This window comes from Pseudorca crassidens, chromosome X (genome assembly GCF_039906515.1).
Source record: "Pseudorca crassidens isolate mPseCra1 chromosome X, mPseCra1.hap1, whole genome shotgun sequence".
Lineage (NCBI taxonomy): Eukaryota > Metazoa > Chordata > Mammalia > Artiodactyla > Delphinidae > Pseudorca > Pseudorca crassidens.
Genome location: NC_090317.1, coordinates 113,586,154 through 113,874,511, shown reverse-complemented (window position 1 = coordinate 113,874,511; position 288,358 = coordinate 113,586,154). Strand labels below are relative to the sequence as shown.

General features: G+C 40.9%; 5 protein-coding genes, 3 long non-coding RNA genes and 1 pseudogene across 14 annotated transcripts; 3 read left to right on the top strand and 6 right to left on the bottom strand.

Annotated features, from left to right (window-relative positions):
* Positions 1–58,058: 58,058 nt before the first annotated feature.
* On the bottom strand, positions 58,059–67,804 carry LOC137216984 (uncharacterized). Of its 2 annotated transcripts, none has more exons than XR_010939966.1 (4): positions 67,667–67,804; positions 65,966–66,029; positions 59,291–59,531; positions 58,059–58,316 (listed from the first exon to the last, which is right to left on the bottom strand). It is a non-coding gene; the product is annotated as an uncharacterized lncRNA (long non-coding RNA). The 2 variants fall into 2 exon arrangements; XR_010939967.1 differs by lacking the exon at positions 58,059–58,316 and adding an exon at positions 58,345–58,647.
* A 149-nt stretch (positions 67,805–67,953) lies between these two features.
* On the top strand, positions 67,954–85,997 carry PRDX4 (peroxiredoxin 4). The gene is made up of 7 exons (XM_067722984.1): positions 67,954–68,310; positions 72,572–72,689; positions 75,490–75,606; positions 78,113–78,235; positions 81,571–81,701; positions 82,720–82,754; positions 85,883–85,997. Exons 1-7 carry the CDS (start codon positions 68,067–68,069, stop codon positions 85,931–85,933), a joined length of 819 nt encoding a protein of 272 aa, XP_067579085.1. The 5' UTR covers positions 67,954–68,066; the 3' UTR covers positions 85,934–85,997.
* An 11,802-nt stretch (positions 85,998–97,799) lies between these two features.
* Positions 97,800–125,964, bottom strand: ACOT9 (acyl-CoA thioesterase 9). 5 transcript variants are annotated; one of them, XM_067722979.1, is made up of 16 exons: positions 125,539–125,964; positions 120,693–120,790; positions 119,501–119,527; positions 118,853–118,898; positions 116,576–116,746; positions 116,295–116,332; positions 111,174–111,257; positions 110,693–110,796; positions 105,890–105,963; positions 100,645–100,712; positions 99,845–99,956; positions 99,592–99,682; positions 99,329–99,414; positions 98,830–98,917; positions 98,530–98,680; positions 97,800–98,106 (listed from the first exon to the last, which is right to left on the bottom strand). In XM_067722979.1, exons 1-16 carry the CDS (start codon positions 125,556–125,558, stop codon positions 98,018–98,020), a joined length of 1,347 nt encoding a protein of 448 aa, XP_067579080.1. In that variant the 5' UTR covers positions 125,559–125,964; the 3' UTR covers positions 97,800–98,017. The 5 variants fall into 5 exon arrangements, with proteins under 5 accessions (XP_067579080.1, XP_067579082.1, XP_067579081.1 ...); XM_067722981.1 differs by lacking the exon at positions 125,539–125,964 and adding an exon at positions 124,992–125,109; XM_067722980.1 differs by lacking the exon at positions 119,501–119,527 and having other exon boundaries at positions 125,539–125,963.
* Positions 125,965–131,750: 5,786 nt separating this feature from the next.
* On the bottom strand, positions 131,751–164,265 carry LOC137216863 (uncharacterized). 2 transcript variants are annotated; one of them, XR_010939877.1, is made up of 6 exons: positions 163,844–164,265; positions 155,210–155,649; positions 143,491–143,693; positions 134,187–134,243; positions 133,063–133,161; positions 131,751–132,239 (listed from the first exon to the last, which is right to left on the bottom strand). It is a non-coding gene; the product is annotated as an uncharacterized lncRNA (long non-coding RNA). The 2 variants fall into 2 exon arrangements; XR_010939876.1 differs by lacking the exon at positions 131,751–132,239 and having other exon boundaries at positions 132,720–133,161.
* A 178-nt stretch (positions 164,266–164,443) lies between these two features.
* SAT1 (spermidine/spermine N1-acetyltransferase 1) lies at positions 164,444–167,457 on the top strand. The gene is made up of 6 exons (XM_067722261.1): positions 164,444–164,701; positions 164,928–164,979; positions 165,070–165,153; positions 166,572–166,673; positions 166,768–166,808; positions 166,937–167,457. Exons 1-6 carry the CDS (start codon positions 164,636–164,638, stop codon positions 167,105–167,107), a joined length of 516 nt encoding a protein of 171 aa, XP_067578362.1. The 5' UTR covers positions 164,444–164,635; the 3' UTR covers positions 167,108–167,457.
* A 25,606-nt stretch (positions 167,458–193,063) lies between these two features.
* LOC137216892 (uncharacterized) lies at positions 193,064–199,775 on the bottom strand. The gene is made up of 3 exons (XR_010939881.1): positions 199,680–199,775; positions 198,803–198,961; positions 193,064–196,913 (listed from the first exon to the last, which is right to left on the bottom strand). It is a non-coding gene; the product is annotated as an uncharacterized lncRNA (long non-coding RNA).
* Positions 199,776–199,933: 158 nt separating this feature from the next.
* APOO (apolipoprotein O) lies at positions 199,934–258,137 on the bottom strand. Its single transcript, XM_067722401.1, has 9 exons — positions 257,895–258,137; positions 235,510–235,617; positions 234,062–234,181; positions 230,297–230,351; positions 227,149–227,244; positions 218,850–218,941; positions 215,358–215,438; positions 203,593–203,658; positions 199,934–200,188 (listed from the first exon to the last, which is right to left on the bottom strand). Exons 1-8 carry the CDS (start codon positions 257,901–257,903, stop codon positions 203,623–203,625), a joined length of 597 nt encoding a protein of 198 aa, XP_067578502.1. The 5' UTR covers positions 257,904–258,137; the 3' UTR covers positions 199,934–200,188; positions 203,593–203,622.
* LOC137217280 (peptidyl-prolyl cis-trans isomerase A-like) lies at positions 240,729–242,562 on the bottom strand (annotated as a pseudogene).
* Positions 258,138–258,271: 134 nt separating the features above from the next.
* On the top strand, positions 258,272–284,896 carry CXHXorf58 (chromosome X CXorf58 homolog). The gene is made up of 9 exons (XM_067722521.1): positions 258,272–258,417; positions 261,658–261,793; positions 262,790–262,889; positions 265,547–265,641; positions 266,055–266,166; positions 276,421–276,552; positions 281,301–281,530; positions 283,682–283,844; positions 284,398–284,896. Exons 2-9 carry the CDS (start codon positions 261,678–261,680, stop codon positions 284,572–284,574), a joined length of 1,125 nt encoding a protein of 374 aa, XP_067578622.1. The 5' UTR covers positions 258,272–258,417; positions 261,658–261,677; the 3' UTR covers positions 284,575–284,896.
* The last annotated feature ends 3,462 nt before the right edge of the window (positions 284,897–288,358 follow it).

Sequence of the window (288,358 nt, the reverse complement as noted above, 5' to 3'; positions counted from 1 at the left end):
AATAGAATGAACTGAAAGAGTTAAGTGTTTGCTTCTAGGAAGTGAGAAATGGCGGTGGCTAGGTGGAACAAGCTATTTTTCAGAGCAAGCCTTGTAGAATTATTTGAATTATTAACAATGGATATGTATACATTTGACAAAAATAAAAACCAAATTAAACTTTGAAAAAGTAAATGAGAAGTGAAGAAGTGAGACAGTATCTGTAGACTGCTTTAGAGCACTTCGCTGTAAAGTAAAACAAAGGAGTAATTTAGTACCTGAAGAAAGATGCAGAGCCAATATTGGGTTTTCTTTTTTGAGGGGCAGAGTGGTTCTTAAGATGGCTAGACCACAGCATATATGCTGGGCGAATGATCCAAATAAGACAAACAGAAATATATATTGCAGGAAAGAAAAAGCATAAGTGAAGGAGCAAGGGCTTAAGAAGATAAGCGTGATAGGATCCAGAGTATCACTGGCAGAATTGCTTTTTTGTGTTTTGTTGTTGTTATTGTTTTGTTTTGTTTTATGGGGTTTTTTTAAGGTTCAGGTAATTTCCAGTTTATTAGTATTATCCTGGCAGAGTGGGAAAGTTTGCAACAGTTTGGCATAGCAAAACTGGTTGGTATTGAATCAGCCATTTAAAATATAATCATATTTATATTCCCACCAACAGTGCAGGAGGGTTCCCTTTTCTCCACACCCTCTCCAGCATTTATAGTTTGTAGATTTTTTGATGATGGCCATTCTGACCGGTGTGAGGTGGTACCTCATTGTAGTTTTGAATTGCATTTCTCTAACGATTAGTGATGCTGAGCATTCTTTCATGTGTTTGTTGGTGACCTGTATACCTTTGGAGAAATGTCTATTTAGGTCTTCTGCCCATTTTTGGATTGGGTTGTTTGTTTTTTTGATATTGAGCTGCTTGATAATGGAGGCAAGGATATACAATGGAGAAAAGACAGTCTCTTCAATAAGTGGTGCTGGGAAACTGGACAGCTACATGTAAAAGAATGAAATTAGAACACTCCCTAACACCATACACAAAAATAAACTCAAAATGGATTACACGTGTATCTTTTGACCTTAATTTTATCAACTGCTCATTTTTATGCTCATGTATCAGTTGCTATGTGTAAAGCAGTGACAAGCTTTAATTCTCTTTATTTCATAGCTTAGTGGCCTCCATTCTTCCCTTAAAAATAGATAAAAATATTTTGAGTGTGTGAACTTTACAAGTACATCTAAATTTTGCCAAGTTCCAAATAATGGCAGTGTAACTGTAAGTACACTCTCTTTTTAGCTCGTCATCATTTTATAATGAAGAGTTTTCTCTAAATCAGTGATTTTTTTGACCTGCAAATTAAGACTCATTGGTGAACTGTAAAATTGATTGAGCATATCAAAAGCAGCATTTTAAAAGAAATAAACCCGAACAGAAAACTAGAAAATATTAGAGTACACTTAAGAGTAAGAATTGTTTCTTAAAATCTATTTCCATGTATATAGCTATTTACATATATAATGTATATTTATTTCCATATATACCATGTCTACATACACATACATGAACATATATGTTTGATTGTACTAAATTATAATGTAAAATTATTTTTTTAATTGTAGGTTGTCATCAAAAAGTTTCAAAGCCACCAGTGTAAATAATGTCTCAGGTCCCTTAACGTTTTGAAGCCACATAGCAAAATATACATATAATATTTCTTTTTTTTTTACATCTTTATTGGCGTATAATTGCTTTACAATGGTGCGTTCGTTTCTGCTTTATAACAAAGTGAATCAGTTATACATATACATATGTTCCCATATCTCTTCCCTCTTTACATATAATATTTCCACTTCCTACCCTAAAATATCCCAAGGACCCTTCATACCTTGAGAGAGCAAGTGTATTAATGTCAGCTCTGCTGTAAAACAGTCAGTCTCAAATATCTCAAGATTACAACAACAAGCATTTATTCCTTGCTCATATCATGTTGCACTTGCAGGTGTGCTGCTGCAATTCCATATGTGATTTCATTCCGGGGTCCAGACTCCAGGAGACGCCCCTACTTGGGACATACCCATTTTAATGGCAAAGAGAACAAGCAAGAGAGATGATGGACGTGCGTGATGCTCAGATGTGGCACACATCACGTCTACTCACATTCCATTGGCTAAATTACATCACATGTCCAAGCCTAAAGTCAATGTAGTAGTATTATAAACTCTGCCTTCAAGATGGCACAGCAGGGCTTCCCTGGTGGCGCAGTGGTTGAGAGTCCGCCTGCCGATGCAGGGGACACGGGTTCGTGCCCTGGTCCGGGAAGATCCCACATGCCGCGGAGCAGCTAGGCCTGTGAGCCATGGCCGCTGAGCCTGCACGTCCGGAGCCTGTGCCCCACAACGGGAGAGGTCACAACAGTGAGAGGTCCGCGTATCGCAAAAAAAAAAAAAAAAAAGATGGCACAGCAACACAAATGCCAACAAGCAAAAACATAAAAACTTCTCATCAGTAAGGGAGCTAGTATTTGGGAACAATAATACAATCTATCAGAGCAATTCACTTCTCTCCTTTCCCTTTCTAATCCCTTTGTATGATAAAGGAAAAGAGAATATTTCTTGTCCCCAAAGTAGGAAAGAGGCCAAGGTCATGGCTTATGTGAGCTGTGGCATGGTTAGTTTCCTCTGGGTTGTGGTCAAATACTTCCCACTTAATTTGGGCTATTATCCTGTAAATGGACTAGCATTTTGAAGTATAACTAGAACAGGGCAATTCCATCCATGTACGGGGAAAAATCACCTAGAGAACATAGCAGGAAGACAACAATGATTACCTAGAAATAAAGAAAATTTCAAAAATGAAAATAGTTACCCAAAAAGGGGTAATACTGATCTTCTTCTGAAGGGCACCAATGAATTTTTATAAACCACTTGCAAATAGCACTAATAAAACTATGAGAAACTGGATTTTTTATGGTGTATATTAAAGTACTCATTGTCTGTTCTCTTTTTTTTAAAATAAATTTATTTTACTTATTTATTTTTGGCTGCATTGGGTCTTTGTTGCGCATGGGCTTTCTCTAGTTGTGGCGAGGGAGGGGCTACTCTTCGTTGCGGTGCACGGGCTTCTCATTGCCATGGCTTCTCTTGTTGCAGAGCACAGGTTCTAGGCATGTGAGCTTCAGTAGTTGTGGCTTGTGGGCTCAGTAGTTGTGGCTCACGGGCTCTAGAGTGCAGGCTCAGTAGCTGTGGCGCACGGGCTTAGTTGCTCCGCGACATGTGGGATCTTCCCGGACCAGGGCTTGAACCCGTGTCCCCTGCATTGGCAGGCGTATTCTTAACCACTGTGCCACCAGGGAAGCCCTCATTTGCTGTTCTCTTGTGGAAGTTTACCTAAGTAAATGTTATTATCATTTTCTCAAGATCAAACTATTGGAGATTATGCATTCTACTGTTTCTTCCTTAATTCAAAAATAGTTTAGAATCCCAGTCATAAATAGAACAGCTAATAATAAATCTCATGAATGCTTATGACTCTCTGGGAATGCTTAAAAAAGTGACAAATTAGGTATTCAGAAGTGAACATTATTTAAAAATTTCCAACTAGTATGAATCATCCCAAACCAAATTATAGTAGAAATGCCCTATCCATATTAAATCCTACACTATGCACTTAAATGGCCAATAATTTATTCTTTGAGAGAACACAAACAAGACTCCAATCAATTTACATGAGACAATCCAAGCAAACATGAAACTGCTGCCAAGTTCCAACTGTTCGATCCTAGGAATTTTTTTTTTTTTCTTTGCGGTACGCGGGCCTCTCGCTGTTGTGGCCTCTCCCGTTGCGGAGCACAGGCTCCGGACGCGCAGGCTCAGCGGCCATGGCTCACGGGCCCAGCCGCTCCGCAGCATGTGGGATCTTCCCGGACCGGGGCACGAACCCGTGTCCCCTGCATCGGCAGGCAGACTCTCAACCACTGCGCCACTGGGGAAGCCCGATCCTAGTAATCGTATTTAAAAAAATTTGAGTGGAAAATGAGACGGTTGTTTTTATAACTTAACTATAAATAAAATGAAGTGTGTGTGTGTATGTGAACTCTAGGCCACATGGTATCCTCCTCTTAAACACCTTCATGCAATACACAAGAACACACCTCTATGTGCCCTGCAGAAAAGCTATTCTTACAGTCTTGGGTGACCTCTATGTTATTCATCAAAGAGAAGCATAATCATTCAGTACATACTTGATCCCCAAGTAAACCCTCACCTCACTACTCACAACCTAAAAGGAAAGCCTGAGAAGGGACAAAGTGGCACTTTACCTTGCTGTGGCCCAAGGAAGACTTTCATTGATTATATGACAGGTCGCTCTCATTTCATTGAGATATCAAGGGAGGTTGAGTGTGAAGGAAATCCCCCCAAACATCTCAAAGGAGGCTACACCAACAGTCACCGAAACTCTGGGTAGAACCCAAAACATAATGTCACTATTTCCACATAAGATGACTGAATTGGCTCTAGATGGTGACTCCTGGTGCAAAGGGGTTGCTTTAAGAAGCATCCAACTACTACGCTCATGAGAAAGAAGAAAAGGGGCTTCCCAAAGTACAGCTGAGGCTTGGAATGTTAAAATTGAAGGAACAATAAGAGTTATTTAATTTGACCCTTCTGTTTGACATATAATGAAGCAGATCCAAAGCATTTTAACGACTCTTTCAAGGTCACCCTAGCTAATTTTTTATGACAATTGGACTTAAACCTATGTCTCACTATTCACAGTTCATTGCTCTTTCCACTACAACTCTGAAACCCCAGTTTCAGCACTGATTTCTCAACAAGGAAGCACTGGACAATTATAGCTAGGATATTAGTGAATAATATTTAATGATGGGAAAAAGGAACTTTCTTGCGTGACAGAAACATTCCAAATCTGATTGGGATGCCACACATGTGTATATATTTGTATGCTCACTGAACGTAAGATGTGTACATTTCTCCAAAAATTATTTTATTATTAAAATAAAAATACATAAAAATAATTTATGAGATGCCAAAAATGATTTAAGAAAATATGCACAATATATAGTTAAGCTTGTGCCACCTTATCCCAGGTCATGAAGAAATCAGAACCTGAGGCAAGGATTAAGACATTAAACTTTATTTGGGAGGTGCAAACTTGGGCAGTAAGAGTGAGGAAAAAAGGGATGAGGTAAGGAGCAAGATAAGGAAAAATGCAAAACATGCAATTACTTAGCATGATGACTGCCTTCACAAGGAACCACGAGGAGACACAGTAATACACTCAGCAGACGCATTCGCTCAGCACATAGGACTTCTCTAGAAGCTTTGCTAGAAGGACTCGTAGGTACTTCAGAGCACTCCAGAGGAGAAAGGAAGGAGGCAAATTCTATCTGACAAGCTCCTTATCACTCATTTCCCGCTCCCATTTCGCACATTCCCCAGTAATACCAAATGACCCGTGGGCAGCTGATCAAGAAACCAGATCCTACAACCCACTGTAATATTTCTTCTCAGTCTGAATGTGGAGGATAACTCAGTGCAGATGGAGCATTAATCAAAAGGGCAGAAAAAAGGAAATGGTTAAAGAAACCTGAGATGGCACACAAGGTTTGTAACCCAGTACAGATTAATGAGGAGGCTACAGAATAATATGCAAATTATTATCTTATGTTTATTAAATTAATAAATAAAGCTAGGAGAATATATTCCGAAATATTAAAAGTAATCATCTCTGGGGTGGTGAAGTTAACGCTGATTGCTTTTCTACATTATTCTTCTCTGTATTTGCTAAATTTTCTACCCTCCAAAATCGAATACTCATGTCTCCATTTCCCTTTTCTCCACCTTACTACCTTCAACCCTTCATGCCATGATGATGTTTTTAAGCCTACAGAGGAGAGTTACTTGGGATTTAGTCACTAAATTCAACATGCAAAGCAAATATTGCATATAGTAAAAATCACTTTTGAAAATCCCTTAAATTACTCATAATAATTAGTTTACTGCCTGTAACAAATGGTATGCTGTGTACTACACACAAACTGATTCTGAGGCCCCCTAAAATTTGAGAACTTCTGAGCTTTACTGAAGGAAAAATAAAAAAATCAAAAGTGTATGTGCGGGCTTCCCTGGTGGCGCAGTGGTTGAGAGTCCACCTGCCAATGCAGGGGACACAGGTTCGTGCCCCGGTCCAGGAAGATCCCCTCCTGGACTGGGAAAAATGGAATATTACTATATCTATTTATAGATATAGATGTAAGATAGACATAGATGATATAGATAGATATCTATAGATGTGTATCTAGATAGATAGATCTTACAGGTTCTGTTTCTCTGAAGAACCATAATACAACATCCTAGGCACATCACAGAAAACTTGTTAAAGCCATAGACAAAAAGGAAAGTCCTACTACAGATAGATATAACAAACAGGTTCATTTCACAGAAGCAGCTATAAGACTGACAACCAACTTCTCAACAAAACAATGGAAGCCATAAATCAATGTAATTAAAATTTTAAAGTGCTGACCCTAACCTGAAATTTTATCCCACTTTCAAAAATTAAGGTAAAATAAAAACATTTTTAGACATACACTAGAAGAATCAATTTATCACTAACAGATCTTCACTATCATGATATTCAATCACAAGTAAAATATTCTTAGGTGGAAGAAGCTATAAAAAAGAATGAAAATTAAACACATGAATAAATATGTAGGTACACATAAAAGAATACAACTATATAAAACAACTATTAAAGTTTATTATTTTAATAATTTAATATTGTTTAATTCTATATAGAATTAATTTAATTTAATGTATTATTTAAATTTAATTAAAATTTAAGAAGGGGCTTCCCTGGTGGCGCAGTGGTTGAGAGTCCGCCTGCCGATGCAGGGGACGCGGGTTCGTGCCCCGGTCCAGGAAGATCCCACGTGCCGCACAGCGGCTGGGCCCGTGAGCCATGGCCGCTGAGCCTGTGCGTCCGGAGCCTGTGCTCCGCAACGGGAAAGGCCACAACGGTGAGAGGCCCACATACCGCAAAAAAAAAAAAAAAAAAAATTTAAGAAGCTGATCATATACCAAATGTATGTTCTCTGATCACAATAGAATTAAGCTAGAAATAAATAACAAAGATAACTAGAAAATCTTTCATATATTTGGAAATTAAGTAGCAATTAATTAAATGACCCATGATTCAAAGAAGCAATAATGACAAAAATCAGAAAGTATTTTCAACTGAACGATAATTTCAGAAAACAAACAAACAAGCAATGTATCAAAACCTATGGATGCAACTAAAGCTATGCTTAAGGGGTAACATAAACTTAAAGGCATCTATTAGAAAGCCTGAAAAACAATGATCTAAGCATTACCTCAAGAAGTTAGAAAAAGAAGAGCAAATTACAACAAAAAGTAGAGTTAGGGAAAAAATAAGGGCATAAACTAGTATATAGAAATCAAACAACCAACACACTCTTGAAAAATAATGTGGGAGAACTCAGTCTATTGGACATCAACTTACGCTGTAACTACCGAAATTAAGACATCATGGTATTGGCACAAAGACAGAAAAATAGAACAATGGAACAGAGTTGAGAGTCCAGAAACAAACTCTCACACATATAAAGACCCTTGATTTATGACAAAGGTGGTACTGCAGATCAGAGGAGAAGGGTGGCATTTTCAATAAATGCTTCTTAGTCAAATTAATATCTACATGGAAAATATAACAAACTTGACTCCATTCTCACACAATATACAAAAATAAATTCAGAAATCTAAAAAAAACAATAAGTCTTCTAGAAGGTAGGAAATTAACTTCATGATCCAGGCATGAGGTAATAACATTTTTTTTGAATTTTTGAATTTTCTTCTATTTTTTTATACAGCAGGTTCTTATTAGTCATCCATTTTATACACATCAGTGTATACATGTCAATCCCAATCTCCCAATTCATACCACCACCACCACCACCCCCCGCCGCTTTCCCCCCCTTGGTGTCCATACGTTTGAGGCAATAACATTTTTAAACTAAACATAAAAAAATAATAACCATTAATAAGTTGTATTGCATTAAAATTCAGAACACCTTTTCATCAAAAGACATCAGCAAAAGAGTGAAAAGGCAAGCCTCAGACTGGGAAAAGATACTTGTAATACATATAAAAAACAAAGGGCTTATGTCGAGACTATAGAAAGGATTCCTATGAATCAATAAGTGAAAGACAGATGTGTTAGTCCAGGTCCTCTCAAGAACAGATGCCAAAATGGGATTAAATGTGCAAAGACTTTAAGGGAAGTGCCTGTGAAAGAAATTTAATTTAAATTTAAAGCCACTGTTTTAACACTTTCAGCCCCATGAAGGACACAGAAAATTTTTAAACCATTTATGTATATTTTGGCAGAGAAGTAACATACATCTAAAGATAAAATAAATTATATTAAGATGAAACTCCGTAACAGAAGTAGAATGGAATTAGGAGCTCATGGAGAAAACTGAATGATGGAAAACTCACAGTTTTAACTTGAAAAAGACACAGAAAAACAGAAACTAGAAGGGACTGAGTTTACCTAGAACTGACTAAATTACATTTTCTGCTATAAACTGAGTTCAAGATAGAGACTAATTTCAGTCCCCACTCCACCTTCAAGTTTTGGCCATTGAAAATTTATATTCTACATGTGTAATTGAGCATATTTATACTTAAACAATAATAAAAATGGAAAAAATCAGTGTATTGTACTATATATTCAAGCATATGTTTTGCCTTTTAGAATTAAAGGCCCACAGTTTGTATTTTAAAAATTGAAGCTATTATAAATATGATAATATAGTATAAATGAATATAATATATATTTTAAATATTTTTAGGTTCCTAATTTATATCCAGGCAGGAGCTTGTGCACCCCACAGGATCTACTTCATTCTCTGTAGTAACTGATGCTACACAAAGGAAACTAAGAAGAGAAACGCAGTATGAGCCCATTTAGGGCTGAGCATGAATATGAAATGGAAGTATAAGAGGATAAGTAAACAGGTTGTAGGCACAGAATGAAGGGACTCTTCCTTAAGTGAAAATGTAATCATCTCAAGTACTTACAGTGCACTGCACAGATGTTTATTTATATAAGAACATGTAAATACATACATCTGTCTAATTAAAAGCAGATTACAAATCCAGTGCTTTGAAATTGAAATGTATTAAGTACTATTCTAGCTAAGAGTCTCTTAACCACACAAAATGCACAATATGACATGATTTGGGGAGTTTTGATCTTGCTTTGTTTTGTTTTGCAGAAACATAAAAGTTATTTGGAAACATCTTAGCATATGTGGAATCATGCTATATCCTTTAACATTAATCCAGAAAATTTGAGGGAATATTAGAGAAATATATAATTTGATATTACAGAAAAAAGCAAGGGTTTTGGATTCAAAAAGAACTGAGTTCAAATCATAGCTCTCCAACTTTACGTGTGACCTTGGACAAGCCACTTTACTTCCGCGACGATCTGTTTTTCCTTCTGTAAAACTGGAGACGCTAATGTCTAACATCATAGGATGTTGGAATGGGACTCTCCTTGCTTGAGGTATCTAAATGTAAATGTCAGAACACAGACGTGAAACCAGACTCCTTCACCCACCCACTCCTACAGAGTTACTAAGGAAATAGTCCACGACTCTTATTGGTTAGATTTTGCTGCATAACAAACCGTTTCACCACTTAGTGTTTAAAACTACTAACATGTATTATTATACTTCTGTGAATTGCCTTGGCATTTCTTCTGGTCTGGGCCAGCCTGGCTGGGTTAGGTGATCTAGACTGGCCTCATTCACATGTCTGACTGTTGACTTGACGTCAGACGGGATAATAAGAAGAGCTTGGCTACATAACTCTCATCATTCCAGCAGGCTAGCCTAAGCTTATTCACACAGTGATAATCACAAAGTTCCCAAGAGCAGCAAGAGAGGTCAAACCCCATTGTGCAAGTACTTTTTAAGTGTCCACTTGTATCACATTTACTACGTCCCATTGGCCAAAGCATGTCACATGCCCAAGCTACCGCAACTCTAATCCCTCAGAAAGATAAGAGATATAAAAAGGGATATGAAAACAAAGTACCTAACTGCTAGTCAGAGCTCAAAAAATATATGTTGAATGGATGAATAAATGAAAGAAAGAAAAACTGAGAGGATGGTGGCACCATTAACCAAAATAGGAGGTTTAGGAAGAGAAGCAGATTTGGGATTAATGGGAAAGAGTGAATTCCATTTCAAACACACAGCACCTTGAGGTATTCATGAGACATTTGTGTAAAGACATCCGATAGACAAATGGATATCCATTTCTGCAAAGTTGTGAAAGGATTTCCTGAAGCTCTTTAGAAATTAAAAATAAACTTTTTATTTGGGTCTATCCATTATTATTATCCTTTATTTACAATTGTACTTTATGTGGTAGTGGGCTTGAAATATTAAATTTCCTCAAATCTAAGATGTATTTTCCACATTCTAACAGTTCAGTTGAGATGTGTGTTACATCCATGTACAGATTTAATATGATAGCATTCCTTTCTTTATGAAAAGCTGATGTTAAATCAATTCAGCGCCTTAAAACTTATGGCATCTTAAAATCAAGGCACTATGATTAACCATAAACCCTTGACCTGCTGTGTCCACGAGTAGATTTTAACCCATTAGATAAGGCTATTTTCAGTCCAGACCCAATCACAAACTTTCTCTTCATCTTTCTGCAAAACCTATTCCACTTTCACTCTTACCCATCCAGGAAAAAGCCACCACCATCCAGCCCATTGATAAACTTAGAAACCTGACAGACATTATTGATTCTTTCTTCTTCCTCATCTACAATATTCAGCCCATTGCCATATCCCGCTAAACCTACCCCCAAAATATGATTCAAACACATCTCTACCACTACCACTCTAGATCAAGCAACCATCATCATGCTCCTGGACTATCCTGATAGTCTCTGAGTTGGTCTCTGTGCTCCCACTCTGGCCTTCCTGCTCTCCACTTTCCGAAAGGCAGCCAAAGGAATTTTTAATGTAAGCTACATCATTGTTATTCTCCTAAAGTTCTTCAAATTTCCACTGCACTTAGAATAAAATTCAAAATGACATCCATAGCTTTCCATGAATTTCAAGCTTGTGCCAACCTCTTTAACCTCATCTTCCACCACTCTCCACGTTGTTCCATTAAAACTCACCTATTTTCACTTTTCCCAATTTTTATTAAGCTCTTTCCCTCCTCAGAACATTAATCCATGCTCTTCTCTCTGCCTAGCCTACTCTTCTCCCCTCTCTTCCCCCAGTTCATCCCTTCTTATCTTTTAGGTCTCAGCTTAAGTGTCATGTCTTCAGGGAACCCTTTCCTGACCTTCCCACCCAAACTAAATTATATTTATCTCCATTATTTACTCTGACTCCATCCTTTCTTTTTATTTAAGGCAATTCGCAACATTTCTAAGATATATGTGTATATATTCATGTATATATGTACATATACATGTGTGGTTTGTGTATATATGTATACATATGTATATTATATAATGTTTATTTTTTCCTCCCCCACTGTACCATAAATTTCATGAGGACAAAAACTGTGCCTGTCCTGTCCACTACCCAATAATTAATATTCTGCCCAGGGCATAGTAGACACAATAAATATTCCTGAAGGAATAAACAAAGAAATAACCAAAACATCCTCATACAAAGGAGCAAAACTGCTGGTCAAACATAAAAACAGTAAGCAGCATTCGACTAAAGAAACGAGAAAATAGGGTGGTCAGGTGAATGTAACAGACAAAAGCTGCAGGTTCTACAGACAGAACGAGAAACAATTTCCAGTTAAAAAGGTACAGCAGCAGGCACAATATATTGGCAAGAAGCAAAACTTTTAAATTTCCTTAGCAATACAAAGATTACAACATTTAAAATTTCAATTGGGGGACTGGGATTGACATATCCACACTAATATGTATTAAATAGATAACTAATGAGAACCCGCTGTATAGCACAGGGAACTCCACTTCACTGTACAGTAGAAACTAACACAACATTGTAAAACAACTATACCCCAATTAAAAATTAATTAACTAATTAATTAAATGAAATACAATGCCAAAAAAAATATCTAAATGTGGGTCAAATACTGAGCATTTCCCACAAATACCAAGAGCCCTGATACAAGCAGGTGACTTTCCAAGCGTGATGGCTATGTGGCAATGACAGCAAAAGATCCAGAGGAAGATCACAGGAACCCAAGTATGGGAGGGGCTGCTGGCTGTCCCCCAACATCTGCTCTCCTTTTCTTTTATGTAATACAGTTTTTTGGTAGTGGCCATGACTGATATAGGAAAGCTCCAGAAGCACAGGGGAAAAAGCTGTGTGTCGTGGCATGAGAAACGGTTGCAGGGAGGTGCCTTGTCTGTGGTGCTGCCAGTGCATAATGGAGAATCTTGTGCCTTGAGTGGTTGCTCAACATTATACATGTAAGTGAAAGAGGAAGGTCTCTTTTCTGGAAAGAGGGAGATGGGGACAGTAAGGAATGAAATCAAGAGACCTAGCACCCAGGCTCTGGATAGCTTCTTACTATCTGTGGAACCTCAGCATGACAGCAGGCTCATTGTGCCTCATGTTCTCCATGTGAAAATGGTGGCCATGAGGACGCCATGGAAATACACAGAAACTTGCTCAAGACTCCCAGAGAGCTAATGAGCTGTGTCAGGCCTTGAAGATTGGGGATGATCTTGTCAGATAGAGATTCTGCTCAACTGTGGAGTCATGGTTATCTTTCATGCCCCCAAAAAGGGATCCCTCAGTCAAGAGTCGTTCTGGTTATACTGTAATTGGTTGTGTGATGTCAGGCAAGTCATTCACCCTCTCTGGGCCTCACTCTTCCCAAATGCAAAATGAATGAATTAAATTAGATTACCTCTGAGGTCACCCTGCCTTAATCTATGGGCTCTTCCCACCGAGTATCTTTTTTTTTTAATAGGCCTTGTTTTTTAGAGCAGTTCCAGGTTTACAACAAAACTGTAGGGAAGGTACAAAGATTTCCCATATATTCTCTGCCCCCACATGCACATTATCCCCATTATCAACATGCCCCACCTGAGTGTACGTTTGTTACAACTGAAGAAGCTACACATCATTATCACCCAAAGTCCATAGTTTAAATTACAGTTTACTCTTGGTGTTCTACATTTTATAGGTCCCTACAAATGTATAATGACATATATCCACCATTATAGTATCATACAAAGTATTTTTACTGCCCTAAAAATCCTCTGTGCTCTGTCTATTCTGCCAACCCTCCTCGTTAACCCCTGGCAACCACTGATCCTTTTACTGTCATAGTTTTACCTTTTCCAGAATGTCATATAGTTGGAAATAATACAGTATGTAGCCTTTTCAGATTGGTTTATTTCAGTAAATAATATGCATTTAAGTTTCCCCCACATCTTTCATGGCTTGATAGCTCATTTCATTTTAGCACTGAATAATATTTCATTGTTTCAAAGTACCACAGTTTATTTATCCACTCACCTACTGAAGGACATCTTGGTTGCTTCCCACATTTCGGCAATTATGGATTAAGCTGCTACTAACATCTGTGAGCAGGTTTTTGTGTGGACATACAATTTTCAACTCATTTGAATAAATACCAAGGAATGCAACTGCTGAATTGTATAAGAGTGTGTTTAGTTTTATAAGAAACCACCAAACTGTCATACAAAGTGTACCATTTTGCATTCCAACCAGCAATTAATGGGAGTTCCTGTTGCTCCACAGCCTCACCAGTTTTTGACACTGCCAGTGTTCCAGACTTGGGTTATTCTAATCGGTGTGTAGTAGTATCTCATTGTATTAATTTGCATTTCCCTGATGGCATATGATGTGGATCATCTTTTCATATGCTTACTTGCCATCTATATGTCTTCTTTGGTGATGTGTCTGTAAGGACTTTGGCCCATTTCTAAATCTGGCTGTTTCTTTTCTTATTGTTGAGTTTTAAGAGTTCTTTGCATATTCTGGATAACAGTCCTTTACCATATTTTTTATAATATAAGTAAAATACATATTTTTTCCAGTCTGTGGCTTCCCTTTTTTTCTCTTGATAGTGTCTCCTACAGAGCAGAAATTTTTAATTTTAATGAAGACCAGCTTATCAATTCTTTCTTTCATGGATTGTGTCTTTGGTGTTTTATCTAAAAAGTCATTGCCAAACCCTAGGTTATCCAGAATTTCTCCTATGCTATGTTCTAGGAGGTTTATAGTTTTGCATTTTACATTTGTATCTGTGATCCATTTTTGATGTAATCAAATGTTTATGCTAGGCTTCCCTGGTGGCGCAGTGATTAAGAATCCAACTGCCAATGCAGGGGACACGGGTCCAAGCCCTGGTCTGGAAAGATCTCACATGCCGTGGAGCAACTAAGCCCGTGCGCCACAACTACTAAGCTTGCGCTCTACAGCTCACAAGCCACACCTACTGAAGCCCATGAACCTAGAGCCTGTGTTCCGCAACAAGAGAAGCCACCGCGGTGAGAAGCCCGCACACCGCAATGAAGAGTAGTGCCCACTCGCCACAACTAAAGCCCACGTGCAGCAACAAAGACCCAATGCAACCAAAAATAAATAAATAAATGTTTAAAAAATGTTTATGCTGATTATGGTTGCCCAACTAAAGGCTGAATTTCTGAGCCTCTTTTGCTGCTATATATGGCCATGTGATAAAGTTCTGGCCATTAAGGTGTGAAGAGAAGTTACATGTGCAAACTTTAGTTCTCACCCTTAAAAGGAGAAGCATATTTTAGTTCCCTCCCTCCTATGGCTTCTTCTATTCTACTGTCTGGAACATGAATATTATGGCAAGCCATCTGGAACTGCATAAACAAACACAGAAGAGAGACAGAAGAGCAAGAAGATTGAAGGGAACTGGATCCCTGTACAGCCATGTAGACCAGTGTTGCCAGGGACTATTACCTAAAAGAAAAATATTTTTCTATCTTGTTTAAACCATTCTTAATTTCCATTTCTGTTATAGGCAGCAGAAGGTACATCCTAACTAGTAGAGTGGGTCATGAAAGAGAGAAATCCAGTCTTAGCAGACCAGGGACCATTCTTTTGTTTTGTTTTGGGTTTTTTTTCTTTGTTGTTTGTTTGTTTTTATTTTTTTATACAGCAGGTTTTTATCAGTCATCCATTTTATACACATCAGTGTATACATGTCAATCCCAATCACCCAATTCATCACATCACCACCACCACTCCCCCGCCGCTTTCCCCCCTTGGTGTCCATACGTTTGTTCTCTATATCTGTGTCTCAATTTCTGTCCTGCAAACCAGTTCATCTGTACCATTTTTCTAGTTCCACATATATGCATTAATATACGATATTTGTTTTTCTCCTTCTGACTTACTTCACTCTGTATGACAGTCTCTAGATACATCCACGTCTCAACAAATGACCTAATTTCGTTCCTTTTTATGGCTGAGCAATATTCCACTATATATATGTACCACATCTTCTTTATCCATTCATCTGTTGATGGGCATTTAGGTTGCTTCCATGACCTGGCTATAGTAAATAGTGCTGCACTGAACATTGGGGTGCATGTGTCTTTTTTTTTTTTTTTTTTTTGCGGTACGCGGGCCTCTCACTGTTGTGGCCTCTCCCGTTGCGGAGCACAGACTCCGGACGCGCAGGCTCAGCGGCCATGGCTCATGGGCCCAGCCGCTCCACGGCATGTGGGATCTTCCCGGACCGGGGCACGAACCCGTGTCCCCTGCATCAGCAGGCGGGCTCTCAACCACTGCACCACCAGGGAAGCCTGCATGTGTCTTTTTGAATTATGGTTTTCTCTGGGTATATGCCCAGTAGTGGGATTACTGGATCATATGGTAATTCTGTTTTTAGTTTTTTAAGGAACCTCCATACTGTTCTCCATAGTGGCTGTATCAATTTATATTCCCAAAAACACTGCAAGAAGGTTCCCTTTTCTCCACACCCTCTCCAGCATTTACTGTTTGTAGATTTTCTGATGATGCCCATTCTAACTGGTGTGAGGCGATACCTCATTGTAGTTTTGATTTGCATTTCTCTAATAATTAGTTATGTTGAGCAGTTTTTCATGTGCTTCTTGGCCACCTGTATGTCTTCTTTGGAGAAATGTCTATTTAGGTCTTCTGCCCATTTTTGGATTGGGTTGTTGTTTTGTTAACATTGAGCTGCATGAGCTGTTTATATATTTTGGAGATTAATCCTTTGCCCATTGATTCGTCTGCAAATATTTTCTCCCATTCTGAGGGTTGTCTTTTGGTCTTGTTTATGGTTTCCTTTGCTGTGCAAACGCTTTGAAGTTTCATTAGGTCCCATTTGTTTATTTTTGGTTTTATTTCCATTTCTCTAGGAGGTGGGTCAAAAAAGGATCTTGCTGTGATGTATGTCATAGAGTGTTCTGCCTGTGTTTTCCTCTAAGAGTTTGATAGTGTCTGGCCTTACATTTAAGTCTTTAATCCATTTTGAGTTTATTTTTGTGTATGGTGTTAGGGAGTGTTCTAATTTCATTCTTTTACATGTAGCTGTCCAGTTTTCCCGGCACCACTTATTGAAGAGACTGTCTTTTCTCCGTTGTATATCCTTGACTCCTTTGTCATAGATTAGTTGACCATAGGTGTGTGGGTTTATCTCTGGGCTTTCTATCTTGTTCCATTGATCTATGTTTCTGTTTTTGTGCCAGTACCATGTTGTCTTGATTACTGTAGCTTTATAGTATAGTCTGAAGTCAGGGAGTCTGATTCCTCCAGCTCTCATTTTTTCCCTCAAGACTGCTTTGACTATTCGGGGTCTTTTGTGTCTCCATACAAATTTTGAGACTTTTTGTTCTAGTTCTGTAAAAAATGCCATTGGTAATTTGATAGGAATTGCATTGAATATGTAGATTGCTTTGGGTAGTATAGTCATTTTCACAATATTGATTCTTCCAATCCAAGAACATGGTATATCTCTCCATCTGTTGATATCATGTTTAATTTCTTTCATCAGTGTCTTACAGTTTTCTGCATACAGGTCTTTTTTCTCCCTAGGTAGGTGTATTCCTAGGTATTTTATTCTTTTGGTTGCAATGGTAAATCGGAGGGTTTCCTTAATTTCTCTTTCAGATTTTTCATCATTAGTGTATAGGAATGCAAGAGATTTCTGGGCATTCATATTGTATCCTGCAACTTTACCAAATTCATTGATTAGCTCTAGTAGTTTTCTGGTAGCATCTTTAGGTTTTTCTAGGTATAGTATCATGTCATCTGCAAACAGTGACAGTTTCACTTCTTCTTTTCCAATTTGCATTCCTTTTATTTCTTTTTCTTCTCTGACTGACATGGCTAGGACTTCCAAAACTATGTTGAATAATAGTGGTGAGAGTGGACATCCTTGTCTTGTTCCTGATCTTAGAGGAAATGCCTTCAGTTTTTCACCATTGAGAATGATGTTGGCTGTGGGTTTGTCATATATGGGCTTTATTATGTTGAGGTAGGTTCCCTCTATGCCCACTTTCTGGAGAGTTTTTATCATAAATGGGTGTTGAATTTTGTCAAAAGCTTTTTCTGCATCTATTGAGACGATCATATGGTTTTTATGCTTCAATTTGCTAATATGGTGTATCACATTGATTGATTTGCGTATATTGAAGCATCCTTGCATCAATGGGATAAATCCCACTTGATCATGGTGTATGATACTTTTAATGCGTTGTTTAATGTGTTGTTGTATGATCCTTTTAATCTGTCCATTGGTGTAAGTGAGGTGTTAAAGTCCCCCACTATTATTGTGTTACTGTCGATTTCCTCTTTTATAGCTGTTAGCAGTTGCCTTATGTATTGAGGTGCTCCTATGTTGGGTGCATATATATTTATAATTGTTATATCTTCTTGGTTTGATTCCCTTGATCATTATGTAGTGTCCTTCCTTGTCTCTTGTAACATTCTTTATTTTAAAGTCTATTTTATCTGATATGAGTATTGCTACTCCAGCTTTCTTTTGATTTCCATTTGCATGGAATATCTTTTTCCATCCCCTCACTTTCAGTCTGTATGTGTCCCTACATCTGACGTGGGTCTCTTATAGACAGCATATATATGGGTCTTGTTTTTGTATCCATTCAGCAAGCCTGTGTCTTTTGGTTGGAGTATTTAACCCATTCACGTTTAAGGTAATTATCGATATGTATCTTCCTATGACCATTTTCTTAATTGTTTTGGGTTTGTTTTTGTAGGTCTTTTCTTCACTTGTGTTTCCCACTTAGAGAAGTTCCTTTAGCATTTGTTGTAGAGCAGGTTTGATGGTGCTGAATTCTCTTAGCTTTTGCTTGTCTGTAAAACTTTTGATTTCTCCATCGAATCTGAATGAGATCCTTGCCGGGTAGAGTAATCTTGGTTGTAGGTTCTTCCCTTTCATTACTTTAAGTATATCATGCCACTCCCTTCTGGCTTGTAGTGTTTCTGCTGAGAAATCAGCTGTTAACCTCATGGGAGTTCCCTTGTATGTTATTTGTCATTTTTCCCTTGCTGCTTTCAATAATTTTTCTTTGTCTTTAACTTTGCCAATTTGATTACTATGTGTCTCGGCGTGTTTCTCCTTGGGTTTATCCTGTATGGGACTCTCTGCGCTTCCTGAACTTGGGTGGCTATTTCCTTTCCCATGTTAGGGAAGTTTTCCACCATAATCTCTTCAAATATTTTCTCAGGTCCTTTCTCTCTCTCTTCTCCTTCTGGGACCCCTGTAATGCGAATGTTGTTGCGTTTCATGTTGTCCCAGAGGTCTCTTAGGCTGTCTTCATTTCTTTTCATTCTTTTTTCTTTTTTCTGTTCTGCAGCAGTGAATTCCACCATTCTGTCTTCCAGGTCACTTATCCGTTCTTCTGCCTCAGTTATTTTGCTATTGATTCCTTCTAGTGTAGTTTTCATTTCAGGTATTGTATTGTTCATCTCTGTTTGTTTGTTCTTTAATTCTTCTAGGTCTTTGTTAAACATTTCTTGCATCTTCTCGACCTTTGCCTCCATTCTTTATCCGAGGTCCTGGATCATCTTCACTATCATTATTCTGAATTCTTTTTCTGGAAGGTTGCCTATCTCCACTTCATTTAGTTGTTTTTCTGGGGTTTTATCTTGTTCCTTCATCTGGTACATAGCCCTCTGCCTTTTCATCTTGTCTGTCTTTCTGTGAATGTGGTTTTTGTTCCACAGGCTGCAGGATTGTAGTTCTTCTTGATTCTTCTGTCTGCCCTCTGGTGGATGAGGCTATCTAAGAGGCTTGAGCAAGTTTCCTTAGGGACCATTCTTTTAGTCACTCCTAAGAAAGAGTTTTCATCTGTCCCTTGAGTTAGTAACTGGAAAGTAATATCAGAACCCACTTCTTTAATTTATAGTGGTTGCATATAATTATGTAATATTCATTATATATTAAATTGCTTATAGTTCCCATTAAATCTAATGTATTCAGCATTCTCTTGTACTCTTCCTAAAGATAAAAGTTACAGAGACCCTCTAGATATGTTATAAATGAGTTTCCAGATTGGACCCTACTTGGCAATGGCAGTAAATATTTTGGGGCTGAGAATGGGCAAAACCAATTAACAAGTTTTCTCATATCTATACCCAAGTGATAACCCCTCTCCCCACTCTGATTCATACACTTCTTACAAAATATTGCTCTAACCAGTTCATGGTATGTGCTATACCATGACAGAGCTATATTAAAGGTATTTTAAATGGGTATGCTGAATATTCTCTGCTTCCCTCTCCATTTAATTGTTCCCTTCCCCGTGCCCTGTACTAATCTTCATGGAATGCACCAGCTGGGTCTCTTATGTTCTGGCTTCTGGCTGGGCTTGGCCCATCAGAGGCATGAGCAGGGGATGTAAGGGTAAGACAAAACAGAAGTCCCCCAGCTTCTTCCCTGCCTGGCCACAGTTGGCAGTGGCTGTTTTTCTCAACTCAAGGCCAAGAGGGGAGCAGAGAATGTCCCTTTTGTACATTTGGACAATTGGAGTGGAGGCTAGGTGCACTTGTGAGCTGTTGACAAATCGAAAGCCACCACCATCCTCAGGCCATGTCCATTAGGAATTGAGCCCAGTGTGAAATACTGTTTGGACAGAAGTACAGTGGCATGGTAGCCTCTGCTGCTTCCCAGTATAAAACTCCTTTGCTGTGATATAGCCAGTAAACCTTGCTCTAAACTGCTTTCAGAGAGACAGAGTACTAAGAACTAGAAACAAAATGTGCTTCTCGAACAAGAAGGAGGGGCATCACCTGGGAGAGTTTGTTAGAAATACAGAACCTTGGGCCTCACCCCAGACCTAGTGAATCAGAATCTACATTTTTTTATCAAAATTAACAGATGATTCATATGCACACTTAAGTTTGAGAAGCATCACCTTAAGAAAACATCTGCTCATATGGATCTCTTAATTTAATTACTTATTTTTTCCCATTTTCCCTAGAAAAATCCCAAATCTTCAACCACTTCGCATAAATGTTTTTTAACATTTGAATTACACATGTTGTACCCTCATCGGAGTGTGCAGTGAATCCTGAAGAATAAAAATTCTAATTAACACTCGGAGTGATTTACAGAAGACAAATACTCAAGCTATACATAAAATTAATCTGTTTTTGGACCTCCCTGGTGGCAGAGTGGTAAAGAATTCACCTGCCAGTGCAGGAGACATGGGTTTGAGCTCTGGTCCAGGAAGATCCCACATGCCACGGAGCAACCAAGCCCGTGGGCCACAACTACTGAGCCTGCGCTCTAAAGCCAGTGCGCCACAACTACTGAAGCCCACACGCCTAGAGCCCATGCTCTGCAACAAGAGAAGCCACTGCAATGAGAACCCCGCACACCACAACGAATAGTAGCCCCCACTCGTCGCAACTAGAGAAAAGCCTGTGCGCAGGAACGAAGACCCAACGCAGCCATAAATAAATAAATAAATAAATAAATTTTAAAGGTAAAAAATAAGTAAAATTAATTTATTTTTGAATAAATTCTTCCTAAGTCTGACTCAGGTTTTAAATTCCTGCCCTCTTTTATGAGGTAAAGTTCATAAAATTTAGGACAGTTACAATGAACAGAACGTTTCTCCACAGTTTCTCAAAACCAATGGAATATATTTATAAATTTTATAAACATATTTATCTACGCCCATTAATAGCTATACTCTCACTATACTCAATATCCAATTGATAAAATCAATTACCTCATTTAATCATAAAATTCAAGAAGCATTTGCTTAAGACCAACGAAAACAGGGACTTCCCTGGTGGCACAGTGGTTAAGAATCCGCCTGCCAATGCAGGGTACACAGGTTTGAGCCCTGGTCCGGGAAGATCCCACAGGCCACGGAGCAACTAAACCCGTGCCCCACAACTACTGAGCCTGCGCTCTAAAGCCCATGAGCCACAACTACTGAGCCCGCGTGCCACAACTACTGAAGCCTGTGCGCCTAGAGCCTGTGCTCAGCAACAAGAGAAGACATGGCAATGAGAAGCCCGTGCACTGCAACGAAGAGTAGCCCCCGCTCACTGCAACTACAGAAATCCAATGCACAGCAACAAAGACCCAACGCAGCCAAAAATTAATTAATTAATTAATTTTTTAAAAAGACCAATGAAATCAAATTCTGCAACTCTTGAAAATTAAAATGATTACAAGAATATATATAACTGAAACTTGTGTTGATACAAATTGCTAACTATAACAACATAAGAGAAGCAATTTCTGAAATGCAAATATACTTACATTGTTAATTGAAACAGGTAAAATGAAATCTCTTAGCTAATGCTATCATTAACTGACTTAAAATATTTGTGTTTTGCTCTGTAATTTTCTATGTTAATTTGATATGCAGCACTTGATTAAATTTACCTTACACTTAAGCATAGACATTTAATTCAGCTCCTACTTTATATTATGCTTATGAAGAAATGCAACATGCAATAAAATGTATAAATATTTTGGAATTAATTTCAATTATTTTATTTTTGCCTCTATGCATTAATATATTTTTATAAACATTCACTGTTCAGGTTCAAAGATTTCTCAACTTGTAACATCAATTAACTGCAATAAATTATATTTTTTAAGTGGCCTTGATGTAATCCCCAAACTAAAGAATTTTGTACTGTATGGTGATGTGCATCAATAAAAATTTGCGGGAATCGGGAAGATGGCGGAAGAGTAAGACGCGGAGATCACCTTCCTCCCCACAGATACACCAGAAATACATCTACACTTGGAACAACTCCTACAAAACACCTACTGAACGCTGGCAGAAGACCTCAGACCTCCCAAAAGGCAAGAAACTCCCCACGTACCTGGGTAGGGCAAAAGAAAAAAGAATAAACAGAGACAAAAGAATAGTGATGGGACCTGCACCAGTGGGAGGGAGCTGTGAAGGAGGAAAGCTTTCCACACACTAGAAGCCCCTTCGCGGGCGGAGACTGCGGGTGGCGGAGGGGGGAAGCTTCGGAGCTGTGGAGGAGAGCGCAGCAACAGGGGTGCGGAGGGCAAAGCGGAGAGATTCCCACACAGAGGATGGGTGCCGACCAGCACTCACCAGCCCGAGAGGCTTGTCTGCTCACCCGCCGGGGCAGGCGGGGCTGGGAGAGGCTCAGGCTTCGGTCGGAGCTCCGGGAGAGGACTGGGTTTGGCGGCCTGAACACAGCCTGCAGGGGGTTAGTGAACCACGGCTAGCCGGGAGGGAGTCCAGGGAAAAGTCTGGACCTGCCAAAGAGGTAAGAGACTTTTTCTTGCCTCTTTGTTTCCTGGTGCACGAGGAGAGGGGATTAAGAGCGCTGCTTGAAGGAGCTCCAGAGACGGGCGCGAGCCGCGGCTAAAAGCGTGGACCCCAGAGACGGGCATGAGACGCTAAGGCTGCTGCTGCCGCCACCAAGAAGCCTGTGTGCGAGCACAGGTCACTCTCCACACCTCCCTTCCGGGGAGCCTGTGCAGCCTGCCACTGCCAGGGTCCTGGGATCCAGGGAAAACTTCCCTGGGAGAACGCACGGCGCGTATCAGGATGAAGCTCCACAATGAACTTGATGTACCCTGCATCTGTGGAATACACGAATAGACAACGAATCATCCCAAATTGAGGAGGTGGACTTTGAGAGCACGATTTATGATTTTTTCCCCTTTTCCTCTTTTTGTGAGTGTGTATGTGTACGCTTCTGTGTGAGATTTTGTCTGTATAGCTTTGCTTTCACCATTTGTCCTAGGGCTCTATCCGTCCCTTTTTTCTTTAAAAAAAATTTTTTTTTAAATTTTTTTTCTTAATAATTATTTTTTATTTTAATAACTTTATTTATCTTACTTTATTCTTTCCTCTTTCCTTCCTCTCTTCCTTCCTTCCTTCCTTCCTCCCTCCCTCCCTCCCTCCCTCTCTCTCTCTTTCTTTCTTTCTACTTTTTCTCCCTTTTATTCTGAGCCGAGTGGACAAAAGGCTCTTGGTGCTGCGCCAGGAGTCAGTGCTGTGCCTCTGAGGTGGGAGAGCCAACTTCAGGACACTGGTCCACAAGAGACCTCCCAGCTCCACATAATATCAAACGGCGAAAATCTCCCAGAGATCTTCATCTCAACACCAGCACCCAGCTTCACTCAACGACCAGCAAGCTACAGTGCTGGACACCCTATGCCAAACAACTAGCAAGACAGGAACACAACTGCACCCATTAGCAGAGAGGCTGCCTAAAATCATAACAAGTCCACAGACACCCCAAAACACACTACCAGACGTGGACCTGCCCAACAGAAAGACAAGATCCAGCCTCATCCACCAGAACACAGGCACTAGTCCCCTCCACCAGGAAGCCTACACAACCCACAGAACCAAATTTAGCCACTGGGACAGACACCAAAAACAATGGGAACTACGAACCTGCAGCCTGCAAAAAGGAGACCCCAAACACAATAAGATAAGCAAAATGAGAAGACAGAAAACACACAGCAGATGAAGGAGCAAGATAAAAACCCACCAGACCTAACAAATGAAGAGGAAATAGGCAGTCTACCTGAAAAAGAACTCAGAATAATGATAGTAAAGATGATCCAAAATCTTGGAAGTAGAATAGAGAAAAGGCAAGAAACATTTAACAAGGACCTAGAAGAACTAAAGATGAAACAAGCAATGATGAACAACACAATAAATGAATTTAAAAATACTCTAGATGGTATCAATAGCAGAATAACTGAGGCAGAAGAACGGATAAGTGACCTGGAAGACAGAATAGTGGAAATAACTACTGCAGAGGAGAAGAAAGAGAAAAGAATGAAAAGAACTGAGGACAGTCTCATAGACCTCTGGGACAACATTAAACACACCAACATTCGAATTATAGAGGTTCCAGAAGAAGAAGAGCAAAAGAAAGGGACTGAAAAAATATTTGAAGAGATTATAGTTGAAAATTTCCCTAATACGGGAAAGGAAATAGTTAATCAAGTCCAGGAAACACAGAGAGTCCCATACAGGATAAATCCAAGGAGAAAAACACCAAGACACATATTAATCAAACTGTCCAAAATTAAATACAAAGAAAACATATTAAAAGCAGCAAGGGAAAAACAACAAATAACATACAAGGGAATCCCCATAAGGTTAACAGCTGATCTTTCAGCAGAAACTCTGCAAGCCAGAAGGGAGTGGCAGGACATATTTAAAGTGATGAAGGAGAAAAACCTACAACCAAGATTACTCTACCCAGCAAGGATCTCATTCAGATTTGATGGAGAAATTAAAACCTTTACAGACAAGAGAAAGCTGAGAGAGTTCAGCACCACCAAACCAGCTTTACAAAAAATGCTTAAGTACCTTCTCTAGGCAAGAAACACAAGAGAAGGAAAAGACCTATAATAACAAACCCAAAACAATTACAAAAATGGGAATAGGAACATACATATCGATAATTACCTTTTTGTAAATGGATTAAATGCTCCCACCAAAAGACACAGACTGGCTGAATGGATACAAAAGCAATACCCATATATATGCTGAATACAAGAGACCCAATTCAGACCTAGAGACACATACAGACTGAAAGTGAGGGGATGGAAAAAGATATTACATACAAATGGAAATGAAAAGAAAGCTGGAGTAGCAATTCTCATATCAGACAAAAGAGACTGTAAAATAAAGACTATTACAAGAGACAAAGGAGGACACTACATAATGATCCAGGGATTAATCCAAGAAGAAGATATAACAATTATAAATATTTATGCACCCAACACAGGAGCACCTCAGTACATAAGGCAAATACTAACAGCCATAAAAGGGGAGATCGACAGTAACACATTCATAGTAGGGGACTTTAACACCCCACTTTCACCAATGGACAGATCATCCAAAATGAAAATAAATAAGGAAACACAAGCTTTAAATGACCCATTAAACAAGATGGACTTAACTGATATTTATAGGACATTCCATCCAAAAACAACAGAATACACATTTTTCTGAAGTGCTCATGGAACATTCTCCAGGATAGATCATATCTTGGGTCACAAATCAAGCCTTGGTAAATTTAAGAAATTGAAATTGTATCAAGTATCTTTTCCGACCACAATGCTATGAGACTAGATTTCGATTACAGGAAAAGACCTGTAAAAAATACAAACACATGGAGGCTAAATAAAACACTATTTAATAACGAAGTGATCACTGAAGAAATCAAAGAGGAAATCAAAAAATACCTAGAAACAAAAGATAATGGAGACACGACGACCGAAAACCTATGGGATGCAGCAAAAGCAGTTCTAAGAGGGAAGTTTATAGCAATACAATACTACCTTAAGAAACAGGAAACATCTCGAAAAAACAACCTGACCTTGCACCTAAAGCAATTAGAGAAAGAAGAACAAAAAAAACAAAGTTAGCAGAAGGAAAGAAATCATAAAAATCAGATTAGAAATAAATGAAAAAGAAATGAAGGAAACGATAGCAAAGATCAATAACACTAAAAGCTGCTTATTTGAGAAGATAAACAAAATTGATAAACCATTAGCCAGACTCATCAAGAAAACAAGGGAGAAGACTCAAATCAATACAATTAGAAATGAAAAAGGAGAAGTAACAACGGACACTGCAGAAATACAAAAGATCATGAGAGATTACTACAAGCAACTCTATGCCAATAAAATGGACAACCTGGAAGAAATGGACAAATTCTTAGAAATGCACAACCTTCCAAGACTGAACCAGGAAGAAATAGAAAATATGAACAGACCAATCACAAGCACTGAAATTAAAACTTGATTAAAAATCTTCAAACAAACAAAAGCCCAGGACCAGATGGCTTCACAGGCGAATTCTATCAAACATTTAGAGAAGAGCTAACACCCAGCCTTCTCAAACTCTTCCAAAATATAGCAGAGGGAGGAACACTCCCAAACTCATTCTACAAGGCCACCATCACCCTGATACCAAAACCAGACAAAGATGTCACAAAGAAAGAAAACTACAGGCCAATATCACCGATGAACACAGATGCAAAAATCCTCAACAAAATACTAGCAAAGAGAATCCAACAGCACATTTAAAGGATCATACACCATGATCAAGTGGGGTTTATCCCAGGAATGCAAGGATTCTTCAATATACACAAATCAATCAATGTGATACACCATATTAACAAATTGAAGGAGAAAAACCATATGATCATCCCAGTCGAGGCAGAGAAAGCTTTAGACAAAACTCAACACCAATTTATGATAAAAGCCCTGTAGAAAGTAGGCATAGAGGGAACTTTCCTCAACATAATAAAGGCCACATATGACAAACCCACAGCCAACATCGTCCTCAATGGTGAAAAACTGAAACCATTTCCACTAAGATCAGGAACAAGACAAGGTTGCCCACTCTCACCACTCTTATTCAACATAGTTTTGGAAGTTTTAGCCACAGCAATCAGAGAAGAAAAAGAAATAAAAGGAATCCAAAACCTAAAAGAGGAAGTAAAGCTGTCACTGTTTGCAGATGACATGGTACTATACATAGAGAATCCTAAAGATGCTACCAGAAAACTACTAGAGCTAATCAATGAATTTGGTAAAGTAGCAGGATACAAAATTAATGCACAGAAATCTCTAGCATTCCTATACATTAATGATGAAAAATCTGAAACTGAAATTAAGAAAACACTCCCCCCCCAAAAAAGAATACACTCCCATCTACCATTGCAACAAAATGAATAAAATATCTAGGAATAAACCTACCTAAGGAGACAAAAGACCTGTAGGCAGAACATTATAAGACACTGATGAAAGAAAATAAAGATGATACAAATAGATGGAGAGATATACCATGTTCTTGGATTGGAAGAATCAACATTGTGAAAATGACTCTACTACCTAAAGCAATCTACAGATTCAATGCAATCCCTATCAAACTACCACTGGCATTTTTCACAGAACTAGAACAAAAAATTTCACAATTTGTATGGAGACGCAAAAGACCTCGAATAGCCAAAGCAATCTTGAGAAAGAAAAACGGAGCTGGAGGAATCAGGCTCCCTGACTTCAGACTATACTACAAAGACACAGTAATCGAGACAGTATGGTACTGGCACAAAAACAGAAATATAGATCAATGGAACAGGATAGAAAGCCCAGAGATAAACCCACACACATATGGTGACCTTATCTTTGATAAAGGAGGCAAGAATATACAGTGGAGAAAAGACAGCCTCTTCAGTAAGTGGTGCTGCGAAAACTGGACAGGTACATGTAAAAGTATGAAATTAGAATACTCCCTAACACCATACACAAAAATAAACTCAAAATGGACTAGAGACCTAAATGTAAGGCCAGACACTATCAAACTCTTAGAGGAAAACTTAGGCAGAACACTCTATGACATAAATCACAGCAAGATCCTTTTTGACCCACCTCCTAGAGAAATGGAAATAAAAACAAAAATAAACAAATGGGACCTAATGAAACTTAAAAAGTTTTTGCACAACAAAGGAAACCATAAACAAGACCAAAGGACATCCCTCAGAATGGGAGAAAACATTTGCACATGAAGCAACTGACAAAGGATTAATCTCCAAAATTTACAAGCAGCTCATGCAGCTCAATATCAAAAAAACAAACAACCCAATCCAAAAATGGGCAGAAGGTGGCTTCCCTGGTGGCCCAGTGATTGAGAGTCCGCCTGCCGATGCAGGGGACACGGGCTAGTGCCCCGGTCCGGGAAGATCCCACATGCCATGGAGCGGCTGGGCCTGTGAGCCATGGACGCTGAGCCTGCACGTCCGGAGCCTGTGCTCTGCAACGGAGAGGCCACAACAGGAGAGGCCCACGTACCGCAAAAAAAAAAAAAAAAAAAAAAAATGGGCATATGACCTAAATAGACATTTCTCCAAAGAAGATATACAGATTGCCAACAAACACATGAAAGAATGCTCAACATCATTAATCATTAGAAAATGAAAATCAAAACTACAATGAGTTAATCATCCCACACCAGTCAGAATAGCCATCATCAAAAAATCTAGAAACAATAAATGCTGGAGAGGGTGTGGAGAAAAGGGAACCCTCTTGCACTGTTGGTGGGAATGTAAGTTGATACAGCCACTATGGAGAACAGTATGGAGGTTCCTTATAAAACTAAAAATAGAACTACCATATGACCCAGCAATCCCACTACTGGGCATATACCCTGAGAAAACCATAATTCAAAAAGAGTCATGTGCCAAAATGTTCATTGCAGCTCTATTTACAATAGCCAGGACATGGAAGCAACCTAAGTGTCCATCAACTGATGAATGGATAAAGAAGATGTGGCACATATATACAGTGAAATATTACTCAGCCATAAAAAGAAACAAAATTGAGTTATTTGTAGTGAGATGGATGGACCTAGAGTCTGTCATACAGAGTGAAGTAAGTCAGAAAGAGAAAAACAAATACCATATGCTAACATGTATATATGGAATCTAAGAAAAAAAAAAAACAAAGGTCATGAAGAACCTAGGGGCAAGACGGGAATAAAGACACAGACCTACTAGAGAATGGACTTGAGGATATGGTCAGGGGGTAGGGTAAGCTGTGATAAAGTGAGAGAGTGGCATGGACACATATACGCTACCAAACGTAAAATAGATAGCTAGTGGGAAGCAGCCGCATAGCACAGGGAGATCATCTCGGTGCTTTTTGACCACCTAGAGGTGTGGGATAGGGAGGGTGGGAGGGAGGGAGATGCAAGAGGGAAGAGATATGGGAACATATGTATATGCATAACTGATTCACTTTGTTATAAAGCAGAAACTAACACACCATTGTAAAGCAACTATACTCCAATAAAGATGTTAAAAAATGCAGTAATTACCCTTGAAAAATATATTACATTAAGATTAAGCAAGAACAAGAGGCCATAAAAATTACAAAATAAGAAATCACTATTTTAAAAAATATATATATCACTACATACCTATCATAATGGCTAAAATATAAAATAATGACAACCATATGCTGAGAAGCATGTGGAGAAACTGGACCACTCACACGTTGCTGGTGGAAGTATAAAATGGTACAGCCACTCTGGAAAAATTTGATGGATTATTTTAAAACTAAACATGTAAGGACCATATGACTCAGTAATTGCAATCCTGGGTATTTATCCCAGAGGAATGGAATTTATGCTCATGCAAAAACCTGTACATTAATGTTCAGAGCAGCTTTCTTTGTTAGAGCCAAAAACTGAAAAGAGCCCAAATGTCTCTCAATGTGCCCACATATTATGGAATACCACTCATTTACTTCCTTCAATTGTATCCCTCCTGTGAAGTGTCTATTTTCAATTAGGTTTCCCTTAGTTAAATCATGAACCACCATAACAGACTACCGGTAGGAGATTCTGCTTGGCAAAACTAATGAAGAGTCTGTAGGAAATAGGTCAAAAGCAGATAAAATCTTGTTTTTAAATGTTTATTTATACTTTTATTCCATTGTCAAATTTACCTCCTCTAAGTGTTCTCTGTAATTTCAAATTTTATTCAACACAAACAACTTTATGGCCCACCATGGAAATCCAGAGAAGTCATTTCTAAGCATACACATTGTATAACATTAGGAGAAACAGTCATAAAGGAGTCACATTTTTCTGCAAAATTTTATCCAGTGTGAGTCCAAAGTCACCAAGAACCATGCCTGGAACTGGTGTTTTCTGCAATTTGAACAGAGACTACTTTATTAGGAAACAGAAGTTTTATCAGAACTTTCTTTTATAGATTTGAACTCAACCGTGCTCTACCCTCTCCAAAGGAAGCAGTATTTCAGATAGAATTTTCCTTTTTGAGAATTGTCTTTCTAATTTTAGAAAACTGAGCATTGTATAAATAACACAATCACTGTAAAGGTATAAAATGTAACTGTCTGCTACCATCTAGTGGAGCTACTAAGTTTTGCACAGAAACATTTTTCACTTTAACAGTCATTCTACTTCATTACTTTTCTCTGATTCTTGGTTACATCAATTTGTGGTTGTAAAAGTAAAACTTCTTGCTATTTGATCCAAAATTCTTAACATACAAGGAACAAGTGTAAGGGACAATATATCAATAGAAAGAGAGGAAAAGTCTTCTGAAAACACATCATTGGATGATGGGCACTTAGGTTGTTTCCATCTCCGGGCTATTGTAAATAGAGCTGCGATGAACATTTTGGTACATGATTCTTTTTGAATTTCGGTTTTCTCAGGGTATATGCCCAGTAGTGGGATTGCTGGGTCATATGGTAGTTCTATTTGTAGTTTTTTAAGGAACCTCCATACTGTTCTCCATAGTGGCTGAACCAATTCACATTCCCACCAGCAGTGCAAGAGGGTTCCCTTTTCTCCACACCCTCTCCAGCATTTATTGTTTCTAGATTTTTTGATAATGGCCATTCTGACTGGTGTGAGATGATATCTCATTGTAGTTTTGATTTGCATTTCTCTAATGATTAATGATGTTGAGCATTCTTTCATGTGTTTGTTGGCAGTCTGTATATCTTCTTTGGAGAAATGTCTACTTAGGTCTTCTGCCCATTTTTGGATTGGGTTGTTTGTTTTTTTGTTGTTGAGCTGCATGAGCTGCTTGTAAATTTTGGAGATTAATCGGATGAATGGATAAAGAAGATGTGGCACATATATACAATGGAATATTACTCAGCCATAAAAAGAAACGAAATTGAGCTATTTGTAATGAGGTGGATAGACCTAGAGTCTGTCATACACAGTGAAGTAAGTCAGAAAGAAAAAGACAAATACAGTATGCTAACACATATATATGGAATTTAAGAAAAAAAAATGTCATGAAGAACCTAGGGGTAAGGCAGGAATAAAGACGCAGACCTCGTAGAGAACGGACTTGAGGTTATGGGGAGGGGGAAGGGTGAGCTGTGACGGGGCGAGAGAGAGTCATGGACATATACACACTAACAAACGTAGTAAGGTAGATAGCTAGTGGGAAGCAGCCGCATGGCACAGGGATATTGGCTCGGTGCTTTGTGACAGCCTGGAGGGGTGGGATAGGGAGGGTGGGAGGGAGGGAGACGCAAGAGGGAAGAGATATGGGAACATATGTATATGCATAACTGATTCACCTTGTTATAAAGCAGAAACTAACACACCATTGTAAAGTAATTATACCCCAATAAAGATGTTAAAAAAAAAAACACATCATTGCACTTTTTCCCATTTAAAATAAAATTAAAACTATTTTGATAATCATTCACAAACTGATCAGAGGGAAGGGTCAAGAATCATACTCCACCTAAGTTTATGCTCAGACTTGGTTCTCATGCAAATCGGTATTGTATCCTCAGTCCCAGCTTGCTCCTATTCTACATAACATGTAATTTTATTGCCAGACTTTTCCTTTACGGTGCTTATGTCATGTAGAGCACATCAAATACGTCTGGTCATGATAATTACATTCTTCTTGAACATGGCAAAGAAGTCCTGGTGGAATACAAGAACTGAAAAACCAAATTATGAATGTGCCATATCATCACTGATGGGAGGACAAATGTGTGGCAAACACTATGTTCCACAGCACTGATCACGCTGCTTCCGCTATTCTGGAGCACAGAAGGGCTTTAGCAGTGTCCCTTCCTGTGCCCGCAGTAGTCACAGTCATACAGCTGAGCCTAAGGCACATATGATTCTCTGCCTGAGAACTTTCTCAGCTAAGGTTTCTTTCCTTTCCAAGTTTGCATTCTAAAAGAAGAACATTATATTAGAGGAGTGTATGTATTGTGAAATGAGCATTTAGTCATATTTCTGGCATCAGGATTTATTTTCCCAGTCCTCATGGCCCCCTTGAATCTGGCTACAGAATGCTGCATGGCATTTACTATATCACAGGAGTCAGGCAAAGGTTTGTACTGACCAGACAGACTCCCGGACAAGGATATTTTCACAAGGATTATTTACACTCCAACACTACAAGTATCTTCATTTGGATCCTCCTCCATGTCAAAGCTCCCATCCCCAGGAAACATACTGAAAAAAATTGCAAGAGATGTCCTCGGTGCCACCTTGACCAGAGCCCTATCCACTGTGGTGCTATGCAATGGACACCACCTCTGAATAGCTTTGAACTGAACTAACAATTTCCCAAGTAGCATAAAGTTTAAATATCCATTAAAATAACTGGGATGTTTAAAGTTATTAGTCAAGGACAACAGAAAGAAGAAAAGGAACCACAAGTAAGACACTATTGGAATGAGATGACCCTTCAGATTTATCTGTCCTGAGGACATGACAACAGCTGATAGAGAAGGAGCAGCTCTAATAATTCTCTAATCTACTCCAAATTTGGTTAGAATACTATTGTGTAAATAACCATTGCATGACCCATTGCCCCCCACCTCAAGACTGTCCAATAAGTGCCCTGGCCCTAAAGCATTCCCCTAAATAGAAGCTGGGGTGCTAAGCTGCCATGTGGCCCCAGATTCTTCCCAGGAAGAAACTTTTCCCCTGAATGATTCTCCCCTGTTCTGGGAAAACCATAAACTTCCTTGTATTGCTTAGGCATGTGCAACACGTGGCACCTTGCCTGCCCCACCAGTACATTTGCTCCCCAACCCTCACACCTCCACCCGCCATCAGGAAGAGAACGGGGTCTCCACCTGCAGCACAAGAAGGGTGCATGCAGTCCATCATCCTGTGTCAGTTATCCTGAGGGACTTGATGGCCACAAGAGACTGGCACACACTACAGATGCTGATCTTGCTGTGTCTCTTCTCCTTTCTGTGAGAAAAACATTGTTCCAACCAGTGCTTTGTGTGTTGAGTCTTCCTTCATGACTCAGAACCCACAGAAGATGCAGTAGGCCAATGTCTGTGGGCTCCTTCTTCTGGTGGTTATCAACATTCACACTTACTTTCATTTATATAATTAGAAGTTTTACCTGAGCAAATGTCTAGGGCCCCTGCAACAAACCTTAGCCCCTTCCCTTTCCCTCCCCTCCTACAGGCTGGACGTGGTGGTGAGCAATCCCTGACCATGTGAAGGAAGATGGCAGTGTCACAAGACAGCAGCCCAACAACCAACTCTAGAGTTCCCATCTAGAATTTCACATAAGAGAAAAATGAACAAGTGGAGATGTTAGAGCAGGGAGCTGGAAGCAAATGTGAGATATCGAGAGATGAAATATGGATGGAGATACCATCTCCACACTGGCAAGACTTGGCAAAGGAGGGACCAGAGACAAGGAGTATAAAGACAGATCCTTGGGGGCTTCCCTGGTGACAAAGTGGTTAAGAATCCACCTGCCAACGCAGGGAACACAGGTTTGATCCCTGGTCCGGGAATATCCCACATGCTGCACAGCAACTAAGCCTGTGCGCCACAACTAATGAGACTGCGCTCTAGAGCTCGCGAGCCACAACTACTGAAGCCTGCGCATCTAGAACCCATGCTCCACAACAAGAGGAGCCACTGCAATGAGAAGCCCGCTCACCACAATGAAGCGCAACCCCCGCTCGCCGCAACTAGTGAAAGCGCACGCACAGCAATGAAGACCCAACACAGCCATACATTAATTAATTAATTAATTGATTGATTATTTTTTAAAAAAAGACAGATCCTTGGAAGACACCAAATCTTAGAGGGTGGGAAGAGAAAGACAAGTCAGAAAATCAACAGTCAGAGAAATAAGATGAAAAACAGGGGAGCATAAAAATCATAGGGTAGGCTCAACAACAACCACCAATTAAAAATTGGACAAAGGAGGGCTTCCCTGGTGGCGCAGTGGTTGAGGGCCTGCGATGCAGGGGACGCAGGTTTGTGCCCTGGTCCGGGAAGATCCCACATGCCGCGGAGCGGCTGGGCCCGTGAGCCACGACCGCTGAGCCTGCGTGTCCAGAGCCTGTGCTCCACAGCGGGAGAGGCCACAGCAGTGAGAGGCCCGTGTACCACAAAAAAAATGGACAAAGGACTTGAATAAGCAATTCTCCAAAGAAGGTATACAAATGACTAATAAGCACATGAAAGATGCTTAACATCACTAATCATTAGGGAAACGCAAATGAAAAATACAATGAGATGCCACCACATACCCATTAAGATGGCTACTCAAAAAAAAAAAAATGACAGAAAATAACAAGTGTTGGCCAGGATGTGGAGACATTGGACCCCTAGTGAACTGTTGGTGGGAATGTAAAATGGGACAGTCACTTCAGAAAACAGTATGGCATTTCCTCAAAGAATTAAAAATAGAACTGGCATAAGATCCAGCAATTCCACTCCTGGGTATATATACCCAAAAGAATTGAAAGCAGAGTCTCAAAGAGATATCTGTAAATCCATGTTCGTAGCAATATTACTCACAGTAGCTACAATGTGAAAGCAACCCAAGTGGGTTGCAATGAGTAAGCAAAATGTGGTATATACATAAAATGGAATATTAGCCTTTAAAAGAAGGAAATTCTGACTTATGCTACAACATGAATGAACCTTGAGGACATTACGCTAAGTGACATAATCCAGTCACAAAAATACAAATATTGTCTGATTCCATTTATATGAGGTACTTAGAGTAGTCAAAATCATAGAAACAGAAAGTAGAATGGTGGTTTCCAGGGGCTTGGGGGAGGGGACTATGGGGAGATCTTGTTTAATGGGGAAAGAGTTTCAGTTTTATAAGATAAAAAGTGTTCTGAAGATGGATAGTGGCGTTGGCAGCACAACAATGTGAATGTACTTAACACCACCAAATACTACAGTTAAAAATGATTAGGACGGTAAATTTTACATTACGTATTTTACCACATTAAAAAAAAATTGGACCCTGAATAGCCAAAACAATCTTGAGAAAGAAGAGGAGAGCTGGAGGAAAATCACTCTTCCTGACTTGAGACTATACTACAAAGCTAAAGTAATCAAAACAGTATGGTACTGGCACAAAAACAGACACATAAATAAATTGAACAGAATAGAGAGCCCAGAAATAAACCCACACACTTATGGTCAATTAATCTACAACAAAGGAGGAAAGAATATACAATGGGGAAAAGACAGTCTCTTCAGTAAGTGGTGCTGGGAAAACTGGGCAGCTACATGTAAAAGAATGAAATCAAAACATTCTCTAACACCATATACAAAAACAATCTCTAAATGGATTAAGGACCTAAACGTAAGACTTGAAACTGTAAAACTCCTGAAGAAAACACTCTTTGATATATTGTAAATCATAGCAATATATTTCTTTGATCTGTCTCCCAAAATAAAAGAAATAAAAGTAAAAATAAACAAATGGGACCTAATTAAACTTAAAAGCTTTGGCACAGCAAAGGAAACCATCAACAAAACGAAAAGACAACTTACTGAATGGGAGAAAACATTTGCAAATGATATGACCAATAAGCGGTTAATGTCCAACATATATAAATAGCTCATACAACTCAACATCAAAAAATCAAACATTAAAAAGTGGGCAGAAGCCCTGAATAGACTTTTTTTTAAAGGAGACATAAAGATGGCAAATAGGCACATAAAGTTGCTCAAAATCACTAATCATAAGAGAAATGCAAATTAAAACCACAACGAGATACCACCTCACACTTGTCAGAATGTTTATCATCAAAAAGAAAACAGGGCTTCCCTGGTGGCGCAGTGATTGAGAGTCCGCCTGCCGATGCAAGGGACACGGGTTCGTGTCCCGGTCCGGGAGGATCCCACATGCCACGGAGCGGCTGGGCCCGTGAGCCATGGCTGCGGAGCCTGCACGTCCGGAGGCTGTGCTCCGCAACAGGAGAGGCCACAACAGTGAGAGGCCCGCGTACCGCAAAAAAACAGAACAAAACAAAACAAAAAAAAACAAATGTTGACAAGGATATGGAGAAAAGGAAACCCTTGTACACTGTTGGTGGGAATGTAAATTGGTGCAGCCACTGTGAAAGAGAGTATGGAGGTTTCTCAAAAAACTGAAAATAGAACTACCACATAACCCAACAATTCCATTCCTGAGTGTATATCTGGAAAAAAAACAAAAACCCTAATTCAAAAAAATACGTGCACCGCAATGCTCATAGCAGCATTATTTACAATTGCCAAGATATGGAAGCAACCTAAGTGACCATCAACAGATAAAAGAATAATGAAGATATGGTATATATATACAATGGAATACTACTCAGCCATAAAAACGAATGAAATTTTGCCATTTGCAGCAACATGGATGGACTTGGAGGGCATTATGCTAAGTGAAATAAGTCAGACAGAGAAAGACCAGTACTGTATGGTATCACTTATATTTGGAATCTAAAAAATACAACAAACTAGTGAATATAACAAAAAGGAGGCAGACTCACAGATATAGGGAACAAACTAGTGGTTACCAGTAGGGAGAGGGAAGGGGGGAGGAGCAACATAGAGGCAGGGGAATAAGAGGTACAAACTATTAGGTATAAAATAAGCTATAAGGATATATTGTACAACATGGGGAATATAGCCAATATTTTATAATTATAAATGGAGTCTAACTTGTAAAAATTATGAATCACTATGTTGTATTACAACTGAAACTTATATAATATTGTACATCACCTATACCAGTTCTGGCACTTCTGACTTTGGGAAGCAGAGATAACCCCCACACACACACACTCCACTAGGCAGCTGACACTCTGCACACATTTCCAGGCTCCTTGGCCTGATATGCTGGAGTCAGTAAGTCTTGGTTTTGGACCAGGTCCCAAGGTGTAGATGGATAACTATGCCTTGATGCACAGTCTATCCAGGTGACCATGGTCCTAACCTGGGCAGTGCAGGTACTGATGCTATGCGCTTGTTGATTTCACTGAGTTTTCATCCACAAATGACCCTTATCCCTGGGTATGCACAAGGGACACATAAAGGAGGTGTCTTTCACAATGTGTTGATAAAGTTTGTCTCCAGAGAGGCTGAGACTTGATCATCTAGTCATTGCCCTGCTAGGAGTCAGTCCATACTGTCAACCCAAGGGCCCCTGGCTAGGAGTCAATCAAATGTAACAAAGGGCATTTTGGGGGTTATTTTTCCAGAATAAAACGCACAGCCCGTATCTCCACCTATTGAGCAGAATGCCCTTTTCCATTCACAGATGTAGTTTTTACCAGGGTTGTAAGCTACTGCAGACAACTGCAAGACATCTGCCTTTAACTTAACTAAACCAGAGCCAGGCATCCTCATAAACTTGGTTGTAATAGAGCTGCCAGAGATGCTGGCAGAGCCCCTGCACATCAGACAGCCAAATCTAGATGGTAACACTACACAATTTCCTTTTCCTCTGAAACACCATTAATGCCTGGTTTATTTCTTCACTGGATACACCACTTCCACTTAAAAGTGGATGTTTCTTGGAGAATACCCACTCTGTTCATGTTTTCATTTGGGATATATCCCATGAAGGGAAGTCGTAACTACAACATCTGCTCTTGCTTTGTTATTCTCTTGATGTCCACTAACACGACTAATAAGCCTGAAAGTCTTTCAAATGGGGTAGATCAGGTGGTAGTTTCAGGCAAGAATCAAAACAAACCTCAAAAGGTGCCAATGCCTAGTGGATACATCATTTTGACACTGGTTCCAGTTTGCAAAAATGTCAGGCAGCGACAATTTCACTCCAAACGTGCTTCATGGGTGATTTACCCAAGTGGAAATGTGGTCTGAACATCTTGTTGGAATGTTTCTAGGTCATGTTCTTGGTCAATGTGGATGCCTTTCAAGTAGTCTTATGTAATGGGATGAGCTGGATTCACGTGTTATATATAAGTGCATCCAAGCTGAACAAGCTTACCATATGCTTTGCAAAACGTGGTTTTCTAGAAGTTCTTAAGCCAATCACTTCTAGAAGTGTAGGTTCACAGAAAAACTAAGTGGAAAGTACAGAGAATTCCCATCTACCCCCGTGCCCCCATGCACAACCTCCGCCACTATCAACATTTTCCACCAGAGTGGTACCTGTGTTACAATCAACGAACCTACATTGACGTATCATTATCACTCAAAGACTGTATTTTACATCAGGACTCACTCTTGGTACTGTACATACTATGAGTGTCAACAAATGTATAATGACATTTGTATGCCATAATAGTATCAAACAAAATAGTGTCACTACCCCCAAAATCCCGTGTACTCTGCCTATTCATATCTTCCTCTCCACTAAATCCTGGCAACCGCTGATTCTTTTACTGTCTCCATAGTTTTGCCTTTTCCAGAATGTCATAGAGTTGGAATAATACAGTATGTGGCCTTTTCAGATTGGCTTCTTTCACCTAGTTATTACTAGGTGAAAGTAATATTCATGGCATGATAGCTCATTTCTGTTAAGCACCGAATAATAATCCATTGTCTGAATATACCACAGTTTTCCCATTCACCTACTGAAGGACATCTTGATTTCTTCCCAATTTGACAATTATGAAAAAAACTGCTATAAATACCATGTGCATGTCTTTGTGTGAACATAAGTTTTCAACAGCTTTGGGTAAATACCAAGGAGCGCAACTGCTAGACTGTATGATGAGTATATTTAGTTTTGTAAGAAACTACCAACCTGTCCAAAGTGGCTGTACCATTTTACATTCCCACCATCAGTGAATGAGAGTTCCTATTGCTCCATATCCTCGTCAGCATTTGGTGTTGTTAGTGTTCCAGATTTTGGCCATTCTAATATATGTGCAGTATTATCTCACCGTTGTTTTAATTTGCAGCTCCCTAATGGTATGTGATACTGAACATCTTTTCAAATGCTCACTTGCTATCTGTAAATCTTCCCTGGTGAAGTATCTTTTCAGATCTTTTACCAAGTTTTTAATAGGGTTGTTCATTTTCTTATGATTGAGTTTTAAGAACTTTTGTATATTTTGGATAGTAGTCTTTTATCCAATGTGTCTTTCACAAATATTTTCTCCCATTCTGTGACTTATATCCTCATTCTCTTGACAATGTCTTTCACAGAGCAGGAGTTTCTAATTTTATTGAAGTCCAGCTTACCAATTATTTCTTTCAGGGATCATGCCTTCGGTGTTATACCTAAAAAGTCACCATCATACCCAAGGTCATTTAGGTTTTCTTCTGTTTTATTCTAGGAGTTTTACATTTAGGTCTGTGATCCATTTTGAGTTAATTTTTCTGAGGTATATAAGGTCTGTATCTAGATTTATTTTTTGCATGTGAATGTCCAGTTTTTCCAGCACCATTTATTGAAAAGACCATCTTTGCTCCATTATATTGCCTTTGCCCCTTTGTCAAAGAACAGTTCACTATATTTATGTGAGTCTAATTCTGAGTTCTCTTGTTACATTCCATTGATCTATCTGCCTATTCTTTGGCCAATACCACATTACTTTTATTATTGTATCTTTATAGTAAGTGTTGAAGTCAGGTTGTATCAGCCTTTTTTTTTTTTTTTTTTGCAATACGTGGGCCTCTCACTGCTGTGGCCTCTCCCGTTGCGGAGCACAGGCTATGGACGCGCAGGCCCAGCGGCCATGGCTCACGGGCCCAGCCACTCCGTGGCATGTAGGATCTTCCCGGACCAGGGCACGAACCCGTGTCCCCTGCATCAGCAAGTGGACTCTCAACCACTGCGCCACCAGGGAAGCCCTGTATCAGACTTTTGACATTGCTATAATCTTGCTATAAACTCTTATTAGTTCCAGGAGCTTTTTTGTCAATTATTTTAGATTTTCTTCATAGAAGAAAATCCAGTCAAGTGGGAAGAGAAGCTGGGGATAGAGTTGTCCTGCAGAAGCATCAACTGTGTTTCCCAAGACTAACACAAGCTTGACTGGAGATACAGGAAGTAATGCCGGACTCATGCAAATGAAGTCAAGGATCTAAGGTTGAAAATGCCAGGCCAAAATATACAACAAGAGAGTTGACGGAAAGTGAACTGCACTTCCACCACATACAGAAAAAAGGTCTGTATTTTTCATGGTTGACATGAGAACCCCATGAAAGTGAGTGTACTGATTCCTTTTAAAAGAAAGCAGTGAGTAGGAGCACACAGAGAGGCAGATGACTCCAACAGGCAATCTGAGGTCGCTTTAAGAAACTCTAATGTGCCCATAAGTGCATTAGCTGAGGATTTCCTCCACATCACAGAGCCCTAAAGCCTCATTACAATGTGACATACCATGTGAGGATATGTTGTTCTCCATGTTCACTTCTCTTTCTGGGGACCCCATCAAGAGTACTTACCAGGGGGCTTCCCTGGTGGCGCAGTGGTTGGGAGTCCACCTGCCGATGCAGGGGACATGGGTTCATGCCCCGGTCCGGGAAGATCCCACATGCCACGGAGCGGCTGGGCCCATGAGCCGTGGCCGCTGGGCCTGCGCGTCCAGAGCCTGTGCTCCGCCACGGGAGAGGCCACAGCAGTGAGAGGCCCGCGTACCGCAAAAAAAAAAAAAAAAAAAGAAGAAATAGTGACCAAATTCGAATCTGACTATGCTCTAAAGTTTTATAACAACACAGAAGTCATAGTGAGGACTGCAGGAGAGCCATGCATGTTTGCACTATTTGATAACACAAGGTAGGAGATTAAGACACACTGTGTCTTAATTTTCTTCCCCAAAACATATACTTCTATTATTTTTAAGGGACCTTTGAAATCACAAAAGAAAAGACACTCTCTGAAAAAACTCCCTGGTTTAAAGACCCCTGCATGGAGGTTGGGATACAGGTAAGCAATGAAATGATGTACTTTTAAAATTATACTCATGAACCTCCAGAAAACTCACCTCCTGGAAGGGCCCATCCATAAACATGTCAGTCCTCATTCCAACATGAGAATTATCTCCACATGCAGTCCAAAGAAAATCTTAACCATGCAGATGGGAACTTATGAGGCACAGTGGTTAGCGCCCCAGTTTCCGTACAGCTGAAAGCTTTGGCAATCTTGGATGCCTTCAAGCCTTGACCACTGCATAAAGCTCCTGATTCATATCAGAGGCAGGATACTGAGTGCTACCCTAAACACCTCTGTTCTTCAAACCCAGCACAACTAGCAGGGCTCCCTCAACTGCCAGACAAAAAGGAAGTTGAGGTTTTGTATTTTTAAATTTGTCTTTTAAAATATGAAAAAAGTAGTCCCTTGAGAAAACCCACTTGTATAAAGTCCCCTGTTTGAAGGATGGGGTTAAGTTTGGACGAGAAATGATCCTCCACAAAAACAAGGAGGCTACTAACCCAGAGACCTAAAGGCAGTTATATATATGATGAGGTCTGCACGTACTCTGACAAGTCGCAGAACACCAGGATAAAGGGACACTGGTTACATCCACATTGCTGGTTACACCCACAGACGGGTTCCTAGATTACTCCCAAATCATCACCATTTTATCACTTTCTCCTTTCCTTATTCTCTACTGTTCCCCACGTCTCTTGTGTTCTCATTCATTTTGCTGAGTGATATATACCCAAAAAAGCTGTGATTCTCTGACTGAAGACAGGACCCCAATCATTAAAAGAAACTTTCACAGGGTTATCTGGGAAAGAAGAAGACTAGTAGAATCCATTTCCACATACTCTTCTCCCATACATATGGTTTCCTACGTCAGATGGGCCCAAGAATGACTATGGAGCACATCCAGTGTCTCTTCCCTTCCTTTCACTGGCAACTTGTCCTATTTTGACCTTCAGGTTCTCACCTATATTCTTTTAAAAGGGCAGTGTAACCTTATCAGTCTCCAGATAAAGGGGATTAAAAGTCACATGGAGTAAATCTGTCAAAGGAAACTGAGTCGCTAATAGCTCATGCCATATGGGTAAAACAAGGAGATGGGGCTCCCTGAGGTACCACCACCAGCACTCACAAAAGTTCGGATCACGCTTTCTACTTTGGTGTTTGGAGACCTAATATCACAATCCAAGGCAGAAGGAGTACAAAGGCAGGGAATTCATATTTCCTAAATTGGTCACCAGGATTGAATTAATACCTGAAGCTGGAATCAAATCAATAGCCAACAAATAACCAAGTCTTTTCAGGGCCCTTTGCAGATACAAAAGAGGCTCCCAGAGAATACCAGGAGAATCTAAATACCCCCACATGACAGCTGGCGGATAAGTTTGGACGGGAGATAATCCCTATGAAATTCTCTTCGAGAGCGATGAGGAGGCATTTATTCCAGAATGAACTGAAATACTCACATATGTGGCAGAGTCTTCATGTACCCTGACCATAAAAGAATGAGGGGATGAAGCGATACTGGCTTTCTCCCACTTTTGAGGTAAGTAAACTGGATGAGGAAGTGCACTCAAGTGCCTACAATTAAGGGTGTAGTGGGTGAAGGTACTGTGGTTCTGACATGTCTCTGAAAGCCTGCCTTCATAGGATGATCTAAGTGACACATTCTCAAACATAAAAGTTTTGCTAGCGACTCCAAAGGCCAAAACAATAAACGCAAAGTACCTGATATTCCACAGCAAGGTTCTGAGGTATCTTACCAAAAATTAAACCAAAAATGGTTCAGCTGGCATTAGCCCACTGCACAGGCTTCTAGGATATAAAAAGTTGAGTTGGAAGGAGGAAAGGCATTTTGGAGGGAGTTGTCAGTTTAGCAGACATTTTCTTACCAATCCTGACTCTGGGCCTCCCTCCCCTTTGCCTAACCTTGCAATTAAACATTCTACTTAAATAGGAAGTACCAGCTGGGGAAATGCCACATTTAGAGCCCAAATTTATTTTCTAAATTGTGTGCTCCACTGGGTCCAAAATACTGGTTTTCTATCTATCTTACTCAGTCTAATCTCAGAGAATCTATGCAATCTGGAACGATATGGGGCCTGAAAAATCCAGTGAAATTCCCATGAGGCTGCCGACTACTGGGTTTGTTTTCCTCTGAAGGTGACACCATTGTCTGCTTGGATGTGATAGGGGAATAAAAATATAAAATACAGTCCTAATAAGAGTCCTTGCATGTTGCTCCATTTGTAACGCAGGCGGGGATGTCAGTGCCATTCTTTGCAAAAGCATCTATTACATCTGTGGCCAGAGGGACCCTGGAAAGGAGATTAGGGTGTCACATCTAGTTCTCCTGGCTATAAGATATGGAGATCTCTTTTGTACTTGTGTGTGGCTGTCACTTGGGGCACATTTAGCAGGCTACCTTGGTCTCATGTGCTGGAATTACTACGTCTTATTTTGGGGCCAGATTCTGAATTGAAGATGGACTACCATGCCCTGTGTGGTGGTCTATCCAGGTGACCATGATCCTAACTTTGGCAGTTCAGGTCTGATGAGCTTGATGATCTTACTGATTTTCATCTTGGAAGGGTCCTTATCCATGTACCTCCACGGAGAACACAAAAATAGGTGTGCATCTTGGGTAATGTGCAGATGATTTTTGTTTCCGGGGAGCTGAGATATGATGATCCAGTCGGCACACTGTCAGACACCAGACCAAACTGTAAACTCACAGATGACTGCCCATGAGTGATTCAAAACGTAAAAAGGTGCATTTGGGGGGATATTTTTCCAGGGCAAGCACCATAGCCCGCATCTCCACTTTTCTTTGGGGTTAGACAGCTTCCGCAGCCCACTACAACCCATCTGCCTTAAACTTAGCTGATGAGTCCATTAATTAGACGCAGCATCTTCAGGAGCCTAGGTGTATCAAAGACACCGGAGGCTGAGGTGCTGCCACAATATCTGCATCTGAGACAGCTACCTCTGGAGAGTGACCGGCTATCTTTTCCTGCACCTCTGAGACACCGTTAGAGCTCAGTTTGCTTCTTCCCTAAATATACCACTTTCACATAAAATGGACATTTCCTGTACAATGCCCATTTCGTTGATATTCTCATTTGGGACCAATGCCATGAAATGGGAGCCAGTGTGTAACAATCCTTGCTCTTGTTTTGTTACTCTCTAGATGTCCACTAGCACCCACTAACAAGCCAACAATAGTCTCTCAAATGGGGTACATCATGTGACAGATTCAGGCAAGGACCATGAACAAACCCTTAAGAGTGCCATTGCCTAGTAGACCATATTTTTGCCACAATTTCCATTCTGCATAAATGTCAGCCACTGACAATTTCCCTAAAAATATGCTGCATAGATGACTGGCCCGAGGGGAAGGGTGGTCTGTACAGCCTGATGGGTAGTTTCTAATGCAGGATGTTGGTCAACTCCAGTGCTTGTCAGGTAATCATATGTATCGGGCTGAGCTGGATCCTCATGTAAACCATGACGTGCACCCAATACTGAATGAGGTTATCATATGCTCTTGCCCCCTTGTACAATCCCCCTTGTCTTCCTGGATATCTCAAAATTCATTCTCTTTACTCCTTTCTTTCCCCTTTTCTGTTTCTGTCTAGTTTTCTCCAGGTATCCCCTGTTCTCACTCATTATGCTGAGTGATATCTCTAAATAATGCAGTGGGTCTTGGACTGAAGGAAGGACCCCAATCACTGAAGGAGACTAAGTAGAGCTGGGCAAGGAGAATCCTAGTCCCATTTCCACATATTCATCTTCCATATGTCTGGTTTCTGAAATTAGATCTGCCTATGAATGGCCATGGAGAACTTCCAGACTCTCTTCCCTCCCTTTTTGCAAGAGACTTGACCTATACTGATAAACAGGGTCTCACCAGTATTTTTCCAAAAGGGCATTGTCAACTTAGCAGCCTCTAGGTGAGGTGGCTAAAAATACCATAGAGTAAATTTTTCCAAGAAGGACTTCCCTGGTGGCACAGGGAATGTGCCACCCCACGCACCCAATGCAGGGGGCCCAGGTTCGATCCCTGGTCAGGGAACTAGATCCCACATGCATGCCGCAGCTAAGAGTTTGCCTGCCACAACTAAGACCCAGCACAACCAAATAAATAAATTAACTAAAAAAATTTTTTTCCAAGAAGTTGGGGCCCAGATGGCCAACATCATAGGGAGCGCAACCTGGGTCAACATGGAGATAGGATCCCTGAGGTGCTACCACTTCACATGCTTCCAAGCATGAATTGTATTAAGATTTTGTATTTCTCATTTATTTCCACTTCAATACATAGAGAAGGTATTAAACTATCTCCCATATAAAGGTGAAGCAATTGAGGCACAGAGAGATTTAATGTCTCTCCCAAGGCCACCAGGACAATAAACAGAACCTAAATCACCTGGCCCCAAAAGCAAGAGGAAGAGAAGGTTTCACATCAGATGCAGGTGCCATCCCATGTCCTGAGCAGATAAAACTCCCCTTTCACAGTTATTCTGAGAATATAGCAATACACAGGCACTACCACTTTACCTAAAGTAAGTAAAGTACAAAAGGAAATGCACTCATTGTGCCTACAATTAATGGTGTAGCAAGTTAAGGAGGTGCAAGTCAGACATGTCCCCAAGTCTGTATTGAACAGGATGTAGAAAGCAACATGTCCTCTACTGTAAGAGATATGGCACAGACTCCAAAGGACAAAACATTAAATGCCCAATATAACCATATTCTAAAGTGAAGTGCTGGGCATCTTGCCAAAAAACTGATCAAAACTGGTTCTGCTGGCATTATCCCATGACCAAACGCAAAGATATAAAATAGTTTAGTTGGAAGAAATATAAAATTTTCAATGAGAGTTGTCGATGTGGTAGGCATATTTTGCACCATCATGACTCTGGGCCTCCTTACTCTGCTTCTAAAAGACATAATTGTATGTCTATCCCAGTCTCCCAATTCCTCCCACCTCCCCCTTCCCCCCTTGGTATCCATACATTTGTTCTCCACGTCTGTGTCTCTATTTCTGCTTTGCAAATAAGATCATCTATACCATTTTTCTAGATTCCACATATATGCATTAATATATGATATTTGTTTTTCTCTTTCTGACTTACTTCACTCTGTATGACACTCTCTAGGTCCATTCACATCTCTACAAATGACCCAGTTTCGTTCCTTTTTATGGCTGAGTAATATTCCATTGTATACATGTACCACATCTTCTTTATCCATTCACCTGTTGATGGACATTTAGGTTACGTCCATGGCCTGGCTATTGTAAATAGTGTTGCAATAAATATTGGGGTGCATGTGTCTTTTTGAATTATGGTTTTCTCGGTATATGCTCAGTAGTGGGATTGCTGGGTCATATGGTAGCTCTATTTTTAGTTTCTTAAGTAACCTCCATATTGTTCTCCATAGTGGCTGTATGAATTTACACTCCCACCAAAGTGCAAGAGGGTTCCCTTTTTCAGCCTTCCGTGCTTTCTGACCTATCTGCTGGTGGAAAACTGCGGGTCTCATCGCATTGCCACATTAACGTATAACATACTCTGACCCATGAAGGCAGACTCTAATCACAGAGGTTCCATGGGAGTTGAAAAAAGCATTAGCATGTCCATCACTGCACACAAGACCCTTCAGTATGCACAGTGGAGTCCGAGAATGTTATGATATCGGAACTATAAAGGCCAGGAGGACTGCTGCCACACAGAGCTTCATCTACAGTGAGGCATCAAGTACCCTTCATTCTTAATCTGGCTGCCTAGGGATACTGTAGGTGGTACAGCTTCTTTAAGCACATCCACCTCCATTAGTCCCTTGGTCAAGGTAGAGATCTTCTTTTATACATCCTTCCAATCAGAACTCTGCCCTGCTTTACTGATACCTCATGGCTGGGTTGGGGCAGCCTGCTGGGCTCCCAGTTGTCCACTTGTCCCAGCACCACTGTTCTATCGTGGCACTTCCCCATTGGGAACACCCCTACAATCAAGAAAATAATTACATAGACTTAACACAACTCTTCCCACACTCAAGCAGTACTGGTTACAACAACGTGTGTGAGTCTTGATCAGCTGTGTGTTTAGATCTGGCTGGGGAGTGACGTGCCTGCCCACCTCCCACAGAAGTTAAGTTTTGTGTTCTCCATGTGGACGCACAGACCCTGAGAAAGGGAATGTGGTAAGCCTTTCACTCCGAAGAAGGAGGAACAGGGATTATTTCCCCCTTACTTCAAGCAAAGGACAAAGAGCTTCAGAAAGTCTGTCTTATGTCCTGTGGAGTCTGCAAAACAACCATAAGACAATATCTGGCTCATGCAATGAAGTCAAGAACCGGGGGCTAGAGCTGCACCTGCCGGAAGATACAGTAAGAACGCTGGCCTGGGAGTGCACTGCGCTTCCACCACATGCACAAGAAAGGACTGTGCTTTTCCTGTCCACGTGTGAGCTCTGCAATGGTGAATGACCTGAGCCTGCATTAAAATGAAAGCACTGAAGAGGATCCCTTGGGGAAAAGAGGGAAGCAAAACAGAGTGGTGAGTCACAACCTTCACTGGTCTAGAATGAGTCTAGTGCCCAGTCAGAGAACAGGTACATTCCTGAAAGCCTGCATTGAACGGGAGGTTGAACACATGCCCGCTCAGGTAGACATCTGACAGAGGCCCACTTATGTGTTACACTGTGTTCTCCCCAAAACTCACATGTTGAAGCCCTAACCCCCCAGTGCCTCAACATAAGACCTGATTTGGAGATAGGGTCATTAGTGAGATAACCAAGTTAAAATGAGGCCATTAGGCTGGCCCTCATCCAATGTGTCCTTCTAAGAAGAAGAAATGTGGACACAGGCACATACCCAGGGAGAACACCATGTGAACATGAAGAGAGCCATCTACAAGCCAAGGACTCAGTCCTGGAAAACCCCTTTCCCTCACATCTCTCAGAAGGAATGAACTTTGTCAACACCTTGGTCTTGACTTCCAGCCTTCAAATGATACAATAAATTTCCATTGTTTAAGCCACCCAGTTTGTAGCACTTTATTATGGCAGTCCTACAAACTATTACAGACTCCAAAGACCAAGACAATAAATGTCAAATACTTTCATATTCTAAAGTGAGGTGCTGGCCAGCTTACAAAATAATGCACTCAAATGGGTTCTGTCAGCACTAGCCCATTACCCAACACAGAGATATAAAAGAGTTGAGGTGGAAGAAGGAGAAAAGAAATGTTACAGAGAGTTGTCGACATGGTGAGCATTTTCTCCACACTTATGAGGGAGGGACAAATATTGTTTTCCCCTAGCTGCAAACTGGTGATAAAAGCTACAGAAAAGCTAACTGATGCCCATGGGGGTTGAGAAACACAGGAACTAGTGTCTGACTCACCCAAGTAAAACCAAGAGGGTGGGTCTGGATGTCCCCTGGAGAAAGGACAGGAAGCATGCACCTGGGAGTGAGCAGCAATTCCACCATTTACAGATCTTTGATTTGCTCTTCTCCGTAAGCCCTTCTCTATCTGGGGATTGCATTGGTGGGGGACGGGGACAGTGAGAATGAGCAATTTGTCAACTGGGGAATAGATGGAAGATAAAAAGGCAGAAGTGGTTTGAAAATATGAGAGAAAAAGAGGCCCCCTGAGAAAACTTACTAACGCAAAAAACCCTGCTTGAAGGGTGATAGAGAAATTCACAGAGGAGATGCTTCTCCAAGAATAACAAGAAGGTTACTAAAGAAGACATAGCTGAAGTAGTCACGTAAGTGGCAGGGTCTGCATGCACCCTGACAATCCAGAGAAGGATGAAAGGAAACTGGGTTACATGCATATTGTACGCCACATGGTACTCAATTTCTCCCATCACCCCCCTTTTCTCACTTCCTTCCCCTTTTCCTGCTTTCTCTCCTTCTCCCCAAGTCTCCCATGTTCTCATTCATTATGCTGAGTAATAGCTACAAAGAATGCAGTGATTCTCTAACTGAAGACAAGCCCCCAATAATTCAAGGAGACTTTCCTAGGGGTAGCTGGGCAAGGAGAATTCCACTAGAATCCATGTCCACACACTTATTCTATATGAATGGTTTCCTAAGTTAGATCTGTCCACCAATGAACATACAGTACATCCAGAATCTTCTCCCTCCCTTTTCAAAATCAACCTGTCCCATTTTGACCTACAGGATGTCATCTATATTTTTCCAATATGGCACTGTGATGTCATCAGGATCCAGAAAAGGGAGTCGAAAATCCCAAAAAGTAAAATGTCAAAAGCATCTGGGATACTAACCACTCAGTCCATATGGGAGCTCGGGTTAAAATCAACATGGAGATGAGGCCCTTTGATGTACTGCTACCACCCCACATGCAAAGTCGGGATCAAACTTCCTACCTCGGGGTCCTGGAGGCCAAACATACCACAAACCAAATGACTGAAGGAGTACATATACAGGGAGCTACTTTTCGCTAAAATGAAGGACTACACACACTGGTTGTTGGGATTGAATCAATACCTGAAGCTGTAGTAAAGTCAACAGCCAACAAATGCCAAGTCTTAATACAAAAGAGGCTTTCCAAGAATGCTACCTAGTATAAATCTCCCTCTTGAAAGGTGGAGGAGAATTCTGCAGGAAGATAACTCAAAATGAAATTCTCTCTAAAAACAAAAAGGAGGCATTGCCTGCAGAGAGAGCCAAAGGCAGTCACATATGTGGCAGGGCCCTCCTGCACCCCACCTATAAAACGATGGGATGAAAGAATACTGACTTCCCTCCACTTCTGAGGATAGGTAAAGCGGATAAGTTAATGCCCCTGCATTATAAGAGCTTTGCCAGATGCTCCAAAAAGCCAAAACCATAAATGTCAAGTAACCCACATTCTTAAAGTGTGAACTCAGCTACCTTGCCAGAACCTTGAACAAAGCTGTTTATGGAGGTATCAGCCCATTGCCCATCTCTGGGATATAAAAAGTTGAGGTGGAAGGAGAAGGAAAGGAATTTTGAAGGGAGTCACCAGCATGATAAGCATTTTCTCCCCCGTTCTGTGGGCCTCCTCCACCACCTTCTCAACCTCATAATTAAACCTTCTATTTAAATGGGCTGTACCAGCTGGGGAAATGCCACATTTAAAGAACAAACTTGCTTTCTTAAGTGTGTGCTGCACTGGGAACCAAGCACTGGTTGTCCACTTATCTTACACTGTCTCTTCTCTAAGAATCCATGCAATCTTTCAATGGCACCTGCTGACAATGAATGACATGGGGCATGAATAGCCCAGTGAAAGCCCATGAAGCTGGCCACCACTGGGTACGTTTCCCTCTGAAGGCGGCACCACTGTCTGATTGAAGTTGGCAAATACAAATATAGAAGTCCAAATAAGAGTCCTTGAGTACTGCCCATACTTGCTACGTGGACAGGCACATCAGTGCTGTTCCTTGAAAAGCTGTCTACTCCGTCGACGGCCAGGGGTACCCTCGAGAGGAGGTTAGGGCACCAAGACTGGTACTGCTGGCTATGGGACCCAGACATCCCCTCTCTACTTAACTATGCAGCTGGCACTCGCACTTATTTCCAGGATTCCTTGCCCTTAGGTGCTAGAATCACTAGATCTTGTCTAGTGGTCCAGGTGAAGATGGATTACCATGCGCTGTGCGATGGCCTATCCAAGTGACCATGGTCTTAACACGGGCGTCACAGGTGATGAGCTCCTTGATTCTACTGACTTTCATTCTTGAAGGGTCGTTATCCATGGGTATGCACAAGGGCCAGAAATAGGAGGTGAGCATCTTGGGCAATATGATAATAATTTTTGTCCCCACAGGGGCTGAGATTTGATCATCCAGTGATTATGCTGCCTAACACCAGCCAACACTGTCAATCCATGGGTTCTTGCCCCATAGTTAGTCAAAATATATCCAGGTGAACTTGGGGCGGTGTTGCCCAGGGCTAGCACTGCACCCCATCACTCCATCCATTGTGTAGAATCGCCTTTCCCATGCACAGATGCAAGCAGTTTTTTGTTAGGTTGTAAATCTTCCACAGCCCACTACGACCCATCTGCCTTTAACTTTGCTGATGTTTTCATGAACCATATCCAGGCATCCTCAGAAACCGGGGTGTACTGAAGCTACCAGAAGGCCGAAGTGCTGACATACTGTCACATACACAGTCCAACTAAGAGTCGTTGCATAGATTTCCTCCACTGCCACCAGAAGGTGAGATGTTGGCAAAGTCTCTGCATCTGACACAGCCATATCTAGACAGTGACTTTTTGTACCTGTGTGACACCGTTAATGCCTAGTTTACTTCTTTGCTAAATTTACCACCCTCACATAAGGTGGATATTTCCTAGGCAACACCCACTTGGTTGGTGGTCTCATTTGGGAGCCACCCCATGGTATGGGAAAAGTCAGGGGGTAACAACACCTGCTCTTACTTTTTTTTTTTTTTTTTTTTTTTTTTGCGGTACACGGGCCTCTACTGTTGTGGCCTCTCCCATTGCAGAGCATAGGCTCCAGACGAGCAGGCTCAGCGGCCATGGCTCACGGGCTTAGCCGCTCTGCGGCATGTGGGATCTTCCCGGACCAGGGCACGAACCCATGTCCCCTGCATCGGCAGGCGGACCCTCAACCACTGCGCCACCAGGGAAGCTCTGCTCTTACTTTTTTACTCTCTCAATACCCAGAGGCATCCACAGCAGGTAAGCAGCAGTCTTTCAATGCGGGATATTGTAGCAGTTTCAGCAAGGGCCACAAACAAATCCCAGAGGGTGCCCTTGTCTAATGGCCACATGTTTTTGCCACAGGCTCTACTTGGCATAAATGTCAGTCACAGACACTTTCCCTCAGAAGTACTGCACAGTACTTGCCTGAATGGAATCATGTTCTGTACAGCTTGTTGGAGAGTCCTGAGACAGGTTGCTGGTCAAATTAGATGCACTTTAAGATGTATAATGTCATGGGCTGAGCAGGATCCTTATGTGAGGTATAAAGCACATCCAGGACTGAGCAAGCTTATCATAAGCTGTGCAAAATGTGGTCTTCTAGAAATTTTTAGGACATTTGCTTTTACTGAATAGACTCATCGATTGTTTGTAGACATCAGATCACATGGTTTCCAAGAACTATGCTTGGGAGGTTGGCTGCTAATTCTTTTTTTTTTAAATTAATTAATTTATTTATTTATTTATTTTTGGTTGCGTTGAGTCTTCATTGCTGCACGCAGGCTTTCTCCAGTTGTGGCGAGTGGGGGTTACTCTTCGTTGCGGCGTGCAGGCTTATCATTGCGGTGGCTTCTCTTGTTGCAGAGCATGGGCTCTAGGCACGCGGGCTTCAGTAGTTGTGGTACATGGGCTGAGTAGTTGTGGCTTGCGGGCTCTAGAGTGCAGGCTCAGTAGTTGTGGCGCAGGGGCTTAGTTGCTCCGTGGCATGTGGGATCTTCCTGGACCAGGGATCGAACCCACGTCCCCTGCATTGGCAGGCGGATTCTTAACCACTGTGTCCCCAGGGCAGTCCCTGGCTGCTGACTCTTATAGGGTTAATCTTCAAGCTCTGGTTACTCAGATATTGGACTGCCTACCTAAGACAAACGGTATGTTGTCCTTAGCCTTTTGATTCAGAATATTGTCACCCATGTAAAGTTACCAAGACAACCTGGCTGAGGTTTCAATCTTTTCTATGTCCCAGCCTGGAGAAAAATCAGTTTTAGGTCTTTGTGAGGCAGCACATTGAACATATATTGTGACCTGAGAACCAGTGAAGGTAAATAGGCCCTGATTCCATGGATGCACTGGGACTTGAAGAAAGCATTAGCATGCCCACTATTACAAGCCAGGCTCCTCAGTCTGCGCACAGAACCTGTGATCATTACGAAACCGGGAAGTTTAGGTGCAAGGAGGACTGCTCCTCACTGAGGCTGCTGTACGGTACAGTGAGGCATCTAGTACTTTCTTGGCTTTTTTCATGGATAATTCAGGGCTATTTTAGGGTGGTAGAGTATCTTTAAGCACCTCTGCCTCCATGAGTTCCATGATCAGTATAAGGACATCCTTTCACCCAACTCCACCTTCACAACCTAGCGTCACACACTGCTTTACTGATACCTCATGGCTGTGCTGAGGAAGCCTGCTGGGCTCCCGGCTGTCTACTTGTCCCAGCACCACTGTTCTATCGTGGCACTTCGCCATTGGGAACATCCCTTATAATCAAGAGAAAAATTACACATACTTAACCCAATTCTTCCCACAATACACTCACCCATACCAGTTACAACACCCGGCATGTGTACTGGTCAGAAAGGACGCACCTATAAACTCAGATAAGCTTATTCTTCGGTCTGAGAATTATTTCCAAATCCAGTAAGTGCAAACCTTGACCATGACATCAGGGCTTCTACACAGCATAGTTCCCAGTGTTCAAAATTGCCAGAATGATCTGGCAACCAAGGTACAGTCAATTCCCCAACACACTTTAACCAGTGCATAAAGCTGCCAATCGCTCTTACAGACGGAGAGCCCTTGAACTCCACCCTGGACCTCTTTTTGTTGAAAGAAGTAAGGTATGGGTAGAAAGGTGATGCTGAAAGCACTGGATAAACATCCTCCTGAAGGGCATCAGCCTCAGCAAGGTTTTCTAGTTGACCTTCCACCTGTCGTTAGCAAGGATGTCATGGCCAGACTGACTTTGAACGTGGGGTCAGTCATTAGATGACCAGGTAATCTCCACTCCTTGTCCTCCAGCATGACTGGCGGGGCGCCAAGGGCCCAAACACATATAGTCAGTCTCACTGGGCATTTGTACAAATCTATCCCTAATATGACTTCTTTCCTACTTTTTACTTATATACCTCAGTACACTTCTGCATGACTGACTGCCCCTTGTCACAAGACAACTTATCAGTGAGATCTGCTACTGCCCCCCAAGTCCTGTCCCATACTTAGCTAGTCAACCTGTGGGATCTCATCTGTATTTTTCCAAGAGGGCACTGTGACCTTATCAGCCTCCAGGAAAAGAGAGTTTAAAATCCCATGGAGTCGGACTTCCCTGGCGGTCCAGTGGTTAAGACTCCACACTGCCAACACGGGGGGCACGAGTTCGATCCCTGGTCGGGGAACTAAGATCCCACATACTGCACGGCACAGCCGAAATATAAAAAATAATAATAATAATAAAATAAAAATACAATCCCATAGAGTCAATCTGTGAAAAGCAAGTGGGAAAGCCCCAGGTATTCTCGCCTCTTTATGATTATAAGACAAACAGGCCACTACTGCAGGAGTTTTGTAGGAGCAACAAGTGTTCTCTCAGAAACACAGAATTCTTTAGTTTGTGAAAGACAACAGTGGTTCTTTGCATGCAAGATTCAGTGTGTGAGCCCATTTACATTAGCTCAAGTACTGTAGTTGACAGACAGGCCCTGACTTTTATTGGGGATCGTAAGACTCCCTTGCTGGTGGGTATGCAAGGCAATAGAAAATGACACCTTTAACTCACTAATCAACATCATTATACAGTGAAAACTTTGGATATCAGACAAATTTTTCTGATACCATATGAACATTCAAAATTCAAACATGTAACACATTTCAATACCAATGACATATTGTTACATAGTATAGACAACGAACTGGCTCACAGGCCTCTCAATGACAACATCACTTTTAAGTTTTTATCTTTTTACTGCAAGTTCTCTCAGATGCATTCAACCTGTTTCTCACAAACAGAAACCACAGGTGTTTTACACGGACACCACAACACCAGCTTCCGGGAAACCATCTAACTCTCCTTGGCTGGGAGCCCAGGAAATAAGGGGTAAGGGGGGCAGGAAGTGCAACTGGCACTAGTAAGCACAGGTTTGCACACACGTTTGGCCATTCTGTGGGCCTCAACAAACATACTTTTATCAATAACTAGACACCAAACAGACAGGTAATGCCAATCCTACCTCTTCCTACCTAACCCTCCAAACTTTTTTCAACAGGTAGCAGACACTATCCAATCCTAGAGAACCTACCTTACCCTAAACTGGCCCACACACCTCGAAAGAGGTTGGACAGAGGGAGAACCCTTATGTTCCCCTCCTCACTGACCATGGATATAAGGGTGCACTACCAGATCCCAGGGAGCTATACCTCTCATAACCTGGCCTGCACTGCTCTACCAGATCTGGGGCGCCTTGATTTCTCCTAACCTCCTCTCGCTGTACACCCAGATTAGAGAGTCTTATCTCATCCACTAACCCAGCCATAGGATCCTGAGGACCACAGACCCTAGACGCATCATCTCTCCTAACATGGAACAGGCAATCCGTTAGTGGGGAGACCCTATCCTCCTCTCACCCACTGACAGGTGGAATGTGCTACCAGATGCAGTGGAATCTATCTTAGGCAGTAACCTGTCCAGGGTGGCCTCTTGCCTAGGAAAAGGGCATCATAACTTTTCTCAGCCACACATCAGTGCCAAGTCTGGCATCTCATGCACAGAGACATGCAAGGCCAAGGCCAAGGCTCAAATTATTGTCCCACCAAAAATACAAAAGGTCACTTTTACATTTTGACATTTTAATACTTACAAAGACATCAAAAAAAAAAAGAAATGAGGCAAAACTGTCAGCTCCCCATGACCCTTGTCCTCCACACCAAGCTGATGACAGGGCAACAAAAGGGAGCAAATGACCTCGACGCAAGTTGTAGGATATCCCGTCATGGAGGAGGCACCACTAGACTGCAGCTAAGTGGTTTTCGATTCCGCAGCTCCGCACTCAAGCGTTAGAAGGGCAGAAATGCCCATGTCTCGACAGACCCTGAGTGAGTGAGAAAACTGCCTCGTGGAGATGCGGTTGCAATGGCTGACCCAAGGGCAAGAGCTTCCGAAACCTTCACTTCTGCTCCCTGGAGCGAGAACAACACAGAGCCTCGTGTCTGGCTCATGTAGAAAAAGTAGCTGGGGCTGGAGCGGCCCCTGCCCAGAAAGACAGAAGGAGGCTGACATGGGACAGAACTGCACTTCCACCAGCTGCAGCAGAAAGGAAGGTTCTCCACGGTCGACACGTGGACCCTGAGGAAGCGAAACTGGTGGGCATTTTCTCCACTCTCACAAAGGAGGAATGAAGATTACTTCCCCCCGCCTCAAGCAAATGACAAACAGCTTCAGAAAGCTTGACGTAGGTCCCCTGGAGTTAGAGGAACAGTGGGACTAGAGTGTGACTCATGCAAACGAAGTTGAGAACCTGGGGCAGAAACTGCCCAAATCAGAAGGTATAATATAAAGGCTGGCACAGAACACAGTGGCTTTTTTACCACCTGCATAAGAAAGGACTGTGTTTTCCATGGTCGACATGTGAACCCTGCTAAAATGAGTGGACTAAGTTTGTCTTAAAACAAAAGCACCAAGACCAGTGCCTAAAGAGAAAGAAAACCTCAACAGAAGAGAGGGCCACAAAAGCCTATATATTTAGGGCAAGTCTAATGCCCAGACAGAAGCTGCACCCATGGACCCTTCAGGTAAATGGAGACAGATACTAGTATGGGTATCTCATAGGAACAGAAGCTAGAGATGCAGCTGCCCTGTAGAAGGATTGTCTTCCAAGGTGGACATGTGGACCCTGAGAAAGGGACAGTGGTGGGCATTTTCTCCACTGTCATGAGAATAAAGATAGCTTCCCTCTGACCTTAATCAAGTGAAAAGGAGCTTAGAAACACTTGACTCGTGTCTTCTGCAGTTAGCAAGACACAAGAACTAATGTCTGATTCATGCAAATGAAGCCAAGTATCTACAGCTGAAAATGTCCAGCCAAAAGATGCAATAAGAGGAATGGCATAAAAGTATACTGCACTTAACGCCACATGCAGAAGAAAAGTCTGTATTTACCATGGTTGACAACAGAACCTGGGGAAAGTGAGTGTACTCAGGTTGTTTTAAAAGGAAAGCACCAAGATGGAACACCTAAAGAGGCAGATGACCGCAACAAAAGTGTGGGCCACAAGAGAACAGGGTCTGACAGGGAGTTTATTGGCCAGTCAGAGGAAAGGCAGTGGATGTGACAGGAGTCTGCAAGTGAGTCCCTTTAGGAAGCTCAGAATGTACCCATGAGAGTGTGAGCTCAGAATTGCCTCTGTATCACAAAGCCCCAAAGCCTCATTACAACTTTGCCAACCATAGGTATATGTTACTCTCACACAAGCACCTCTCTTCCTGGGGATCGCATCTGGAGTAGTGGGGCAGATGGATAGATACATCCATCCTATATAAACATATGTACAAATCACTGGCAGGATGGCAAAACTCATGACACAGACAGTTGCATATGTGGGGGGTCTCCATGCACCGTCCATGACGACTCCTACAAGGATGGGATAAAGAGACAATGGCTTACCTCACTTTACCTGAGCACAACTTCCCAGTATTCTCCTGTGCCCCCTCTTTTCTCTCCTTCTCTGTCGTGTTCCCCTTTTTCATTACTTTTCCCCACTTCTCTCCTATTCTCACTCATTATGCCAAGAGATATACCTAAGAATGCAGCACTTCTCTGGCTCAGGTCAGAGCCTCAATCCTACAAGGAGCCTTTCATAAGGGTACCTGAAAGAGTCCTAATAAAACCAGTTTCACATTTTCATCTTCTATTTGTATGTTCTCCTAAAGTATATCTACCTAAAAAGAATCCTGGCCTCAATCACATCCACCTTCCCCCCTTTTCATAATCAACTTCTTATATTTACAAACTGTAAATCACTTAGAAAAAAAATATTTGTAAATCTTTGTGACCTTGTGTTACACAATAGTTTCTTAAGTATGACACCAGCAGCACAAGCAACCAAAGAAAAAGTAGTTTAATTGGAAATCACCAAAACTAAACAAATTTTGTGTCAAGGGACAGTATCAAGAAAGAGAAAAGACAATCTATAAAATGGGAAAAAATATTTGCACATCATATATTTGAAAAGAATTTAGTATTCAGAATATACAAAGAACTCAAAACTCTACAGTCAAAAGACAAACAACCCAGGACTTCCCTGGTGGTCCAGTGGTTAAGACTCCACGCTTCCACTGCAGGGGGCGTGGGTTCAATCCTTGATTGGGGAAGCAAGATCGCACATGCCACGCAGTGTAGCCAAAAAAAAAAAAAAAAAGACAAACAACCTAATTAAAACGTATGCAAGCACATGAATAAACATTTCTCCCAAGAGGTTATACAAATGGCCAAAATGTGCATGAATATCAATGCTCATTAAGGAAATGCAAGTCAAAACCACAATGAGATACCACTCCACATCCACTAGGATGGCTATAACCAAAAACACAGACAATAACAAGTGTTAGCAAGGATTTGGAAAAACTGGAATCCTCTTCTATTGCTGGCCTGCAGTGATGCAACTGTGGTGGGAAACACTTTGGCAGGTCCTTAAAAATTCAAACACAGAGTTCCCATAAGACCCAAGAATTCTAGTCCTTGGTATATACCCAAGAGAACTGAAAACATATGTTCACACAAAAATTTACCCTCAAATGTTCACAGTACCATAATTCATAATAGCCAAAAAGTAGAAACAACCTAAATGTCCATCAGTTGATCAATCCATAAACAAAATGGTTACACAGTGGAATAGTATTCATCCATGAAAAGGAATGAAGGATTGATACATGCTGCAACATGCATGAACCTTGAAAACATTATACTACATGAAAGAAGCCATTCACAAAGTAACAGATATTATATGATTCCATGTATATGAAATGCCCACTATAGGCAAATCCATAAAGTCATAAAGTAGATTAGTGCTTTTCAGGTGAAGGGAGAATGGGGAACTGAAAGTGACTGATAAGAGGTACTGGGTATCATTTCTGAAGTGATGGAAATGCTCTGGAATGAGCTAGTGGCAATGTTTGCACAACACTGCACATATACTAAAAACCAATGAACTATAGTTAATAATACTGTATTACATACTGGATTGTACACTTTAAAATGTTGAAATCTTATGTATTGAATTATATCTCAATAAAAACTGTAAAATAAAATAACAATAAACATTATGAAACTCACAGGTTGTGTGGGTCTCAAATTCAGGAATGGCTGTCCCAGGGCATCCCATGAGACTGTGGCCAAGATGTCACCAGGGCTGCAGTCATCAGAACTGACTGGAGCTGGAAGATCCGCTTCCAAGGTGGTGCAGTCCCAGGCTGGCAAGGTGGTGCTGGTAGCTCATGGAAGGCCTCAGTCGCTTCCCATGTGGGCCTCTCCAGAGGCTGCCTGAGTGTCCTCATGACTCTGTGGATGACTTCTCCTAGAATGAGAGAGGGACAAATGTTGCTACCTCAAGCAAATGACAAAAAGTTTCAGAAAGCTTGTGTCTCCTGTAGGTTGAGTATCACAGGAACTAGCGTCTGACTCACTCAAGTGAACTCTAGAGGCTGGGGCTGGAACTGACCCTGGCAGAAGGGACAATAAAATGGCAGCCTGAGATTAAACTGAACTGCCCACAAATGCAGAAAAATTTGTGTTTCCAGGGAACACATGTGGACCCCACAAAAGACAGTGGTCTGAAACTGTCATAAAAGGAAAAGCAGCCAGGTGGGCCACCCAGGGGAGCAGAAGGATCCCAACACAGGGGTGGGTCACAAAAGCCTAGGGACTGAGGGAGAGTCTAAGCGGCTATTCAGAGGAAAGACAAGGGATGTGGCAGAGCCTGCACTCAGGTCCCTCATGGAACCTGCGAATGTCCCCATGACAGTGTCAGACAGGGATTCCCTTCATACCACAGAGCCCCAGGCCAGGCTGCAACTTTGTCAACCATGTGAGGGTGCACCCTTCCCCCACAATCCTCACATTCTCTGGACCCCATTCTAGATCAGAAACAGTATGTGGTCAAATCTACATTTAGACATTTATGTCACCATGGACTAATGTCTGTGAGTGCCATTGGAATTTTAGCTCAATAATAGTAGGACGTGTCTCTTTTGTTACTGCTGCACCCCAATGACAGTGTCTGGCACACAGCAGGTGCTCAAAAAGTATTCCTGATCCGTACCTCACACCATAGACAAAAATTAACTTAAAAAGGCTCAAATACCTAAATGTAAAAGCTATAACTATAAAACTCGTAGAAAGAAACGTATTATATCTTTATGACCTTCGATTAGGCAATAGCTTCTTAAATATGACACCAAAGCACAAGCAAGCAAAAAATATAAATTAGAATTCATCAAAATTAAAAACCTTCATCAAAATTAAAAGGACACTATCAAGTAAGTAAGAAAAAAAACCCAGAGATGGGAGAAAATATTTGTAAATCATATATCTGGTAAGGGTTTAGTATCCTAAATATATAAAGAACTCTTACAACTCAACAACAGAAAGAAAAACAACCCAATTATAAAATGGACAAAAGATTTAAATAAACAGTTCTCCAAAGATGATATACATGAAAAGATGCTGAATGTCATTAGTCATTTGCTAAATGCTAATTAAAATGATATCACTTCACATCCTTCCCATGACTATGACCAAAAAAACAGACAATAACAAGTGTTGAAGAAGATGTGGAGAAACTGGACCCCTCATACACTGCTGGTGTAAATGTAAAATAGGATAGCTGCTGTGGAAAACACTTGGGCAGGTCCTCAAAAAGTTAAACATAGAGTTATCATATAGCCCAGCAATTCCAGTCTTAGATAGATACCCAAGAGGATTGAAAACATAAGTCCACATAAAAACTTGTAAATGAATGTTCACAGCACCATTATTCATATTAGTCTAAAAGTATAAACAACCTGAATTCCCATCCATTTATGAATGGGCAAACAAAATTGGTATATCCATACAATGGAATATTATTCAGCCATAAAAAGGAATAGAGTACCAGTACATGCTAAAACATGGATGAACCTTGAAACCATTAAACTTAAGTGAAAGAACCCAGATACAAAAGGACAAATATTGTATCATTCTACTTATATGAGGTATCTATAGTAGTCACATTCACCTGTGGCTAATAACCTGCCTGCCAATTCAGGGGACACGGGTCCAAGTCCTGGTCTAGGAAGATCCCACATGCCGCGGAGCAACTAAACCCGTGCGCCACAACTACTGAGCCTGTGCTCTAGAGCCCACAAGCCACAACTACTGAGCTCGTGTGCCACAACTACTGAAGCCCACGCACCTAGAGCCTGTGCTCCACAATGAGAGAAGCCACCGCAATGAGAAGGACGCACACCACAACCAAGAGTAGCGCCCACTCGCCACAACTAGAGAAAGCCCACACGCAGCAATGAAGACCCAATGCAGCCAAAAAAAAAAGACAGTATGGTACTGGCACAAAAACAGAAATATATATCCATGGTACAGGACAGAATGCCCAGAGATAAACCCACGCACATATGGTCACCTTATTTTTGATAAAGGAGGCAAGAATATACAATGGAGAAAAGACAGCCTCTTCACTAAGTGGTGCTGGGAAAAATGGACAGCTACTTGTAAAAGAATGAGATTAGAACACTCACTAACACTATACACAAAGATAAACTGAAAATGGATTAAAGACCCAAATGTAAGGCCAGACACTATCAAACTCTTAGAGGAAAGCATAGGCAGAACACTCCATGACATAAATCACAGCAAGATCCTTTTTGACCCACCTCCTAGAGAAATGGAAATAAAAACAAAAATAAACAAATGGGACCTAATGAAACTTAAAAGCTTTTGCACAGCAAAGGAAACCATAAACAAGACAAAAAGACAACCCTCAGAATGGGAGAAAATATTTGCAAATGACACAGCAGACAAAGGATTAATCTCCAAAATATACAAACAGCTCATGGAGCTAGCTCAATATCAGAAAAACAAACAATCCAGTTAAAAAATGGGTGGAAGACCTAAATAGACATTTCACCAAGGAAGACATACAGGTGGCCAAGAGGCACATGAAAAGCTGCTCAACATCACTAATTATTAGAGAAATGCAAATCAAAACTACAAAGAGGTATCACCTCACGCCAGTCAGAATGGCCAATATCAAAAAATCTACAAACAATAAATGCTGGAAAGGGTGTTGTGAAAAGGGAACACTCTTGCACTGTTGGTGAGATATAACCACTATGGAAAACAGTACGGAGGTTCCTTAAAAAACTAACAATAGAACTACCATATGACACAGCAATCCCACTACTGGGCACATACCCTGAGAAAACCATAATTCAAAAGCAGTCATGTACCACAATGTTCATTGCAGCACTGTTTACAATAGCCAGGACATGGAAGCAACCTAAATGTCCATCGACAGATGAATGGATAAAGAAGATGTGGCACATATATACAATGGGATATTACTCAGCCATAAAAAGAAATGAAATTGAGTTATTTGTAGTGAGGTGGATGGACTTAGAGTGTGTCATACAGAGTGAAGTAAGTCAGAAAGAGAAAAACAAATACCGTATGCTAACACATATATATGGAATCTAAATTTAAAAAATGGTTCTGAAGAACATGGGGCAGGATAGGAATAAAGATGCAGACGTAGAGAATGGACTTGAGGACAAGGGAAGGGGGAAGGGTAAGCTGGGATGAGATGAGAGAGTGGCATGGGCATATATACACTACCAAATGTAAAACAGATAGCTAGTGGGAAGCAGCCATATGGAACAGGGAGAGCAGCTCGGTGCTTTGTTACCACCTAGAGGGGTAGGATAAGGAGTGTGGGAGGGAGACGCAAAAGGGAGGGGATATGGGGATATCTGTATACGTATAGTTGATTCACTTTGTTATACAGCAGAAACTAACACAATACTGTAAAGCAATTATACTCCAATAAAGATGTTTAAAAAAAATTGTTATTTTTAGTGAGGTGGATGGACCTAGAGAGTCTGTCATACAGAGCGAAGTCAGAAAGAGAAAAACAAATACTGTATGCTAACACATATATACGGAATCTAAAAAACAAAAAAAAGTACTGATGAACCTAGTTGCACGGCAGCAATAAAGATGTAGACATAGAGAATGGACTTGAGGACAGAGGGTGGGAGGGGGAAGCTGGGGTGAAGTGATAGTAGCATCGATATATATGCACTACCAAATGTAAAATAGCTACTGGGAAGCAGCAGCATAGCACAGGGAGATCGGCTCAGTGCTCTGCGATGACCTAGAGGGGTGGGATAGGGAGGGTGGGAGGGAGGCTCAAGAGGGAGGGGATATGGGGACATGTGTATGCATATGGCTGATTCACTTTGGTGTACAACAGAAACTAACACAGTATTGTGAAGCAATTATACTCCAATAAAGATCCATTTAAAAAATAAAAAATTTTAAAAATTAAAAAAAAATTTTTATTAAATAAATACGTGCTACAGTACCACATGGTGTGGAACCGTGGCTACAGGGCCCACTATAGGACTTGAGTATTCCTGGATTTTGGCATTTGGGGGAGGGTCCTGGAACCAACCCCCCACAGATACTGAGGGACGTTTGTATTTGTTTTGAAATTTTGCAGGTTAACTCTTTTTTTTTTTCACGGTACGCAGGCCTCTCACTGTTGTGGCCTCTCCTGTTGCGGAGCACAGGCTCGGGACGCGCAGTCTCAGCGGCCATGGCTCACGGGCACAGCCGCTCCGCGGCATGTGGGATCTTCCCGGACCGGGGCACGAACCCGTGTCCCCTGCACCAGCAGGCGGACTCTCAACCACTGTGCCACCAGGGAAGCCCCAGGTTAACTCCTAATTTGACGTGCATTTAAAGAGATGCTTTCAGACTTTCAGACTTCCCAGTGGTCCAGTGGTTAAGACTCTGCACTCCCAGTGCAAGGGGCACGAGTTCGTTCCCTGGTCGGGGAAATAAGATCCCGCATGCCGCAGCCAAAAAAAATAAATAAATGAAAATAAATAAAGAGATTTAAAAAATGGTTAAAATAGTAAGTTTGATGTTACGTATATTTTATCACAAGAAAGAAAAAGGAATGAAGTACCAATACATGCTACAAGAGAGATGAACCCTGAAAACATTATACTTAAGTAAAAGAAGCCAGACATGAAAGGACATATGTTATATGATTCTATTTATATGAAATGTCCAAAATAGGCAAATCTATACGACAAAAAATAGATTAGTCACAGCCAGGGGCTGGGGGAAAGGAGGAATTAACCGCTAACAGAAATGAGGTTTCTTTTTTGGGGTGATGGAAATGTTCTGGAATTAGATAGTGGTAAGCACAAAGCACAACACTGTGACAATACTAACAACCACTGAATTTATTATATATTTTTAAATGATAAATTACGTGTTTTGTGAATTTTATCTCAAAAAAACTTTTTGGACAATAAGTCTTCCAGCAGAATGAGTAATGTAAATAAAGACAGATACTATCTTTTTTCTGACCTTGAGTCAGAAGTCACAAAGCATTCCTCCCGTCATATGCATTAGAAGTGAGTCCCTAAGTCTGGCCCACACTCCAAGTTAGCTTTCACACTTATATCATGAAACTCATATCATTTCAGTCTCACAACATGGGGAAGGTATTAATGACTCCCATCTGCAGATGAAACTAAGGCTCAGAGAAGTTAAATTAACTTCCCCAGGCCATAAGGCCAATAGGTGGCAGAGCTCAGATTGGAACCTAGAAACAGCAGAGTCCACAACTTGTGCTCTTAACCTCTATCAGCGGTGGTTCTTAACCAGACACATCATTTGTGAAACCACAGACGCTTGAGACCGCCTCCACCCTGCCCCGCAAACATCACTTAAATCATCATTTCTGGGGCTTGGTCCATACACTCGAATGTTTTTAAGCTCCTCATGTGTTTCTATATACACAGAACCACCTCCCCGTGTCTGATGGTTTTGTGTTATTAATATGGGCAGCTGACTCCAGCTGGACGGTGAGTGTCTTGGGGGAAGGGCCCTGCCCCGAGCCTCCCTGTGACTGCCACTGTGAAAGCACAACGTCTACCCGCGGGAGGCAGGCACATGGGGAATATCACTGGACATAAGGATTCAGAGCAACTGCCACCCAGAGTGTCAGCGGCCAAGGGATCCCAGCGAGGAGTGCAGTTTGTGCCTGGGAGCTTCACTGGGGCCCATCTGCTATGCAGCCCTTGCTGCCAACTGGGGCACCTCAGCTCAGCCCAGGGCAGAGGTGTCGGGAAAGAACACTCTCCCCGAGTTTCCTCTCCCAGTTCCTAAACTAAGAGACCCAGCTCAGGCCTAGAATTCACTGAGGCTTTGTGGCTGCTTGTCCAATGATCAACATGGATCACCGAAGACGGCCTCGGGGTACAGGCCTGAGCCGAATCCCTGGGACTGAGTCCTGAATCCCCTGGGCCCCATTCCCCTTCCACTTAGAACTGGAGGCCAGAGAAGGAGAAGAAGGGGAGGTGCGAGGGCCACCTCACCCGAGGACTCCTAGCTACAGGACCATGGAAAGTGAAGAATTGACAGACAATGCTATGGGTAAGGACGTGCTTCCCCCACCCCCTGCCTAACCCCTCAGCAAAAGAGAGGTGGCTTCCTCCTTTGCCCACAGGAAACAGAGGTCAGGAAACAAAAAGCAGAGCATGTAATGGGCAGGACTGGGCTGAGGGATGAGTTTGTAAAGGGCAGGTTTCCTATCTGCCTCAAAGGGTTGCCACAAAGAATAAGGATATAATATGTGAAAACAACCTGAAACTATGACAGGCTATCAGGAACATTAGGTGTTATTTACAAAATCAAGTGTTTACAATAGCAAATGCTCACCTTGTGCCAGGTGCTTTGGGAAACAAAGATGAATTCGACATCGATTTTGACCCCAAGGAGCAGACTGTGTAATAGAGGAAAGAAACTGTTAGGATGGCTTCTGTGGGATTCAGAAAGATGACAAGAGCTCACAGGAAAATAGAAGGGACCCTGGAGGCATAAAGTCTGCCGATGGCTTCCGTCTTTCTGGTGTGTGTTGTATTTCTCCCCTCAGTTCTCATCTGCCATCTTAGCAAATGGGTGAGTGATGGGCTAATTGTCAGAAGATGGAACAATATCACGCCTGGGAGAAAGGGTTTTGTGGGAACTTATCAAGTCTTGATTTAAAAAAAAATAATACACATCTTGAGACAGCCTGAAGTCACCAAACTGTGACTTTCCTACCTGAGCTTCTTTCCCTTTGGAAGACAATAAATGGTCTCAAGATATTGCTTTTCAGGTTAGACTTTTCTTCTCTAAGTCTTCCCAGTACTTAAAAGGACTGTAGTCCATGACTGGACTACAACCAGTCATGGCACCGTTCGCCAAGCTCACTGCAGGAAAAGGAGAATAAGTATCTGTTAAAGTATAAAATGCAAACCATTCAGAGGCAGAAGGGTTACTTTCAGGTTTAGGGGGAGGGGGGTGGTTTGGGGGGGATGGTGTGCGGTAGTGAGGCTCTGTAGGAGAAGGGGGCGTGGAAGGATGAGAGGGTCTAAAACAGTACTGTGACTGCACGACCAGTCACTGGCAATGGCGGAAAGCCTATCGCAGCAATGGCGGGAGACCAGTCTCTGGCGAGGTTATGTGGAAGAAATGAGCCTGGAAGAATGAGGAGGCCCTAAAACATTGCTGAGGGCGAAGGCGAAGAGGGGCGGGAGCACGAGACCTGTCGCCATCGATGTCACAAAATGCTATACTGAGTTAGGCGTCGCTGGGCATCCTGGGCCTGCCCCCAGGTCACAGACGCAAACGCCTGTGGGGTGGAGAGTCTCGGGAGAGACGAGGCTGGAGCCAAGGGCCTTCGGGCCACAAGCCCATCAAACTCTTCCGGGTCCTATAATGGGCAGAACTAGGGTGAGGGATGAGTTTGGAAAGGGTTGTCACAAGGAGTAAGCATAAAACATGTGAAAGCAACTTGAAACTATGACTGGCTGTCGGGAACATTAGGTGTTATTTACAAAATCAAGGGCTTACAAGGGCAGGCGCTAACCTTGCGCTAGGTGACTTGGGAAACAAAGATGAATTCCACATTGATTTTGACCCCAGGGAGCTGACGGCCTAGAGGAAACAAAAACTGTTGGATGGCTTTCGTGGGATTCAGAAAGATGACAAGAGCTCACAGGAAGACAGAAGGGACCCTGGGGGCATAAAGGCTGCTGAAGACCCCTGTAAAGTGATGGGGTAATTATCTGAAGATGGAACTATACTGTGCTGGAACAAAGTTTGGTTTTCTGGGAACTTTTCAAGTGTTTAAAAAAAAAAGACACCTTTAAGACAAGCTTAAGTCACAAAACTGCCTGTTTGCCTTGCCTGCTGAAGGAGAGTAAATGGTTAGGCCTTTCTTCTCCAAATTCTCCCAAGACTTGGGCTGCAACGAAGGGCGGGGATGGGGGGGGCGGGGAGTCATGGCGCTGTTCACACAGACCACTTCAAGGAAGAAACAAGTACTGTTAGAAGTATAAAGTGAAAGCTGTTCAGAGGCAGAAAAGTTCGTCTCACTTTTTTGCGGGGATGGTGTGCGGTGGAGAGGCTTTGTGGAAGAGATGACGTGAAAGGACGTCTAGCCCAGCGCAAGGGCGGGAGGACAGGAGTCACGGACGATGCCACACTCTGCAGAGTTAGGCTAAGCGCCCAGCGTTGGCCCGCCCCAGGGCGCATGCGCAAACGCCTGCAGGAGCGGAGCAGGCGGGGCTGACGCCCACGTGGCGGGGTGGGGGTGGGGGAGCCCGGGAAGCGAGGGACACGGGGAGCGGGGAGGGGCCGGGGGAGTGAGGAGGCGGGGCAGCTTTCTCTCGGCCGCGCTTCGGCTCTCGCGGGCGTCCGGCGCGGGATTGTAACTGCCTGGCGGCGGGAGAAGTAGCTCTCGAGCCAAGGGACGTGCGACTACCCACGCGTGGTCATGGAGGCGCGGCGGCCGCCGCTACGCGCGACGACTTCGGCCCCTGGCCGGAGCCGAAAGCTACTGCTGCTGCCGCTGCTGCTGTTCCTGCTGCCGGCCAAAGCTCTGCGGGGCTTGGAGGTGGAGGAGAGGCCCCGAACCCGCGAAGAGGAGTGCCACTTCTACGCGGGTGGACAAGTGTACCCGGGGGAGGCGTCCCGGGTTTCGGTCGCCGACCACTCCCTGCACCTCAGCAAAGCCAAGAGTAGGTGGTGCCCCGCCAAGGCGGGGTGACCGGTGGCAGAGGGAGGCGGGAGGTGGGGAGGGCCAGGAGACACGTGTACCCTGGTTACGGTGGCTACCCGGGGGCCTGGCTTGGGCGGCACCCCCTGGGCTGCCTTCGGTCCCAGGGAGAGCCTGGCTCTCTCCTTGGGGGGTGGGGGGGATGGAAGGGGGTGCGAGGTGGGAAGAAAGGGATGGGTTCCACTAATCAGATTTTGGAAGAAGTAGTGGTTACCCCCGAAGCCACAGATGAGGGAAAGAGGATGGCACTGGTCCGGGGCTTGCAGGCGACGAGGATGTTGTGCAAACTGAAACACTTCCTCAGACATCGCAAAGAACCTGCAGCACGTCGCGTCTGTTCTGCGATTTCGGGGAAGAATGCATTGATAAGTTGAATAATGATTCACAGACAGTTTGATTGAACAGAAAAGTGGCTAAACAGAATGCTCAGGGCAAACGTTTCATTTTTCTTTTTTCTTTGATTGTTGTTGCATCTTATAAAGAAGACTATTAAAAGCCACCTTCCCAAAGACCTGTGTAGTTAATGGGTATCCTTTGTGTTTCTCAGAAATGAGGAACTTGTTACAGGGTGTACTTTGGAGGCTCTTTGTACGGAAATGGGAAAAGGGAGGTTAGAAGTAATGCATTTGGGTTGATGATAAACCTCGTGGCAAATTTGTGTCCTGCCAATTTGGCTTTTGATTATTTGCATTTCTGTCCAGTGTACACAACTAATGGCCACTTTCAGGAAGGACACATCAGACTAAGTAGATACTGAGAAAGTTGTGGCCTGCTGCATCTGGATGTTAAGATTAGCCCCAAAAAAGTGGCTAGGGGCTAAAGGATAAAGACTGTCCCTTACTCGCTTTTTTTTTTTTTTTTTTTTTTTTTTGCGGTACGCGGGCCTCTCCCCGTTGTGGCCTCTCCCGCTCCGGAGCACAGGCTCCGGACGCGCAGGCTCAGCGGCCACGGCTCACGGGCCCAGCTGCTCCGCGGCACGTGGGATCCTCCGGGACCGGGGCACAAACCCGCGTCCCCTGCATCGGCAGGCGGACTCCCAACCACCGCGCCACCAGGGAAGCCCCCTTACTCGCTTTTAAGCAACTTGCTTTTCCTACTGACCATTTGGCATTCTGAAGATGTGTATTTGGCTTTTGTGGTACAGTTACAGAATGCTCCTTGCCCAGGTTCAGTGAAAAAAAGTAGTGCTTCACAATTATGAATCCCCAGTGTTAAATTGCATGTTGTTATGGCTTAGGATGGAGTGGGAGTGATAAATGAGAAAAACTGTTTTGCCTCCTTAAACATCTGCAGTTCTTTCCTACTGAAAGTTATCTTTAGATTTTTGTTTTTAAAAAAGCTAGTGTTGCACTTCTAAAATCGTATTTCCAAGTCCCATTGCTTTTACTTGCCTGGGAAGATATTTTGAAATATGTCAGCCAGTTAAGTGTTTACTGGCATTACATATATTTTTCATAACAAATCCCATCCAAGTCTGCACACGGAAGCAAAAAATAGTAGTAATAATAGATTTCCCTCTACCAGCAAACCTTTTCAAGTTTTAGGTATTTGCTATATTTCTCTCATGTGTAGGCTCATCTAGAATTAAAATTACAAGGACTTTTCACTCATAAAATGGAATGTTATGGCATTATTAAGTTCAGACTTTCAAATAATTTTTAGTAACATGAAAAACTTCATGATCTACTGCTCCCTTTTTTAAAAAGTGGGGCACAGGGCTTCCCTGGTGGTGCAGCGATTGAGAGTCCGCCTGCCGATGCAGGGGACACGGGTTCGTGCCCCGGTCCGGGAAGATCCCACATGCCACGGAGCGCCTGGGCCCGTGAGCCATGGCCGCTGAGCCTGCGCGTCCGGAGCGTGTCCGCAACGGGAGAGTCCACAACAGTGAGAGGCCCGCGTACCGGAAAAAAAAAAAAAAAAGTGGGGCACAACGTGATCCAAATTTATGTGTTTAAAAAAGACTGGAAGGAAAGACATCAAAATGTTAACAGTAGTTAAATTATGGGGGTTATGGGGAGAGGGGATTTATTCTTCTTTATACTGCTCTGCATTTGCTTTATTAATTATATGATTTATATTCGGGACAATTTTTGTTTGTTTTTTCATACATGCAAGGGTTTGCTTTGGGAATTCCATTTATAGATCTTAGCATACTGCATTCTTTTTGCTCTATAAACTGATGACAGTTTTTTTTTGAACTAACACTACAGTTCTTAAATCAAGAACCCAAAATTTCCCAAGGAAAAAAAAAAAAAAGCAAGCAAGCAAACCATATCCAGGATATGAGGGCCTGCCTTTCCACCACCTTGCCAACATTGTGTTATCATTTAACAAATCTTACCCAATTTGCTAAGCCAGATAATAACAATAAAGTATTCTATCAGTGTTTAAAAAAGAAAAAAGAACCCAAAATTTCCAAAATCAAGATTTTCAGAACAGAATTTTTCAGTTTTATTGGTTTTCCCAATATGCTAAAATCATTAAGGACTATCATTGTAACACATTTTTTTAATTATAGTTAATTTATTATAGAATATTTATTTTATTTGATTTTATTTATTTGGCCACGCCACACCACAGGGCGTGTGGGATCTTAGTTCCCCAACTAGGGAGTCTTAACCACTGGACCACCAGGGAAGTCCCTGTAACACATTGTTACAATTATAAACTCACACTTGAGTAGCATTTTAAGTAATGTATATAAAGCATATATAGTTGTGTATCCTTCTGCTATCTAATTCTCCCTCCTAGCCTTTACCAAATCATATCAAGATATTTCTGGCTCAAGATAAGGAATCACGTGTTACATATTTTTTTTGGGGGGGGGAGGTTGTTTTTTACTCCATTTTACTAAAAATATGTTTTCAACTACAGTAAAATGAAAGCAGGCAATCCTCTGGTATTTCCTGAAATACATCCTTAGGAAAATAACCTCTTTAGATCTAGAAACTTGGCCTCTTTATAAATTACCTTGCAAAATAGAAAATATTTCTCAGTGATGAAATAAAAGATTATTCTTATAAATCTAAAAACAAAAAATAAAAAACAAAAAAAAAGTCAGCTGAACTCTACAGTGTGCTTAGTGACATAGTCTGTTTACATTATGATGCAACTCCTTATCTGGGCAGGGACTGCTAGCCAACAGATCATGCCCCACCAGGCGTCTGCAGGCTACTCTTTGAGTAGCACTGTACATATGGGGTAGGAATAAACACCTAACACTTCAGTTTAAGCAGGGTTCAAGCTAGACTCAGAGAACATGAATGTTTGTGTGAAATGTTCAGGGTATTTTTAATCCCTTCTTGCAATCAATCAAAAAACTAGTTTCTATTCTGTATACACAACAAATAAGGCACATAGTAGAAGGTGGGGGTGATTTTAAAACTCAGGATCCTTGCCCACTTTAGGAAGTTTGCCACCTGAATAGAGAGAAAAACTAATGCCAAAAAAACCTACTTATACTTAGGCATTAATGATAAAGGCCCAATAAATGATCTGTGTAGACCACAAGAGCTCATACGTGCAGCTGGGGGAAAAAGCTCTGAGGCGATCTGCCAAAGCATCAAGGTAGAGGGAAAATGTAAGCAGGTCTTTCTTTTTTTTTTTAACATCTTTATTGGAGTATAATTGCTTTACAATGGTGTGTTAGTTTCCGCTTTACAACAAAGTGACTCAGTTATACATATACACGTGTTCCCATATCTCTTCCCTCTTGCGTCTCCCTCCCTCCCACCCTCCCTATCCCACCCCTCCAGGCGGTCACAAAGCACCGAGCTGATCTCCCTGTGCTATGCGGCTGCTTCCCACTAGCTATCTACCTTACGTTTGGTAGTGTATATATGTCCATGCCTCTCTCTCGCTTCATCCCAGCTCACCCTTCCTCCTCCCCATATCCTCAAGTCCATTCTCTAGTAGGTCTGTGTCTTTATTCCTGTCTTACCCCTAGGTTCTTCATGACATTTTTTTTCTTAAATTCCATATATATGTGTTAGCATACGGTATTTGTCTTTCTCTTTCTGACTTACTTCACTCTGTAGGACAGACTCTAGGTCTATCCACCTCATTACAAATAGCTCAATTTCGGTTCTTTTTATGGCTGAGTAATATTCCATTGTATATATGTGCCACATCTTTATCCATTCATCCGATGATGGGCACTTAGGTTGTTTCCATCTCTGGGCTATTGTAAATAGAAAAGAACATCATATATTTTTCTTTCTTAGTTTCCAAGCCAGCACCTTATTGGGAAGGAACAGCTGTGATAAATGGAGAATTTAAGGAGCTGAAGTTAACTGATTATCATGGGAAATACCTGGTTTTTTTCTTCTACCCTCTTGATTTGTAAGTAATACATGTACATAGCAGCTAGTAAAACCTCAGTCATTATCAGTCATTATTCAACAACATCAAATAGTTAGAAATTATTTTATTTAGCACTTGTTCTTAAAGGGAAAATTGAGATGAGTTTTTTCAAGAAGGTAACATCTTGAATATATTTCAGAATCATAAACCATTGATCCCAGTACTTATATCTACATGATTGTGTTATCAAAATGTAATCATTAGAGGAAAGCCACATTTATATTCATTAAGCTATACTTACTAAGGCAAGAAAATGGACTGAGAATATTTTAGAAAGCATTTAATTGCAAGACTTATGCCACAAATCTGTTTCTCTGTTAACTTGAATGTTTATATGCCTTTTTCTCTGGTGATGCCATTTAACTATGGTTTTACTATTTTTATTCTTTGCTACATCTGTTGCTTTTCTGTGATTTGAACATTTTCCTGAAAATACTGGATATGCTTAAGGAATAATACCTATTAATATAAATTATGGTTATGGGGGTAGTTCTCTTACTTTAACTCTGGCAGTGAGCACTTTTGTAGATAGAAAGTTGACTCAAAGTAAATACTCTTGGAACTTTAGTCACATTGAGGATTTAACTTTGAGTGTTTTTCAAATTCCATGAAAGCGAAAAGATACCAAAGAGAGTTATCCCAACTTTTATCTTTTTTGTTTGAATATATTTTTTGGTTACAAAAGTAAATAGAAGATTCTTCTGTCTTTGCCACTGTATATTAAGGTCGTTTTTACATGAGGAGTAATCTAGAACTAAGTAAATATATTTTAAACTTGCAGGGAGGATATACTTAAGCTCATATCTTTAGGTTGTCTCTAGGCCAGGGGTCAGCAAAGTTTTTCTGTACAGGGCCAGATAGTAAATATTTTAGTCTCGAAGTGATCTTCATTGCAACTACTCAGTTTTGCCTTTGAAGCACAAAACAGTCATAGACAATACTGAATGAGTGTTGTGCTCCATTGAAAGTTTATTTACAAAAAATAAGATAGGCCAGATTTGGACTGTGAACTGAAGTTTGCTGACCCCTACTCTAAATCCAAATCGAATTCTCATAAAAATTTGTACATTGAGGCTAAAACAAATCATGAATCTGCATAATATGTAATATTTTAAATTAGTAAGAACTTGCTTCTTTCTAATCAACTTGTACTATGGCTTGACTAGCTAAAATGTATTATATAACTTAACTTCAAATAGAAACCAGAAGTAGAAATTTTAATATATATAAAATGATAGGCCTTCTAAATTCATGCTGTAAAACTGAAAAGCAACACATATATTAAATATATTTGATGCTAAACCTGAATTTTGAAATTAGTGTAACATAGACAAATATGCTGTTTCTCCAGTGTTATTTAAAACTCCATAATGAATAAGATATATCTAATTAGAGCATGATGTTAGCAGTGGTCTTCTGGGGCAAGGAGCTGAGAGAGCTTCTTTCTGTTGTTTCTGTGTAATGCCTGCCGGACTGGGCCTGGTTAGAGAAGGAAGAATCCTGGGACATTTGCCACAGTCTGCAAGGAGGAAATTCAGAATTCTGCCAAGATTCTGCAGAATTTCAGTTTTCTGCCTAAACTTTAAGTTAGGCCAGTGTGTCTCTAGGTAGCATTTCTTGGAATAATAGGAAAGAGGGCAGGGGCCGATCATTCCTACCTTTTGGAAAATATTAAAAATACATTCATAGGCCAGGTTTCCAGGGACATAACCTGGACTAGAATTGTCTGCTTGCATATGGCAGTCCTCCACTCGAAAAACTGAAACATTTGAAAAGCCTGTGTTGGGCTGTGGTAGGAACTTGTCCTGTAAGTCTGTTTTTCAAACTTTCTTGACGATGACACATGGTAGGAAATATATTTTTCATTGCCGCCCAATACACTTATACATACAAGGTAATATTTAGTCTGTATGCACCGGTATAGTCGTGCTCCTTAAAATACTGAACAACTTCCATACCAACGCCCTCCCCAAGTTGCCCCTCCCACCTAGTCCCTTTCAGAAACCTCCAGAGAGAGCTAAAGCCAACCTTGAGTTAAGGTGGTTAAATATTTTTAATATCACTCCTGAATACACACATATATATGCACTTATATATAAATATATATGCTTTATAACTTACCCTTACTGTGTGTGATATATGTGTGATCATACTTTCTATTTCACTTTTTTAAAATGTTGGTTGGAACTCAATAAATTGGCTTAAGGAGTCCCTATCACTGCTTGAAAAATACTACCCTAAGGTAATATTCTCTAAATGTGCCCTTCTGACAACAGGACTGGGAGACGAGGTAGTAAGTAGAAGAGGACCTTATCAAGAAAGGGAGGGGGGTGAGAGAGTATTTCCTCATCTCCAAAATAGAGATAGATGCATCTAGCTCATAGGGTTGGCATAGGAAGGTTAAAAAAAAATAGTGAAACAATGTAAAATTTGTATTGATCCTTTGAAAGCTATAAAGCACTATATAAAGTATTATTGAATAAAAGCTAATAAAATGGGGGATGCTGCCATAAGGGAGAAGAGAACATTGGTTGACCACTGATCCATTAAGTTATAAAAGTAAAGTTTATCAAGATGTAATTGGGAACTCTGTACTTTTTAAATTAAATGAGATTTGATCAAATAACCATTTTTTTAGACTACTCCCATCTTGAGAAGCTTCATATATAAAATTGTTCTTAATGTGTGTTTTTATATACTAAAGGTGTTTATAAAAACAAAATCATTTGAAACTAAGTATATGTGTATTTAGAGAATAATTTTTTTTTTTAACTTTCAGCACTTTTGTGTGTCCAACTGAAATCATCGCCTTTGGTGATAGAATTGAGGAATTCAGATCGATAAACACTGAAGTGGTAGCATGCTCTGTTGATTCACAGTTTACCCATTTGGCCTGGTCAGTATCTTAAACTTAATATTTGTAGGGAAAAAAATGGACATACTCTTAAATTATGGGCAGACAACTCTTAACATGACAGGAATATAGAGGAGCTCCAGTGGCACAGTCAGTTAGTGCATGATACTTGTGTGACGGGAATATAGTTATTTATCAGACAGTTCAGGAATAAATTTATCTGAGAGCTGCTAGTTCAACGAAGGTACAGTAAAAATGCTTAAGAATTTTATAGGACATTTCAAATTTGGGGAAAAAAAGTTAAATTCAAAAGATGTAATATCCATAGCAAAAACCACTGAATTGTATGATTACTTTATTATCATAAATTGGGTAACCTTAATCTGGAGAAATAAAATCTAAAATACTATGTCTCTCTGTTACCCAGTTGTCTAGTATTAAGTCAAACTCAAAATAGCTTTTATCATTACTTTTTCAGAAGCAATGATTTTTTAAATTAATGCTTTAAATAATTTTTAAAAATTCATTAAACATGAAAAGATGCTCTGCCTAATTAATTGCAGAGAATTTACAATAAAATGACAAGAGATGACATTTTTTTCCTCTGTCTGGCCAAGAGTTCAAATATTTAAGAATTTCATCCAATGTTGATAAAGGTGTGAAGAAATGGTACTCACACAAACACAGTTGATTCAGCATTTCTGGAGAGCAGTTAGGCAACATGTTTCAAACACTGAAATGTTCATGTTGATGTGAGTTTTGTTTTATACATTTATTTATTTATTTTTGGCTGCGTTGGGTCTTCGTTGCTGAGCACGGGCTTTCTCTGGTTGCAGCGAGCGGGGGCTACTCTTCGTTGTGGTACGCAGGCTTCTCACTGCGGTGGCATCTCTTGTTGCGGAGCATGGGCTGTAGGCTCGCGGGCTTCAGCACGCAGGCTCAGTAGCTGTGGCTCATGGGCTCTAGAGCTCAGGCTCAGTAGTTGTGGAACACGGGCTTAGTTGCTCTGTGGCATGTGGGATCTTCCCGGACCAGGGCTCGAACCCATGTCCCCTGCATTGGCAGGCGGATTCTTAGCCACTGCGCCACCAGGGAAGTCCCTAATGTGAGTTTTTAATAGCATCCATAATTTTGTTCACAAAATTTTTGCACAATAAAGATTGTGCAGAATTATTTTGCTTTTAAAATTTAACATTCAATTCGTTAAAGTAACAAAGTCAAAACAGGTTTTTCTCCATTTACAATTATGTATATAAATATATATACATGAATATATTTGTATATATAACTGTAAATGTATATAAATTATAATTGTAAATTATACATACACACATATATGTATGTGCGTATATGTAAGTAAAAGTTTAATTGGTTCAGGAGCTACAATTTAAATTTAATTTAATTTCCTTAAGTAATTGATTCTCTTAAGTATTTTAAGATGCAGTTATATATTTAATATATTTAAGCATCTGTTTTCAGACAAACTTTCCCAAGAACTTAATTCTTGCAAATCTAATAAATAAATAGGTGTGTCTTAAGTCCTTTTAAAATGTTTCTTTACTAGTTATAAACTAAAATTTCAGATTACACATTTTGAATTGGAATCATAAAGTGAATCTGTTATTTTAACATGCCAAATCTCTTAAACATTATAATTTAGTATACAAATATATACTGATTATTTCTTAATATAAAAATATTAAAACTATGGTTTGAATTTGCTTCATCATTTCTATAGTAATTCTAAATCTTTGCAGGATTAAAACACAAATCCACTAAGGAGAAAGTTATGTCATCCCAAATAATTTGGGATTGCTTTCCCAAGGAATTTTGGGGGATACATTCTCAGCTGGATAGGTTTCATATCAACCAGAGATTTCTACTTGGATGTCAGAACTGGGGCTGCCAACATCTGGAGCCACAGTTCCCTGTTTCCTAACGGCTACGTCAGTGTCCTACCATGAGGGCCCCAACCCACATCCTCCAGTTTCAAGTTGCAGAATACTTAAATCTGAAGACTGATGAGTCTGAGATTACAGCTGACTTCCTTGCTGCTTCAAGTGGACTTGGCATTTCTTGTCTCTCAGAATATTAAAATGCCATCCAGTTGTATCGTGCTTATCTCACAAGGCTTTGTCTTGCAATCACAATTCTAAGGTTATGCTTATGACAGTGCATATCCTTTGATCCATAATTCCACTTCTAGGAATTAATCAGACAAGTATACAAAGTTGAGAATTATCAGGATTTTCCAGCAGTGTTTATAAAAGCAAAAAAAAATGGAATCAGTTTAAATGACTGTCAGTAGAGATTAGTAACATATATTATGTCTGTACATTAAAAATGTGAATGTATATCTCCATATCTAGTGTTTAAAGGATATGAATATATTGTTAAGGGAAGGGAGAGGCAAGAAAAATAGAATGTATATTAGCCTGTCTTTGTTAGAGAATGTGTGTGTTGTGTGTTTGTGTGCATATGCAAAGAAAGAGTGCTGTTTTAATATATGCCATTTACTTAACCCTGAAAGGTAAATTTTCTGTTACAGGATTAATACCCCTCGAAGACAAGGAGGACTTGGGCTGATAAGCATTCCACTTCTTTCAGATTTGAACCATCAGATCTCAAAGGACTATGGCGTATATCTGGAAGACTCGGGCCACACTCTTAGGTACCTTTCAGTGGTTTTACATTATGACAAATATGAATATATTTGTAATCCTCCTTGAAATGGAGTTAGAAGATACAAGGTTTGATCAAGAAATATTTGCTCTGTTTGCAAAAATGTTGTAGATACCGTTAAAAATAATTGGTATGTGCCCAACTTAAGCTATGTGAGTGTCACAGACTGTTAGAGCCAGAAGATTATTTAGAGGTCTTTGACCAACCCTGTCATTTTACATAAAAAGCAGATTCAGAGTTCCATGGACTTAGCCAAAGTTACTACAGTTAATTGCAGAGCCCAGACATGAACCCAGGTCCCCAAATGGTTTGTCCATTTCTTTCTCCTCTTTTCCAAACTGACTCTAGTAATGGTTTTTCTAAATACAAGTATCATAGTATTTATTTAACAAACCTGTGTCTTTGGAGTAGGAAAAATTAAGGAAATATTTTACCCAACAACCCTCATTGAGTTACTTGAGTTAATAAATACTGATAGAATTCTTTGAAAAAAAGGGCAACTTCAGCTTGAAACAGTTTTAATTTTCTTATATATTGTTGATTTGCTTTGCAGTGCTAAGTTTTTTTAATGTTTTATGTGAAGGTGTCAGTATTTTATAATCCTGTGGGTTTCATATAACAGCTTTATTGAGATATAATTCACATACCATACAACTCACCCATTTAAAGCATACAATTCAGTGGTTTTTAGCATATTCACAGAGTTGTGCAACCATCACCACAATCAACTTCAGAACATTTTCATTGCTCCAAAAAGAAATCCCATCCCCATTAGGAGTCACTCCCCGTTTCACCCAGTCCCCCTCCCCTAGCCCTACACAACCACTAATCTACTTTATGTCTTTCGAGTTGCCTATTCTGGACATTTCATAGAAATGGAATCCTACAGTATCTGCTCTTTCATGACTAGCCTCTTTCACTTAGCACAATGTTTTCAAAAAAGGTTCATCCATATTGTATCATGTGTCACTACCAAGTTCCTTTCTCTCTTTTTTTTTTTTTTTTGGTACTTGCCAAGTCTGTAATGGTTTCTGCCTAGAGTTTATTACTAAGTTAACTCCCGAAGAGTAAATATGCCACTAAAAAGATTGAGGCACTTTTAAAATTTAGAATTATTTGAACATTAACCAAGTAAAATTATCTAATATTAGCTATTTTATGTGATTTGAACCAAGTTTGTTTTTTTAATTTTTTATTTCCATCAAAGTAATGTATGCACATAGTTTTTAAAAGTCACATTTTCTTAAACAGTCCTCCTTACTCTTAGCCCTGCTTCATGGAGGAAGCTGCTTTCAGCCCTTCAGCTACTGCTTGCATTATTTGACTCCGTATTTCTAAATAGTATCTTACATAATACATCTCCTGGATATATCAATTTTGCTATTATTTTTCATGGTAAATAGGACTTTATCTTTCTTACATCATCCCCAAATTAATTTTCCCAGTATAATGTGTCACAATTTTGGATTAAGTCAATATTCAGTGTTTATATAAATATTATTCACTGCTGAACTTTTAAGTGTAGTGTGCTGAAGATTACCTTCCCCTGTGGCAGATATTTTTATTTTCTTGTAGCTAATAAACTACTTCATTTCTTTCATTCCCTTAGTTTTCTATATATCCATCACTAATTATTCCTAAATTCCACACCTGGATTGTAACCCCTCTAAGTACTGCATTTTTCCTCTGTCAGTTTTTTTCCTCCATCCTCCTGCTTCCAGTCAGACTGATGGCTCGCTAGGCCTGCTACATAGCTGTTGTCCTAGCACTTTATGCACCAGCATCCTGGGACGTTCCTTCACCTCTTCTCTATTAGATACCCAATTTTCTGGCTCCCATGCCTGCCTGCCTTCTTTATGTAATCCTTTGTTATGGTGAAGCACATCCTCATAGCTTCCTAATACAAGGTCATTGGAAGGTAAAATGCTTGAGGGCCTTCTGTGTCTGAAAATGTTTTTATTCTGCTCTCATGCTTGATTAATAATGTGGCTGGGTGTAGAATTCTAGATTGAAAGGCATTTTCCTGTGGACATTTGAAAGCATTGCCCTGATACCTTTAGCTTCTGGGGCTGTTATTGAGATGTCTGTTGCCATTTTAATTTCATACTTTTTGTAAGAATGACCTGTCTCTGTTCTGTGGAAGAGACATATATACATATTACACCAAGTATGGCAAATGCCTTAGTCTCATAGTCTACCAAAGAAGCAGTTCACACAATCAGAACAGAAAACAGAAGCTACAATTTGCTACCAAAGAAAAGGCAGATTTGTTTTTGTGTGGTGTGTGTTGGTATGATGTGCCTTACAGAGGCAAGGTCAAAATTTCCCATCAGGGTCACTTACTTCAGAACAGACTTGATCACCTTTGATGAGAATTTTCAACTGTAAAAGTAGTACATGAAAGGATACCCATATGAGTAGTAATTAACAATTTTGCCTGAGTTTGGCCAAGTTGATCTGGTCTAAGGAGATTGAGCCCTAGTTAGTTCAGACGTTGAGTTGCTCATTCAAAAAAGGTGTTGTAGAATGAGGAGGAACACTTCAGTAATGTTTAACATGATTATGGAATAAGATTTCATGTAACAGATATGTAATGCCATGTATTTCTACTAAATATATATATATCATCATTATTTTAATACTTGTACACAAGCAATTAGCCCTAGTACCCGAGATCCTTTTCTAATCCAAAGTAAGTATTGGGTTGAAATCCATATTGACTGAAATAAATAGATAGTAAAATCCTTTGACAATTTTTATCTCTAGTATACTTTAACTCTTAAAGTGCCACCCCGATCTCAATAGCAGGTCTTTTAGGTCGAACTATCTCATTATTCCCCAGGCCTTAGTAGTGAATCACATATAGAAAGATTCAGAAGGAAAGGCAACTTCATATTGGTGACTTTATCTTTTTCCACCCCTGAAAAAGGAAATACAAAGACATTCTAAACAGCCAGTGATAAGAAACATGGATCACTCCTTCACCCAAGGGAAGGCTTTGCTAGGTAGTTTAATCATTTCATTTACAGTACAATCCCAAACCTAGTACACGTCAAGATTCAACTGATAATACTACAGTACATTTCATAGACAAAAACAAATTATTAAAGCTACCGTTTAACAGTGATAATCCCAAAATATACAGTAGATAAGTGTGGGTATGGGGGTGTGTGCATGTGCATACCAGTCAAGTAGGTAAGTAGTGAGTTTTTGGTTCTGTATAACATCCTTCTGTGTGAGCGGTACAGGGATTCATGTTAACTAATATTTTTCTTCTTGACTGAGAACAAATGTCCTCACTTTTACCATTCTTATGTTTTACAGAGGTCTCTTCATTATTGATGACAAAGGAATCCTAAGACAGATTACTCTGAATGACCTTCCTGTGGGTAGATCTGTGGATGAGACACTGCGTTTGGTTCAAGCATTCCAGTACACCGACAAACATGGAGAAGGTGCCCTTCCCTTCTAACCATCATAGCCTCTTGATTTTTTAGTTTGAGCGATACTAGCATAATTAGTTTGATTTCTTATCTTACAAGTAATTTTCATGGTTCCAAAGTCTTCTGATTGTTTTCAGATTATTAGGTCTTTTAAGCAGATCAAATTATAATTTAAAGTGCTTTTAACAAAATATCACTAATATTTTCTACTTACTGAATACGATGGACAAAATATTATTTTCATAGTCCTTTTGGTTAAGCTCAGAGAAGTTTCTGCTACTGTAATTTTCCAAATTATGTTTCTATAAACTTAAAATGCACCAGCCAATCTGGCAGTATCTAGTAACGTAGGTTTTATTTGCATGTTTACATTATTTGATTTAGCTTTTTTTCCTCAAAGTAATTCAGAAATCCTTAAGGTTATTCAGTATCACACCGGTAACCTGTCATTTCATCCTTTCACTTCAAGTTTTTGTAGTAGCCAAATGGAAGAGGTCAGATCTTCTTAAAATAGAACACATGTTATATATTCCTTTCAAACGTGTAACTCAGTGCCTGAGTCAGGGTGCACTCTAAATCAAGGGGAAATCCTACCTTCCAAATAATGTTAAAGTCTTTTTTGACAAACAGTGAACCATGGCATCAGTACAAAATACTGCAGGACATAGCAGATAAGCTTAAGGGAATGTACATTCAAGGAATTTTTGCTGTACCAAGACCTTTCAGTTTACCAGATTCCCAAACTTTCCAACTGTATTAGAGGAACACTCAATTTGGTTTCTTCTATTGTAAATGTAACTAAACATAATTGACAAAAGTGAAAATAGATTAGCTGCCTGCTGATAAGCTCCATGACTAAAATTTCTGGCTGCAAGCCAGTAAGCTAACAGAAGTCAACTGTCCTGTAGCAATGTTCTCATTAATATAGGCTCTATTTTCAGTTTCATTTGGAAAAAGAAAACACAAGAGCTGCTAAAGAGAACTGAACTCTGTTTTTAAACTGTCTTTTGACAATTTTTGTTTCTTTCAGTCTGCCCTGCAGGATGGAAACCTGGTAGTGAAACAGTAAGTCAAATTGATTTTTCTGTTAAGAGGATGGCTGGGGCAAAAAAAAAAAAAACAAAAAAGCCAACCCTAGGATAATCTTTCCTTGTAAAAGAACTCCCTTGATTTTGTAAATGAAGTAAACATTGCTAGGCAGAACTCATAAGACTACAGACATTCTTTGGACTGTACGGAGAGTAGCTGCAACTGGGAAAGCAGAATATGGGGCCTGACGCTGTGAATTTTAAAGCCAAGTATACAGAGAAAGATACCATTAAAAAAGGGGAGGGGGACAGTGGAGACGTGGTAGAATCAATTCAGGGCAAAGAAGACAGGCACAAGCAAAACCTTCAGTGTATATTAAAAGCTTTTAAGAAAATCTGGCTTACTGGGGGCAGACACCAAAAACAACGGGAACTACGAACCTGCAGCCTGCGAAGAGGAGACCCGAAACACATTAAGTTAAGCAAAATGAGAAGACAAAGAAACACACAGCAGATGAAGGAGCAAGGTAAAAACCCACCAGACCAAACAAATGAAGAGGAAATAGGCAGTCTACCTGAGAAAGAATTCAGAGTAATGATAGTAAAGATGATCCAAAATCTTGGAAATCGAATGGAGAAAATACAAGAAACGTTTAACAAGGATCTAGAAGAACTAAAGAGCAAACAAACAATGATGAAGCAACACAATAAATGAAATTAAAAATTCTCTAGAAGGGATCAATAACAGAATAACTGAGGCAGGAGAACAGATAAGTGACCTGGAAGATAAAAGCGTGGAAATAACTGCTGCAGAGCAGAATAAAGAATGAAAAGAACTGAGGACAGTCTCAGAGACTTCTGGGACAACATTAAACACATCAACATTTGAATTATAGGGGTCCCAGAAGAAGAAGAGGAAAAGAAAGGGTCTGAGAAAATATTTGAAGAGATTATAGTTGAAAACAATCAGATTAATTAACAAATCCATCATCTCACAGTTAGCCTTTTTTGTGTGGGGTGAGAAGGCTTAAGATCTACTCTTCTAGCAAATTTCAGGAATACCAACAGTATTAACTATAGTCAACCGTGCTGTGCATCAGGTCCCCAGAACTTATTCATCCTAAAACTGAAGGTTTATACCGTTTGACCAGCGTCTCCCCATTTCCCCCAGCCCCAGCCCCTGGCAACCACCATTCTACTCTGTTTTTATGGGCATTCATTCAACAGACATTCCTTGAGCACCTGCTATATGGCAACTATTCGAACTTGGATGATAGCCAGATGATACTTACTAGTGAACACCATAGCCAATGTCCCAGCCCTCAGAGTTACGTTCTAATTTCAGTTGTGGCCAATGCTTTTAGAAACAGGTTGATGGGAGTTGGTGAGACAGTGCCTGGGATGGGGATAAAGTGGTCAGGAAAGACTTTTCAGATGATATTTGAGCTGAAACGTGAGTGAAGAAAGGGAGCCAGTCGTGCATGGAGCCGTGCAGAAAGAGCATCAGGGGCAGAGGCCCTGAGGCCGGTAGCGGCTCAGCGTGGCGGGGGAGCAGAAAGCGTTGGCGCGGGCAGAACGCTGAGCTGTGGGAATGGAAGAGGACGCCAGTGTCCCAGTGCACGGAGGGTTGGAGTCCCATGAGTTGACTGAGCAATGTGGAGTCCCTCGTGACCACAGGGAGGGCAGCAGGTGGTTTGAGGATAGGGCAAGAAGGAAAGAAGGAAAGAAAACAGCTAGAGAGGGGGGTGTAGGATCAGAAAAGGTTTGGTGGTGGCGTTTCTTTGAAGACAGATGAATTTTTCATCTCTATTGCACACGCCTCCTGATTTGTCTCCCCGACCTCAGTTTCTCTCCTCTCCAACACATGTCATTCTGCAGACCGGAACCTCTTAGTGGCTCTGCAGTACAAAGTCCTCATGCTCGGGCACAGCCTTCAAGCTTCTGCATTCTCTCGTTTCACTGCCTCTCCCTGGTCATCATCCCATGATTCACACACGCACACACACATGCACACATGCTATGCTCCCACCAAATCACGTGACTCATCTTTCCCCAAACTAAGCCCTACTCTGTCACGCTTTTGTGCCTTTGCTCAGGTCTTTCTTTCTGTAGCCTGGAGTACCTCTCTCCCCTTCCCTAAATTCCCCAAATTCTTCTTTCAAGACCAACTTAAATGCTACTTCCACTCTGAGGCCTTCCCTGATGCCATCTCAGCCTCTGTTGAGTCACAGAGCCTGTGTCCTAGTTCTGCGTGTTGCATCAAAAGCAGTTATGTACACGTACATCTTCCCCACGTGCTTGTACGAGCCTCCAAGGCGGGGACTTCGGTGGTTACCACTGGATCCCCCACTGTGCAGCATACTGTCGGCACCCGGTTGTTATGCCATAAGTACTCTTGAATTGAATTGGAATGCAGAGAGATTATATATTGGCAAAGACAAAATACTCCTGGAGTGATGCCTGAAATTAGGTAACATTTATTTTATGCTGAAGAAAATGCGTATAGAACTATCATAAGCTGATTACAATAAAGTACAAGGTTATTTTTTTTATATAGGGATAAATGTACTTTACCTGTAACTAGCAAGTAACAGTTAATGTGAGAAATTAGAAACCTAGGTGGTTTCTAAGGCTGTAACGCTCTAGGAGGGAACACTTTTTCTTTCAGAGTATTTGTCCATTCACTAAATAGGTACTCGCGTTGTTTTTAGAGTACTTCTTTTACTTTGCGGTTTGAGATTAAAAGGTTACAGTTCTGGACCTCCAAGCAATCCATTTGAACCCACTGCCCCCTTTTCAGGTTGTAGCATATCATCACTTCATCAGCAGATAATTTTAAAAATACACTAACATCTGCAGCCATGCTCTCTTAACATGTTTGATTTTACACCATACCTGCAGATGCCATGAAAGCCTGGTGGCAAAGAGAAGAGCTGTAAGTAAATTTGAGGCGCTTGAGTACAGATGTTAATTTACTAGCAAACTATCTGCCTTCTGGGAGAGCTGAGATTAGCAGGACAAATCCGGTTTTTCCTAAATATATATGATATAATTTGGTACACAAAATAATCTTTATCTTTAGTCAAGAGATACGCAACTAATGTCAGACTACTGTTGATATACTTTGGCTTTTAAAATGAATAATTTGCTTTTTTTCTTTAACAGATAATCCCAGATCCAGCCGGAAAGTTGAAGTATTTTGATAAACTGAACTGAAAAATACTTCCTCAGGTCATGATGTTTGAAACGTCTCAGTAAAGTTCACTGTTTTGTTACCACATTGTGTTGCAGTAGTAATTTCTTGAATAATATAAAAATCCATGTCAGGGTCCAAAGATATTTAGTGTTTGGTAGACACTGATGCCAAAAGGTAGGCAGTTATTCTCTATCTTTCCAAAATACAAAAATGTCAGACTGACTCCAACTCGTAACAAGAGTAATAACTAACATTTATGGAGTACATGCCATCTACCAGGCATTGTGTTAGGAGGTTAGGTGTATTATTTCACTTAATTCTCACAGGAACTCTTTGAATTCTTTATTTTACAGATAAGGAAACAGCTAGCTAGCAAAGGTAGACTCAGTCTTTGAACCCAGACAGGCTAATTTCTAGTTTTGGGGCTGTTACCCCTCCACTGTGGCTCACCTCTCTGTACCTTTGAGGGTGGCAGGAAAGAATAGGTTGTGAGCACAGTCACCTTCTATAGAGTCTGGTAGGGACGGTGAACCCCAGACTCTCTGTATACAACATAAAGCCCCTTGGTTACTCCTTTTTTCTAAATTTACATTTACAGCTTGTACTAAATTTATAAGTAACAACTTACATGTTTATATTAACAATGGGAGTTCCTTGGTGGCCTGGTGTTTAGGATTCCGGGCTTTCACTGCCACGGCCCGGGTTCAGTCCCTGGTCGGGGAACTAAGATCCTGCAAGCCACGTGTTGCAGCCAAAAAAAAAAAAAAAAAGGTATTTAGTTTAACAGAAGTTGAATCCCTAAGTATATGTAGCCAGCTGTTCACAAATGACCACATATACAGCTGAACTCCAGTGGTACTTCGTCACCCCAGCATGGCAATGGCTTTACTATAGTTATATACATGCCATGTAGTTTAAGGGAACTGGGACCCGAGAGCATCTGCCTCGTCCTGTCTGCCACGCTAATCCCCTCTCAACACTCGCAAAAAGCCCCTCGCCCCAGGGGAGGCCGTCCTAGAGTTGGGGATGTCCCTGGCCTCCTGGCTGACGCTCTGCGTTCTGTCATAAATGGCAGGGGATTAGTGACAGGCATTCAGACGTGGACACAGGAATTCAACTGCCATTTATAACCCTTTGCCATAGCAAAGTATGTTCTAAGTGCTACCTTACAGTCAACATTTTAGAAGCCAACTATTAGTAAAGTTGAAGACTGCTACTGCTTTGGTGTTCAGACAGGTTTGTGATAATCCTGTCAATCAATACTTGCAATACAATTGGAATCTTATTCTCAGGTTTCCTCTTTCCAATTTTTTTACTCATGGAATAAGCTTTATCTTCTTGATTAATAGTTTCCATTCTTTGGAGCTTTTCTAGCCTCATGTTCATTTTAGGTATGTTTACAAGGAAGACAGCTATTTTTGGATCCATTCAAAAAAGCCAGTCATTAGTGTTTTCATTCAACTTTCAGGAACTATTGATCACCTACTCTAAACACCTGGCATATATCAGTGACCGAAGACAAATTTCTGCCCTCAAAGAGCTTAGTATTTGATTACAAGCAGGTCCTAATAGTATAATTTCCAGGTACCTACAAATAAGTGAAAATACATCCTGATTCACCACTTTTCATATTAACTGGGTAATGTTAATAGCCTATAAATGCACTCCTCAGTGCCTTTTATCCCTTCAAACAGCTGACTTCTGAAAGTCCACAGGCCCAAAAGTATACCCTAAAGATGATCTCATGTGGCCATTTACAGAAGGCTAGAAAGAGTGTTCCAAAAGCACAGTCCCCTGCTCTGCTGGAGAGGATGGGCCCAGGCCTGACCAGGATGAGCTACAAGAGACAACTCCCAAACATGCTGACCTACCGTAATCTACAGCAGTGGTTCTCAACTGGGCACAATTTTCCCAAGGGACATAGTAATGTCTGGAGATGTTTTTGGTTGTCAACTATGGGAATGCTACTGGCATCTAGTGGGTACATGTCAAGGATGCTGCTAGACATCCTACAATGCACAGAACATACAACACAATTATCTGGTCCAAGTTGTCAATAGTAGTGAGGTTGAGAAACCCTTCTCTAGGGACAGTTGCCAACAGATTATGCAAAGGAGACCAGTATAGTTTAGTAGCTACCTGTGCAAGAGGAGGACAGACCATGACGTGACAGTAGAAGCTTATCCAAAATAATAGGTCAAGAGGTGGCCCGAAGTCTCTATGAAACACACTAGGCAATGTCTTTTCGGTGCACTTACGTATATATGAATAGCATCTGTGATTCCCTGCTTCTCCCTCAAATTTCTGACCTTCTGTTGAATATTTCCCAATTAAGCCTAGCCAGTGTTCTGACCTTTACAATGATCAGAGTGGACTGCTCTTTCGGGGATTTCTTAGTCCCCAGAATCTCATGCAAGGAATCATTCCCCACCCCCATCATTTCTTCTATATCCAAGGGCACATTTAATCCTACACCCTAAACTTTCTATGTCAGTAGACTTCCAGGTTTTATATTTTGTTCTTAAATACATTAACCACTATTTTATTAATGATATTTTTATACCCTAACCCCCCCATATGATACCATGGAATGCATCCTTGTATTTTGTTACCCATGAATTCTGATGTTATGTCACTGAAATATCTTTGAGTAGAATTCTTAACATAAGAATGTGAAGAAATGTGTATTTCAGGTAAATATGTCCATAAAGGTCTCCATGCCACTGTGTGTGTGCGGGTGTGTATAAATATTAATGTTTGTGTATACATGCATATACATACACATACACACGTCTATAAAATCATTAAATTTTTTACTTAGCTTTTAAAAGGAAATAAAATATCATAGCTACTGTATATTTAGTCTTAGACAGCAAAGCAACTTTTAGCAATTCCATTATTAACGTAATAACACAATTTGGGCATAATGCTGTACACAAGTAAAATCCTAAAAAAAAATTTTTAAAGATCCACCTTCCTGAGCCTTAAGCTTAAATTTTTTAAATTAACAAAAAAGTAAAACGCCCAAATTTACCTGAATCATACATTCATTCATATGGAAGTTATTAACGGCCTGCACACATGCAATGTACTTTGCTACGCAATACAGATAAAAAGATACGACACAATCCGTTCCCTCAAGAAGCCCAGTTTCCCAAAATCAGCATGTAAAAAGAGCAATACAGTGAATAAATGCTAAAAATGCTGACACCTGTGTTGGCTCCAAGGCCAGCATGAGCAATAACAAGGAAATATAGGGATGATGGAATGTGTCACAGGAGGGGAGGAATAAGCCCATTTGCTATTCGTCCACTGAAGGCTGTATCTCCTGCCAGTGTACTGTCCTTATACAAAAAGGCAGTGCTTGGGGCTTCCCTGGTGGCACAGTGGTTAAGAATCCGCCTGCCAATGCAGGGGACATGGGTTCGAGCCCTGGTCCGGGAAGATCCCACATGCTGTGGAGCAACTAAGCCTATGCGCCACAACTACTGAGCCTGTGCTCTAGAGCCCGTGAGCCACAACTACTGAGCCCACGTGTCTCAACTACCGAGCCCGTGCTCCACAACAAGAGAAGCCACTGCAGTGAGAAGCCCGTGCACGGCAACAAAAAGTAGCCCCCCAGCTCTCCGCAACTAGAGAAAGCCCGCACACAGCAGTGAAGACCCAATGCAGCCAAAACTAAAATAAATTTAAAATAAAAAAATAAATGAAAAGGCAGTGCTTGTGACCCAGCCTCAAGAGACAAAGCGTTGACTGGTCTTCCTCTCTCATGATCATCTACTGGGAGATGGCACACACTATAGAGTTGATTGGCTAGATTCAGGGGTCCAGTGTGTGGCCAAGGATAGAAGGTAAGAATTGAATCTGCAGGCCTGGGTTTGTTAACTTCAAGTTCTGGCCATTTGTGCAGCTCAGCCAGGACATCAGAAAAAGGATTTGCAAGTTTTCTATCAAAGGGAGTTATGTTGCACTGTAACCCAAAGCCCATGAGATGGCTCCCAGCACACCGAAATCCCCTTGTCCTGAGGCACCCTGTCAGAATAAACTAAAAGGGCATCAACTAACTCAAACGATTTTTGTTTTTAAACCAATCTAATTTAGAGGAAAAAATGGAAAAAAAACTTCTAAATTCAGACCAATCAAAACTAAGTACAACTCAAAGAAGCATGTTAATGTGTACTGAGAGAACCCCTTCCATTAATGACCGTGACCCATTTAGATGTATATTTTACACTGTGACCTAGCACACCCTAAATGTGCACGTGCACCATGCACGTGCATAACAAGTTACACAATACTTACTATGGGTGATGCATTCTTTTATTTTTGTCATGTTGGCCACAACCCACTAAATTTCATGGCCTACTAATGGGTCACTTTTTTTTTAACAAATACATACATATAAAATATAAATTTAAATTTATATGTGTGTGTGTGTGTATAAACAAAATCAGGATACAGTAAATGCCTGGCATATCAATACCCTGTCATGTAATTTTCCTTCCATTATGGTACAGTTCATTTGTTTTAGCCATACTATTCCCTCTATTAAAGGTACACAATTTCTGTGACAAAAAAAACCAAAAATATCCTACCCTTTCTTTTGTTACTACAATCCTTCCTCTGAGGTATTACTTTTATCAATGCCTCTGGCTTACTGAATGGTTTTGAGAAGGTCCTGTTCTATTCTGAAGATCCTTTTTTTTCTTAGCATACACATCTTAACTGGAACTTGATTTTTTAAATTATGTGCAATATAGTCATTAAAATATTTCTCTAACCAAAGAGCAAATCAAGTGAAGGGAAATAGGTCTAAATCAGGAAACTCTGGAATGAGAAAGCTGCCTCTCCTTTTACGGAGAAGGAAACAGAACCCAAAGAGATGAATCCTCTACCCTATGCCCTGAACTAGCTGGCTGCAGACATAGTTGAGACCTCAGAGGTGCCTAAGAGCCAGAATTCGAGCCAGCAGCACTCCTCCCACGTCACACTGCCTGCCCAAAACCCACCTGCTGGACCAAATGACCCCAAATCCACCTCAGATTGATCCCCTTAGATCAAAATAATCCCACGATACAACAGTTTTACTAGAAGCAACGTGACTGGTCAGGGGTCCTTAAATCCGTTTTTTTTGGTTTTTTTGTTTTCTTGCGGTACGCGGGCCTCTCACTGTTGTGGCCTCTCCCGTTGTGGAGCACAGGCTCTGGATGCGCAGGCTCAGCGGCCATGGCTCACGGGCCCAGCCGCTCCGTGGCATGTGGGATCCTCCCGGGCCGGGGCACGAACCCGTGTCCCCTGCATCAGCAGGCGGACTCTCAACCACTGCGCCACCAGTGAAGCCCTTAAATCCGTTTTTGAACTTGCCGAATCCCTATTTTTAATTCCTCTTTCTTGTTATCTATTTTAAAGTAGTTCATTATTTGTTGCCCAGGGAGGGACAGAAAACATTCACAAGTCAATTTAGAGAGTCAATCACAACTGCAGCAAAAGTTTTTCTCTAAGAGCAAATGAAAACAAATGCCCAAAATATTTCAGCCATCCTTGTCTCTTATGGTTGAGACCAGATTGTATTCTCATGTATGTGTCTGTGTATGTGTGTGCGTGTGTTTATCTCACAAGTTAACCCTTTATCACACTGGTTGAGAAAATATATATGAAATGTGGCAAAGGGCCAAGATTCTAGACCTAGTCTAGGCCTACCCCACCTAACCCCACCTATATACAGTTACAAGGTGGGCTGTGGGAAGTTACTTTCCCTCTCTAAGTCTCACTTTCCTCATCTGAAAAAGTGGGTAATAATGGTATTGACCTCAAAGGCTGATTCTAAGGATTAAATTAGAAAATACATTTTGATGTCATTAGCACAGTGCTAAGAATCCAATATGTGTTAGCCATATATAAAATTTCTTATTTTATGATGATTATATACTGTGACTGATTTTTTCCTACACTGCACTAACATACAAGTTGCCATGGGGTTCTATATTACCAAATAAAGAATCAGTAATTACTTCCAAATGTTTTCATATTAAAGCATAAAGCACTGAATTTGAGCTTGAGGTTCTTATACAGAAACAGAATAACACAAACTTATATTCTCTGTATCAAAATGGAGGCAAATATCTTATGAACTAACCTCCACCATCTTCCTGATGCACTTCCTTTCACCTCCCTCTTGTAATCTATAAAGGAGCATAATGCTAAAAAATTACTATTCAGAATTTGTTGTAAAGTTAAACGCATTGTTACAAGTTAACATTTTATAAAACATCAGCAGTGACAGCAAGAAATTATGCTCCTGTTGAAAAGCAAGACTGCCAACCCTGGAAAGCAGGAAAGTCAGTGAGATCTAAAATGCTGCCCTAAATTTGTTTTTAAGAAACAATACTAATACTTGATTCTTCATAGCAAAAGAGGGCATAACGATTTACCCCTTAGACAATAGAATCCAGAGTATAATCCCGGCTCTGTAAAAGTTACTAAAACTCCTAGTGTGTTCCATTTATTCATAGGTATTAACAACAACAAAGTCCATGATCAAATAAGTTTCACAAAAGCTGACATAAAAACTTAAACAGGTGTTCTAATGGCCCTACTTTTCAGTTTTTTGTAAGTTAATACTCATTATAAAATACCAGAGGAGAGGTATCCGATGCAGTATCTCCTAATGTTACTTGTCAATAAGATGTTTAAGACATTTTATAAAATCATATATTGTATTAAGTTGTTTATAATATAAACATATAAAATGTTTATGAAGGAGCATCTCACCAGTGTCCAAGGACTTCACCCAGGAAAGAGAGTTGGATGCTTGGAATTACTCAGCCCCTTGCCATCCAGCCCTAGATACCACTGCTTTTTGAAACTGTTTTTTCTTACCAGCGGCCTTTCAATCATCCAACCAGTCGCCTCTCCCCAGTGATCATCTTTGTGAACTTCCATGACACCATTGATCACTCTGCACAAAAATGGCTTTGAGAAGCAGGAGGATGACGTAGTTAGGAGCTGGGAATCTGGCTGTTTGCTCATGGAGCCCCCGCACCACCATTTAAGAAGTCCAACTAGCCTCTTAAGAGAGGCCTGGCTGGCCCCCATCCGTTCCAGCCTCCCCAGCTGATGTGCCAGATGGTCTAGCCCCTGACGAGCTCCCAGGTGAGCACAGTTGCCTGAGTGACCCCAGCCAATGCCACACAGAGCAGAAGAACCTCCCAGATGAGCCCAGCCACCCCACAGAATCAAATGTGTCTTTTGAAAGATGAAAGGCCTTTTTCTCTGCCCAAATATATTGAAAAATAAAATGTTGAACTCCCTGGGGCGGGGGTGGAAGGCAAACTTCAGTTTTTCAGGACTCAAGCTACTGGCTCTATTCACAGAGAGGAGAAAGAGCAGACGGTATAGAGAATGCCAGTAGCAAAGGGAACACGTAGACATGCAGAATACTCGGGCTACCACGAGAAATGGAGCCACAGGACCACACGGGCACACGGAACACAGTGCAGAGCATACTAGCGTGAAGTGAACTCTTCTAAAGAAACCAAAAATAAAGACACCATCCTCGAAGACTGCCCAATGAAGAACTACCTAAGCAAAAACTAAGAACTTGGTAATAAATGCCTGATGTAAAATGGGGTATCTCAGCATGGACTATTCAATACAAAACTATGTCCAACCCACATTAGGAGGTTCTGTGCTAGACAAGTAGCAGTGCTGGTACTGGTTAAAAGCCCACTACTCCTTAAAGAAGAGGAACAAAACACTGAACATCGACAACCTACTGTATATCCCTTGGAGTTTCCTTCATCTCATCTTCTTAAAGTCCTGTATTAAAAATAAAAAAATCTCTAGCTCTTATAAAAACTTTTACAGGTAGAAAACATATTTTGATTTAAAAATCTGATATTCAACATTAATTGAACAAGTAATTTAACTAAAAAGACAATAAGCAATTTTTTAAGAGTTCAGTCTCAATAGAATTCAAAGAAAGGCAATTAATGAATGTCATTTTTCACCTACTAAAATGGCAAAGATGTTTTAAAAAGTAAAGGATAAGGGCTTCCTTGGTGGTGCAGTGGTTAAGAATCCGCCTGCCAATGCAGGTGACACAGGTCCAAGCCCTGGTCCAGGAAGATCCCACATGACGCAGAGCAACCAAGCCCGTGCGCCACAACTACTGAGCCTGCGCTCTAGAGCCCACGAGCCACAACTACCGAGCCCGCGTGCCAAAACTACTGAAGCCCACGTGCCTAGAGCCCGGCTGTGCTCTGCAACAAGAGAAGCCACTGCGATGAGAAGCCCGCGCAGTGCAACGAAGATTAGCCCCCGCTCACCGCAACCAGAAAAAGCCTGCACACAGCAACAAACACCCAACACAGACAAAAATAAATAAAATAAATTTTTTAAAAAAAGTAAAGGATAAAATTCAGCCAAGTTCAGGGAAATTGCTAATGAGTTAAGTGCATGTGTACAACTGCTCTGGAGGGATACGTGAACTATTCAAAGCCTTGAATGTGTGCATACGATTTTGACCTACAGATCACTTATCAACAATTTTCCAAAGGAAATAGTTTAATGATTAAATGTTTTAGCTTTAGGATATTTACTGCAACATTTCTTACAACAGCGAGAAAAGTTCTTGCAAAAGCTTCCGTGTACAGCACTAAGTGGTTAAATGCATAACGTACAATCTATACACCACCATGCAGTAGGTCTCTTAACTGAACTCCGCTTAACACGTTCACACAACTCCCCAGGGCCATCCCTTCCTGCGAGGCAGCTCAGGGACCTCACCGGGTTACAGGCAGATCTGCAAAATGCTGTACTGAAGGGCCAGGTGAAGCTTAGGATGGTAGTAAGTACAGCGAGGGGGGCGAGGACTGATGCTAGCAAGCTTACGGTGCAGCACACGCTGGGTGCCATGAGTCCAACTGCACGCCTCCAGAGTAGTTGTTTGTTCCCATGACTATTTATGCCAGAAGTGCTCATTCATATTAACTGTGATTTCAATAAACATTAAATTAATACAAATTTTTTTTAAAGCACTCCAGCCGATTCTGACGCAGAGCCAAGTTTGTGACCGCTTTGTGTTTAGAACCCACACTCAAGACTGTTTCTTTCCTGGGAGGACCTTTTCAGAGATGAATTCTTTCCCTCTGTGCAGCCTGGTTTCTCTCTCTTCTGAACTTGATCAACTTCCCATCCCATCAAAGGAGAAACTGGGTCTTGGCTGCAGACTTGTCGGAATATGTCCCTTTGGGTTCCTAGGTGGCACTGTGACATTGGGTACGGCCTCCCTTACTATCAATACATTCCCAGCTTTACCGTTACTTCGGAACCAGGTAGTGTGAATCCCAGCACCACCATCTACTAGCTGGGGGAGTCTGAGCAAATTATCAACCTCTCTATGCTTCAGATTCCTGAGTGGCCAAACCCTACAAGCGGGTTACAGAACCTACCTCATAGTGTTGGTGGAAGAAGTAAACACGTCAAGTGCTTAAGAGAGTGCCTATCTAGCAAGTGGCAAGTGCTCTGTGAGCATAAGCATCTGTAATTATTATTACTGTTCATGTTTGTTAATCAGATATATGCTGCCCAGCCCCTAGCAGAGTGTGCTGAAGAGCTGTCAGGTGAATGGAGGAATGAACACTTGGTCCTGTGTCTCCTGTATTCACCATCTGTGAACACCTCCTCTTGGCATGGTTCCTTTTTTTTTTGATACATCTTTATTGGAGTATAATTGCTTCACAGTGCTGTTACTCTCTGTTGTACAGCAAAGTGAATCAGCCACATGCATACATATATCCCCATATCCCCTCCCTCTTGAGCCTCCCTCTCACCCTCCCTATCCCACCCCTCTAGGTGGTCACAAAGCACCAAGCTGGTCTCCCTGTGCTATGCGGCTGCTTCCCACTAGCTATCTATTTAGTGTATATGTGTCAATGCTACTCTCACTACACCCCAGCTTCCCCTTCCCCCCACCCGCCAGTGTCCTCAAGTCCATTCTCTATAAAGCATCTTTATTCCTGTCTTGCCACTAGGTTCATCAGTACCATTTTTGTTTTTAGATTCCATATATATGCGTTAGCATACAGTATTTGTTTTTCTCTGTCTGACTTACTTCATTCTGTATGACAATCTCTAGGTCCATCCACCTCACTACAAATAACTCAATTTTTTTTTTTTTGCGGTATGCGGGCCTCTCACTGTTGTGGCCTCTCCCGTTGCGGAGCACAGGCTCCGGACGCGCAGGCTCAGCGGCCATGGCTCACGGGCCCAGCCGCTCCGCGGCATGTGGGATCCTCCCGGACCGGGGCACGAACCCACGTCCCCTGCATTGGCAGGCGGACTCCCAACCACTGCGCCACCAGGGGAGCCCAAATAACTCAATTTTGTTTCTTTTTATGGCTGAGTAATATTCCATTGTATATATGTGCCGCATCTTCTTTATCCATTCATCTGATGATGGACACTTAGGTTGCTTCCATGTCCTGACTGTTGTAAATAGAGCTGCAGTGAACATCTTGGTACATGACTCTTTTTGAATTATGGTTTTCTCAGGGTATATGCCCAGTAGTGGGATTGCTGGGTCGTATGGTAGTTCTATTTTCAGTTTTTTAAGGAACCTCCATACTGTTCTCCATAGTGGCTGTACCAATTTACATTCCCACCAACAGTGCAGGAGGGTTCCTTTTTCACCACACTCTCTTCAGCATTCACTGTTTCTAGATTTTTTGATAATGGGCATTCTGACCAGTGTGAGGTGATACCTCATTGTAGTTTTGATTTGCATTTCTCTAATAATTAGCGATGTGGAGCATCTTTTCATGTGCCGCTTCGCCATCTGTATGTCTTCTTTGCTGAAATGTCTATTTAGGTCTTCCACCCATTTTTTAATTGCGTTGTTTTTTTGATATTGAGCTCCATGAGCTGTTTGTGTATTTTGGAGATTAATCCTTTGTCCATTGTTTCATTTGCAAATATTTTCTCCCATTCTGAGGGTTGTCTTCTCGTCTTGTTTATGGTTTCCTTTGCTGTGCAAAAGCTTTAAGTTTCATTAGGTCCCATTTGTTTATTTTTGTTTTTATTTTCATTACTGTAGGAGGTGGGTCAAAAAAGAACTTGCTGTTGTTTACATCAGAGTGTTTTTCCTATGTTTTCCTCTAAGAGTTTTATAGTGTCTGCTCTTACATTTAGGTCTTTAATCCATTTGGAGTTTTTGTGTATGGTGGTGTTAGGAAGTGCTCTAATTTCATTCTTTTATATGTAGCTGTCCAGTTTTCCCAGCACCACTCATTGAAGAGGCTGTCTTTTCTCCATTGTATATTCTTGCCTCCTTTGTCATAAATTAGGTGACCATATGTGCGTGGGTTTATCTCTGGGCTTTCTATCCTGTTCCATTGATCTACATTTCTGTTTTTGTGCCAGTACCATACCATCTTGATCACTGTAGCTTTGTAGTATAGTTTGAAGTCGGGGAGCCTGATTCCTCCAGCTCCATTTTTCTTTCTCAAGATTGCTTTGGCTATTTGGGGTCTTCTGTGTTTCCTTGGTATGTTTCAGATCTAAAGCTTCCCACAAATCCTTACAAATGCTGTGTCTTTTGTTGAATCCCTTTACTACAACTTTTCATCTACCCTCTGCTAACAACAAAAGCTGGGAAATAGAAGGAGGCAAAAATACAAAGGAATCACATAGGGTTGATGGGATTTAAATAATACAGGGGAATTGCAGTAAAGGTCAGGTTTAAAGAATGCCCTCCAAATGCCCTGGCAGGAAACCATGTAGATTGATGGTTGCAATATGTGTAAGAAAAGAATGTGTCCAGTCACATAAAAAGGCATTCAGCCCTCATTTCCTGAGTAGACAGGAGGAAACGTGGTAGGTTCACAATTTAAATTGTCTTGAAAGTATTTATTATTCAATAATTCTTTCCCCCTCTGCCCCACCCAGCCATTCTCTCATTCTACTTTTCTGATCAACCTAAAAGCTGAATACATCCTCCTTCTCTATGGAGGATGAGAATAAACACTAAGAGCGATATACTTGCTCAGGCCTTCATCAGGCACCGTGTCACTGTGGGGCACTGGTCTTCAACAAACGCGGTCTTCCTAGGGCTCGATGAGGTGGTCCTTTTTCAAGGTCACTGGTGCACTCATGGAGCTGAAATGCCTCTGCCCATCTAAATACAACATGGACTCTGGAACATAAGAGAGAGAGCTCTGGAGACACGTGCAGCACCTAAGAAAATCACTATACAAACACAAAACTACTTGGGAACACTGGGACAGCAATGAAAATTCAAAACCAGCACCAGGCATGTGCTGCTGGGCCAGAGAGTGCCTCGACTCTGGCCCTTTGGCTGGAACGGTCCTGACCACCAGTGGCTGCCTGCAGCTGACACTGGCCCTTCAGACAACAGCCAGGCAGGCAGACCAGCAATGGCCACCTGAACGCCATGAGGCATCCTGGCCTTCAGGGCTGCAGAATCTCAAAAGCACAATCCCCTAAAGACATGCTCTAGGGCTGATGGGCATCAGAGTACTTCCTACAACAATTTAAAAGGAGAGAAATGTCTTTAAAAGTTCCCCTCATTAGGGACAAGCACTCATTTGCCACTTACCTCCATATGTTCTGGGGAAAACCAAGGGCACTTCTTTTTCCGACATGAACGTGAAATGAAAGACATTGGTGGTCATATGCTCTTTATCCTGTAGAGAGGCCACCTCACTGTGTACTCTGACTTGAATGTAATTTCCCTGAGTAAAGCAAACCTAAGCGATTATGGACACGATAGTTAGTTAATTGCATTAGGAAGGGGGAAGAAAGCAGTCATAAGAGAAACGGTGGCTTTAGAACATAAAAACCTCTCTTCTAGGCCCAAATAATAAAAATTGTATTTCATCTCTCATCACACACCTACCTGCGAAGAAAGAAACAGCAATGATCCAACCTCAACAGGTTTCTGAAACATGATATCATCCACGGCGACTATAAATGGTCGGGAACCACTGTTGGGAAAACACAGTACTTGTGGTCAACTGCAAAATTCAGATGATCTCTAGTTTTTTCCTGACAATCAGCTGAAGCAAACTTTAAATGGTCAAAGAATAAACCTAGAGAAGGAGGGAATAACCATACCAGATGGAAGAGATGGCACTGTGACCAGATCAGTATCTAAATCATCTTTTCCCTTCTGCGTATCATCACCCCTTTTTCTCAGCAGGCATTTAATGTACTAAGGGACAACATCAGAGCGAGAGCCTTCTAAAATAAAGGTCAAACCCACCTGGTACAAGTGTAGCATTTATTTAAAAACACAATATATTCCCAAACACATCCAGGCGGGTCCAAAATGTTTCACTGAGTGAGGCAGTATAAACGGCTTCTCAGGAGTTAAGACTACCTGAAATCCAACTCACCCGAAGTTACAAGCAGTAGCCCATCCAAGTTCATATGCTTTCCTCATAAGGAAACCACCAAAGATTCGATTGAAAATGTTCCGCTCCTACAGGACATAAAATAAATATTAATAAATACAAGCCCTGTGACGATCCGAATCTGTAGAACAAAGGAATTCACAATGCCACAGAACAGAGGTCAGTTTGAAGGCGTGTCAACTCTTAGATGAGTGTCATGAGTCCAAGTTATCCTGTTTAGAAGATTTTTCACTAAATTCCAATACCTGAGGGTGGCAAATATCCAAGCTCTTCAGTTTTGAATTCTCCATCCACACTGCATTAGGAGGCAAAACTCGACTTCGAAAACTTACAGTCCTGTACAAATGGAGATCGAGTAAACCCTGTCAATGCCATGGTTTTGCTGCTGAAAAGCAAAATATTTGCAAACAATGCCCAATATGTTCAAGCAAGTGTAGCTCGTGAGAAGGCCAAGGTTTAGACGCTTTCCCAACCAGGAATCTCACCGTCCTAACTTACTTTGGATCCAGCGTGTTAAGAAACATCTCATGTATGGTTGTCCTCTCCTCAGCAGTGGGAGCCATTTTCAGTAATGACATGGAGCTGAAGGTGACCCTTGTCCCCTTGTTCACTGGAACAGGAGACAATAAGGAGCTATGATCAGGAGGGCCACACTACAGCACTGGGCTGCCGACCGGGGCTGCCTCGGACCCTATAAACGCAGTATTTCCAGATTTCGAAAAGCCCACTGGAAATTGCACATCTATCCCAGAGAAGGCTGCTGAGGCTACATAACACTTTCAGTGATTTTTTGCTTTCAGATGGAAATCATGTCTGCTCAGTGTGAGACCATTTATAATCACCTTGACCTACAGCCCCAACCAGCAGTTATCTCATTAAGATACATTTCCCATTTCATTAAATGTGAGAAAACAAATTACTTCACTTAATATTGTATCATCAATAAAAACCGTTCAGGGCTTCCCTGGTGGCGCAGTGGTTGAGAGTCCGTCTGCCGATGCAGGGGACGTGGGTTCGTGACCCGGTCTGGGAAGATCCCACATGCCGTGGAGCGTCTAGGCCCGTGAGCCATGCCTGCTGGGCCTGCGCGTCCGGAGCCTGTGCTCCGCAGCGGGAGAGGCCACAGCAGTGAGAGGCCCGCGTACCGCAAAAAAAAAAAAAAAAAAAAAAGTTCAAAGTATGGACTCTGTGGATACTTTACTGGTATGAGGAGTCCATACATACTCTTAAATAATCTCCTCTGCAGTACAGTTAATGTGCTTTTTAAATTGTATCTTATTATGAACAAATTAATATACATTCTCCTTGTCTAAAGATCTCTTCTTCCTCTGGGCTTTCAAGGGTGAGTGGATTTACAAATGCCGGCCTAAAGAGAAGAAAAGAAAAGAAAAATTTTAAGACATGCCATTACCTAATAAAAACTGAAGGTGTTCATTTTGGGTAACACTTACTGACTGCTTCACATAAGAACTCTGAACAATTAGGGGACTCTTCTGGTTACAGACTTATATACACACTAGAAAGTTCACGTTGTAAAAGGATATGGCCACTTGCCAAAATGTTTCACCTGATTCTAATTATGAGGAAACAGTAAAATATAGGTTGTAGAACATTCTGTAAGACAACCGGCCTGGACTCTTCAAAAATGTCAGTGCCTTCCCAAGGCAATCTACAAATTCAATTCAATCCCTATCAAACTACCAATGGCATTTTTCACAAAACTGGAACAAAAAATTCTTAAACTTGTATGGAAACACAAAAGATCCCAAATAGCCAAAGCAATCTAGCAATTTGGCTAGAAAGAAAAACAGAGCTGGAGGAATCAGGCTCCCTGACTTCAGACTATACTACAAAACTAGTCATCAAAACAGTATGGTACTGGCACAAAAACAGAAATATAGATCAATGGAACAGGATAAAAGACCCAAAAATAAACCCATGCACTTATGGTCAATTAACCTATTACAAAGGAGGCAAAGAATATACATGGAGAAAAGACAGTCTCTTCAATAAGTGGTGCTGGGAAAACTGGACAGCTACATGTAAAAAAATGAAATTAGAACATTCTCTAACACCATACACAAAAATAAACTCAAAGTGGATTAAAGACCTAAACGTAAGACCAAATACTATAAAACCCCTAGAGGAAAACATAGGCAGGATACTCTTTGACATAAAGAGTAAGATATTTGACAGCAATATCTTTTTGGATCTGTCTCCTAGAGTAATGGAAATAAACACAAAAATAAACAAATGGGACCTAATTAAACTTAGAAGCTTTTGTACAGCAAGGGAAACCATAAACAAAATGAAAAGATAACCCTCAGAATGCGAGAAAATATTTGCAAATGGTGCAACTAACAAGGCATTAATCTCCAAAATATACAAACAGCTCATACAGCTCAGTATCAAAAAAACAAACAACCCGATAAAAAATGGGCAGAAGATCTAAATAGACATTTCTCCAAAGAAGACATACAGATGGCCAAAAGGCACATGAAAAGATGCTCCACATCACTAATTATTAGAGAAATGCAAATCAAAACTACAATGAGATATCACCTCACACCAGTCAGAATGGCCATCATCAAAAAGTCTACAAATAATAAATGCTGGAGGGACTTCCCTAGTGGCCAGTGGGTAAGACTCCAAGCTCCCAATGCAGGGGGCCCAGGTTCGATCCCTGGTCGGGGAACTAGAGCCCACATGCATGCCGCAACTAAGAAGTCTGCATGCCACAACTAAAGATCACGTATGCCGCAACTAAGACCTGGTGCAGCCAAGATAAGTAAATAATAAATAAATATTTTAAAATAATAATAATAATAATAAATACTGGAGAGGGTGTGGAGAAAAGGGAACCCTCTTATACTGTTGGTGGGAATGTAAATTGGTACAGCCACTATGCAAAACAGTATGGGAGTTCCTTAAAAAACTAAAAATAGAGCTACCATATTATCCAGCAATCCCACTACTCGGCATATATCTGGAGAAAACCATAATTTGAAAAGATACATGCACCCCAATGTTCACTGCAGCACTATTTACAATAATCAAGACATGGAAGCAACCTAAGAGTCCATCGACAGATGAATGGATAACGAAGATGTGGTATATATACAAAATGGAATATTATTCGGCCATAAAAAGAATGAAATAATGCCATTTGCAGCAACATAGATGCAACTAGAGATTATCATACTAAGTAAAGTAAGCCAGACAGAGAAGGACAAATATCATATGATATCACTTATATGTGGAATCTAAAAAAAATGATACAAATGAACTTATTTACAAAACAGAAATAGACTCACAGACATAGAATACAAACTTCTGGTTACCACAGGGGAAACTGCGGGGGGGGATAAATTGGGAGTTTGGGATTAAAATATACACTCTGCTATATATAAAATAAATAACCAACGAGGACCTACTGTATAACACAAGGAACTATACTCGATATTTTGTAATAACCTATATGGGAAAAGAATCTGAAAAACAATATAGATAGAGATAGAGATAGAGATATATAACTATCACTTTGCTGTACACCTGAAACTAACACAACATTGTAAATCAACTATACTTCAATAAAAAATTGTAAGAAGTCAACGTCTTAAAAGACAGAAAGCAGCAGGGGGATTATTTTAAGGGGAATTATTTAAAGAAACATGATTACCGCATATAATATATGGTCCTTAATCAGACCCTGACTCGGGGGAAAAGGTTATAAAGAATATTTTAGGGACAATTGGCAAAGTTTGAATATGAATCATATATTAGATAATATAATTGTATCACCGTTAAATTTCTTGGATATAATAAAGGCACTGAGGTTATGTAGGAGAATGGCCTTATTCTTAGGAGATACATGCTGAATTAGGGTAAAGTAGTCTCAAACTTACTTTGAAACAATTCCAGGGGAAAAAGTATATATGTTTGTATTTATCGAGAAAGGACAAGAGTAAGGCAAATGTGGTAAAATGTTAATTCGAGAATTTAGGTGAAGGGCATATGGGTGCTCATTGCATTATTCTTTCTACATTTCTGTAGATGTGAAATTTTCCAAAATAAAACACTGAGAAAGGGATAGTACTTCACTGTGGTAGAATCCAAAGGTTGGATGAAAGAAAAACGGAAATGAAAGTACAGAAATGGGGGCTTCCCTGGTGGCGCAGTGGTTGAGAGTCCGCCTGCCGATGCAGGGGACACGGGTTCGTGCCCCGGTACGGGAAGATCCCACATGTCGCGGAGCGCCTGGGCCCGTGGGCCATGGCCGCTGAGCCTGCGCGTCCGGAGCCTGTGCTCCACAACGGGAGAGGCCACAACAGTGAGAGGCCCGCATACTGCAAAAAAACAAAAAACAAAAAAAACCACAAAAGTACAGAAATGGCAGCTTGGAAAATTAGAATGCATCAGCTGGGAGAGAAGCTTTAAGTAACGCCCTCAGTGCTGGAAAAGGAGCCCCAGGGCAGCCCCTAGGAGCGGCAGGTCAGCTGGAGCTGGTGAGAGGAGCTAGAGAAGATGGGTGGATTCTTAGCTCAGATCAGAGTCACCAAGGGGTTTTTAGATCTTAAGTCGGGTTTCCAAGTCAGCTTTCCATGCAGCAGAAGAGATTTCTCATTGCAGACTCCTAACTCAAGTTTCTAAAACAAATTAGACTTCCCATAGGCCTCTAGACTCCGTCTGTACAAACAGCAATCCTGAAACGTTCCCCCCCTACCCAACTCCCACACACATAATTAAACAGTTTTTCCCAGTCTGAATGCCTTGTGTAACTGGCATTAGGGAACCAAGAATCCAATGTAAGAGAAAAATGATAAAGTGTTAAAGTCTGTACAGTTAAACTGGACTTGGAAATGACAGTACAAATTTATGAGGTTTTTTGTTTGCTTTTTAACATACATCCAAGCCCTGTCTACTGAAAAGGCCTAGAAACATGACAAACTAGTAACAACGTATAGTTCTAGTACCCAGATTTTGGGGTCTAAATACCAGTTTCCCACTAAAAGGAACCTGAGGACTCCTTGGAAAACTGGCTGATTCCAGCCCTGGGGCAGGAAATGTACAGAATGAGTCCAAGACATCTCATTGTACCAGAGAGCAGGAAGTTATCAAAGACTAACTAGGAAATGTCAAAATAGCTTATCACAGCAGCCAGCTTAAAGGAGTTCCCACTGACCAAAGATGTTCACTCTGAGAAACAGGAAGAACAATGGCTGCAATGTATTAAAACATATTTACTATATTAAAATCCATGAACATACAATGATACTTTTTTAAAAAGCAAAATAGCAGAAAAACTATGTCATCACTAGCTAGTAAATGTGTAAATAAAAGCAAGAATGAAACACTGATCCTAACTTTCCTTTACAAACCAACTTGCCCTAGTTGATAAGGGAAAACTCTTCTTTACAGATCTCCAGCTAATAAATATAGAAAGAAATGACAGAATTTGAGAATCATTTTACATCCCCTAATGAAAATAATAAAAGCAATGATCAGCAAAGGACATTAAAAGCACTGGAGGAAGACTGACGGGAAACTAGCTATTCATAAGATTGGATACATTGGATACACCTTGTACTGTACTACACCTGTAGATTATTGCTGATCACAAGAGGATAAATTGAACTACACAAGGCAAAAATTAAAGTGTGTCGCTACTTGAACCCACACACTAATCTCAGCATTACTATGAGTGGGACAATCTATACCTCCTGACATGATACAATATGAGATACAGAGACATCATCACCTACGAAGCGCTCTCACCAAATACGCTGAACTCAAATCTAATCAAGGTTTAGACCTAACTTCAATTTACAGAAAATACTAGGGAGAGTGAAACAAGTTAAAAAAAAAATACCACAAGGAAGCAATGAGACAAATCCAGAAAGTGGGACACTCTAAAGAACAATCAATCTGGGCTTTCAACCAGTTAATGATATGAAAGGATAAGGGGACAGTGGGGACACACAACCATTCCAGATTAAAACAGACTGATGAGACTGCACAATTCTATGAATATACTAAAAGCCATTAAATTGTACACTTTCAATGGGTGAACTGTATGGTATGTGAATTATATCTCAATAAAGCTGTTAACAAAAAAAACAGACTTAAGAGATATACAAATCAAATGTAATATGTGGACCTTGTTTGGATCCTGATTTGAATAAGTCGTTAAAGATATGTCGGAAAAAGTGAATATGAACTATTAGAATATATTAAGGACTTACTATTATTTTTGTTAGGTGTGCGAATGGTAATGTAGTTATTTAAGGAAATAGCCTCATTTTTAAAGCAGTGCCCTACACTGAAGTATTTAGAGGTGAAATGTCATTATGTCTGGGATTTGCTTTAAAATATTATAAAGAAAATAATATACTTTAAAAAAAACAGAAGAAGCAAATATGGCAAAATTTTAAAACTCTTAAGTCTAGGTGATGGTATCCTAGAAATTTATTAAAGTCTTCTCTTCAATTTTACCTATCTTTGATATTTTTCAAAATAAAGAATTAGGAACAAAACTGCAATTACCCTTTGTTTTCAGAATCACGAGCCACCATTACAAATGTCGCATCCAAAACAGGGGAAAATTCATTGTCGTGTAACTAGAGAACAAAGGAAAGAAAATGCAGATGTAAGAAATGCATTTACTGGGAAGACCTACTACAATCCTAACTGATACCACAGCCTTTGGGAAAGGCTGAAATTAGCAAAACAGGACGAGTGCTTTCACTAACCACCATCTGCTGAGATGCCAGGCACACAACTGGGCTCTAGGGGGGAAAAGGCAGCAAGAGTGAAGAGTCTGTGGTCTAGCGGAGGAGAGAGATACCCAAAAACCCAAACAGTGCACAGTGCGAAAAGTGCTGGGATGGGCACAAACTATGGGCCTTGGAGCTGTGAGTGACTGGGACCCAAGGGCAAGGGTCACGGGGGGACCTTGTGCATCACCATCATTTAAGGGTCCCGCATCTTGCAGAACGCTGGCTTTCTCCAGGCCTACCTGTCCTCCCAAAGGCACACACAGCCAGGCGGACCTCCCATCGCTCTCCCAGACATTTGTATTTTCAGGGAACTTGAGTGTGCCAACTACCAGGATGTGTTTGTTTCCTTAGCCTGGCACAGGGGCTTCCAAGAAAGGGTAAGATCAATGAGAATTCTGTGGATTAAGCTAAATATTTACAATGCAGAGGCCATTGAGAGTTTAAGGTATTTTTTTTTTTCCCTAGAAGTCTGTACTTCCAGGAGAGTCATATCATCAAGTCATATCGTAACCTGAGGGTACAGGTGGTTCCATCCTCAACAAAGCGACCACTAGCCCTCATCACCACTACCTGTTCAGGCCGTTATGAGCCTTCCCCCTCGACTTGCAGAAGAGTCTCACCAATCTTACTATGTCCCTGTCCTATTCAAACCTTGCAAGAGGTCTTCCTTTATCCCAGCATCTGGTCTACGCCTGCTGGCATTCTATGTAAAGCCTCCACCACGGAGCCCAGATTCCACTCTAGTTGTTCACCAAACACTCCCGGCATGCCTGCACTCCTTTCTCTAGCCACAGCTGACAACTTGGAGGTCCTGAAATGTCCCATTTTGTCACCTGACCGCCTCCCCTCCAGGCCTCTGCCAGATGCCTTCCTCAGGGCCGGATTCCTCAAGACACTCCTCCCCTCCCCGGCCCCAGCCCTACTCCCCAGGCAGAGTTCATCACTCCCTCCTTTGTTTGCCACCTAAGTGGAAACAAAGTCCTCTCCTGACAGCGGTTCTCAACATAAGCGAGGAAGATGTCATCCCCCGGAGGGCATCTGGAAATGTGCAACGCTAGTGATGGCTGTCCCATGAGCTGGGGGACACTACTAGCGCAGCGAGGGGTAACCAAAGAGCTAAACAGCTCACAAGGCAGGGAACGGTCCTGCAAAGAATTTTCCCACATACAATGCCAATACTGTCCCTGTCCAGAAATAGTGCGTAATAATTTACTATATCATAATCATTTATTTATGTGCCTGTCTCCCGACTGCACCAAGAGCTCCTTGAGGACAACGACCATTTTTATTCTCATTCGTTTCCCAGCAATTGACACAAAGGCTGGCAGACAGCAGATACCGGATCGATGGCTGCCAACTGCCGACGAATGAACTGAGGCAGCTAACTACTGAGCACTACTAGAGTGTGAACTCCAAGAGAATGGAACTTCCTGTTTTGCTCATTGTTGTACACCGAGCACAGACGGGGCACTCCATAAATCACTGCTAAGTCAACGTTAAATGAATGCCGTCAGGAAGTGGGCGAGGTGACTCACACCCAGATCCTGTTGTTGAGGCGCACATAGTCGAGTGGAAGAGAAAAGACGTTCATACACAGCTCTGCAAGGCAGAGGACAGCAGGTCCCAGGAGAGAAGGTCAGAGGGAAGGAGGCGTGGGGAAGGAACAGGTACTATGAGCTGAAAAGATCAGGGAAGGTTTCGAGCATGAAGTGACCCAGAAGCACAGGTGGAATATGGATATGCAGAGCCAGAGCCCAAGGAATCCCGGCAAAAGGAAAAGTGTGCGCGAGGATGCTCATCCGCTCACCTACTGTTTACGTTCCAGTGTATTACAATGAACACTAGTGCTGAGCATCGGGGATGCAAGGTGAACAACTCTCTACTCTTAGGATGCTCAAGGTCTCCAGCTGTGCGCTCCAAAAAGGTGTGTGAACGGTAAGTTGGAGGGAATATAGCTGCAAAGGTAGGTTGGTGCTAGTTTATGGAGCACCTTAGATCCTAACTAGTCAAAGCAATTTAGACTTTGATCCACAGATAATGGTCACGGAAGGGTTTTGAGAAGGGAAGAGATGTGATTGAAGATCGGCTTCGGAAGACCTATCTGGAAGAGATGTGTAAAATTAACACAGAGAGAACAGACAAGAGGCAGGCAGAGTAATTAAAAGATAGCTAAAGTACTCACACAAGAGGCAGTGAGGGCTTGAATGAAACACAGAGGTCAAAGGGAAGGGAAAGAAAGGACTCTGGTGAGTAGCTGTGGGTGATGAATTCGCAAGACTTGGCAAAAGGCTGCACGGGAAAGGGAAAAAAAATTAAAGCTTTCACAAAGGTTTGGAGCTGGGAGAAATCGGAGGGTGGCAAAGGGGAAACCTGAGGAGGGTCAGGATTGGAAAGGAAGCTGATGCACTCAGTTTGGAACACACTGGACTTGAGGTAGCGAGAGCACACTCGGAAGAGAGCTCTAACAGGAACCCCAAAAGGCAGGTCTGACGGTCAAGCGGGACCACCTCCATAGTAATGACGATAAAGTAATATAATGGCCAACATTTGATTAGTGGTTACTGTGATAACAAAACAGCATCTCACAGAAGGCAAGAAATTTGCCCACAGTCACATGGCTAATAAGCAGCAGAGCTGGGATTTGAACTTACATTTCAGCCAAACCAGAGGCAGGGTACCTATTGCCAAGCTGCCTCTCTGGAATAAAGGATCACTCAAGCCGTGAGTTATTAATCAAAATGGCCAATGAGAAATGCAAATTTAAAACAAAAGTCTGTACTTCTCTGGCACTGATTTTCACTGGCTCTCTCCTCCCAATAATTCCTGTATCTCTTTTTCAACGTATTTGTCCAAGATTCCTTAGAAAGAAGGTCTTATTCCAGGAATCCACCGTGCATCAACCATGAAGATTAAAAAAGGGTGCGAACAAATCAGAGGAGCATCCCCAACAACTTTACGATATTTGCTTTAAAAGCAGTATTACCGTCAGTTACAGCAACATGGAAGTTAAAAAATTCAACTGTTTACATACAGCATCAAATAAAAAACTACTTACCTATTTTGACAAACAACTTTAATTACTGCAGAGCAACCTTCAGACTTTTTCCAAAACGTGAAATGCTTCATAATTTCACGTATCTGAATGACAGATCCACTGAATACCCTGACATAACTGAATAAGTCACCCTTAAGTAAGTTTTCACAATGAAATCTTCAACATACTCTGAATTATTTGATTTCTGTACTATGACCCTCTTTGAGGTACTTTTTCTTGACAAATTTCTTCATTTCTTTATAATAGCTATTCTGAGTTATGCTCATTAGAGAGGCTGTTCCTAACTGCTGTAGTAATCTCAGTGACTGTTATGGGTTGAACTGTTTCCCCCAACAAGATATGTTGACGTCCTAACCCTCAGTACCTGTGCACGTGACTTTATTTGGACATAGGGTTGCTGCAGATGTAATCAGGTAAGATGAGGTCACACAGGAGTAGGTGGGCCCTTAATCCAGTATCACTGATGTCCTTATAAGAAGAGAAGAGGACTCACCTGGTGGCACAGTGGTTAAGAATCTGCCTGCCAATGCAAGGGACAGTTTCGATTCCTGGTCCGGGAAGATCCCACATGCCGCAGAGCAACTAAGCCCGTGTGCCACAACTACTGAGTCTGTACTCTAGAGCCCACAAGCCACAGCTACTGAGCCCATGTGCTGCAACTACTGAGCCCACGCTCCATAACTACTGAAGCCCGTGCACTCTAGGGGTCCGCATGCCGCATCTACTGAGCCCACATGCTGCAACTACTGAAGCCCACACGCCTACAGCCCATGCTCTGCAACAAGAGAAGCCACCACAATGAGAAGCCCACGCACTGCAACAAAGAATAGCCCCCCGCTCGCCCCAACTAGAGAAAGCCCACATGCAGCAACAAAGACCCAACGCAGCCAATAAATAAATAAAAGAAGAGAAGAGAAGAGACACAGACACACAAGAGAAAAATGCTATGTGATGAAGAAGGAAGAGATTGAAGTGTTACAACTACAAGCCAAGGTATGCCAAAGGGCCAGCAAACCACTAGAAGCTAGGAAGAAAGCACGGAAGGCTTCTCCCCTACGGGTTTTAGATAGAGCATGGTCCTACTGAGACCTTGATTTTGGATTTCTAGCCTCTCAATTGTTAAGACAATTAATTTATGTTGTTTTAAGCCACATGGTTTGTGGTACTTTGCTACAGCAGCCCTAGGAAACTAACAGTCACCAATCCGATTCATGCTTAACAGAACTCAGACTGTAGGGAAATTCTCTGGGGCAAAACTAGAAACAAGTACCTTAACATGGAGCTGTATATGATTTCAAAGTAATAAACAGTAAGCATAAACACCAAATTACGTGTCAGTCTATGTCCAGGAGGAGGATATTAACACACCATCTGTATGACGTGAACTTGAATTGTTTTTCTATAAATGGGTGAACTATATATCTGTCTATGGATAGACAGGTGAATAAGCTTTTCTTTCACTGAGACCAGCTGGTTGTATTGGAACAAGGGGGCAGTCTTCGGGCACAGACACACCTGGAACATATGCATCTTCACTTCCATGGACGTCTTCCCAACCCAACTAACATGGCCACTGAACTTGATGTCCTGTTCTGGGCTTAAGCTCTTCTTACACATATCTACAAAACAGAAAAATCAACCTGAGCCCAAACCATACTCCAAATGTTCTATACTGTAAATGGACAATTTCATTTGAAATTCTGGCAAATTTCACTATATTTCCTTTTTGTCTTCAAAACTAACAATAATTTTTCAAAAATAATTTTTGAAAAATTAGACAATGCAAAGAGTATAAAAAATAAAACTGGAATCATGTAAAACTCTTCTACCCAAAGATAATTATAATAAATATCTTGGTATATTGCAATCTAGACATTTTCATATGCACATATATACATAAAAATTCCCCCATAAAAGGAAAACATTTCCTCTAATCTCAATAATATTTTATAATTACTAAAAATTCTAAGTATGTCTAGAAAATAATATCACTTACCAATCCTGTCCACCAGGGCTGTAACTATCGATAAAGGAGACATCTTAGCTGAATGAATTTTGTTGTGCATGTAGCAAATAAGAACTGTAGGAAAACAGAAGAGAACCAAATAAAGGAAAAGCAAAATTATTTTTTAACATTCGCAATTTACTCCCTGAAATCAGACAGGGACCTGCTGGGGAATGGACTTGGGGATATGGGGAGGGGGAAGGGTAAGCTGTGACAGGGCGGGAGGGTGGCATGGACATATATACACTACGAAGCGTGGAATGGATAGCTAGTGGGAAGCAGCCGCATAGGGAGATCAGCTCGGTGCTTTGTGACCACCTAGAGGGGTGGGATAGGGAGGGTGGGAGGGAGGGAGACGCAAGAGGGAAGAGATATGGGAACATATGTATATGTATAACTGATTCACTTTGTTATAAAGCAGAAACTAACACACCATTGTAAAGCAATTATACTCCAATAAAGATGTTAAAATTAATTAATTAATTTTTTAAAAAAGAATTGGTATGTGAGAACAAAGATGAAAAACAGGAACCTGATACAAAATCCTGATGTCCAAGCTGAACTATATAGACCATTTAAATCAGAATCTGCAGAAGTCGAATCCAGGCATCAGTTTTTAAAGCTACTCAGGTGATTTCAATTAGCATCCATGGCTCAGAACTGCAGATATAAAATAACAACCCTTTCTGACTTACTTATATACACTACCAAATGTAAGGTAGATAGCTAGTGGGAAGCAGCCGCATAGCACAGGGAGATCAGCTCTGTGCTTTGTGACCACCTAGAGGGGTGGGATGGGGGGGTGGGGGGGAGGGAGACGCAAGAGGGAAGCGATATGGGAACATATGTATATGTATAGCTGATTCACTTTGTTGTGAAGCAGAAACTGGCACACATTGTAAAGCAATTATACTCCAATAAAGATGTAAAAAATAAAATAAAATAAAATAAAAAATAAAGTCTTATCTGGTTTTGAAGACCCAATCCTCCATATTCCACTAGTGGTCTTTTCCTAGAACCAAAGACTTTTTTATACATTGAAGAGATCTGGGAATCCTCTACTCTGACTGTTCAATTTTAGATTTGGTGAGGAAACTGAAGCCCAAAGCCCAGGCCCGCCAGGTGGCTTATTACCACTCAACAGAGACACAGTGCCTAAATCAGAAAAAGACCCCAGCACATGAGTCTGACAGCATCAGACATCTTCAAAAAAGAGAAACAAATCACAAGGGCTCAGCTACCTGTTTTCCTCTTCACTCCTTCCTAATCATGAAGCTATTATTTGCCTCAGAGTTCTCCCTCCTTCCCTAAATCACCCTCAGCTCCTACACCACCCTGTGGTTATCTGTGTACTTTCCATATTTTAACAAGCATTTAAAGGTGCAAAGCATGGTTCTATGTACCTCACAAATATCAACTCATTTAAAACTGTACTGTACTTCTTTATAGTGGTCTCCCTGCTTGCCCTATGATTCATTCAAATTTGTATCATCGGGACCTCCCTGGTAGCATAGTGGTTAAGCATCCTCCTGCCAAAGCAGGGGACACGGGTTCGAGCCCTGGTCTGGGAAGATCCCACATGCCACGGAGCAACTAAGCCTGTGCGCCACAACTACTGAGCCTGTGCTCTAGAGCCTATGAGCCACAACTACTGAGCCTGCGTGCCACAACTACTGAAGTCCACACACCTAGAGCCCATGCTCCTCAACAAAGACAAGCCACCCCAATGGGAAGCCCGCACACCTCAACAAAGAGTAGCCCCTGCTCGCCGCAACTAGAGGAAGCCCGTGCGCAGCAACGAAGACCCAACGCAGCCAAAAATAAAAGAATAAATAAATTTATTAAAAACAAATTGTTTATCATCAACCCTCAGGACAGGGTCTGTGCTCAATAAATACTCGTTGAGCAATAACAAACCCTTTCATCCATGCACCTGCTAAAGAATGTAGTGGGGGGATGAGGGGCGAAAGGCAAGAAACTCCATTCAAAAAACTTGTGGTACCCAGAGAAGAAATCCTAAGTGTTTGACCTTCCAAAGCATTAGTGGAAGTGAAAGCAAGAGAAAAGGTCCAAGAGCTAAGAAGAAGGCAGGCTTGACAAGACCTGAATTAACTCAGGTTTCTAACTTGCATGAGTGAAGATGGTGCACCATTCACTGAGAAACAGAATACAGCACAGGAAGAGCAGAATGGACTGTTTTCAACATGCTGAATTTGAGAAGTCCACGGCACATCCAAATGAAGATGGCCAGTAGGCAGGAGGACAAACTGGTCTGCAACTCACAAAGCACGCCAGGAAATGTAGCTTCTGAAGTATTCCACATACTGAGAGCAACTGAAGCACTGGGATTGAAGATTATTTATAGAGAAAGTGCAGATACCAACAACAAAAAGGGCAGCAGACAAAACCCTGAAGATAAGCGACATTTAAAGGATCAACAGAGAAAGAGGAATCTACAAAGGAGACTGGGAAGTAGCAGCCTGAGAGGCAGGAGGAAATGTCACCAAGGCCCAAGGGTGAGTTTGACATCATTAGGAGCTTCAAAGAGTTTGGCACAATTAGCTCAATGGCATGGAGGAGCAGAAGCCAGAACACAAAGGTAGCTCTAAAGTGAGAGAGAAAGAAAACTGGAGAGTGTTATAAGGGAAGAACACTTTACCTATTTTTCACTGGAAGATGCAGAGCCTTGAATATGTTTAGAAGTTAAGGGAAAAGTGAGGTTGAGAAAAGGCTTGAGATACGAGGGAGATATCTTCAGGGTACGTGATAAGGCAAGTTCCTTGAAGAAACGGAAGGAATAGAATCAAGTGAACAGGTGAAAGGGACTGGCCATCAACAGGAGGTGATGAAGAAAAACAGGGTAGTGGCAGGGGAGTTTGTATATTTAGGGACACCTAAGTAAACCGAAGTCAAGTGAGTGAGTGAGTGAGTGAGTGAGTGTGTGTGTGTGTGTGTGAGTGATTCTTTTTTAAAAGGCCAATAAGAATTTTAAAGCAGGTTTATTTAATCTGAAGAAAAATACAGCTAGCCGTAAGCCTAACAATGGATTTGTGTCTCTATTTTAAAGATTATTAGAGCCTTTTTTTAAACCCTTTCCCAACATTTCAGTCCAAAAGCCATTACGTAGGAGCAAGCAAGACAGACAGCCCAGAGTCGGGTGCTGAAGCCCAAGAGGGGTCAGGAAGATATGCAGGGAGGCAATGAGAGCAATGGCCCAGCATGCCGCAGCCCGAGCACAAGGAGGAGGGGGACCTGGGATGGAGCAGAATCCCACTGAGGTGAGGAAAGCGTTCATGAGGGTTTCGCGATGGCAGCAATATGAAATTGGCTACATACGGGGGAACTGATCAAATAAGTAAATGTACTACAGATAATGGAGCCAGCTGGAGAAGGGAATTACAAATATGAAAAGGGAGGAATTAAGAATGAACCTGTGGTTGAATTAGAATTGGAACTATCAGTATGAACCCAGGGTTCCGATAGATAGACAGATAGATAGACAGACAGACAGACAGGTAGACAGATAGGTAAGGAGGGAAGAGACAGGGAGGGAGGAAGGAAGGGAGGGAGGGAGAGAGGAAGGAAGGAAGGAATACACATACAGGCAGGTATAGATGTAAATGTACATGTACGTGCATATATTCCCCAGCTCATCCACTGAAAGCACACAGGAATAGTGATACCCCAGCAACAATGACAATCCCAAGCACCCAGATCTTGGTTTCTAAATATCATTCTCCATTAAAAAGAATCAGGGCTCCTCAGAGATTTGGCTGATTCCAGGACTGGGGCAGGGAAAGTACAAATGAGCCTAGAAATGTTGCACCACAAAGTGAGGAAGTGCTCAAAGAATGATGGGGACACAGCCAAAAAAATCCACAGAAGCCAGCGTGAAGAATGAAGGGCAGTCCTGGGACAAGTTGAGCATCAAAACAGATGATAGAAATATATTATAATCCATTCAGTAAAATAGGAATCCCTGAGTCCATACTGATTTTAAAGTAATTGAGAAAAGTCTAATGAAGAATTGGATATTTACAAGGTCTCAAAGTACCTCCCTACAAGGTACTTATTAATTACAAAGGGGAAAAGAGTAACTTTACAGCAAAGAACCCTGGCAGACACCACCTTCATCAAGGAATCAAAGTCAACATCACAGTAATGGGACAAATTAGAATTATGCACTACCTGCTAAGATGCAATAAAAACACAGCATCCCTTCTGTGGACACTCCTGCCAAAGATGCACATCCCAAATCTAACTTTGGGGAAGCATCAAACATACCCGAATTGAGAGAAATTCCACAAAAGAACTGGCCCATAACCTTCAAAAGTATCAAGGTCATTAAAGTCAGGGAAAGACTGAGGAACTATCCCTGACACAACAACTAATTGCAACATGTGATTCAGAACTGGATCCAGAACTGGATCCTTCTGCTATAAAGGACCTCTGGCCAAAGCTGAATGGGGTCTGAGGATTAGACTGTCTAAATATCCGTGTTAATTTACTGATTTTGAGGGTTATATTGTGGTTATGAAGGAGAATGTCCTTGTTTGTAGGAAATACACATGAAAATATTTGGGGGTGATGTGCATCGTGTCAGCAACATACTCTCACATGATTCAGGGGAGAACAACTCTTTGTACTCTGCAACTTTTCGGTAAATTTAATTAAATAATTATGACAATTCAGAAGTAGCAGATGCCCTTCTTTTTCTGCTCGTTTAGAATATCTTCATCTGTGCAAGTTAAAGAAAAAAAGACCCTTTCCAGGGAAACTGGGATGAAGTGAGAGAGTGGCACGGACATACACTACCAAATGTAAAATAGCTAGTGAGAAGCAGCCGCATAGCACAGGGAGATCAGCTCGGTGCTTTGTGTCCACCTAAAGGGGTGGGATACGGAGGGTGGGAGGGAGATGCAAGAGGGAGGGGATATAGGGATATCTGTATACGTATAGCTGATTCACTTTGTTATAAAGCAGAAACTAACACACCATTGTAAAGCAATTACACGCCAATAAAGATGTTAAAAAAAAAAAAAGACCCTTTCCAGCCAGAGGATTCAATGTATTACTGTAAGTACCAGTTTAAAAATACTAAAATATCAGTACCTCCTAAGCTGTCAAGATCCTCAAGAATCCTGCCAAACCTGTGAAATAAAGAAAACTGTGATGAAATGAAAATCATAAAAAAAAAACACTATGGGGTGATAAATATCTACCAAAATTGATTATGGTGATGGTAGCACAACTCTCTAAATATACGAAAAACCAGAGAATCACACACTTTAAATAAGTGAACAGTATGATGTGTGAATTATATCTCAAAGTTGTAATAAAGAAAGGAAATAAAATAAAAACAAACGACACAAACAGAAATAGTGCCATGTTACCTTACAGTGTTTTGAACAGTCAAATATTTCTCTCTTAATTCAGGCTGACTGCCCAAAGGTAAGAGAACTTCAATGTAACTGTCTTTCATTCTCCTAGGTGGCAGGCCTTTCTGTGACGCAGCCAAAAAACTATGAAGTAATTTTCTTTCCTCCATTGCTTTCACATGGTCTCTGAGAAGAAAAGACACAAGCTTCATAAAACATAGGACAGTGCTATCACCCAACTCCAGTGACATACAGGTCAGTCAGACACCATCAAAAGAGGAAACAGTAGGTCCGGACCTACCTCATCTCCTTTTCCTTCCCTCCCTTCCTACCTGCCACTTGGTGAAATCAAAAATTTCTCAGGCAAAAAAAAAAAAAAAAAAAAAAAAAAAAAAAAAAAATTTCTCAGGCTAGTAGATAAGAAAAATACACTTATAAGTGACATAGATATATCCAAATGAACTATATATTCACCCTCATCAAAAAGTGCATTCAGGGCTTCCCTGGTGGCGCAGTGGTTGAGAGTCCGCCTGCCGATGCAGGGGAAACGGGTTCGTGCCCCGGTCCGGGAAGATCCCACATGCCGCGGAGCGGCTGGGCCCGTGAGCCATGGCCGCTGAGCCTGCGCGTCCGGAGCCTGTGCTCCGCAGCGGGTGATGCCGCAACAGTGAGAGGCCCGTGTACCGCAAAAAAAAAAAAAAAAAAAAAGTGTATTCAAAGAATAGAATCTTTGAAATGAAATTAAAAATACAGAAATGGACATAATAGAGTGTAAATATATGTACGTATATATATATGTGCGCTAAAGAACAACATAGGCACTGAACTCCATATTCCCATTTCTCACCTTGACAAGTCTCGTATCCTCTGTGCCCCAGCTCTCTCTCTCTCTGCCTTCAATTTCAGGAAAGAGAGACAGAGGAGGAAAAATGGAGTCTATCCAAAAGAAGTTTGGAAGGCAGAGCAAAAGGTAAAGAGGAAGAGAACATGAAAAGGAGACAGGGAAGAAAAAGAAGAGACGATTAAGGTGGAAGAAAAGAGAGAGACAAGGGGATAGGGAACTAAAATGTTGATAATATCACTCTTTCTAAGCTTTACTTATGAAGTATTATTGCCAGAAAAGCATAGCCTACAAAAATATAGGGAGGGAACTGACGAACAAGTTAAATGGCACCAGGTAAATCCAGAACGTGGAACATTCAACAAGACACATGGCTTGGCCTCTTTAAAATCAAGCTCATGGGGGAAAAAAAAAAGAGGGAGGGATAACTATTATTCTAGATTAGGGGAGACTAAAGAGTCATAACCACGAAATGCAATATGCAGTTGTTTACCGGATCTTGATTTTTTTTAAAAAAGCTATAAAAGATATGTGGGGAATAATTGAGGAATTCTGAATATGGGTAAATAATATGCTATTAGGGAGTTACTGTCAATTTCATTATGTAAGAGAATATCTTATTTGTTGGAGATGCACGACTGCTGATTTTGTTACATAGGAAAATATATTTATTTATTAGAGAGGTATTGGAATATAACTGGAGCTGAAGCATCACGATACCTTTATAGTTTAGCCAGTATATGTATATTGGCAAATCTGGAAAAACGTTCATAAGTATCCAATTCAGATAGTGGGAACAAAGGTATTCATTTCTTCTACTTTTCAGAAAATTGAAATTTTTCATATAAAGAGATAAAAAGAAGTCATTAGATAATTTTTATACCAAATAGATTATTATTGTTATTGTGCTTTTTCTTTTTATCTCATTTTAGCCTCAAACTTCTATGCACCAAGAGGGATATTATCCTATTTTAAAGCAGGGAAATACTTAGAGAAAAGAGAAAGATTGTATGGGAGGCCTGGTTAATTGTGACCTGACAAGAAGCAGTAGTCAGGGTGCATGAAATAGAAAAACCAGGAACTTGGGTTCAAGTCCCAAACCTGGTACTCAATCACTCAATGTCTGAGTTTCAATCTCATCATGTGCAAAAAAGGAAGAGGAACATATGTCATAAGCACGTCACAAGTTTCACTGAGAATCAGTGAGGTAATACTCCTGAATGCACTTTGAAAAATGCAGAGTACGTGTAAATTACATGATTTTATGACAACAAAGCATCAACTGATGAGTATGTTGGAATGTTGATCTTCTCCCCCAAGTAAAAAAACCTCTCAACCCATTTCTGAACAAAGGGTTCCCCCCATTCCTACAGTGGGACCATCAACTGAGCCTAAACACAGGCTAGCACACCACTTAGGGATAGAAGAACGAATAAACACAGAGCACATACCTCCAGTTTGTGGATGCTCCTACTATCTCCCGCAACTTATCTCGAACTGAAACAAAAATAAAGAGGTCATTCCATGAAACAAAGAAAGTAAGAAACGGATTATGGCAACCAGCTCAAAGACTACGAAAAGCGATTCATGCACTCAAAAGCTTCAAAGATCCATGAATTTCCATTTAATGCCACAAAACAAACAGCTCAGGGAAGGGATCAGGCCTCTGCTTCCCAAAAACTTGAAACAATTATTGTCTCCTTAGTGCAGAAAAGAATATCCTTGTGTCAATCACTGGGATTTATACAAATAAGCAAAAGAGGATAACTCCAATTATTCATCTGCTGGGGCTGTATCAGTGTTGGTAGAAGTCCCTTTACGATGGAGATATTATGAACAGAATCCCTGCCTATCTTCTTATAGGCGGTGAGACTAAGACTAATATCAAAATTTGAGTCTCACTCTAATTGATTTCTCATATATGTATACTACCCTAAATGTTAGAAAAGTTGAGGCAAGAAAAATGAAGCAAGAAAGGAAAGGCAAAAAAAAGCAATTTAAGTTTAGTTAATGCCCATTGCCCCAAAGTGCAAGAATGAATTAGTGCGAAAAAAAATTTAAGCACTTATAAAAAAATTGATACTGATTACCACACACACCGTGATTCACATGTATTGGTGAACATGCTATATGGATAAAGGGGAAATAAATTAGATAAGCAGTAGTAAGTCAATACTAAAAAATAAATCTATAGGATTTTAAATAATGTTTTGAGTTCATGTGTTTTTTTCTATCGTTTTAAAATACATATTCTGGTTACAGAAAATTAACTATAGCAATCCTTGGTCCTTCAACAACTAAATATCTGATCAAAACCAAATATGGTTAGATGAACATACATCTTAATTTTCATGAAAAAGTGGTTGATTTTTCTATCAATTGTTAATTTTTCTATCAATTGTTATAGGGAATTCCCTGTTGGTCCAGTGGTTAGGACTTGGCACTTTCACTGCCAGGGCCAGGGTTCAATCCCTGGTCAAGGAGCTAAGATCCTGCAAGCCACGGCCAAAGGAAAAAAAAACAAAAACACCCACAATTGTTATATACCATAAATTAGGTACAAACTCTAATTACAATGAAATCATAGCGTAGTACTGAACCAAAAATATCCATTAGTAAATTAGTCTTATTTCTGATTTTTTTTTCCTCCTGAGTTCCTTGAATAAAAGAATGGACAGAAAGTATCCCAAGTAGTACACAGACTACTGATGCTCAGTGACATAAAATGATTATTACTAGTTTATATTCAGTGTAAGAAGAAAGGCAGGTGTTGAGGGCCAAGAAACAAAGCAGAATTTTAAATTATATATATGCATATATATTTATTGGGATCCTTTAAACAAGTCCCAGTTTTCATTATAATGAATATTCCTACATTGACAAAGACATCCATAGTTTGCATATGGATTAGTTACTGAAATTAACTTCAATTAACAGGGTCCCTCTAACAAAATTATAGCCTAGGAGCGTTTAGTTGGTACAACTGAAAGGCCTGTCTCTTGCTTATGCATTAGATCTCTTTTTTCCATGCCTTCCACTTCAGTACCTACACAAAGGAAACAGAAATCATTTAACTAAAAGAGCTCAGTCCCCAAGGCTCCCAGGAACCAAAGCTCAAGTACTGTATGTGATTTCTACCCCAAGCTATCCTGGTCATTTTCTAAGTGAGAAGTTTATGAAAGATCTACCTTTAGTATGCCACATTTGCCCTAAACTGTCTATCTACGTGCTTCGTAAATAAAGCAGGGTTTTCCCCCCACATAGGCCTAGAAGGTAAACACCCATGCTTGCCTTCATGAATGTGGAAGACTCTCTGTTTCTCGGGATTCTGAGATCCTTGAGTCAGTCCTCTGCTGGGAGCAAGCAGCCCTTTGCTCAGGGTACAAAGCCTACAAAACAAGATGAAACACGCTTCGAGAAGGTTCCATGACTTCTTCCCTGGCAACCCCAAAGATCTGTGCCTCCTCCAGAGCACTCAGCCACCCCACACCCTTAGTAAATACTGTCTTATAGGGTCTGTACATGTTTCTCAAGTGTATGTATATTTGCATATGAGGCTACTCCGTAAATCATCTCTCCAATAAGAGTAAACATTTCTTGAGAGCAGAGACCAATTAGGTAATGATCTACAAAATAAATAAAAGATATCAACCAGGTTTAATGGATTTATTCTTATTAGCTTCAGAAGCCCAAAATCAAGTTGGTAAACAGCTGAGTAAACTAATTATGAACATTTATTTTGTTATTGTCATACCATACTTCCTCAATAAATAAGCTAAACCCAATTATAAGTCAATCAACTTTGAAAACAGAATTAACCCTTTCCAGGGTTACTCAAAGAGAGTATTTATTGGACCTAGGCAGAAATTTCCTACTCCCCAATGGATTAAAGTCAAAGCTATTTACCCCAATATGCCGAAACTGTTCTCCCAAAATAAGTTGTTTAACTTGATTTTGGCTCACTATTGCTTAACTGTCGACTCCTAACCACACACTATCCTATCAGGGATAACACACGTATAGTATCAGGGACTGACAAATTGATCTGCTGAGAGCACAGTGGAAGAAGGCAAGGCATTGTAAAGGTAGAGAACCCCAGATACTCTTACTCATTCTAGCTCAAGTGACTAGTAAATTCTTACTACCTAATGCCAGGTCCAATGATGACTAACCTATTTTTAAAAAGCATATTTTAAATTTTCTTTAGAGCCCAAATTTATTATAGATTTCTTTTCTGAATTACAGCATACAGGAAGAGCCTCTGAGTAAAAATATTTGGTAAAATCTACATGTAGTTTTGATACTTGTCCTACTAGAACAAATCCTGGTCCTTTCACCAAGTCAACTACTCTAACTGCAGAGAACACAAAAATAGCAGCATATGCTCACTGGCTAATTCAACTCCTTAGCCAGCCACTCATCACACTGGCCCTGATACAATCCCTGCTGGTTCACTAAGCCTGGAATGCTTCCTAAAGCGTTTGGGGTTTGGGTTTTGTGTTTATTCTCCAATCACACAGCTAACAAGCCTCTATCTTACATAGTTGTGGTTTATTTTTTCACAATGAATTTTCAATTTATGTACTTTTATATGTGAATTAATATTTCAGTCTTCTTGTTCTTGACCTTCTAATTTGCATTTTCTCAGAACATGAGTTAAACTTTTTTCTTTTTCACTATTTCATTTTATGTATTTTCTGTAGGTTCAAATCCCTCACTGAAGGAAACAAGAGCATGTGGTCCTTCCTTCTGCCATCTCAGAAACTATCGTTCTGCAACTGAATATATCAGGTTTTAAAAAGCACGCTGGAAAAAGCTAAAATCTTCCATTGCTACTATTAGCTGAAAGAGCAAAAAAAATCATGCCCGCGATACATTAATTAGCAGTAGATGATCTCAATATAAGAAATAAGATCTGACTCTGAATGGCTAAATACTGTGAATACTCATCACAAACTAACTGGAGCTGTAAAACTGATCTCACATATTTGGGTAAATACACATATATACAAGCATTTCTGTTTTGTTCCTTAAGAAGCAGCATTTTCTGAAAAGTGATGAAAACCATCCCATCCTGCCTGAGTGAAAAGCAGTGTAGTATACAGAGGTTAAGAGCCTGACCATGGGGACTCCCCTGGTGGCACACTGGTTAAGAATCCGCCTGCCAATGCAGGTGACACGGGTTTGAGCCCTGGTCCGGGAAGATCCCACCGCAGAGTAGCCCCCTCTCACAGCAACTAAAGAAAGCCTGTGTGCAGCAATGAAGACTCAACGCAGCCAAAAAAAAATACTTAAAAAACTCTATTCCAGAAAGGCATGCTTCTCCAAAGTCTCCCCTAAAAGTCAAAAATGACCAGAAATTTGGAAATAAGCCAGGCACTATAATGGACCATCTCTGAATGGAGACTCAAACGGAGATAGTAAAGAGGGGGCTGATGAATACAGAGAAACACTTGGGCCAAATTATTTGGAAAACTGTGGTCCTGCAGCCCTGTTGGTTGCATACTGCCATAATAAATTTGAAAACATATCTCTGTAACACAGCGAAGGCCTAATGTGAGTGCTTTTTAAAAAATCATTGATTAGGGCTTCCGTGGTGGTACAGTGGTTGGGAATCCGCCTGCCAATGCAGGGGACACGGGTTCGAGCTCTGGTCCGGGAAGATCCCACATGCCATGGAGCAGCTAAGCCCATGCACCACAACTACTGAGCCTGTGCTCTAGAGCCTGCATGCCACAACTACTGAAGCCCGCGAGCCGCAACTACTGGGCCCGCGAGCCACAATCACTGAAGCCCACGCGCCTAAAGCCGGTGCTCCGCAACAAGAGAAGCCACCGCAATGAGAAGCCCACGCACCGCAACGAAGAGTATCCCCTGCTCGCCGCAACTAGAGAAAACCAGCACACAGCAACGAAGACCCAACGCAGCCAAAAATAAATAAATAAATACATAAATTTATTTTAAAAATATATATATTAAAAAAATAAAATCGTTGATTATACTAATCATATACTGGTATAATAAATTTCTATTCTCTTGTGAACATTCAGCTTATTGTAACTTTTCACTACAATTTGATATAATCCCTACTGATAATCAGATGAAACCTGTGGACCCTCGTGCCTAATAGTTGTTGGGGGGGGAATACATTTTTATTGATACACAAAATAGTATATACTATTTCAGATGGTTCACAGACCACTCCCTTTTGACACCCCCACGGGCCCCTAGATTTAAAAAATTGTGATTCAGACCAACCTCCTGAAAAAACTTGAGGCCCGAAGGAATTAGATGACTTTTTCCCTGCTAGTCAACTGGCACACTGGGTAGAGCCCAGCTCTTCTAATCGCTCCCCACCTCATACACACCATACATGTAAGGAAACTGCTCTTCTCACAATCTCAGGCTACTTCCCTTTATCTATGCAACACTGAGGTGGAGGGAGCAGGGGAATGGTCCAATCACTGCTTAACACCTCAGTACCTCAGGGTTAATGGCTTATTCCCTGAGAAGCCCTCAGGAGTTTTACCTACAGCAAATCCCTAGGCCTTTAGAAGAAACTGTCAAGAGGCCTCTACAGTCAGGCCCTAGGACTCCATGATTCAACCTTTCCAATAGAAGGAGACCAAGGAGCCCAACCTCTCCATGGCTAGCCAAGGGAGTCACAAAAGTCGCATGAAGGTGTGAACGTAAGTGTCTTAGCTGTTCTGGGTTCCAAGCTTAGGGTGGGTGTCCGGGAAGAGTTTTCAGTACAAAAACAGGCAATGCCACTCATATGCCCTCCACTCTGGGGAAATGCCTCAATTTAGAGACTAAACAAATTCAGATGGCTCTTTTGTGAGTTGGGGGAAAAAAGAAGTACAAAGATTGCCCACCAGTCAAGTAACCTAATCATGTCAGACAGTCTGTATTCATTTATGTACTCTTTCTCTCTCTAGACACTAATGGAGTACCTGCTTAAGGTTCAACAGGACTCAAAGGAAACGAGCCACAGGTTTATAAGGAGTTCAGAGCAAAGACAGAGGACTTCCAAACTGGGGGGGAGGAGAGACCAAGGAAGGTTTCCTGGGAGAAGACACATGAACCAAACCCTGGAGCTTGTAAGAAGGCCTGTCACATCATGTCCAATGCAAGCTAAAGCCAACTGTGGCTCTTCTTGTAATGACCTTCAATCCATCTTCAAATGGTATAACAAAGTAAATAAGAGAATGAGAGAGAGAGACACAGAGAACCTATTTCAACTGAGAGCAAGGTCCACAGGGACAGTGAAAGAGATCCAGGGCCCCCAAGAGAACTGCTGGGGATCACTGTCACTTGGAACCACTGTGGGCCACACCAGGGGGGCTGGCATACCTATAGCGGGATGAATTCAGAAGCTGCAACAGGGGTGAGCCCCCTGGGACCCAACCAGGCAGAAGGAACTTGGAACAGCCGGAGTGCTCCGGTGAAGGGGGTTGGGGGAGAGCCAGACATGCCCTGGAGTCTAAAGCCCTACACTTTAACTGGACAAGCTGGGATGATGACTTACGCAGAAAGGCATCCTCCTTGTCAAAGGGGCCCAATCAAAGCCACTCCCCCACCTAGCCTTACCGGCCTTGCTGCTCAGTAAAAGTAAAGTGCAATCAGCACCAGGGGCCCTGGTCACACAGTCCTGAGGTCCTGAAAGCCCAAAAGATGCCCTGCAATCTCTACCCACATTACAACACACTTAAGTCGAGTCCAAGTCAGTCAAGCACTCAACCTTTAAAACGCTCTGCAAAGGAGGGCAGATGGCCGGAAACGCAACGTGCAGCCCTAAGTACTAGCTTTCTGACAAGGGGCTAACTCCAAACCACCCCCCTGATGAACAAAGAGATAGGAATTTCAGGGAACGCCCAACTCCCTCCCTTAAAGTGCCTCTTCGCTTTTAACATCAAACTCCGGGCCGGAACACGCGAAGGTGGGGGGTGGGGGGCGCGGGGCCCCACCCTAGGCCGGCGGGGTCGCGGTAGGCGACCGCCCTTCCCCACCCGGCCCTATTTTCTGCCCAAAATCCCCGGCACTAGTTCCGCCCTTCGCAGCCCGCTCCAGCAAGCGGCGCGGAGGGCGGGCGTGGGCGCCCTCCGGTCTGCGCCCCGCCAGGCCCCTGGCTACCTACCGCAGTGCCGCCCGCCTCATGGCGCTTGCCCGCCGCCGTGCACGTGACCGCAGACCCGAGCCCCGCGCGCCGGTTGGCGGAGGGAAGTTGAGGCAATGGAAGGCGGGAGAGGGAGAGCGTTCGCGGGCGCCTGACTGGACCTAGCTCCCCAGGACCCCACCCTTGCAGCGCGGCCGCGGGCGGGGGCGGGGCCTCGTTGCCCGGGGGCGGGGCCACGCTGCGCTTGAAGGCCCACTCTTTGGCGAGAAGCTGGAGTTAGTCTCTCTCCTCCATTGTTGATTAAATGCATCAGGCGGCACCGCTGGGGTGTGCCTAGAGGCTAGATGCAGCCATGTCCTTGGTGCTTGTCTCCGTTATCCCGCTTCGCTGAAGGCTGCGCGACCTTCACCCCCAAGCCCCGGCTCCCAGTTGGCCTTTAGCTGCACGTTGGAATCTTCTGGGCAGCTTTCCAAAATACCGATGCCTGGGCCTCACCCTATGGAGATTCTGAATTAGGGGTGCAGCCTGGTCTTCAGGATGTCTAAAGGCGCCCCAGATGATGCTAACGTAAGCAATGGTTGAAAACCTTTACTCGAAGGGGAAAAAAATTGTTCCTCTCCTAATCTCGGTCTGCCCCCTAGTGTTTGACGGTTGGAGATCTTGGCCCGCCCAGAGAGATTCAAGGCCAAAAAGTTAAGATGATTTTTACCCTAGGATCTGATTCTCCATTTCATTCAACGAATTCTTATTCAGCTGTTTGCAGTGCGCAAGACGCTGTAGATTCTGGAAATGCAACAAAACAGACAAAACTCCCTGCCCTTAGGGGGCTTACCTTATAGGGAAGGAAAACAAGTCAGCAAGCAAGTTGGCAAATTATATCGTTTCAAACGTGATAAAGTGGTCTAAGGAGGAAATAAAATAAGGTAATGAGGGGGGATCTTTCCAGAATACATGCCCGTCTTGCTTTGTCCTTGAAGATGGTAATTTCCTAAAAGGCAGGGTTGATACCGTATGTTTTTTGATACTCCATGCTTACTAAAAGTTTGTCAATTTTAATTAAGCTGTCTTTTTAAAAAAATCACTTTATGAATTACAAATGGAGCACGGTCTTTGGCTTCCTCTTTCCTCTCCACCTAACTTTCCCTGCTTTTATCAGTCCCACATCCAGAAGACTGTCCTTTTGGCCTGCAGGGATCTCGCCTTCCTTTTAATTCATGTTGTCCATACCTTATCAGGGACGGTTTTGTTTTGTTTTGTGGAGGCTATACGGAAACCGGAAACCGAGCAGTACCCCACAGGGCCTTCCCAGGTACAGATTCCCCCCTCCCCCACCATATCTCCTGCCTCTCGTTTATAGAAAAGCTTTAGCCTCCTAGGCCTTCCCCAAGTTCTATGAAGCAAATTTACTCAGAGAAGTGAGAAGATACAGAAACAAAGGAAAAACAGTCAAGCAAGACAAAATAATAATAATTTAGCCATAAAGCAAAGTCAAGGACCTTTAGCTCCTCCTCAAGAGCTATAGACAATATCCTGAGCCACGTCCTTGATTTGTTTGGCAGACACTGAAACTCACACCAGGTGGAAGAAGTTTACTGCATGCTGCCCATAAGCACGTAGACCCCAGACCAGCTGGAACCAGAAGGTTGATGACGTTTAACTCCCAAAATACCACCCTGTTACCTCACCGCCAACCAATCAGAAGAATGTCCACAAGATGATCAGGCCCCCTACAATCCTCACCTATAATGTGGCCTTTAAAAGCCCTTCCCTGAAAGCCATCAGGGAGTTCGGGCCTTTTGAGCATGAGCTGCCCTATCTCGTTGCTTGACCCCACTTTGGGTGCCTTGCAATAAACACTATACTTTCCTTCACCACAACCCAGTGTCAGTAAATTGGCTTTACCATGAGTCAGGTGAGCAGACCCAGGTTTGGTTTGGTAATAATACTTCCTTATACTCTACCACACCTAACACAGTGCAATAAATATTTTATCAAATTACACTTTTTGGTTGGTTTTTACTTGAACTTTCGGTTGAGGCAATAGTAGGTTCAGGGAAAAAAATTAAGTTCAAGAGAATTTTTTAGGTTACATAGCTGGTGTAATGATACGTAGGGGTAGCTTGTAATTTTATGCAATCAAGTCACCTTCCAGCCAGACACATTCTCATCAGTGTATAATCAGGGTATAAACAGTGTCAATGTTGGCTGGAACAGCTAGAACCAGGGACTCAGTGCCATGAAGATGCCTCTTCTCCATCATTTATCTTTGCTATACTTTGCATACTGCCTTCATCCTTTTTTCTCTGAATAATGGTTTCCTCCACATGGCCAAAGCATCTCCTGAACTTCACATTTTACAATCGCAGACACATCCACATTCTTGGAGACTGAACCGAAAATCTGTATCCCAAATACAAAAAGTCCTGAAAAGAGATTCATTGGCCCAGGTGGGATCAGGTACACACCCCTGGACTGGTCAACTGTGGCAGCAGGGCAAGGTGATGTGATTGGCCCATTTGACTTACCAGGAACCTCCTTACCCAGGCCCATGGACAGGTCACCATCTACTAGTATGGCTATTTCCATAAGTAGCCTCTCAGAGGGGAATATGCAGCACTCCTTAGAAAAGGAGTACAGAGCAACCAACCCCACAGATGTCCCACTGCAGATGTTATTTATTTATTTTATATTTTCTTTTTGGCTGTGTTGGGTCTTCGTTGCTACACGCCGGATTTCTCTAGTTGCAGCGAGCAGGGGCTACTCTTCGTCATTGCGGTGCGCGGACTTCTCATTGCGGTGGCTTCTCTTGTTGCGGAGCACGGGCTCTAGGTGCATGGGCTTCAGTAGTTGTGGCTCGCGGACTCTAGAGCGCAGGTTCAGTAGTTGTGACGCACGGGCTTAGTTGCTCTGCAGCACGTGGGATCTTCCCAGACCAGGGCTTGAACCCGTGTCCCCTGCATTGGCAGGCTATTCTTAACCACTGCACCACCAGGGAAGTCCCAGATGTTATTTAAAGAGAAAAAAAATGATCTCATCACTTAGCCCACTTACCTTAGTTCTAACCTCAGGGAACCCCTGCTAAAACCCAGCCAGCCCAGCATTCAACCACATGTCTACAATTATCTCAGTTGGCAGCATGAGTAAAATTCTTAAAACAGCTTAGCAACCCTGATTTCTATGTGTGTGGTGGTAGTGGGGTTGTAAATGTGGTATATGCTATACCAAATTTTGGACAGCAGGGATAGAAAGGAAAATGGTCACAAAATCAGGCCAGGAAACATGCAACAGTTGTATGGTGGTAAGAATCACTGTCCTGAATAATAGATTGTCCACCCCACCTGTTTGTTGTTATTCTCCGTTAGTTCTATTCTGAAATGGTCTCAGGGTAACAGAAATGGTATCAAATGTATCATTAAAATCAAAGACACCTCATCATACACTGACAGATACATAAGACATTATCAATGTCATTATTATTACAAGCAGAAGAATCATAACAAATAACAAAACCTAACAATACGTTATCAGTTCAACCTAGTATTAAGAGTGAAAAGTATCTAGTAAGCATCCTTGGGCTGCTAAACCATAGATATTTTTGGATATCTAATTCAGGTAGAAAATGTTGTTGGAAAACTGTCATCAACTTTCAAACAAATTGATTCATGCTATTATTTCATTAGGATAGAGAAACCACTTTTTAAAAAATAGCTTATTTCCCAGGCTAGAGATTATACAAAATAAAGTTGTGAGGGGGAGGAGGAAACAATGGAAAGGTGATTTTCCCCCTAAACCTGAAAGACTAGTGAGCTGTTACATGAAAATGCTTAGTATTATATCCACTTGTTCCAACAGAAGTAAAACCCAGGCTAGGAAATTTCAAAACAGTGGTAATTTTTTATCACTTTCCTTACATTTCCTCAGCTCCACCTTTATGACTGCTCATCAAATCCAAGTGTTGAAAGGTTTTATATCTTTAGCAATGCTCTTTTTCCTCTAACAATTTCCTCTTGCTTAAAAATGGCAAACATGTAAAACATGTCATACTATTAGTGACATGGGATCAGAGGGTTTCTTTAGGATAGGACATCTTCATCTCAGGGTGTCCTCTTCAATAAAGATGTCTCTTTCAATAAAATAGGACTTAAAAGGTAAAATTTCAGTGGGCAACTCTCCTACCCACGCCTAATCTTCTGATCATTCTTCACCTTGTCACGGCCACCCTCCTTCCCACTTCATTCACTTTCTCCAACAAATTCAGTTCTCTTCCATTCGTTCCTCCCTCTGCATCCTATTTCTCTCCATTCTCTTGCCCACCCACTTTCCATCATTTTTTTCACACCACCCCAACTGCTACCATCCTAGCTGGGAAATAGAGCCTCCCCTCAGACCCCAAGGCAGCCCATTCAGCTGGGCCAGCATAGGAGCCAACCCTGCCATTCCTCAGCCCAAGGAAAATCAACAAGTACCTCTGATACAATTACAGCTGCACCAGGACGCATAGCCATAGAGGGAACAAAGCTATAAACATACTTCACTATCTCTGCAGAAGCACATGCTTCAGAGTGCCCGCAAGCTTTCGAAACTGACTTTACGATGAGGATTTGTATATTTTATAGACATTAAAATCATGCTGGTTGTTTGAATTTACATAACACGTTTTCGGGTATAAATTTGTATCTTGTGCTATTTGGAGACGGGGCCACACAAAGACAGGATGGTGCCATTAGTATTAGTTGACTTTATCTTCAGAAACAGTGGCATTATTCTAGCTGGTTTATCGTTATATGTGATCTTTATGGGATTGCTAGACTGCTTTGTTCTGTTTATATAGGTAACTCATTAGCACACTGCACAGGACACCACATATGGCTTCTGTCTGGCCTCGTCTGTGGAGATGAAAAAACCAAGCCTGGAGAGAAGAAAGATTCTTGTTTTACTCAGAAAAAGGCTCTTCAAAGTGGCCATTTTTTCCTTGACTCCAGTTCCTACTATAACCCACAGTTATTCCCCATGTATTGCTCAGGCTCTTGCATCTCCCTCACCCTGGCCCTAGCAGTTACTGTAAAAATTCCCTGAGGAGATATATATATCTCCCTGAGGAGGTATAGGTATAGATAAAGACATAGATATAGATATATAGATACCGTCAAAAATAGCACAACTAAAACCACCAAATCAATAAATAGTATTTAGCTCTCAAACTGGGAGCTTCCAAATTCAAAGATTGATATGAAGCTCATGGGCATGAAATTAAAGGATAGTTTATAAAGTGAAAATGAGAAAGTTATTAACGTTTACAATGACTCATTATTACAATGGGGGTTCCAGATGGCAGGAGATTGGTTAAAAGTGATTCTCTTATACCATTTTTAGGAAGATGACTTAAGTTTTATTATGACTGTCAGAGGCATTTATAAGAAATAACCTAAGGGGGCTTCCCTGGTGGTGCAGTGGTTGAGAGTCCGCCTGCCGATGCAGGGGACACGGGTTCATGCCCCGGTCCGGGAAGATCCCACATGCTGCGGAGCGGCTGGGCCCATGAGCCATGGCCGCTGAGCCTGCGCATCCGGAGCCTGTGCTCCGCAGCGGGAGAAGCCACAACAGTGAGAGGCCCGCATACCGCAAAAAAAAAAAAAGAAATAACCTAAGTTTTGCTTATGTTCATGAAATAATCTAAACTTAGTTTTGCTTCCGTGGCTTGCATGGTTTTGTCTGCCCAGGGAAGCCTCAGGTTTGGTCTCCCTTTTGTTATGTTTAGCAATTCCCCCCTTTCTGGTCATCATCTCAGCAAGCTAAGGGTTTGGCCAACTAGTTTAGCCTTACTCTTGGTAACCACTGTTGATACAGCCAGGCTAAAGAATCACACGTTCATTGTTTCCAATAGTTGAGTCAACAGGATGGAGGGTCATGTAGTTGCTGTTACCAACAGCTGCATCATCATCATAGACATGGGAAGTTAGATCACTGAGTTCTTCAGGTTGTCTAATCCTGATGGCTATCATTTGGTGTATGAGAGGCTAGCAAAAGGCATTTAAAACCCTTGGGAGGATACAATGCACTAGAAAGGTTAACATGATGACTATAATCAGAATAGTAGCCAAGAATTTTAAAAATTCTCAAGGGCAGAGAATCCCAGAAGCTAAGATCTAACCAACTAGATAACTCGAATGGGCTGTAATCAAATTCAGGCTTTACCTATATATACACATATTATATATATATATATATATATATATATATATATATATATATATATAAAAAATATATATATTTTTTAACATACTCACAACACGATGTATTAGCAATCATATATCCTCATGATTACCTAGGACAGGATGAACATGAGGATATTTTAGTTCAGGAGGTGGTACTGCAGGTGTGCCTCCACCTAAGTTAGGCCTCTATATGATGTGAGCAATAAGGTAATTTAATAAGACGCATTTCTATGGAAATAAAAGAAAAACAAGGGTTAACAGTTCGAGCAAATTATAAATTCAGTTTCTGAGTTTGGAGAGCAGCCAATTGAGAACATTTCTAGATTTGAATTCGAAGCATCTTTAGGGAGTGGAATAAGGATGGCAGTTTCAATCTGTGGATTTTCCTGGTTTGCAGCTTAACTGTCTTTGATGTCATCAGGTATCCTACTGAACTTTCTTGAGCAGCCAGCCTTTACAGCAACAAGCATGAAGGTTGTCCATACATGATCTATTGTGGTGATTTCTCTGAAGTTTACAAGTAGATAACGAAACCTCAAAGACAATTAACAGGACTAGAATTTGATAAAGAATACACCATACTTTTCTATACTTACCTGGTAGGAGAGATACCATGATAACCATAGTTTTCTAGTGAAACGATTTTTTCCATAGTCATCCCACTTTTATCAAAATACTTATAGTGAAACTAATTTGTTTATAAGTCATCTTATTAAACTTGGATAGATTATTTACATAAATGTAGTAAGAATAGTAATTCTATGCAGATTCTCAAACATGACATTTTGGTCAAAGCCTTGGTAATATCCAAGGGGCTTTACTGGCTCCATAAAGTCAACTTTAGTTCTTTAAAATTGCCTGGTAATAAAGAATTTCAGATTAGACCTTTAAAGTCTCTTTAGGCTAAGAAGCCAAGCTAAGGACTTGTTTACTTGTGTCCTGCTACAAGAAGAACAAATTCTTATTGAGTTTATATAAATACATATATTGTCATGAAAAGAAGAGTATTTATTAAGAGTTTCTGAATTCTGGAGGGATTAGGTAGGGAGAAAAAGATAAATGTTTCAACTTTTGTTTACAAAAGTATACTTTCTCAAATTGCTGTCAAGTTATAAATATCAATAGCTTAAAAGAGAGGAGCAAAAGGAGTCCTTTAAATCTGGAAAACAAAACATTAAACAACCAGCAATATTTAAAATGAAGTCATAAAAGTTATAATCATCTTCATCAGTTCATTCAGTCTCCTGTAATTAATTTTTGTTTTGCTTCATCTTGGGTTAGTAGCTTTATGAATCAATCACTTTTCCAGTAGAGTCTTAGAAATTCTTACCCAGTTCAGTGTTATGATCTTAAAGTTATCAGAAACTTGTATTCTAGAGTACTTGTTAATATCTTTTCCATAAATCTCTTTGAAGATGAAGCATTTTGCCTGTAGATGATTACAAGTGCTTTCAGAGAGGAATCAAGAGTAAAACAATAACTGTGACAAAAGACTTAAAAACATCCATGGTTAAAGATCTAGTGAGAATTCACCAAAAAATGATGCCCAAATTATTATTTTGCGACATACAATATTATAAAATAATCACTGGAATTTTGACTGATAACATTATACAAGGACATATCCGGATTTTAGGAATTTCATATAATTTCTAGAACACATATTAATAATATATACTGTATATGTAAATATACATATTATTATACATATACATATATATACATGTATGTATATATACATATATATAATATATATAATTATTATACATATAATATATATATGTAAATATAATCTAAGAAGGTCAAACATTACTTTTTATTTGACAATGTTTGCCATGCAATTTAATATCAAATAAGCCTAAATAAACTGAGATTTCTCTTTTATAAGGAGAAAGAGCAAATTTTTTCAGAACTTCCAGGGGCCCTCTGGAAAATTCCAAAGTTAGTCTGAGGTCAAAAAGACTTCATTCAGAATTTGATTTGGGGAAGTTTGTTAAAAATGTCAAAAGATTTGAAACCCTTGATCAATTAGGAGTGTAAGTCACTATGACATAACACTTAGTTATCTGTTCAGCAAAGTGATAACTGAAAGATTTCAAAGGCAAATATAGGAAGTTATATAGTTGTAAAAAACCTTAGCTCTTAAAATTGAAAAAACTCAGTTTTCCTAATTAAAGATCTGATAAAGACAATGTGGAACACAGGAAATATTTCCCATGACACGGAATCCTTGTTTCCTAGGCAGATTACATTAAAGGTAAAGAAAAACCTTTTATAATATTTTATTAAGAACAGACCCATAATCTAAGAAATTTTGTGATTTTAACAGAGAGAAAATTAAACTCTAGTTTTGTATCAGTACATTACTGGGCTCATTTTAAAAATCCTTGTAAATAAATCTATTCAATTTTAGCCAGCTGTGACCTCACAACATAAAATTTCTCTTCCACAAACCTTTTGCATCTTTCTATATTCATTAAGGTTTTGCCTTCTTCTTTTTCCTTTCTTCTTCTGAAAAAAAAAACAGTCATTTTATTTTACACATTACTCTCTTTCTCCTTAACAAAAACACATCCTATATTCCTTGCATACTCCTCATATGAAAATACATTTTATTGTAAATCAACTACAATTTTTTTAAATTACAAGTTCAAACCTCATAATAAGGATCACTTTGATGTTCCATATCCCTAGAATCAGCAATATTTTCACTATTATATTGATTTCTTCCAATCAATGTGAGGGAGAGCAATGTCAGTTTTCATTTCTTTGAATCAAAGTACAAAACTGCAGGGCAGAATAGTCTAACAAATAATGTTCATGTGCTGTTGGTTGTCAAAGAGAAGAGTTAGAGGGAAAGAGAAAACCAGACATCAGCTCCTCTCCCTAAAATACACTAAACAACCAGCTCAGGTGGTTTTGTGTCCTGTTCACTTGTGCAGTAACTATTGCTCGTATCCATGCCATGTAAACTCAGTCTATTATTTTCAGGATGTAGAACACACCTCTACATCCTTAGCAAGGAAACAGAAGAGCCAGTCTCATAATGAATGAGTGCTTTGGCACTTGTTAGGGGTTTGTATCCTCGGGTTTAGATCAATGAGTTCATTAATTTCCTAATGCTAGATATTCAGGGGCTTTATGGAGAATGAATAGAAGTTCTGTTGACAGAATTAAAGGCTATGTAGCTGTGACAAAATTAAGAATGTCTCAGTTCTACTCTGTTTTTGGAATCTGAAGGGAGAAGAAAGTATGTAGAAAAAATATGCAAACACTTCCTGAAAACTGTTTGTTCCTTTTTTATTCAAATATTTTATGGAGTTGTTTTTTATGAAGAAATGAAATAAATCTGTACTGATATTTTTTTAAATCCAATTTTCTTCCCTTTCTTTGTATACAAAGTTGTTTTCCTTCACTCTTTATTGTTTCTAGTAGCTCTATTTTTACATATGAAAATTACAAAGCAGGCAGTAGTGAACTATCTATCATATATTAGCACCCTATGGTAAATTAGCAAATTTATAAATACATAATGATAAAAACTTATATTTTTTAGAAACACGTTTTTCATAGTACAATATTTAATGTGGTTTTAATGTGGCAAAAGACTTATTTATTTATTTATTTATTTATTTATTTATTTATTTTTATTTATTTATTTATTTATTTTTTTTTGCGGTACGCAGGCCTCTCACTGCTGTGGCCTCTCCCGTTGTGGAGCACAGGCTCCAGACGCGCAGGCTCAGCGGCCATGGCTCACGGGCCCAGCCGCTCCGCGGCATGTGGGATCCTCCCAGACCGGGGCACAAACCCACATCCCCTGCATCGGCAGGCGGACTCTCAACCACTGCGCCACCAGGGAAGCCCGACATATTTATTAATAGACCCAAATATCTTTGTCTCTGTAAAAATTAAGAAAAATAAATAAATTTAAATTTATGTTTAGTGATCAATGTCTCAGTAAATTATCTTATTTGGAAATGATCTAGACAATAAATGTTCATTATTTAGTTTAGCTTAGTATAAACTTTTATTTTATTTACATTTATTTAACTTACTTGTTTTTAACAATTATGCTTAGATTAGCCATCAAACAGCTAGCCATCATCTTAAGTTATTGTTTTTTGTTTTTTGTTTGTTTGTTTGTTTTTGTTTTGCGGTACGCGGGTCTCTCACTGTTGTGGCCTCTCCCGTTGCAGGGCACAGGCTCCGTATGTGCAGGCTCAGTGGCCATGGCTCACGGGCCCAGCCGCTCCGGCATGTGGGATCTTCCCCAACCAGGGCACGAACCCGTGTCCCCTGCATCGGCAGGCGGACTCTCAACCACTGCGCCACCAGGGAAGCCCTTAAGTTATTTTGTAACATAGAGATAGCATGAGCCTATTTGACAAATAAACCAAGGTAGAAAAAGCTATATGTTTGTATTACATTTAATATTGACAATTCCAAAGACAAGGCTGTTTTTATTAAACCAACAAACTTAAACTAACTTTTATTTAACAAAGATTATCCTGATCATGTGAACTTGAAAACAGTTGGATTAGAGTTTCCATTTCTGAGAGTTTTAGGAATATTTAATTTATACATGCACTTATTTCTCTTTAAGCCAACTAAGTAGAATTCTTTTTAAAATATCAGGGGCAGAGTCAAGATGGCAGTGTGGGAAGATGTAGAGTTAGCGTCTCCCCACAACTAGGGCGCCTGCCGGCCGCTGGTGGGGAGACCCGCAAGGAGACAGGAGGAACCCTAAAGTGAACCAGTAGGACGTAGAGGTACTGAGCAGGGAGGAGAAGTGGAAGCCAGACAGAATCAGTGCCCCTGAGGCCAGGGAGATCAGGAGAAGCAGGCGGTAGGGGCCCTCCCAGACCAGAGAAGCAGGACAGGAGGGCGTTTACCCCACCCACTCGAGCCCAGGGAGCCTGCTGGGCTCCTAGGTGAGGTCCCCTGCCTTCTGAGACCAGGGGTTGGGGGGGCACACCTGGGCCCCTTCTGTTCCTTGATCCTAAGCCCCAATCCCCACAGCCCCCAAGGCCTTTTCCAGCCCTGTGGGTCCTGAGCATTGCCCCTGCCCACCGCCCAAACCTCACCCTTGCTTAGGCCCTGCCCTCCACAGCCAAGGCCTTCCCCCACCTTTTTTTTCCCCCCTCCTCCTCTTTTTTACTAGTAGTTCTGTACTACTAGTAAAACTACTGGTACTGTAGTTCTTTCCGGTTGTTGATTCATCTATATTTTTACTTTTATATTCTTCATAACATATCTGTTAGTTTCCTAGTCTAATTTTATATTTCACTTTGTTATTGGGGTTTTTTTTGTTTTTTTGCTTTTTCTGCCGCTCCAGATGGCTTGCGGGATCTTGGTTCATGAGCCCAGAATTGGGCCTAAGCTCCTGCGGTGGGAGCTCCGAGTCCAAACCACTGGACTAACAGAGAACCTCAGACCCTAGGGAATATTCATTGGAATGAGGTCTCACAGAGTTCCTCATCTCAGCACCAAGACCCATCTCTACCCAATAGCCTACAAACCCCAGAGTTGGAAACCTCAGGCCAAACAACCAGTAAGACAGGAACACAATCCCACTCATAAAAAAAAAAAGAGAGAGACATGGCAAAAAAAAATATCACAGATGAAGGAGCAAGGTAAAAACCTACAAGACCAAATAAATGAAGAGGAAATAGGCAATCTACCTGAAAAAGAATTCAGAGTAATGATAGTAAAGATCATCCAGAATCTCAGAAATAGAATGGAGGCACAGATTGAGAAAATACAAGAAATGTTTAACACAGATCTAGAAGAACAAACAAACAGAGATGAACAACATAATGACTGAAATGAAAAATACACTAGAAGGAATCAAAAACTGAGGCAGAAGAACAATAAGTGAGCTGGAAGACAAAATGGTGGAAATAACTGCCAAGGAGCAGACTAAAGAAAAAAGAATGAAAAGAATTGAAGACAATTTCAGAGACCTCTGGGACAACAATAAATGTACCAACATTCGAATTATAGGGGTCCCAAAAGAAGAGGAGAAAAAGAAAGGGCCTGAGAAAATATTTGAAGAGATTATAGCTGAAAACTTCCCTAACATGGGAGAGAAAATAGTCATTCAGGTCCAGGAAGCACAGAGAGTCCCATATAGGATAAACCCTAGGAAAAACACACCAAGACACATATTAATCAAACTAATAAAAATTAAACTCAAAGAAAAAATATTAAAAGCAGCAAGGGAAAAACAAAAAATAACATACAAAGGAATCCCCATAAGTTATCAGCGGGTTTTTCAGTGGAAACTCTACAGGCCAGAAGGGAGTGGCAGGATATACTTAAAGTGATGAAAGAGAAAAACCTACAACCAAGATTACTCTAGCCAGAAAGGATCTCATTTAGATTTGACGGAGAAGTCAAAAGCTTTTCAGACAAGCAAAAGCTAAGAGAATTCAGCACCACCAAACCAGCTTTACCGCAAATGCTAAAGAAACTTCTCAAAGAGGGAAACACAAGAGAAGAGAAAGACCCACAAAAACCAACCCAAAACAACTAAGAAAATGGTAATAGGAACATACGTATCGATAATAACCTTGAATGTAAATGGATTAAATGCCCCAATGAAAAGACAGAGACTGGCTGAATGGATACAAAAACAAGACCCATATATATGCTGTCTCCAAGAGACCCACTTCAGACCTAGGGACACATACAAACTGAACATGAAGGGATGGAAAAAGATATTCCATGCAAATGGAAATCAAAAGAAACCTGGAGTAGCAATACTCATATCAGATAAAATAGACTTTAAAATAAAGTTTGCTACAAGAGACAAGGAGGGACACTACATAATGATCAAAGGATCAATCCAAGAAGAAGATATAACAATTATAAATGTTTATGCACCCAACATAGGAGCACCTCAATACATAAGGCAAATGCTAACAACCAGGAAAGGAGAAATCAACAGTAACACAGTAATAGTAGGGTACCTTAACACACCACTTACACCAATGGACAGATCATCCAAACGAAAAATAAATAAGGAAGCACAAGCTTTAAATGATACAATAGACCAGATAGATCTAACTGATATTTATAGAACATTCCACCCAAAAGTGGCAGAATACACTTTCTTCTCAAGTGCACATGGAACATTCTCCAGGATAGATCACATTTTGGGTCAAAAATCAAGTCTTGGAAAATTTAAGAATATTGAAATCATATCAAGCATCTTTTCTGACCACAACGCTATTAGATTGGAAATCAATTACATGAAAAAACTGTAAAAAACACAAATACACGGAGGCTAAACAGTGCACTACTAAATAACCAAGAGATCACTGAAGAAATCAAAGAAGAAATAAAAAAAACATAGAAACAAATGACAATGAAAACACAACGACCCAAAACCTATGTGATGCAGCAAAAGCAGTCCTAAGAGGGAAGTTTATAGCAATACAATCTCACCTCAAGAAACAAGAAAAATCTCAAATAAACAATCTAACCCTACACTTAAAACAACTAGAGAAAGAAGAACAAAGAAAACCCAAAGTCAGTAGAAGGAAAGAAATCATAAAGATCAGAGCAGAAATAAATGAAATAGAAACAAATAAAACAATAGCAAAGATCAATAAAACTAAAAGCTGGTTCTTTGATCAGATAAACAAAATTGATAAACCCTTAGCCAGACTCATCAAGAAAAAAAGGGAGAGGACGCAAATCAATAAAATTAGAAATGAAAAAGGAGAAATCACAACTGACACTGCAGAAATACAAAGGATTATAAGATACTACTACAAGCAACTATATGCCAATAAAGTGGACAACCACGAAGAAATGGACAAATTCTTGGAAAGGTACAATTTTCCAAGACTGAACCGGGAAGAATTAGAAAATATAAACAGGCCTATCACAAGTAATGAAATTGAAACTGTAATTTAAAATCTTCCAACAAACAAAAGTCTAGGACGAGATGGCTTCACAGGCAAATTCTATCAAACATTTAGAGAAGAGCTAACACCAATCATTCTCAAAATCTTCCAAAAAATTGCAGAGGGAGCAATTCATTCCATGAAGCCACCATCACCCTGATACCAAAACCAGTAAATGATATCACAAAACAAGAAAATTACAGACCAATATCACTGATGAACATAGATGCAAAAATCCTCAACAAAATACTAGCAAACAGAATCCAACAGCACATTAAAAGGATCACACACCATGATCAAGTGGGATTTATCCTAGGGATGCAAGGATTCTTCAATATATGCAAATCAATGTGATACACCACATTAACAAATTAAGGAATAAAAACCATATGATCATCTCAATAGATGCAGAAAAGGCTTTTGACAAAATCCAACACCCATTTATGAAAAAAACTCTCCAGAAAATGGGTATAGAGGGAACCTACCTCAACATAACAAAGGAAATATATGACAAACCCACAGCAAACGTCATTCTCAATGGTGAAAAACTGAAAGCATTTCCACTAAGATCAGGAACAAGACAAGGATGTCCACACTCACCACTCTTTTCAACACAGTTTTGGAAGTCCTAGCCACAGCAATCAGAGAAGAAAAAGAAATAAAAGGAATGCAAATTGGAAAAGAAGAAGTAAAACTGTCACTGTTTGCCAATGACATGATACTATACATAGAAAATCCTAAAGATACCACCAGAAAACTACTAGAACTAATCAGTGAATTTGGTAAGGTTGCAGGATACAAAATTAATGCACAGAAATCTCAGGCACTCCTATACACCAACAACGAAAAATCAGAAAGAGAAATTAAGGAAACACTCCCATTAACCATTACAACAAAAAGAATAAAATACCTAGGAATAAACCTGCTTAAGGCGGCAAAAGACTTGTACTAAGAAAACTATAAAACACTGATGAAAGAAGTCAAAGATGACATAAACAGATGGAGAAATATACCATGTTCTTGGATTGGAAGAATCAATATTGTGAAAATGACTATACTACCCAAAGCAATCTACAGATTCAACACAATCCATACCAAACTACCAATGACATTCTTCACAGAATTAGAATAAAAAATTTTACAATTTGTATGAAAACACAAAAGACCCCGAATAGCCAAAGCAATCCTGAGAAAGAAAAACGGAGTTGGAGGAATCAGGCTCCCTGACTTCAAACTATACCACAAAGCTACAGTAATCAAGACAGTATGGTACAGGCACAAAAACAGAAATATAGATCAATGGTACAAGATAGAATGCCCAGAGATAAACCCACCTATGGGTGGGTCAAATTAGGCACCTATGGTCACCTAATTTATGACAAAGGAGGCAAGAACATACAATGGAGGAAAGACAGCCTCTTCAATAAGTGGTGCTGGGAAAACTGGACAGCTACATATAAAAGAATGAAATTAGAACACTACCTAACATCATACACAAAAATAAGCTCCAAATGGATTAAAGACTTAAATGTAAGACCAGACACTATAAAACTCTTAGAGGAAAACATAGGAAAAACACTCTTTGACATAAACCACAGCAAGATCTTTTTCGACCCACCTCCTAAAGTAATGGAAATAAAAACAAAAATAAACAAATGGGACTTAATTAACCTTAAAAGCTTTTGCATAGCAAAGGAAACCATAGACAAGACAAAAACACAACCCTCACAATGGGAGAAACTATTTGCAAATGAAACAACAGACAAAGGATTAATCTCCAAAATATACAAACAGCTCATGGAGCTAGCTCAATATCAAAAAAACAAACAATTCATTTAAAAAATGGTCAGAAGACCTAAATAGACATCTCACCAAGGATGACATACAGATGGCCAAGAGGCACATGAAAAGATGCTCCACATCACTAATTACTAGAGAAATGCAAGTCAAAACTACAATGAGGCATCAACTCACGCCAGTCAGAATGGCCATTATCAAAATATCTAGAAACAATAAATGCTGGAAAGGGTGTGGTGTAAAGGGAATCCTCCTGCACTGTTGGTAGGATACAACCACTATGGAAAACAGTATGGAGGTTCCTTAAAAAACTAAAAATAGAACTACCATATGACCCAGCAATCCCACTACTGGGCACATACCCTGAGAAAACCATAATTCAAAAAGAGACATGTACCACAATGTTCATTGCAGCACTATTTACAATAGCCAGGCCATGGAGCCAACCTAAATGTCCATCAACAGATGAATGGATAAAGAAGATATGGCACATATATACAATGGAATATTACTCAGCCATAAAAAGAAATGAAATTGAGTTATTTGTAGTGAGGGGATGGACCTGGAGTCTGTCATACAGAGTGAAGTAAGTCAGAAAGAGGAAAACAAATACCATATGCTAACACATATATATGGAATCTAAAAACAAAAATGGTACTGATGAACCTAGTTGCAGGGCAGGAATAAAGTGACAGACATAGAAAATGGACTTGACGACATGGGGTGGGAGGGCGAAGCTGGGGCGAAGTGAGAGTAGCATCAACGTATATACACTACTGAATGTAAAATAGTTGGCTGGTGGGAAGCAGCAGCATAGCACAGGGAGATCGGCTCGGTGCTTCGCCATGACCTAGAGGGGTGGGAGAGGGAGGATGGGAGGGAGGCTCAAGAGGGAGGGGATATGGGGACATGTGTATGCATATGGCTGATTTGCTTTGTTGTGCAACAGAAACTAACACGGTATTGTGAAGTAATTATACTCCAATAAAGATCTATTAAAAAAATATCATGTAGGGCTTCCCTGGTGGCACAGTGGTTGAGAGTCTGCCTGCCGATGCAGGGGACACGGGTTCGTGCACCGGTCTGGGAAGATCCCACATATCGCGGAGCGGCTGGGCCCGTGAGCCATGGCCACTGAGCCTGCGCGTCGGGAGCCTGTGCTCCACAACAGGAGAGGCCACAACAGTGAGAGGCCCGTGTACCGCAAAAATAAATAAATAAATAAAATATCATATATACATGGGAATTCCCTGGCGGTCCAGTAGTTATGACTCGGGGCTTTTACTGCCAAGGGCCCGGGTCCAACCCCTGGCTGGGGAACTAAGATCCCACAAGCTGCACGGGGCGGCCAAAAAAATATCATATATGTATATATAATATACATACATATATGGATATACATAAACATGTAGACAGAGACAAAGGTCTTATAGTTTTTAATTTTAGCCATATCTCAGGTATAATAATACAAAACTCAAAAGAATCTGGATCCAAATTGTTTTTCTGGCCGACAGACTAATTTAAGGTTACCTGCTCAGATGGCCAAAGTTTTTTAATGAAGATTTTGTGCGTGTGTGTGTGTGTGTGTGTGTGTGTGCGCGCGCACACGCACACGCGCACTGTAAGGATTCTTTTAGAAAAGCTATTTTTAGAGTCATTTTGTCCCTTAGAAACTTCTGCATACCAATCAAAGAGTATCTTTCATCGTCTCTGAGAGGTTTGCAATCCTCTTTTCAAGGGCACTCCGTAAAGTGGACTATCTTATCTAAGTTAAAATTTCCCCGAAGTGGCCACTACAATTCCAAATTATCCTTTGTAAAGTTCATCCATTTTGCCAGAAAGGCACAAGATCCTGGTCCATAGTAGGTATACATACAAGAAGCAAGAGTTTTTAAGGGAGGAGGAGAATGAGATTTAGATGAGGTGGAACCTATCTCTTCCTCTAGATTCCCTGAAACAATCTGTGAGGAGCTCAGTAATCCTACCATTGCCTAAATCCCAGGGAATCACAAGTTTCTCCCCTTTCAGACAGAAGGGTGACTTACCAAGAAGCTTCAACAAACAGAATACGGGTATGCACAATAAATTCCGAGAGCTCAACATGCAAAGAGAGCAACATTCAGGCTGACTGCAAGGTTGGCAAGAAAGTGGTGAGCTCAATGGGCCCAGTGGGTACCGGCACGTGGTTGCTCACTGGCCTCAGAGTTGTTGAGGGTCTTCTTTGGATACCACTTCTGATGTCAGAAAACTGTCAAAAATCCAGAAATAACATAATCAAAACCACCAAATCAATAAATAGTATTTAGTAAGAGTTTGTTGTGTATATAAAAACAGGAACTGGGAGCTTCCAGAGTCAAAGATGGATATGAAGGTCACAGGCATTAAATTACAGCAAGGCTTATAAAGTGAAAATGAGAGGAAAAAAAAGTGAAAATGAGAAAGTTATTAACGTTTACAATGACTGGTTATTACAATGGGGGGTTCTAGATGGCAGGGGATTGGTTAAAAGTGATTACCTCATACCATTTTAAAGACCATGACTTAAGGTTTCTTTTTTATGACTGTCAGAGGTATTTACAAGAAATAACCTAGGGTAAGTTTCATTTATGTTCATGAAATAAGCTAGATTTAGTTGAGCTTACTGGCTTAAATGGTTTTGTCTGCTCAGGGAATTCTCAAGTCCAGTCTCCATTTTGTATTTAATTTTAACCACACACACACACACACACACACACACACACACACACACACACACACACACACACACACACACACTCTGAGAGCAATCTGCTTTAATGTACTAGAATAAATGTCTCAGGCCAAGCCTGCCAGAGTTTGGTTTTGCTATTAAAGGGCACATTCAGGGCCCCTCAACGTACTGAAATCTAGTGTTGGGAAACTACGGAAACAGTGTCACTCGCAGGAAGCCCAAATTGAATATTTAGTGATTGGAGCTGCTCCAATTCTAACTGAAGTCTGTGCCTTCCTGTATGGGACTATAAGCGTTGAGAAACACTCTGGGTGAGGGAGTGGGTGGGACAGAATCAGAGAGGGGTTCACTACTGATGAGGCGTATGCGGGAGGCTCAGAAGTCTGTTCAATCATTCCCGGACCGAGAGCCCCATGGAAATCAAGCTGCTTTGAGCGCTTCCTCGTCATGCCCGCAGTGAACCTGCAGATTCTCTGCCTTCCAGCCCCGCCAGCCCACACCACTGAGAACTATCGTCAGCCCATCCGGTCACCGCCAGTTCTCGCACTTTCCCTCCCTAATGCTGACGCCACCATCAACAGGTCTCCGCCCCACGTGCCTCCCCACTTCATCCTTCGTCACCATAGAAACACACAGAGATTCAATGACGTTTGAGGGACTAAGAATACAGATATGAAAAAAAGCACAGTCTTGCACCAGGAGAGGCACACAGCCTACGAGAGCGAGAACACGGAAACAAATCAATATAATATGACGTTAACTGAGGAATATGCAAAATACTCCTGATACAGCAAGAGTGAATTATTCCTGAACAATGTGATTTGGACAGTATTTTCCTCACCCACTATATTAGCTTCCTATTGCTGCTGTAACAAACTACCACAAACTTAGTGGGTTAAAACAACACAGATTGATTATCTTACAGTTCTGGATGTCAGATGTCTAACACACAACTCAGTGGGCTACAATCAAGGTGTGTTGGCAGGGCTGTTTTCTTTCCTGGAGGCTCTTGGAGAGAAATCATTTTAGAATCCCCTGCAAACCAGTTCTGGGGATAGCTTTTACTTGGCCAAGAGGCTCTTACAGTCTCAGATAAAGTCAAGATAATGAATAGGAGGAATTTTTCTGATGAATTCTATCTTAAATTCTTAAAAAATAATCAATAGAGGGCTTCCCTGGTGGCGCAGTGGTTAAGAATCCGCCTGCCAATGCAGGAGACACGGGTTTTAGCCCTGGTCCAGGAAGATCCCATATGCCGCGAAGCAACTAAGCCCGTGCGCCACAACTACTGAGCCCGCGTGCCACAACTACTGAAGCCCACGCGCCTAGAGCCTGTGCTCTGCAGCAAGAGGCCACCGCAATGAGAAGCCCACGCACCACAACAAAGTGTAGCCCCCACTCACCGCAACTAGAGAAACCCCGAGCACATCAACGAAGACCCAACACAGTCAAAAATAAATATAATAAATAAATTTATTAAAATCAATAGAGCCAATATATTAATTTAATCCATTTATTAAGCACCTACTATATGCCAGGTGCTTTGCTGGGTGCTAAGGCTACAAAGATCAAACAGAGAGAGTTCCTGACCTCTAGGAATCCACCACCCAGAGAGGAAAAAACAGAAATGTGGTCAAACGCACTGTGATAACTGCTCCAGTGAATAATGTGCTATAAGATCTCAGAGGAAGCAATATAAATAATGCATTCTGCTGGTATGCAGTGCTGGAGGAGTCTTGGTGAGGAGACAGGATAGTGGCCTGTAGAGCCACAAGAGAAGGTGACATTTGAGAGTTCTTCCCTTAGAGAAAAAGAGACTAAATAACCTAAATTGAATTTTCCAGTTTCATAAATACACATTTTATAAATAGGCTAAGAACGCTTCCCAAATAATTAAATGGGAACGTGTTTGTTCGTTCTTCTGTCTCACATTATCACACATACCTGGCTAATTAAAATATGTCATTTTAGGGACTTCCTGGTGGTGCAGTGGTAAAGAATCCGCCTTCCAATGCAGGGGACGTGGACCCGATCCCTGGTCAGGGAACTAAGATCCCACATGCCACGGGGCAACGAAGCCCACGTGCCACAACTACTGAGCTCGTGCACCTCAACGAGAGAGCCCGTGTGCCACAAACTACAGAGCCCACTCGCCCTGGAGCCCGCGCACCACAACTAGAGAGAGAAAACCTGCATGCCGCAACTAGAGAGAAGCCCACGCGCCACAACGAAGAGCCCACACGCCATAACTAAGACCCAACGCAGCCAAAAATAAAATCAAATAATAAAATAATACTAATAAATAAATCGTTAAAAAAAATAAAATGTCATTTTAATTAAAGGCATCCATGGAAGGTGGCCAGGTATCAATGTACCGATGGCCCAACTGCTCATTTCCTGGCAAGCAAGTTCCCTGAGTAACCTACCAATGTCACCATCATCCCCAACCCAGGTGAAACTTATGCTGGAGGCAACCAGGGCTATGTGTCCTCAGAGGAAATGAGTTGCATAAGCAAGACATCCTTTCGCTGTATTCTCAGAGGACTTAGTTCCACGCCCAGGGAGAAGTAATGTGACTCTCTCAGGATGGTTCAGAGCCAAGCCCCAGACTCCTGAGGGAGATTCATTGCTTGCTAACATGAACTTTGGCCCTGGGTAGACAAATCTCCAAACCATCCCCTTCATACGTCATGTTTGTTCAAGTCAAGACACACGTATCAAATGCCTACTCTATGAGAGAAACTCTGCTTTGATGCTGGAGCCACGAAACTGAAAACGACAGTCTCTGCCACAGAGGGGCTCATGTCTGGCTTCCTGACTCATTTCCCAGATGAGGAAGCTAAGGCTCTGAACTTTCTGGTTTCTTTCTCTGGTCTGTTCATGTGGTACTCTCTTCATTGAGTACTTTCCTCCCTTCCTGGATTCGCAGAGCCCAACTGAAGTCCAACTTCTTCTAAGAGGATTTCCTGACTCCTGTAATCACTAACTTTTACTTTCTCTACATTTCTATTTCACTAAGTCTGTATCTGACAACTTATCACTTAATTATACTTTGCTTTGTATTATTTCTTTAATTATTTAAAGTGTCCATCACGGAACTCCAATGATATTGTAAGCTTCTTGAAGGCAGGAGTCATCATTTAAATTTCGAGTCTGAGCACAAAGTTAATTCTCAATATTTAGTTAAGATTTAACTGATTGGATGATGGAAACCAGCTCTCAAGCAGTAATGGAAGGAGAGGAATGGTAAGCAATGCTCCCACCTTCAAAGGCTGGTTTAGTCCTAACCCAGCCTTCAAAAACCAGCTGCATTGCATTTAAAGAACCTTCCACAAGAGCATAACATAAAAACAAAAGGGTCCACATTACAGATCATATTCACAATCCATCCAATTAAAGATTGAGTCCATCAGAGTAAAAACAAAAAAAGGATGATTTATTATATGGGAGAACCATGTAAATGTCAACCTCAAAAGCTAGCCTCCCAGCATCCTAAATTTAATTTAACCAATCTATTATCCATGCATTCATCTAAACTCTTTGAGATGTTTTTAAATTAAAAATAACTTTTTTTCTTATTGCCATAAAGGATTGTTTTTTCCCCTCCCTCTCTCATCCCTATTCTTGGGGTCTGGCACCTTCTAGGAAAGCTTGATTAACAGAAGTAGGCATTTAGTAGGGAAAGAGACAGCAACTCTTTGTAACATTACAACGCCTGAAAGCACATGAATGTTGGCAGTGGGAAAGGTCTGATTTTTTGTAACCATGGCAAGGGCCTCTTTCTTTTCTCCCCTCTTCTACTTACTTGCAGGATTCAAGCCCAAGGAAATCCTCAATCCTTTTCTAACCCCTGGCCTGTCTCATCCAGAAGGAACTGGATGACTGACACCCAGCTGAAGGCTATGGAGTGGAAGAAGTCTGAAGGGCTGCGTTTCCCCTGTGGGCTGTAAAAAGGCAAGTCCACTACTTTCTTCTGGTCTGTGTTGCTCTGTGTCTATATTCTTTTCTCCTGTTACAGTAGAGTTTTTCCCCTGGTACTTCGGCAGAACTTTTTCCCTAGTACACTAGGTTCTGGGAAAGGAAAGGGAAAGGGATAGGGATAGGGATAGGAAAAGGAAAGGAAAGGAGAAGCAAAAGCAAAAGCCCCATCAGGAGCAGGTTATCTGCCACTTGCCTATGTGGAGCAAAGGCTTTTCACATCCTTTATACCCCTCTTCCATCCTATAGTCAGCCAGAACCTGGCACATTGTAGGAAGGCATCTGACAGTGATCTCTTTCACTGCAGAGAAGATATCATTGAAGAATTCCAAAGAATTCATAAGGGAGAAGAGGATTCCCATTGGTAGAACCAGAAAAGCTTATCCAGAGTCTTGAAGGTTCTGTCTTTATTTACTGGCTCCTAAACTTGGCACAGTGCCTGATACCCTGTAATTATATAATAATATGGATTGAAGAAATGGCTAAATAGCAGTATGATAGCGACCATGTATTGAGTACTTACCTCAGTGCCTAACACGTTGAAAATCTATAATAAATATTTGTTGAACAAAGAGGGAATAGCAGTAAGGATAATATTATTTGTTGAGAACTTATTGCTCAATTATCTTGTTTAATCCTCACAACAACCATAGGAGATCGGTATTCCCATTATTCCCATTTTACAGATAAGGAAAAATAAGGGTTTACAGGCATTAAGTAACTTTCCCAAAAATCAGAATGGCTAGCAAGAACTTCCCAAATAGCTATTACCAGACGTGCAGTCAATGGTGTCCTTCACCAGAGGGCATAGGCTTATACCCCAGACTTGCCCTGAAAAATTGATGATGCGGGTAGATCTGGGGAAGTAGACTCATGATCCCAGCCATGTATAACAGCAATCGCTGTTGGAATCAGGGGATTCTGCACAGTCAGAGGAACCGAACTGGGAAATGAGAAGGCATCTCGAAAACTAGATGATCACAAGGCCTCAAATCATAATCCTCAAGTTCCCCTCTCATGTACATATTCAGCATTTTCTAAGCCTTCAGCCAATATTTCTCCCTTTCTGGTTTGTTTCCCCATGTGGACAAATGTATTCTACATCTAATTTTTACTTTACTAAATTATACAGTAATGACACATGGTTCTAACTTAATGGATGTGTTATCCTCAAATGGCTCCCCAACATACTGTAAACAAAATGTTTTGAAATTTGTCATTTCAGAATCCTATATCTGAATGTTAATTTTCCTAATCTAGGACTCTTTTCTATCTCAAGCCAGTAAATAAGGAAACTCTATTTCTACTTCTTTCCTTTCCACTGTGTTTTGGCAAAAATAGATTCAGAACTTATTACTATTTAATTTGATCCTTTCAGGTGGATCTGAGTCTGTCTCATTTATTGGCTAGATCCTTACATACATATCATTCTTATCCACCCGTTGGTCCTGTCCACCATGGAAACAGTAAGTGATAAGGGGACAGAAACAAGCATGAAATTCAAAACCAGATGCAACCTGGTACTGGGGCTACAGGGCCCTTATTTTCTGTAACTGGGGTGGACCATTCCTACTTGCCTGTTCTTGGTATAATACAGTAACGTTAAAGTCAAGATTGGGAGAAAAGACATATCTGGTAAATACTTACCAAAAAAAAGCTGTATTAGCTGTATTTATTTCATAAAAATGTACTTTAAATAAAAAACCACTATAAAAATAAAGAGGCACAAACGTGAGAATAGAAAAAATTCACCATGAAAATATAAAAATTCTGAACTTGCTTGAATTGGCAATTCAATAGAAGAAAAAATATATGGCCAATAAACATATGAAAAGATCAATATCACATTAATAAAATTCAAACCACAATAAGATACCATTTTATACCCATCAGATAAGCAAAAACCATGAAGTGAAATTACCAACTATTGGTGAGGATGGAGAGCGCTAAGAACTCTCATTCACTGCTGGTAGAAGTTGTGAATGGCAGAATCACTTTGGAGAACAATTTGGCTCTATTTCATAAAGTTGAATCCAAATATTATATGCTTTGACCCAGCATTCCAGTCCTTGGCAAGTACCCTATAAATTACTGCTCCTGTACTCAAGGACATATACAAGAATGTTCATAATAGCATTGTTTGAAATGGCAGGGAGGGAAAAAAGGAAACAATCTAAATGTCCATGAATAGGAAATTTTTTTAACCTTGAATCCTCTGAGGATGATTTTTTTTTTTTTGTCTGTGTTGGGTCTTCGTAGCTGCACATGGGCTTCTCACTGCAGTGGCTTCTCTTGTTACAGAGCATGGGCTTTAAGTGCACAGGCTTCAGTGGTTATGGCACGTGGGCTCAGTAGTTGTGGCTCGTGGGCTCTAGAACACAGGCTCAGTAGTTATGGCGCACAGGCTTAGTTGCTCCGCGGCATGTGGGATCTTCCCGGACCAGGGCGTGAACCGGTATCCCCTGCATTGGCAGGCAGATTCTCAACCACTGCACCACTAGGGAAGCCCCTGAGGATGAATCTGAATCCAATTCATTCATAATACATTGCACAAATCACGGTTTCAAGGTCAGGACTTTTTTTTTTTTGATAGATTTCAATGTTTATAATTTAATATTTCCTTCTTGTATCCCTTTCACACATATGAATAAGCCTAAACATTCCAAATAGGGAAAACATGCACTATTGGATTATTAACTGGAGAAAGCTGTGTAGCTCTCTGTCTTCCACAATGGCTCACAGGGTTGAAATGCCTTGTTGAATTTACCATGGTTCAGGTACTAGCCCTGAGATGTGCAAGTCAGAAACTTGAGTTGTCACTTCACTAAAGGTGAATCTATGTCCTTAGGAAGACTCACATCAACCAAGAGACTGATACATGAAATAAGAATATCAATTTCTTAATTCATAATTAGATGTGAGACTGCTTGGGGGGCATGAGAAACCCGGTCATAATCAGAAAATTTACTGATAAGCAAGGAATCAGTTGCATTCAGCTAAGACACATTCACTACAATGTAAGCGCCATGAGGACATTTTTGTCTGATTTTTCCACTGCTAAAATTCCAGCGTCTATAAAAACACCTGATTCAATAAAAATCTATTAAATGAATGAATAAGGAGAAACGTAAGTATCCATCTCCACAATATGCAAAGACTGATCTCAAGATTCAGCTACTGGAGTTCTTGCATCAGGGTATTCTGATTCCACTACAGTGCCAGAGCAGGAGGCGCCAATTTTGGCGTCTGGGATTCTTTTCCTATGCTTCCAGGACTGATCCTAGTAGATACATTTAGTTGCCTAGACTACAGCTATTCCCTTCTAATTCCTTGCTAACAGCATTCCAATTTTGTTCAGGGCAGCAACGTGCTCAACCTCAAAGAACGAATCACAATTCATCTTGGCCAAACATAGCATCTCTGTTCCCCTGTGCCAAATACTCACTGTCCCAGCCTCCCTTGCAGCCATGGGTAGCCGTATTACCCAGTACTGTCCAATAAGACATAAAGGGAAGACTTCTGGAGTATTCTAGTAAAGATGTTCCTTTCCAGATAAAAAGACAGAGCCTCAGCCAGAGAAAGATATTAGCTCCTGACCTTTCCTCCCTGTTTAGGATGCAGATGTGAGGAAACGATGCTCGGAGCTACTGCAGCCCTTTTATGTTCAAGAGATGAGTTGAGAATAATTGGCAGAGTGGAAGAGTTTCAAAAGCCCAGTTCCTCTGTAACATGGTTAATTGCTGAACTAGCCCGGAAACTGGCTACCTCCAGTCTTCTAATTGAGTTTTTTAAGTTTTCATGGCTTTAGCTACTGTAAGTAGGTTATTCTGTTAGTTGTAGTCAAAAGCATTCCTAACTGATACAATGATTAAGGTTGTTATAAGATATACCTTTTCTCTTTAGGTATGTTAATACAGTCAGTCAGTTTATAGTCAAATATTAACTGGCCTAGGATACAATTTGAATATCTCTGCTCGATTTTAAATTTCACTTTCAGAGCCTATCCTAATCTCACTGATTTCTAATGCCACTACCCAATGTGACAGCACTGAGCACCTCAGGTCTCCTTTTCCCAACACTCCTTTGCCTGATCTGTTCCTTCTTTCAAATGTATCCAAGTTGTGCCAGGTTGCTGGCACTTCTGAACCAAAATAATCTCTTTTATCATGATAAACAGAAACTGATTTCAATGCTGAATGAATCAGAATATAGTTGATGTTATCAACAAAAGCCACTGAATTCCATTTGTGGGAATCTGGATATCATGCTTATTTATTCTTTATTTCATTCCTTTTTTTTTTTTTTTTTTGCGGTACGCGGGCCTGTCACTGCTGTGGCCTCTCCTGTTACGGAGCACAGGCTCCAGACGCGCAGGATCAGTGGCCATGGCTCACGGGCCCAGCCACTCGGCGGCATGCGGGATCCTCCCAGACCGGGGCACGAACCCGTGTCCCCTGCATCGGCAGGCAGACTCTCAACCACTGCTCCACCAGGGAAGCCCTCATTCCATTTTTGAGAGGTAAATATAAAATGTTTTAGGTGTTTCCTTTGGTGATTTCTTTTTTTTTTCATTTCTTAGTTAAGTGGTTTATTAATATTCTTTCCCATTTTCATTTTCACTCTCCTTCAACTTAACAAATATACTCCTTGTCCTTAAAAGCAAGCGAAGACCTATCGTTCATATTTTTAAAGGATTCCAAATTTAAGTTACCTTTAGGAGAAAAAAACAGTCCTTAGTGTTCAAATATACAATTTGAACAAATTGCTTTATTTCCCCTCCCTACTCCTTTTGTGATTTCTTACCTGATAGGTATAAGATATCAGAAACAACAGCAGTCCCACACTTCCTGTTTGTCCCATCTGTTCTTTATTCCTTTTTTCCTCTTTTCCTCTCTTCCCTTGGATTATTTTTTATGAACCCATTTTATCTCCTCTATTGACTTATTAGTTATTCCTTTTTAAGAAATTTAGTCGTTGCTCTGAGTTTTACAATATATAACTTTAACTTATCACAGTTTACTTTAAAGGTTATAGCATTTAACATATAATGTAAGAATCATATAACAATATACGTCCATCCCATCTCTCCCATTCTTTGTGCTCTTGTGCTCATACATTCTACTTCTACAAATGTTATAAATCCCATAATATACTGTTGTTTCTCTTACTTTAAGTAGTTAAGTATCTTTTAAAGACATTAAAAGATGATACAAATAGATGGAGAGATATACCATGTTCTTGGATTGGAAGAATCAACATTGTGAAAATGACTCTACTACACAAAGCAATCTACAGATTCAATGCAATCCCTATCAAACTACCACTGGCATTTTTCACAGAACTAGTACAAAAAATTTCACAATCTGTATGGAAACACAAAAGACCCCGAATAGCCAAAGCAATCTTGAGAACGAAAAACGGAGCTGGAGGAATCAGGCTCCCTGACTTCAGACTATACTACAAAGCTACAGTAATCAAGACAGTATGGTACTGGCAAAAAAACAGAAAAATAGATCAATGGAACAGGATAGAAAGCCCAGAGATAAACCCACGCACATATGGTCACCTTATCTTTGATAAAGGAGGCAAGAATATACAGTGGAGAAAAGACAGCCTCTTCAATAAGTGGTGCTGGGAAAACTGGACAGCTACATGTAAAAGTATGAAATTAGAACACTCCCTAACACCATACACAAAAATAAACTCAAAATGGATTAAAGACCTAAATGTAAGGCCAGACACTATCAAACTCTTAGAGGAAAACATAGGCAGAACACTCTATGACATACATCACAGCAAGATCCTTTCTGACCCACCTCCTAGAGAGATGGAAATAAAAACAAAAATAAACAAATGGGACCTAATGAAACTTAAAAGTTTTGCACAGCAAAGGAAACTATAAACAAGACCAAAAGACAACCCTCAGAATGGGAGAAAATATTTGCAAATGAAGCAACTGACAAAGGATTAATCTCCAAAATTTACAAGCAGCTCATGCAGCTCAATATCAAAGAAACAAACAACCCAATCCAAAAATGGGCAGAAGACCTAAACAGACACTTCTCCAAAGAAGATATACAGATTGCCAACAAACACATGAAAGGATGCTCGACATCATTAATCATTAGAGAAATGCAAATCAAAACTACAATGAGGTATCATATCACACCTGGCAGAATGGCCATCATCAAAAAATCTATAAACAATAAATGCTGGAGAGGGTGTGGAGAAAAGGGAACCCTCTTGCACTGTTGGTGGGAATGTAAATTGATACAGCCACTATGGAAAACAGTATGGAGGTTCCTTAAAAAACTAAAAATAGAACTACCATATGACCCAGCAATCCCACAACTGGGCATATACCCTGAGAAAACCATAGTTCAAAAAGAGTCATGTACAAAATGTTCATTGCAGCTCTATTTACAATAGCCAGGACATGGAAGCAACCTTATTGTCCATCGACAGATGAATGGATAAAGAAGATGTGGCACATATATACAATGGAATATTACTCAGCCATAAAAAGAAACGAAATTGAGTTATTTGTAGTGAGATGGATGGACCTAGAGTCTGTCATACAGAGTGAAGTAAGTCAGAAAGAGAAAAACAAATACCGTACCCTAAGACATATATACGGAATCTAAAAAAAACAAAAAAGGTCCTGAAGAACCTAGGGGCAAGACAGGAACAAAGACACAGACCTACTAGAGAATGGACTTGAGGATATGGGAGGGAAGGGTAAGCTGTGACAAAATGAGAGAGTGGTATGGACATATATACACTACCAAACGTAAAATAGCTAGCTAGTGAGAAGCAGCCGCATAGCACAGGGAGATCAGCTCGGTGGTTTGTGACCACCTAGAGGGGTGGGATAGGGAGGGTAGGAGGGAGGGAGACACAAGAGGGAAGAGATATGGGAACATATGTATATGTATAACTGATTCACTTTGTTATAAAGCAGAAACTAACACACCATTGTAAAGCAACTATACTCCAATAAAGATGTTTAAAAAATAAAAATAAAATAAAGACATTAAGAACAAGAAAAATGTCTTTTATATGACGCACACATTTACCATTTCTGGTACTCTTCATTCCTTTGCATAGATTCTTGTGTCCATCTGGTATCATTTTCCTTTAACCTGAAGAACTTCTTTTAGCATTCCTTGTGGTACAAGTTCACTAGTGATGAATGCTCTTGGCTTTCGCTTATCTGAAATGTCTTCATTTTGCCTTCATCTTTGAAGGACATTTTCACTGGATATAAAATTCTGGGTTGAAAGCATTCTTCCCATGCTTTAGAGATGTTGTTCCACCATCTTCTGGTTTGCATAGTTTTTGATGAGAAAGCAGTGATTAGTCTTAACTTAAGATTTTCTCTGCATCACTAGTTTTGAGAAATTTGATTCCGCAGTGCCTTGATGTGGTTTTCTTTGTGTTTATGCTGCTTGGCATTCACTGGGATTCTTGGATATGTTTGTTTGTAGTTTTCAACAAATGTGGAACATTCTGGAAGCTGAGTAAGAGAATTATAAAATTGTAAACTGAGCTTCATTGTTATAGAATGCTGAAGGTAAATGAAGAGTACTTAACCACTATTCACAGCTCTTTAACAGCTTTTTGTTTTAAACCATGGATTCAGAGACTAGATACTGAAAGAAAGTTTGGGACATTGTTCTATCTGCTGTCTTGCCCAGATTCTAAGCACTGTAACTGCATAACTTCCCTCTATTTGGTATAACCTTAAAATATCTGTAAAAAGGAGAAGGGAAAAAAAAGTTGTGTGAATCAATACGTTCTGCCTAATGCTTTTTCAATATTTTCTCCTGTTTTCACCAAGCCTACCTCTTTAAAAAAGATCTCCACATGTGGTTTAGAGTTGGAGTGTTAATTAGGTCACAGATGAGGTCCACTTTTAGAGACAGGATTGTAAATAATTTATCCTGCATAATGTGTTCTGGATTTGACCTTGTCCACATGATGTCTGGCTAGGCAGATGAAAAACTCCAGGCAGAGTACAATAGGGATTACAATACTGATTACCCAGCCTCTGTGATGATTCCTGATTCTATGATCATTAGAGCAATGTTCCCTCATTGGTTGGCAGATGTTAACAGAATCATTGCACATTTATTATTCATGAGGAAGGTGAAGCTTCATGACAAAGGTCAATGAATAAGAGAATGATCCCTGTGTAACGGCAGGAAGAAAACTGATTTAGGGACAAATCCTTCTCTCTCTGCATTGGACCATTCACAATTATTCTTCCTAATCCAAAAATTGTTACAGTCTTTATTTTACCAAGTAGACAGAAAGGAATAAACATTTAGAGGGTAAGTGCTGTATTCTAAGTACTTTACAAAGGGCTTTACAGCAGCATTTAATATTCACAACCTTAGGAGGAGGAAATTATTCTTATTAACTTCATTTGAAAGGTAAGCACACTGAGATGCAAGAACCTTGTCCAAAATCACACAGCTGGAGCCTACCCCGCTCTTTGGTGGGGCTAATGGCAGACTCTGGGAAGGCTCATGCCAAGCAGCACTTCCCAGAACTTCTGCTGCCAGTGACCTTGTCCCCACGGTGAGCCACAGCCACCCCCTGCCTACACAGGAGACCCCCCAACACTAGCAGCCGTGTGGCTGACAGGGTCTTGGTGCTCCGGCTGGGTGCCAGGCCTGTGCCTCTGAGGTGGGAGAGCCGAGCTCAGGACATTGGTCCACCAGAGACCTCCCAGCTCCACGTAATATCAAGCAGCGAGAGCTCTCCTAGAGATCTCTGTCTCAATGCTAAGACCCAGATCCACTCAAAGGCCATCAAGCTACAGTGCTGGACACCCCATGCCAAACAATGAGCAAGACAGGAACACAAGCCCACCCATGAGCAGAGAGGCTGCCTAACATCATAATAAGGCCACAGACACACCAAAACACACCAGCAGATGTGGACCTGCCCACCAGAAAGTCAAGATCCAGCCTCATCCACCAGAACACAGGCACTAGTCCCCTCCACCAGGAAGCCTACACAACCCACTGAACCAAATTTAGCCACTGGGGACAGACACCAAAAACAACGGGAACTATGAGCCTGCAGCCTGCAAAAAGGAGACCCCAAACACAGTAAGATAAGCAAAATGAGAAGACAGAAAAACACACAGCAGATGAAGGAGCAAGATAAAAACCCACCAGACCTAACAAATGAAGAGGAAATAGGCAGTGAACCTGAAAAAGAATTCAGAATAATGATAGTAAAGATGATCCAAAATCTTGGAAGTTGAAAGGAGGAAGTATAAGAAAAGTTTAACAAGGACCTAGAAGAACTAAAGAGCAAACAAGCAATGATGAACAACACAATAAATGAAATTAAAAATTCTCTAGAAGGGATCAATAGCAGAATAACTGAGACAGAAGAACGGATAAGTGACCTGGAAGATAAAATAGTGGAAATAACTACTGCAGAGAAGAATAAAGAAAAAAGAATGAGAAGAACTGAGGACAGTCTCAGACACCTCTGGGACAACACTAAACGCACCAACATTCGAATTATAGGGGTCCCAGAAGAAGAAGAGAAAAAGTGATTGAGAAAATATTTGAAGAGATTATAGTTGAAAACTTCCCTAATATGGGAAAGGAAACAGTTAATCAAGTCCAGGAAGCACAGACAGTCTCATACAGGATAAATCCAAGGAGAAACAGGCCAAGACACATATTAATCAAAACTGTCAAAAATTAAATACAAAGAAAACATATTAAAAGCAGCAAGGGAAAAACAACAAATAACACACAAGGGAATCCCCATAAGGTTAACAGCTGATCTTTCAGCAGAAACTCTGCAAGCCAGAAGGGACTGGCAGGACATAGTTAAAGTGATGAAGGAGAAAAACCTACAACCAAGATTACTCTACCCAGCAAGGATCTCATTCAGATTCGATGGAGAAATTAAAACCTTTACAGACAAGCAAAAGCTAAGAGAATTCAGCACCACCAAACCAGCTTTACAACAACTGCTAAAGGAACTTCTCTAGGCAGGAAATACAAGAGAAGGAAAAGACCTACAATAACAAACCTAAAACAATTAAGAAAATGGGAATAGGAACATACATATCGATAATTACCTTGAATGTAAATGGATTAAATGCCCCATCCAAAAGACACAGACTGGCTGAATGGATACAAAAACAAGACCTGTATATATGCTGTCTACAAGAGACCCACTTCAGACCCAGGGACACATACAGACTGAAAGTGAGGGGATAGAAAAACATATTCCATGCAAATGGAAATCAAAAGAAAGCTGGAGTAGCAATTCTCATATCAGACAAAATAGACCTTAAAATAAAGACTATGGAGACCTTCAAGATGGCGGAAGAGTAAGATGTGGCAATCACTTGCAAACAAGAGGCCTGATTAACACCTCACTTATTGCTGACCCGGCTCTTTTAATTGCGGCCTAAAGTCATATAATACTTTACATTTATAAATAGAAGTCTTACACTTTTGATGGTCTACCCCAAAGATTAAACAGCTTTCCACGTCCTAAATTATAATTTCTCAAAAAGAAATGTAAGGTAAGGTAAGGTAAAGTAAGGTAAGGTAAGGAAAAAGAAAGAAAAGAAAAGAAAAGAATATCTTGGCCCATAATTCAACTATACTTCAATAAAAAATAAATTTTTAAAAAAAGGAAATCTTGGCCCAAAACAAGGTGTTTTCTTGGAGGTGGTTGTATTTATTTATTGATCATTCTCACAGGTTATCACCCATCTGTGATATGTAGCAAGAAAACCACTCTCTGAGAAAGACTCAACTTCTATGACAACTGTGGAACCCAGATGTTATCAAACTTTAGATAATTCAAGCTAGAGCAAGCACATCTAGAGAGTCATCTCAAATTACACTTTCATGTAGTGAGAACCTGAAGTTTTAGAGTGTTTCTCTAGCTCCAGATCAACAAAATTACATCTCTCCTCACCTAGTAATTTCACTTCTAGGAATCTACCTAAGGAAACAATCAGAAACCTGGGCTAAAATTTGGGTAAAAAGATGTTTGTCAAAGTATTAGGGACTTCCCTGGTGGTGCAGTGGTTAAGAATCCACCCGTCAATGCAGGGGACACGGGTTCAATCCCTGGACTGGGAAGATCCCACATGCTGTGGAGCAACTAAGTCCGTGCGCCACAACTACTGAGCCCACGAGCCATAACTACCAAAGCCCGTGTGCCTAGAGCCTGTGCTCCACAATAACAGAAGCCACCGCAATGAGAAGCCCACGCACCACAACAAAGAGTAGCCCCCGCTTGCCACAAGTAGAGAAAGCCCGCACGCAGCAACGAAGACCCAACACAGCCAAAAATAAATAAATAAATAAATTTATTAACAAAACAAAGTATTATTTATCATTGGGAAAAAGCCCTGCATCTTCAACAACAGAAGAGTAAAATAAATTTCACAATGGAACTCTAAGGAACCATTATATATATTTTTTAATTTAAATATACCCAGTGACACGGGGAAATACTCCATACTATTAATAGTAATAATGCTAACAATTATGCCAGGTGCTATGCTGGGTATTTTTTTTTTTTGCCACACTGTGAGGCTTGTGGGACCTTAGTTCCCCAACCAGGGATTGAACCCAGGCCCTCAGCAGTGAGAGCACAGAGTTCTAACCACTGGACCACTAGGGAATTCCCACTGGGTACTTTATATGTATTACTTCATTTAATACTCACAACAATTAACCATATGAAGGGTACTATTATTATTTACTAATTACAGATTTAGAAATGGTGACTTAACAAGGTTAAGTATTGACACAATCACACAGATGGGGAGTATCTAAGTCCAAAGCTGTAGTAGATAAGAAGCCACTACACTATGCTGCAGGATAGACATTATAGATACATGATACCAAGTTTTTGTTATTACATACGCACAACGCACTCAGGTGATTTTTAAATTTTTTTTTTCTCGGTACGCGGGCCTCTCACTGTCGTGGCCTCTCCCGTTGTGGAGCACAGGCTCCGGACGCGCAGGCTCAGCAGCCATGGCTCACGGGCCCAGCCGCTCCGCGGCATGTGGGATCTTCCCGGACCGGGGCACGAACCCGTGTCCCCTGCATCGGCAGGCGGACTCCCAACCACTGCGCCACCAGGGAAGCCCCTAAAATATTTTTAAATGAGTATTGCAAAGCACAGACCAGTCGGAATGGACACTACAACCAATCAGAATGGAAGCCAGGTGTAAACAACCTAAATGGCCGTCTGATTTCGGTTAGCCTTTGTTGTGTAACAAAGAACCCTAACTTTTAGTGGCTTAAAACAACAATTCTATTCACTCATGATGCTGTGGGTTGATAACATGGACTGGGATCAGTGAGGGGGTTCTTCTGCTGGTCTTGCCTAAGGTCACTTGTGTGGCTGCAATCATTTGACAGCTCAATTGGGACTGAATGGTCCAAGGTGGCATCGCTTACGCATCTGGCCTCACTTACGCATCTCCTCATGAGGTCTTTCATCCTCAAGGAAGCTAGCTCAAGCTTCTTCATATGGCAGCAGCAATGTTCCAAGAGGGTGTGAACAGAAGCTTTAAGATCTCTTGAGGTCTTGCTTAGGAGTTGTACATCACCACTTTTACTGTATTCTATTGGTCAAGGCAAGTCACAAGGCCAGTCCAAATTCAAGGAGTGGGGACCTCTTATTTATTTGTGTGTTTGTTTATTCATTTATTTATTTATCTATTTATTCATTTATCTATTTGTTTTTTGGCTGCGTTGGGTCTTCCTTGCTGCGTGCGGGCTTACTCTAGTTGCGGCAAGCGGGGCCTACTCTTCATTGCAGTGCGCGGGCTTCTCATTGTGGTGGCTTCTCTTGTTGCCGAGCACAGGCTCCAGGTGCCTGAGCTTCAGTAGTTGTGGCACACGGGCTCAGTAGTTGTGGCTCAAGGGCTCTAGAGCGCAGGCTCAGTAGTTGTGGTGCACAGGCTTAGTTGCTCCATGGCATGTGGGATCTTCCCGGACCAGGGCTCAAACCCGTGTCCCCTGCACTGGCAGGCAGATTCTTAACCACTGCACCACCAGCGAAGTCCTAGATTCTACCTCTTGATGGGAGGAGCTGCAATGAATTTGTGGTTATTTTAATCCACTACACTGTATATACCAACTGAATATCAGCCCTTTATGTATATGTACATAGAAAAAAAGACTGGAAGGAATTCAACCTACTAATAGGGATTATTTTTATTAACTTTTTGTATTTCTTTTTTTATATATAAATTTATCTATTTATTTATTTTTGGCTGTGTTGGGTCTTCGTTGCTGTACATGGGCTTTCTGTAGTTGCAGTGAGTGGGGGCCACTCTTCGTTGCAGTGTGCAGGCTTCTCACTGTCGTGGCTTCTCTTGCTGCGGAGCACGGGCTCTAGGCGTGCAGGCTTCAGTAGTTGTGGCATGTGGGCTCAGTAGTTGTGGCTCGCGGGCTCTAGAGCTCAGGCTCAGTAGTTGTGGCACACGGGCTTAGTTGCTCTGCAGCATGTGGGATCTTCCCGGGCCAGGGCTCGAACCCGTGTCCCCTGCATTGGCAGGCGGATTCTTAACCACTGCGCCACCAGGGAAGCCCCCTTTTTGTATTTCTGCACTTATATTTTCTTAATCAATATGCATTATTTTTATAAACAGAAAAAAAAAAACTATGACACCTTCCATAATAGTTTAATAGGGCAAGTTGGACAGTTTCACTTTGGCAGGGAAATCAACAGAATTCCTTCTTTCCTAGCTCTACCACTTCCTGGCTGTTGCAATTTTGTAGCCCTCTGAGCCTCTGGTTTTCTCTGTTGCAAACATTGAGCTAACATTAGCTATTTCACAAGACAGTTGATATTAAACACGTCAATGAATGTAAAACACCCACGATGTCCCTTGTCTGTTTCCTTTCCTCCTACTCTCCCCCTACTCAGACCTCTTCAGTTATAGGAATTATATTTCTCACAAAGATTAAATTCTGTTGTAGTAAACTACAAACATATCTGCAAAGTAAACTGTATGCCCTGAGGGCTCGTTTCAAAACTTAGTCCTCCTTTATAACCCCCAAGTACCTAGCATAAGAGTCAATAAATAGTTATTGATTTTGTTGACTCATTAGCCAAATAAAAGTTTTCCAAATGCTAGCGAGTTAACCCCTTTTTATGCAGTTTTAAATTTAAATTCCAGTATCAACAGGAGGTAATGTTGGTCCTCCATGGCATCTATCTATTCCTGACAATATAAAACCTAACTTGATTCATAAAGAAAATTCACATTTCTTAGGGTTCTAAGCTTTTACATGTGCAAAAAACGCAATCACAATGAGCTTTTTTTAGCTGCCTGTTTTTCAGAATGGGCTCTCCTTGTCATAATGACAAAGTGAAGCATAAGAGCATGAAACTTAAACTGGAAAAACAGAATAAATAGAAAAAAATTATAGTGTGTTTTAATGAAACAATCATTATTCTAAAAACCTAAGCAGCCCACATTGAAAACGACCTTGTTTTTGCTTCAAGGAGGCAGCTATTATTAGTGCTTAGTCACCTAGTTCTTACTTAACTGTTAGCGGTAACTCGGTAACAAGCTCTCCTGAGTCCTCCCACAAAACAGAACAAAGCAGAGGCAGGAAGGGCCTATGTATGGTCATCTGTGTGCAGTGGTGTCAGGAAAGACACTACCTGAAGTGGCTTTAGGCAGACAAGAATCAATGCTATTTTTAAAGATCTTTGAGAAACACATTTCATAAATTCTCCCAATGACTCACTACGTATGATATCCCCAGAGGGTGGGAAGGGTAACAGAGGAGCTACTTTTGCTTTCTTTTCTACATACAGGATATTGCGAGCAAAGCAGAGAATCACTTGTTGAATGTCGGGGGAGTCATTTGGTGATAATCCACCCTATAGACTGAAAACACGGCAGGCTCCTTTTATGCTTTCTCTTTGACTCATTCCAGAACCCAGGCAGGGCAGCCAAAGCAGGGCCCTCAGAGGACCTGTCTGGAAAGGTGGTTTGTAAAAAGCCAAAAAAAAAAAAAAAAAAAACAGAAAAACCCTCTATCTGCAAGAGGCTTGAGTACTTGTCCCATTGGGTATAATCCAGGAAGAGCTATACTCTAATCCAACTGTTCTCAAACATTTTACTCTCAGGACATTTAAAAATAATTGAAAAATCCAAAAAGCTTGCCTTCAAAAATTCTAGAAAACATGAGAACACACAAGCACACATTCCTTTAGTCACCAGAGCAATGATGTCATCACACATCTGTAAACTTGTAATTGGTTCGAAATAAAAAGTTTTAAAGGGGATAGGAGAGAAGCACAGGGAATGAGCAAGGAGGGAATATAACAATTTTCAACAGCAATGCAAGCCAGAAGATAGTCAGATATCATCAATATGCTGAACGAAAAAGAACTTCCAAACTCAAACTCGCTAACAGTGAAATAAATCCTTCAAGAACTTTAAGATGAATTTAAAGACATATTTAGACAAGCAAAACAAAAATTTTACAAGAGCAGACCTTCACTAAATGGAAGTATGAAGGAGTGTACCTCAGGCAGAAGGAAAGTGTTTCCACAAGGAAGGTCAGAAATTTAAGAAAAAATAAGGGGAAAAGTTAAGAAAGAAAATATTCTGTTAACTCTAAAAATTACCAGCAGAGGGGGGAAAAAATCATTGAGAAATTGAAGTAGCTTACCTTAGGAAATTCTAGAAAACACAATACAAGCACACATTCCTTTAGTCATGAGAGCGATGACGTCATCACACATCAGTTCTCTGGAAAATTTCAGCGAGAGTTAAGAAAGGGAAACGAAATCCTACCATTACTATGAAACTAGTTTTGAAAGGATCTTCGGACCCACAGGGCCCCTCAGACCACCCTATGAGAGCCACTGCTCTAATCCCCTTATCCCCCCATCGCCCAAAGCCAGGTCTCTCCAAGGAAGAAACAGCAAAGTCACTGGGCCAGGGCCAAAAGGGGAACCCCTCTCTTCCTTTTTGCGAAGGTTACTAGGGCACGCTTAGGCTCCGAGGTCGGGCTTTCGGGAAGGCTCCGCCAGGCGCCGCTAGAGGGCGCCGCTAGAGAGCCGCACCTGGCGCCTCACCGCCCGCGCCCCCGCCCGCGCGGGCCGGGTTCACACGGGCGGCCGGAAGAGAGGGCGGTGCCCGGAAGGGGGGGGCGGTCGCGGCCTCATTGGACGAGGCACCGCGGCCTCATTGGACGAGGCGCCTCATTGGACAAGGTGCCTCCGCCTCACGTCCCGGGGCGGGGCTTCTTCGCGCTAAAAAGCGGAGCCGGGCGGCCGAAATGAGTGGTTGCTGCCTCAGTTAGCTGGTGTTCGTGTTTCGTTCGCCGAGGTTTCGTCGGGTCATGGTGCCATCCTGACTGGGAAGAGGACGCTCCCGGGAGACGAATGAGGAACCACCTCCTCTTACTGTTCAAGTACAGGGGCTTGGTCCGCAAAGGGAAGAAAAGCAAAAGAAGAAAATGGCTAAATTCGTGATCCGCCCGGCCACCGCCGCCGACTGCAGTGACATTCTGCGGCTGATCAAGGTAGCGGGAGGCATGGGCTCTTCCTGCGGCGGGCGGTGGGGTCCTGGTCCCCGGTAGGTCCCCCTCTCTCCGCCTGCCTCCCCCAGCCCCGGCCCGGCCGCGCCGCTCCGGGCGAGACTCAGGGTATGAATCCCCGCCCAGCCCACCCCATTCCCCCGAGCTGGCCGGGCCGGAGTCTCACTTAATTTTCTGCTTCTCTTCTTTTCTCTTGTGTACATCAACCCAGGAATTGGCTAAATACGAATACATGGAAGAGCAAGTAATATTAACTGAAAAAGGTAACGCATCAGTGGCGGGGCGGGGGACGAGCGTCCGGTGCCTGCCACCTTCATCGAGGCCAACACTGTCCCTGCTGCCTCTTCTTGCAGATCTGCTAGAAGATGGTTTTGGAGAGCACCCCTTCTACCACTGCCTGGTCGCAGAAGTGCCCAAGGAGCACATGACTCCAGAAGGTAATCGCCCTCTCCTTCCAGAAGCCGGAGAGACCGAGTGTTCTGGAAGACGTAGTGGCTGCTCTGTAGAAGCACTGACAACACAGGCTGAAGTTACTTACTGAGAAGTTGGCCAGAAATACTAGCCAGCCAGTGTTCAAACTACTGAGAAAAAAAAAAATAGATTGCTGCACTTAATAATAGGGCGGGTTAGAAGAGCTGTTTAAGTATCAGTGCTGTGGAGACCCGGAAAAGTTAGGTATAAAGTCGTTTGTTGTAATTCAGTTTCATAAATGGTTCTTGTTTGACCCTAACGTAACCGTTTTTGTATTTGTGTTAAATTACATTTTTTTCTTTAATTTGTCCCAATCTTCAGGTTACAGTCTCTAGCTTCGCCATGTACATGGCCCTTCCGTGTACATGGATGGGCGGGGAGGTAACTAAAAGATCCTTTACACAATAAAGTAGATGATCATGATAAATGAGGTAAGGCCCTATTATCACACACTTAAAACACGGTAGATCAGAAGCTCCATTGTACTCACTTCCTGTTTGCAAAGGACTATAAAATGGCTAGAAAGTTTAATTTGAAACCTTTGCCTCCAATTGGAATTACAGACACCCATAAAGAAGGAGTCAGATGCTTTTTTCCTTTTTTTCTTTGTTTTTTCTTTGTCGTTGTTTTTTCCTTTCTGGTCCTTGGGCAGAAGACGGAGCTAAAGAGGGAAGTTGTTGGGCAGGGGCGGTGGGGGGTGCTTAAGGTTTTTTCTGAGGTCATTTCCTCATACTAGAAAAAATGAGCAGAAAACATAAGGGATGAGGTACTTTCCAGAGGTATATGGATGTTACATCACACCTGGGTACCTCTACTTCTTCCGGCTTAAACATTGGGGAGAGCAAATGGAAAATGTGTGAATTGGAAGGCACGTTCTGAAATTAAACGTTGCTCTTTTGGCCTGATGTCCTGACCTTAAGGAAGCAGAGTTTCTAAACTACAAATACTTAACTATTCTGAACTGCCGTGTAAACCTGACTTATTCCCAAGTCAAGATACCAGTATATCAGTAGGATGTGAATAATGTGTGTGTTTAGTTTTAAGACCATAGCACTTTCGTTCTGGCAAGTAATGAAAGCATTTTCACTTCCTGAGTGTGAGATCCAGCAGATTGCAGAGTGGCCAGTCCACAGTTTTAGCCTGGTTTCAGCTAGCTCTAATGTGTGCTTTTTGCAAATACATGTTCTAAGAACAGTGAGATCATCCAACAGTGGCCTGGATTGCACTAGCATAAAAGTCAGGAGACAGTCTGGCCCACTGGCTACTTATTTCTGTAATACATGCATGTATGTTATTTAAAAACTTATGATAGACTTCTGATTTTGCAGCTACAACTTTGACGGATTGTTTTTCATCCATAACTCATGTGATACTCTTATTACAGGACACAGCATTGTTGGTTTTGCCATGTACTATTTTACCTATGACCCATGGATTGGCAAACTGTTGTATCTTGAGGACTTCTTCGTGATGAGTGATTATAGAGGTATGATTGAGTTCAGGGGGGCTGCCCTAAAGAGAAATCAGGGCTTGAAGTCCTTAAAATGACCTTTTAAATGGTACTTCTCTTTCTTTTTTAGGCTTTGGCATAGGATCAGAAATTCTGAAGAATCTAAGCCAGGTATGTCTTGGTGTTTGGTTTCCAAATTTGTAAGGGTTACTGGATTATTTTAACACCTGAATCAAAATTGGGTCTTGGAAAGCAGGTGAAATGTCACTGAGTTTGTGTTTTCCTCTCCTGCGTAACAGGTTGCGATGAAGTGTCGCTGCAGCAGCATGCACTTCTTGGTAGCAGAGTGGAATGAACCATCTATCAACTTCTACAAAAGAAGAGGTGCTTCTGATCTGTCCAGCGAAGAGGGATGGAGACTCTTCAAGATCGACAAGGAGTACTTGCTAAAAATGGCAGCAGAGGAGTGAGGAGTGCTGGTGTAGACAATGACAGCTTCCATTCTATTTTAGAATAAATTCTCAACTTACCTTGCTTTCTATCTTATTTGTAGTGAAATGATAGAATGAGCACCCATTCCAAAGCTTTATTACCAGTGGCGTTGTTGCATGTTTGAAGTAAGGTCTGTTTAAGATGGCAATCCTTGTATGCACGTTGGAGTCAGACTTCTGTTGAACATCTTTAATGAACAGCAAGGTGGTATGATAATGTCTATGAAAAAAACTCCACTCTTGTGAGTCATTTCAATGTGTACAATGTACACACTGGTACTTAGAGTTTCTGTTTTGATTCTTTTTTAATAAACTACCCTTTGATTTAATTGTTTGGTGTAAGCATTTTTACTGATCCTTTATTTCTTAGACATTTTTCTTGCTGTTGAGTGCAAAGTAAAAATGCCCAAGAAACATGATAACTTGACAGTTTTTTAAAAAGTTTTTTCTTGTTTTTTTGGGGTTTATTTTTTTGTTTTTTTTTTTTTTGTTTTTTGCGGTACACGGGCCTCTCACTGTTGTGGCCTCTCCCGTTGCAGAGCACAGGCTCCGGACGCGCAGGCTCAGCAGCCATGGCTCACGGGCCTAGCCGCTCCGCGGCATGTGGGTCTTCCCGGACCGGGGCACGAACCCATGTCCCCTGCATCGGCAGGTGGACTCTCAACCACTGTGCCACCAGGGAAGCCCCTAAAAAGAGTTTTTAACCCAGTTTAAAGTGTCTTATGGTCAGAAGCTGTGTTGTGCTGGTATTCCCAATGTCTAGAAAGAAGCCAGTTGAATCCCAAAGTTTTATATGTAGCAACATATAAAAATATGACTTTATATTGATGACACTACACTTAATCCAACAGAATTTTCAAGAGCTTAGAAACTAAGGCCCACAATGAAAAAGCCTATTTGTTACACCAGTAAAAGAGGTGGAAATGGGTTCTGAAATACTGGAAATTGGGGGAAAAAACATCTTGCCCACAACAACCTCATCCCACACACAAATACTATTCTGAAGGGAAAGTAGATCACTTTGCTAGTTAGGCAGGAACAAAAATTCCACATTTTTAAAGGAATTTTGTAAACTAAAAGGCTGGAGTTGGACACAGGTACCAGTCAGGGTAATTAGCATCCTATTTGGAGAGCAAGTTTCTGATAACTGTGTTAACACATGGGTTTCTAAGTGGAGAAACAATAGGAGGGCTTAAAACTGCTGGGGGTTGGGGGAGAAGTAAATAGAAGCTTTCTCCAGGACTGAAAATGAAACTCACAGAGGGCTGAGGAGGAGACAGTTTTAGATAGGTGAACTCCTTTTATTACTCATGACACTGACCTAAATTCCTAAACCCACTAATTCCCACAGTAATGAAAGTGGTAGTTAATAACCACTGTACTGATTTCCAAGATTAATGTTTTCCAAAAGAAATCGTCAGATAACTGAGAAGCAGTACTCTGTGTCTTCTTACTGTGTTCTCCAGGAAAGAAACACGGGACTCCTCACTCAAAGGGCAATTTGTCCTGCATCCCTTGGTTTCAGTGTCTTTTGTGGCTTCCTAAATTAGAAGGCAGCCATATAAACAAGCAGGATCCTGTACTGTGTTTAACAGGAGCGCTTTGGGATTTATTGGTAGCTCAGAGAGCATGTCATGAAAATAGACTTAGAGTCCGTTCTCAACCAGGGTCCTGCTAGACTGGCGAGTAACTATAGGAGAGAAACGCTGGCAAGCATAAAAATGGTTAACTAAACACAAGGAGCTTTGTGGGGAAAGAAGACATTTTGAAAATTGTGTTTTGGAAAGTGGGCCTCCTTGAGGAAAACAACTACATGCTGACTGTGGTTAAATATGTGAATAAATTAGATTAACCAAGTGAGTTACAATGTAACTCTTTGTTTTCTCGTACTTAGAGCTTAGCCCTAAAGGCCCAGTGTTGTCACCATGAAAGCTTTTAGGAAGTTTTTGTATCCACTTTAAAAAAGTCCCTTGAGTTTAAAATTTAGAAGCTGAAACACCACAGCATCAGCCTACTGAATGTTCAACGCTGTTACAAAGACACCTCTTTAAAAACTGAACTATAAAAACAAATCCATAAAGCTTGAAATCACCAGGCAAGTAAGAAAACACAATCCGGGGAAATTATATGAAAGGAAATAATAAACAATGATAAACCTGGAAAAGGGGGGCAGGGGGAGTCCAGGTAAGCAGCACCTCTGTAAAGATAACTTTGAAATTACTATTTTACTAAAATATTATGCCTGACATAATCATTTGGGAAGAACAGTCTTTCAGGCCTAAGAACTTGCCAATTATTACATAAGAATATTTTGGGGTTTTCTCTGTATAGTTAAAAAAAATAACTTATTTGCTAAGTTTATTAGCTCCCTTAAAGAATAATAAAATCAAAATTTTTGATAGTATTAAAACAGGAAGTAGCTGGCTTTGTCCACACATAGGCTTACAAGACATCCTGCCACCAATCTGATTACAGGGTCAACAGTAGAGGCACCTTCTGTCACGCTCCAAACCAGAGCCCAAGGTCATCAACTGCTTAGATTCCACTGGGCAGCCTTTCTAGGGAAAGAAAGTAGAGTCTTTTTCACAGAAATGCACAAGCAACAATTCAGAAGAAATCTAATGATTTATTAATGTCTTAACACCCACTCTACCCAGTCCCGCTTTACCCAGCAGGGCCTAGAATGATGGCACTTATCTGTGCTCCTTGAGGCGAGTGGCTGCTCAGAGTCTGCAGGTGGCCACGTCCGCTCCCAGGATTCTGTTTGCGAGACCGGCCTCATCTTCGTCTCCTTGCTTCATCATTTCTTCACGTGGATTGTCATCTCAGGGTGACTCTGTGCTTTATTCTCATCCCTTTTCTTTGTGCTGCCGGTCTGGGCTTCAAGCTAGTCAGCTGTCACCCACAGCCCAGACTGACAGGCCCACACCCTTGTTGAGTCCATCCCACCCCCACCCCTACCATCATTGCCTTTTATGCCTCATCTATCAAAGGCCGCCAAATACCCTTCCTTGCAAAGTTCTCCCAGCGCCCTCTTCCCCCAACACCTTTCCTTCTTGTGGCTTGCATCTGCCCAGCAAATGTTTTAGTAGCTTCCAGGTGGTTGTCAACATAATAGTTAATGAGAGCTAACGTTTAGTAAGTACTCACCAGGAACCAGGCGTTGTGTTTAGCACTTTGTATAGTTATTACGTCATCTAATTCTCACAAACATCGTGTGAGCTAGATGCTACTATTTGTTTCTTTTTATAATGAGAAACTAACCCTCAGAGCCGTTAAGTTGCCCAAGGCCACACAACTAGGCCTGGGAATCAAACTCCAAACAAAATTTCTCAAACCCCTGGGGGTTCACTGCCATCTTCTCAGAGGACCTCATATTCTCCATAAGAATGACTGAATTAGGTGCTTCTTTTGGATTATACTCTAAAGAAGAATAAGTACAGTTGTCCCTCAGTATCCGAGGGGGATTCTGGAATTTTTTTTTTTTCCGAAAATTTTCCATCCACTGTTACTTGAATCCGCAGATATGGAACTCACAGATCAGGCAGGGCCAACTGTATAAGCATTTTCTAGATCATTGAAATCAGTAGTTCTTAGTACGGGCTGCACATTAGAATCACCTAGAAAGATTTTAAGAAATACTAACGCCCCACCCGGAGAGAATCTTTAATTATATCTTAATGTCCATTCCAAAGTGAAGGCTGGATTGATCGCCACTGATGTAGATAATTACCTTTTAACCGAATCCTAGTCACAACCGTGAGGACAACCATTTCAGTCTGTGTTTACGCTGCTCACCTTGGCACCACATCATTAACAAGCAAAGAACAAGTGAAATCACATCACGCTGCATGAGGGAGAACCTCCTGGAGAGTTTTTAGAGAAAAATGGTGGGAGAATTGTGTCAACCAACTGCTTACAGTGCTGAAACCGGAAACAGCCATCAGTACCACTCTCCTTTGCAAGGAGCAACTTCATTTCAGCAAAACATCTTCCCTCACATTAAATCAGTGTTGCCCATTTGAATTTTATTCATTTGGTAGTTTTGTCTGTATTTGACTTGTAAATGTATATGGTTTCACAGTTGTATAGGAGCTACGAACATCAAACGTTCACATCTAGTTGTATGTCTACAGTAAGTAAATATAATAAGAATAATTTCAATCACCACTATGAGAAGTCTTTCCTTTAAAAGGAGTCTGTGTAGGGCTTCCCTAGTGGCGCAGTGGTTGAGAGTCCGCCTGCCGATGCAGGGGACACGGGTTCGTGCCCCGGTCTGGGAAGATCCCACATGCCGTGGAGCGGCTGGGCCCATGAGCCATGGCCGCTAAGCCTGCACGTCCGGAGCCTGTGCTCCGCAACAGGAGAGGCCACAACAGTGAGAGGCCCGCGTACCGCAAAAAAAAAAAAAAAAAGGAGTCTGTGTTACTAGAGTTTGAGAAACACTGCTGTGACCATAATGCAATACTGCCTGCTTCTGATTGGTTAGAAAAAGGCCAACGGCATCAGAGGTAAGACTTTACCAATTAAGCCCCAATTTGGACAGATTTAATCTTGATATTTCAGCAAGAATATTTCATAGATATGTTTTTTTCCACCAAGAGGCATATAATGTTTGTCTCTTTTTGTGATGCAGCCGATAATGTCAATACCTAGGTGCACTGATTCATTAGGAGTTTCAAACTGTGATACTCTATCATTCCTTCTTCATTTCTTAGCTAAAATACTTCTATAGAGAACCTTCTCCTATATTGTGTTTTGTTACCATGAAGTACAGTTCACCCAGCAAAGGCAGGATACATGCTTGATTCTTTTAATTTACTAGGTTTCAAAAGAATGAACTGGCTTCCCCAGCATCTTCCAATTCGGTTCCCCCCCCCCAAGTATCTTTATTAACTCGTGGACTTTAAATATTTCCTGTGTCTTAATTGCGTCATTTTTCTGATTGAAGCTTGGATTGCTCTAATTGTCCAGTGAGAGCTTCTTCAAGTTGGCTTCAGAATCCTTTGGACATGACTGCAGAAGCCTTTCTTTGTTAGCTTCCTCGCTTTTAAGATGTCCCAGGTTCATCTTGTACGTTTCCTACCCCAGACCTGACATCAATGGCTAGGTAACTCCGAGCTTCTGAGATTTCCAGGGAAGCAACATTTACTGGGATCAAGCAGTGTTCATGGCTCTGTTTTGACAATAACATGGGCACAGCATATGACTGGTGCCATTCACCTCCAGCTTAGCTCAGGGAGCCTTCCACCAGCTGCGGCCCAGGGCTGTCTTCTTCCACCTCGGGGCTTATGCTGCTTTCTTTCATTCAGTGAATCAATAACAAAAACAACAAAAGTGGTTACAAAACAGCTAAATCCACAATGACAGCGATCCTTGTTTGCAGAGCAACACGGTCTGTCCAGGGGCAGTTTGGGTCTGGTGGAAAGAACGCTCCACTTGGAGTCAAAGAAAACTGAATTGGATCTTGGCACTTCTTCATTTACGGGACTAAAAATAAACTACCTCAGAGTTGCAAGTGAGATTATGAATATGGAAGTGCAGGATGTACATGATTAATATATTCTATATGATATACTTAGAGTAACCCTGCGTTGAGCATCTACTATGTGCTAGATACCATGATTTTATTTCATTAATCTTCATAACAACAGTGGCAGAATATGCCACCCCAAAATATGCCACTTTGGCATTAAGGATTATTTTGAGCTAAAGGCACTCGAAAAACAGCAGATGCAAGAAGAGCATTCTAATCTCCCCTTTTCCTTCTGAAAACAGGAGATAATACTCCCATCTATTTGTTACTTTTCCACAATCACCCCTTTGTCCAATCTGTTAGAAGAGCATTTACGTTTGCCACCTCTTCGAGTGTCCATTTCCTTATGAGGGCTCCCATGTCACTGTAAAACATATTTGATCAATTTGTGTGCTTTTTCTCCTGTTGATCTGTTTTATATTAATTAAATTCTCAGGCCCAGCCAAAAACCGCAAGAGGGTAAAGGTCAAGTTTTTCCTCCCCCCACATGTTCCTGTGGTGTGCCAGTGAACCAGCTGGGGTTAGGGAGGAGCCTTGATTTGTAGAATTTGCTGATTAACAGCGTGTAAATACTTCCACCAAGGCTGATTTCAAGCTACCAAAGGCTTCAACAACTAGCTTGCAAAATTCCCGAATATTTAACAGTAGGCTCTCCCAAGCCAGTAGGAGCAGGCTTCAGCACACCACTGAATCAGGCCCATTTCAAAGATGAGGAAATGGAGGCTCAGGGAGGTTGAGCAACTTGGATTCACGGCAGGGGGTGTGGGTCCAGGCTGTCAACCCGGTCTGTGCCTCCACAAACGTGTGCTTTCTCTACCACATAGCTGGCCCTTCTCGAAGCAGCTGATCCACACTCTTTGACCTCCTTGACTGTCAACATCCCAGGAGCAGGGACATGCCCCATAATCTTTATATCCTCAGGGCCTCATTCCACGCATGGCACGCAGTAGGCATTCAACAAACATTCATTAAATAAATGGAATCAACCAGCCCCAGTTTTGGGGGGAAACAGAAAGAGAGAATCAACTTTAATTTCATGCTTTACCTGTAACAGGCATCCACTTTGAGAGTCAGAATTTAATTGGGAAAAAAAAAGCATATAATTATAGGGCACTTTCTACATTCCACATGTTATACATGGATTATGCCATTTAATCCTTAAAACAAATCCATCCTTCTGTGTATGAGGCAGGTAGGGTGTAGGGGGTGAAACAACTTGTTCTGTGTTATACAACCAGAAGGCAATGGGGTTGAGCTTTGAACTGGACAGCTGGGCCCCAGACACACCTCACAAAGCACAACTCACTGTCTAATTTAACTGTACACAGTGGCCTTGAGTCATTAATACTGGTGGTGCTTTGGGACTCAGACTTTCTTTGTCACCTGGAAAAGGTCTTGCCTGTGCTTACGTTAGGTGTGGAGGAGCCAGGGGGAAGGTGGGATTGAGACCAACTGCTTCCTGCGGCAACACTTCCCAGCCAGCTCTGCAAGAAAATGCGACTTTTCCGCAGAGGACCAGCTTCAAGGCAAGGCAAGTGGTTCAGGAACCACCCCACTTCACTTTCTCTTCCTCAAATTATATACAAGTTGTTACAAGAAACAAAAATTTGCTCTCCTAAATTTTCCACACGGGCCTCCAAGGAACTGAAAAACAAAAATCATTTTCCAGTTTCTCTGGCTTCAAGCCTGATTCCAGGACATGATCCAACACTAATCACCATCCAAATGCCTGTCAGTGAGATGGTGGCGATGCACTCTGGCATATAGTACTGAGGCAGCCTTGTGCAATGTTGTTACAGCATTATGTTATAATTACACCCCAGCCTTGTTTCCTGCACATCTCGCAGATGCTTATCCACCAGCGGGGTGATAGCTGACAATCACTCTAAACAAGCCTGGACAGAAGAAATAATAGCGGTAACCCTGAGGAACTTCTGAAAGAATATACAGCTAATATTCTAGAACGTTCGGCCAGTTCAATAGTCTCTTACAGGCAGGTCAAACGTCAGGCAGCATTTCTACCTTTTCCTGTTCTGCTCTGAGCTCTCTCTGTGCTCTCTTGTCTTGTCCAGAATAACATCACTTAACTCCTCTGTATCTTGAAACATGTTGACTTAAAACATGAAACACCGGAGGAAATTCTTACAATCCCTCAGTCCCCACCCCCACCTCCCAGAGGAGCTAAAAGCTTAAGGAGTGGTGTAGCAGGCTGTTTGTTATAACTGCTAAGGGGGCGGGGGAGCTGCCTACCCAACCTCCTACCGCTCCTCCTCTGGGATGGGACAAACAGAATCCTATTGGTCATGGACACTGGGTCCGACCAGATGGAACTCTCTGGAAATGTTCCCACTGAAATCCAGGGAAGTGGGGAGGAGGAAGTTCCAGAGGGAAGAATCTAGGTGGTGGTGTGTGTAGTTTGCATTCCTGTCTGTGTTTTAAGAGGTTTCCAGGCAGGTTTTAATTAACCTCCAGCTGAAACTTGCTAAACAAGTTTTGCAACCCAGGTTGTTGTGTTAGTATTTTTCTGGGTGTATTGTCCTAGGTTTGAATTTCATGAAGTTTATTATTCTTTCTAATTAAAACTCAATGGGAAAAAGCAAAGTGTATGTTTTAAAACCTAGGTATTTCCTGGTAATGGCTTGTAGGAAAGAATGAGATTTGGATTGAGAAACGAAATGAGAATTTATTTACAAGTGATAAGACAAAACTAAAAATATTATTTTTTCCAATGAAAAATACACCATCTTTTGGGTCAAATGCTAATTGTTTAAGACTTCATTTTTAAAACAAACCCTTAGGTTTCATATGCTCCAACACCTAGGGGTGAAACAGAATACTTTCTTTCTAGTTTCCTTCATCAAGGCCTGCATTTCAGAAACTAAAGCACAGCATGATCTTTCTGCAACAATAACCACTGAATAATAATCACTCTGTCCTCAAAGGAGCCACTGAGAAGAGTGGGCTTTGAGGATACTCGACAAGATGCAGGCTGCTGCCGCAGGGGCCTCTGTCCCCAAACCCTAAGAATAATCTTTTGACATGATCTCTGATAAATCACTCTCTACAGTCATTTATATAACCCTCTGCCCCTAGCACAGAGGAGTCTGCTAGTTCAAGTCCTTCAAACTGGGAAATATTTGCCATTTGAAGTATATGAGAACTTTCCAGGTGACTGAGATTTAGGAACTTGCTTTCCAAACCTCAAATTCCATATGTAGGGCTTCCCTGGTGGCGCAGTGGTTGGGGGTCCGCCTGTCGATGCGGGGGGCGCGGGTTCGTGCCCCGGTCCGGGAGGGTCCCGCGTGCCGCGGGGCGGCTGGGCCCGTGGGCCATGGCCGCTGGGCCTGCGCGTCCGGAGCCTGTGCTCCGCGCCGCCGTGGTGGGAGGCCCGCGTACCGCAAAAAAAAATAAAAAATAAATAAAATAAATAAATAAATATTCCATATGTACTCTTTCTGGAAATAATCTGCCTGACAGTGCCCCTGAGGTAACAAGGTCACGCTCGGTTCCTCTTGACCATCTCCCCTTCCATAATAGTCCTTGCACTTGAATACAAAAAGATGTATCCCTCATCTACCCTGAATCTTAGCAGAGTGTGTTACCTCAAAGTGTAAAAACCTCTGGGCACCAAACCAAGGAATAATTCAGCAATGTACAGCTCCTGAGGAAAGTTCCCTGAGAGTTAAGCCAGAGTCAGGGAGAAAAAATAATTTTTTCTCTACCCTTCTAGGTTCTTGCTGAGATCTCCCTATAATGAAAGACAGATTAACAGGAGATAAACAAACAGAAGTTTAACAACATGTATGCCTCCTGTATACCCAGGAAAACTAATTCTCCAAAATGGCCCAAGGCACCACCTTCAATACCATCTCTAGCTAAAGACAAAAGAAAGATGTTAGGGGAGAGGAGAGCCAGCTACTGATGGTTACCAGGAAAAGCACAGTAAACAGTAAAGGGTATGGCAGATTTAAGTTGTTGTCTTCTCCACTGATAAGAGCTTCTAGAGACTTAGACATTTTCTTTGTCCTAGTACACAGAGGGAGACACCCTTACAAACGGATATTTCTCTTATAAGTGTAAATGTCTCTTATAAAAGTGTAATTTCTACTCCATTTTCAGAGCTTCTCCTGTGTCTGCTAGTTCTTAAAAATAATCAGCCTAAAATAATCGTCATGCCAAAGAGGCATGTTTGAGGGGAGGGATATTTTGCTCCCCTTCACCAGCTTCTCAGGTTGCTTAGGAGCACAAACCAAGGTTTACATTTCAAACTCCACAACGAAAGAGGCTCCTGAGCAAGCCAATTCAAACTGTCTCTCTTGGTAGAAATCTAAGTGGTACAATAAAGGAACTACTGGTTAAAGAGTGTCAGCAGTCAGTTGGCTCCGGGCGGGGGCGGGGGTGGGGGAAACGACATGACCATACATTTCCACGCGATTGCTGGCTCAAGCATTTTATCATGATTGTTTATTACGTCCCAGAAGAGACTGTAAATTCCATTAGACATTTGGGACAGTTTTCTCTCTCAAGATCTGAGAAAGAGATCATTTGGTTAAAAAACAAATTGAGAGGAACCGTAACTTATTTTACCCAGGTGACAAACTGCTTTATCTAAGCATTAGAAGTGGAAGGGAGATAATATTTAACATTTATTTGAATTGAAAAATAAAGTCAGATTTTCTTTAAGGATTTCCATTCCCTTTCACCTAATTAACTCCTACTCTTCCTCAACTCTCCACTTAAATGTCACTTCCTCAGGGAAGCCCTCCCAGACCACCTCCTAGTATACATTCCACTAACACCTCCTTCATTGCAGTCTTCCCATTTGTGACTTGCTGTTTATCTGTGAAATTCTTTAAGATCTGTCTCTCTCATTAGAACAGAAGCTCATAACGGCAAGAATCATGTCAGTTTTAGGTCCACCATTGGTTGGTGAGCAGGGAGACGGTTAATATTTTGCACATTTCTTTAAAAGTTAGTTTGCTTTGGCTGATTGGTTTGACAATGAGGACTGGCTGTGCCATTAGGTGTACAGCAGGCACTTTCCATTAACTGAATGAGCTAAATGAGCTGTGCTGAGATTTCAAAGCAATAAAAATAGATTTAAAGTATGTGCATAATGTACAGTACATCAGAAATCATGTTCTCTGCAACTATTTAACCTATGATTTTACAAATATAAAATGTCAATTCAAAATGTACAAGAGAAAATTTGAAAATTAAATTTTTAAAAGATGAAATATATGGAGAGGTACATAGCTGTTCAAAATTCTTTTGAACAGAAATGCTTGAACGAAACTGAAATAGTACAATCACTGCACGAACACAGGACTCCCACTTCTACTCTTCCTGGGTGGGCGTCAGTCAGCATCTGCTTGAACACATTCCGTGCTGGGGAAGTTACTACCCTACATGCTAGCTCAAAGCACTGTTGGAAAGCTCCATTTGTGAAAAAGTTCACCTAGCTTGAAGTCGAAAACTGTCTCTTTGTTGTTTCTATTCACCCAACTGTGGCCTTAACTCTGCCACCGGAGCTAGAATAGCCCCTCACCCACTGAGCAGGCTTTTAATGATTCCAAGATAGACACATCCAATATCCAACCCTTTAAAAATTCTGTATTATATTATTTCTTGGCAGGGCACCATCCTTCTTTGAAGATCTCCATTCCCCTTCACCTAATTTATAGACTCCTACTCTTCCTCAGCAATCAGCTTATTTATTTATTTATTTATTTTTGCGGTACACGGGCCTCTCACTGTTGAGGCCTCTCCCGTTGCGGAGCACAGGCTCCGAACGCGCAGGCTCAGCGGCCTTGGCTCACGGGCCCAGCCGCTCCGCGGCATGTGGGATCCTCCCGGACCGGGGCACAAACCCGTGTCCCCTGCATCGGCAGGCGGACTCTCAATCACTGCGCCACCAGGGAAGCCCTCAGCAATCAGCTTAAATGTCACTTCCGGCACCTCCAAGCAATGTGTCCATTTTCTACGCAGGGAAAGTGGGAAGGCAGAGGGTGAAATACACAGCCTGTCCTTAAACAGCTTGTCCTTTTAAAAAAAATTCTGTAGAAAGACATCTCAAAAAAAAAAAAAAGAAAGAAAGAAAGAAAAAAGAAAGCCTTCTCTAATCACTTCCATCTACATTTCATTGGCTGGGACGTGTCACAAGGAAACTCTTAGTAGTAAAGGAGGCTGGGAATTCTAGTATGTTGCTTTCCGATTACTCTTATAGAAAGCCATGGGTATAAGGTGAGCAAAGTGATAAATCACATATTGGCAAAATTACAAGCTATGGTTTTAGAAGTTATTTGGAAGACTGTAAAGTAAACTAAATAATCAGCTAACAAAGTAGTTATTAAGACAAAACAAACCTTTGACAATGTGTAAAGCTACGCAATTTTCTAGCTGGGTCAAAGCAAAAATATAAACAGTTCACCAAAAAATGTAGATTCGCAAAAAAATAAAAGGTAGTATATATGGCCTGACATTGCTTTGCTCTTAAAATTTTCCAGTGACTTCTCTTTCCACTCCCAACTCCAACCACCCTACCCCAAAGTGTTAAATGGTTGTGACGTTCACGTTTCCTAATCAGCATGTAAGTCAGAAATTCCTAAAATGCATTTTAAATTGTGAATCACACCAGGACATGACTTTGTCTATAAAGCAATTTGATTTTTAAGGCAACTTAATTTTAAAAAGACTTGCACACAAATGTTCAGTTGATTACGATTAAGACCATTTTCTTCTGGTGAATCAGCATGATTTCTTCATCAAATTATGCATTTTGTCTGCTTTGTGGAACATTGGCAGTTTCATTTCCTGTTAAGGAAACAGTATCTTCAAAACTCAGATAAACCTTTGCCTTTACTATTTGAGTACTGGAAATAAACCAGGAAAAATCTCAAATAAGTCTTCATGATTATTTAAAGGTTTAGAAGGGGATTATTTGTTCTGATTGAAAAAAATTATCTTTTCATGTGAGTACTTTATATGGAAGGTCATTTCTGAAGCTTCTGTGGCTGATGCGGTTGGATTCGTACCTAACTTCTTTCTTCTTGTAAAATAGAATCCTGTCATCATCACAATCTATACTCTCCCACCTGGACTCTCAGCAGGAACCCTGGGGTGGCTCCAGGGGTAAGAGCCCCAGTTCTCTCAGTATACATTGCATACAAACATCCTAACAACTTTTTTCAAAGTGTTTCATTATTAGTGTTTTGTTTGAGAAAAAGTCCAAAAGAGGATCTGGTGAAAAGTCTACAGGATAAGGAACATGAGGAGAAAGAGACAGCATTTTGAAATAGAATCACATGATTTGCAAGCAGGGAAAAAGCAAGAAGAAAAAAAAAAGAGGGGTGGTGAGAAATCATAGAGAAATTGTGCTGAGTGGCAGCGAAGAGAGGCTAGTACCATACTGAACATTTTTTGAAGTGTCTGTATAGGCGTTGGTATGACAGTGACCTTAATGTACCAATAGCATCCTGTAGACAATACAGGGGGGCTACATATAAGGTTGTTTGGTTTCTGTTTTTTTTATGGAACGGTCCAGATTTTTAGTTTTCTGTCTAGAAAGCAAAAAAATCAAAAGTGCAAATACCATGGCCTGCAGAGGCTCTAGTTTTCGCCCAGCCCACTCCCCATCTCCCTCCTTCTGTTCATTAGCAGAACTCCCCTTCCACCTACATGGTCCCGGTGTCCTGGTAAGATTATCAGTCAGGATGCCCTGCTCCTTTCGAAGCTCCCATCTCCCCAGGACTTGGCTCAGGGCTGGGTGTACCCGGGCTCCACAGCTCCCACTAGTTCACAGGCTAGAGGCTGTAGCCAGGAGCTGTTGGCTGCCACCTTCCTCGCCTTGAGGGAGCACCTGCTGTGAGAGGCCTGTGGGAACCAGAGCCAAGCGCTGGGTTTGACATGTTCCTCCTCCCCTTGAACTCTTAGCTCACGCTCCACCGTGAACCACAGCCTCCCCATTTATAGGTTGCCTCATATTCTTGAATCTACCCCATGAGGGTAGCTCTTCTCCCCACCTAGGTCCTAAATGGCTTGGCAGCAGGCCATGTTGTGTTGGGTTTTTTTCCCCAAGAAACAAGGAAATGTAGTTAAGATCTGTTCAATTATTTTCTTGTGACAGAAAGTATACTAAAACCAGAATGTTTTTCTAATAAGCGAGCACACTAGATGGTTGCTTAAAAAACAGCATTTATGGTACAGAACTTACATTATCTCGTTTAATCTGCACACCTAACCTGTGAGGTGGATGTTCAAGTTTATGACCTTGGAATTTTGAGCTGAATTATAAATTGCAATGAATGCAAGTACCTCTGACTCCAAATTCTGTATAAGAAAACAAACGGCCCATAACGCCTCCTCTTCACGCCCCCCCCCCACCCCCGGCAACCAACAAGCAAACTTGCACCACCTTGTTATTCCTGGTTATCTCAGGGATAAAGGATGTTCAAAGACAAGGCCTTACAAGCTGAATAAACTGGACAAATTATCCACTTGAATTTCATCAAATACATTTCCCAAGCAACAAAGTAGGTGATTCAGCATAGAAAAAACTAACTGCTCAAGAAGATAACACATTTTCTGAGAGTGCCTTTGGCCAACCTTAATAACTGTCTCCGCAGGAGAGGCCTACATTTGGGGAATGGAGGGAGGGAGGACAAGCCAGTTGTTGGACTGGGACCTTCCAGAACCACAGATGTGACCCTTAACAAGATAGCTGACCTGGGCCTTTCATTTCTTTGACTTTATTTATGCTTTTAATTCCAAAGTTGCAAATAACAGGAAATGAACCACAGTGTTAGCCAGTTAACATCAAAGGTAGAAGGAGACCAGGAGGCCGACTGTGAAAAAGAATTAAAAGGGTAAACATTCCAGTGAGTCACAAGCATTCAAAACTCACTAGAACCACAAGAAGCAAATAGTGTGGGAACGCAGAAGTGGACACCCCAAGGAAGAGCAGACCTGGAGCTCTTTGAAAAGTATAAAGTTCTATACAAATGTGAGAAATAAGACATAAGTCACAGGGAAAATATTCATAAGACAGAAAAATGATTTTTAATGGAAATTAATTTGGAGATATACTGACCTGCACTACGTACACGCTAGCCATTTGTTCTTTCTTGTAGAGAGAATAATCCTTGAAGGATACTTGCTCTTATATTTTTCAGACCATAAATATCACAGATTATATGGTACTTCAACTTTGAAATGAAAGTTTGTGTGCTGTGTTTTAATAAAAATGGTAAATTTACAAATCATGGTGCTGAGAGGAAAGCAGTAGCAATCTGCTTTTTCTCTTTGGCACAGTGGTTCCCAGCCTTGGGGAGTCTTACAAAATACTGATAACTGGGTTCCCCCCACTTGCCTGCCAGAGAGAACCTGATGTCATTGGTCTGAGTACAGCCTGGACATCGGACATTTAAAAATCACCCCAGGTGATTCAAATGTGTGGTTAAGGGCAAGAACCACTGTCCTCAAAATTGCTTAGAAAGCAAGGCAGCTGCCCAGAGAAAGAAGGGAATTTCTTTTGAAAAACAAAATTATTTATTTGGCTGCTCTGGGTCTTAGTTGCAGCACGTGGGATCTTAATTGCCGCATGGGCATGCGGGATCTTTAGTTGGGGCACGCGGGATCTAGTTCCCTAACCAGGGATCGACCCGGGGCCCCTGCATTGGGAGCACTGAGTCTTAACCACTGGACCACCAGGGAAGTCTCGGGGAATTTGAGGTAGATGGAATCCATAGTTCTGATTCCATCCCCCTTAGCTTAGCACCCTCCACCACAGGTGTATCCTCAGAGAGTTTCTACTCCAAGAAATCTGGGCATCAAAAAAAACTTTTAGGGAATTCCCTGGGGGTCCAATGGTTAGGACTCCACACTTTCACTGCCGAGGGCGCAGGTTCAAACCCCGGTCAGGGAACTAAGATCCTGCAAGCCGCTCGGTGTGGCCAAATTAAAAAACAAAACAAAAAAACCCCTTTTAATTTTCCCATTCTTTCAGATGTTTGGGAGAAAAGGGTATAAAGGAAAAGTTCCACAGCTGGCATCTGTCATGCTGGGTTTGCTCACCACCACTTAGGCTGAGTTTGAACGCCAAAAATGTTCGAAGTTAGACTGTTTAAGAGATGTGACCTGCATGTGTGTGTGTGTTTTAACGACAATCAGAGAAATCTGGTGTAAAGGTGCATGACATCACACTTATTGCTACCTCCATCTGACCAAAAGCTCAGGTAACTTTAGTCATAAAAATATTTATGTAATGATGCACAAGCGGGAGCTTTAGTTTCTGTCTAGGTTTATTTCACCTAACAATTAAACAGCGCTAGATGAGGGAAAAAGTGATCTGTAACTTCCCTTTGTCTCTGAGAACTCATTCTAGTAAAGTAAAATGAGGTTTAATGAGAGGAGGTAAAATAATAGTATAAAGAAGTGAAAATCAGATTGAAAATGAAGATACATTTTCAAGTCTGATCTCGAAATGAAACGTTCACTGCTGTGACTTCATTACAATTTCATTTTGATCATTTCAATTTGATATAAATTCTGCTCCACCTTTTTTTCTGTGTCTGCCAAAAACATTGGTATTTCCTTGATGTACACTTCTGAATCTGCAAAGAGATTAAGATTTACATATCTCTGGGTTAAAACTGCAAGAGAAAAACACCATGGAAGTTCCTCAAAAAGTTAAAAATAGAACTACCACATGATCCAGCAATCCCACTTCTGAGTATTTATCTAAAATGGCTGAAAGCAGGTTCAAAGAGATATCTGTACACTCAGGTTCATAGCAACATTATTCACAATAGCCCAGAGGCAGAAGCAACCCAAATGTCCACAGATGTATGAACAGATGAACAAAATGTGGTATATACATACAGTGGAATATTATTTAGCACTAAAAAGGAATCCTGTCACATGCTACAATGTGGATGAACCTCGAGGATATTATGCTAAGTGAAATAAGGGCAGTCACTAAGGACAAATACTATATTATTTCATTTATATGAGGTATCTATCTAGTCAAATTCATAGAAACAGAAAGCAGAATGGTGGTTCTCAGGGGTTGTGGGGAGAAACGGAGTTGTCATTTAATCGGTATTATAGGGGAGCAAAACTTGCCATCCCAAAATGTGTCTCTTCGGCATGTGGATTATTTCGAGCTGAAAACAACCAAGGCCCAAGACTCAGAAAGAACCTCTGACCTGCCGCCTAACTGCCTAAAAGAATTTAGGTAAAAGGCCTGCTCCCCAAATAGAGCTATCACCAGAGAGCTCTGTAAAGAACATGGGCGAGGTGTGATGAAGGAGACTCAGCAGGGCCTACAGAGATCAGAGTCTACTATGTACCCCACTGTCTCTGCCTGGCCCAGCAAACATTGTTTACGAAACATTTGCTTATGGTTCCATCTTCACAATGAATTGCCTTCCTCTCCTTTGAAGTCCCAAACCACTACCCCCAACATGCTCTTTTGTCTTTAGCTGAAGATGGTATTCAAGGTGAGGGCTTAGGCCGTTTTGGGGAATGACTTAGTTTCCCTGGGTCTCTCCCATGTATACATGTTATTAAACTTTTGTTTGATTTTCTCCTATTAATTTGTTCATGTCAATTTAATTCTTAGACCAGCCAGAAAAACCTAGGAGGGCAAAGGAAAATTTCTTCCTCCCCAACAGTACAGAGTTTTAGTTTTGCAAGATGAAAAAGTTCTGGAGATTTTTTCACATCAATGGGACTATATTTACTACTACTAAACTGTACACTTTAAAATGGTAAATTTTATGTTATGTGGTTTTTATGACAAGTTTTTAAAAATCTTGGTTTCAAACGTCAGAAACAGAATCTGGGTAACTTAAAGGAAGAAAATTTGGAAGATGATGTGATCACTCATGGATCAAATCTGAGAAGGCTGAAGAGCCAAACTTTAAGAACAAGAAAGACTGGGAATCAGGAAATTGGGTGGTCCCTTGAAGTTGGTGAGTTTTGCATGTTCCTTTGACTGGGAAGCATCCAGTAATAAATCTCGGGTTCATAAATATCATGGAGGAAAAAAAACTAAAAAAGGAAGGCTGAGCTAAAGGAAGTCAAAGGGTTTAGGCAGCAGGTGCCCTCCGTTCTAAATTGGGACAGGAACAGTCGTGCAATTGCAGACTCTGAAACAATAAAAGGCAGAGGACTCAACAGTACTCTGAAAAGGTATTCCATTGTGATGTATTTTGATCTGAGTCTGTTCTCATTCTATTAAAAGAAAAGTCTCTCTTTGGTGGGAACTAAAAACAAAATCTGATTCATATTGAATTTTTTCCCAAAAGTTACACAAAGGGAAATAATAATGCCAACTGTGAGAATTGAAGTGGAAATCAGATCTCAGCCCGACTAGAACAACCAATGGGGACAATAGACAATAACTGTGACTCTAATGAAATTCATTTCTCAGCTGAAGGCACTGGGCCTATGTTTCTCTTGTTCTATTCTTAGTACTAAATTTAACTTTTTCCCTTTCAGGGAAACAGCTCTCTTCAGTTTGAAACAATAGATATTCACACTGCATTCCATATTTTCTGGGTTCTCAGTGTTGCCTAAAATGTCATGACCTCCTCTCTTCCCCCACAATATTTCCCTTTCTGGGGGGGGGGGTCACAGCTGTTTTCAGCACATGAGAGTGGAGAGCTGGGGTAGGCGGTGCAAATCTACGCATCAGGAGCAGTAGTGATGAAGTGAGGGAAGGCACAAAAGCTGTATCTTACTCATCTCTTCCTCTCCAGTGCTATGCTGCCATTTGCTGGCATTCAGGAAATTTTGTTGAATGAATAGGACAGACAAATTTAGTATCTTTCTACACATGAAAATGAGCTAAAAATTTTAAAGTAAAAGTGGTTGTTGCATTACAACACCTCAATAAATGCTAAAGTAATGTGTGGCTGAATGAACTAGATTTCCTAGTAACCATGCCCGCTGTTGCCTTTTAGGTGGTTGTGGTGCAGGGCCCAGCTGCCTACTAAATACACTCTCCAATTCTCTCTCACATTAAGAGAATCCCAGTTTTTCACTTGGCATATTGTTTCTCAGCTAAAAGACATTTGTCAGACTCCATTGTAGCTAGGTTAAGTTATAGTCAACAAGTAAGCTGAAGTAATGGGTGGAAGTTCTGGGAAGTCTTGGAAGGGAGGTGGCATATGCACCATCCTCTCTTCTTCTATTCTGCTGCTTGGAACTATGGTGTGATGGCTGGAGCTCCAGCAGCCATTTTAGACCATAAGGATGAAGAGTCTATCCTAGAGATGGCAGAGCGGAAAGCTGAAGGGAGCCTTAGTCCCTATGACCATGAAGCTGTCACACCAGCCCTTGGACTGCTTACTCCTAAGGTTATTTTATTGGGGAAATAAACTTCTGTATTTTCAGCCACTAGTTTTAGGCTGAACCCAATCCTAAGAGATACAGCTGTGATCTCAGAAAATAAAGAACTAGGAGAGAGGTCTCAGACCCTCCCCTTTCTCTCCTTAACACATCACACTCAGTTTAGGGAGGGTACCAGTCCTCTACCTTACAAAGGTACCCCTTTGTTTTCATGATATATTCCTGTATTACTGCAAAGGTAGTTTAATTTGACTGGCAGTCTCCTGGCTCCTGACTCCTCTTCCGTATTGCTAGAAGACAGTTCAGTGCCACGGTGCTTACCAAAGACTCCCCTTGGCCTCTCTGCCGCCTTCCCTTGTGACCTCTTCTAGGCCTGCCTTCTCCCTACGGCAAAACTGTCCAACACCCTCTTGCAATCTGATTAAACTGATTCACAGTGAGAATGAATAATAGTCTTCATCTAGGGAGAAGGGTAGGCGAGCACACATTCTATGGGTGTATAATTCAGAATGCATTTGTCACTTGGGGAGAGTGAGAGTGGAACATGGTTGTAAAATGATTTGTGAGGTCACAAAGGCGGTGAGGCACAGGTCTGGGACACGAATCCAGGCCTTCTACCTCCTGGTTCAGTGTTCTTTCCTTCAAGCCAAGGAGTCAGGCACATTAGGCACTCCACTTCAAAACTGGTGTTGCCATGTCCAGGAAGAGCATGTGGAGGGTGAGACGAGTGCCTTATGAGCTCTGCCAAGTTATAATCTGTTGGCAGAGCTGAAGCCACAGGAGTGGGAAGCACATGGGGAGGATCACAGGCTGAACTTTTAACCCCAAGGCTCTGAGCGGCACATGATGGGAAAGGGAAGAGGCTCCCACTGTGTGCACGTGACTTCTCTCGTGTGGCTCTTTCATGGAAGGCTTGCGAGGAATAGATGAAACTGCCCAGAAGGCATCTCTATTGCTTCTTCCAGGGCTAAATTTGTGGTATGGGTCTCGTATCTTCTTGGTGATATTCAGAAAACAGGCTATAGAGAAATCTTTTTTTTAAGTTGTAAAATTAACATAATGTAAAATTTACCATCTTAACCATTTTTAAGCATACAGCTCGGTGTCATTAAATACATTCACATTGTTGTGCTACCATCGCAACCATCCATCCACAGGACTCTTTTCATCTTCCCCAACTGAAACTCTCTCCTCATTAAACACTAAGCCCCTGTTCCTTTCTCTGCAGCCCTCAACAATCACCATCCAACTTTCCGTCTCTATGAATTTGACTACTCTAGGTGCCTCATATAAGTAAAATCATACAGCATTTGTCCTTTTGTGTTAGGCTTATTTCACTTACCTTAACGTCTTCAAGGCTCATCCACGTGGTAGCATGTGTCAGAATTTTATTCCTTCCAGGGCTGAATTATGTTTCATTGTATGGAGAGATATAGGAATTATTTTTAAAGAAAAGATACATACATGTGTACATAAACAAAGACACTGAAGTTATCTGATACTGTACAAAGGGGTTGAATTTTGAGTCTATGCTTCGTGCGGTGAGTATAGAAGGAGCTGGTAGCCTTGCCACATATTAGGTGCCAGTGAAGAGAGACAATACAATGTGGGCCCGTCCTTCAAGACAGCTCACAGTCAACCTGGGAGGCAGACATAAGTAGCTTTAATACAATATGACAAACGTTACATCAAAATAGAGGTGAAACATATGAATTCTCCCTAGGAGGCGTCAGAATGATTACAGGGTGACCTTTTTTTTCAGCGTGACCTTTGACTAGGCCTTTGAGAACAACGAAGACGGGAGTATCTGGACTGGCGATCTCAATGTCAGGACTGAAACTCTCACAGGTGTTATGTGGGGTTCCTGTTGCGATGGTGGTGAAACAAATTATACCCAAACTTGGAAGCGGAAAAACAGCCCTTTATTTATGCTCATGGATTCTGTGAGTTGTCAATTCCATCACGGCTCAGCAGACACAGAAGGTTGCTGCTCCACTGCATCTCGGCTGGAAGACCTGAAGCCTGGCTCAGTCGCATGTCTGACAGTCTGCCAAGATCATAGCTGGAACCATCAGTGGAACACCTACACTTGGCCTCTCCGTGCGACCCGGGCTTCCTCACAGCATGGCGCCTGGGTTCTGAGGGCAAGCTTAGTGAGGCAACCAGGTGGAAGTCACATTGCCTTTTCTGACCTAACCTCAAAAGTCATGCAGCTCACTTCTGCTGCATCCAATTTGATATGAGGAAATCACTAAGGTCGGCCCGCACTCAAAGGGAGGAGAATTAGATTCCTCCTTTTGGTGGGAGGTATGGCCAGGTTCTACAAGAACGTGTGGAACCAGAAATACTGCTATGGCCATATTTGATCATAGCAGGTTTGGTGGTACATGCCAGAGGCTGGAACTAGCTTGGCATGGGGACTCCCTGTGCGACAAAGGCCGAGTCCACGAGTACAAATCAGCTACAGGAATATAAAGAGTGGTAATCTTAGGCCACCATTCCAGCCCTTGCAATGACTAATTTCAGTAGTGAGCAGGTAGTAATGGCCATGTGTCTATCTTTCATTTAGGACTGACCGATTCAGACCTACTAAGCCCCTAGGGTTCTTGAATACAATGGGGGGGGCTTGAGAGAGAGAGTGCAATATTGGATTGGCTACTAATTTGGGTATGTGGGTGTTTGAGCAATTAACTTGGTTACAGGGAAGTGACATTTGTACCTCCAAGCTGGTGAAAAGGTCATACCTACTACAACTTTCATATGCTAATTTGTAGGCCTACCTGCCCCTCCCACCAGATTAGAAGCTCTTTTAAGGACAGGACCCATCTTACATGGTCTCCCCAAAGGATTTAACAACAAGCTTGGCCTTTGGAATTACACAATTCTTTCTTTTTTAACATTTTTATTGGAGTATAATTGCTTTACAATGGTGTGTTAGTTTCTGCTATATAACAAAGTGATCAGCTATACATATACATATATCCCCATATCCCCTCCCTCTTGCATCTCCCTCCCACCCCTCTAGGTGGTCACAGAGCACCAAGCTGATCTCCCTGTGTTATGCAGCTGTTTCCCACTAGCTAGCTATTTCACATTTGGTAGTGTATATATCTCCATGCCACTCTCTCACTTCGTCCCAGCTTACCCTTCCCCCTCCCCGTATCGTCAAGTCCATTCTCTATGTCTTCGTCTTTATTCCTGTCCTGCCCCTAGGCTCTTCAGAACCATTTTTTTTAGATTCCATATGCATGTGTTAGCATACAGTATTTGTTTTTCTCTTTCTGACTTACTTCACTCTGTATGACAGACTCTAGGTCCATCCACCTCACTACAAATAACTCAATTTCATTTCTTTTTATGGCTGAGTAATATTCCATTGTATATATGTGCCACATCTTCTTTATCCATTCATCTGTCGATGGACACTTAGGGTGCTTCCATGTCCTGGCTATTGTAAATAGAGCTGCAATGAACATTTTGGTACATGACTCTTTTTGAATTATGGTTTTCTCAGGGTATATGCCCAGTAGTGGGATTGCTGGGTCGTATGGTAGTTCTATTTTTAGTTTTTTAGGGAACCTCCATACTGTTCTCCATAGTGGCTGCACCAATTTACATTCCCACCAACAGTGCAAGAGGGTTCCCTTTTCTCCAGACCCTCTCCAGCATTTATTGTTTGTAGATTTTTTGATGATGGCCATTCTGACGGGTGTGAGGTGATACCTCATTGTAGTGCTGACTTGCATTTCTCTAATGATTAGTGATGTTCAGCATCCTTTCATGTGTTTGTTGGCAATCTGTAAATCTTCTTTGGAGAAATGTCTATTTAGGTCTTCTGCCCATTTTTGGATTGGGTTGTTTGTTTTTTTGATATTGAGCTGCAAGAGCTGCTTGTAAATTTTGGAGATGAATCCTTTGTCAGTTGCTTCATTTACAAATATTTTCTCCCATTCTGAGGGTTGTCTTTTCGTCCTGTTTATGGTTTCCTTTGCTGTGCAAAAGCTTTTAAGTTTCATTAGGTCCCATTTGTTTTTGTTTTTATTTCCATTTCTCTAGGAGGTGGGTCAAAAAGGATCTTGCTGTGATGTCATAGAGTGTTCTGCCTATGTTTTCCTCTAAGAGTTTTATAGTGTCTGGCCTTATGTTTAGGTCTTTAATCCATTTTGAGTTTATTTTTGTGTATGGTGGAATCACACAATTCTTGATTTAAATCTCAACACTGCCACGTGCTAGCTGTATGGACTTGATTATGCCAGACTTAAGGGTCCTCATCTCAGAATTATTAAAATGATTCAATGACATTATTTTGCCCTGCACCAAGAAGGCAGCCAATAAATATTAGTTTCTTTCTTTCCCACTCAAAAATGTATGGTCAGGGGCTTCCCTGGTGGCGCAGTGGTTGAGAGTCCGCCTGCCGATGCAGGGGACGCGGGTTCGTGCCCCGGTCCGGGAAGATCCCACGTGCCGTGGAGCGGCTGGGCCCGTGAGCCAAGGCTGCTGAGCCTGCGCGTCTGGAGCCTGTGCTCTGCAACGGGAGAGGCCACAACAATGAGAGGCCCGCGTACCGCAAAAAAAAAAAAAAAAAAAAAAAGGTTCCCCAATTCCCACAATGATAGGAGGAGTTGGGAGGCAGGAAGGGACCAGGGGCTTTAGGAATAAGAAAGAGGAGCTGGCATGCCTTGGGGAGCAGGGAGGAAGCCCAGTTGCTAGAGCAAGTTAAATCCATTTCATTAATTGATGAAATAAATATTGATTCCATCTCACTAGGTCCTAAAGACTATGCAAGAAGCTGGGGATACAGCAATGAGGAAGAACAAGGTCTCTATCTAATCTTTGCAGACTTTTGGAATTTATACTAGTCATTAGTATATTCTATGTGGGGAAAAGATGGTGTAGACAAAAGATAGACAAACAAAACATAGTGATAGTGCAAGAAGGAAAATAAAACTACCTTACACTGGTTGATTGGAACCCACCCAACTGAAGATCGATTTAGGTCAAGACCTGGATGTCAAGGAGCTAGGCTTGCAAAGATCCAGGGCAGGGCTGCTAACCCCCAGCACTACTGACATTTGCGGATGGATCATTCTTTGTTGTGAGACTGTCCTGTGCATTGCCAGAAGTTCAGTAGCATCCCTGGCCTCTGCCCACAAGATGCCAATGGCACCCACTCTCCTAAGTTGAGACAGCCAGAAATGTCTCCAGACATTGTCCAAGTGTCACCTGGGGGGCAGAATTGCCTCATTGAGAACCACTGGGCTCAGCCTGCTTGGCCTCACCAGTTCCAGCTGCCTCTCCCTCTCAGTGAATCTGTCAACTGTGACAACTGGCAATAGATCTTGAAGATGAAAGAGGTAAACCATGAAGTGAGAATACTTCCTGGTTCAACCCTTCTTCATGGGCTGCTCTTCTTCCCCACTTACAGCCTGAAACTGGGGTGAAATAGTATCAGAATACCACAGAGTACACAGTCAGGCGGGTACCATGGGACTGGGTTCTGCATCACTCCCCTGAAGAGGACCCCCCAGCAGTCCATCAAACTTAGAGGAGGGCCAGGCAGCCACATTTCTATCATTTAAGACCGGATTTTTAGTTGCTTTTAGCAGTTGTCTTAGTTAACTGGAAAAAATAAATGTAAACAACTCTACCTCAAATTTTATCATGTAAACTCACCATCTCTAAATATCATCAGCTTCCTAGAAATAAGCCACAAATAGAAGTAACTGAGCTAATATCACTTGAACTTCCTAAGTATACTTTTATTACATTTTGAGAAATTCCCTCATTTTCATTTCAGAGACTATGTATAACACGATATGGGACAGAACAGGGTGTTGGGGCAGAGTTCAGGTAATAGGAGTGTTGCTTGGGCAATGCAGGACACAAGGTCTTTTTTTTTCATTTTTAAAATTGTGATTTAAAAAAACAACATAAAACCTACCATCTTAACCATTTTTAAGTATGCTATTTTTAAGTTCAGTACTGTTAAGTATATTTACATTGCTATGCAAAAGAACTTTTCCATCTTGAACTTTTTCATTTTGCAAATCTGAAACTCCAGAACTCCAGAACCCTTTCATTTTGCAAATCTGAAACTGTACCCATTAAACAAGAACTCACCCTAGTTCCTGGCAACTACCATTCTTTCTGTTTCTATGAATTTGACTATAGTAATACCCCCTTAACCATGGGGGATACATTGTTCCAAGACCCCCAGTGGATGCCTGAAACCACAGATAATACCGAACCCTATATACATACAGGCATACCTCACTTTATTGCATTTCACTTTATTGTACCTTGTAGACACCACATTTTTTACAAATTGAAGGTTTGTGGCAACTCTGTGTCAAGCAAGTCTTTTGGTACGATTTTTCCAAACATTTGCTCATTTCAGGTCTCTGTGTCACATTTTGGTAATTCTTGCAGTATTTTAAACTTCTTCATTATTATTATACTTGTTATGGTGATCTGTGATCTTTGATGTTACTATTACAAAAAGATTATGACTTGCTAAAGGCTGATGATGGTCAGCATTTTTTTAGTAATAAAGTTTTTTTTTTTTTTTTTGCGGTACGCGGGCCTCTCACTGTTGTGGCCTCTCCCATTGCGGAGCACAGGCTCCGGACGCGCAGGCCCAGCGGCCACGGCTCACGGGCCCAGCCGCTCCGCAGCATGTGGCATCTTCCTGGACCAGGGCACGAACCCGCGTCCCCTGCATCGGCAGGCAGACTATCAACCACTGCGCCACCAGGGAAGCCCAGTAATAAAGTATTTTTACTTAAGGTACATACATTGCTTTTTTAGACAAAATGCTATTGCACACAATAAACTACAATACAATATAAACATAACTTTTATATGTCCCAGGTGGGATGGTGCAAGATTTCATCACACTACTCATAATGGTAATTTAAAACTTACAAATTGTTTATTTCTGGAATTTTCCATTTAATATATTGGGAACTTGGTTGACTATGGGTAACTGAAACTGGGTAACTGAAACTGCAGAAAGCAAAACCATGGATAAGGGGGGACCACTGTACTTTAGATACCATATCAGTGGAATCACACAGTATTTGTCCTTTTGTGACTTATTTCAATTAGAATAATGTCCTCAAGTTTCATCTACATTGTAGCATGTTGACAGGATTTCTTTCCTTTTTAAAAAAATTTTTTGGGTTTTAGATTTCCTTCATTTTTAAGGCTGAGTAATATTCCATTTATGGATATATTACATTTTATTTATCTGTCGATGGGCATTTGGGTTGCTTCCACCCCCCAGCTATTGTGAATTATTGTGTTTATAGTGTTGCTATAAACACAGGTATGCAAATACATACACAGTCTTTTAAAAAACATCTTTATTGAGATATAATTCACAAACCATACAATTCACCCATTTAAAGTGTACAATTCAATAGTTTTCCATATATTCAGAGTTGTGCAACCATCACCTCAATTTTAGAACATACTCATTACCTCAAAAAGAAAACCATTAGCAGTCACTTTCCCTCCATGCCCCTGCCCATGATGGTCAGTTTTATGTATCAACTTGGCTAGACTACAGTCCCTAGGTGTCCAATCAAACACTAATCTAGGTACTGCTGTGAAAGTTATTTTCTAGATGTGATTAAGTCCATAATCAGTTGACTTAAATCTAAGTGGGCCTGATTCAATCAGCTGAAAGGCCTAAAAGCAGAACTGAGGTTTCCCTGAAGAAGAAATTCCACTTATGGACTATAGCTTCAGCTCACACCTGAGAGCCTGCCCTTCCTGATGTCCTATGGATTCTGGACTTGCCTAGCTAACCCCCACAATCACCTAAGCAAATTCCTTGCAATAAACCTCTCAGTATATATCTCCTACTTGTTCTGTTTCTCTAGTTGAACCCTGACTGATAACACTCCCACCCTACACAGCCCTAAGCAACCACTAATCTACTTTCTGTCTCTATGGATTTGCCTATTCTAGACATCTCAAGTAAATGGAATCATACCATATGTGATCTTACAATACAATATGTGACTGGTTTCTTTCACTTAGCATAAGGTTTCAAAGTGTCATCGATGTAGCATTTATCAGTACGTCATTCCTTCCATGGCTGAATAATATTCCATTGTGTGAAAATACATTTTGTTTACCTATTCATCTGTTGATGGACATTCAGTTGTTTCCACTGTTTGGCTGTTATGAATAATGATGCTATGGACATGTGTGTACAAGTTTTCATGAGGACCATGTTTTCATTTCTCTTGGGTATATACCTAGGAATGGAATTTCTGGGTCATATGAATACTCTAGGCTCAATATTTTGAGGAACTGCTGGACTGTTTTCTTCACATTCTCATCAATGCTTGTTATTGTCTGCCTATTCTATTATAGCCATCCTAGTAGATGTGATGTGGTATCTCACTGTGGTCTTCACTTGTATTGCCCTAATGACTAAGGATGTTGAACATCTTTTTCATGTATTTATTGGCCATTTGTATACCTTCTTTGGAAAAATGTCTGTTCAAATCCTTTGCCCAGTTTTAACTGGGTTATTTGTCTTTCTATTGTTGAGTTGTAAAAGTTCTTCATATATCTGGACACCGACTCTTATCAGATATACGTCTTATTATACAAATATTTTCTGCACTCAATGGGTTGTCTTTTAATTTTCTTGATAGTATTGTTTATAGCACTAAAGCTTTTAAATTTTGAGATAGCCCAATTTATCTATCCTGTCGCTTGTACTTTTGGTGTTGTATCAGAGGAACCATTGCCCAACACAAGGTCATGATTTACTCCTTTACCAAGAGTTACTCCTATGTCATCTTCTGAGAGTTCTGGTTTTAGCTCTTACATTTAGGTCTATGATCCCACACAGTCTAAAATCTTACCTATTTGGTAGTGCTTTCCCAGGGAAGTATTTATGGCACCATCAAAAAACAAACAAACTATTGTGTTTAAAACAAAATGTGCAATGTGTGCTCTTTAGCATTCTGATCTGGGCTGAGAACAATATTTGAAATGAGCTAGTGCTCTCTCTGTAGGACAAATAAATGCTTTCATAAGTACGTCACTTTTGAATGGAGTGCAGTTTATGACCTATTTACTTATGAACTAGCCCAAACAGCTTGCCTCCATAGCGTGAGGGAAGGAAGAAAGACTCTATTGTAAGAATCAGAAAAAAAAATCCAATCACTAATTTGGTCTAAATAAGGGAGCTTAGTTTTTGGTGGCTTTCAAAAACTACTTTCTTGTTGCTTGAGGAAGACGAATAAAAACTGTTTTTTAATGTCTTGTGACCTGGAAATATTTAATGTAAATATAATAGTCCTTTTATATTTATGTTTTTCCTCTAAAGCAGAGGGGAAGATGGCACAACATAAATGAGACAAATAGCATCTCAACATGCTGTTTTGCGTGTCCCCAAGATTACCCACACATTCGGCAATTCGCTGAAATGACTCACAGGACAGCATACGGTTGTCCTCGTGGCTTAGGTTTATCACGGCAAAGCGTACACAACAAGACCAGCGAGAGAAAAAGACAAGGGCAGAATCTGGAGAAATGCACGCATAAGCTTCAGAGACTCTCTCCCGCCCAGCCTAACAGGGATACATGAGTGTCTTCCCTTCTCCAGCAGAAAAACTGCCGCCACACACGTGCAATGCTTCTGCCGCAGGGAAGCCCATTAAAGAGACTCAGCACACAAGGTTTTTACTAGGGGCTGGTCGCAGAAGCAGCCCCTGCCTAGCAACTACCAAAATTCACGAGCCCCAGAAGAAAATCAGGTGTTTGCCATAAATCACATCATTTGCACAAACAATCTACGTGACCTGACAGAGCAAAGTCTGGTGCCTCAGCCTTTATCAGCTTGGGGAACTTCTGAGAAGCTGAGTTTCCTAAGGGCCAACCCTGCAAGAAAGTCTTTCTAAAGATGGCAGTCTCAGGCCTGCTATGTTAACTCTCTTCTGCACAGAGGCCATCGCATTCACTTAAGCTCTAATTTGAAATTTACTTAAGGAAACATTCAAATTTGGTGTCTAATGATATTCTGATTTTGTCATCATTTTAGTGAGATGAAGTTTATACTATCAATGAATTTTAAAAAGTATATTACAACAGCAGATATTGTATGGTGCATGTTTAAGCTAAGAGATTTTTAAAGGACAGTGGCATACCTTACTATGCAAACAGATATTAATTTTAAATTAAACATATCTATCCATTAAAGCACGACTTGTAGGATCTCAGCTGGTACTACTCTTAGCCAGACATTAAAATTCCTATTCATACTGAAAGTAATAAGACATTAAATCTTGTCTAGGACTTCCCTGGTGGTGCAGTGGTTAAGTATCCGCCTGCCAATGCAGGGGACATGGGTTCGATCCCTGGTCCGGGAAGATGCCACATGCCTTGGAATAACTAAGACCGTGCGCCATAACTACTTAGCCCGCACTCTAGAGCCCGCGCACCACAACTACTAAGCCCGCATGCTGCAACTACTGAAGCCCACGTGCCTAGAGCCCGTGCTCCGCAACGAGAGGCCACCATGATGAGAAGCCCGTGAACCGCAATGAAGAGTAGCCCCCGCTCACCGCAACTAGAGAAAGCAGCAAATACCCAGTGCAGCCAAAAATAAAATAAATAAAATAAATAAATTTATTTTAAAAAAATCATTCCTCCAACCACACTCAAATTTGGGGTCACTAACAAAATCCCAGTATTGTGTCAAATAAGCATTTAAAGGACTCACTAATGACTTCACTTTTGAGTGTGGGGAGCAGTCTTCGCATCCTGGATTTTCCTCCATCTTTGCATTTGTTTTTTGTTCCACCTGTCCTGTACACTCCCAAAACAGGCCAGCACTGAAGTGAGTCTTCAGTGTGTACCTTCAGGGTGTACCTGAGAGGAGAGAGAATTTACGGAGTGACTTTGCCAATGCTGAGCCTGAAGACTACGTCACAGGTGGGAGGGTGGGCAGGGAGAAGAGTCACTTCCTTCGCTTTTCTTTTGCCTTCAAGAGTCACAGCTAAAGTTGAACAACTAAGTTCTAGAGCTGATTAAGATGATAAAGGCCCTTAAATGTGAAATATAGGTGACTCAGCACTGAACAAAATGTGAAATAGTGAAACGCTTGTTTATGAAAACAAACTTTTCTCCCACTGAGAAATGTGCTTGGCTATCATTTCATAAACTTAAATAAGCCTGAACTTCGGTTATATCTGGAGTTTGACCTAATTGTACCTTTAGAACTATGTGCTGGCTAATTATTGACTTGAAATCTGAACCTCTCAGAAGGGAAACAAAACATCAGACAGGAGGTAGACAGGGTGAAAACCAAAACCTCAAGCAAGTTTCTTTCAACCAGTGGTGAACAAAACCATTATTGCAAATATTTACTTTTAATTAAAATTAAGCCTCGGATGAGGGTGTAGTCCCACAAATATACTGCTGGTCCCTCTGACAGTGGTTTTTGCATTAACTTGGGTGGGTGCAATGAATTAAATAAAAAGTGAAAACATACACTCACAGTAAATTCCTCAGCTCCTATAAATAATCATGAATAGTGCTGGTCACAGACGAAAATGTTCCTCTAAATACCTAGCCTTTTCCAAAAGATTGTGCCAAGTGTGTTCATCAAGATAGGAGAATGAGGAAAACATAATCTCTTTTTTTTGCTGAGCTCAAGCATTCTGAATTTTATCTTTAAACTAATGAAAATCATCATTACTCATTACTTGGCCTAATTTTAACTGTCACAGATTTGCTATTTAACCACAAGCTAGTTGCATTTTTCTATCTCTATATGTGAACACAGGCATTTTACATATATTTTGAATTTTCTTTGAGCCATTTAGATATAATGTCATTGATCCATTTAGGGAAGTGCTTTGCATCACACAGGCCTCTACTGGGCTGGGATCCAGCACTGCACTTAGCACAAAAGCTGCTGACCCAGCAGCCCAGGCACCTGTTAGTCCACTGCCTGGGTGGGTGGTCCCTCAGCGGGCCTCGATTCTTCTATCTACTACTATTATTGTGACTCTGTCCCAAGGCGTGACATAGGTGATAAGATTGATGAAGGCATTCTTTAGCGCCACTAGTCTCTTTCTTTCCCACTGAAACAATTGCTTTTAAATCTTGATTTTTGACAAAGCAATCTTTCTTAGGACACATTATTACAGAATAAAACATGCCACATCTGTCTCTTCAGAGAAGCTTAAATCACTCTGTATGGTAGAGAACGTTGTCTCCAAAGCCCTAAAGTTATTCAAATAGAACCATCCTGATTAAGTTAGAGATAAATTGGATTGAGAGTCAGTCTTATTATAAGAAAAAATGGTCATAAGAAACAGAGTAAAGAGTGTAAATGTAAGTAGAGAGTATTACCTCAAGACAGAGAAAAACAGAGTACAAATGCACTGAGGTCAGGAAATAAGCCAAAAAGGAAAGATAGAAAATAGCATTAGAAAAGTATAAACAGCTAGGGAAATGTAAGATACTATAATATGAAAAATTTATATTCCCTGCAGTTCAAAGTTCATGGAAGGCATGCAAAAAGTATTAAATACAAAAAAAGGCAGCACTGGATACAAACAGCCATGAAAGGAAAAGATCATAGCATAAAAGCAACTGAGTTGCCCTGGGTGGGAGGTGATTCACTTGTTATCCTAAATATGGGCCAGATACTACTGGGTGCCAGCTCTGTGAGACCCACCGTCCTTGGAGGAGTTAAGAGATTTTAAGGCAGTGTTTCAACACGACTAAAGTGTTAAAAATGGAAGTAATACCTTCCAATTAGGAGACTCTGAAACACCTTTTGATTGATGATCTCCAGAGCACACTGCGGTGGGGGCCATTCCTTCATCTTCTCTAGATCAAGAGTGAGGAAACCTGTGGATTCTCTACTTTCTGGAGGTGACAGAGGAAGCCAAGGCAACGGGAAAAGCCTGAAACAATAATAGTATATTTATAGTGAGATATTATAATTTAGGCACAGCTTTAATGTATTTGGTTGACTGGTATAGTAACACGAAAGTATTTCAGTATAGCAGGAAATAAAAGATTTCTGGGTCACTAGGGGGATTATTCTGGAGACAAATATGCTTCGGCTCATTAATCCAGTAACAATGCTGGCACCGTTCCTGTCATCTTGGCTCTGTCAAATGTATTTAACATTAACATGTGCATGTTCCATTTGTGTATTGCTATCCTACCAACTGCTATCAGTTCTGGAAGGTCAACAATTTAGGAATTAAATTGACACTATAAGAATACAAAGATGACTTATAATTTCTAAGCTTGACTGAAATTTGGAAATTCTCAATCCTCTTTCATATAGTTTCCCCACCCATCCTTCCTGGCTGGCTGACAAGTCAAAAGAAACTCCTGCTGTTCCCACCAGCACCGGGAAGACGGAGTTCAATGAGCTGTGCACTTAGAGGCCACAAAGGCAAATACAAGGCCTACATACAGAGAACCAACACACACAACCACACACCATTCCTCCGCTGGCAGAGGACAGAGACTACGTCATTATGCATCTCCCGCTGGCAGTCAAGAACCGGAAGATCTGTACAAGCTGGGAGGCAATGGCACACAATAAGGGGTCACAGTCATTGTTCTTTTGTATGTCTTCTCATCAGGGTCAGGCAAACTTTTACTTACAAGTTTTGCTCCTTGTGCTGGCAACAGAAGCATCGTCTCTCTGCTCCAGAGCCACTTTTCTCAACTTGACCTTTGGAGACTGCCTGACAGCTGATGCTAAGAAGCAGAGTGAATGGTTTTAACATACACACACACCATGCACACACGCATACCCCCACACACACATACAGGTACACTCAGAGACACACACAGGGACATCAGATACACTTAAACTGTCACTCAATAAATAATAAGAGAAAAAAAAGCAGGACAACTTTTTTTTTAACTTAGAATTTTAATTATGTACATAAATAGCAACATGAGAATGAGGAGTTCTAAGACTTATACATTATCTCTAGGTGAAAGAATTTCAGATTAGTCCACTTGGAGTATGGCATCACCCAAGATAACAAAGAGGCCTAGTATAGTTTTTCCTGAAGAAGAATGCCAACTTACTACATTCAGTACTGACTTCTCTGCCATTTTTCTGTAGAAATACTGGTTTATCATATGGAGTTTCCAATGTTTACCTATAAATAAAAGAAAAAGAAAACCATAAATAAACAGTTCCCCCCAAAATAAAAACAGCTCTAAGGTTTTGCAGTTTGAAAATTCTTTAGGTTTAAGTGATCACATCAAATACTTATAATACCATTATATGACCATGAGGATGACAATGAGCCAGAGAAATCTGTAATTATTCCCATTTTATAAATGGGTACACTAAAAACCAGAAAGGTTTTGTGTTACATCAATACTACATGCAGATTCTCAGCTAGCTGGGTATCTGAGATAAACAGATGGATGGGTGAATAAATTAAAAATAAACGCTTAAATGGCACAGGACACACTACATCGCTCCCCTTCTGAAAACCAAACAACTACATTTCCATCCATCTGCTGGAGGAGAGCATGATTACATCATTGCTAGTCTGACGCATACCTTTCCTCACATCACCCCATCATTCTTTTCTGGAATGAAACACACATCAAATCCAAAGACACCAAAGACAAACCAACTCTTCTCCAGATTGCCTTTTTCCTAATACATAATGAACCTACTTAGCAATTAGAGGTTTATAAATATTTCAGTTTTAATATAAAACTAAAAATTCTTAAACATCTAAACCACTAACTTACCTTTTCTATCTCTGTTTATTAATCTGTTTTGAACTTCTCTAAGAATTCAATAGATTTACTGCATTGTTAAAAAAAACTACAAACTGCCAGTAATCTATATTAATAAGGATTCAATAGATCATGGTAGTCCATACTAGGAAATTATGAAGCAGCTAAAGGAGGAATGAGATAGATCTATAAGTACCAACAGGGAAAGATGTACACAACATATTAAGTGAAAAAAAAGCAAGTTCATTCAATATAACTAAACATGACACTGTCTACAAAGTACTCTTACCAAAAAATTGAACCTAAATCTGATTTAGCCTTCAGATCCAACTATCAGTTTATGGGAAATGCAGAGAGGAGAGGAACCAAGAGATAAACAGAATGACACTAAATGGATGCACTCAGCCACAGCCAGAGCATGGGAAATTTAAAGGAAAAATAAGCCCAGTTTTTCAACAAATAAATGATAAGAGAAAAATGAGGGAGAAGGAACTATTACAGTTTAAAAGGGACTTAAGACATCTGAAAATAAAGACAGTTTATATCTTTGTAAAAAAATTAAAAAACAAAAAAATAAAAGGGACTTAAGAGACTCATCAGTCAAATGCAGTGGCAGATCTTGTTTGGATCCTGACTCAAACAAAATAACTGTAAAAAGTTATTAACGAGACAATCAGGGAAATCTGCAAACTACCTGAATATTAGATGATATTACGGAATTAGTGTTAATTTCTTCAGGTGTGATAATAAAACTGCACTATGTGCCTGCATGGAGCTTTCAGTATACTTGCAAAACAGTACAAGGAATATGATCTCATTCTATCAAAAACCCAAAAGCATGTATGGATGCGTGTACATGTGCATGTGCACGTGTGTGTGTGTGTGTGTGTGTGTGTGTGTGTGTATTACACATAAAGAAAAAAGTCTGGAATGATGGACCAAACTATCAACAGAAATTACCTCTGGGAAAGGAATGGAGGACAAGACAAGCTTTAAAAATATTTATCTAAAAAAACTCTTTACAACAAATATGCATCACTTTTATAATTAAAAATTACGTCTCCAATAAAGAGCTAACAAAAATTAAAAATGAAATCAAGGCTGTGTATATAGTAAGCTGAACTCTGGCCCAGAATATTTTTGAAAGAATGAAGTGGATATGTACATGGTTTTCCTTTATTCTGTGGCTCGTTGCCCCTGTAAAGAAATATAACCATATTCAGTGTAAAGTCTCTGAAGGACATGTGTGACTTCCTGGCTGCTTACCCACCAGTCGCCTTTCTAACAGCATATCTGATGCACACCGGGCTCCACTTTCCAGAGATGCCAGTTCTGCGGTGGGGTCTACGCCTCTGCTTTTTAACAAGCTTCCCAGGTAATTTGTATAACAAAATTTGAGAAATGCTGATTTGGGGTTACTATATGAAAGGCTGTGATGTGAAAGAGGATCTGGATTTATTTTCTGTGACTGCTAAGGCAAGATCAGACCATTGTGTAGGAGTTACAAGGAGACGTATTTTTGCTTAGTATAAGAAACAGCTCCCTAAAAATTAGGACTGCCCAAAGATGGCTGTCCTGTGGGGTGCTTTTCTTATCAGTGGAGGTGAAAAGTGGGAACACACAGGGCTACAGAGAATTTACGCTTGAGGCTGGGGGTTGGGCCAGATGATCCTTTTCAAATTCTAAGATTATATGACTCTCTAGGTCTCTGAAAACACAGAGACAACTTGAGAAAGAAAACCTCAAACCCAGAGCTTTCATGAGTTTTAAATAGTAGCCATGCCTTATGATAAATGTGACACTGATTTTTTTAAACAAATTTCTATTATAAAGAAAATGCATATTCATTGCAAAAAATTTAAAAATACATAAAGTTATACAGAAGAAAAAATATAAAAATCATCCATAATCCTACTATCTGAAGATACATACTTAAATTTTTGTTGTATTTCCTGGTCATTATCCTCTCTAAAAATGTATCACACTAGCCTTTTTTTTTTTTAAATTTAATAATTGTGCATATGTTCCCATGCAATTAAATATTATTGAAACATAATAACATTCCTCTTTATGGACATACCATAATTAAACCATTTTCCTGTAGCTGAATATTTAGATTGTTTCCAAATTCAATATAATCTAATTACCATGAAATCATAAGTGCTATTATATAATTTTTAATATATACACAAAATAATATTAACATAACTAGTGTTTTCTACTTAGCAAGTACTCAATGGGTAAATACTGAACATATGAATGAAAACAAATGGTGAATTGAGTATACGACCAGAAGAAATCACACTGATTGACTTTATCAGATACTATCCTAAATTTCTCTAGACTCAAGTTACTCAAATCCACAAAGAAAGACAACGACACCTATGAATTCCCTATGTCACTTACTCTATATAATTTTGAGCTTCTCTACAATTGTCATGCATTCAGCAAATGTTTATTGAATGATTATTAGATGCATACAACTGTGCTTACTATAGTGAAATGCTGTCTGAAAAAAAAATAAGCCTAGGAAATAATTGTTTGAAATAGGTTTATAGACAAATCCCAAATGTCGAGTTCTAGCTTGTATTAAAAAACCCAGGTACTTCTCAGGAACAAACACAATTAAAAAGTCACAGCACTTAAGCCCAGAAATTAAAGATGGAATGAAATATCATCCTGACCCTTATGTGTCCACACGAAGTTGAAATGGCTATAATTAATCAAATTAAATTAATTAAAGACAAGTCATTTCAATTGGTGCTAATAATGCTAAAAATAACCACAGAGTTTTCTTGTTCTTTACCTGATTAAAATGGGCAGAGCATGGAGTATTCTACTTATTTCCGGGTGAATTCTTCACATTTTCCGACTTGTAAAACAGAAAGTAAGAATATTAATGCAGTTTGAAAAGAAATAGTAAAACTTCTAAAGAAATAGTAGACTGTTTCAAAGTGCACATCTTCACCTTGTGACTGAATATTATCTGATGCAAAGTGACCCATGTCTCGGTAAACTGAAGGAATTACTAGGGCTCCCTGAGGGCCCTGCTGTAGAAAGTGACTCAGGCACAGAGGAGAGCAGGAAATAAAGCTCCATTAATCCTTACTACACAGATTTGGCCAACAGCTGATTTGATAAAAAATCCAATCAATAGTGAAAAGATTTCTTTACTACTTCATGCCACTGTAATTGTTAAAGAAGGTTACTGAATCACTTTGCTGTACACCTGAAACTAACACGACACTGTAAATCAATTATACTCCAATAAAAAAAAAAGAATAGTCATCATGATCTGAAACTAAAAAAAAAGGTTTCACACCTATGGGACGGTTTCCTGTGGGTACTCTGCTCCGTATATCATCCAACATAGGGGCTAAATCACAAAACATGTTTACTCTGGAAGAGGTTATAACCAGACGGCACCCATTCCACCTGGCCACCATCTGGGAACATATAATTAGGTCACGTCATCAATGAAAAGTAAGGTAGGAAAGGTTCTAGTGGGAAAAGTTCACGTGTTAAATGTTTAAGGCCTCACTTGCTTTCCCAGATGTTTTTAAGACTTTAATTCTGAAAACACATTAATAAGACCTGATGTACGTCAAGGATCTGAGCTCTCATGAGATGGCAATCTGAAAAACACTAGGCTGTAGTTGGGTGGGCAATAGGGCTGTGACTCTGTGGTCTAGACTTGGTGCAGGTTCTGCCGGTGACCTTCTCTCGGAGTTATCCATGGGTGAAGGAGGGGGGAATGTGAGAAAGCAGGAACACACGCCTAACCCTGTAATTTCAGAGCATGGCTCCTAGGCAACTTCAGGCTTACTGAAGTGGTTGAGAACCTGTCTCTAAGCATAGTGATCATACATCTTGGCTTGCCCAAGTTATACATACTGGTTTATACTTATTGTCCCAGCATAATTAATAGTGCCCCGTTTCACTCTCAAGAGTATCCTGGTTTGGATGATAAATTATATGGTCACCCTATCTACAGACCACATTCCCATGATGATGGAGTTCTGGGGAAAGAGGCCATACGTATTGCTTGGTGGATCATCACACAATATCCAGGTCTACTTGTTGCTCTGAACAGAGCTCTACAGGACTCAGCGCCTATGCCTTACACTATTCCTTGAGAGCCACTTTCACACACACACACACACACACACACCCCAGAGTCATTCTTGCTGTTGCTCTTCCAACTTGCCAAGCTCTTTCCTGGGATAGGACCTTTGCAAAATAAATCCCTTGACCTAGACTGGTCAATCCCAATTTTGGTTTGGCTAAATGCTATTCATCCTTTAGATCAAGGCTTTCCCCTGTCCTCTGCCCTTCGATTCAGATAAGAACCTTTTATTCACATTGATAGCATCCATGTACTTCCTGATTTGTGTAATTCTTTCATTCATGTTTGAATCCTTCACAAATATATTTAAGTTTCATGAGGGCACAATACTCCTAGGACCTCCTAGCATACAGTATTCAAACAGTTGCTGAATAAACAAATGAAATGAGCTAGAACCTAGAGACCTGATGAGTGTTTAAAAAAAAGTTTGGGTATGTAATTAATGAAGAAGAGATAAAAAGAGGCTTATGAAGGCAAGTGAGATAACTATGTCCAACAATTGGGTCTGTCATAAAAACCATGTGGTTCCCTACTTAGTTAATCAAAAATATAAGATAAGATATACTATCTTAGAATAAGATAAGAATATAAGATGCTAAATTCATAAACTTTTTTATCCTTTGGACATTAAGAAAATGAGTACATAAAGACATTCTTCTGGTTGAAGAAAACAACTGTTGCTAGGAAATTTTTCTTGTTTGACTACATATCACTTATAGTATAACAAAACATGCAGTCAAATATCTCACTAATGAAGTATTGAACCCATCCACCCTATTACAAATCAGATCTCTCTTGGCACAAACCATCATCATCTCAGCAAAAACAACATTCTGACTTCAAAAGACAGTTTGTGACTTAGCACAAGCCAGAAATCAAATTTTTTTGCATTTTCGGACAGTTTTATTTAAAATATTTTACAATGCAACCATTCTCCTTATATCTAATTTCAATACATACTGGGTTTCATTGTTTTTTTAAAGTGATTGATACATTTTATTTAACCCAACACATCTAAAATACTATTATTTCAACATGTAATCAATATAACATCAATCAACATTAAAATTATGAGATAGTTTACAATCTTTTTGTTTGTACCATGTCTTCTAAATTTGGTGTGAATTTGCGCTTACAGCATACCTCAGTTCAGATTAGCTACACTTCATGTAGTCAACATCTGGTGCCTGCCATATTGGATTGCAAAGGGCTAGAGGAATAAGCTAAACAGCACTGCACTGTGATGGTTAATTTTATGTGTCAACTTGGCTAAGCTACAGTAGAAATTTTATTTTCTTACCATGTCCATGAACATGAATAATAATTTCTATTAGCAAAATTGAAACATTTGTTTTAATCAAAATATTTATTTCTAATTAGTATGCACTGCCATATGAAGGGGGATTTCTAGCCAAACCTCTGAGGTACAGCAATCCACTTGAAATGTCTGATCCCCTCACCAGCTGAATTATTTTGATCAATTACTTAACTCCTCCAAAATGCAGTTTCCTCGTTTATAACATGGAGATAATAATAGAACCTGCCTCACAGACTCTTCCTGAGCATACAGTTAGCACACAGGGCCAAGCTCACAGCAAGTGCTCAGTAAAAATGACCTATCCCAAAAGAAACGAAACTGAGTTATCTGTAGTGACGTGGATGGACCTAGAGACGGTCATACAGAGTGAAGTAAGTCAGAAAGAGAAAAAATAAATACCGTATGCTAACACATATATATGGAATCTAAAAAAAAAAAAAGGTTCTGATGAACCTAGGGGCAGGACAGGAATAAAGACACAGACGTAGAGAATGGACTTGAGGACACAGGGAGGGGGACGGGTAAGCTGGGGCGAAGTGAGAGAGCGGCATGGACATATACACACTACCAAACGTAAAACAGATAGCTAGTGGGAAGCAGCCGCATAGCACAGGGAGATCAGCTCGGTGCTTGGTGACCACCTAGAGGGGTGGGATAGGGAGGGTGGGAGGGAGACGCAAGAGGGAGGAGATATGGGGATATCTGTATATGTATAGCTGATTCACTTTGTTATAAAGCAGAAACTAACACACCATTGTAAAGCAATTATACTCCAATAAAGATGTTAAAAAAAAACTACCTATCCTATGTGGTAGGTCACTTAACTTTTTTGATGAGGAAATAAAAGGTAAACATAAATGACCTGTTACAGACCCCAGTGAAATTCCAGTTCACTGGATGTGGTAGGCAGAATAACGGCCCCTTCAAAGATGTTTGCACCCTAATCCTGGAACCTGTGACTGTGCTACCATACATGGCAAAGGAGAATTACGGTGGCACTGGAGTTAAGGTTGCTAACCAGCTGACCTTACAATAGGGAGATTATCTTGGATTATCTGGGTGGGCCCAATCGAATCACATGGGTTCCTATAGTCTAAGAGGATGGAAGACAGGGTCAAAGAAATGGGACATGAAAAGGACTCATCTGCAGCAGCTGGCTCTGAAGACGAAGGAAGAGGGCTGGGAGTCAAGGAATGCTGCAGCCTCTAGAAGCTGGGAACTACCCTCAGCTGACAGCTAGCAAAGCAGACCTTGGTCCTATAACTGCCAAGAAACTAAATTCTGTCAACAACCTCAAGGAGCAGGAAGCGGATTCTCCCCTGGAACCTCCAGAAAGGAATGCAGCCCTGCTGACACCTTGATTTAGCACCGGACTCCTGACCTACAGAGTCTAAGATAATAAATTTGTACTACTTTCAGCCAGTAAATTTGTGGTCATTAGTTATGGCTGCAATGGGAAACTAAAACAGATAGGAGGACTTTTGACTAAGGAGTATAATAAGCCCTAGGGCTCCATTTTCCATGAGGAAATGTTACCTTCTCCTAAGCAGATGTCACATGACATCTATCATGGTTACCATTTCTAAAGTCTGTCCATTTTCTCAGCTTCTCACATGGATAAACTCAATCCTTGAAACAGCCCCATGAGGTACTACCCCCATTTCCCAAGAGCACCAGAGCGACTTCCCAAGGTTTCAAGGCTTGTAAGAGGTGGGGGTGGGGTGGGAGTGGGGGAAGAGCCCGGTGCACCCACTCTGGAGTCCACTCTCTTGGCCACCAGGCCATGCTGCATCCTGCCTTGTCTACCTTTCCTCATACCAAAAGTGTATGCCTTTCGAAAAAGCAGACTTCTTTTTTCAGGATTTCTTACTTTTTATTTTGTTAAGTAATGATGTTTTAAAAAAAAGAAAGGGACTTCCCTGGTGGCACAGTGGTTAGGAATCTGCCTGCCAATGCAGGAGACACGGGTTCAATCCTGGTCCGGGACGATCTCACATGCCGCGGAGCAACTAAGCCCGTGCGTCACAACTACTGAGCCTGCGCTCCAGAGCCCACGAGCCACAAATACTGAGCCTGTGTGTCACAACTACTGAAGCCTGTGCGCCTAGAGCCTGTGCTCCGCAACAAGAGAAGCCACCGCAATGAGAAGCCCACGCACCGTGACGAAGAGTAGCCCCTGCTCCCCACAACTAGAGAAAGCCCGCGCACAGCAATGAAGACCCAACGCAGCCAAGAAAAAAAAAAAGAAAAATCATTGCCTAGTACCTTTATTTCTTAGAATTTTAAACAGCAAAAACTAGAAAGGACACAAATTCAGAACAAATTTAGCTTTATGGAAAACCCACCACATTGTCCTTATTTTTATTTTATTGTGGTAAGAACGCTTAATATGAGATCTGCCCTCCTGACAAATTTTTAAGTGTACAATACAGTAATGTTAACTATAGGCACTATATTGTACAGCAGGTCTCTAGAATGTATTCATCTTGCATAACTGAAACTTTATACCCACTGATTAGCAACTCCCCATTTTCCACTCCCCCCAGCCCCTGGCAACCACCACTCTACTCTCTTCTTCTATAAATTTGACTATTTTAGATACTTCATTTAAGTGGAATCATACAGTATTTCTCCTTCTGTGACTGCCTTATTTCAAAGATGATCACTTTAAAATCACATAACTTACAGCAAAACTTGAGTGTGTTTAGAAAGCTAAGGAATTTCGAATGGAGAAAAAGAAAGCAGGACACATTTACTCAGATTGATGGCTGCTGCTTCCCTTTCAATTTCCTGCTGAGCCAGCAAAGGCTTGAATACAACTATAAAAAGCTCAGCTTTAGAAGTTCTGCTCAGTTTTCATGTTAGTAACAGGTTTACATTTCTTTTATATTTTCCTTACCTTCAAAGAATTATTAAGAATTTTCTTTTTAGTTATTGTTGGTCTTTAACAGTCATTCTACAATTCTTTGATAGTAACTTGTCACATTTTTTAAAAATCTAGTGAAAATTAAACATGACTTTTAATGAAACACACTGCTGTGTTTGACTAATGTAGAAGACAACTCCAAAAGAGCTATCTGTGACCCTGGAGCCTGACACCCACAAATAGCCTCCATCTCTGAAACTCAGGCTTTGAGCTGGGACTATTCTGAAAGGGTTTCAGATTAGCAACGGACAATCAATAGTTTCATGCTTTTATTAAACATCTAGAGTCAAAGAGTGAAAACCGTAATGGAAAAGATCTATGAATCAACTACATTAAGTACTTCTGATCATCAAGAGGCACCAAAACTGAAGAAACAAGCCTCAAACTGGGAGAAGACATCTGCAAACATGTGACCAAAAATATTAGTATCTAGGAAAAAATAAAGAACTCTTATAATCATTAAGAAAGGAACTAATGACCCACATGAAAAATGGCCAAAAAGGGCTTCCCTGGTGGCGCAGTGGTTGAGAGTCTGCCTGCCGATGCAGGGGACACGGGTTCGTGCCCCGGTCCGGGAAGATTCCACATGCCGCGGAGCGGCTGGGCCCGTGAGCCATGGCTGCTGAGCCTGCACGTCCGGAGCCTGTGCTCCACAACGGGAGAGGCCACAACAGTGAAAGGCCTGCGTACCAGGAAAAAAAAAAAAAAAGGCCAAAAGACATAAACAGGCATTTGAAGAAGAAACCAATAAACATGTGAAAAGATGCTCAACCTCATTAGTAATCAAAGGAACATACATTAAAACAACAATGAGAGATTCTGAGACCATTTTGACATGCCAGACAGCGAGGAAACTATTGCAGAGTCCTTGTGTCATGTCAAAAGGACGCAGAGCCAACTTCTACTGGCCAAAATGGAACAATCTGAACTCCAACAAGGATAAGAAATACAAAGCATTCAAACCCAAATATATTTAAATCTACAAATTCAAAATGATTCTCAAAAAAACCCCACTAATTGGTGACCTTCTGAGGATGAGAGGGAACCAATTTATTATTTTGAAAACCAGATAAACAAGAGCAAAAATTGAGCATTTATCCTAACTTTCCTATAACTGTGTAACTAAATAGTATATGAGGGGAAGCAGTTCCTTATTAAAGTGTTCTAGCTATTATGTGAAATGACAGAAATAGAATATCACCATTTTCCAACTCCCAGTGAGTCAGTAGGTCTAGGCATTGAGCCTCAATAGCCACTAACACCAAAATGGTAAAGTGAAGCAAAAACTTAGATGCCTACATAGACCTATAGCCTTGCCAATAGGATCAAACACGAACTTGATTAGGCAGCCTCTGGATCCAGTGGCCAATCTACAGGAAACGTAGAGAAGAAAGGAACACGTTCAACTGCACCGTAAGCGTGCAATCCGCAAAACCCAAACTGTTGGAAACTCTACAGGTCCGACACGCCAGGTTCCTTTAACAGATACAGTGTAAGGAAAATAAGAGGATGGAAGGGGAACCAGTAGATTAAGTGACTTAAAAGGGAAAAAAAAAGACTTAAAAGGAATATCAAGTCAGAAATAACCATGGGCAAGACTAAAGTGACAGGGATAAAGACTTAGGTGATAAAGCCATTAAGAAAAACAGGGAAGTTACTTCCTACTATGGAAGTCAGGATAGTAGGTAGTTTTGGATGGAAAGAGAGGAATGTGATTGGGGTGAGCTACATGGAAGGGCTTCTGGGGAGGCTGGCAAAATTCTGGGTTTTTGTCCTAGATGATGGTTACAAGGGTATGTGCCTTATAATAATTCACTCAGCGATAAAAAAATCAATTTAAAAATTGTTGAAGGAAAGCACATTATTGTGGCAACTGAGGAAATCTGACTATGGACTGTATATTAGATAATGATTATGTAAACAATGAAATGTCAACTTTCCTGAGCATGATAATGGTATTGTGATTATATCAGTAAATGACCATGTTCTTTAGAAATATATGCTGAATTAGATATGGGTAGAAAGCGCAGTATCTACAACTAACTCTCAAATGGTTCAGAAAAATAAAATACACATGTGTGTGAGCACCCAAGCATGTGTAAAAAGACAAAGCAAATGTAGCAAAACGTTAATTGGTGAATCTATGTGAAGGGTATATTCATTATACTATTCCTGCAACTGTTCTGTAGTTTTGAAATATTTTTTCAAAATAAAAACTGGGGAACAAAGTAAAGACATACACACGCACGCACACACACACACACACACAAACACACAAACACACCCCACAGTGAAAAACTATTTCAAAGGCACCAGACTGGCAAAAATGGAAAACTTGTCATCTAGTAAAATTGACGTGCAGACATTATGAACTAGGAATCCTGGCCTAGAAAAACTCTTTTTTTAATTTAATTTAATTTAATTTAATTTAATTTTTGGCTGCGTTGGGTCTTCGTTGCTGAGTGCGGGCTCTCTCTAGTTATGGCAAGTGGGGGCTACTCTTTGTTGCGGTGCACGGGCTTCTCGTTGCAGTGGCTTCTCTTGTTGTGGAGCACGGGCTCTAGGCGCGCAGGCTCAAGTAGTTGCAGCATGTGGGCTCAGTAGTTGTGGTGCACAAGCTTAGTTGCTCCGCAGCGTGTGGGATCTTCCCGGACCAGGGATCGAACCCGTGTCCCCTGCATTGGCAGGCAGATTCTTAACCACTGTGCCACCAGGGAAGTCCCTGGCCTAAGAAACTCTTAATAAACCATGACACATGTACAGAAATATGCTCAAAGCTGTGTGTGCAACGACAATATACTGAAAGCCACCTAGTTAGCCATCAACATGGGTATTTTCCCACAAAGAAATATTCCATAGCAGTGTAAATTAATAAATTACGGGCATACACAACCCATTAACATAATGTTTAGGGAACAAAACAACTTGCAAAATAACACATATAGTAAGACTCCATCTAAACTATATATTTATTTATATGTATATTTGATATTTATATTATAAAGGCAAAAAACAGGCAAGCTCAACTACAGTGTTTTAGAATAAATACGTTATGTGGTTCAACTAAAAGAAAAAGTTTAAAGAAAAACAATGGAATGAAAAGCACAAAATTCTGGATAGTGGTTCTCTCTGGGGAGATGGAAGGGCCCAGGAAGAACTTGGAAGACATTGGTAATTTCCTATTTTTAAAGATGGATGGTTTGTTGGTATATGTATGGTCATTATATTGTTGGATTTTAAACTGTAAATATACATATATATGCAGTTATTTTATATTATATATGTTGTATTTTATGACATATTTTATATGTTCTTTTATCTCAAAAAAAGAAAAAAAACCTAGACCCATTATGATGACAATATTTCTGGACACACCCATCTTTGCTTCACAGTTCAGACAAAGAATTCATTTTAGCTGAAGCAGATAAATTCCTCTTCACTGACCAATGACAGGACTGAAAGACCACCTCATCCAAACTTCGTTGATAGAAGACTCAGTGCAAACATTTAGAATTAATTCCTAAAAGGGAAAAGAGATGTGGCAGAGCAAAAAATGCCACAGACTGATGGTTTCTGAGAGTAATACAGCTCCATGGGAAATAATATAATTGAGAACTGAACCATCATTCATACCACTTAAAATTTCAGGGCCCCATTATTTGATAGTGAAATGCCATTGTCTTTTATTGATTTCCCTGCCCCCCACTTGTTGGACTTTGTGGGTTTCAGTATTTTTTGTTTGTTTTTGCTTTATTAAGGAGAGCAAAGACTTAAGCTACCCTGGAACAGGAATCTTTGGGGGCCCGGGAATTCTTTGAAGGGAACTGAAGAACACCTCATGGAGGAGATATTTGTCTGTTTCTTAGCATGTCTGGAAATTGGTTTTCAAGTTAGGCTTCAATTACCAGTCTCAATTAGGTGCAATCTGATTCATAATTGTTTGTACTATAATAATGTAACAGATGTACCTACTTTTGGTTGTAAGTAGTCAAAGAAATTTGTGGAATGCGGGGATCTAGTTCCCCTGCACTGGAAGTACAGAACCTTAACCACTGGACCACCAGGGAAGTCCCTCAGGGCCCCATTTTAAACACAATGTCCACAAATTTCTTTGACTATTTACCACCATTTGATATGATATGTACATATCAAATAATTCCCCAAATCTAACTATATCAAATCTTGAATTAATAAGGCCTTCTGATATTTTTCATTTAAAACTTGTGCTAAATGTTTAAGTAGTCAACATCCATTTTATTATCTTCTATTCACAACAGATAGCTGTCAGGACAACTGTGCTTTGAGAGTAAGTGAATGGAAGAACACTAAGCTCTCAGTGACACTCAAGAGGGCAAGAGCATAGAAGGAAGACCAGAGACGACATGCAGACCAACCCCAGGCTAATTAGGCATCTTTACTATCTCGCTCCCCAAAGACTTGCATGTAAATACGAGTAGCTGTAATATCCAACGTTTTCAAATTACAATAAAATGCTGTTCTGCTTAGCTTGCATTCCAACCACAGTCCCATTGGTGTGCACGTGTCTGCCTGACACCACAGTGAGCGCTCAGAGGCTCCCAGGGGATCCCCCCCACCATAGCTTTCATGTGCATCGGTTCTGCACTGACACCACAGTGAGCACTCAGAACTGAGGAGGAGTTTCATTTTCTACATTTCTTTCTAAGGCTGTGTATAGTTTTCCTGACATTCTGTTTCCTTTCCCATATTAAACTCAGTGTGGACTTCAGGAATTTTTTAAACAGGAAAGAAAGCTTCCAAAGAAAATGTCAGAGAAATGAAAATAAAACTATGAGCATTTATTCTTTAAAAGGGATTGCCAAAGGGCACTTGATATTAATATAGAACTTCCTACTCAAGAGCTAGTTTAAACAGGCTCAACAGAGACTAATTCATTTACAAATCACCAGTACAATAATTAGTCTTAAGATTTCACTGGAAGATTATTTATGTAACTAATGAGGAGGGCTTATAATTTATTCTGTTAATGTTACTTCCAAATTCCAGTTTGAAATCCTGGGTTTTGAGATAGGTATGTATGTATTTATCTATTTATCTATCTATTTATTTATGGGCCATGCCGCATAGCATGCGAGATCTTAGTTCCCCGACCAGGGATCGAACCCATGCCCCCTGCAGTGGAAGCTCGGAGCCTAACCACTGGACCACCAGGGAATTCCCTAGGTATTTATATTTTTTAAAAGGGTATTCTGATTTGAGATGACAGGAGTCAAAAGTATTCTATGATACAGAAGGTATGTTAATAATAAGAACCCTAATTCTTCCTTATCGAGCTGTGCCTCTGAGTGCTTGGAGGAGGCATGATGCCTTGTTCTATATTCTCTAATCCTTATCAGAGGAAAGAGAGAATGTCCCAGCAAACATAGGCAACATTTAATCAGCTAAGTGGCTGTGAGAAGAGACAAAAAAATGACCTGTCCTTATAATTCCACAACCTTTTCCCCTCTGCTGTTTGCCCACCAGTCAGCACAATGGCCTGTAACTGGTGGCTGGTCCTGTATTTGCCCTTAACTGGACAGTACTGATAAAGCGAAGAACAAAGCCTATGGTGAATGAAATATCAAGAGGAGTCTTGGTTATTTGTCTTTTGCTGGGAGCATAGCATGTTCCCTTTGAATCTAGTTTTTTTTTTTTTTTTTTTTTTTTTTGCGGTACGCGGGCCTCTCACTGTTGTGGCCTCTCCCGTTGTGGAGCACAGGCTCCGGATGCACAGGCTCAGCGGCCACGGCTCACGGGCCCAGCCGCTCCGCGGCATGTGGGATCTTCCCAGACTGGGGCACGAACCCGTGTCCCCTGCATCGGCAGGCGGACTCTCAACCACTGCGCCACCAGGGAAGCCCTGAATCTAGTTTTGATAAAACTTTCAGATAATATGCAACACTTTGAGCAAACTGTAAATACAATACAGTGGAAATTATGGTCTAAGACTGAGGTGGAATGTATTTTATGGCCCCCACTTATTCAGCCCTGCTGAAAATAATCAAATGCACAGAGGTTCTATTGCTCCTCCAATAAAGGCCACCAGAGAATCTGAGCTAGAAGCATAAGGAAATACAAACAGAAAAAGCAAGAGCAAGCAACAGGGCATCAAGAATTTTATAAAACCTGAGAGAAACCACATATTTAAACCAAAAGGAAGATAATGAAAAAGATCTTTCTCACCTTTTGAATGTTCTCCTTCCACAAATCTTCTACGACTATGTATCCACGTAAACCCCAGTCATATAATTTCTCCCCACTGACCTTGAAACAAAATATAGAAGACACATTGCTATTCCATACATGAAGTAGTAAGGAAGAGAATTTTGTTTTCTTTTGCCCTGTTTCCAAAAGAACTGTATTTAAGCATACGACAAACAAAGGAATCTTGGAACATACACATTAAAACTGTGCAATGTAAGCAAATAAAAGATAGTAAGAATGATAGCATAAAAAGAAAAAATAGCTTCCCAGTGTATAGTTACTGTTTAAAATAATTTGCCATAAATTATAGGTGTATATTTCAAACTTTCACAATTTCAAGGAAAAAAAATGTAGATCATTGCTGATATGGGAAATGCCTGAAGATCAGACAAGAAGGAAGGCTTCTACCTATCACATCTAGCATGTAACAGCCAAACAAGTCTGAAAATCAAGCTTAAAATCAATCATTCATTTTTGGGGCTAGGTAAAAAAAATAGGTGAGCCCAGTAAAGATACTCTCAGTCTTTCCAGATCCCTCAAAACATAAAGTCTTCGAGTTTCTACAGCGATTTTGCCTCCTGTTTCAAAATCCTTTCTACAACATCCTGAGAGGTAGGCCCCAGGGTCAGAGAATATTTTGGGGTCAGTGAGCTCACTACCTTAAAATGCACTTGTCCAACTTTGGCCTGTTGGCTTTAATTGTTGGAAACTTTTTTTTTAAGTATTGAGCTTTCTTAAAAAAAAATGCTTCCAATAATTTGCATTCGTTCGTCCTACTTATGACCATATTGATTATTCTTCTAAATGACAGTACTTCAATTTTCTGAAAGCAGTTATTATTCTCTTCCTAGTTTTTATAATAATTTGTCTGTGTATAGCATTTTACTTTACAAAGCACATTCACATGATTTATCTCTATTCTATATAACAACCCTATGTGGTAAGTAGGCAAAGACTGTAAGGAAATATTCAGAGGCCGAGTGACTAAGATCACAGTGCTAGTAAATCCAGGGGTTGCTGCAACATGCTGGTTTCTTAGAAGTTATATTCTTCCAGTTGCTCCAACTGTTCTTAGGACATGATATGATTCTCACACCCACTGGTAGACATATCAAGCATTTATCATGAGTATGGCACTGTTTTCAGTGCTTTAAATTTGAGAGAAAAATAATATTTGCCATCACTTTAAGGGTTTTCTTACAGTACTTTTCTCCAAACACTACTGAACAGAAAACAGAATATAAGTGATTAAGTGGCTTGTCCAAGGTCATGGCATTCATTAAAAAAAAAGAAAAAAAAAGAAGAGGAAGTAGAAAAGAAACTGTGAAATAGGAACTAAATGACACTAAAACGGTATCAGAAATTCTCTTTCAGTCGCTGATGTTGTTTTGTTTTATTGTGGCAAATACACATAACATTTACCATTTGAACCACTTTTAGGTGTACAATTCAGTGGCATTAATTACATTCACAATGCTATGCAGCCATCACCACCATCCATTTTCAAAACGTTTTCATCATCCCAAACAGATCACTAATGTTTTATATCTAGTGAAACTAGTTAATTGCTTTGCTCTGGCTTACCCTAGGTACAAAATAAAAGACAAAACTCCTTCCCCCTGACTTTAAAAATAAATTAGAATACAACTCAGATTTGCATGCTACTATCTTGGTTGTGAATATAAAAAATCTTTTGCAACATATGCTGTGGCATATAAGATAAAAAAAGGCCTCTACTCAGAGGGCAGCCACATATGCTTCTCAGCCAGCAGCCAATTTACTATTTAAACCATAACAGACTGAGATGATGTTTGATTATTTTTATGATCTAGGGCAGGCAGACACGATTCACTGTTCCAGAGCTGGGGCTGAAGCAGGCAGAGGATCAGTAACTGTCTGCCTCCAGGACTGCTGTAAGCAATGACAAGGCCATGCTATGAAGATCTTACTGGTATTTGCCACCAAAGGCAACAATTTCCCGCAGCTGGAGCCACTGGGCTCCCACCTGCAACTGCAGCACCGTCTAGGAATGTAGACTCGATACTGTCACAAGGACTGCAGGGGGCACAGTTTCAGGTCATTTTGGCTCAGAGCCCTCAGGGCCGAAATCTGGTGATGGCACTGCTATTCCTCCTAGGACCAAGTGTCAGTGTGAGATGGCAATTCTGGCAAATGAGTCCTTGTCTCCGTAAGTTGTCTAGGACCTCAAAATCTCGAGTCTGCCTTGCTCTTGCAGTTTTCCAAGGGACTCTACATGTAGAGTCGCACTAAGTCCACACACCACTGCCCTGAGAGAGTCTAGTCTTTATCAGTGGTTCTCAAATATTATGGGCTTGCTAAAAATCCCCCGGAGGGCTTGCTAAACCACATATTGCTGGCCCTAACCCTCAGTGTCTGAGTCAGTAGGTCCGGGTTGGGGCCTGAAAATTTGCATTTCTAACAAGTTCCCAGGTGATTCTGATGCTGCTGGTCCAGGGACTACACTCTGAGAACTGCTGGTCCAGCTGTTATGGACTGAATTGTATCCCCCAAAATTCATATACTGAAGCCCTAACCCACAGTGTTAATACAGTAGACTGTATTTGGAGACAGGGCTTTTAGAGAGGTAATTAAGGTCAAGTTCATCATAAGGGTAGACCTCTAATCTAACTAGTGTCATTATAAGACAAGGATGATACACCAGGGGAGTGCACGCACAATGACAAGGCCATGTGAGGACACAGGGAGAAGGTGGCCATCTGCAAGTCACGGAGAGAGGCCTCAGGAGAAACCAACCTTGCTGATACCTTGATCTTGGACTTCCAGCCTCCAGAACTGTGAGAAAATAAATTTCTGTTATTTAAGCCTCACAGTCTGTGGTATTTTGTTACGACAGCTCAAGCTGACTAAGGCATCAGCTTCACCCGTGTTCTTGCCACTGTGTTCTACTTGCCAGGATGCCATCAAACTGAGGCCTGAAGGGTAGGAAAGGAGCAGCCAACTGACAGCCCTGAGAAAGGCGTTCCCAGCAGAAGGGACTGCACTCCCTGTAGTCCCCAGCAAGGAAAGCGAGGCTAGCACCATGATGAGGGAGAAGGCGCAGAGGGCCAGAGCACAGGCCCATGCCTGCAACTCCAAGGAGGGCAGGTTGTGACCAGATAAGCCCAAACTGAGAATGACCTGTAACTAGCAGCTTTGGAATTTGAGTCTCTAGATTTCCATGTAATTAGGCAAAAAAAAAAAGGCATAGCAAATTTTCTTTGATTAATATTCAAATTAGCATGCATTCTCTGAATACTGACATTGGAAGGAGGGCCAGAAGTGAGGTACATAGTGCAGAAAAACATTTAAATTTGTTGTAGTTCATTTATATGTGCAAACAAATTTTAGTCTGGTGTTAGAAAGGCTGCAAAATAAAATTAAATTAAGCAGTAAACCCATACATACATAAGCAAGAACAAAGGACATGCAAGCTTACTGAATCTAACTTACCTGGACAAATACAATGGCTTGTTGTGGATAATAAAGAGAGGCAGCTAATCCCATGAAAACAGGTGGATACACCAGCTTCTTTATTTTTGAACCTATTAAAAAAAAGGTTATGGACACCATCAGAGTATTCATTATCTTTACCATTACAGTTTGTGTCATATATCTAACATTGAGTAAGACTTCTTTGGTCTTAGACTGACAGAGAATGTGCCTAATATATGAACCAAAAAGGACCACCACATTTTCATAGCTTTAGGAAGATACAATTCACACAACTCACCCACTTAAATTGTACCATTCAATGGCTTTTAGTGTATTCACAGAGGTACAAGGCCATCACCACAATCAATTTTAGAAGTCATCACCCAAAAAGAATCCCCACATCTGTGAGCAGTCACTCCCCAATTCCTCCATGACCTCCAGCCCTAGGAAACCACTAATCTACTTTCTAACTCTATGGATTTGCCTACTCTGGACATTTCGTATAAATGGAATTATATAATATGTAGTCTTTTGCACCTGGCTTTTTTCATCAATACAATGTTTTCAAGAGAACTACCATTTCTAAGCAAACAGAAAAAAAGATTGTTTTAAAAAGAAAACCACACATTATTTTGGTTTCTAAGGTTTACATTCTTTCATAGTAAACTGGCTTCCTATTTAAATACTGAATGCAAGCATTCCTCTCCTCTCCTTTCCAATACCCCATAAAAATAACAGTAAAAGAATAAAACACAGATAATAAACCCACAACGAAGAGAAAATGTATGGAGGGGCTATTGGCTATTAAGAAGGGTCAGCAAAGGTTCAGAAAACGGAGAGTGGATGGGAGCAAAAGGACAGACAGCCCTTAAATCCTGAGGAGGGGCCACAGCAGAGGAGGGAGCAGAATGTCCCTGGCAGCCCAGAGATGTCAGGTACCATGCAGGGTGGAGAGGGCAAACAGGGATCAAAATAGGGGGAGAAATACAAGTCCTGTGCGTGGACCAGGTGAGCCTCTCCTTCCTCCATGCCATGCCTGTGCAAAACTGCCTGTGGCCATGCCATCTCGCCAGACAAAATCTTAAAAGGGGGGCAGGATATCGCTAAAGAAATGCCATGGATTTGCTGCTGAGAACCGAGACAGCTGGTGTGAGTGCATGTGCGTGTTAGTGCTGAAGAGTCCAGCCTTCACTGTCACCCCCCCACCTAAGGGCAGTCCCCTTTTGGCTCACCCTGAGGGAGAACCTGCTTGCCAGCAAGCCCCATCTACACACAAAATGTTCTTATTAGAGTTTCAATTGCCTTGTTCTTTCTTGTTTTGTTTTTTGCCTTGTTCTTAAACATGACTGTACAACTGAGGAAAGCTGAGGAAAGCCTGCAACATACAAGAGAAGATCAAGACAAGCAAGAAGGAAAAATGACCCTAAAGGAAAGAGAAGAACTTAAAAACAAAACTAAACCTGTTATTAAGTATCATCAATAAATTCAAGAAGCTACTGCATTAAAAGAAAAATGAGTTCTGTGAAAAGAGCTCTTGGAAATGACCAAAGTAAACTAATGCAAAAAGAATAAAATAGTCAAGAAAATACAAGAGACACATGGGGTCAGTTTAAATAGCTCAATCACAAATGAATTCGAGTTCAGGAAAGAAAAAGAATGAGAGGAAATTTTCAAATAAATACAAGATATATATTTGCCTACAGCTGAGGGCTGCAAGCTACCAAAATGCCCAACCAAAGAATGAAAACATCTATATGTAGTCACAGCACCATGGAAGTTTAGAACATTGAAGACTAAGAGAAGATCCTCAAAGCTTCCAGAGAAAAAGAAAAAAATGAATCACTTCATAAGGAACAATCACGCAGACTGGTTGCTGACTCTCACACCTGCAACGCTGGGTGCTAGAAGATGCAGCCAGAAAAGTTTTGATGGAGAACAAATTCTACAACCAACCAAACGATCACTAGGTATGAGTCCTTTCAGACTTGCAAAAACTTGGAAAGTTTACCTCCAACATAGGCTTTTTTGAAAGTGACTTAAGCATGTAGTTCAACAACATGGCAGCAAATCTAGGAGAAGACAACACGGACCCCAGGCAAAGGGGGTCAAACCCAAGAGAGCGTGGAGCCATGGCCCAAGACAACAGCTGTGTTGACTGAGTCTCAGTCTAGACTGTGAGAATACGTAGAGCCCTGGGAAAGGGGAAATGAACAGACAGAAGGATGGAGAGCTGGGAGAAATGAGAATGAGATTAAGAAAACTGGTAGAGGGTAAAACTGGAGAATACACTAGAAATGGACTTGACACAAGAAACAGTCTCCACTCAGAGGCACGGGGTTTTTGAGATGGGACGCATATAGATGCTAGTGCAATGTATGTTACTCACATTTACAAAGAAGAATGTAAGTGCTGTTTATCGGTCTTAAACTTTAAACAGACAAACCCCCCAAAATGGAACTGGGGTTACAGAAGAGAATACAAATACTATCAATCTAGACTCTTAATATTATGTTTCTCTCCCTGTCCTATTGCCTTGACTGAAAGGCTATAATTACTCCAGAAGAGAAAAGCCTTTTACACCCCTGGAAGCCCACCTGTACACTTGAAGCTTTAAGCACCTGGGCAGCTCATGAAGGTGAGGACCAGGTGGAGGACAGCAAACCCTCCAACCAGCCACTTTTCACTCCTCTAGGGAAAGCTGATAGGCAGCAGCTCTTGAGCTTCTAGCTCCTAGTGGTTCACACAATGAGCTGGGGGCCCCAGAACTTCTGGAAGAAAGTGCAATCCCCTGTCTCCCTGCATATCTCCACACCCACACCTCCCAAGAAGCCAGTGGTCTAAACTGTAACCATCAGCATTGCCAGAGGGGAACCACTGCCTGCCAGTGCTGCAGGGAGCCACCAGAAGGCAACAATGGTGGGCAACGACCACCTGCCACCCTTGGGTGTCCTGGTTGGGCCCACTTCCTCTGAATGATCATCCACTCATCTCTCTTCCAGAGAAGTACCTCTTGTCCTCACCACAGTCCTGGCCACCCTCACCACCATTAACTGCTGAATGCTCAAGAAACCTATCCATATGATCCAGCAATCCCTCTTCTGGGTATATACCCAAAGGAAATGAAATCAGTATCTTGAAGTATCCCATGTTCATTGCAGCATTATTCACAATAGCCAAGACATGAAACCAAACTAAGTGTCTTTCAATGGAAGAATGGATAAAGAAATTGTGGTATATATTTACCACGGAATATTATTCAGCCTTTAAAAGGAAGGACATTGTACCATGTGCAAAAATATGGATGAACCTGGAGGACATTATGCTAGGTGAAATAAGCCAGACAGAGAAAGAAAAAACAGTGCAAGATCTCACTGATATGTAGAATCTAAAAAAGTCAAATACATAGAAGCAGAGAGTAGAAGGGTGGTTATCAGGAGTGGGGAGGTGGGAGAAATGGGGAGGTGTTGGTCAAAGGGTACAAAGGTGCAGCTATGTAGGATGAATAAGCCTAGAGATCGAATGAACGGCATGATGACTACAGTTAGTAATACTGAACCCTGGACATTTACTAAGAGAGGAGATTTCAAGTGCTCTCATCACAAAAAAGGTAACTATATGAGAAGATATATTAATTAGCTCGACTCTAGTAATAATTTCACTATGTATACGTGTATCAAAACATCATGTTGTACACCATAAATACATATAATTTTTATCAAAAAATAAAATTAAAATAAATAAAATGTTAGACTGAAAAAAAAGAAGAAAAGAAACTCCACCAGGAGGGACCTTCTGAGCCCATCGTACTGCTGCCAGCATAGGGGACCAGGAGGGGCCTGAAAATCATTCTGACCACCCATGAACATACCTACCCTCCCACTCCCCACTCATCTTGCTTAGGGACCCCCCACCCCAATGTTGTTTACCTCAGGCCCTTGTACCCCAGCACCCACGGGAAAAGTTCTGTTGTTTGGTACGTGCGCATGAGTATGTGTGCATGTGTACTTTTCTGAAAAAGAATTAAGGTTTTAAATTATTTTAATACAACCGAGCCCTCTCAGGAAAAGGAAGAAGAGAGAGGAACAAGCAAGAAAACAAAAGCAAAGGCAAAGGACCCGCAGTAGTGGTGTCCTTCTGCTGCTGTTCTGCCCAGGAGAGCATAGTCCCCAGTCGTCCGCAGGACAGTTACCACAGTGGATGTGCAGGAGATAAACACAGTTTAAAGAGCACACATGGCACAGGGAGCTCTCTTTAGGGCTGTAAAACTGCTCCACGTGCTCTACCCATGGAGAGGGAAGGAGGAAGCTAATCTCACTTGATTCCACGTTCCTGGCTCCCTAACACCCAGTCAAATTCCAACACCCTGGCCTTGGGATCTTCATAAATTCTAAACACTATCTAAATAACATAGGAATGCTTTCCTAGACAGCTTTACAGAAGGAGGGGAAAGAAGTTTGGGAAAAACCTGGTTCAACTATTGCCCAAGCTGATTAGTAACAACAAACTGCATTTAATTCTTATATATTCTGCACAAGGCGGGAGGAGGACACAAAAACTACAACAGGAGTTCATTCCACACACTGGGGGAGTGGCACCAGGGCAGCATTCTTCCAGATTCTAAAAGTGCGGTTAAGGCATGTATAGGAAGGGTTTTTTTGTTTGTTTGTTTTTGTTTGTTTGTTCTTTTGTGGTACGCGGGCCTCTCACTGCTGTGGCCTCTCCCGTTGCGGAGCACAGGCTCCAGATGCGCAGGCCCAGCGGCCATGGCTCACGGGCCCAGCCGCTCCGAGGCATGCGGGATCTTCCCGGACCGGGGCACGAACCCGCGTCCCCTGCATCGGCAGGCGGACTCTCAACCACTGCGCCACCAGGGAAGCCCCAGCATGTATAGGAAGGTTTTTAATATTGAGAAATGGTTATCAAACTAGTCTCTATAGTTATCTTTTATGGGGACCGATTACAGGGTTCATAATCTTTATAATTTAGGAATTTTTGTGAAGCCTGAATTTTACAATCAATGAAACTTCAAGTAGCTCATAAATTCATCTAATTATAATGAAGTATTTTATCATCCTGTACTTCCTATAAATGTTTTGTAATCCAGCAGTAAGGTGTAGTAATATCTTTAAGTTGATATTTGTTAGCTTTTAATTCTAAGTATATATATATTTTTTTGCGGTACGCAGGCCTCCCACTGTTGTGGCCTCTCCCGCTGCGGAGCACAGGCTCCGGACGCGCAGGCTCAGCGGCCATGGCTCACGGGCCCAGCCGCTCCACGGCATGTGGGATCCTCCCGGACCAGGGCACGAACCCATGTCCCCTGCATCGGCAGGCGGACTCTCAACCACTGCACCACCAGGGAAGCCCCTAATTTTAAGTATATTTTTTAAAAATATTTATTTATTTCGCTGCATTAGGTCTTAGTTGCAGCACGCGGGATCCTTGTGGCATGCAGGCTCTTTGTTGCAGCGCACGGGCTTCTCTCTAGTTATGGCACGTGGGCTCTAGAGCACAGGGGCTCAGTAGCTGTGATGCACAGGCTCTCTAGTTGTGGTGCAAAGGCTCCAGAGTGTGCGGGCTCAGTAGTTATGTCACGCAGGCTTAGTTGCCCTGTGGCATGTGGGATCCTAGTTCCCTGACCAGGAATGGAACCTGCGTCCTCTGCACTGGAAGGTGGATTCTTAACCACTGGACCCCAGGGAAGTCCCTAATTTTAAGTATTTTTACAAGTTTTTATCATCACTGACTGAAGGTACAAGACATCAAGAAATTAATAAACTCTCCATTAAATCACTGTTACTAGGAATAATAGCCTGATCTTTTATTTTAATATAAATTTATTTTATTTATTTTTGGCTGCATTGGGTCTTCAGTGTTGTGCATGGGCTTCCTCTAGTTGCAGAGAGTGGGGCCACTATTCGTTGTGGTGCGTGGACTTCTCATTGAGGTAGCTTCTCTTATTGTGGAGCATGGGCTCTAGGCGCATGGGCTTCAGTAGTTGTGGCACGTGGGCTTCAGTAGTTGTGGCACGTGGGCTTCAGTAGTTGTGGCTCGCAGGCTCTAGAGCGCAGGCTCAGTAGGTGTGGTGCACGGGCCCAGTCGCTCTGTGGCATGTGCAATCTTCCCAGGCCAGGGCTCAAACCCACATCCCCTGCATTGGCAGGCAGATTTTTAACCACTGCACCAACAGGGAAGCCCTAATAGCTTAATCTTAACAGTGAAACATTTACAGTTCCTCAGGTGTGACAGATCTTCATTAATGAAAGTTCACTCTTTCTGTATCAAAGAGCAACAGGAATTTGACCAAGTAAATGTGCCTATAAAGGATAACTAATTTCTTTTTCTTTTTTTATTCTAATTAATTTTTTTATTGGAGTATAGTTGATTTACAACGCTGTGTTAGTTTCTGCTGTACAGCAAAGTGAGTCAGTTATACATATACATATATCCACTCTTTTCTATACTCTATTCCCATATAGGTCATCACAGAGTATTGAATAGAGTTCCCTGTGATATTCAGTAGGTTCTTATTAGAGAAAATAATCTTTTTTTTTTTCCCGGTACGCGGGCCTCTCACTGCTGTGGCCTCTCCCATTGCGGAGCACAGGCTCCGGACACGCAGGCTCAGCGGCCATGGCTCACGGGCCCAACCGCTCCACGGTATGTGGGATATTCCCGGACCGGGGCACGAACCCACTTCCCCTGCATCGGCAGGCGGACTCTCAACCACTGTGCCACCAGGGAAGCCCCTGATCTTTTTTTTTTTTTTTAACATCTTTATTGGGGTATAATTGCTTTACAATGGTGTGTTAGTTTCTGCTTTATAACAAAGTGAATCAGTTATACATATACATATGTTCCCATATTTCTTCCCTCTTCCATCTCCCTCCTTCCCACCCTCCCTATCCCACCCCTCTAGGTGGTCACAAACCACTGAGCTGATCTCCCTGTGCTATGCGACTGCTTCCCACTAGCTAGCTATTTTACGGTTGGTAGTGTATATATGTCCATGCCACTCTCTCACTTTGTCACAGCTTACCCTTCCCTCCCCCCATATCCTCAAGTCCATTCTCTAGTAGGTCTGTGTCTTTATTCCCATCTTGCCCTTAGATTCTTCACGATCTTTTTTCTTTCTTCTTAGATTCCATATATATGTGTTAGCATACAGTATTTGTTTTTCTCTTTCTGACTTACTTCACTCTGTATGACAGACTCTAGGTCCAACCACCTCACTACAAATAACTCAATTTCGTTTCTTTTTATGGCTGAGTTAATATTCCATTGTATATATGTGCCACATCTTCTTTATCCATTCATCTGTCGATGGACACTTAGGTTGCTTCCATGTCCCGGCTATTGTAAATAGAGCTGCAGTGAACATCTTGGTACATGACTCTTTTTGAATTATGGTTTTCTCAGGGTATATGCCCAGTAGTGGGATTGCTGGGTCGTATGGTAGTTCTATTTTTAGTTTTTTAAGGAACCTCCATACTGCTCTCCATAGTGGCTGTATCAATTTACATTCCCACCAACAGAGCAAGAGGGTTCCCTTTTCTCCACACCCTCTCTAGCATTTATTGTTTGTAGACTTTTTGATGATGGCCATTCTGCCCAGTGTGAGGTGAGATACCTCATTGTAGTTTTGATTTGCATTTCTCTAATGATTAATGATGTTGAGCATTCTTTCATGTGTTTGTTGGCAATCTGTATATCTTCTTTGGAGAAATGTCTATTTAGGTCTTCTGCCCATTTTTGGATTGGGTTGTTTTTTTGATATTGAGCTGCATGAGCTGCTTGTAAATTTTGGAGATTAATCCTTTGTCAGTTGCTTCATTTGCAAATATTTTCTCCCATTCTGAGGGTTGTCTTTTCGTCTTGTTTATGGTTTCCTTTGCTGTGCAAAAGCTTTGAAGTTTCATTAGGTCCCAGTTGTTTATTTTTGTTTTTATTTCCATTTCTCTAGGAGGTGGGTCAAAAAGGATCTTGCTATGATTTATGTCATAGAGTGTTCTGCTTATGCTTTCCTCTAAGAGTTTGATAGTGTCTGGCCTTACATTTAGGTCTTTAATCCATTTTGAGTTTTCTTTTTGTAACCAAAAGTATATAATTTCTTTCATTTTATCTTTTTACAATTTCTATATATGTTTAAAATCAAATATACTGGAGAAAACAACCACATCAATTATACATCAAGAAGGCCATATTCAGGAACTAACTCATTATTCCAAAAACTGGTAAGTGAAAAGAAAGAATCAAATGTATATGTTATGTCTCCCTTATGAACTGTTTAAAAAAAAAACTACAAAATTGTACCTACCTCTAGCCAAAAGGAGTCCAACAACTCCAGAAAAACCAATAACACCAAGTCTTGGAAAAAATCCAGGAGGTGCATTTTGGAGATATTCATAGCTGTCTATAATAGAATCAGACCAGGAAACAGTTTTATAAATTGCTCATTAAAAAACAAAACATGTACATCAACTATACTTCAATTAAACATAAACATAAACAAAAAGAGCAAAACAAAAAAGTCAAATATAAGTAGCGTATGTAGTAGCAAATGCTTCTCAAATAATGTATTCTTTGCTTTCTGTTAATATGCTTCTTTTCAACAAGTTCTTTTTATGTAAGAGATAAACATGATTTACTAGTTACATCGCAAGTATCCAATTTTCAAACACTTTTTAGCCTGATGACATTCTGACAATAAAGTAATGTTAGATTACCTTCATATTCCTGAAGGCAACAGATCTGAATCAATTATTCATAAGGGTAGAAAGACAAATACAGGAATCCCTTGCTATCCAAACACAGAAACAGAATAAATTTGGATAAATCTTTGGATAGATCTGTCGCTATCTGAAGCTTTGCTGCTTGCTCTCTAAAATTCAGGAACCAAATACATTAGACTCAGGAAAAAAAATGTATCTTTTGCCATCTGAATTCATTATTTAAACTCAAGAATAACTCTGGATAATGAAGGAAATTTGTAGTGCAAGTATATGCAGGAAATAGTCGCTGTTGATAGATAAATACAAATAAATGCAACACGTGAGTCTACTTGCCACGCCTGACCATGCATTATGACCTCATTCGCATGAGGCCGCCTCTCCTCTCCCCTGAGCCAATGCCACCAAATAAAAGCTAGCTTAAGTCCTACCTCCTCAGAAAAGCCTTTCCTATACTCATCAGCCCACACCTCTCTTTCTCCTCTAAAGTCCCACCATAGTTATTTTCTCTACTGTCATTTGGTGCCTAATTGTACGGCCCTTGTTTTTAATTATTCAGGGTATATTTTATGTCTCCTCAAAGAGAATATCTGCTCCTTAATGGTGGACTGCTTAGACTTCTATGTCATTTTCCCCCAGTGGTAAATAGTGGATGTTCACTCAACAGATACTTATTTGAAGCCCTGCTAGGAGTTAATGGATACTGAATGAATTAACAAAGGGATTTCAGCTAGGTCACGACTTGAAAAGCCTGCAGGTCTCTCAACCTCATCTTCAGCACTCTCGATCTGCTTCCAGTTCCCGGCACACGCAACACTAAGTCAGCACTCCAAGCCTTGGTCATGCTGTGCCCTCTGTGTGGAATGCCTCCCAATTCCCACCCCCATGTTTTGGTGTGGCTAACTGTTCCTTCAAGACTCATCTCAGAACTCCTTCCCTGACTGCTCCCATCTCCCCAATCTCTGTTAAACTAGTTTCTTTCCTCTGTACCTTCAATGGTGATCTACGACTGTCTCTGTATTTGTGCTAGTATTGAACACTTTATTATATGCACCTCAGTGGCTGTGACCACTGGCTCAATCAGCCTCTCTCTTCAATGCCTGACATGATGGTGACTTAACAGATGTACATGGAACTGAATTAACTGGAATACTCAATAATTCTCTCGTCTAGATAATACTAGGCATGTGCCAATTATCCTTTTCTTGGCTTCTTTGGGAAATGTGGTGATCATTTTAAATACTACTATAGGGCTTGTGTTCTTTGCACCAATTCCTGTCTGGCCTTTTACTTATTTTGCCTTTAACCTGGTTTTAACTTTTCATCCTCTTGTCTGGGTCATTTGAGGCAATTTTCTGCTTCCCTTTATTTTTGCCTACCAGCATGGTATTTTCAATTCTAGACAGGCACACAGAGCAGGTGATAGAAGGATACCCAGATGCCTTGGTGAGCTGAGCCAAAGTGGGAAAATCACAAAGAAATGGGAAAGAAGATATGCTGTAAGACTACACTAAATATGAAGCCCAGCTTCTAGCAACATGTCTTGGCTATGACTCCTGGGAAATGGACTGGTTGCCTTGGCAGACAACAATGCAACTCATAATGGAACGTTTCTTCTTAAGTCTTTGCAGTAACTATGAGTCCAGGAGAAGGAAAAAAAGACTCATATTGCAAATACTGCCTACTGCTGTGAATCAATGGGGAATGATAGGTGACAACGAAGAGATACCTCAGTCACACATATAGATAAAAGATCAGGAGTTCTTTAGCTTCCTCAGGTAAAAAATGAAGGTAGCAAAGTACCTAACTGCCAAGGTTGTTATGAGGATTGTACATAAATTAATACTTTCAAAGCACTTAGACTAGTTCCTGACACCTAATAAGCACTAAATAAGTGTTTATAAAATTAAGATATTAACATACATGAATAATTTAAAGAAGTGGTAAGCTACTAATATGTCTGTCTTCAAATGAAGAATTTACTTATATAGTAGTCTCAGGGGTATCAGTGCATCAATACTATGATAATCTTCACTAAGAAATAAATTGTACTCATGCTTATTTTATCGTCACGGAAACACTTGTAAAAACAAGAGGATGACTGGCTGAGATGTCCAATAAAGGGAATGAAATATGATCAATGTCTATAAATTTATCAGTTCCTGATATTAGTTAGAACATAGACTGTGAAACCAGTTTATGAGTGTATGTGTTAAGTGAATGTGAAAAACAATCAAAGGCGATAAAGAACAAATGAAAACATGTAAGAACACTATGAATTATGCAATAAAGCCTTTCCTAGGCACACCAGCCCAGTTCCTTCCTGCCTCTAAACTTCTGTAACATGTATTAATAGCTGTGCCAATGAGCTATCCTGATTCTGAAAACCTATAGATGAGTTAGGACATTGCACCTGGAGATAGATTTAAAGAAAGAAAATCCAGTGTATCTGCATCTGCTAGGCCAACAATCCTAATGATCTTGAAGAGACTTACCTGAGTGTTTGGGGACACTAGTTCTCTGAAATCTGATGAAAAAAATAGATTCTCTTTCCAGAAAAATCCAAATAGCTCTAAAATTCTACCTACAATTTTAAGGAATTCACAGATCTCCTGGAGCCCATCCATGGCCTCTCAGTTAAAGAATCCAATGTCAAAAAACAAAAAAACCAAAAAAAAACAAAAAAAGAATCCAATGTCAAACAAACTGATTATGCCTAATTAAAAATCGACTTACCTAACCCCCACTGAACCACACTTTGCATCTTGGGCTTAGTTTGGGAGTACATTTCCTAAAAAGATGAGAAAAAAAAAGAATCAATAGGATTTGCTGATTAGAAAGTAGCAATAAATATATTTGTCTTTACTGAATAAATTATCATGTTATTAGCACTTTTGAACAAAGGGATATACTCTCTACCTGGGTTTTTTGCGTTGTTTTTCCTTTTCTAATTTCCCCTTCACCACAAATTGCTCAGCAGAATGGCTTATTATTGCCACAGGAAGCAAACATTTCAAGTAGAGTGGTTTCAACAACCCAGCCTTTTCGTTCTTCTATTGAAATTGAGGAGGACGAAAAAAAATCAATCCCCTTGATAATTAAAGTGGATATTCTTTCCCTGTGAGATTAAATCATTCATATTAAGTCTATTTCCTGATTTGCCATGATTTTAGAGCCTATATCTGAAAACTGCCCATTTGAAGCAGGAATGACCAGCTTTAATGGGACAAAGGAGTCTATATCCAGGTTTGGAGAAACATTTACCCCAATTGAGCAAATGAAGTATTTAACATTCTCTTAACCACAACAGTAAAAAGGCTTTGTACATGAACATCAGATGATCCTAAAGAAAGCCAGGGACTACTTCAAAAAGTGTACAGTAAAGATGGGAAAAGAGATATGTGGGTATCAGAAGATATCAGAACCTGCTGTCACATGGAAAAGGATTTGTTTATTTTAATTCAGTTCAAGTCAGAGCAAGTTATCCTAATACTGTTAAATGGTCTTAAATAATAAGTGCTGAATTTGGCGGAGGACACAAAGAACATTAAAAAAACCTGAGTACTGCTTCATTAAAATCCATTATTAGTTTTTTTCTGCACATGAAAAGAGAAAAACTACAGATCAATGTCTAGACTGACTGCCCACTTCTTTTGCTAGCATAATCTGTTTACTATGAAGAAAAATTAAATCAGCTCTTGAAGAAAGGGACTAGAACTTGTAGGCCTGAAAATGGAGCCAGGAATGAGAAAAATTTTCATTCATGAAGACTTCAATCTATAGGAAAATAAAACCAGTGTAATCACACAAAAAAGCTTTTTTTACATATAACTAGTACAAATAAACATGTTGATAACTATTCTGAGGGGTTTTGTTGCACTAAGCATCATGCACAGATGAAAATGTAAAAACCAAAAAGCAACCTTGGGTTGAAAGGTAGAGATAAAGTACGTTTATAACCACAAAAAAAAAAAAGAGCGAGAGAAATAACAGTAGTCGTGCCTACATGATACAGAAATATTTGCAAATGTGCTGACCTTATCTTAACCACCGGCAGATGGTTTAAAAATCTTCTAGTCCATTCTCTACCTCTGCGGCTTTATTCCTGTCCTGCCCCTAGGTTCTTCAGAACCTTTTTTTTTTTATATTCCATATATATGTGTTAGCATACAGTATTTGTTTTTCTCTTTCTGACTTACTTCACTCTGTATGACAGACTCTAGGTCCATCCACTACAAATAACTCAATTTTGTTTCTTTTTATGGCTGAGTAATATTCCATTGTATATATATGCCACACCTTCTTTATCCATTCATCTGTTGATGGACACTATGTCCTGGCTATTGTAAATAGAGCTGCAATGAACATTGTGGTACATGACTCTTCTTGAATTATCGTTTTCTCAGGGTATATGGCCAGGAGTGGGATTGCTGGGATGTATGGTAGTTCTATTTTCAGTTTGGTTTTTTTTTTTTGTTTTTTTTTTTTGCGGTACATGGGCCTCTCACTGTTGTGGCCTCTCCCGTTGTGGTGCACAGGCTCCGGATGCGCAGGCCCAGCGGCCATGGCTCACGGGCCCAGCTGCTCCGCGGCATGTGGGATCTTCCCAGACCGGGTCACGAACCTGTGTCCCCTGCATCAGCAGGCGGACTCCCAACCACTGCACCACCAGGGAAGCCCCTATTTTCAGTTTTTTAAGGAACCTCCATACTACTCTCCATAGTGGCTTGAGGACACGGGGAGAGGGAAGGGTAAGCTGGGACAAAGTGAGAGAGTGGCAATGGACATATATACACTACGAAGCGTGGAATGGATAGCTAGTGGGAAGCAGCCGCATAGCACAGGGAGATCAGCTCGGTGCTTTGTGGCCACGTAGAGGGGTGGGATAGGGAGGGTGGGAAGGAGACACAAGATGGAGGAGATATGGGGATATATGTATATGTATAGCTGATTCACTTTGTTATAAAGCAGAACCTAATGCACAATTGTAAAGCAAGTATACTCCAATAAAGATGTTAAAATTAAAAAATCTTCTAGAACAAGAGAATAAAGTTTAAGTGTGTTACAACACATTATGTATAAAGTCTTTAGGTATTTCATAACTCAATAATATAGTTACGGTACTTTAGTATAATGGCCTGATTTATGCTATTTTCTTTCTAAATTGGTGAACAAAAGTTCAGCATTGGCACAGACAGTGGAAATTAAAAATTCTAAAACAAGTTCTGGATGAAAATTGAGTTTATCATCTCAAGCAAAGTAAATCTAGACCACGTCACACACATCTACATTCTTTTACTTTGTCATCAGTTTTCAAAATCAAGATCAAGTGTGGCAAATATACATATCAAAGCCCACGAAAACATTCTGTAGACTGTAAATTTTGGTTTCCAATGTTAAAAATTGCACACATGCTTTCATGAACATAATGACAAATGCCTGATTTAAAACCTGAGCAGTAAAAGTCAATCTGTATATGCAGATCTTTGGTCACTAAGGGAAACAGTTAAGTACTCAAGTATGTAATTCCACCCTGTTGTAGTTATCTACCCTCCTATTATAGCATTCAAAATCCTCTGTACCCATTCCTGTTTAAAGGGAAATCCTGGGATTTCCCTGGTGGCACACTTGTTAAGAATCTGCCTGCCAATGCAGGGGACACGGGTTTGAGCCCTGGTCCAGGAGGATCCCACATGCCGCAGGGCAACTAAGGCCGTATGCCGCAACTACTGAGCCTGCGGTCTAGAGCCCGTGAGCCACAACTATTGAGCCTGCGCGCTACAACTACTGAAGCCCGTGCGCCTAGAGCCCGTGCTCCGCAACAAGAGAAGCCACCTCAATGAGAAACCTGCGCACCACAACGAAGAGTAGCCCCGGCTCGCTGCAACTAGAGAAAGCCAGCATGCAGCAACAAAGACCCAACACAGCCAATAATAAATAAATAATTAATTAAAAAATAAAATAAAGTGGTACTGACTTGCAGAATCTCTGTGGGGAGAGAAACTTCCTAATTTTGATATAAATGTTTACATAGTTCCAGCCCCATATCCTCCCCTGGTGGACAATAATGTTTTCATAGCCGCAACCAACAAGATAGGCACCATGGGGGAATTCCCTGGCAGTCCAGTAGTTAGGACTCGGCGTTTTCACTGCCGTGGCCCATGTTCAAGTCCTGGTCGGGGAACTAAGATCCCACAAGCCAAATGGCCTGCCCAAAAAAAAAAGATAGGTACCATGGGCCTCTGCTCTCTAGTCAACGTGACACAGGCTGCCCAGTGGGAGGGAAACTCTCTCTGCAGCTATGGCGACAGCTGCCACCAGGAAGCTAGGGCTCTCTGCTCCACTCCAGAGATGGCACTGATGAACATTTTTAAGTCAGGCACTCTTAAGTTGGGGCCCCTTATTGTGCCTTTTTCTGAAAACATGCAGCCAGTACAAACTTTTTACTACTGACTCTAAACAGAAATGCATTCATTCCATTTTCAGAACAGCTCTCTGTACCTGACACCAACTTGTATATGGTTCGCAATAATGTCGGAGATGGGAGATGCTTTCTTCAAGTTGGGTCCTTGGCTCTTCCACATATTTAGACTGACCCTCAGGAACAGAGTAGAGTGAAAGCTGCAAAGATTGAAAAACAAAATAAAAAGATATTAAGAAGTGTATACAGTAATGAAATAACAATCAATTATTAAATTTGTAATACTTCACAAACTACAGTGAATAAGGGTTATGTGCACCCTGAACCTTGCTTCAGACGATCTTTGCACCTTAATCAATAAGGACAAGGCCAAGAGAGCAGGGCTATGAGGTGTCCTAGCCTCCCCCAACCCTACTCATAGCAGATAAAGTAGTCCCCTTTTACCCATTTTATATATTAGTATTTGTTATTTCATCTTAGATTTAGTTTGGAAAAAGGATTCCATTACTATAAATGGTGGGTCGGAGGTGGGATAGGAAAAAAAAGCTTGAGGATAACTGAATAGCATATGACTTAGCTCTAGTGATCAGTCTAGTGCTAATCAAAGCAGAATAGCAGGTTTGTTCCCCACCAGAGAGGAAACATTTCACAGCCACCACTGGCTGCCTTCTTCACCCTCAAAAATGCCACTGTCCCAAGGCCTGAGAAGAAGAGAGTAAAGGGCAAAAAAACAAGCTATTTAGCTTTAGGTAAACACCATTCAAGTAACCCTGACCATAACTGAAGGTAGATCTTTATGACACTTTACTCAAAGTCAAAAGAAACCAAATATCTAAAATAATCAGTGGGAAGTATAGACAAAAAGGAATGTAAACAATGGAGAGATGATTTCCTGTTTTTTTTTTTTTTTTTTTTTTTTTTGCTGTATGCAGGCCTCTCACTGTTGTGGCCTCTCCCGTTGCGGAGCACAGGCTCCGGACGCGCAGGCTCAGCGGCCATGGCTCACGAGCCCATTTGCTCCGCGGCATGTGGGATCTTCCCGGACCAGGGCACAAACCTGTGTCCCCTGCATCGGCAGGCGGACTCTTAACCACTGCGCCACCAGGGAAGCCCTGATTTCCTGTTTTATTTATTTAGTATTTATTAAGCATCTACTTATGAGCCTCTAATCCAGCCAAGAAGCAGGATGAACCCTGGTCTTTAATTTCTTAGGAGAGGGAAAAATGTGAATGTTTTCCTGGCTTGATAAGCAGTCTGGAAGCAGGCAGATCACTTAGAAGTGACTTGTGCTTGCAATCTACTGGGACAGAGCAGATTCCCCACTAAAAATCTAGGAAATATTCCTTAATTATGCCCTTAGCTAAGTACCATTAATTAAAGTTGAAAAAGCCATAGTCTAGCAGCTTCCCACAAGGAAGCACTATTTCCTCCTTTTAAATATCTTCTGAATTGTCCTATCTTCCTGATATTCAATTTGTATGCTTCCCATAGTAAGCAAATCACATATTCAAAATGTATCACATGTTACCTCATTAACCTTCACAGCAGCTTTGTGAGATGAGTCCTTTTTTGCTGATGCATAGACTTTGAAGGTGAGCAGGCTCAGGCTGGCCGGCCCCACAGACCTCTGAATTACCTGAAACACAGAAACAATCTTAAGCCTTCTCTCAGTTCTATAAACTGAAGGTACATAACGTGGGCACATTTGCAACCTCAGCCACTCCTGCCCTGAGAGGCTTATTGCGCGTTATGAGAAATGTATTCCCAAAGTTTTATGGAAGTCAGAAAAAAAAGAACATGTTCTCGTGGACTTAAAATTCCAGGTCACCTTTATCTTCATTTCCAAAACAGTAGTTCCTGAGTTTTCTACTTAGCCTTTCAAGGAAAATAAAAGATACACCTCCCCTACCCTCCCCAATAACAACAGGGGAAGGAGATTTTTTTTTTTGGCTGCATTGGGTCTTCGTTGCCATGCACGGGCTTTCTCTAGTTGCAGCGAGCGGGGGCTACTCTTGGTTGTGCTGCGCGGGCTACTCATTGCAGTGGCTTCTCTTGTTGTGGAGCATGGGGTTTAGGCGCACAGGCTTCAGTAGTTGTGGCACACAGGATCAGTACTTGTGGCTCTTGGGCTCTAGAGCGCAGGCTCAGCAGTTGTGGCACACGGGCTTAGTTGCTCCGCGGCATGTGGGATCTTCCCGGACCAGGGCTTGAACCCGTGTCCCCTGCATTAGCAGGTGGATTCTTTAACCACTGCGCTACCAGGGAAGTCCGGGAAGGAGTTTTTAATGATCTCACCTAGTAATTCATTGAACAGGGTGAAGATTCTTTCGATAATTCCAATAATCAAACTTTGAGCAGCTCTCCCTTTCCATTCCCACTCAGAACCCCTCTCTCCCAGCCTCAGTTCCCAAACTCAGTCTCTTTCTGTGCCTTGCTCTCCCTGACTAGGTCACTCATGCCCATGGCTTCAACATGAAGCGTGACCCCTAGATATGCAGCTCCAGCCCAGAGCTCTCTCCTGAGTTCCCAACTCATTTATCCTATTACTTCTGGACATTTCCACTTGGATGGGACACAAGCTCCCTACACCAAGAACACCCAAAACCAACTCATCAGGATCCTGTCTGTGCCTCCAAGTCTATACTAGGCCTGATAGGTGAATGTGTGCTGTGGAATCTAGAAAGTTTTAAAAGTGACACATTTTAAAAATTAATACACAGCACTTGACCATCTTGCATCCTTACCCCAGAAATGCCTCCTCTTCCTCTACTTCTTCTCTCAGGAATGATGCCGCCATCCAACTAGACAACCCAATCGGAAACTCTGAGGTCATCTCCACTGCCTCCCCCCACCATCCTATTGGTCATTAAGTCCTGTTAATTCTGCCTATTAAATACTTAATTCACTCTCTCCTCTTTATCTTCTCCTGTACAATCTTCCCTTGGGCCCTTGTTTCTTTCCTGGATTGTTTCAACAGCTTAATTCTAAACGTTCACCTGGCCCTCTGATGACTCAAACCACCACAATGCAAAAGAATGATCTTTCTGAACTGCAAACCCGAGTATCTTCTATCCTTATTTGAGATCCTTTGGTATTCATTACCTAGGACTTTTATGTGAGCCAAACAAGGCCCATTTATGATCTGACCCCAACCACCTTCTTAACTTCATCTGTCACTCTGCCTTTTCCCACAAAACTTGAACTCCCTATATTTCTCCCATGCTGCTTCCCAGCCTCATGGGTTCACACATGCTGGCTCCTCTGCCTAGAATGTTCCATATTTGCTTTGCCTTTCTGCACAATTGCCTAAGAGCATGGAGACTTATTGCTTTTCTTTTCTTATTTATCCATTTATTTATGTCTATCAAGTTCTCCCTCCCAAACTGGAAGCCCTTTCAGGATGGGGCTGTGTCTTACCCTGTATTCCTCATGTCTATAACTGTGCCTAACACATAAGAAATGCTCAAGAACTGTTTAATGCCTGCATGAATGGACAGAGAGAGGCAAAAAATAAATGACTGGTTGACTTGTTCTAACTACTTAGGCATGATTTGGCATCACAGAAATCATATTCCTGAGATCTGCAGTGCCCGTAATGTGAAAGACTTCGCTACTCTGTAATACTCACAAAACATATAATGCTAGATAAAACCTAAAAAGGTCTGTTGAAATGTATGCCTTGGGCTTCCCTGGTGGCACAGTGGTTAGGAATCCACCTGCTAATGCAGGGCACATGGGTTCAAGCCCTGGTCCGGGAAGATCCCACGTGCCACGGAGCAACAAAGCCCGTGCGCCACAACTACTGAGCCTGAGCTCTAGAGCCCGCGATCCACAACTACTAAGCCCAGGCACCACAACTACTGAAGCCCGCACACCTAGAGCCCGTGCTCCGCGACAAGAGAAGCCACTGCAGTGAGAAGCCCGCGCACTGCAATGAGGAGTAACCCCCACTCGCCTCAACTAAAGAAAGCCCGCACGCAACAACGAAGACCCAACGCAGCCAAAAAAAATGAATAAAATAAAAAAATTTTTTTAAATGTATGCCTGAAGTCGCACACAAAAACAGAAATACCCATATTTCAGAAGCAAATAAAGAGCTAGAAGCTATTTTTAAAAGGAGTGGTTATTACTTAAACTGGTTTAAAAATAACACACCCTAAAGCATTAAGTGGAATACTTAAAAGATATTTATTTCCAGGCAATATTGCCACGAACTTTTTTTGCCTCCAGGATAAAGGTTAGTGAGCCACTGCTGACAGTCAGTGTGGTCCCTCCCTACTTCCCAGGAGAGGGCCTATGAGGCTGCTGGTATCTACAGGTGCCAACTCACTGCTCTCTGCCTTCTGGGTTTGTCCACAACCTCCTGACAACACTGCTTAAACTGGGGACTTTCCACTGAGCCAGCTGGCAGGCACCGCCCCAACTTTGTTTCAGATTCCCTTTCTTACTGTCAATAGCTGGTGCCCCACCCCTTTTCCCACTTCCTCATCCAAGCATTTTGGGTTCATGTTGTCCCCTTTTTCATCCTCATTTGATATAATGCCTTGTGTTGACCTTTTAAATTCTTTTCTTTTTTTAATACATTTACTTATTTTTGGCTGCGTTGGGTCTTTGTTGCTGCATGCAAGAGCTCTTTGGTTGTGGCGAGCGGGGGTTACTCTTCGTTGCGGTGCGCAGCTTTCTCATTGCAGTAGCTTCTCTTGTTGCGGAGCATGGGCTCTATGTGTATGAGCTTCAGCAGTTGTGGCTCGTGGGCTCCAGAGTGCAGGCTCAGTAGGTGTGATGCACAGGCTTAGCTGCTCACTGCATGTGGGATCTTCCCGGACCAGGGATTGAACCCGTGTCCCCTGCACTGGCAGGCGCATTCCTAACCACTGCGCCACCAGGGTAGTCCCCAGATACCTTTTTGAGTTAGTGTTTTTGTTTCCTTTTGATATATTCCTGGAAGTGGAATTGCTGGATCATATGGTAGGTCTATTTTTAATTTTTTTTGAAGAACCTCCATACTGTTTTCCATGGTAGCCGCACCAATTTACAATTCTATCAGCAGCGCACAAGGGTTCCCTTTTCTCCATATCCATGCCAGCATTCATCTCGTCTTTTCTTTTTTAACATATATATTTATCTACTTATTTTATTATTTATTTTTGGCTGTGTCGGGTCTCAGCTGCAGCATGCAGGATCTTCGTTGCGGTGCACAGGCTCTTTGTTGCGGGGCGTGGGCTTCTCTCTAGTTGTGGCATGCAGGTTTTCTCTCTCTAGTTGTGGCTCTCAGGCTCCAGTGTGTGGGCTCCGTAGTTTGCAGCATGCATGCACAGTAGTTGCGGCGCGTGGGCTCAGTTGCCCCACAGCATGAGGGATCTTAGTTCCCTGACCAGGGATCGAACCCATGTCCCCACATTGGAAGGCAGATTCTTAACCACTGGACCACCAGGGAAGTCCCTCATCTCTTGTCTTTTTGATGATGGCCATTATAACAGAGGTGAGGTGGTATGTCATGGTGGTTTTTCTTTTTAAAGAAGGTGTTGCGGGTAGGAGTTTATTAATTTATTTATTTTTGCTGTGTTGCGTCTTTGTTTCTGTGAGAGGGCTTTCTCTAGTTGTGGCAAGCGGGGGCCACTCTTCATCGCAGTGCGCAGGTCTCTCTCACTATGGCGGCCTCTCTTGTTGCAGAGCACAGGCTCCAGACGCGCAGGCTCAGCTGTTGTTGCTCACGGGCCCAGTTGCTCCGCGCCATGTGGGATCCTCCCAGACCAGGGCTCGAACCCGTGTCCCCTGCAATAGCAGGCAGATTCTCAACCACTGCGCCACCAGGGAAGCCCCACGGTGGTTTTAATTTGCATTTTCCAAAAGACTTGTGATGTTGAGCATCTTTTCATGTACCTTCTGGCCTTTTGTATATCTTATTTGGAGAAATGTCTACTCAGGTCCTTTGCCCATTTTTTAATTGGGTTATTTTTTGTTTGTTTTTTGCTATTGAGTTGTATGTGTTCTTTATATACTTTACATATTAACCCCTTATCAGATATATGGTGTGCAAATATTTTTTTCCTGTTCTGTAGGTTGTCTTTTCGCTTTGTTGATGGTTTCTTTTGCTGTGCAGAGGTTTTTCAGTTTGATGTAGTCTCACCTGTTTATTTTTTATTTTGCTGCTTGTACTTTAGGTGTCATTAATTTCTACTTTATTTTTCCCTCTTGTCCATTTTTCTAGTTTTAATATTATGCTAAGACTGCCTTTTTATTGCCCAAGTTGTTTTCTTCATCTCCCTCTTCTCCTGTTAGTCACTCCCATTCCACAGCAAGAATTGTGGCCACAAGGGTGGTAGCACTCAAGAAAGGTCCCTCTTGCAGTTGCCCTTTCCATTTCCTGCAAGCCCTCAACAAACAAAGCAAACAAAAACCAAACATAAAACAAACCTCATCCCCAGAGACTTGGGAGATCCAGAGATTAACACTCCCCAGGGCCACAATTCTCTCTGCAGAGGTATGCTTCAGGGTTTATCAATCTCAGCACTGTTGACATTTTGAGCTGGATCATCCTTTGTTGGGAGGCTGTCCTGTGCACTGTAGGAGGCTTAGCAGCATCCCTGGCCTCTACCCACTAGATGCCACTGCCAACCACTCCCAGCCATAAGTCAAAAATGTGTCTAGACATTGTCAAAAGTCTCCTGTGGAAAAAAAAAAAAAAAAGTCTCCTGTGGGGCATCCTCTCGCCTTGAGAAGCACCAATTTACATGAATAATTATTATTTTCTGATATCTCTCACCATCTAGATTTTTTTTTAAGATAAAACACAAGTCAAATTTATTGTTAGATTTGTCCACAGTCAGCAGTGGTGATCTTCTTGCTGGTCTTGCCATTCCTGAACCCAAAGCGCTCCATGGCTTCCACAATATTCATGCCCTCTTCCACCTTGCCAAAGACCACATGCTTGCCATCCAACCACTCAGTCCTGGCAGTGCAAATGAAAAACTGGGAACCGTTTGTGTTGGGGCCAGCATTTGCCATGGACAAGATGCCAGGACCCGTATGCTTCAGGAGGAAATTCTCATCAGCAAATTTCTCCCCATAGATGGACTTGCCACCAGTGCCATTATGGCATGTGAAGTCACCACCCTGGCACAGAAATCCCAGAATTATTCTGTGAAAGCAGGAACCTTTATAACCAAAGCCTTTCTCCCCAGTGCTCAGAGCATGAAAGTTTTCTGCCGTCTTTGAACTTTGTCTGCAAACAGCTCCAATCTATTAACATAGCTTTATGGATTGGATGAGCAGTCACTTCTTGGTTTCCAGGCCCTTTACCTCGAAGGAGACACGGCCCAAGGGCTCACAATCGATGGCAATGTCAAAGAACACGGTAGGGGGCTTCCCTGGTGGCGCAGTGGTTGAGAGTCCGCCTGCCGATGCAGGGGACACGGGTTTGTGCCCCGGTCCGGGAAGATCCCACATGCCGTGGAACGGCTGGGCCCGTGAGCCATGGCCGCTGAGCCTGCGCGTCCGGAGCCTGTGCTCCGCAACAGGAGACGCCACAGCAGTGAGAGGCCCATGTACCGCAAAAAAAAAAAAAAAAAAAAGAACACGGTAGGGCCGACCATGGTTGGGCTGCGTGGGAGGTTCTGGGGTTACGGCGTCTGCAAATCAGCCACCATCTAGATTTTAAGATCTGTGGCCTTAAACCTAATACACAGTGATAGAAATCAGAATAGTCGATGCCTGGGAGGTGAAGTTTGCATGGGGTAGACTTACTAAGAAGGGGGCACAAGGGAACTTTCTGCAGTGACAGAAATGATCTATATCTTCATTGGGTGTGAGTTACAGAAGGTGTATACACTTGTCAAAACTCAAATTGTTGCACGATCTGTACAACGTACAATCTGTGCATCTCACTGTATGTAAATTACATGTCAAAAAAAATCCACACACACCTAAACCATGTTAAGTTTATGCCAAAATATGGGTGGGAACTGCAGGTCAAGGGTCATTCTTAGGAAGGAGTCAGCCATACACCTGACCATGGTAAGGATCTAGGTGGTACTGACCTGTGCAATGGAAACTCACAGGAAGAGCCTGGGTAAAAGATCCACAGGCAGACAAGCCTGACACTGATGCACTACCCAGCATCTTGGGTGGTTCACTTTCTTTTTTGGCATCAAAGAGGCTCCTCATAGTGAGAGACTACCCCATCCTGCCTTGACCAGATGTTATCACAAACGGGGATTTCTCAATGCCGAGTCCCTACTGGTTGGCTATCATAATTTGTTACAGCTCATATTGATTATACAGGCTAACCCATTCAGTATCAGAATTTAAGAAGTCTGTTAAAATGGGCAGAGATCACCCCAGGAAAGTGTGATGGCAATAAAGGGGGCAAAGAATCTTCTTCTTCAACCTTTTGTCTACCCAAGGAAGAAAAAGAACATGAATCTGGAAGTTAGATCTCCTGAAGAAAGATTTAACCAACTGGGTCATAATCACTAAAGCTCTAGCTTTATCACCTTTTCTCCCACGGGTACTCCTGTTGGGTTGCCTTGTGAGACACAAACACAAAGGCTTTCTCTCTCCATGAGGGGTCCTGACCCATTATGGTACAACCAGAATGAAAATACCTCCTGGGAAGTGAGATCTCCCCTGGACCTCTTCTGATGAGGGGCTGGAACCTCTAGACTGTGTGCACCCATGGCCTGAGCACTCACTGTCCCAAGTGACAGTCCTTGAGAATCCTTGTTTGCCAGGCTCACTCTCCACCCAGGGCAGATGGCTTGGCTCAGAAGCTGGGTACACATGCACCTTCCAAGAGCTGATTAAACATTCTCTACTATGGATTAGATGAGTTTGGCTTGCTAGATCAAAGTCAAGCCCACTCTGTTAAGAGCTGTACGTTCAATGAGTGCTAAGCTACAGCTACAGACTAACTAGATCCAAAGGCTGCATTGCTTTACATCCAGCCTATCCTCTGGAGTGTGCCCTTCAGTCACTAGATGCCCCTCCTGGAATTCAGCTAGGTGAGGGTCTTAAATTAAGGACCCAACGTATTGGCTTGTTTGAGGTTTTAAATATAGCTGTAAGAGACCCACAGTCATAGGGGAAACAGGTGAGTTGGTGACCCTGAGCTTTGCAAACCTCAGAGGGAGTGTCACCGAGTTCCCTGGCTCATGTGGTTAAAACACTCTTTCTTTCTGTCTGATTATATTCCCCAGCAAGATATCTTATATACTCTGCCTATCAAGGTATATTCTCCATCTTAGACCTTTGGACTCTCTTTGCTCTCAACTTTTGTTGAGTCCTCAGAGCGCTTAACTGTCAACGGAAACTGAGCACCAGGACTGGCAGTTGGTTGGATGGGGCCCTAACAAGAAGTGTTGTAAAGGAGTAGGTCACCACTGTCTAAAAGGCTTTTGCTTCTTACTCTCTCCACTGGAGCTCATCAAGGACTGATGAGAACAAAACAAATCTGGCTAGGAAAGCAGGGTTATGTATGATATAACAATTGGAAGCAGTCAACTAGAATTTTATTTCAAAAACAAATATTTATTACATACCTATTCCACATCAGGTACCATGCTAAACAGGACACAACACTTAAGCAGACATAGTCCCTACCCTTACAGAGTTTCTAGGAAGCTTATGAGTTTACTCAAAAAAAACTCAGGTTACAATTATTTATGTATTTATTTATTTATTTGCGGTACGCGGGCCTCTCACTGCTGTGGCCTCTCCCGTTGTGGAGCACGGGCTCTGGACGTGCAGGCTCAGTGGCCATGGCTCACAGGGCCAGCCGCTCCACGGCATGTGGGATCTTCCCGGACCGGGGCACGAACCCGTGTCTCCTGCATCGGCAGGCGGACTCTCAACCACTGCGCCATCAGGGAAGCCCCAGGTTACAACTTTAAAAAAAAAAATGTTTTTTAAGACTGAGGCATAAGATTGAGTTTAGCCTTCAGCTCTAGCAGCAAGGGCAGATTCTTGTACACAGTTAACTAAGATATGAATCGGGTGAGGTTACACTCAGATCATCATGGGTACCCAGAAGACTAAACTATCCTTGTTTTGCAAAAGAAGTGTACTGCTCAGAACTCTAGTTCCAGGACCACTTCCTGATTGTGTCCCAGTAAAACTGCTTCAAGGACAAATAAAACTCTCAAACTGAATAAGCCACCCTCAGAATTATTCAAGGATGCTCAGGAATGGTGGGGCTCAAAGCCCTGACAATTTGTTTTCTCTATCAACTTTATGGAAAACCCAGTATGTAGTCTCATTATTAAGAAGGGTATGCTTTTGGGCTTCCCTGGTGGCACAGTGGTTAAGAATCCGCCTGCCAATGCAGGGGACACGGGTTCAAGCCCTGGCCCGGGAAGATCCCACATGCCACAGAGCAACTAAGCCCGTGTGCCACAACTACTGAGCCTGCGCTCTAGAGCCCGTGAGTCACAAATACTGAAGCCCGCGTGCCTAGAGTCTGTGCTCCATAACGAGAAGCCACTGCAATGAGGAGCCCGCGCACTGCAAGGAAGAGTAGCCCCCGCTCGCCACAACTAGAGAAAGCCCTTAGGTTTTAAGCCCTTAGTGTGCAGCAACAACAACCCAACACAGCCAAAAATAAATAAACAAAAAAAGGGTACACTTTTATTCTCCCACAATTACAGATCTATTATTTTATTAGACCTTCCACTAAAAATATATACCAGTTTCCTAACACATTTTAAATCAACTATAATTCAGTAAAATAAATTTAAAATATATACATACATACACCAGTTTCCTTTTTGATAAAACGTAAGCTTCACTTTCCAGGACTGTGTAACATAAAAAGTTTCAGAATCACCTGGGGAGTTTTTTAGAATCACAGATTCCATTGCCTTCCCCCAGAGTATCTGACTCAGTAAACCTAAGAGAGTCCCAAGAATCTATTCCCATAATCAGCCAAGTTTAGAAAACCACTATTCTAAAAGCAGATGCTTGGGGAACAGTTATTCAACTTAAGTTTGTATAAACACTCAATCGTACTTACTTTTAAAAACATTTGAAAGAATGAAATGAAAACTGTCCTAAACATAAAAAGACACAGTGACTGGTCAACCAGTCTAGAGAAGTTATGGGATTTATTTACATTCAAGAAAATCTTTCCCATCTTAAACACAACACAAACAATACCCTCCACCCCTAATCCCCTTTCTAACTACCACCCTATTCTTCTATCTCCCTCCACTGACAAAATTATTTTAAAAAAAAGACTGGTTAGCAGGCAGAATAATGGATATCCTTAGCAAGCTGGGGAGTGACTGGAAGGGCCCTGAAGGCTTCTCGAGTGCAAGATATACCAGTATGGTCAGTTTGCAAAAATTCCTTGTGATCTGTGCACCTTCCTGTATGTATGTTATATGTCAACACAAAGTTAGAAAGATAGATTCTGCCTGCTTTCTCTGCTTTATTCCCTCCTCCCCTCACTACTCAAGATATCTAAAAGTGGCCTTCCCAAAGCCACCAATGGCCTCCCAGTAACTAAACTCCAATGGACATCTGGCACCTCAGTTGTACCCTGAAACTGGTGACCACTCCACCATCTTCAAAGTCTCTCTTCCTTTGGTTTCCAAGTTTCTACTCTAGCTCCATTCTATAAGCTTTGTAGGGCACTCCTTCCAGCTCTCTTTGGGCCTTCTCTTCCTCTGTCTGCCCATCTCTTCAAGGCTGACGAGTCAGAGTAGTACTTAACCAACCCTCTTCTCACTCCAGAGCAATTTCACTTAAATCTAACCCTTCGGGCTTCCCTGGTGGCGCAATGGTTGAGAGTCCGCCTGTCGATGCAGGGGACACGGGTTCGTGCCCCGGTCCGGGAAGATCCCACATGCCGCAGAGCGGCTGGGCCCGTGAGCCATGGCCGCTGAGCCTGCGTGTCTGGAGTCTGTGCTCCGCAACGGGAGAGGCCACAACAGTAAGAGGGCCGCGTATCGCAAAAAAAAAGAAAAAAAAAAAAATCTAACTCTTCAACTCCTGCCCTATGCTATTGATACCCAAATCAGTATTCCCAGGCCTGGCCACTCCCTAAGGCTCAGGCTTGTGTGTCTAACTCCCCATGGACATCTTCACCAGGTTTTTCAATTGCTACCTCATAATGAATTCTCTTTCTCCAAAAACCTCTTTTTCTCTGGGTTTCCCTACCTCATTTAATAGCCTCACAAGCCACACAAAGGACATCAAAGCAACTCTTTAACGAAACAATGAAAATAGACTTCAAAGACAATAAGATGTGGTCGCTGCCTCCACAATCTAATAAAGCGGATAAACGAATAATTACACCACTTGTAATAAGTGCATTACCAGAAAAAGGACAGGAGTAACACAGAAAAAGGAATAATGTACCACGACTGGAAATTCTGGGAAACAACTGTAGACAGAAGCAGAATCAACAAAGTTTATGCGTTTCTGCCTGCCTTCCTCCCTTTCTTTTTTTTTTTTTTTTTTTTTTTTTCCCATGTGGCGGAGCACAGGCTCCGGACACACAGGCTCAGCGGCCATGGCTCACAGGCCCAGCCACTCCGCGGCATGTGGGATCTTCCCAGACCGGGTCACGATCCTGCATCCCCTGCATCGGCAGGCGGACTCTCAACCACTGCGCCACCAGGGAAGCCCCTTCCTTTCTGTTTTAAGCAAAGTCACCCAACAGATTGATGTAAAGACTCAGCGTCACTAGGAACAGCCTCTGTAAAGAGCAGTAACAAAAGAAACAAAGGTCTGGAACATGAGGATGATTTCTGACACACTACAATCTTTTCAGCTATACTCATAAGTAGCTACAATCTCTAGATGGAGCAAATATAGGCAACCATAAACCATGACTGCTACATATCAACATTCTCAATCCACAAGTTCCCTTTTAATATCAAGATCAGATGAGGTGGGACTTCCCTGGTGGCACAATGGTTAAGAATCCACCTGCCAATGCAGGGGACACGGGTTCGAGCCCTGGTCTGGGAAGATCACACATGCTGTGGAGCAACTAAGTCCGTGTGCCACAACTACTGAGCCTGCACTCTAGAGCCCGCGAGCCACAACTACTGGGCCCGCGTGCTACAACTACTGAAGCCCAAGCACCTAGAGCCCGTGCTCTGCAACAAGGGAAGCCACCGCAATGAGAAGCCCGTGCACCACAACGAAGAGTGGCCCCCACTCACCACAACTAGAGAAAGCCCGTGCGCAGCAACAAAGACCCGATGCAGCCAAAAATAAATGAATAAAATAAATTTTTTAATTATGAAAAAATAAAATAAGATATTCCTCTATTTACAGGAAATGAGACACATTATGTATTTTTTCCCTAAATGTTACACTGCTTCTTTGATCTTCAATCAATCTTTTCTGCAAAAATTTCCATCTGAAAGCATTTTTCATTTAAAAACAAAATGCTTTTAATCTGATTCTTTTCAGTTGTTTAAGAGGTAAAAATCTGATAGGGATTGTTAAACGTCTATGAAAAGTGACAATACTTTTGAGATTATTCTTCTTCTAAAAAAAGAACATAAAACAAAAAATAAATTATGTAAAAGAATTTAGGGTAAAACAAAATGATGAAAACAATCAACAATTTTGCCCACATCAGCCTGCATTGCTGTCCTTAGTAATGTGTCACAAACTGAATTAATAAAGAGAAACTAAATGAGTCCATAATCTCCAAAGATCAAAAGAATATGCCTCCCCCCAGAGTGAGCATTCAGTACAGTTCCTACATTTTATACAGCAATCCTTTCTAATCTGTAGGGCCATACACCAAACTGGTAACAGAGGCTTTCTCTGAGAAGAGAATTAGAGGGAAGCAGATGATGGGAACCATATAATTATCATAACTGTACTGTTTGACTTTTTACAAGTTATTTCAGCATTACTTATACAATTTTTAAAATAGGTATTTTCTTACCTCATACCCCTCAGGATGGCCACTATCAAAAATACAGAAAATAACAAGTGTTGGAGAAGATACAGAGAAACTGGAACCCTTGTGCACTGTTGGTGGGATTATAAAATGGTGCAATCACTAAGGAAAACAATATGGAGGTTCTGTAAAAAATTAAAAATAGAATTACCATATGATTCAGCAACTCCCCTTTTGGGTATACATCCAAAAGAATTGAAAGCAGGGTCTCAGGGATGTATCTGCACACCCCTGTTCATAGCAGCATTATTCACAACAGCCAAAAGGTGAAAAGTCACCCAAGTGTCCATGGACAGATGCATGGATAAATAAAATGTATATACATACAATGAAATATTATATAGAACCTCGAGGATATTATGTTAAGAGAAATAAGTCAGCTCACAAAAGACAAATACTGTATGATTTCATCTATATGAAGTGTCTAAAGTAGTCAAATTCATAGAAACAGAAAGCAGACTGGTGGTTACCAGAAGCTGTGGGGGAGGAGAAAATGGGGAGGAGAAAATGGGAGTTTTTGTTTAATGGGTACAGAGTTTCAGTTTGGCAACATGAAAAAGTTCTGGATATCTTTTCCACAACAATGTGAATATATGTAACACAACTGATCTGTACACTTAAAAATGGTTAAGACGGTAAATTTTATGTTATGTGGGTTTTATCAGCATAATTTAAAACTAGGGAACTTAAAAAAAAATGCAACCAGAAAAAAAAAAATAAACAGTATGCCTCCTCCTCCTCAAAAATAAGTATTTTCTCTCCAAAGCAGTAACCTTGATGGATCATACCAGAACCCACTGTAACTATTTATACAACAAATTAATAAAGGAAATTTACTTTTAATATGTGATCATACAGCTTCCATTTCTAAATGCCTTCACATCAAATTTTAAGCCTGTAAGAAAATCAGTCTCAATATATTCGAAATAAAAGCAGATTAGAAAATGAAATAAATTAAATTGTTTTAAAAAGAGGGGGGAGGATTTGTGAGGTTTTTGAAAATGTTAAACTGAGGAGGTCTATTTAAGTATGCCCAGAAATGAGTCTGAAAACGATGTTAACAATGGTTATCTACAGGTGGTAGGATTAAGGGTGATTCTTCAGTATTAACTGAATTTCCTGAAGTTTTTGCAATGAATATTAATTTGCTTTGTAACATGCAAGAAACAAAAATAGCTGGCTCCTGAGGATATTCTAAAGAATCTGTCAGAGAGTATGATGATAACTCCAAATGAAAAAGGACAAAATGTTTTGATCAGGGATGATATTCTGGAACAAATATATTGATCAGTGATGGCGTGTTTGGAAGAGATGTATTGACAAGATAATTAAATCTGTCCTCTCAATAACGACTGTTTTGACAGGCACTCATTTGGATGTATAAATCTGGGAGCACTTACACTTCAACAACAACAAGACAAACCACAATCATTTTAATCTGTTTCATAGTGAATGGATTATGAAGCCAATATTTTAAGAGTTCAGACTTTAACCAACAAAAAGAAAAACTGTCTTCCAACTATGACAAACATAGAACTATCTTATGATAAACTTTCAATTCTGTAATTCTGTACTGTGGTAACTGATATTTCCTAGTTCTTCCTCATCCAGTATAAACACACTGTGGTCTAAAGAGATAAGTGAAGAAAAAAAACCAAGGCTGTTTTCAAGATTAACATTATCTTTTTTTTTTTTTAAGAGAAAACCAGCTTCTATTTTATCTTTGGAGGGCAGAATTCACCCAAAATTAGGTCAACAAAGCAAAGCAAGTATGTTTCATTTGCAATTGTTTTACCTTTAAAAATAATCATTGGATTTTGTTAAATTCATGCAAAAAAATAATAAACTTGTCTGATAAACAGGAAGGAAATGTCAGAGCCAAAGAGTGAGATAATTGTTCGTTCAGGCAGGTTTTGAGTCATCTGGTTGGGCTGTACTGGTTTCACAGTCTTGGAACACAGATGACACATAATTTACCATGTTGCAAATTTATTTTGAACTTCCTCATTCAGACAGAAACTTAACAGTGCTTACCTAAAACTCCAAAAAATATATATATTTCTTTTCTCTTTTGGAATGGCATCCCAAGATCCATTCAATCTTTAATGAGTTAAGGAAATATGGGCAGGAAAAAAAGTCACAGAGGAACATTTACTTCAAGATTTGCCTTTCAAATGCTTCTACATTTTCAAACAACTAAAAAAAATTCCATTTTCTAAGAGGTAGAGGTATTCTGTCAAAGTAAAGTCTATCTAGACCCAAGTTTCGTTTCCTAATAGACCGCTGTGTGCACAGAGAATGCCGAACTCACTGACAACAAACTGCCTTCAACCTCATCTCAGTTATTCACAGGCTTTTCCTTCTTTAAGGAAAAGGAAACTACAACATTCTTTTGGAAAAAAAATCATGGGCAAGGCTCAATTCAGCTGATGACAATCTGGATTCATAATGAAAATCTCTGTGAAAATAAGGAACAAAAACAAGAGAAGTCAATATTTGGACTAAACACAGCAATTTTTAACAGTGCTCCCGGAAGATGTGACTCCACACACAGGCTCAGTCAATATTTGCCAAGTGAGGTAAGTCATCAACAAACGATTTAGGAAACTTGTTTGAGTCCCTGTATCACTTGGTTCTTACTCACTCACCAGTTTAACCCATGTCATAATACGACACACGAAGCAGCACCTCTAATGGGAGAGGAGATTCATTTCAGCAAGCACAAAGAAAAGCAGGCTGTTATTTCACAAGGACTGACGTCTATGGAATGGGGGAAAAAACAAAAATGAACCTTTATTATTTTCATATATCCTATTTAAAAAGACTGTTCAAAGGAATGAATAGGAACATCTGAAAAAAAGAAACCACTGGGTATTGCTCCCAACTAAAGCAATGAACATGCACTTGTGAACCTATCTCTAGCTCCCACAGAGGGCTCCTCATCCTCACCCAAGCAAACAAAGACGTCCTTAAGTTGGAGCCAGTGTGGGCTTTGAACAAAACACGCTGCATTGCTTCAAAGACTTAGAAAGAAGTAGGAAGACAAAGCGTGACTGTATTTAAAGTGCCTTTAAAACAATATTCATTCAAAATACAACTTACTGTCTATAATGGCATTATCATGAAAATATAGCTTAAGATTCAAAGTTATAGGCTCTCGGCATAATGAAAACTCTACAACCCTTGCTCTAAATTCTTCCTTCTACAAGTTTTAGTGTACAATGAACACAAGTTTTAAAACCCACTAAATTAAGAAACTGGCACTGTTCCAGTTTTCTAATAAAACTGGCATAAGGCCATGCAAAAATCAGGAAAAACTCAGCAAAAGTGAAAAACAAATAGCTTCCAAATTCTAAAGTATACCTCTAGACTGAGTTTTTTTTTCCCCTGAAAATATCCACATAAAGTTTCATGCTGTATGCACTAACCATAAATTTCCGCTTAAGCATTACTGGGGAAAATTAACTGATACAAACTATAATTCCTCAAGGAGAATTCCCTCGGAGATGTTTTAACTGTAAGGGCAAAAAATCTTTATTATCTTTCAAAATATGTGACATTTAAAATAATATTCAAGTAAAATAAACTTACAGTACTTTTCCAATTTGCGGATGATTTTCCTTTTCCAGTTATCAGTGTAATTCTCCCCTTAGTTTGTACTAGTAACATACTATTCACGATAAGAAAATTAATTTCAGGACTTCCCTGATGGCATGGTGGTTAAGAATCCGCCCGCCAATGCAGGGGACATGGGTTCGAGCCCTGGTCTGGGAAGATCCCACGTGTCGTGGAGCAACTAAGCCCGTGCACCACAACTACTGAAGCCCACACTCTAAAGCCCACAAGCCACAACTACTGAGCCCGTGTGCCACAACTACTGACGCCCGCGTGCTCTAGAGCCCGTGGGCCGCAACTACTGAAGCCCGTGCGCTCTAGGGCCTGCATGCCACAACTACCGAGCCCGTGTGCTGCAACTACTGAAGCCTGCACGCCTAGAGCCCGTGCTCCGCCACAAGAAGCCATCAAGCCACTGCAATGAGAAGCCCGCGCACCGCAACAAAGAGCAGCCCCTGCTCGACGCAACTAGAGAAAGCCTGTGCTCACCAAGGAAGACCCAACGCAGCCAAAAAAAAAAAAAAAGAAAATTTAATTCAGAAAGATAGGCAATAAAGGCATTACATCAAGACCAAAGAGCCACAATAGGTAATAATGCCTTATAGCCAAGGATACGGTCACCTCAGGCTCCTATGAGCAGTGAGCTCTGAACGAAGCTCACATTTCCGTCCTTCAGGAAGGAAGTGATGCCGACCAGCTTTCACTAGGCCATCTTTTGGCCCTTGAAGCATCTGATGATTCCTCCATCTCCAGCCCACATCTCTCTCAGGAAAACTACTCACTCCTGGATTCCATGTCAACTGATTACCACCTCTTAATGTCCACAGATACTTCTCCAAGTCCAACCTATTCAAAAGCAAGTTATCACCTCCCTGCAAACCGAACTCAGCCTTCTTCCACTTTCCCATCTCAATCAACAGTTCTAAGAGCCACTCAACTTTCCAAGCCAAAAGCCTGGGCAGCATCCTTAAATTCTCCTTCTCCCAACTCTGCCACATCCAATGAACTACCAAGATTTGACACTAAAAAATACTTTTGGAAAGTCCCAAGACTGTGCACCACCATAACACTACCGTAGCAGCCTCCTACAAGACGTCAACTAAAAGTTATTAATAGCTCACATTTACAGAGAACTTACTTTGTACCAAACACTGTGCTAAACTTTGGGTCTGAGTTAATTTAATCCACGCAACAATTTAAGGTTGGTACTAGTCTTTTTTTTTTACATCTTTATTGGAGTATAATTGCTTTACAATGGTGTGTTAGTTTCTGCTTTATAACAAAGTGAATCAGTTATACATATACATATGTTCCCATATCTCTTCCCTCTTGCATCTCCCTCCCTCCCACCCTCCCTACCCACCCCTCCAGGCGGTGATCTCCCTGTGCTATGTGGCTGCTTCCGGTACTAGTCTTATCCTTGTTTTATAGATGAGGACACAGCTACAGAGTGGCTACAGAGACACTTTAGTGTCTCACCCTAGGTAACACGGTTTTAACTTGGCACTGAACTCTCACTTCTGTGTCCTTGCATGAGCTTTTCTGCTCTGCTTGGAAGGCCCTTTCAACCATGTCTGCTCAGCTTCAAAGGCATGTTCTCCTCTATCAAGTCTCCTGATGCCCCCTGCTGGTGCTTGTTCCTCTAAGTCAGTAGTTCTCAAGGTTGGCTACATGCCCTATATGCCCTATAAACTAGATGCCTAAATGTCAACCCCAGAGATTCTGATAGCACTGGTCTGGGTGCAGTCTGGGCACAGGGACATATAAAAGCAACCCAGGTGGGTCTAATACGCAGGCAAGGTTCAGACCTACTGCTCTACATTTCCCCAACCCTTTTACATCAGAGCACTTATCCCACTGCATCTGAATGAACTGTTCCTGTCTGTGCCACTAATTACATTGTGAGCTCCTGAAACCCAAGTTTCACAGTCATCTGGGGGGCTTTCTCAAAACTAGAGATTCCTGGACCTCACTTAAAAACTAAATCCGACCCATGGTCAGGGCCTTGGAAACTGTCTCACAAATAATTCTGATATGTGGCCAAATTGGGGGACTCTCTCCTAGGTAAAAAATGGGTCTTTTCATTTATACCTGCCAAGGTACCGCAAAGTGCCCAGCCCATAGATGAACTGTGATAAACATTTGTGCAACAAATGAAATCTAGTAACATGAATCTGAAGACTGGGTGTATGTAGTCAGTATTCAAGCTTCTTGCAGCAGCACCTGGAAAAGCTGCTTCCTGCAATAGAATGCAAACACTGGGCAGCTTTTCAAATGTGTTTTGTGATCCACCAGTGCCCCCTACTGACTTGAAGATGGACAGCTAAATCAAAACAATGGTTAAAACAAATATTTTAATTGTATATGCATATTACTAGCCACACAAACTGTACTTTTTCCACCAACAACTATACTATTAACTCTTCTGCCCTCCAGTCCTAGTTGACCCAAGCTGATCAAGCCCTACCATGTGCTCAGCCCCACTCCCGGGCTGCGATCATGAAAGACGGCCAGTAGCAGTTCTCAGCAGCGCCCTCAAAGCCTCTCACTTATCTTTTTTGTTCTTTGGTCAATGCCTCTTCCAAATCCCACCACACTCATAAAATCTCTCACCTGGAAAACACAAGAAACCATTCATCTACCAGTTTGCCTCAGTTCTTACTATTCATATTACTATGACAGGAGACGAGCAGCATCTACATCACCCAGGAGCTTGTTAGAAAATGAGGACTCTGAGGCCCCCACCCAGACCTCCTGGATCAGAATCTGCATTTTAACAAGAGTCGCATGCACATGAAAGCTTCAGAAGCACTGGTCCTCACCTACTAGACCTGACACCGCCATTTTATGACAAATAATTTTCTAAGTAACTCTTGCTATCTTGAAGTAAAATTCATCACCCACCTACATACATAAGTCCAAAAAAAAAAGAGACCCATATATTAATTTGACGGTAACACAATGGAGAACAAAAAGGAGAGACTTATAAGCGTTATATTTCAGCATATGAATGTTCAACACAACTAAATTAAAGATGTGAAGTTTCCAACCAAGTTTCTAAAACACGCTCGAGGCAGGTGATACCATCCAGATGAGAACCACTAGTCTACAATTACTGCCATCCTTCGCTCCCTTCCATCTCACAGGTGGAAGGGACTATCTCTCCTCCTTTTCAAAGCTAAGGAATTCTCTTTTATAAAAGTTCCCTCCCTACATTCCTCCCGAGGCCATAAACGTTGCCAAATCTTGAATACTGGAACAACCACAAAACAACTCTAGAATCTTGACCAAACATGTCCCTCTAGTTACTATATTCTCCCTCCTTCCCTTGACAGTCAAGCTTATAAATCCCATTTACTCATATTTCAGCTACCAACCCATATTAATCTAGCTTTCACTTCCATCAGTAAACCTACATGTATAAACATTGTGAAAGCCTTCCAACCAAATTGCCCAAAACAGTGAACACTTCTCCAAACCCATCTAACTCATCTTTCTGTAATAGACATTGTCGTTGCACATCTAGTCTCCACTCCCCCACTGTGTTCATGGATTCATTTCTCTCCCAGGTGATTAATGTAGTGATCCCATTCTGAGCTGATCCTGTTTAGTCTAAGCCAATCAGGGCATGGCATTCCCCTGGCACTGGCTATTGGGTCAGGGGCGCTGGTCCAATCAGACTGAAGAGTGTAATCCAAGTCTGGGAATTTTGCCGTCTCTCTTTCTCTTGCTCTAGTGGATGGGAAAGCATGTGTTACTGGCCGTCATCTTGCAACCATAAGGGGAACCAATCTTACTTCGGAAAGCCAAGAAAAGAGATGGGGACCTTGAGGACATCGTTGACCCACCAGAGTCCACCCTTCCTCTGGACTTTGTGAGATAATTTTCCTTACTATTTAAGCAATTGGGTTTCCCCAACTGGAAGCACCCTAACAAAGCCTGTCCTTGAAACTTTCCTCCCTTAATTTTCTAAACATCACTCTTGTGCTCCTACTTCTACTTATCAAAAGTTGCTTCTCGAAAATCTCTGGCCTCCCCTCTTCCTCCTCCTTACATTTTGGTATCCACCAAGGTCTGTCGTGAGTTTTTCTACTCAAAGCACACATTTCAACAATTTCAGCTCCCTTTAGCTTTCCCTTGATACAGCACAGCTGAGCTACTGGCACTTCCTCAATGGAGTACCACTGCTGCTGTTCCCCAGCTCATCCACCTGAGGAACTCCTGTCTCTCAAAACTTGTCTCCCCTGAAGTCCCCAGGGGTTCCTTGCCTTTTTTGTGCCATAGACCTCTTTGGCAGTCTGGTGAGCCCTATGGACCCCTTCTCAAAATAATGCTTCTAATTGCATAAATGTCAATTATAGTGCAATATAATTGTTTTTAAGACCCAAAATCTGATACAGTAATATGTGCTTCTTTATTAGCTCATTAATACTAAAAAGACCTAGTAGTGAGTCATAACTACTATAACTTTGATGTAGTGATGAGCATAAATGATATTTGGAGATCTGCAACAACTGTAATGTGACATGAAAATGTCTGTGACATGCACTGGTCCTGTTAACTTCGACTGGTGACAGGTACTGCTAATACTACTGTAGTTTGTTGCTGTAGTAGCTTATTAAATGAATTGCTCCCAATCAACCACATGTCCTCACATCCATGCTCTGTGTAGTCCCCCACCACATTGATTCTAGGCTTGGTCATATGACTCATTATGACACCAACAAATGTGGTGCAAGCAGGTGTTTAGCATCAGGACTAGCCTTCTTGGAACCCAGTAACCATGTTAGGAAGCCCAAGATGGCCACACTGAGGGGCCCTAGACCCACAGATATGGTATTAAGTCCACCTCATAGTCTAGCACCAGCTGAATTCAGCCTCTGGGAGATGCCAGCAGAACTGCCCAGCCAACCTATAGATGGTGAGAAATAATAAATCATTGTTGTTTTAAGGTCGTTATCTGGAAATAGATAACAAACAGTTACCTACATTCATAACTGAAGGAAATGCTAAACTGCAGTGAAAGATTAGTGAAAAAGAGCATTTTTCCCCTCAGAGTTCAGGGACCTCCTGAATGCTATTCACAGACCCTCTGAAGGGCCAATAACCACAAACCCCTGGTAAGACAGATTCCTGCTCTTTTTACTACCACAGTACATTGATAGCCATATAAACTGATCACAGCATATCCTTTGCTGTTCCAACCTTAAAGCTGCGCCAAGCTCCTAGCACATAATAGATGTTCAACAAAAATTTATCAAATGAACCAAGTTTCTTACGGGATCTGTTGTCCTAACTAAACGGTGAGCTGCCTGAAAACAAAATCAAAGCAAATACTTGGATGTCACTTCTATGTGCCAGGACCTCTTCCAAGTGCTTAACACATACTAACTTATTCCTTATAACAACCCCAAGAGGTAGATGTTATTTCCCCAACTTCACCAATGGGAAAACAGGCTCAGAGAGGTTAAGTGACTTGTCCAAGGTGACACAGCTAGAAAGTGGCAATGCCAGGACTGGATGGCCAAATCCATGTTCTGATTTTATTGTCTGTCCTAATGCACCCAAAGCACATTGCAGAAGCTCAATAAGACTTTTAAATGAGTAGGGCAATTCTGAGATTTCATTAGCAATATTTTATGGGTGCACTGCTTCTTCAAGACTCGATTTGTAGACTCCTTTCTAGTAGCCTGTGATTTGTTTTTCATGATAGAAAATATCATTTACTTTTTTTAAAACTAGGAGAATAACACCTTCATGTGTACAGATTTTCGAAACAGTCTTCCCTGTAAAAGTGTATTTCTTTCAAAGGACACGAGTTCATAGAATGTAAAGAAGGGAGCTGACCTATCCATACTATATACTGTTCACTGGAAATGGCAGAGAAGTTCCAACTTCTCTCTCTCACCCAGCCATTCCCATGCCAGCCTCCCCGACCTCCTGCAGCAGCTTCTCTGAAGGTGACCCTCCCTCATTCATACACCAGGTTCTGAAACCTGACCTTGTCAGGCAACCAGAACCGAACCCCGCAGTGCCCTGAGGTGGCCTAACCCTACTCACGAACCCAAGAGGGCACCAAACGGAGGGTGGATACTTTGTACTTTAATTTTTTAAGTGTTTTATTCACGAAAGCACAACCCAAAGGGCCCCACCCACCCACCCCCGGGTCTCACGCCTCAGTCCGGCAGCGCCTCGCTCCAAGCGGACCGCTGAATGAACTGCGGGGCCGGGACGCAGCCGGCCCGGAGGCGGGAAAAACCTCGGGGCGAGCCGGGCCTGGTCCCCGGAGAGGCCCACTAGAGCGCGGGGGGGGGGGGGGGTCCGGGAGGCCGGGAAGGGGCGGTGACAGCTGTGACCCGGCTCCACTCTCTCACCTTGAACATGTCTCTGGCAGCGGCGTCTCCGGCGGGGGTCACCCGGCCTTGACCCCGCCCACTACAGAGAGGTGGCTACGGCGGCCGGCTAGGGCCCGATTCCTCCGACGCAAACGGGCCGCGGTGCGGGTGACGACCGTACAGCCAATTCGATCCGGCCAAGGCTTAGCTAGGAAGCCTCGGCTGGAAACCGCGACGTTGAGCTGCAGCGCGTCGCGCCTCGAGCGGCGAGCGAACGCAAGCCCCGCCTCTCAGAGGCTCCACCCCTGCGCCGGCGGTTGCTAGGCGGCGGGAAAGCGCCACCTCAGTGTGGGCGGCACGCGGGGGTGAAAGGAGGGAGGTCCCGGCCCCGCGCCCCGCTGGGAATCGGCCTTCGCCGTTGCGATTGGGCGCCCAGTGGTGTGGGCTGAGAATCGTGTGTGCGGAGGCCGCCGGGCGGGGGCGCTCGGCAGGCCTCGGGCGGCTTCGAAAGCCTAGCAGCCGCAGCCGCCGACCTCTGGGGCCTGGATTTACCTCACAAAAGGTTTTTAGTTTTGTGGGGATTTTGTTGTTGTTGTTGTTTTACTCTGGGCTGGACATTTCTAAGATTTTAAATTTTAACTAATTTGCCACGTCATTTAATCTCGAAAGACCTGACATTTTTTTTCCTCTTGAAAATGCTTAAGCTTCTGTCCCTCACTGGGAATCAAATGTTTGTCCCTTAATACTAGTAGAAATAAGTAGTAATGACAATAATTATCTTATTAACAAGAGTAGCAACCACCAATAGCGTTTACTATATGCCAAGCTCTGACCTAAACTCCTTGTCCATAGTCGTCTTCTCTTTCCAACAACCCAAGTAGGTGGGCACGATTATTACTTCCCATCTAATAGATGAAGAAACTGAGGCACAGACAAGTAATATGTGCAAGGCCACACAGAAGGAAAGTGGGAAGTCTGGATCCAATCTAAGTTGTCGGCCTTTAAAGCCTGTGATCTCACCTAAACAATTGTTACAGTGGCTCATAATAGGGTAGTGTTCTATATTTCATTCTGTATTTTATATTCTAACCCTATAGCAAGTGTAAGCCCATCCAGGCAGGCATCCAGAAGATTGGGGGGATTTTTGTGGTGCTGTGTCACTGCCCTCCAGCCAAAGACCACTAAGAACACATCTGTAGTTGAACAAGTTGGGTTTTTTTCTTGTTGCTGCTAGGAAAACGCACACCTTGGGAAACAGTGGGGAATCTCAGTAAGAGGGTGTTAGAAAGATTTATTCTAGGATTTGGGCTTTGGTTGGGTGATTTGGGGGCGGGTTCAAGGACGCAGGGCTTTGCTTTGGGTTCGGTGCTGTTAGGAAGCCAGGGTTAACACTAAAGCCCAGCTGTGAGTGCCAGGCCAGGTCCTGGATATTTTTATTTTAATATAGATTTATTTATTTATTTATTTATGGCTGCATTGGGTCTTCATTGCTGCACGTGGGCTTTTCTCTAGTTGTGGTGAGCAGGGGCTACTCTTCATTGCGGTGTGCAGGCTTCTCATTGTGGTGGCTTCTCTTTTTGCGGACCACGGGCTCTAGGCACACGGGCTTCAGCAGTTGTGGCTCGCGGGCTCAGTAGTTGTGGCTTGCGGGCTCTAGAGCGTAGGCTCAGTAGTTGTGGTGCATGGGCTTAGTTGCTCTGTGCCATGTGGGATCTTCCTGGACCAGGGCTTGAACCCGTGTCCCCTGCACTGGCAGGTGGATTCTTAACCACTGCGCCACCAGGGAAGCCCCAGCTCCTGGATATTAAGGAATGCTTTTCTCTTTCTCGAGAGAATAGTGTATTCCAAGCCATCCACATCCCCATCCCTAAGGAGAAATATTAAGGAGACTGAAGGCTCTGCATCAGTAATGAAATGTCGTATGCATATAAAAGTGTGACTTATAAGTGATAAATTAAGGCAGGAATTCTTAATTTAGGGGGTACATGAACTTGGGGAAAAATTGCAACTTTATTTTCACTAACGTCTAACTGAACTTTAGCATTTCTTTCAATTATAGTGTAGGTAACAAAACACAGTAGTATCAGCAGCACCTGTGACTTTGTCATCCATAGAAAGCACAGTATTTTCATATCATGTTACAGTCACGGCAGATTTCTTGAAATATCGTTTCTGCTCATTACCACTTCACAAGTACAGTGATTATTAGCACTCTCGTATTACTTAATGCATAAAGAAGACACATTTCTATAATTTTGTTTTTGAAAATGTTTTGACAATGATTTCAGTATAATTGGAGTCTTTTGTAATCCCATATAGTTTATGTTATGTGTCTTAAAAAACATAGTTCATAGAAGGAGTTTGTCCATAGGGGTCCATGGCACCAAAAGAAAAGATAAAGAGGACCTGGTTTAGTACAAGATACTAAGCAGTGACTAAGAATTTGGCAGCTGCTTCCAAATTGGAGTAATGTGTCAAAGGATAGAAAATCAGAAATGAAATCAGATCACTTACTACATGTCCTCTCACTTTACCAGGGAGGGAACTGAGCTCCTGAAAGGTTAAGGGACTTGCCCAAAGTCTCACAGCTATTCCATGGTAAAACCAGGATGAAAAGTTTTTGGAAAGCATGTAAAAACCCTCCACTCTGATAGGCACTGGGGATTCCATGGTTAGCAAAATGCCTCCTGCCTTCAACAAGCTTGTGGGGTGGCAGCCAAGGAACCAAATTATGATACAATACGAGAAGTACTGTAAAAGAAAAACATATACAGTATTATGGGACCTTGGAGACAGTAGTCAGTAGTTCTGGAAAAAAGATAGTGGAAAACTTCAGGGAAGAGGCATCAATTAGCTGGGGTCTTGAAGGATGAATTGATGTTTGCTGGTGGTAGGGAAGTCATTCCAGGTAGAGGAAATGGCATGATCAGCAGCACAGAGTCGTAAAACATTGATTTTGGCAAGAAGTTCTTGTTCTCACAGAGTATAGAGAGGAATGCTAGTGGAAAGTTGATATTTTGAGATTTGAGAAAGAATGGAACTGGATTGTGAAAAGAGTTGAATGCAATTCTAAGGAGTCTGGACTTTAGCTTGGAGGAAATGAGGTGTCCCTGAAAGATTTTAAGTTGAAGAGTGATAAGGTTGGATTATTGCTCTGAAAAGTTAACTCCAGCTGCAGTGTGGAGGATGGAAGAGACTGCAGACAGGGAGACAAGTTAGAAGGCTATGGATAGATCCACTTGTCTTTCCCATATACCTCATAATATTTGTAGTACACAAAGAATGTAAGCAACATTAAGAGATCTAGGAATAAAGACGCGGACATAGAGAATAGACTTGAGGACACGGGGAGGGGGAAGGGTAAGCTGGGAGGAAGTGAGAGAGTGGTATGGACATATATACACTACCAAATGTAAAATAGCTAGCTAGTGGGAAGCAGCCGCGTAGCACAGGGAGATCAGCTCGGTGCTTTGTGACCACCTAGAGGGGTGAGATAGGGAGGGTGGGAGGGAGACGCAAGAGGGAAGAGATATGGGGACATATGTATATGTATAACGGATTCACTTTGTTATAAAGCAGAAACTAACACACCATTGTAAAGCAATTATACTCCAATAAAGATGTTAAAAAAAAAAAGAAAAAAAAAGTGTTACTAGTGACTCAAAAAAAAAAAGAGATCTATGAAACCTTCCTTTTTCAGGGGTTCTGGAATTAGCACAACAATCATAATGGCACTTGAGTCTCATCCAAACAGTGTAATAACATAGATTGTGACCTCAAATGTTTAATTTATGTATTTCAGAGTACTTCATTGTGAGGAAAATGAGTCATTCCCCAAAGACATCAGTTACTGGTGTCCCCAAATCAGATAGTCCACGCTTGGGAAAAGGTCACAAAGTACATTTGTCAAATGCTATAAAGACAAAGGGAAAACAACAGTAAGTAGCCATTTTTCGCCTGGTATCATCTTCCACAACTGGACAGTTTCCGTATGGTATTTACCCAGCTAACATCAAACACTTCTTGTTTTGTAAATTAGAGGTTTTTTGTGTGTTTTAAAAATACTTGTGAATTGAATAATAATTATAATTATAGTATTTCATAATTGACAAAGCATGTTAACACACATCTCTTTGATCCTGACACAACCCTGTGATGCAGTCTTGTTATTACATCTTATAAGTGAGGAAGTAGCAACTGGAACAAGGTAACTGATTTGCAGAAGGCTAAGCAGCTAATAAATGTCATCAGCTAGTATTCAAGGGTCTGTTTCCATACTTCAGGCCTTTTCTACTCTACATCTTGTAGTCTGCACTTTGCCAGTCAACAGTGGCATTATACAGGAGTACCTACCTCTCTTTGTAGCCCTGTGAGGGGTAATGATGGGGTGGGGGGGCAGTTCTTGGAGAGTGAGATCCCTATTATCTGCCAGGGCTGGGACATGATCAAAAGTAGAATAATGCTCTGACCTAACTGGGATGAGCCTGGTTCAAACAAAGATCAGAGAAGGGAGTTTCTTTTTCTAGGGCATGGTCATCCGGTCCCAGAAGAAAATTTGGGCCTACTGTAACTTCAACTATTCTATATTCTATTTTCTTAGCACTTGAACTAGTTGGACAGTGTTTTTAAGAACTATAATGGAATCATTTTAGGTCATGGATGTTTTTAGAAAGCACATTTTTTTGATGATAAAGTTTTAGCCAGGATTTTTTTTAATCTCAAGGGAAATATTCTCAAGCATTTCTTATCCTCATTCTGACTAGATTCGGCAGATGACCAGTTCTAATTACCACATCCAAATGTTCCTCATTAGGTCAGTCTTAGGGTGGAGGATGGGGAGATGCAAGAGGAGGAAGCATAAATCCAGAGTTCCCCAAGATTTTAGGAAAATGAAAACTACTTCACAAATCTTAGGCTCTTTTTATTCCTTTCAGAAATAATAAAGATATTTCAGCTCACAGGATACAGAGAGTGTGGTTATCTCATCTTGACAAGTCAATGTTTCAACTCCTTAAGTGTACAATTTGTGCAGCGGTATGTATTTTGCTTGTTTGCTCTGACAGATATAATTACTTATCAAGGTAAAAGGTGTGTTAAATAAAGAAAGAATATATAACCTTTTAAAATCCCGTCTATTTGAATCTAATAATATTGCATGGGGTTATGGGATTTCTTCTTTGGTTGACTCTAAATGAATATTTCTGTATTTACTTTTTTTTTTTTTTTTGCGGTACACGGGCCTCTTGCTGTTGTGGCCTCTCCCGTTGCGGAGCACAGGCTCCGGACGCGCAGGCTCACGGGCCCAGCCGCTCTGCGGCATGTGGGATCTTCCCAGACCGGGGCACGAACCCGCATCCCCTGCATCAGCAGGCGGACTCTCAACCACTGTGCCACCAGGGAAGCCCTGGATTTACTTTTAACATGGGTAACTACTGTGTCTTTTTCTGAAACCAATATGATTTTTTTAAATCTATTTCTTATTTGAAGATGTGAGAGAGTGATCTTCTAGCACTAAAAATCTCTGTATTAAAAGTGCCTTTGCCTTCCACCCAGCAATTTCACTTGTAGGAATCCATTCTACAATCTATATACAGTTTCATTGCAGTATTGTTTGTAACAGCAAAGAAAGTAAACCCTATAATGTCCATCGATAGGATACTGGTTAAATAAATGTTGGTGCTTTCCTACTGTTAAGGCTTGCAGCCTTGCATATGAATCTGCAATAGAAAAATAGCTAAAGTATCTCATTAGTGAAAAGGCAAGTGCAGAACATTATGAATAATATAGTCCTATTTGAATAAAAACAAAGAAACGAAGAAAAAGGTGCACATCCCCCCACTCCCCAAACAACTCTGGCAACGCTGGCAGAGTATTAAGTCTTCTTTCATATAGTACTAAATATTCTCCTAATAAAATCACCTGTGATTACAGTAATCTATAATTAGTAATAGTCACATTAAGCGAATTTTAGCAGCTCTGAAAAAAATGATAAACTCTGAGAAATGTGTACACTTTTTCACCGTCTGACCCACAGACCCACTGCTTTATTTATTTTTTAAATTTATTTATTAAAAAAATTTTTTTCCCTCTTGCATCTCCCTCCCTCCCACCCTCCCTATCCCACCCCTCTAAGTGGTCACAAAGCACCGAGCTGATCTCCCTGTGCTATGCGACTGCTTCCCACTAGCTAGCTATTTTACATTTGGTAGTGTATATATGTCCATATATACACTACCACTCTCACTTTGTCCCAGCTTACCCTTCCCTCTCCCCGTGTCCTCAAGTCCATTCTCTAGTAGGTCTGCGTCTTTATTCCCATCTTGCCCCTAGGTTCTTCATGACCATTTTCTTTTTTTTTTTTTTAGATTCCATATATATGTGTTAGCATATGGTATTTGTTTTTCTCTTTCTGACTTTCTTCACTCTGTATGACAGACTCTAGGTCCATCCACCTCACTACAAATAACTCAATTTTGTTCCTTTTTATGGCTGGGTAATATTCCATTGTATATATGTGCCACATCTTCTTTATCCATTCATCTGTCGATGGACATTTAGGTTGCTTCCATGTCCTGGCTATTGTAAATAGAGCTGCAATGAACATTTTGGTACATGACTCTTTTTGAATTATGGTTTTCTCAGGGTATATGCCCAGTAGTGGGATTGCTGGGTCGTATGGTAGTTCTATTTTTAGTTTTTTAAGGAACCGCCATACTGTTTTCCATAGTGGCTGTATCAATTTACCCCACCAACAGTGCAAGAGGGTTCCCTTTTCTCCACACCCTCTCCAGCATTTATTGTTTCTAGATTTTTTGATGATGGCCATTCTGACTGGTGTGAGATGATATCTCATTGTAGTTTTGATTTGCATTTCTCTAATGATTAATGATGTTGAGCATTCTTTCATGTGTTTGTTGGCAGTCTGTATATCTTCTTTGGAGAAATGTCTATTTAGGTCTTCTGCCCATTTTTGGATTGGGTTGTTTGTTTTTTTGATATTGAGCTGCATGAGCTGCTTGTAAATTTTGGAGATTAATCCTTTGTCGGTTGATTCGTTTGCAAATATTTTCTCCCATTCTGAGGGTTGTCTTTTCGTCTTGTTTATGGTTTCCTTTGCTGTGCAAAAGCTTTTAAGTTGCATTAGGTCCCATTTGTTTATTTTTGGTTTTATTTCCATCTCTCTAGGAAGTGGGGCAAAAAGGATCTTACTGTGATTTATGTCATAGAGTGTTCTGCCTATGTTTTCCTCTAAGAGTTTGATGGTGTCTGGCCTTACATTTAGTTCTTTAATCCATTTTGAGGTTATTTCTGTGTATGGTGTTAGGGAGTGTTCTAATTTCATTCTTTTACATGTAGCTGTCCAGTTTTCCCAGCACCACTTATTGAAGAGGCTGTCTTTTCTCCACTGTATATTCTTGCCTCCTTTATCAAAGATAAGGTGACCATATGTGTGTGGGTTTATCTCTGGGCTTTCTATCCTGTTCCATTGATCTATATTTCTGTTTTTGTGCCAGTACCATACTGTCTTGATTACTGTAGCTTTGTAATATAGCCTGAAGTCAGGGAGCCTGATTCCTCCAGCTCCGTTTTTCTGGTGTACTGTCACTTTGCCATGCCCTCTCTGTTATTTTCAATAGATTGTGCCTGGGCAGGGTACCGCATTCCATTTATAGCACCATCATCTCTTTCAGGAACATCATGTGACACGTGAAATTTTGAAGAAAGTGAGCCCTTTTGAGGCTGAGCTTGTTAAAGATCCTTGCTTGAAGTGTAAAGTTAGATTCAGGTAATGTTTTTATACTGATTTACTTCAAGCAGTGCTTCGTTAATGTGAAGGAATCTTAGAAATTTATTTTCTTAAGTCCTCATATGTAATTACAAAGTAAATGTGTTGTTCTTATTTACATTTATTATGTGAAGAAACTGAGGCATGACTCTTGGGCCAAATGTTGCCTTGAAAGTAGCTCTCATCTCTCATGATGTGTTCAGTCTGACACACATATGAGAATAACTGTGAGCACACATGCCAAAGTGTGGCTCTTTCATACTCTGTGATCCGTTTCATGACCAGTTCTTTTTATGCTCTGGTATAGCTTTTACCCTGCATGCAAAAAAATATGTGAATGATCTTAAGTACAAGGAGGAGAAGTGACAGCTCCAAACCTGATGCCAAATGACTAATTTTGGTCTTTATTTCAGATTTAGTGGTGAAACATTTCCACCTTTCATCGTGTTTAAAATTTTTCTTCATACTGAAGGCCTTGGTTACAAGTATTTCAGTGGAAAAAATGTATTAAAGCCGTCAAGTGAGGTGATGTTTCATGATGTAGAGTTTGTGTTAATTTAGCTTTTTAACATCTATGTGGTATCTGAATTGCATTCAAAGTATACAGACTATGTTATTTCACCATTAAACAGCCCAGCAAGCAGGTAGTATTTTTTTAAGCATCATGTTTCAAAGTGACTCTGTTTATTAGCTAAAAAAATATTTGGAATGAATTTCTTATATAAGGCCCTAAAATATACCCATCAGTTTTCTTTGTATGAAAATTTTGGTTTGCTAATAATGCATTACAGTGGCCTGTTGGTCAGGGCTTTTTAATTATGCAGAACATTTATGCAATTTTGTTTTAATGGTATTTTATCATTGTTTCTTTGATTCTGGTAGCATGTTTAGAAAAACTGTGCTAGAGTATTGAAAAGGAACTTTTAAAACGTTTATCCTTTTTTACATGAGTTCTCATACTTTTAACTTTCGTGAATATTCATCATAATTGTGTCTACAGCATAGGACTCACCTGAGGATCTTATTAAAATGCAGTTTTTGATTCAGTAAATCTGGGACGGGTCCTGAGATTCTGCATTTCTACCAGCTCCCAGCAGCTGCCACTGCTGCTGATCCATGTACCACATTTTTAATAGTGAGGATCTACGGCATAGGTTTTATTCCTTTGACCCTTATATATGACTATAGTCGAGAAAATGTGTACATTCTCATATTTAGCCTTTTATAAACCACATATCAAAGGTTGTTTTCTTGTAGCCTTCTGGAAATATCTTACATGAAAAGTATGACCCACCTGAAATCATCAGTAATGGCATGTATTCAGGATAGAAGACCACACAGCCTGGCAGTTTCTGACCAGATCCAGCATGTGCAGCATATATTCTCTGAAGAATATTAGAAAAGGAAAAGAGACTGCTTTTCTATGTCTTCTCAGGCAATATCAGAGAAAATTTAGCTTGGTTTCAGAAATGTATCAAAAGGACTAGTGGTTTCATGTGGAATATGGTATTTCAGAAACATTAATATTTGTTCATTTGTATAGAATGACTTCAAATGGGAAAGTAGATGTTTATTCTCCATTCCAGAGATAAATTCATGCCACATTTATCTACAGAATAAGCTTATAGTTGTCCCTATAAAATTTCATCAACTGTTGCTTTTCTGAGGTTATATAATGTGGCTTTTTTAGGAACTGAAATTTTCCCAAGACAGCTCCTGGCAGACCCTGCTATGCCCAGGCTGGAGCAAATGAGAACCTTAGAGGCCATGACTGGAAAGCACTGTGTATATATCATAATTCATTAAAATGCTGTATAATAACTTAAATTTTATTTTAATTACAAAGTAACTGTTAAAAGAAATAGCACAGAGATTTTTTTTAAAGGAAAATATGCCTTTATGCCTTTCTTCTTTGTGCTGCAACTTTCATTCACCTTGGGTGATCACTGTTAATAGTTTATTGTGTATGCTTCATATTTTTCCATAAAAATACACATATTATTGCACATATTTTTCCATAAAATATATTTTTATTTAAATATATTTAAAATATTTTCATTCTTATTTTTAAAATGTGATTATACTATTCAGTTTGAGTTTTTCACTAAACATTATAAGGGGTTACAAATGATCAGAACATACCCAACTTGGAGAGAACAGGTTAGGATTCCTTTTTCCTTTAGTTCAGGTTGAAAACAAATTCTGGCAATTCTTGGATTCATAGTTAATAGAAAGCCTGTAGAAATGGAAATTTTCTCACTTTAAGTTCACTCAACTTTTTTGCTCTTTGAATGTAGACACTGTGTCTTTAGCAAACTGATACAACTTTACTAAGTTTATTTATTTCTCCATGTGAAAGAAATAAGTCAGTTGTAGTCCATTCAGATGTTTAATCTAAGTTCATTTATGAAGGAGGGGAGTTTCACCAATTCTTTTTGGTTCCATCTTTTCCCTCGTTCTTATATCCAATTCTAGTTTCATTTCCTTCTCATTTTCCAACAGCATTTCTCATGTATTTACAAACACACACACACACACACACACACACACACACACACACACACAAAAGCAAAAACAAGTGAAAGGATGTAGAATAGCCTGAATAACTTTGGAGAAGAAGAACGAAATTAGACTATTTACACTACCTGATTCCAAGACTTAAAATGCTATAGTAGAGGGCAGACAGCAGAAGCAAGAAGAACTACAATCCTGCAGCCTGTGGAACAAAAACCACATTCACAGAAAGATAGACAAGATGAAAAGGCAGAGGGCTATGCACCAGAGGAAGGAACAAGATAAAACCTCAGAAAAACAACTAAATGAAATGGAGATAGGAAATCTTCCAGAAAAAGAATTCAGAATAATGATAGTGAAGATGATTCAGGACCTACGAAAAAGAATGGAGGCAAAGATAGAGAAGATGCAAGAAACGTTTAACAAAGATCTAGAAGAATTAAAGAACAAACAACCAGAGATGAACAATACAATAAATGAAATGAAAACTACACTAGAAGGAATCAATAGCAGAATAACTGAGGCAGAAGAACAGATAAGTGACCTGGAAGACAGAATGGTGGAATTCACTGCTGCAGAACAGAATAAAGAAAAAAGAATGAAAAGAAATGAAAACAGTCTAAGAGACCTCTGGGACAACATTAAACACAACAACATTTGCATTATAGGGGTCCCAGAAGGAGAAGAGAGAGAGAAAGGACCCGAGGAAATATTTGAAGAGATTATAGTTGAAAACTTCCCTAACATGGGAAAAGAAATAGCCACCCAAGTCCAGGAAGTGCAGAGAGTCCCATACAGGATAAACACAAGGAGAAACACGCCGAGACACGTAGTAATCAAATGGGCAAAAAATAAGACAAAGAAAAATTATTGAAAGCAGCAAGGGAAAAACGACAAATAACTTACAAGGGAACTGCGATAAGGTTAACAGCTGATTTCTCAGCAGAAACGCTACAAGCCAGAAGGGAGTGGCATGATATACTTAAAGTGATGAAAGGGAAGAACCTACAACCAAGATTACTCTACCCGGCAAGGATCTCATTCAGATTCGATGGAGAAATCAAAAGCTTTACAGACAAGCAAAAGCTAAGAGAATTCAGCACCACCAAACCAGCTCTACAACAAATGCTAAAGGAACTTCTCTAAGTGGGAAACACAAGAGAAGAAAAGGACCTACAAAAACAAACCCATAACAATTAAGAAAATGGTCATAGGAACATACATATAAATAATTACCTTAAAGGTGAATGGATTAAATACTCCAACCAAAAGACACAGCCTTGCTGAAAGGATACAAAAACAAGACCCATATATATGCTGTCTACAAGAGACCCACTTCAGACCTAGGGACACATACAGACTGAAAGTGAGGGGTTGGAAAAAGATATTCCATGCAAATGGAAATCAAAAGAAAGCTGGGGTAGCAATACTCCTATCAGGTAAAATAGACTTTAAAATAAAGACTGCTACAAGAGATAAGGAGGGACACTACATAATGATCAAGGGATCAATCCAAGAAGAAGATATAAAAATTATAAATATATATGCACCCAACATAGGAACACCTCAATACATAAGGCAACTGCTAACAGATATAAAACAGGAAATCGACAGTAACACAATAACAGTAGGGGGCTTTAACACCTCACACCAATGGACAGATCATCCAAAATGAAAATTAATAAGGAAACACAGCTTTAAATGACACGATAGACCAGATAGATTTAATTGATATTTATAGGACATTCCATCCAAAAAGAGCAGATTACACTTTCTTCTCAAGTGTGCATGGAACATTCCCCAGGATAGATCACATCTTGGGTCACAAATCAAGCCTCAGTAAATTTAAGAAAATTGAAATCATATCAAGCATCTTTTCTGACCACAACGCTATGAGATTAGAAATCAATTAGAGGGAAAAAAACCATAGAACACACAAACACATGGAGGCTAAATAATATGTTACTAAATAACCAAGAGATCACTGAAGAAATCAAAGAGGAAATCAAAAAGTACCTAGAGACAAATGAGAATGAAAACACAACGATCCAAAACCTATGGGATGCAGCAAACGCAGTTCTAAGAAGGAAGTTTATAGCTATACAAGCCTACCTCAAGAAACAAGAAAAATCTCAAATAAACAATCTAACCTTACACCTAAAGGAACTAGAGAAAGAAGAACAAACAAAACCCAAAGTTAGCAGAAGGAAAGAAATCATAACGATCAGAGCAGAAATAAATGAAATAGAAGCAAAGATCAATAAAACTAAAAGCTGGTTCTTTGAGAAGATAAACAAAATTGATAAATCTTTAGCCAGACTCATCAAGAAAAAGAGGGAGAGGACTCAAATCAATAAAATTAGAAATGAAAAAGGAGAAGTTACAACAGACACCGCAGAGATACAAAGCATCCTAAGAGACTACTACAAGCAACTGTATGCTTGTAGTAAAATGGACAACCTGGAAGAAATGGACAAATTCTTACACAGGTATAACCTTCCAAGACTGAACCAGGAAGAAATAGGAAATATGAACCAACCAATCACAAGCAATGAAATTGAAACTGTGATTAAAAATCTTCCAACAAACAAAAGTCCAGGACCAGTTGGCTTCACAGGTGAATTCTATCAAACATTTAGAGAAGAGGTAACACCCATCCTTCTCAAACTCTTCTAAAAAATCGCAGAGGAAGGAACACTCCCAAAGTCGTTCTATGAGGCCACCATCACCCTGATACCAAAACCAGACAAAGATACTACAAAAAGGAAAATTACAGACCAATATCACTCATGAATATAGATGCAAATATCCTCAACAAAATACTAGCAAACAGAATCCAACAACACATTAAAAGGATCATACACCATGATCAAGTGGGATTTATCCCAGGGATGCAAGGATTCTTCAATATACGCAAATCAATCAATGTGATACACCATATTAACAAATTGAAGGAGAAAAACCATATGATCATCTCAATAGATGCAGAGAAAGCTTTTGACAAAATTCAACACCCATTTATGACAAAAACTCTCCAGAAAGTTGACATAGAGGGAACCTACCTCAACATAATAAAGGCCATATACAACAAACCCACAGCAAACATCATTCTCAATGGTGAAAAACTGAAGGCATTTCCTCTAAGATGAGGAACAAGACAAGGATGTCCACTCTCACCACTATTATTCAACATAGTTTTGGAAGTCCTGGCCACAGCAATCAGAGAAGAAAAAGAAATAAACGGAATACAAATTGGAAAAGAAGAAGTAAAACTGTCACTGTTTGCAGATGACATGATACTGTACATAGAGAATCCTAAAGATGCCACCAGAAAACTACTAGAGCTAATCAATGAATTTGGTAAAGTTGCAGGATACAAAATTAATGCACAGAAATCCCTTGCATTCCTATACACTAATGATGAAAAATCTGAAAGTGAAACTAAGAAAACATTCCCATTTACCATTGCAACAAAAAGAATAAAATATCTAGGTATAAACCTACCTAGAGAGACAAAAGACCTGTATGCCGAAAACTATGACACTGATGAAAGAAATTAAAGATGATACCAACAGATGGAGAGATATATACCACGTTCTTGGATTGGAAGAATCAATATTGTGAAAATAGCTATACTAACCAAAGCAATCTAGAGATTCAATGCAATCCCTATCAAATTACCAATGGCATTTTTTGCAGAACTAGATCAAAGAATCTTAAAATTTGTACGGAGACAAAAAAGACCCCAAATAGCCAAAGCAGTCTTGAGGGAAAAAAATGGAGCTGGAGGAGTCAGACTCCCTGACTTCAGACTATACTACAAAGCTACAGTAATCAAGACAATATTGTACTGGCACAGAAACAGAAATATAGATCAATGGAACAGGATAGAAAGCCCAGAGATAAACCCACGCACAGATGGTCACGTTATCTTTGATAAAGGAGGCAAGAATATACAATGGAGAAAAGGCAGCCTCTTCAATAAGTGGTGCTGGGAAAACTGGAGAGCTACATGTAAAAGAATGAAATTAGAACACTCCCTAACACCATACACTAAAGTCAAAATTGATTAGAGACCTAAATGTAAGACCGGGCACTATAAAACTCTTAGAGGAAAACACAGGAAGAACACTCTTTGACATAAATCACAACAAGATATTTTTTGATCCACCTCCTACAGTAATGGAAATAAAAACAAAAATAAACAAATGGGACCTAATGCAACTTAAAATCTTTTGCACAGCAAAGGAAACCATAAACAAGACGAAAAGACAACCCTCAGAATGGGAGAAAATATTTGCAAACGAATCAACCGACAAAGGATTAATCTCCAAAATATATAAACAGCTCATGCAGCTCAGTCTTATAAAAATAAACAACCCAATCCAAAAATGGGCAGAAGATCTAAACAGACATTTCTCCAAAGAAGACATACAGATGGCCAAGAAGCACATGAAAAGCTGCTCAACATCACTAATTATTAGAGAAGTGCAAATCAAAACTACAATGAGGTATCACCTCACACCAGTTAGAATGGGCATCATCAGAAAATCTACAAACAATAAATGCTGGAGAGGGTGTGGAGAAAAGGGAACCCTCTTGCACTGTTGGTGGGAATGTACATTGATACAGCCACTATGGAGAACAGTATGGAGGTTCCTTAAAAAACTAACAACAGAATTACCATATGACCCAACAATCCCACTACTGGGCATATACCCATAGAATACCATAATTCAAAAAGACACATGCACCCCAGTGCTCATTACAGCACTATTTACAATAGTCAGGTCATGGAAGCAACCTAAGTGCCCATCGACAGACGAATGGATAAAGATGTGGTACATATATACAATGGAATATTACTCAGCCATAAAAAGGAACTAAATTGGGTCATTTGTAGAGACGTGGATGTATCTAGAGACTGTCATACAGAGTGAGATAAGTCAGAAAGAGAAAAACAAATATTGTATATTAATGCATATATGTGGAACCTAGAAAATGGTACAGATGAACCGGTTTGCAGAGCAGAAATTGAGACACAGAAGTAGAGAAAAACATATGGACACCAAGGGGGCAAAGCGGCTGGGAGTGGAGGTGGTGGGATGAATTGGGAGATTGGGATTGACATGGATACACTAATGTGTATAAAATTGATGACTAATAAGAAAAAAAATACATAAAAGTTGAATGGAAATATAAAGAAAAAAAAACGCTATAGTAATCCCAGCAGTGTAGTGATGGCAAAAAGGCAAACATGTAGATCAATGAAATAGAACAGACAGTTCAGAAATAGACCCACATATATATGATCAGTTGCTTTTCATCAAAGGTGTGAAGGCAGTTTAAATGGTGCTAGAACAATTGGATAGCCATGTGTATAAAAAAGAGATCTCAATTCAGTTACCTACTTTGATGATCTATTTTCAGAGCTATGCTTATTTAAAGAGGGTTGTCACTATCGTAGTCCACCAACTATATTTAGAATATCCTAAAGCCTTGCTACTCAAAGTGTGGTCTGCAAAGATAAAAATAAAAAAAATTTTAAACAAAAATTTTTTTTTAATAAATAAAAAATAAAATAAACAAAGTGTGGTCTGCAGACCTGCAGCAATGGCATCCCCTGGAGCTTATTAGAAATGCAGGCTGTCAGGCCCCACCTCATACCCACTAAATTAGCCTATGCATTTTAACCAGACCCCCAGATGATCCTAGGCACAATATAGTCTGACAAGCACTGTCCTAAAGGTGCCCTCCCCCATGACCTGGACACCTCTGGGTAATTGACAATTCTTAAACATGAACATCCAGTAATTGTTATTTTAAATTGAAGATCCCTGTTCTTTTTGAGGATTGGGCATTTATGTAAAAAGGAAAAACGTTATTAATAATAGCAGCCCTTATTGAGCACTGTCAAGTATGATGTTAAACGTTTAATGTGCATTATCATTTAATTCTCATAAACTCTAGAAGGTAGATTCTGTTATTGTCTTCATTTTAAAAAGACTAAGTAACTTGCCTAAGGTCTCACACCTACAAAGTGAAGGAACTGACATGAAGACCCAGTGAGCCTGACTCCAGAGCCCATGCTCTTAACTACTTCTGTGTCAGGAACCCTGGTAAATACATTCTCTTATATGACCCCCTGATAACTCTGATGAGGTACATGTCATTCCCATTTTGCCTGTGTGGAAGCTGGAACTTGGAGAGGCTCGTCCGGGCCAGAACTGAGACTTCACTTCTACATATATCTGCTTGACAAGCCTAACTGTAGATCTTGCCCAGCAGGTAGCCGCAGAGCTGTGGGGGAGTGATGATGGCTATCAGGGGAGGAGTCAAATTTAGAGATGCCCGCCTCTGACCCTTTGAGTCGCCCACCAAGAATGGAACCTTCCTCTTGAATCCTAGTCTGATTGGCTGCTCACCTGGAATCGTTGCCTAGTTTTCACCCTTCCCTTTCTCCTGGGGCTGGGCTCTTTATTCCCATCCCTTCCTATCCAGAAGGACTTTCCTGAATCTGGCCATACACAGCCAATGTCTGAGAAAGAACATCTTGACCACTGGAGGGCAAACTTTTTTCAAACCCCTGTCACAAGTGGGCAACAAGCCTGCCCTGTGCTGCCAGGCATGGGGTTTTTTTGGCTGAGAGACTGAAATGGGCTTGACAAATCTGAGCCACGCAGCTGAGGCACTGTATGAATAAGGAAACTGGGACTTGGAGAGATTGGTGGTGGTGGCTGAGTGGAGTAGAGTAGGAACTGACAAGAAATACCTTTTCTAAGTAACTTGAGCTAGTAAAATATAGTTATATCTAAAGAAATTCGCAAGGCAGAAATTATAGGGTTTTCAGACCTGTTCTGCGTACAACTATTTGCTTTTACCTTTAGTGTCACTGTGGGGATGGTTAATTAGAACCCACAGGAAATAAATTGCAAGAAAGCATAATGGAGATATGTGCCAATACTGCCTTTTCTTTAGATGCATAGTGTTTAAAGAAACTAATGAAACGGAAAGCCAAAATGATCTGCCTAAAGATGCATAGTGTTTAAAGAAACTAATGAAACGGAAAGCCAAAATGATCTGCCATCACATTTTTAGTAAACTGTTTCTGTCCCTTCGATTTAGTGCATTAGGAATCAAACTACAACCATTTGAATATTTTCTTTCACTTTCCCTATGTGTCTGTGTTCTAAGCTTTGGAATTTAAATAAAGAAATAAATAGGAAATATTCTGGATAAGAAAAGTGAGAATTGGAATAAGAAGTACATTAAGGCTTGCTATTATTTTGCGTGTTAAGTAAAAACAGGTTCCGAGTTTTAGTCCTGTCTCAACCACTATTCTATAGTCTTATATCAGCATTAAAACACAGAGTTCCCATACTTTCACAGTATCACATTCTGAGATACAAAGGAAAAAAGAAACTGATCTGGAATCAAATGATGCTTGAATTTTCATCTACGCCAGTCTCCCTTCACATAAGCATAACCTTTGTGGCCAGAAGCACAGATATGTAATATAAATATGTATTAGAATAGTCAGCACATACTTACGGGGGGTGGGAAGGAGGGTGGGGAAGCATTTAATTCTCTATTCACAGTCTATGTATATTGCTCTTAGCACAAGGATAGGTATACGTGGAGGGGTATGGTGCAAATACAGCCAGACTGGATTCGAGCCTCCATGTTTTCTGTGATTCTTCTGTCTCTGCCCTCTTAGGTGCTTTCCTTGAGTAGAAAATGTTGACATTTGTGAGAGAAAAAAAAAAACCTTTGTTTGCTACTCTTTTGCTACTGAGAAAAGCCTAAAGGAGAGGGAGGTCTCAGCCCTCTGAAACGTACATGTTTCCATTTGAGGGGGAGATATTAACAGCCACATAAAAGAGAGCTGGCCCCAGTACCTTTCATTGCGGTTCCTAGGGCAACCTGTTTAATAACCAGATAAGCTTTCTCTGCATTGACAGCATGAATATGTTAGCGGTTTGTTTTGTTTTTTAAAGGAAAATAATGTCCTCTGAGGATTGTGGACTCCGCTACTCCTCTAGCTACATTTTAAAACTATTTAGATATGGTTATGGAAACAAATTTTAAGTGGTTTAAAAATCTATATAATCTTTTCTTTGTAAATACAGTCTTTTTATTGAATAGCAAGCTACTAGAAGAAAGGAACAATATTTGATGCATTTGTCTCAAAAAATATGTAAAATGTGTGCTGATAGTTATTGCTATTATACTACTATTTTAAAAGTATTTTTTTCCTCTTTATAGGCTGTGGTTGATGCTTGTAAAATAATGGGGAAAAAGAAATTTTATCATCAAATTATGGAAGATGAACGTCTTTTCCAGAAGTTCAAAATAACTGATGAAATAGATATTGTCACCCTGAAAGATTACATGCAAGTAAGGAATTTAGATTTGGATTTAGATATTGCAATTTAGATATTGAAAACAACAAAATAAGCCTCGTGACCCTATCCTCCAGGAAGAATCATGTATCAGTTTACTGTGGTGAAATACACACAATATAAAATGTATCATTTTAAAGTGTACAATTCAGTGGCATTAAGTACCTTCACAGTGTTGTGCAAACATCACTACCGTCTAGTTTAAGAACCTTTTCGTCACCCTGGAGGAAACCTCACATCCATTAAGCAGTCACTCCCCATTCCTCTGTCACTCCAGCCCCTATCAGCCACTAATCTGCTTTCTGTCTCTCTGAATTTGCCTGTTCTGGACGTTTCCTATTAATGGAATCATATAGTATGTGGCCTTTTGTGTCTGGGGAGTGATAGGTAAGGAATGTAGGGTTTTTTCCAGGGGTGATGGAAACGTTTTGGAATTAGTAGTGATAGATATTGTGAATTTACTAAAAAAAAAAAAAAAAAAACACTGAATTTTATACTTTAAAATGGTAAATTTTATATTATGTGAATTTTATCTCAATAAAAAAATCAAAAATAAATACATGGTGCTAAAAAGAGTACATGACGGGGATTTGACCTAGTAAGGAAGGGGTCTATTATTGTTTCGATGCTTTCTGCTACAAGGAACAGAATATCCCCAACCACAAGAGGCTTAAACAATAAAGGACATTGTCCCGTGTTAGGGAGTCCCTGGACAGGTGCGTCCTGGGATAGCTAGTGTCGCAGCTCAAGGACATCAGGGTTGTTGGTCAGCTTCACTACAGTCCTCTCAGCTTCCTTCACATAGTAACAAGATGACTATCACATTCTCAACTACATTCAAAGGCAGGAAGAAGAGGACTCAGCATCTTTTTCTCTAAATCTCAAGAAGAAAAATCTTTCCCAGAAGCCCCCAACAGACTTCCTCTCAGGTCCCATTGGTCAGAACTGGATCACATGCTCCCCCTAAACCAATCACTGTAAAGGGAAATGGGATCGTTTCCCATGATTGACTTAGAACAATCATGGTTCATGTGCTGGGGCCTTCCTTCCCAGAGCATATGTCTGTTCCATATGTGAAAAAAAATCAGGGCTCCATAAGTAAGGGAGAAGAGGGAAATGGGTGATAGGCAGGCAATCAACAATGTGTCACAGCCTCGGTCTGCGGCTGAATGGGTGGTGCACCCCAGGCAAAGGCTCTGTGGCAGGACAAACTGCAGGGCATGAAAGCAGGTTTGTGGGCCTGGAGAAGGGAGAACACGGAAGGTGTGGTATGCAGTCAGGCTAGAGGGCTGGTAAGAGATCATGATGCAGGGCTTTTGACCATAGTAAGGTGTTTATTTTTTTCCTTGATTGTGTGTGCAATGAGAAGCTGGTGCAGTGTTTCGGGAAATGCGGTGACCTAATCTAATATGTGAAGGGACCCATCTGGCTGCAATGTATTATAGATAAAGGATTAGAAGACAGCAAGAGCCTCCTTCTAGTTTGGAGGTTCCTGCAATATTTTAGGAGAGATGGTGGTATCTTGGTTTAGGGCTGTGAGGCTGGAGATGCAAGAGATAACTAGAGAATAAAAGCAGTGGGCCTTGGGGACAGAGAGGTAAGCTAAAAGAAAGTGTCCAACATGGCTTCTAGGTTTCTGGTTTGTATAACTGGTCGGACAGCAGTGCTGAATCAGGGAACTTAAACTAGATACCTGAATAGTAATAATAGCAAATGCTGGTGTAATAACTCCTTTTATTCTCATAACAACCCTAAGAAGCAGGTACTATTATTACCCCTGTTTTATAAGTTCTAAAGAAACAAGGGATCCCAAAATTCTAGCTCATAATAATAATAATAATATATGGCCTTAACTGTTCACCCAGTTGCTTGCATGTGAAACATGAAATTAATGCGGTGCTTTAGAGACTCCCAGTTGTGTTATCTTTCTTTTAGAGCCTTAACCTAGAAGATTTGGGGACTGAACCAGGAAATAAGTAGAGCTTGGGGATGTCAGCTATCTTTGCTAAGGACATGGGTGGCATACTTCCAGATTGTCCCTATGCCAAGGATTGGTGTCATAGAAAGAAGTTCCCAGATAGACATATTGGAAGAGAGAGATCTGATGATCGCTGACATTTATTGAGCCCTTTATGGACACAGCATTGTTTTTAGCTCTTTAAATGCATATTATCTCCTTTAATCTTCAAGTTTGTAAATTATGTGACCCTTTAAGAGATGAGGAAAATGGAGCTTAATGAGATTTTTAAAAACTTACTCAAGGTCGTATAGCTAGCTAATAGGTGCAGAGCAGATCATAGACAGTTCTGAGATGTTTACCCATTTTACCATTCCACTATCGGGAAATAAAATATACAGGCAGTCCTCGCTTTGCATGGTAGTGCAGGGCCATAAAAGCTGAAACCATGCAGAGCAAACTTAATCATCAATGGGAAAAATCGTGATTGTTCCGTGCCTTTAAAAAAATCTTATCAAAACATTAAAAACTCTCTTACTCTGTTATAAATATATAGGAAAATGGAAAAAAGCAAAACATTTATTTAGTACACTATAATTTAAAACATTAGAAACATTCAGAATTTAAAATGTTTTATTTCTTTGTAAAAAGCTTATCAACTGTGAATATACTAGAAACTATTGAATTATATACTTTAAATAGGTGAATTATATGAGACATGAATCTCAATAAATCTGTAAAAAAATCGTTTTATCAAGAGTAGTTTAATCAGTGCTTACCTTCTTGTTCTCATATAATTTACAATAAGGAGTGAGCATCTTCTCCATGCCCTGGCAAATTGTCATACTCCTTTCTAAGTTTGGATCACCCGCCAACATTTTATCCTCTGTACTTTTATTGGCCGCACCACGCAGCTTGCAGGATCTTAGTTCCCTCACCAGGGATCAAACCCAGGGCCCTGGGAGTAAGGGCACCGAGTCATAACCATCGGACCACCAAGGAATTCCCTATCCTTTGTACTTTAAATGTTATGAAATGTTTCAGAGCTCCTTTAATATGAAGCTTCTTTTTTGCCAACATTACTTCCTCTGAGAAAACTTTACCCTTTTCAGCAGTGCCATTTTCCCCATTTATGTTGATAAGTTCACCTTCACCAAATTCGTCTAGCAGCCTTGCTGCAGTGTCTTGAATGATGGCAGTGTCAGCATCCCCATGGTCACCTATTTCTTCTAGAACTCTATTTACCTTTGATTTGAATTTCACTTCCAGCTTTACCACTTTTTCTTTCTTTGTTTGACCTTTCCCTCTTTTTTTTTTTTTTTTTTTTTTTTTGTGGTACGCGGGCCTCTCACTGTTGCGGCCTCTCCCGTTGCGGAGCACAGGCTCCGAACGCGCAGGCTCAGCGGCCATGGCTCACGGGCCCAGCCACTCCGCGGCATGTGGCATCTTCCCGGACCGGGGCAGGCGGACTCTCAACCACTGTGCCACCAGGGAAGCCCTGACCTTTCCCTCTTTTGATTATCTTTATTTGTAAAATGTCATATGGGTTTATCACTGGGAGACAAAAAGGTAACACAATTACACACTTTGCTGTCTGTGAGTGAACTAAAAAGCAGATCTACAGTGACCAATCACTGACACACTTCGAAAGAACTGACGTGATTTGTCATTTATCACCATGCACATCTGTTATTTATGTAGTAATCTATGGACTGAAGAGCTAGCAGCAGAGTTTGTACTTTATGCATTTAACTCAGTTTTACTGTGGTAACTGAAATTTGAACTGTGTTATTGAAGGACTGAGCTTATTTGACTAAATGGTGGTGATTGATTGAAATTCGTGCATGCCTAAATGATACAAAGGGAGCACTGCCTGTATGTGTGTGAGTGCGAGAGCACAAGAGGGAGAGAGAGAGAGTGTACGTGTGTTATACCCTAAATGCCAGGATTGTAGCTCCTCCTGCCCTATTCCTATCTCTTAAATGAACATTTATAAGGTTGAATTGATTATATATATTTATATTTTTAAATTCCTAATTTGATATTTTAAATTAAAAACAAAAAGAGGGCTTCCCTGGTGGCGCAGTGGTTGAGAGTCCGCCTGCTGACGCAGGGGACACAGGTTTGTGCCCTGGTCCGGGAGGATCCCGCATGCCACGGAGCGGCTGGGCCCGTGAGCCATGGCCGCTGAGCCTGTGCATCCCGAGCCTGTGCTCCGCAGCAGGAGAGGCCACAGCAATGAGAGGCCTGCGTACTGCAAAAAAAAAAAAAAAAAAAAAAAAAGGTGGGATTTCTACAAATACTCCAAATGAAAATAGTGAAATTTGCCACTTAGCACCAGAGGTGAACTAATTATTTCTAAAAAGGTTTGTGCAAATGTCCTTTCAATGCAAGCATGTCATGAATAAGTATTGCCAGGTATGTAGATCACATAGCTATTTTCAATTTTCAGGCCCATCCTGAGTTTAATTTATCTGAGTTATATTTGCCTTAAAGATTTAGTGTTTATGCATTAAATAAATATTTAATGAGCGTGGTACTATGTGCATGATACTGTGTGATAAGGATCCTGCCTTGTCACAGTAGGGGAGCTAAAACATACACAGATAGCTAGAACATCAAGTAGTCAGTAATAAGAGTCATAGAAGTGAGATACCAATACAGTTCAGAGATGGGATCAAGGAATGCTTTTGCATGAAGTAATATTTGAGTGGATCCTTGGGAAATGTGTCAAAAACATTCGAGAACACCACAGCCAATCATGCTTAGTTATTTTTTCTATATAGTATTCCAGTCTTCTGGATAAGATCCCTGCATCTTCTGGTGGCAGAAATAACTACTGGCGAAGATTAAATCTCGAAAACATTCCTAGGACAATGATAATGTATGACATAGTTTATTATGCGGAGTCTGGAATAATCTCAAACCGTCTAAAAAAAGAAATGAAGTATCTATTACAAAGACCAAAAACAGAAGAGATGCGTCAGCACCAGCTACAGATTGTTTCTCAAGTTAGGTAAAAAGTGATCCTTCACTGGGGTTACAATACTAGGGGCATTTCTGGAAATGTTCACATTCTGCCAAATAGCTCATGAAAAATAATAACAGAGCATATGGGGAAAAATGGGTTGGGGCAGATTGCTCAAGACTTATGCAACTTTGCAAACAGAGCACTAACGAAAAGGACAATTGGTACCTGGGAAGATACCTTGTACCACCAGACAGGCCGCCACAGCAAATATAAAAAATGTACAATAGAGTGAAAATGCTGGCGGCTCTTTCATTAGAGCAGGTAGTGGGCACCGAGACAGTGCAGATGGAAGTGGAGCCCTGGGCCAATGTGGTGGCCTTTTAAGTGGACATGAGAGGCAGTGTGACCTGCCAGGAACCATGAACCGCTCAAGGCAGGGAGTAGGGAAGAGGGCAGTAAGGGTGGATCGTGTGTGTGTGCGGGGGAGTGCCTCTCTGCGGAGAGAGCCCTAGGTGCTTGTGCTCATTCTTGTTTTCATGAATGCAGCCAAAAGGGCTCCCTTTGCCCATGCTGCACAGAGGAGAACTTTTTCCTTTTCTGCTGAAGGTTATAATTCTAGTCTTGATATTCTGGCTCCCTTTGCAGAGGATAAATTGCATATAAATTACAGTGACATTATTCCCTTCTTTACCAATAACATGTGCGCCATTTCACATTATAAAAGAACATGTTGTAGCAAAATAGACTGTATTATGATTTGAAACAACATGGACAGACTATGACTGCACCAGTTATCTTCCTTTTTTCTTTCCATTACCAAGTCTCACCTAGCCCATCTTATTTACAAATTAAGCTTTTTTTCTTAAGAAAAAGAAAGAGATGATAAGACTGAAGAGGACCTATTGGTAGTCTATTTTCACACAGTCATATTTGAAATGAAAAATACTCCTTTAGTACATGAAAAGACACTGGTGACCCACTGTCAGGCAAACACACTGGTTGTTTTTTTTTCAGGAGTAGAGATGAGTGGGTGCTGACCCAATAACATAATTTAGCCCATTTATTTTATGATCAAGGCTATACATTTGCCAGACAGATGGCCTAGTGTAGGGTGCAGTCTGTCATCATGAAATAGATTTTCTCTAACTCATCCATCTAAGCACTGAATATGGAACTTAACTCTGTTACCACCAAGGTCAAATAAATGATGTAATTTTCTCTGCTACCATATATAACTGTAGGCTCCCTGCTATTTAGACTCATGCTACTGATTATCCTAGAATGAGTCACTTAAAGAACCAAATAAGTAGCCAAATTCTAAATCAACTGAAGAGGGAAAAGTACTTTCTTAACGGCTCCTTTGAAGGCAGTTCAAAGTTTGGGATCTCTCAGAAGCAAACCCTGAGGTAAGTATTTGAGTATGAGTAGTTTATTTGGGAGGTGATCCCAGGAACCACTGATGAGAGGGGTAGAGAAGTGAAACAGGGAAGAGCAGGCAGCCAGAACAGTGTATGTTAGCAAGCAGGTTGTCACTGTGGGTAACTGGAGCTTAATCTCTCCTGGGAATGTCCTGGCCAGTGTAGAACACACAACTCAAGTTATCCCACAGAGGGGAAGGGAGTTGGGATATGTATACACCAACACCCATCAGTCACTGGTTAAGGGTAGCTTAGGAGGGGAGGTATTAATTCTGGGGCCCTTTCCCTGCACAAGGGCTCTTGTTTTCATAAGAAAGCTCTCAGGCTAAGTGAGGCCAGTGTGCGCTATGGCCCAAGGGGACTATGAGCATGGCACCAACTGTGTCTGGTCCCAACACTGATAAAAGCAACCTGTTTCAGCCATTATGAAATTTAATACTTTTTGGTGTTAGTATATAGTATATCTTTTAAAAAGATTCAAATGGCTACTACACGGTATTTTCCCGGAAGACTGATTTTAAATTGATATAACATTTTATAATTTTCACTATCATTATTGTAAACATCATCTATACACCTTCATAAGTGGCAAAGAACTATGCTATGTAACTCAAGCAGAAATGATAACTTTGGCCTAAAAACTTACGTGCAGTATTGCTCCAAGCACTGAGGTCTAGGATATATTTACCAGAGAATGCTTTAATAAAATTTGGAACTTGCTTAAATTTAAAATTTTATTTTGTACAATTTTTCTGTCTATACTACAAATATTTTCTAGGTGCCCTTCATCCTTATCAAGTCTTCAACCTTTATATCGGCCCTACCAACAGCAAAGTCAAATTAAACACCTGGGACGTCGATCCGAGCAAGCTCAAATGAAAGTTGAAAAAATGAAAAAAACTTATAAGATGGCTAAAGAAAAAATTGCTTCTGCGGGAACTGTAAGTTTAACTTGTACTGAATTCATTGTTTTGGACAATATTCAAACTGTAAGTAATTCTACTTCCTTAAGTAGAATTTTCCTAATCTACAAGTTCAAGGATGAAACACATACATTTGGTATATACCTTGGATAGTATAAAGCTACATTCCTCTTGGTAACGCATATTTTAAAAATTCTTAAACAATATGAGTAGCTATTCTGATAAATACCAGCCATTTTGACTCCACATGAGCATGAGTTGGCAAAAACCCTATTGTTTCTGTATATTGGCACTGTTGATTCAGCACATCGCTAATAGTGCTTTTCTCAAAGTGGAAGTCATTTCTATTTACACTTATTAAGACCTGTAGTGTGGAAAGTCGACTTCAGTATACTACATTGCAGGAATATTTACAATGAACATGTATTCATGTTTTACTTTGTAATTTTTAAAAAATCTGCTATATATTTTTTTGAGATGAGGCTAAGTGTGAACAGTCAAATATAAAAAACATAAAATAGTAAAAACCAAATATAAAACACTTTTCGCTTTTATTTATAATTCTACCTAGCAACTGAAAATGGACACACCGGGTACAAAGCAAAACGAGACGATGGTCTTCTCCACCCCATTCTTTGACATTGTAAAAGTTAATGAGCTCATGTCAGATGACGAATTGGAAGAAGAGGAAAAGGAATTATTTGCCTGGTGTCAAGACTTGTATATTAATAATTCTCCATCATGTTAAAGCACAGCTAATTGACAGAAAACCAGGTTATTCAACAACCTGCTTGTCTGTCTATAAATGATGAGTATATGCGTTAAAGGAAAACAAAACATAAACAAGCACTCAGTATGCTCTCTTAACCAAATGTGTGACAGATTTTAAAGCCCTTTTAGTATTACCATAGGTACAAGTATTTTTTACTAACAGAATTTTAATCTAAATAAATTAAATTAAATCAACTAGATGCCCTCAAACTAGCTGTATATGGTTTTGTTCAAGAAATGGTATTTCGTCCCTGGAACTTTTATTCAATTGTGATTTTCCTTCATTTAAAAAAAGTATCGAACAGGCCATGCTTAGCATAAATATTAGAATTCACAGAATAAAAGGCTGCTCTTGAGTCAGCCTCCAGTGTCTTTTTTTTTTTTTTTTGTAGCATGTTGTTTTTTACAGAACAGCTTGTGATTGACCTATTCTGTTATAATAAAAATAATAATGAATTTGTTGCTACAGTAGGCATGACATAGCATACCTAGTCATTACTGAGCATTGTAAGCACCTGGGGCAGAATGTTGCATCTGCTTCAATGTTGTACTTTGTATTTTTTTAAGTGTAAAGACTGTTTTGAGTAATATTTATCAATTTCCTTTTAAATTGATAAATTCTCATTCCTGATGTAGTACAAATTATTGATATTTTTTTTGATCCAGGCTATTAGATTATATCAAACCTTACTTGAGGCTGTGATAATTAAACAAAGTACATTATTTATTGAACTTTAAAAATACAATTTTTTTGAATTTTACTTTATTTTATTTTTATACAGCAGGTTCTTATTAGTTATCTATTTTATGCATATTAGTGTATATATGTCGATCCCAATCTCCCAATTCATCTCACCACCACCATCTGCCCCTGCCACTTTCCCCCCTTGGTGTCCATGCATTTGTTCTCTATATCTGTGTCTCTATTTCTGCCTTGCAAACTGGTTCATCTGTACCATTTTTCTAGATTCCACATATATGTGATAATATACAATATTTGTTTTTCTCTTTCTGACTTACTACACTCTGTATGACAGTCTCTAGATCCATCCATGTCTCTACAAATGACCCAATTTCATTCCTTTTTATGGCTGAGTAATATTCCATTGTATATATGTACCACATCTTCTTTATCCATTCATCTGTTGATGGGCATTTAGGTTGCTATTTAGCCATGACCTGGCTATTGTAAACAGTGCTGCAGTGAACATTGGGGTGCATGTGTCTTTTTGAATTATGGTTTTCTCTGGGTATATGCCCAGTAGTGGGATTGCTGGGTCATATGGTAATTCTATGTTTAGTTTTTTAAGGAGCCTCCTTACTGTTCTCCATAGTGGCTGTATCAATTTACATTCCCATCAACACTGCAAGAGGGTTCCCTTTTCTCCACACCCTCTCCAGCATTTGTTGTTTGTAGATTTTTGATGATGGCCATTCTGACCGGTATGCGATGATACCTCATTGTAGTTTTGATTTGCATTTCCCTAATGATTAGAGACGTTGAGCAGCTTTTCATGTGCTTCTTGGCCATCTGTATGTCTTCTTTGGAGAAATGTCTATTTAGGTCTTCTGCCCATTTTTGGATTGGGTTGTTTGTTTTATTAATATTGAGCTGCATGAGCTGTTTATGTATTTTGGAGATTAATCCTTTGTCCGTTGATTCATTGGCAAATATTTTCTCCCATTCTGAGGGTTGTCTTTTCATCTTGTTTGTAGTTTCCTTTGCTGTGCAAAAGCTTTTAAGTTGCATTAGGTTCCATTTGTTTATTTTTGTTTTTATTTCCATTACTCTAGGAGGTGGATCAAAAAAGATCTTGCTGTGATTTATGTCAAAGAGTGTTCTTCCTATGTTTTCCTCTAAGAGTTTTATAGTGTCTAGCCTTACATTTAGGTCTTTAACCCATTTTGAGTTTATTTTTGAGTATGGTGTTAGGGAGTGTTCTAATTTCATTCTTTTACATGTAGCTGTCCAGTTTTCCCAGCACCACTTATTGAAGAGACATTCTTTTCTCCATTGTATATCCTTGCCTCCTTTGTCATAGGTTAGTTGACCATAGGTGCGTGGATTTATCTCTGGGCTTTCTTTTTTTGATTTTGCTTGACATTTAAAATGTAGAGGTTGATTCCTGATTTAACTTAGGCAAAGCAGCCTATAAATGGATCTCATCCTCTGCTAAAACATTGTCTCAAATGATAAAGAATATTGGAGTAAATGTACATAATTCCCACTAGAATATATTTTACATAAATGTGTACTCTTCAATATTAATATATCCTCGTTAGATTTCCAAAAATAGGATGGATAATCCTGTTGTTTTCAGAGCTTGTACTGGACACCGGTTGAATAGAAAATACATATTTGTCCTCATGAGTCACACATATTCTCATTCATTAAGTTGGGAAGCAGTCCCTCATCTAATCAAATGCATATCAGATCTAGTCCACCCATAGTATGTGCAATAACAAAACTAAGGAAGATTTCAGGTAACGAGATGAAGGAAAAGGTCAAAGAAAGGATAGACTCTTTACGTTTAAGGGCACACACTTCTCATATTTTATTAGCTACGACTTTGTCCCATCATAATGCCTGACTACAGGGGAGGCTGAGAAATGTACTCCTGTTTTGGGCAGTTATGTACCCAACTAAAATTCTGCTGTTATAAAAGAAAGGGATAATGGATATTAAGGCATAACTAGGGGCTTCCCTGGTGGCGCAGTGGTTAAGAATCTGCCTGCCAATGCAGGGGACGCGGGTTCGAGCCCTGGTCTGGGAAGATCCCACATGGTGCAGAGCAACTAAGCCCATGTGCCACAACTACTGAGCCTGCACTCTAGAGCCCGCAAACCACAACTACTGAAGCCCGTGTGACTAGAGCCCGTGCTCCACAAGAAAAGCCAACACATTGAGAAGCCCATGCACAGCAACAAAGAGTAGCCCCCGCTCACTGCAAATAGAGAGACCATGTGCGCAAGGAAGACCGAACGCAGCCAAAAATAAATAAACAAAATTTTTTTAAAAAGTAGAATTACATATAATCCCATCACTATAATATAGTAACTGTTTTCATTTGCTCATATTTTTCTTTCTTTCTTTCTTTCTTTTTTTTTTTGGCTGTGTTGGGTCTTCGTTGCTGCACATGGGCTTTCTCTAGTTGCAGCAATCGGGGGCTACTCTTCATTGCGGTGGTGGTCTTCTCATTGCAGTGGCTCCTCTTGTTTTGGAGCACGGGCTCTAGGCACGCAGGCCTCAGTAGTTGTGGCATGCATGCTCAGTAGTTGTGGCTCGTGGGCTCTAGAGCGCAGGCTCAGTAGTTGTGGTGCACGGACTTTGTTGCTCCACGGCATGTGGGATCTTCCTGGACCAGGGCTCGAACCCATGTCCCCTGCATTGGCAGGTGGATTCTTAACCACTGCACCACCAGGGAAGTCCCTCATATCTTTCTGATCTGTCTAAATGCACACATATTTTCACATACAGTAAGTCCTCTACATATGAACGTCCAAGTTGCGAACTTTCAAAGATGCAAATGTGCATTCAGATGTCCAATCACATAAGTTAGTTCACGTGTCTGGCGTACTTTGTCACGTGTGTACATCCTTTACATATGGACCAGGGAGTTATAGCGACTGTCAAGAAATATTATTTACATCACACTTTTCGTCAGGTAGTAAAGGCGAGTGACAAATCAAGAACAACCTTGCGACAATTTTGGAAGGTCTATAACATCTACAAGGCCATAAAAAATAGACTTTGCTTGGTG

Coding starts and splice junctions, on each gene's coding strand:
- ACOT9 (XM_067722979.1), bottom strand. CDS start 125,558: ATGAGGCGGGCGGCACTGCG. Junction 118,899..119,500: donor ACCAATACATGTGAATCACG/GTGTGTGTGGTA, acceptor TTTTTGTTTCAG/TTCGAGATAAGTTGCGGGAG. Junction 98,681..98,829: donor TGCTGTTTCTTTCTTCGCAG/GTAGGTGTGTGA, acceptor ATAATCGCTTAG/GTTTGCTTTACTCAGGGAAA.
- APOO (XM_067722401.1), bottom strand. Junction 234,182..235,509: donor CTGCTGTGAAGGTTAATGAG/GTAACATGTGAT, acceptor CAATCTTTGCAG/CTTTCACTCTACTCTGTTCC. Junction 227,245..230,296: donor TGTGGTTCAGTGGGGGTTAG/GTAAGTCGATTT, acceptor ATTCTATTATAG/ACAGCTATGAATATCTCCAA.
- CXHXorf58 (XM_067722521.1), top strand. CDS start 261,678: ATGAGTCATTCCCCAAAGACATCAGTTACTGGTGTCCCCAAATCAGAT. Junction 262,890..265,546: donor AGTGTACAATTTGTGCAGCG/GTATGTATTTTG, acceptor CATCTCTTTCAG/GAACATCATGTGACACGTGA. Junction 265,642..266,054: donor AAGTGTAAAGTTAGATTCAG/GTAATGTTTTTA, acceptor TCTTTATTTCAG/ATTTAGTGGTGAAACATTTC.
- SAT1 (XM_067722261.1), top strand. CDS start 164,636: ATGGCTAAATTCGTGATCCGCCCGGCCACCGCCGCCGACTGCAGTGAC. Junction 164,702..164,927: donor ACATTCTGCGGCTGATCAAG/GTAGCGGGAGGC, acceptor ACATCAACCCAG/GAATTGGCTAAATACGAATA. Junction 164,980..165,069: donor AGTAATATTAACTGAAAAAG/GTAACGCATCAG, acceptor CTCTTCTTGCAG/ATCTGCTAGAAGATGGTTTT.
- PRDX4 (XM_067722984.1), top strand. CDS start 68,067: ATGGAGGCGCGGCGGCCGCCGCTACGCGCGACGACTTCGGCCCCTGGC. Junction 81,702..82,719: donor CACCGACAAACATGGAGAAG/GTGCCCTTCCCT, acceptor TGTTTCTTTCAG/TCTGCCCTGCAGGATGGAAA. Junction 82,755..85,882: donor GGAAACCTGGTAGTGAAACA/GTAAGTCAAATT, acceptor TTTCTTTAACAG/ATAATCCCAGATCCAGCCGG.